The following is a 277049-nucleotide window of genomic DNA, read 5'->3' as shown; positions in this document are numbered from 1 at the left end:
TTTTTAACAGACTCGCTATATTAGAAATTATTATCTGCATTATATCTATCTTAAGCAGTATTTGAATATTGTCGATTCTGATTTTTTCATAAGTACTAGTGCAAACTCCCGTCGCTTTGCTGACGGTTTACGATAATGTGCTCATTTAACGGATAGTATTACCATTTGATAGACCTGTCAAACAGTCTATTTCAACTATGCTCAAATATAGTTTGTCATGTTTAGTTATTTATAGCACCTACAGTCTTCGCTATTTCCTACAATCATTTACTATTGTATAGTTTGTTTATGGTATATGAAGTATATAATTTACAACATTGTTCTCTGTATGTATTCTCTCTCTAAAATTATAAATACTGATGATTTCTGCCTCAAATTTGTTCAGTTGCATTTGTTAGTGCTGGTATCTACAAACGTTACTTCACGACAGCTTATACGCTGATCTACCAGTAACTACCACACTGTACCTAGTTATTCTTTACAATAAATATCTCTCTTTCTAATAACCCTTCGTATCATTATTGTGAAATGCCTAAGGAGTCCACGTCCGCAGACTTTTCGAAACCTCCATCACATAAAGTACGTACCATGACATAGCAATTCTTGATTTTCGTTAGTTGCTATTTCCAGGGTAAGTATTTCCATACAGATAGTACAATATTGCATGTACGATATTTTTATTTTCTGCTCTAATGTTGAAACATTAAATCAGCTAATGCAATCTGTTAGAATTATCGCTATGGTTAGGCATGTAATTCAATACTTGATTTTGGATTGCGAACATTTCGAAAGAGGCGCAGCATCTATTCGGCAATTCATACCTGTAGTATATAAAGATGGTATGACACTGCACAAACTATCGAACGTTGCAATATTTATTAATTAGGTATCTGCTCAATCAGTGGCATAAGTAACTAGGCATACATATTTCTATTGACATAATATCAAAAATCGATATCATTCTACGTTACATAATCTTAGAAACTGGTATCAGAAATATAAATACGTCTTAATTTACTATTAATAATCATAGCTCAATTAATTTGTAGTTCTCTGCAATCTCTTATTGGCTAATCTCTCAAATCGAATAAAATATCCGTAAAAAAGACAATTAAAAAAATTTCATGAGTAATAAATTCATTTATAATGATTATTATATTCATGGATATACAATAAACAGTTTGTGAATCATAGAGTATTTAATATTGAATCCTTCTCAAGATTTGATTCTTCTTTCAACATCTTGATTAAAAAATTATTCTCCAGTGTGATCATATCCTCGGTTAGCGTATTACTATGTATGGTAAATAGTTCGTAGCATTGTACTGACGATGACATTGACGGAAATCCATACCTAGTTAGGCTCCTGAAAAGGTACATTATGAAAAGTAAATATTATATTATTATTGGTTACATTCGTCTTATCAAAAAATTACATAAATGTATCGCCGCAAACTGTTCCAAGTGGATAAATGTTTCCTATTTTGATGATACGTTCCGGCTCTACTACTGAATTCTACGAAAGTCAGAAGAAAGCTTATTGGCTATTCCAAGTTAATTTCGAGTAAAGTTTGACATTTTAAGATTGTAACCGTTACTAATGAAGTAAGGAAAATACCTGCGAGCGTACTATCGAGAATATTGGAAATAGATTTGTGAATATATATATTTCTTGCTTACCGATTTCCCTTCGAACCACATACGGTATGTACAAAAAAAATCTTCTTTTCTAACAGCTACGTAATTGCATCCACACTTTAAAGCAAAGATACCAAATTGCCTTAATTCTTTTACCTAAGTACAATACAATGAGAAGATCTTTATTATCATCATTGACAAACAACAATTTCCTTTTAAGAGCTAATATATCCCAAGATGTTCATTCTTACAACTGCAAAATTCACATCTCTTGCCGCACATTCCTGAAATTGGATAAATTTACTTAGATTGAAGAAATAACAGTAATGCTGCTGTTTTTTATTCTTATTACTCTACTTACACCAGTATCAATATAAGGTGTAATTATTTTTCCGGTTGTACGATTTAGAAAGACAAAGTGCAAAAGTCTAGGACAAGTGTCATTATAACTGTATAAAATTGTATAAAAATCGTCATGAATTAATCAAGTTTACAAGCATGTATTAATGGTTTAAGAATGCATTATTTACTTACAATCCAATTTCATTATTGTAAGATCCTTTAACCAGGACAAAATCTTTATAATCATCTAGTCTCTGCTTAAGTATGCCATAAATTTTTTCTAGGTTGCCAGGAAGTTCCTCAGAATTAATCTATATGTTAAATAAATTGAATAATAATGTTTAAGCGAGTTCTTGTCAATACAATGCTCCTATTAAAAGTAAAACATTTTAAATTCATATTTATCCTACTAACAGCATTTGCCGGAAAAAGATAACTAAAAATAGCCTTTATCCTGCCTTGTAAGTTATTCAACATCTGTATAGTCCTATAAATAATATATTATGATTGCTAGACGTTTTTCACAGTTATAACTATGAAAAATAATATTAATAAAAATTCATATTGTATAGTTTTTATTGAAACGTAATTATTTGTCATAATACTTTTCAGATGGATTATTTTGCAAGCTACCAGAGCTTATGGGTTCTAAATCCTCTCTCCGCAATTTAGTCCATAATGATATCAACTTATTGACACGATTGTCAAGATTCTAAAATTACAAAGAGAATCAATGTAAATTGTATGCTATGCATCTTATGATGGCGTTAGCTTAAGATACAGCATATTTACCTTCTTTTTAAGTAGACTTGCAAGTGTTCTTTACAGTATCATCAGTTATAGTATTATTTAAAGATAAAATAAAGGTCATACAATTTTACATTATTGCAACATTGCCTTTCAAAAATAATATATACAACGAAAGCAATACTTTACTTTATTTCGCTTTCAAACATGGCTATCTTAGTTCTCATATCTTTCTTAATCACTGCATCTTCTCTCATAATTGCACTCAATTTAGTAGCACAATCACATAGGGATTTTGCTACTTTTTCATTTTCGACCTAAGAAAAGAATTCTATTATCTAATATGGCTATTACTAGATCATATTTTGCCCCAAAACTATACCTTTAAAACAAATACGAAAATCATTCCTGAATATATCTTAATTCCGTGTATTATGAAAGGAATGAACCCAAAGTTTCCAAACGGTAAAAAGATGAGGCGTCGAAAGCAATCCTACAGATTAGTGCAATTATTTAGATATGGCGGTTTATTGAAGTCACGGGTGCATATGTATAGTAAGCCTGTATAAAGTGCTAGTTCGCTACAAGTAACATGGACAGAAGGACTTTGTGTACTTACGATCTTGTGTTCTTCAGTACCAGAGTCTAAACACAGTTATGAAAAACATAGATAAGTTATCTGAAAATATGAGTGATGCCTAACTTTTAGCTATTAAGAATAAGAATAACTATGAACTAAAATCACATATTTGCATCGTGTAGGCTTACCTCTTACTACAGATTGACTGACATCAGTTAGTAAGAAATAAGATAAACCTATAATTAATAGGAGATCGCCACACTCTAATTCCAGAGCATTCTCACTATTATAAATTTATCGATAATTATAATCTAGGCTTAGTAAAAGTTTTAAAGATGGACACATCAGCTACAGAGAAAATTATTAACGAATTTTAATGCTTGGTATCGAAATACGGTATTCACCTAGAATAGGTTGAAATTATTTTATGGTTCTGTAAAAGCATGGCGTGTTGAATTTTTTCTCCGCTAGATCTAATGTTAATTGCGTTATATCGGGTTATTGACATTAAAGGAATAGCGAAGCCATTTGCTCTAACTTAGAGCTTGGAAAGTAAGTGCTAAACAATTTTGCGTACTTTACATGACAGTTTCTAGCTTCTTTAATTGCTGAAATACAAATTTGACTCAAGGAAGAATCCAATCTCACTCGTTCAATCGCCTATGCAATTACATTATAATTTCACAAGTAGAAATAACAAATATATAGTTGGTAGTGCTTTGACTTTAATCCTAGGCACCTCAAATAGATAACGATATTGCACCGTCATACCTCAAACAAGAAAGCCTGTTCATTATTACAAAGATGAAACCAAAATTTGATTAAACTATCGAAGTACTGCCATTGATTCTGCCGTTCGTTACCTTGTAGGGTAGCAAACCTACAGCAAAAATTCCATGATTAGTTATAACTCTTCGAATACACCGAAAAATGTCTATTTGACTACAGGTGTAGGTATTAGATTAAGGGAGATAGGAGTCTAATAAAGGTGGAATTGATTAATATTGCCTGCTCAACACTATCGTACGGATACAATGTAAATTGGCAGTTGGATCGTTCTTCGAGATGGCTACACAATGACACTATGACACAGTAAGAATTCTTGCAATTTTCTTACTCGACGCGACGTAACAATTACAGTTAATTATGATAGAAGCTTCAAACAATATTTACTTCGATAGGCTTAGCCCGTAATGCAGCCTTATCAACTGATGGCAGATGCGGATTTTGCGCAGAATTGTGTCTTCTTGAACAGTTTCATCACCGTCAATACCAACGTAAAACCAAGCATCAAGCTATCATATACAAAATTGAATTCATCAATTTCTTTCTATTTTTCATGGCAATTCGAAAGCAACAGTAGTTATAGCAACAGAATTATATGATTAGAGTCCGCTAAATAACCTTATACATTTACATATTTTACATATGCTATCTATATTTATAAAATGAGAATAAGCCATCAGTAACTTCATACCTTCTGGTAGACTATGGTAACACCGTCATCTGTCTTGCTATATTGTAAGGGATTATTCAAGCCAAAACTTAGACAATCCTAGTATAAGATATTTACAAGACCATTAATTTGACGTTATTACAATTATGAATATAATCTAATCTGTAGTTATTATTAGCGCAGTTGACAGAGCATTCACCAAATAAGTATTTATTCTTACGATGAATAGGTTTCGTTATTACATTAATTGCTATGTTTAAGTTGACTACTTACGAACGTCAGTTTTTGTGGTTGTAGCCAATTTAGTAACGCGTAGTCTCTTAAGTCAGCTTCAATATCTCCATTGACCGTGCTAAAATTGACAGACCATAATGACAACATATGATATGAGTCAAATTTGTTGATTAATTGCGTATCTAAGATTTACATTAACGAATAGTCAGAAGAAGAATTATTTTATAAATCTATCAAAAATGAAATAATGGATCTAAAACTGAACAATTCGATCATTTCTATGATATTGGATAAACTTCAAGAGTGATAAAATGAAAGGTTTCAATTTTATCAGCAGGATGTAGGAAATATAAGGCATATTCAGTTTTTAGTACAGGTTGATATACTGTAGTTAGTTTCTTTTACAAACTCACTCAAAAATTTTTATATAGTAAGATATTTTGACAACGTACTTTACTGTACTGTATTAAAATAATCTACACTTATCAATATGACATTTCATATTTTAGAAGATTAAAGTTATTACTCGATGTAAACAATAATTGACTAGCTACTTTAGCGAATGTCTTTCGTAACATTGATAAGCTAACTTGGCTTGCCAAATCTGACAAGTCAATGAATGAAGTTATTCACTCATAGAGGTACATAGTAGTTAGTCAATTGGGAACGAATGACGACTGGATTGATCAGATTTGTATAGAGGATAAGTAGGGCATCCATGATTCAAAGCAATTAAAAGTTAATTTTATGATTAACTGTATCGCTTTCGAGCAGTAATGAACATCAATGTTTATTTTTCGGGGATTAACATAAAGTACTTTTATTTGTTTATAATTTATTTGCTAGCTAGAACCATATTGTTCAATACTGTTCTATCAATAAATAATAAATCACTGTAGATAAAGTATGGGTAACTCTATGTTTCATTTAATAATTGAAGAGATTTATCAATGTAGTGGACAAGTGTACATGTAGACAATTTTAAAATGTACAGTACCATTCATACAGTGAGATGAAATTAACTTACTTGTGTAACCCTTTCTCTATAGTTTTTTCCTTTAATCTATCCGTTAACTCAGTATCAGCTGACCAGAAAATAATTTCCGATGCATCACTCATAATAATGATACCCTTCATAGTGATGAATTATAATTGTTGCGTTGAATATCACTTCTCAAATGATACTATTCACGAGTAAAGTAGCCGAAGGATGGAAGAATTATACCAAGATAATTAATTCAATAATTTATTATCATCGACCTAGAATACAAATGGAGAGCAAGATTAAAATCGATCCGTGGTACCCATTAGATATAAAAAAGATTCATTTTCACCGTCTATTTCTGACTATTTGGTGTAGAATATATAGACATTAATTTAGCCTAAGATAAGCTTTCAAAATTGAACCATCACTCTCCCATATTACTGTACAATGTGATTTCAGCAATACAAGTCGATTGCCGGCCTAGCTATCCCTGATATACCATGACTACGTCATCTATAGGCTAGGTTAAATAGCTAGGAAATGATCACTATTCTAATTCTAAGTCAATTGATCACTACCTACTTGTTATAGCTTCTTGAATGGATAAAATATTAATGTTGATGATGGCATGACCATCTATCAGTTGAGTAGATGTTGTCAAAGATAGTTTTCGTTTTGCGGTTGGCAAGTGAATAGTTTCGATTTTCGAATTCAATTTTAGAAACTTTACGGTCTAATCTGACTGTAATTAGACTTAAAGGACGCCAAAAATCATGATATTAATGATTATCAATCCAAAATTGATTAGTCACCTATTTAAAAATGATTTCTAGCCGATTCTTTTGCTATCATCAGCTTTGAGGATCAAAATTTCGATGGCGATCGAGGATCTTCTTCGACAGTGTTTACCCTTTAATAGCTGTTCGAATACAGTGTACAGTATGTACTGAAGTGTGCTGTACTGTACCGTCATAAGGATTATTACAGTACGTACAGTACTACTGTAGCAACACTGTACTCTGCACTCTGTACTTTTACCTTCATAGGTAAAATTTTAACTGCTGTTCGCAATAATCTTTACACCTGCAAGCTCAGTACTGAATGAGTTACTCTACTGAACGTAGAGGACCGGCTATCAAGCCATGACGTCATAGCATCGCCAAATAGATCCTGCTCAGATATCAACATAAACAAATGCGTTTCTACATAACTTATAAATCAGGATCAGGTGCTTTACTCCTGCCTGCGATGGAGCTTTCTTATTAAAACAGTAAATGATCGAGTTCAGCATTAACGAATGCGTTGCTGCATAGAGAGCTTACAAATTAGATCAGCTGTTTACTGCCTACTATGGACTCTTATTAACCTATCTTATTAACTTATAAATCAGGATTAGGTGCTTTACTCCTGCCGGCGATGGAGCTTTCTTATTAAAAACAGTAAAATGATCGAGTTCAGCATTAACGAATTCGTTGCTGCATAGAGAGCTTACGAATGAGATCAGCTGTTTACTACCTACTACGGACTCTTATTAACCTATCTTATTAACTTATAAATCAGGATCAGGTGTTTTACTACTATCTGCTATGGAGCTTCCTTATTAAAACAGTAAAACGATCGAGTTCAGCACTAACGAATGCGTTGCTGCATGGAGAGCTTACAAATGAGATCAGGTGGTTGACTGCCTAGAACGGATTCTTATTAACCTATCTTAATAACTTATAAATCAGGATCAGGTGTTTTACTACTGTCTGCTATGGAACTTTCTTATTAAAACAGTAAAACGATCGAGTTCAGCATTAACAAATGCCTTGCTGCGAAGAGAGCTCACAAATTAGGTCAGCTGTTTACTACCTACTATGGACTCTTATTAACCTATTTTATTAACTTATAAATCAGGATCAGGTGTTTTACTACTGTCTGCTATGGAACTTTCTTATTAAAACAGTAAAATGATCGAGTTCAGTATTAACAAATGCGTTGCTGCATACAGAGCTTACAAAATAGATCAGCTGTTTACTACCTACTATGGACTCTTTTTAACCTATTTTATTAACTTACAAATCTGGATCAGGTGTTTTACTACTGTCGACTATGGAGCCTTCTGACTAAAGCAGTTAAACGATCGAATTCAGTACAGTATTAACAAATACATTGCTGCATATGAGAGAGCTTACAAATGAGATCAGGTGGTTTACTGCCTAATATAGACACTTATATATAAACAGTATAATGACAGTAGCGCATGACAATCAGGCGTTTTCTAATGCGTTTAACATTACAAGATAAATGCGCTACTGCATAGTAGAGCGTTTAAATTGGGGATCAGGTGTTCTACTGCCATCAGTGCCATGCATGGAGCCTTATTTACAGTAGTAAAACATGGTAATCAAATATTTTCGAATTCATTTGATATTGGTAGAAGACGAGTATAAAAAAATGCGTTGCTTCATATTAGAGGGATCAGGTAGTTTACTGTCTACCATGCAGCCTTATTAACACAGTAAAACGATCGAGTTCAGCATAAACAAATGCGTTACTACATTGAGAGCTTATAAATTAGAGATCAGGTATTTTACTGTCCAGTATAGAGCCTTATTAATACGCTAGTAAGGCATAGTAATTTGATGTTTCTAACTCGTTTAAAGAATAGTAGACGACGAGTATAAACAAATACGTTACTTCGTCGTAACGCTTGTAAATTAGCGACTAGGTGTTTTACTGCCTAGTATGGAGCCTTATTAATACAGCAGTAGAACACAGTAACTAAGTGTTTTCTAATTCGTTTAACATTAGTAGGACACGAATATAAACGAGTGCGTTGCTGTGTAGTAGAGCTTATAAATTAGGAATTAGGTGTTTTACTACCTAGTATGGAAACTAATTTTACGGCACTAGGGCACAGTAATCAGCTCTTTCTAATTCGTTCGAGATTACTGTATAGAAGATAAGTTATGACTGATGATTTCCGCCACGACCCTAAATAAGATTGAATTCTGGATGAGCTTCTTACCCTATCGCGCTTTCCTCTATACTACTTTGACTGGATGTTGAAGTAAACCTGATTAGCAGCAGTATCTATTTTGCGCTAGTGTGTTTACTGTTATTCAAAAAGTTGATCAAATCATCCTGGAGTTGGCTATGAACGTTTCGAATAATCCACCGGAATGCGGGTAAACTTAGGTTTCTCAGTCAAAATAAATTGTTCTTCTTGATCGAGGCTAACTAGTTAGTAGTAACTTAGCACATCGTACTGTAGTACTAATTTCATTATCCAGCCCTTTACTCACTTGGATTATGCTTATTTTGTACTCTTGTACGTACTCTGGAGACCATATTGGTTATTCGTTCCTAATGACAACCCGATTGCTCAGTCTACGTTCAATACAAGCGGTTACCAGTATAGAAATATTACTTTTATAATTAAACAAATCCCTCATGGCATGTAATATTGAGCTTTATTTATTAAATAGAATCAACCTGTCAAATGTGTCTCATAGTTAGATGATATCACTACTATAATGAAAGTACATAGCATCGGGCTTGGTATGTTGTATTTTACTCTATATCGCATGCCAGTAAGCTAACATAAAAGCCTTCAACTTAAAGTGCCCGTTACTACTCTTGCCAATAGTAAAATTATCAGCATACCTACGTAAGCTCAGTTACTCGACAGACTAGTGTTATCTTGTATTCCGATAAATGTATAATGTAGATCATTAGAATAAATTTGTTGAGCGTTCGCATCTATAAAGTAAAACGTAGAAATGAATTTCAAGCAGAGACTATAAAAACAAGGTTTGCATTGACTGGCAAAGTTTTTATTATTGAAACTTATTTCTTACATATGATGCGCTCATAAAGCACGTAGAAATGTATTTCCATAGCTAGTTTTAAAGCGTACTGGAGCCTTTCATGCTTCCTATCTGTCAACTACCTAATTAAATAAACTATAGGATAGTATGTACATGGATTTCCAGGAATATACTACAGAGGTATACTTCTAGAAGTCCATGGTATGAATACGGTAGGATCGAACCGGCTGCATAACAATTGTGGTCAATTAACCTAAATTTGATGTCATACTGAAATATGCCAATCAATCATTTAAAGTGATAGTGTCTGACATGCATTATCATATGATAGAAAATACCATTGATCGTATTTCCTATAATATTCATTCAAGTTAATATTCCATGGCTACATATTTTGCGATCGTATTTAGCTGAATATTGGATGAACCTTCATAAATGACACCTAAAACAGGCCAGGAGAATTATTCATATTATGACAAGACTTTAAATATCTGATGAATGAATGCTCAATCTACTTTGAATATGCCTATCTTGACTATCTGAGATTGTAAAGTCGTACTGCTTTGCAGTATCTGCGCATACATGTACTATAATATTTGGTGTACTTACCGATTTTTGCATCTCTGTAAAACTTCTCAACAGGGAAATCCTTTGTAAATCCTACACCGCCAAGCCATTCTAAAGCTTTTGATGATACCTTTTGAGCCATCTTGATAATAAACAAAATTATAAAGTTATAAGTTTGCACTCAAACAATGACAATGAGTCTGATATAATTTCTCTTTGTAAATCCTTAAACCTCGGAAGCAAAATATTTAGCCATAGCACCCTCCTTGACTACAGGTTTGCCAGCTACTTTCAATCTAGCTGCGTCATAAGTTATTGCTCGAGCTGCTGCAACCATAGTAGACATTTCTGCAATTTGATGTTGTACACCCTACATAGATAAAACACGTGTAAGCACATTAGTGCAAGGTTTGCACATTTATATGGAATATATTTTCAATACAATGATAGCAATTTCAAGTGCTAACCTGGAAATCAAAAATTCGTTGGTTAAATTGCTTTCTTTCCATTGTATAGGGTATAGCGGCATCTAGGGCTCCTTGAGCTAAACCAACCATCTAATAAATCAACAGAATTTGATGTAATTAAATTGCATCACTATCTTCGCACATTTAAAATCGAAACAATATTTGACGTGTCTACTATTTATATTTACTTGGGAAGCAATGCTAATTCTGCCTTCATTTAATATTCCAATGGCAATTTTATATCCTTCGCCAAATTTTCCCATAATATTACTTTCTGGAACCTATTACATACGTGCAGGCACAAAAATTTATAAATATTATTACCTATAAATTAAAATTGTTTTAGACATAATATTGAGGCGCATTGGAAATAAACGTGATCCAGCATCCTACCCTAACATTCTCCAGTATTACGGGACAAGTCGATGAAGCCCTTATTCCAAGCTATTTTAATAGAAGCAGTCAAAGTTAAAAAGTGTTACGCTTGGGCACTACTTGATATGCAAGGCTATCACGGTTATAGATAATAATGGAAGGAAAGGAAATACTCAACCTTATCTTCTTTCTTTCCAAGTGAAAGGCCGGGCATGTTTCGTTCGACGATGAAGCAAGTTATGCCTTTATAGCCCTGTGACAAGATAAAATTAGGGAATAGATATCAGTTGTTATTGTAGAAGTAAAGTATTAATACTTTAAAACTTATACCTTTTCTGGAGAGGCGTTAGCAAATACTAAGAATATGTCCGCATGTTCGGAATTACTAATCCATGCTTTGGTTCCGTTTAGAACGAAATGATCGCCATCAGCAACAGCCCTAGTTTGCAATGCAAAGGCATCGCTACCGCTTCCAAACTCTGATAGACAAAAGCAGCCTACCTAACATACCGAACAGTAAGAGCGTGGTGTATAACAGTTATCTCGGATATCATTCCTGTGGTAGTACTTATGGGTGTTTAAAATAGTAGCATGTAATCTTTTAGTCCTATAATTAAGAAATAGGCCATGTATGCTACTTACTGATTTGGTGGCTAACTGTGATAAATATTTTTCATTCTGCTCCTTGTTTCCGTATTGCATAAATATTGTTTCTACAAGTGTATTTTGAACGTCTACCATTACAGCAACAGCGGGATCAACTCTAGCGATTTCCTCAATCGCCAAGCAGCTACCGAAGAAGGATGATCCAGTCCCTCCATATTCACTACTTACTTCAACACCCATAAACTAATTTGAAATATCAGTGATAAAGTATCAAATGTAATTTATAACTAGTTTAATAAACAAAAAAGTATCATTTCATATATATATATATATGGGCTACCAGGCGATTACTGCAAAATAAAGTGTTATTTCATTACGCCTTATTTCATTAGTGATTTGTTCAATTTTTTGGTCTATAATTATCGTTGTAAAGTATGTAAGCGTATCCTATTCAACTCAAGCGCATCAAAATAAATAGTTGATTTGATTAAAAATAATAGTTTTATCTCTTGTTCAATACCCCTTGATCAAATAAGCCCTTGATGATGTCTTTATCCAGGTGTGAATTTCGGTCCATTTCTGCTACTCTTGGAGCAATTTTTTCTCGAGAAAACCGTTGCACTATGTAAAATGGGAGGAAAATGATAGTCAAAAATTATTACTATGCCATAAGATAGGAATTGAAAGTTTTAGTATAGTATCCTAATTGAGAAAAATTTACAGTTAAATGCAAGCAATAGAGCAAGAAATAGAATTATACATACTTCATTCTATGAATAATAATTATTTCATGACTGTGAGGTTGGTAATAATACTATATCTTTGATTGAGCTTCCATGATTCAATCATTCTCCTATATTATTAATATACTGCATTGTCACTTGCTGTCGAACCATAGTAGAAGATTCTATGTACAGTAGATGGATCACTCCATCACTCTATGTATGTCCATCAATCTAGGCATGTTTAACGTTAGCGAGATTAACTAACTTCAATAGCTTGATGTTAATATAGGGGATCCTATATTAGTAGAGATATCTTATCTATTACAATGATTATAATAGTGTTGTCGGCTAAAAGTATATAACAATGTCATCAGTGGTTATCTATGCCGTATTTGGAAGATAGACGATAATATAAAGCACTACGGTGTTAGTAGAAGCTCCTACTGTATTAATTAGGAAGTTATAGTAACTTTTAAGATGGCGGATGATGTTTGCAAGTTGTATATAAAGCGAGGTCTTTCTGCTATAACAGCTAATAAATCTCAAGGCCAAACATTAGATATGGTTGGACTGTATCTTAATAGATCAATGTTTACTCATGGTCAATTATATGTAGCACTTAGTCGCTCACGCAGTGCCATTAATATCAAAATTCTAGCCAAAACGCACATTTATCCGATGGTAACATGCAATTTACTGATAATATAGTATATCCTGAAATGCTGTAAATAAATGCACTTATTAACACAGTATTATCCTTTGCTTATAATGTCTACATAGTTGAATTGAGATGATTTTATTGTAAATTGTCAACACAACGAAATTCTATCCATTGTCAATGCAAATTTGAATTAAAGCAGATTATTTTCATGATACCTTTAGTTTTGCGCATGATTTAAATCATTTAACAGTACTATATACAGCATAATACATGCAAATTATAACGTAAAAAATCCAAGAATAGTAGCTGTTTAATACAACATTGCCATATTTTATTATACTTCCTTCCCTCCGTTCACATGAACGGGTATTTTTTACTAGTAAATTGTAATAAAGCTATTACTGTCCACTGGCGTTTTCTTTGGATTTGAATTTTATTACATTTTGTGCTGTCAATTTATAGTAGAAGATTTTATGCACGAGTACAGTAGATGAATGACTCCATCACTCTAATGTATGCCAGTCAATCTAGGCATGACAACAAAGTAAGGCCTACCCTTCCATGCTTGGCTACATATCACCACAACAACGGGTTTATTTCACATGATTTCCATAGCGAATGAAATGTATAAAGTACAGTCAGATAGGACAGCGTAGGGCATTCTACATTCCCTTACCAGCATCTTTTAACATTTCCTCTTCTTCGCTGAGTTGGGTGGAAGCTGCACGAGCAGCCAAATTGCGACTCGATTGCATTCGACATATTGCCAACTTCCTGACTGATGAGACATCAGCAGATAACAATCGACCAGCTCGTGAGAATTTAGCAAGCATCCTTTAGTAGTGGATAGTTCAAAGAAGAAAGTGGCAATTCCAATATCTTGACGATTTGGGTAGAACGTCAGCTATTAATACTAGCTCGCTGTTGGCAGAATTGGATTGGACAAGCTCTTTCCGATTTCCCTTCGATACAATATTATGTACTACTATACTGTACAGTGTACTTGTTCCCCCATGACCCCTCCGTATGGCATGTTACGCCATACTAGTACTACGGTCACGAGTGGTGCACACCATGACCAGGTCAAGCGTTGCGCTATGCTAAAATCATATAGCAAACAGTCTTATTATCCAGTCAGTACGGTGCAGTAGAGTACCATGAGTGCAAAATGCCTTTCACCGGGTTCAAAGGGCAATCAGCCCGATAGTTTTGACTATTCACCATAGGGATTTTTTCCTCTATGTTTTGACCGGTTTTGACAGTGGGTTGGGCCGAGGGTGGACTGGCCGTGTCCATTATTTACAGTACTGTAATGCTATTATGTACAGTACACTGTACACTGTACACTGTACAAGTAGTAAAATTGACGAACTTCACCTTACTGACTGTGAGACTGTAGTCAAGCCCAGCCATATCAACATCTTAGAATACAAAATACTCAGCGTAAGTTGCTGAAACCATGATGCATCACTTTAAGTTGAAGAATGGTATCCAATTTGAATTATAGCCTGGAACTAAGAGCGATGCATCGTCGTTTAAGCGACTTACACTAATTATAATTACTTAAGATATCGATGTTGATATAGCTGGGCCAGAAACAGTGCAACGGTAACTTCTTGTACAGCACAGTGTACAGTGCACAGTACAGGATACATTACAGTATACTGTACTGTAATCATCAAAGATCCAATTGCTATTCAATGTTGATTTGCACAGTATGAGTAGCGAGGTGCTTCTTCTGCATCATTGAGTTGCAAGACGGGAACGGACAGAAACCGGACCTGCTCAGGTGAACAGTGCAAGTAGTGAGGTGCTTCTTCTGCATGCTATAGTACTTTTACTCTAGATCTAAAGGTACTGACATAGTATGACTGGCTAGGTGCTTCCTTCGCACCCTATAGCACTTCTACAGTATGAGTATCGAATTAGTCAATAGCTTAAGGTGAAAAATCTCTCCTGTTCAATATTCCTATAAACAGTATCAGCAACGAAGTGCCTCTTCCGCATGCATACTGCTGTACTTGTAGGAGCCGGGTGCACCAATGCCGTCGTCCGGGATACAAAACGTCCTTCTGTCACAACTAGTCAATTATATATATATATAATTATCCAAGCTTGCAGTCAATTAAATCTACTCATCAATCATGTTTCAAGACGAATCGCTTGATGTTGTTTCATTCGAATCAAATTGGCAACAACAACGGTAAAAACAAGCCTTTAATCAGTAATGTAGCATGGATAAATTAATCTGTGAATGATATGAAATTTCCCTTAAGTTCGACCTTAGTATAGCAAAAATGAGTTCTTCTCTACTTAGCCTACTCGACGTATTACAAGCGTCGTTAGTTGCTATGATACGCAATAGTAGTTCGAAAGTTCTCTCGTATACTTCTTCATATTGAGGATGAATATGGAGTATTTGAAGTATTATATTATTTACGCTGCTGTCTTACTTTTATAATTTTGTATAAGTCAACGGGTGCTTATTTAAAATGATCTTACTTCTCTGATTACAATTATTTATTCTATTTTTTAAACTATAAGAATTGTTGCTATGATACTTACGGATAAGATTCTTCTTCTTTGCATTTCTTCATATTTTGTATAAACATCGAGATTGATGAATCTTTGTTATAAGGTCTATGTTCAGAAGGGGATGATCAAGCATCGTTTGATAAAATGAGTTATCGCGTGAAACAGTTTACTTCGTCATACTGTGATGTAGGATTATGCTATACGCGCGTATAATCATTGAATTTATAAATAAAAGAGTGAAAATAATAGTGTAATAATTAATTTTTATGATTAAGTATCGAAAGAATTCTCTCATTCGTTACTTCTGACAGCGTTATCATGAAAATAGATTTCTTTAAATTATCGTAATCGTAAATACCCCTAAAACATGATTTGGTATAGATATTTCGAGTCAATATTCTCGATATTTTCATCACTGTTTTTAGTGCAGTCAAATTTGTAAGTATTATAACAGTAGCACTATGTATTAGATTGTAAAGTACGTATATTGCAAGTAATATTTGATATTCACAGTTGTTGCTTCTTTGTACTTGCACAGGTCTGTCAAAGACAGCCAGACTCAAACCAGCGAAATTATTAACTACGATGCCGAAGTGCAAGTGGTCACTTATAGCAATGCCCAGGTAGATATTTAGAACTGCTTGATATGTGTTTAGTTAAAATAATACCTAGAAATGAATAGTCTTAATGTTCCACTTCGAAATCCTAGAATATCTCGGTCTTACTGACTATATTTCATATTTATCTCCATACTGAGTCTGAAATATCGACGCTGTTTTAATCTACTTTATAATATTCAGATCAAACGCGACTATGTAATATTGTCGTATGAAATAGACGCAGTAGTTATAGATGCGTAGTCCTTGAGAAACAATGTTGATAATAGCAAATTATATTAATCTAAGGTGTAACATCCTTGATCTAATATCGCTTATATTAAAACGCAAGGGTAATATATTCTTGTATAAATTTCAAGGTTCAGGCAGAAGAGGAAGAAACGCAATTTCAACTTATCGCGGATCAATCTGAAGTTGTCTCATCTCATATACTTGTTGATCAACATGTTATATCTCAACTGAATGATAATATAGCTTATTATATTAACTGTAATTATATATTTACTAATTTATTTAGAATCTGATGCAATTCCTGCGTTATGCAACTCCTCTTATTTGCGAGGAACTCGATAAGAATAGCAAAAGTCATGCCTTTGATGGTACTCTCTCATTAATCAGACTTATCACATTCACGTAACACTAACAGATAAGCTATTAAATTTTCTTAAAGTAAATTTTATGCAATTGTCATCGTATCTAATAGGCTACGATGTTAACTGGGAAGAAAAAGCGGAAGCCATCGAATGTCTTCATACATTAAGTTATGCAGAAGTAAATGATAAGGTAAAAGTTGCAGCTTTTAACCTCCTTTGTTACATTACTCTATTTACTATTTAGTATTCATATATGTTTATCTTTATGCTTATTTAACAGCTACAATGTACAGATCTATCATGGAATGCAATAGGATCAGTTATTGCTGTTGCGTATCCAATCAGAAGATAAATATCAACACTTAATTCTTTCTTTTATTGCTTAAATTGCCTTTATTATAACAGTGTTTCTCGTAAATTAGTTGATTAAGATAATTTTGTTAGCTATTCTACTTAAAATCGTATCGTAGCTACGGGAAACTGGACCATCAAGATTGGTGTACCGATAAGGTAATTAAAGTATTTCAGATAGCGTGATTTGATGCTTTACTCATCAATGTATTTTAAAAAATTTCATTCGCGTATCTACCGATTTACCAACGATACTTGCATAAATTCAATACTAGTCCGTCCTTTGTACCTGGAATATTGATCGACACAATATAATTTCAAGCAAGCCTGATACTGTTATTGAAGTCTCAGTAAGTTACATTGAATTGAAATACTACAATAACTAACTGAAAGTATTCTTGCCCTTCTATTACAAATTTTATAATGTTAACACCATATCACTTTAACTATTCCTCTTAATTAATAGTGTTGTTTGACATCAATCGATTTTCATCCTGAAAGAATCTCTATGATAGCCGGAGGCGTATTTAACGGTAACTTCTATGATTGTTATATCTACTTATTTATCTGAAGGATTATTGTAAGTATCTCTTTTTTTGGTAGGAGAGGTGCAAGTCTGGGATATCAGTCGTGAAGATGAAATGTTGATAGCAAGATCGGGAATTAGTGATGATTCTCATCAAGAGCCTGTGACAAGTGTAATATAGATATATCGTTTAGTCAAGCATGATGTACTGATAAATAAATAAGTTCAGAAATTAGCTCATTCATTAAATTCTGAGTAATTTGTATTTTTCATATCAATCAGATAAAATGGATCAATGATCCTAACATTAAGAGCAAAGCCTTGCAGGTAAATGATTTAGTGTGATCTTTGTCTAAATTTAATAAAATAGTAATCATTCATTCAATATTCTTCTCATGTATAGTTAATGAGTTCTGCAACGGATGGAAAAATATTTGTATGGCAAATTAATATGCAAAATCAGGATTTTAAGCTAACGAAAGGGTTAATTTTACAATGCATACTTTATTTGCTTTCAATGCACTCTTTTGTGCTTCATAATTTCGAATATTCAAAATAACTATGACTAAATATTAAATATGTTTATATAGTTTTGTGGTCGTGACTGATAATATTCCGAAGAGTTTACGAATTAGCAAAGCCAAAGATAATGCTGAAATTGGCGGTATAATAATTAAGCTATTCAGCTTATCGGATCATTAGATTTAAATACTCTCATATAATGCACTTCTTTTACCTAAATCAAGCCGATCTGAAATTGAGTTTTTTATTTCAGTTACTGGGTTTTCATTTTCCAATGAAGACAAATCATTATTTGTCATTGGCTGTGAAAGCGGAAATGTTTTCAAATGTTCATTAAATTCTGAGAGAAATGCAGTAACTGGACTCAATAGTATTCCACTATTTTCACCAGTAACCTTCGCATTTCACTATCATGACGGCCCAGTTTATTCGATTGAATGTTCTCCTTATCATAGAAACTTATTTCTTACTTGTGGAATGGATACTAGTGCCCATCTGTATACAATATTACAGTCTAAACCAATATTATCATTTGAACCTGGCAATGGATTCATGTTTAACATTAAATGGTCGCCAGTACGCCCCATGGTCTTCGCTACAAGTACAGCGGAAGGGTCATTACTCATTTACGATTTAGAGGTATTGCATAGAATGATTTGCAGGTTGTATTATTAAAATCTTTAATAATATAATAGGAAATATCTTTCGTAGATTAGCAAGATCAATCCCGTAATAAACCTTGCCGTAAATGATAACAAGAGTCCAGTCTATTCATTACAATTTAATAAGCAAAGGTATTCAATTCATGATTTATTGATCTCATAAGTTCGTAATTTATTTCGGTGAAAGGAATTTATGTTAAAGCTAACAAATTTTCTTTCATTAGGCGACAATTACTTGCAACTGGTGATGGAAACGGAAAAATTCAAATCTGGCGTTTAAATGATGAACTGACTAATCAAAAGACAAGAGAAACTCATCATTTAGCTGAACTAGCAGAAGTTGCTTTAGAATAAGATCGGATCGGCTACTCCTAAGAAAAAAATCTGTATAATATTAGCTTGGGAGATTTCTATCCATATACGATGCATTAGCTTTTAATATAAATTTCTAACTTCTTTTCACAAGTAACATAAAAATATTACTGTATAATACATGTATTTACAACGACAATTGATGAAATACTTAGATCACACTAGGAATATTCTTTCATTAAGGTTAACTCATCATACAGTCATCCAATCAAAAGCACTTTATATATATCAATACACTATGATTCTTACTTTTAATTTACAGGTTTGGGTTAGTACAATCCAGTTTTAAGTGTATTTATAAATTATTACTTTTACACTATACACAATACTATATACGGTAACATTACGGAGGGTAACGTTTTCGGTGAATCTTTGTACAAAGGAATACGTTTAAAAAGGATCACAACTTCTATATACTGTGGTATACTGAATAAAAGTGGTTGCAATCTTGCCATTGTCATCAAATGATCAAGTATCTGGCCTTCGCGATCAGCTTAATCAATTGGCTTATCGTCAACCTACAATATGATAATAAATATGCAAACACAATGCAATAAAGTAAGATTTCTACCGTGCCAAAAAGATACGAAATTGACATTATTCAGCGCTAGAGGATAATTATACAAATATGTGCGTAGTTCTATCGAGTGTTGCACTAATGAATTTCGTGACACTTATACTACTTTCATTGCTTGGAAATTGATTAAGGAGCACAGAATGCGTGCAAAATATTAGAGACTACTACTACAGCATTCATTAGACCGGCACATAAGTAATTATTAGAAGCATATGCGTAAATAAACATTAGCACTAAAATATTTTCCTTACCCCATTGTAACCATTTCTGAAGATTTTCAGTATTAGAAATATTGTCATCATTAAGTTCTTGCATGATTCAATGACAGCTGATCCTCCCTTAGACTACAGTAGTCATAGAGTAGATAAGGTCATCATTTTATAGAGATCTAAACATCAACAAATCATGATAAGATACTATGCTGCGTGGTACTAACCGCCAATAGAAAGAGTTGATCTTCATGATTTTCTCGGGTATCATTCGATACTTTTTTAAGTTGTTGACAGTAAAGTGTTACTTTATGAACTAGGTTGACCAAATCTGAGTGTGTCCTTTTACTAGTGTTCTAAGGAGAGTCAAAAATTTATTTAGATATATAACTACAACTAATAATTCCATATAGTAGTAGGATTAATACTCTCAAACGTCTATCTTAAGCTAATTCTTACCGTTTCAGATATCTTTAATACAAATCTATTAAATTGTGATCCGACTTCTTCAACTCGCTATGCTCAAAAATCAAGTGACGAAATATATGTCCATTAACTTTTGTAAAATTTCTATTTCTAACACAGCTTATATTTAAATTAGGTAACAATTAGTATTTAAAATGTAAGTAATCGAGAAACACCTGAGAAGCAAATGTAAGATCTGAAACACTTTTCAACGGACCCACTCCCCTGTAAATGAAAAGTTTTTTAGAATCAAAATTGAACAGAAGATTAGATAATAACATTAAGAACAAAGTGGTAAAACTTATTTATATCAATGACCTTGCCAATTCCGATATATCTAAAAGTAGTAAACAAAGTCTCATAGTAAATTTTATAGCTTGATGGTTTGAATGTGTCCACTGTGAAATTTCTTTTTGCAGTCGAATTTCTTCTCTTTTAAACTCTCTACTTAAATTCTCAATTCTCGATCTTGACTCTATCGGCAATGATCGATATGCAGCCTGAAATAGTATATCTCCGTTAGAGATTATTTTTAAACTTTGAAATATAGTATCAAAATCTTATAGGATACTTTATACGTACCCTAGTAGTGGGAATCTTCTTACGAATATTAACCATTTCGCCATTATTTTCAATTGCTAAATTAAAATATATGATTTACGCATACTGAGTAACCCGGGCAAGTTAACGTAATTCGCAAAGTTTAATACATACAAAGTGGTAGTGATACGAATGGATCATCAGAATCTATTTCTTCATCAATTGACTCATAATCATTTGGTTGCTATTAACAATATATAAGAATGGATTAAAATAGTTCAATCATCGTAATTACGTTACGCTAACGTAGAAGTCCATTTCCCACCCGATTAAGTAATACATATCTTCGGAGCAACAGGACAGCTTCATATATCTAATATAATTGTATCAGTTATTTTAATTGATGCTACTAAAGAATTAGGGCTAGCTTTCAAGTTGTAGATAGGACTTAATTGTATATGAAACACAACCTTGTTACATAATTCTAGTAGCAGATTTTCATCCGGTTTTTCTACGGTTGGGTCTTCCATACTTTTACTCATCTTATCCATGTAGCTACCAAATATATCGGCTAATTAAATTGTTAGAAGTAAGCGTTATTTTCAGTAGCAGTATAAAGACTTTATTACAGATTTCTCTAGCGGATCAGATATGTAGACGTGCTAAAGTAATTTAAAGTCAGCATAATTGCTCAACTACATACCCAATTCCTTTAGTGTAGCAACGCCACGCTTAACACGTTCAGAATAAATGGTATTAGGAAAATTATCCATTTCTTCTAATACTACTTCTTCCACACGTTCCATTCGATGTAAGACTGCAACCGTGTATCCATCTAGCTTATAATAATTCTCTTCTCCGATAAATCGAGCGCATTCAGACAAATCTTTACGAATATGTGATTCTATTAATGAAGCAAAATTGTGCTTTGTTAATCCCAAAATGCTGTAGAACTTCAGACTGTATTTTCTTTAGTCATAATTATATCAGTTTTTTAAGATTATTATTTTTCGACCATTTCAGAGACTTACGCGAAGCAAGTAAAAAATCGTCAACGCTAGTTATTTCGTCAATTGCTCTAATTAGCGCTCTCATATATTTATTCCATAATTCCTTGTATCTATCCATATTGTTTTCAACGGTCATATCTGATGGCACTTGAGAGCAAATTTCCGCCGCATTTACGACCTTCGCAATAACAATATACAAACGAAAAGTGTGAAAATTACTTCTAGGGCAGAATTCACGCACGATCCAGTAAGCTGTACATTATTTATTTATATAGTTTTTAATATTACCTGCAAACGGTACGTCCTGACGTAATTGGATGCTAATTTTACAAGCTTGATACCTTCTGCATTAGTTGAAATAGCACAAGCCAACTCGCCAGCCTAAGCACGATTGTATTTACTTAATAGACTTTATTATAGATAGTTATTCTGCTTGCAGATTAGTGTAGAAGTATTTTACTCATTATATTTAGTTATTTTATGAGGTTTAGTTACCTCATTATACTTTACCTGTAGTATACTTTCTGCGTCATCACTGAAACTTTGGGCATAATTTTCTAGTTCTTCATTACTTTTATTCGTCGCTGCATCAATTAATACTTGAAGTGGAACCGTGGCCGCAATCAGAGCTTCGGAGACATGATCTGCTACAGCTATTCTTAGCTAATAAGTATTAAAGGGTAAAATAAAGAAAGTATTGTAATACTGTAGAGATACTAAAATGTCCTTGCAAAATTGAAAGGATATATGATCCATTAACACTGTTTTATTCCGTTGAATCCTTCAATATCTCGAAGTTGATTACTTACAACGTATTCCAAATGATAAACAGTTTCGACAAGATCGGCAGAAATTTGTCTGATATTTTCCTTGGTTATCTTTTTATCCGTTATGTTAATGGTATAACCCATCTGCATTGTATCAATTTTCAGTTTATTAAGTACAAAAGAGAAGCACTCACTAAACCGTTGAAATGCAATAACACTAACTTATTTAAATAAATCATTCGAAGTATTTTCCCATTATTTTTAGTAACCGACAAGGAAAGTAAAGACGATAACAATATAATATTATTACTATTACATACCTCTTTCTGATACTCAGTTATCAAAATTTGAAGCGTCTTATTTAGCGATTTGCAAAGCAACACAATGTGTTCTCGCCGATTATCTCCGGTAAAACTTGAACAAGCAAGTATTGTCGCATTGTTAGTAATCTTTTCAAGTAATTCTTGAAGTTGACTACACAGTCTCTGTTCAGAACAGGAATTTGCCTTTTTTCCAACTAAATAGCTCTGTTGGATAGATATAAAACAAAACATTGATTTATCGCAATACTCCATAAGCAAATAAAATCTGTTGTAGTAAACACTCAGATTCTAATTACTCCCTATATCAAACCTTAAACTTCTTAATTACGCTCGCAGTTTCTCCTATAGGCGATTCTTCGTTGCCAACGGGCGATTGAATAATAGTAACGATCCTATTGACAAACTCTCTAATTTCAGACGTAATAGCTGCGCAATTTGCTTTAGCCGGAGGCAAATTTTCATATTTGAAATGAGTCTATGAAAATAGCAAAATAGTCCATCAATTAATAAGGTACATCAAACAGAACTTTAGTAACGTACAAAATACAGCTGCATCGAAAATACTTTTTTATACTAGCTTCACGAAATGGAAAAATTTAATCTTACTTAACGATTGCCATAATCATTGCCTATAATCATTTTAAAAATAAATGAATGGAGATGTTATTTTGGCAACCTTCTACTGAATATATATTTTTTTAACACTAGTGTGTGCAAAAATCACATGCAGTCTGTAATTGCTTAGTTATTTTTAAATAATAGAGTGGTAAATATTCTTATTGGTCATTACGCTTACCTTTGATACAACGTTTAGTAATTGGCTAGCAGTCAATAGGTTAGCTCGAGCAGCTGAGAGCTGATCTTTCTTGTCTTCATCCTTTAGATCCTATCATTTTGCGTCAAATATCAGTAAAAATCAAAAAGTTTTCAAATAAACATACTGATAAGGATTATGAAAAAAATACACTCTATTAAATCATATTTACTGTATCAAGAACACTTCAGACATAGACAGAATAAGAATAAAGATTAATTATAATATTTCTTTAGCTTACAAATTGACGGCGTTTAACAGCATCATCGACTTGGTCCAAGTGGTAAGCAAAGTTGTCCAGATTCTGATCCAACGAATTTTCGTCTCGGCTATCGAGAACTAGCTGCAAGTGATCTTCCAGCTAGATAATGCATTCATTTGAAATAAGAATAACATCTGCTATGATCAGTCTGACAACAGAAAAAGTTTAAAATAACGCAATGTCATTAACAACGAATATTTATGACTATCGTTAACGAAATCACACGGCAGAAGTTATACTGTACTTAAAAGGATAATATAATGCTGGGGTCATATAAACGGTTAATGAGCAATATCGCTAGGATAGCTATAGCGATAAAATATTAGCGATATTAGTTATAGTAGACGATAGAGATGATTAATTAGGAGTAATTTTATTTAAGATATACGAGTACAATGTAATAGCATGTCATGACTCAAAATAAGAAACTACGTCGTACCCCAGTTATAAGCACTAATATAATTCGGTGTGGTACTGAAAGCGGTTTAACTTGTATTCAGTGGTAATAACAGCACAAAATATTATTAAGTCTAATGAGTTCCATCTAACCTCGTGGAGCATTTTCACCAAATTACTGATATCAACCATGTCAGCAATTGAGAGTAATTTATTCAAGATTGGGTACAGATTGAAAACGGCCTTTAATAAAGCACTCCTTTTAATTTGTGAGCTTGGCTCATGAACAAAACTTTCCGTTGCAGCTAGTAAACAAGATCCAGCATCATGAAGCTCTTCATAGGCTTGATATACCCTATCGGCGATTTTAGGATTGTCGTTTGCCACAATTTGCCCATGTTCGATTAGCTCATTGATAGCTAAATGAACTAGTTTAATTAGATCATCAGCTTCTTTGGAATGCCCAGTTTGGCGGCTAGCCTTGGCAACATGGCTATTAAGTTCTTTCAACTGTTGAAAAGAGAGTAACACTACCATAAAACATCAATATTTTAAAGGTAATATAAAACTTAAACTATCATGTGTCAAATAGCCGCAAGCAAAGCAATGGAATGCTGTTCATCGCTGGTACAGTAGGTTAATGCAGCGTTACGTCATACGCCTACAAAAGTATAAGCAAATCTATGCTACCATAAGGTGTAATACTAAATCATTGTTCTGGTGAAAAAATTTGCTATTAATGTCGAATAGGCAAGGTATTGGGACATTAAATTAGCCAATTCCAACTAGCATCGTTCTACTGTACGCGTTTTTAAAATTACTGCAGTCAAATACAGTCATAACAGTTATCCCAAATATTGTCATCAAAGCTCCTTTCTCTAGATTAATACTAGACATAGGCGTAATTCTACAGTTGTACGGATCGACTTTTGAAGGGAGGATTATCATTATTTAAGGTCGAATTTTATATGTTGACAAATCAAATTGCACAGTACAGATTTAATGGAAGAGCACGATGATGGGTAAAGTAAGGCATAATATTGCCATAAATAATTTTATGACTTTGTTACTAATCTAACAAGAATGTACCGTATAAATAATCATCCATTCCTTATCAATGGTACTGACACAAAAATAATAAATAAAAATAAATAATAAGAAAACTACCGTAGCCATTAAAACAAGATGTATTACAAGCTAGACCAAAAGTTTTTTTTCAACGTGATATCCTTCAAAATTACAGTCGTGCATTTACTCCTTATTACTCTACTAGTTGCACTATTTCTCCCTTAGTCATGAAATATTGCAAGAGTGGACTTTTAAAAATATTCTAATTAATTTACAGTTATTATCAATTAGATCAACTCTGATCCCAGCTTCTGTATCGTTTCTGTACTATTCATTGTACATTGTTTAGAGAGTTATATAAGCATTTCGTCTATCGTACTGTACAGTAAATGGTCCCAAAGCGTGATTACATCCATGATCTATCAAAGCTAATTAATTAAATATAGAGAAGGAGTTTTGGGCATAACAGAAATTAGCGTACTATCGATAAATATCGAAACTACCTTTGTCCGAGAGGGATTAACGAGTTTATGATTGAATTGCATTGAAAGTACTAATTAATTATCAACTGAGATGGTAAGTGATAAGAGCAAACTGAATTTCATAGGCACAGATACTCCTGGACAACGCTATAATTACGTTGAAATTAGAATATCCAAAATGGAAGTGAGTTGATTAATACCAACCAGCGGCATGACAATATAAAGTAGTACAAGTATACCGTGTAGTATCGTCGTCGTGCATCCAGCTGATTATGTTAACATTAATTCTTATTTTCTTCATTTGTGAAATGCGATTAAGCAAAATAGTAGAAAGCGATATTATTATCATAACAGACAAAGCATATTTGATATTGTACAAGCCATTTTTTCGCCCTAATTTTTGCCTTTAATTAAAGGTTCAGAATAGAGATCAGCTAAGCCACTAGAAGCGGAATCCCGGCAGGGAGCGTTATTTTGATGATTGTGTATTTCAGGAAAGGACGGGGGATCTTATTACCTCATTTACCTGATCAAAGTAAGGGCGTAATGCAGCATCGGCAGAAAATGTTTTAGCTTCGGATGGGTCTATCACTCGAGATTGGTGCATCATATTCTTAAGTAAGGCAGTGAAGAGTAAAAAATTCGACGAATTTGATCGTTAATGTTAATGTCAATTTAACACAGCATCGCGTCGCCAGTCACCAGACGGGGCTCGAGGGTCGAAAAGGTACACTAGTCTAAATTTCCGTCATGCTGTCCATCCTGTACCCCTCTTCGTCCGATATCCATCGTGCTGTACCCTGGGTTTACAGTACTGTACTGTATTCAGAATACTGTACTCTGCAGATTCTGGTCCGGATCGGACCGGACCATAACGACTTATCTTACAGTAGTTACTGTAAGATCTGGACTGATCTCACTACAGTAACTAGACGTGAGAAAGGTTCGGTTCGGTTCAACCGTTATGATCTCTATATACTGTACAAGTACAGTACAGTATACACTACTGTACATTAGGCCCAGCCACAATAACCCCGATTACTCAGATACTCAGCGTAAATAGCTTAAACGATGATACATTATTCTAAGAGTCTGTACCTCAAATTTCATGCGATTATTCAAAGAGTAAGACGTTGCACCAACGCAATGAAAGTTAGGTACTACCGTGGCCCAAAAGGGACAACTTTACAGTGTACAGTAGAATTCTACGGCACAGCAGAGTGCAAATTCTACAGTGTACTGTACTGTACTGTACTGTACTGTACTGTACTGTACTGTCTGTACAGCTGTACTGTACACTGTACACTTCAAGTGTACAGTACTGTACAATACGGTGGCCCAAAAGTACGGTGGCCGAGAAGGGCCACCATGTTACAGTAAAAACATGCTCTACAGCGTGCAAACTTCCTCTTACAAAAGGGAATTCTACTGTACTGTACTGTACAGTACAGTACAGTAAAGTTGTCCCTTTTGGGCCACCGTAGAACCGTACGGTACTGTCAAAAACAACTACAGTACAGTACATACAGTACAGTACAGTACTGTACTGTACAGTACGTACAGACAGACTGTACTGTAGAGGTCAAAAAAGCTCTTTGTACTGTACTGTACAGTACAGTATAACATTTACTATTCACTTTCTATGGTAAAGCTTACAGTACTGTACTGTACTGTACTGGATGTCGCAATGTGGATACTGTACCGTATGGAGCGGCTGTTGAGCTATTGAGCATGACTACGAAGTAGCTCGTCATGGTGGTAAGAAAAAAAAAAGAAAGGAAACAAAAGATCGCTTGTTGATAGAAGTTCAATGTCACTGCATACCAGATTCCTAGGATTCTGTCTGACATCTGTCCCATCAAATGTTTCCAATGTTTCCCTTTTTCTACGGTCAAATGGTCGAATGGGCTAATGCTAATGACCGATCCCAATCCTACCATTTCGCTCTAGAGATAGACACTGTAGGCATTAACGATGTGGTGGCATTACTTTGCTTTTATCAAAGATTGATGTACTGCGTCTACCTAATTTTACTAAATGTATCTCAGTGATTCTGCCATTTCTATGAAAAATATCATAATTACTTATTGTTGACCTTGAATAAGCATGCTTTGCACTAGGCGTTCCGTTTATTATAAAGGCAAGGTGTTATTTTTATTTACGGAGGGCCTGCTGTGCACAAGGGCCAAAATCGGGCCACGGCTGTCAAGTTCGTCAAAATGCCTTTCTCTGATACGTGCAGTATAGTGATCAATATGGGTTGACAAGCTATTAGTCCTTGATCGTACAATGCTGTACACCTAGGGTGCAATCCAGTGCTCACAATCAGATAGTCACAACAGTCGAACACGAAAAAAAACTCATTTAGATACTGTACAAAAAACTATTACGGTGAATTTAAATAGATTCATAAACTTGGAAGCTATAAAATTGTAAACTTGGTTCTGTAATTTACCCCAAGTCGACATTAAAATTAATTAATAATTATTATATGCTGAATCCGGTGATAGGTGATTAGTCTCGTCAAAGGGTATCACCACCTGTCAAGGTCGTTCGTTAATCCAGTTAGTACAAAATAGAAATACAGAAATATAGGAGTGATCAAAGAGGACCGCTGTGCCAAAAAGAAAATTACTGACAGCACAGGAAATCAAAAAAGAATACTAGGCAGAGTGCTATTTCCTCACTTTCAATTCGATTTGAACTACACATACATAATTACCCAATATCCCCTCCCCAGCCCTTTTGGCTATTGAACTGTACAGTATGTACTAAAATATATTTTATTTTATGTCTACGGCACATAACAATATGTGTACCAGTATTGCAGGACTCCGGTATAAATTGATAGCAACAGTAATTGAAATAATATCATGCTGCATACTCGTGCATAGTTCAGATAATAAATAAAATGTTAAATAGTTAAAAGAGAGTCTCTGTATACAATCGTCACAGATAGATGGTCACAGCATCCGGTATAACCCATTTCCAGGAACTAATAAAGCCCAGTCTGCGATCTAAAGCGACATTATGTCTCATTTCAGCCTTTTATTGTTATAAATGCGTTGTCAAGGGGCCGACTTGCAAATTACAGATGGTTTACAAAAGACTTTGCTGTCCTACTACAGTATACAATATTGTACACAACGTCAGTGTACGATATACACTTACTGTATATACAATATATATATATATATATATATATATATATATCCGAATTATTATCAATTATAATAATATTGCGTGATAAATAAAAAAAAAGAAAATGCGTAGTGGTAGTGCTCATGACTCATGATACTGTACTTTGATTGGATATCATTGGATAGCGATATGATGGTTGGTACCAACCTAAATAATCTACTTTGTAGCATCTCACAGCTTATTGCATAATAATTAATTATATTGTTCATTCACAGATTGCTTAAATTTCTTAATCTTTCAATCAACCATACTGATTGCTAACGGATCAGAGCAGTATCCTATTTAAGGTTAACTTCCGTGATCTTAATGAATACGCATATGCAAGGTACCGCACAGGTATTACGCTTAACTGTCAATAAAAAAGTACAGGATGACAGTATGTCTGATGTCTGCGAAGGTATGGTTTAATTTAGCATCATACTTTGCAGCGGTATCGTTATCATCATGTTATTATTACGCCTTTGATAGGCTTAGCAGCTTGCTTCGTCATAACATCAAAACGGTGACTGTATTGACTTATGTGCATGATATACACTACATGAAGGCCTTATCTTGTCACTGAAACACACAAGTTCTTGGTACAGTATATCGCTATATCATTTTATTAATTTTATTAATTATCATTAAATTATTATTCTTATTAATGGCTCGCATATTAACTTGCAGCAGTACTTTACTTATTACTTACTTATCATATAAGCACTATTTTCTACTTTCTAAATCCGCTCAGATGTCTCTATACAGCAAATAGCCTGTTATCTGAGTGTAGTGTAGCATAGTAGCAACTGTGCGATACTGTTGTGATAAAATGTTCTGTAGAGCATAAGAAGGCAAAGCGGTGAGGCGTGATCTTAAAACGACTCAATTCATTTCAAATTGTTGCTATCTTAAAATACGAGTATCTAGACAGATTCGGGTATATGACTACTATATCCATCATTTCCTATCTTTAATGATCATATGTTCAAAATTATGACTAATAAAATAGCGAGATTATCAAGCCCTAACTTGATTATATACGCGTGTATCAATAAACTGAAAAGTATTATAATTAATTAATATTAGCAAAAATAACTGTGATATATATTTAGAGTTACGAAGAAAATATGTAATGGCAGAATTAAATCCTGCTGCTTCGAGTAGATTGCAAGTTTTCTTAGTGTCCTATGTATTCCACTACTTCTTGAAATTATAGAACGGGCATAATTGAGATGGCGTGCATGATGTAGAAAGATCAAACAGTTTGAATTTATATTCGTCAAATTTTCCATCATGACATTGACTCCTGCAACAGAATCACTTCTTATACGATATACACATACTCATATGCTCGTATGAGACTTGATCTATGTTGCATTACCTGAGAATGAGAATAATATGAATCAGATGTCAATATGTGACATTGCTATGAACTTGAGCTTATTATCGGAACTGGGTGCTTTTACAGTAATTGTATGTAAAATTATGCATAAAAAATTTAATTAAATTGTTATGCAAAGGGAGCAAACTATGCAAATGTTATAGTCTGGAAAACATGTTATCATATTATATAATTGTAGGAGTTCCTCATTACGTTATGCAAATAGTCAACAATAAACTGATGATATTACGTGGCGTTGCTGTATGCTAGGCACGTATATTGGCTAAACGTGCCATACGTACTGCAGTATCACTCATTTTAAAACCAGACTCCTTCACTAATACTGCAAGAGTGCTTTTTATCATATCTAAAAAAAATAAATAGTTGTATAATGTATCACTAAACAGATTAGTTAAAAAATAAAGTTTCGATTGCATAGCAAGCATCTTTTAAAATGTGCCTAAAATTAAGTTGGTATGTGCTGTAAAGATCATCGAATAATTATCAAATTTGTCTGTATAGTTAAAAAGGATCTCAAATTGTCATTGCATAGTTATCAAGAGAGAATTCATCCAGCGCATTAAAGCAGACGTACGGTTTCACATTATTAGCAGTAGCTCGATCGTAATTTTGGCATTATCCCTACTTTATATAAATGACAGAAATAAATTTAGATAGATTCTCATTTCCACAGTATATCGCAACAGGCTTATTTGATGCAGAGAAATGTTGATTTGAGCCTAAATATACTTAGCATTCTTTAGCGTTGTTATACATTATAGTGAAGATGTATACTGACAGATACGTAGTTAGTAGTTTTTTTTCGTTGTAGAGATATTTGTGATCCATCTTAGTTTATAAAAGTATTTCGTTATGAGACTTGAATGTTTAGATAAAGATGTGACACTTGCGCAGCAATGAATACTTTAGTAACACATTATATAGCCCCAGCTTTGTCAGTATGCGTATGCTATGAAACAGAGTGAAAGGTCAAAGTATAAGTATAATTATTAGAAAGGGGCAAGGTTGAAAAAATATTCAAATAAAATTTGATCATAGAAACGGTTTGTGTCAATATATCCCTTGAAATCTGCCAATAATATTTACTAGAGATTATTATAATCGCTATAAAAAGGGATAGCTATTTGAAATATGAACTGAAGATTTGTAAACAAGTAAACATAGCTTCATATGCTGAGGTTAAATCTTAGCTGTTTATTCATTTTTGTTGATATGACAGTCCCATAAATTACTTAAAACAAATAAAAATTAGCAATCATCATATGCAATCGTTGGCTAGCACAACAAGAAGCTACTAAGAAATTTCAAGTCCAAAGATAGATAGAACTTTATTTTTAACATTTTTCCTTTTCATAAGATAATAACCATCTGTAAATTATTGTCTGTAGTAGTAGTGTACTGAACTCATAATGCGGTAGCGAAGTCTCTTTCAAAAAATTCAGTTTAATCCAATATGTCTGTGTACAGTAGTACAGTACGGTGCAGTGCAGTACTTTATTAAATGAACGAATAAAAACATGTATGATATTCTTTATATTGATAATAAGTGATTTACCTAGGATTTCGTAGTTGGTAACTGGTATACTGTTGTTCGTGCTCAGTTGGCATTGTATCGACATCCGAGCTTGTAGGCTTGCAGAACTACAGTGCAGTACCGTATGAAAGCCGTCATTGTTACGAACATTAAAATTGCCGTAATGTTTATCGCACCTTCAGCGTTCGTTGTCACTGTTAAATCTTTCTTCTTGGTCGTTAATGACTATGTTTCCCAAGAGCACTTCTCAATTGCTATTTCACAAAGCCGCAATTTCTAGAAATCTTTGCATGCAAAGCTGTGTGGCAAGAAAATATAGACAATTTAGAATGATAAATTACTTTATATATGCGTTCATAGCTACAATTTATCGTTTTGGAAGAAATATCTATTCTATATACGCGTGGCTTAATATATACTTAACCAGTTTAACATTATTAAGTTTTAAAGTTAAAATAACTATCTTCCCTCTAAAGAGCGATTCCAGTATTCAGTTTTGATAATAATATCTAATGAAATACGCTGATACTATAATTTTAAAAATTTCAAACAATCTGAATTTTGAAACTGAATAACATTAGAAATGGCATCATTAAAACTCATCTTGTTATTTCGGAGAATATTGTAAACTTTTATACCTGATCCTGTTAGAGGAAAAGCGTCCACTTTACACCTGGTAAAAATAGGTGCGATAATTACTTCAGTTTTAATGGTTAAATGATGCGCTCATAAACTAGATTTAAATACGCTACCACTTATGCATTTACTAAGGTGTCATTTTCATTATTAAAGCAGATAGTAAAAATGCGTTAATAACTAATTTTGGTAGCGCAAGATAGCTGTTGATCGAATAAAAAATAGTACTATTAATATCATCTTAGGTATGGAATGTTAGAGAAATCAACTTTTAAAACTTACTGCTAGTCTAAACAAAATACAAAGTAGTATTGATATTACGCGTACATATAAAATGTTAGTGTACTAGTATCTAACAAAAATTAAAACAGTATTTGCCGATGATACTAAATGCGTCTTTATGATAATAATATATGGATTCTATTCTGTGCGTAGAAGCATACAGATTATAAATATATACTTCCCTATTTAGATAAGATTTAAACTCTTTAAATCAAATGCTATAAAAATGTAGATATATTCTAAATATTAGAGCAATAAAGCTATTTCTTTGACAATTTCTGTATAGAAATTAACTTTTGATAATTGTAGACTACTTGAGTCCCTTAACCGAAAAGGTAATCCAAGATTTTTAAATAAAAAACTTTTGGATAAATTACTATCTATTAATAAACTTGATAGTTAAGCGTATTTTCTCATCGGAAATCCTTGTCCAGAATAAGGGCAGTAATAATTTTTTGTGCCGTATAGTTATTATCGGTAATACTTTCAAGTTAAGTTTTTAGAATACTTAAAGTGAAGTACTATGAACTTGACTAGATATGCACTCAAGGTACGTAGTTACGAGAAACATGAAGCGTTATTATTATATTTTTCTGTAATGTACTAAAATCAATTACTGTGGACGTTTTCTATGATACTGTGTAAAAGTTGAAACGTAAGCTGGCGATAATTATAGTTCATTTTGTATTCTCAGTGATTCTTAGCGATCATAATTTAGCAAGTGTCAAAGAAATTTTCTTTCAATAGTATGGCTGTAGGAATTTTATGTTGGCCAATATTCTGGGAATAATTAATATAACAGGGGAAAAAAAGATTTTCATAGTTGCTACCAGTATTACACTTTATTTTCGCAAGTATTAACGACTTACATAGCAGTATACATATATTTATATATATATATTACAGTACTTCTTGTATAGTTTTAGAGTAGATGTAGTTATATGCATTTTGCCATTGTAACGCTAAAAGAATGATAATAAGAAGGGATGATAAGGTAATTTATCATGGAATATGCTAAGATAGCTAGTTATAGACGATCTTGCAAAGTCACAGAAAGTCGATGCTATTTAAATACAGGGTTATTGTAGTGAAGTAAGTGATAAAATTGTAATTGCAACATTTCATGTTACAGTATTCCTAAAGGTACGTAAATTAGTACATTTGTATGAAATTCATTTAAGTCAGCATTATCATCAAAATTAATGTTGACCAGATGTTATAGACATTAATGTACGAGATGGAAAATCTATCCTGTAAAATGTTACAATCCAAGTGTGTCCTAAAAAGTTGATTAGGTGCACTAAACAACTTACAAATTTTATGTTAGGAGCTACATACACATTGGAACTGGAAGTCACATGATAAACGATACTAGCGGTAGTGCCGTTTTACAGCGAGCGTAGTAGTAGGTATCTAATATGATTAATCAATTAGCATAATATGTTAAAATATTATTTACCTATGGCGCTTGTATGTGTTTCGTTATCAAATTTTGCACGAATTAAGAGTTGTATATTCAAATTGGGTTCGACACATCAGTATAGATAGCTACTGTATATATCACATTAGTTACATCAAATGTTAGATAGGTCAAAATCGTAGCAGATCCTTCTTTAGCAGTGCAATTTCCAGTTACTTATACATCCAGCTTATGTTACATAACTTAACGTACTGTATATTAAATTCTTTACCCTTTAGGACATGCCAAGTAGTATAAGCGCTGCTTATCTACTCGTGAGATATGAGTTCATTCCTAATTGATATCTTTCTGCTATTAATATTGAGGTATAAATGACTTTAGGACAGCGTAAGATTATGCATCATGTAATGATTATATTGACTAATCGTCATTCTCTACGTCGATGATTAAATCTTCATCGTCCTCTTCTTCAGAACACGATCCAGTTGAGCCTAGCGTGAAACGTCGACTTATTACTTGATTCCTCTTCTTCCATCTATAAAGCCACATATTAGACGCTTTAAAACTTGTCAAACCATGATAATTCGCAATTTCTAGAGCCTTTTGCTGCAAATCTTTATTTTTAACTTTCCTGCATGTCGCTAGCTGCGATTTTAGGTACATCAGTACACCATTCTCGATTTCTCTAGACTTCACCTGTCGCACGAATTCAACCTTCTTTCGAGTTTTTTGTAAGTTTTGTTTAATAGACTTAAATTTTTGATAGGCATTATTCCATTCGCGCACACGCTTACGATCAACGCCAAATTTGATTGCAGTTTTGGAAACATTCTGTTTTTTAGACTCTCGAAGAGCCTCGACAACACTTATCTTGAATTCGATCGTGTACGAACTTCGTCTACGCTTACACATTTCGATATTTTAGAGAATTTTAATTACCAAATTTCACTTTCGAAGATATATGTCGATGGGATCTACTGATATTATTCAAGGTTAAAAAGTTGCGGTAAAGAGTGAGAGAACGGTAGGAAACTAGCTAAGAGCTGCAAGTTTGGTGCTGTAGTTATGGGTGCTAACAGCTTTATTACAAGTGCTGTATTGTTACTTTTTGACCTATCTTTGTCTGTTATAGCTAAAATGTACAGGTGATATAAGGTAAATCGAGTTCCTGGGCGGGTAAAGATAATATGATAGTGTCGAGGAATTGCCAATCTTTTGTCAACATGTATTCTTTCCGTATAGGACAGTCTCTAAGTAATGTATAATGGCAGGCAAAAAAACAAAGCGAGACAATTGCTGGAAAGTACACATTCGTTTATTGTACTATTTACTTTGAATACACTTACGTTAATGCGCTTATAGATGAGGGCGGCAGTTATTGGAAATTGCTCTATGGTGGGTCAGAGCAATAAAATACAATGTAATTACAATTTTTTTGTGAAAATTACGTTATAAGAATGCTATGTACCGAATCCTCCTTAGAATATTAGTCGACAATCGTGCCTTTTTTCTTATTATAATGATAGTTAGCAAACTTTGTAGTCACGTTAATAGACAAGTGAATTTTACCTGATTACTGAATAAGTCGTATTAAAATTTTACATCAGTTACTGTCGCACGAGTTGCAATGGTATTAATCTAGTATTGTTACTGCAATGATTTTGATTTTATTCTTCAAAAGTGAATATAATCACTGTTTGAATTTCATAGCAACGGTACCATCGAGTTTAGACCATGATTATTATTTTGTTTTTGTGTCACTCAAGTCAATATCATAACTGGTCTGAAAGAGTACTTACTGTATGTTGCCGTTCTATTCTACTCAATATTACTTCGAAAGGATATTGTTTTCCGTATTACTGTATGACTAAGTCTTATTTAGAAAGTCAGTATTGCATAAATAACGGCGCTCAATGCACACTACTGGCTCATAACAATAGCTCAATTGTAAAGTTCCGTAGTATATCCAATATACAACTGTTTATTAACTAGTCTCTATTGAAGGCGCTTTATGTAATATTGTTTAAAACTGTACCACGAAATAATGATACTTATTATTACAGTAGTTATGTTCCCTTGACACGCCTCTAAATAGAAAATTCCCGTAACTGATGTTTGTCTCTATTCATACCAGACTTTCCCGTAATTCGGCATTAATATTAATGAAAGCTATGATTGCGATCGCCTCCTATTGTTTAAAATCTTCGCAATCCTACAAGTACAATAATACTGAATGTTTAATTTTTACGAATCTAGTTATTATTATCCTCCGTTGCGGCATGCGATAATTTATACTACACATACTGAAACTAGCAGAAAGACAGTCTGAATGCCGTTTTGATTGGCCACTCGAGACCAACCAGTAACTCTTAGTCCTGCGGCATAAAACAAAATAATGAAAAAGAGAATAATAAACTGTAATTTTTGCACTAACAGTGAGAAAAACAATTTTTTGCGTACGTGCGTACTGATTTTTATATCTGGATGATTGGTGGACTACGCCACGTTATACTTGGGTTCCTTTACTCCTGTATGAGTGTGAAATGTTGATGCTGATTTGATTACTTGCCTTGTTTTTAAGCCTAAGGCTTAACAGTAATTCGACAGTCATCATAATTATCCTCGCCATGCAAGACTACAGTATATAGTACTGTACAGGTCTGGAAATCTTTGAAGGCATGTGCTACTTACTGTACTGTACTGCCACTGATCCACTATACCACTATATGTACAGTATACAGTACAGTACAGTACTATGTATTGCAGAGCTACGGTACGTACTACAGTACACAGTAAATGACCATGACCATGACATTTCCCAAACATGAACCAAATGCGTGAAGCATGCATGATGCATTCACATTGCTACTGTACAGAGTACAATTCAATATTATTATTATTAATAACGGTAATAACCTTGACCGTCAATCTGTCTACTGATTGTGCTATATTTGTAGCTGATTGTGCTATTTTTGTAACTGATTGTAATTTACAGTATTGTAAGCGACCAAGCCCAAGCTCGCAAGGTGTTTGATTGCGTGGCTAGCGGTCGTCGCTGCTGACAACAAAATCAGATGAGACTAGCGAATTTGAAGAGACTTTCCACTACTTTGGCAATTAAAGTGTAAAACAACAACAGCTGTAAAATTTCGAAATCCATCCGATGATAAAATCAAATGGAACGAATTTATAAAATTAGGACAAGGGCTGTCTTCTACTTATAATATTACTATGATACTTGTTTTCTGTCAATCAACAACATACGTACTTGTATGTAATTGCTTCACAAAATCTCAAGTACATTATTGCCCTGATTAACTTAACTTTTACTTTACCTAATAAAAAGTCACCGGTCTAAAACGATAAAGCATACTTCTTCGCTGTTTACCTGCAGTACTGTATACACGTGTCAGAAGTACTGACTGCTGGGTGATTTAGGGAAGCTTTTATCGCACAAATTTACGTTTACCAGTTTCTAATTTATGACCTCGTAAGATGGCAAAAATCGCCGAATTGCGCAGTGTACATCACTGTGTCATAAACAGTAGTATATACGTATATAGAATGTAAGCTGACGTTCTAACCTATTGGCAATAGCACTTATTTCTCGATAGTAAACAGTATTGCATCGAATTTTAAAACGATATTTCGATCAGAATTGATTGAATGTATAGCCAGATATGAATTGAAATTTGCAAATTACAGCCGGTACTGCTTATGTGATGAAAGACAGTAAAAATACAATGATCCAAAGATTCCTCGGTATGTGGCTCCATGTAAAGTTATAGTGACCGCCTGCTGTACTGCACTGTTCTGTAACTAACAAACTCTAAAATATTAAATTACTTATTTGGAATGTTACTCCTCCTGTGTATTAATATAATGTTTGTTAATTCGCTATTCCTTGTAATAGTAAGGAATGCTGTAGTAATAGCAGCAAGAGCTGCCTGCTGTTTCTAATAATATAAAATACTGATATAGTGTCACGGTGACGAACTTATGCGTAAATGACGATGATAACATGATGAGTCATTGCTCTTACTTTCCGTCGTTACACCTTCACATATGCCACATGTACAATGCATATTGTGCAGCATTTACAGTCTTATTTTTGGGCATAACATGATTGGCATTACGAGCTATCGAATCTAGAAGAGATGAATTTGCACAGCCTGGGATGTATGAATTTACGATTAAAATGGAATGATACTTACTACATTATGCAAAATAGCATGATAGACATTGAATCTTATCGAATTTTACTTTTTTCATTCATTTATGCAGTATAGGAATTCATTCCTCAAGGTTAAATCGATATAACCTGAAACAGATTTATCCTTACTATTCAAGAACACGTAATAACCAGAGAGTGTTGTAGTCTTGTAGATCTAACACATTTTTCTTTTAAGTATTTTAATATCATCTTTTAGTCATTGTTCGTTTTTAATAAAATGATTGGTCAAGTATGATTGTATAAGTAAGTGGACTTGATTCAGTCATATATTTATTTTGCTCTCGACAGCGCTACTCTTTATACCTTTACTATCGTCTTAGACTTTTCTATTTAACATTATTGCTTTCATTTAGAGTTTTAAGGTATACTGCAGCGATAGATACTTTAGTTTTATGACCGAGGATACGTTGATCATCATGCAACAATAACGCAGTAAATCGCTTGCGGCTCGCCCATGTTATCGACGACTATGAAATCTATCCATTATATTTAGTGACGTATAATATCTGCAGTCGATCAGGTTGCCAATAAAACATTAATGGTATGATAGCTGACCAGAATTATTATCTAGATCGCTAGCAAGGTAATCGGCAGTTAGACTAGTATCTTTAATTTATGATTACTATGAGATTATCAGAGAGTCGATGCAATGTAAATTATAAATTTTATTTCATTAATGAACACCTTTATCAAACCTATATATATATTAGAAAGGGTATCGACAGTTTACTATTGATAAGTTACTCACTTTTATGCACTATATACAAAAAAAATAAGGATTATAGTAGACCAAAGGACATAACAGTTTAACAATCACAGTGCATAAACATGCGGATATGGCATTTATTAGGTCTTAGATATAGTACAATATGCACTACCCTCGGTAAATATAAATTTCTTTTCGAAATATCATGATTGAAATCACAGTTACCTGGATTAAACTTCCATAATATATCAATCTCTGAACAGTGTCTGGTATACTAGCATGCAAGTAAATAGATTCCAATCATTTTATGCGTTCATTTTACAATTTATATAAATATTGATAGATAATGGATCAGACGATATGAATAAATATATCATTGGTTATGGATCTTGTCACAGAAACATACCATAATAACTTATCTTTCTTAAATAAATAATCTTATAAGGTTACAATTGTCCTACGTGCAAGAGAGATGATTCCTCAAGATATGATATGGACGAGGATAGTTTATATTATTCTAATTATCTGTTTATGCCGTAGTAATGAAGGAGTAAAATACAAGAAGATTGTAGTGTCAAAGATTTATTCGTAAACTGAGAATCCTACTAGGTGGTAACTTCCTTATATCCTACACTCGTCAACAAGGCATACATCTGATTATATAAGTAAGCGCAACAGCGCACCTACATGCAAGAGAAATGATTTCTAAAGATAAGATATGGATGAAGATTGTTTATTCTAATTATCCGATTATACGTGGCTATAAAGGAGTAAAATTGAAGAAGATAGCTAATAATCTTGTAAGGCTACAATCACCCTACAATCAATAGATAGTTACTAAAGATATGATATGGATGAGGAACGATTTATTTTATTCTAATTACATGATTATACCGTAATAATAAAGGAGTAACAGATTGTTTATTCTAATTATCCGATTATACGCGGTAATGAAGGAGTCAAAATTAAGAAGATAGCTAATAATCTTGTAAGGCTACAATTACCCTATAAGCAATAGATGGTTACTAAAGGTATGATATGGATGAGGAACGATTTATTTTATTCTAATTACATGATTATACCGTAATAATAAAGGGGTAACTTGAAGAAAATGGCTTAATCGCTGAAATGTAGTTTAAGCGTATATGCATTTAGATATATGGATAGCTACAGATATCGTATAAGAAATTGAAATTTTGGAACTGGTTATCTGTGGCTAGTAGAACCTTTATGAATATTCTTGTGCTACTCATCGTTATTACCGTATCCTCTTATCACTGCATGTTGTACCTGGTCCGCATACCAAAGATACATTAATACGAGCTATAATTTCGTACTATACATAGCAGTTAAAAACTTTAAAATCGAAAATTTCATATTATTCCATCTCCGGTTAACATCGGAAAAGTGCGCTCGCTCAAAAACGAAACCTCAGGAGTGTTGTACTGAGCTGTATTGTTACACCTGTTACACCGTACAGTACACTGAGTGTACAGTCCCGTAAATCACGGTGTACTGTACTGTACTGTACAGTACTATACAATAGGGTGGGCTACAGTACTGTACTGTAAATGATGCACTGTAAAACTTTGAATACTGTACAGTACAGTACTGTACAGTACACTGTACAGTACTTTAGGAAATGTCACGCATATACAGTATGTACTGGAAAGTCTTGCAGGTACTGGAAATGCATGCGTGTACTGGAAAGTCATTGCGCGTACTGGAAATGCATGCGTGCACTAAAGTACAGTACAGTACAGTACTGTACACTAAATGGTCAAGCTGTTCAGTGTACAGTACAGTTGTACAGTATTAAACATTACATTTCAACAATCCTGGTGTACTGTACTGTACAGTACCGTACCGTACAGTACAGTACAGAACTCGTGTCTTTGATAATCATTGATGGTCTCTTTATGGTCTGGTCTGGTCGTACTGTACTACAGTATCTCTGCGGTACTGTACAGCCGTACGGTACTGCTTTACAGTGTACAGTACAGTATAACTCAGAGTCAAGTACTGTACAGTACTGTACTTATGCCAAAATTGCGTATAAACTGAGGTAAAATGAGCAGACCACGCGTCGCGATGGTAACAGCTTGGATCATGTGATCCACGAAATCTTGACATCATTGCTGCTCCAATAGTAATTTTATATCATTACTGCTATTATTGGCGGCTTCTTCTGCTTACAGTACAATATTATGCAAAATGATGTATCTGCAGCAATAAATTGAAATTTTAGTAATACAGATTCTGCAATTTACAGCACAGTTGACATGGTAATCCCCGGTTATTTGACTGACCGTTACGTTACGAACTTACAATAACGGGATAAATTTGTACAGTACTGTACAGGAGTACTGTACAATCTACTGTAGTATACAGTGCATAGCTCAATCGTGAGTTGACAATGTACTGTACCGTACTGTACACAGCAGTACCTAGTCCAGTCCAGTAGAAAAGATCGTCTCATTTCTGTAACGTAACGTACTGTACAGGCACTACACTGCTGTATTGTACACAGTATAGTATACAGTACAGGACAGTAAAAAGGCGTTCAAAATTGCAAAACTCTGATCAAAGCGCCTACGAGAAGAAAAATATCCTAAAACAAGCACAGCGTCAAATATGGCTTTGAACAGCGCGATAGTTGGAGCGACGTTATCGTCTATATCTAAAACGAAGTGGATTGAAGTAGTGGTTGCACCAATTGCAGCTCGGGTAAGATAATGGGGTTGAATGATTCTGACTTCAAGTTCGATTTTGTAGTAAAATGAAAGCACTTACGGTAGATCAAGATTGAATCAAATTCAAACTACGATCAAAAGGGAACGCTCATAACAAGAACTGAGCTTACCAATTGACGTTCAACTACTGTCAATGTGTAAAGGAGTTGGTTTCAAATTGATACAGTATAGTCAAGTTGACTAAAATTTTCTTTTATGTGCTGCTCTAATTGAGATATAACGATGCCGTAGAGTTGATATGATCCGAGTTTAGTCATAAGATAAGATAAAACATTCTGCTATTTTACAACGGTTTGTGTGACATGCCTCCTTTGGTCGCCTTGGGCGATGATGGACGTTACAACGTATTTACGAGTATAGTTAATTATAGATAGGTTATCTGCAGACAATCGAACACACGATTAATTAATTAAAATTAAAAAAACTCTTAATAACGGTACGTAATAATTGTTATACAATTGGCATTTGAAATTCACCTTACTGATGCCAAAATAATAGAATGTTAGCCAACATCGTGATGTTGACCATTGTTTACATCGTCTAAACGTAAATCCATCGCTTTAAAGACTGGACTACTAATAATACTGTACGGTAAAACAATTTTCTACTCAATACTCTATACTTAGCGAGCACTACGATATTGGCTAGTAAAGCTCATGGATATTTTTCTTTTACCTATCTATGTCTTACCCTTCCTTTCTTTACTCTTCAATGTACAACGCTAACTGGATTGAGCTCTTAAATATTTTCTTTTATTTTTGCTAGGTGTCGCAACTTATTATTTTAAGTGAGAAAGCTGAACGTAGTAACATTGCTATACCTGATATGCTGGATGTTGTCAATTCCTTTGTAAGCACTTGCAAAAATCTCGAAGCAAATGCTGTAACTTCAATATCAACATCTGATGACTCTGTAAGTCAATTGAATTAGATCTCATATGGTTCACTAATTAATTGAACGTGATTGAATCAATTCCAGGCTTGCATTATTTGTATAGCAGAATTTACTGACACTTTAACTCCGACCTATTTTAATACTACTATATTAATAATTATTATTATCATTATTTACTTACTATAAAAACATATAGGAACTTAAAGCTGATATGAGAAATGCATGTGAAAAATTGAAAACAATTGAGCAGAATTTACTTAATGCTGCTCATACACTTGTACGTGATCCTCATTCTCAATCCGGTTTAGCCAACTTAGTCACTAACTTTCGTGAACTCTTGGAAAGTGTTATCAAAGTAAGGCTACCAACTAAATTTTAGACTGATATTAATAAATGATCTTATCGTAACTTTCTACTGTATAAATGTCAGTGTATGTGTATGTGTTTTTTGTCAATATTTCATTTGTTGTTATAGCTTATTATTTTGTACATAACGTGCGTTTCCAATTAATTATATTATCCAATGCCCTTATGGTTTATTTCTATCCCTTTCTCAAGGTGTTAGTTACAACAGATGCTAGCAAAATACGTCAAATTGTATTTGCTGCCAATCAGTTAATGAACTACGTAACGTTAGTTGAAGAGTGCGATACAATGCAAAAGTTAACCAAAGCTTTGGTTGTAAGTTTAATTTAATGATTATTACGGATAAAAATGATTATAATCTCTATCAAAGAGACTATGAAAGTGTAATACTTCAACTAACATGATTGTATTGCTTTCTAATTAGGATTTCACTACTATAGTGAGATTGCTGCTGGATCTTGTCAACAAGCGGCAAAAAGTATGTTCCATATGTATTAAGAATTAAATTAAATTAATTATTTTGGAAGCCCTTTCTTTGTATATTGTGTAACCATAAATTTAAAGCGTAGAAAATTAGCTGTTAAATTGTTTACACTTATTATATAGAAGTGGAGCGATCGATTAATTTATATAAAATACTGCATATTAATGATAGTACAGTAGCATATGAAGGATGTAAGGTTTTTATTGGCTTTTTTGATATAGGAATTGATTAATAAAACTTGTCGTGAAACGCTAGTCAGATCGCTAAAAACAATGCAAGAAAATGCAGTAATCTTATCGCGCTTAATGCAGTCGCAAATTGCTTCTGGATTGAATGAAGAAGGAAAGGTCGATTCATAGCTTTAATTGATTAATACCATACTAGAAGTTGCTGTACGCAAGAATAGTATATGTTTCATAGCTTTGATTGTGATAGGAATGATAAACTTAGTATAAAATGTATCGATCGTTGTTGAATAGCGAAATATAAATATTTAAAAGACATGAAATTTAATATTAATTCTATGCTACACTCCTCATCTTTTAGACGAATAAAGAATATGCTGCTGGTCAAATTCGTGTTGCATCTGCAGATATAATACGAACTGTACAACGCCGCCAAGATGGACCATCACCTGATGACGATGAGTCGGGAGAATTTATATTTTGCCTAGATAAGGTAACAAATAATCCTATAACTAAATTATGATTAAATAGCAACATAATGATAAACGAATTCGAAATACCATGATAGATTCGGCAGTTACTGACTGATGCCTTCAGTCCATCAACAAGAAGTATTAATGGTGAGCTTGATCTATATGTATCGTGCATTATTCGTGCAAGCATGAAAGTCGCTCGTTTGAGTCGTGAAAAGAGAAGGGATGATATTGTAGAACAAGCTGAAAAAGTATGTTGATATTAATTTGCGTACATTAGCTTTTTGTATTATACATATTCTAATTTTAGCATGATTTTCGTATGATGTTAGGTTCTCCACGTTCGCAATGAGCTAAACGATAATGGTACTGCTGCTGATAGGTAGTTATTCTAGTAATGATTCAGTAAATGTTTCTTCATAATTGTACTTGGGAAATATATTAATTGCTCTATAAATATCTTGTAAAGAGGGTTATTCGATATGCGTAGTGAAAGACTGTTGATGGAACTGCATGACCTCATGATAACAGTAAAAGAAGTTACAACTTATCATATTGTTGACACCTTAGCCGATACAAATTCATCAATTGAGTTGCTACTGTACGATAGAAGATCTGGTATACCGGTAAGAATCGTATGTTTCTTGAATATTGCATTTAATTTTATTATCTAGTGATAATCGATTATCATTGATTGTAATAAAAATTTAATAGTGGATGTGCTGTAAGAAATGTGCAATCATATATAGATATCTTTTAAAATTAGAGCAACTACACTGTAACAAAGAACGAGAATAACTTTCAAAACATTGCTGAAAGAATACTTGAAGTAGCTAACTGTGCTTCATTTTTTGGCGATTCTATTTGTAAGTTTTGAATTGTCAAGATTACATTTGCGCACAAATCATCATCATGAATAAATGTGGCGCCCTGTAAAGGTATCTAATCCATTTATTTTACTGCATATGATGCATTGTAACAATAGGCGTGCAGCGAATTCGCGTAGCAGCTAAAGCTTTAGAAAAGTTAACTAGAGATGTATTAACAACTTCTCGGATGCTGCGTGTGAATCCTAGTGATAAAAGGCTTTATACTCAACTAGAAAATGTCTGTAACAATTGGATGGAAAGGTTAACACAGATGGTCACCGCTGTAGATAAAATAGTCGATGTTATAAAATTTCTAAAAATTTCAGGTAAATCATTACTGTTACTATTATGTATGCTAAACAAGTAATTTTTGTGAAATAATAATTTCTAATGTTACCAGTGATTGTATCAACATTGCAGAAGTAGAGATTTATAGTAACATTAGACAATGTCAAGATGGTTTACGAAGTCAAGAAAAGGATATTGTAGCGAAGTATGCTAACCATGCCGGAAAGTGTTTAGAAAGAGCTATGGACTTAGTTCGTAGCGTAGAGCTACCTGATTTGGATAACCGCTACTATCAAAAAGTAGAAAATATTGGAGCAGAAATTGAATCGAGTGAGTAATTATTGCTTTCTATATAGCTAATTACTGCATCCTGCGTTTCCGATCTTTTATCATTTTATTTTTATCATTCTAAATTTTACAAAATCAATCTCCTTTAATATTGAACTTTTCAGTTATACCGCAACTTAAGATCACCTTAACTGCAGTCATAAGTGATATCAAAGATTATGACCGGCAACAACAATTTCTGGATATAACCAATAGAATATTAGAAACTATGAGAGAACTATGTGCAATTTTTATACCTCAATTTGCGGGTACATAATACATGTATTTATATATGTACAATTGCATTAATTAGAACTTGCTCTTGGCACTTTTAGCGTGCGTACTCAATAGTATTCCAATGGCTTATGCTTCCCTTATAGGCAGCAATCAAGAAGACAGTTCACGAAGAGACAGAGCTCCTTCCAATTACACTGATGACTCCCCAAGGCGGTTACCTGATCGAAATTTGGTTTCATCACAACTACCAAGTCAGTTGATGTAGTATTATAAGAAGACATTAAGGAATTATAGAGTCACTATATTCAATACGCTTCTTAGAGTTGTTTATGGTACTATATATAACTATTATAACATTAGATAGCGAAGTAAACGCTCGCGGTCCTCCAAGCCGATACCATACCAGAAATATCTCAAATCAGCCTACCTCACGCTTGAGTCCATCGTTTGGACATTCGAACATGGCGAAGCCCAGAAGTACCAACGACCAAGATCTTTATGATGACAGAAGCAAGGATGATTCCAAAAGTATTTCTTCACAGAATGAAACTATTGAATACGATTATCTTTATAAAAATATCATCTCCGAGATAGGTACGCAAAACAGTTAATAATTGTAATGGTTACTTCTACAGTGTAATCTGAATAGTAATATAAATCTGTTCCATGATAACGTTTGATTTTGCTATAGGCGATGCGGATGAAGTTATGGCTTCAGCAGCACCAAAAGTATTTGCTTCTCCAATATCACGTTTAGTGGATGCATCGGTCAATGGTGAAGATATTTCTGGAATTTGTTCGCTAATTTCTGATGCTAGCAAGAAATTGTCAGATCTAGCTCAAATAACTTCCGATCGCTCAACTAGCAAAGATAAAAGGCATGATTATTTCTTAGAATTTAGTAATTGCTACCTCCATAAACTACGTAGTTATCTTGCAAACCGTCTGTTTTCCCCAATATATTTTAATTTAAATCCTTTAAATGCGTTTCAATTAATATAGTCTGGTTATTCAGACGATTATGGAATTGCGGAAGCTAGCTCCTCAGGTTATTAGTGCAGCGCAGTTAGCAGTTGTTAATAGAAACAGAAGAGAAATTACTGATCAACTTCGTGTCCGGGGCCAGGATTGGTCCTTCAAAATGCAAGTATTAGCTGCGGATGTTGATAAATTCATTGACGGATGGTCTACACCAGCAACTCGTGTTGCTGCTACTGCTCATCTAGGAAATGCTGAAGTTCTTAACAATCATGTTAGTTTCAGATTTATATTAACGCTTAACAGATTGTAATCTTAACTTAATTTTGTAATAGTTGCCATAAATAACCTATTATGAACCTTTTCTAGATTGATGCCTTCCATACATACGTCATGAAATTGCAGCAAATTGCTGTTTCAACTATCACTGCTGCTGAGGAGGAACTTAGTTTAACATTTGGTAGCTCGTTTGATCTCGAAGTAGACCATCATTCACAATTGTTAAAAAAGCATATTATATTAATAAGACAACATATCGACAGCGTTAACTCCACAATGAAATTGCTGATCTCAACCGCTAAAACATTGCATTTACACTTATCAGGTATAATTATGAAATTTATTGCAGCGGTGTCCAGTTTATGTTGGTCCTACGAAATAAATTTTTTCTTTCTTCAGAAAATTCGATGCCAGAAAGTTTCCTAATTCAATTGGAGATATTACGTCGTGAGTGGGGGGTAGAAGTTAAATCGTTGATGGAAGCATTTGATGGTATCATAAAAGGAACCGTAGCACCAGTAGAGGCATTGATTTCTGCAGCTCAACTCGGCGATAGACGAGCTGTGCACGAAAGAGCGAAAACCCTCAATACTTACCGTAATGTATTAAAAGAAATAAGCACAACGTCAATTTCTAGGTACTACTGTAGAAAAAGTATTATTATTATCGATCCTTTTGATTTTCTTTACGGTAGAGTGCTTAGCTTTTTTTAAATAATGCGTAATTCTGTAGTTGTGATGAAGTTAAGAAAATTGAAAGTTTTCGTTCAAACATGCAAGCAATTGAACGTTTAACCCATGAAATAATGGATCTAGCCTGGATTGCGGTTGAAACTTCTGGATCTCAAAAGACTAGTCGAGAAGGCTCAGCGCATCAAGCTTCGTCAGAAAGATTGACCTTATTACAACGAGAGTGGGCATCAAAAGTATGTTATATTTAAATTTCGACTTTATTTACAGTATCTATATTCTAAGCTTTAACAGCAGATTACATATTTTTATCCATTGATTCTATATTTTTATGTTTTATTACTAATATCAACTAATGTCTGATCTGATTTCTGCAAAAAATGCAGGTTCATCTACTTTCAGCTGTTGTTGATGATCTCACTGCAGATGTTTCTTCACCTGTCGACAATTTAGCTGGAGCTGCACTTGCAATAAGTAAATCTTATGGTGGCAATCATGGTATGCAGCTTTTGCAGTCATTTCAGGTTCAGGCTGACACATTAACTGCTCGTGTAGCTAGAGTAAAAAAGTATGCCAATGCGGCTGTTGCTAATTCGAAGAAGGAAGAGCAAGTAAAGTTAATTCATGTTACCAGCAATTCAGTTGAAAAACTTACACCAAAGGTGATAAGTGCTGCTAGAGGATTGGCAGGTAAACATATTATGCAAAAAGCTTTACACATTAAGGTGGGTTACGCTAACTATAAAAAAATTCCTATTAATTAAAATTTATCTTCATAGAAAATCCTGATCAGCTGAGTGTAGAGTGGTTCCAACTTGTTAGGCGTCAATGGGCATCAAAAGCTTGCTTGTTAATACATAAGCTTGATCGAATTGAAGATGTAAATTTTGCTGCTGTATCATGTACGTGAAAGTAAAAACTATTTTTGCCGTGTGCAAATTCGATATGAAAGCAACTTTGACTAATATAACGCCGTTTCTTACGATCTTTTGTAAACTGTACAGCCACAGTTCAAGAGCTCTTCGGTCTAAAATATGATATGAATGCGCAACAAGGACCACCAAGAGCAAGTGCGAATACTATCCAAGCTCCTCTACCAACGTATCCACAACAAACTCTTCCTATGGCTAGAAGTTCTAATATCGTTACAGAAACGAACGAGCCATACAGTCGATTAAGTGATTTAAAGCCATCTTCAGTAGCGTTATCGCAACCGAATTTGGCTACCACATCCTATACGACCAACCGACCAGAAAGACCATACTCAGCAATGTCACAAAAGTAATTATCGAATATGAACTATTGTACCCTTTAGTATAAAGTTTTATGAATTTCTGTAAATAAAGATTACATACTGCGTAAGGTTTTCTTAATACCGTAAGTTTTATCATAATTAAAAAGAATTCTGTGTTTCATTATAGCTATGATCAACCGTACAATAAGCCCCAGTCAGCCTTCTCACCAAATCCTAATACGATCTTTAATACATATACTAGTAACGTGGTCTTTAATCCCCATCAGCAGGCTGCAGGTGTTAGTGTACTAAATTCTGCAAGAAATTTAATGAGTGATCAACCTCCTTTGCAATCAGTGTTTAATCGTTCAGAACATCAGTCAGTAAATAGCAATTACGATAACTCTCTTCTAAACAATGGAATGAACACAGCAACAGCTACCTTTTCATCTGTCAATCCTAAACAGAGATTAGAGTCACAAGCTACAGATTCTGTCCATATTGGTATTACGTCAACATCTATCTATCCGTCATCTAATGTTAATTCTATGACCGATTCAAGCAATGCCAATGCTGAAGCTCAACGTTTGGATACAGCCAGTGTAGGTTCTTCCAACAATACCAAGCCGACCATCCCTTCCACCCAATTCCGTCAGCCTGAAAATATCGGCGGATACTTGTCGTCATTAAGGAATCTTTCTAAAGGAACGTCAGATAGTTCCAACGACTATTTCACTAGTAAAATTTCGCAGTTACCCTCTGATACGCTTGGTGAAGACGATAAAAATGTGCTAACGACGAAATTGCAAGCAAGTACTCAATTGGAACCAATGGGGTCGTCAAAAATAGATACCGAGCGTAATAATTTTGGCAAGGCTAGTGATTCAAAAAGATTCTCTGAATTGAAGGTTAAGGGATACATGCATGCGATTAATGATACGTCTACAAAGGCGACAGATAATACCAGGTTATCATCAAACGTAAGACAGGAGCCTCCAGAAAGCTTTTTAAATAATAAGGGCGTCAAGAAATCTGTTAACCTTAATAGCTCTGATCACGTCAGCGATGGTAAAGTTAAAAATTTCCCTGCCAGATCAGTTGTTGTAAGTGATGACAGTCTATAGGCGCAATACCGTATAATTTGCTATTTTTAATCGATAAATTAAAATAAGTAAATAAATATTATTACAGAATGTACTTGAGCTTCACGTAGTTTTAATGCATTGTTATCGCTAAAAAACCAAGCTACAACCAGAAATGCGCAGCAAAACATGCGTTTTGCTGAGTTTTACAAAACACTTCCTTCATAAACTACTTGCAGTATGTTGGCTAAAAAAGAATTCTATAAGTTTATATCGATGTGTAACCATTTTGCTCTCTTGTACACTATTTTCATGTTATTATGTTATTTATATTCAAACAATATTTCTTTTGCCATTACCTTTGAAATAAAAGGATACTGTATATGTATTACGTGTAATATAGTTCTAGATGGTAGGGATTTATCTTTGCTGTAATATGTCAACTTTTCTTAGAACAATCGAATAAAGTTAACATTTGAAATGCAGGAGGATATCAATGTTTGGGAAGAAGACGGAAATTTTGTTATCAGAGCCGCAAAAGAAATGGCTAATCGAGTAGATCAGCTGACAAGTATTGCAGAAAGGCCATCTAGTACAGTATCAGCACATACCATGGCTGTTTCAGCTAAAAATATTGCTGAAAATGCTGTACTCATTGGCAAATTTATGCAACATATGTCAAATATTTGCACTGACAAGGGGTATGTAACAGTATTTGTCATGTAGCCCTCATAATTTGCTCATTGCAGCGATAACTGGCTTATGCTTTTATATAGAATGCTGTAGATTTCCTGACATTGCGGTTTACCTATATTAATAAATCTTCTCATAACTTTAGCAACCAAGAGGAGTTACGTTTATGTGCGGATCAAATTCAGACGATTAGTATGCAATTAAAGATGCTGTGCACTGTTAATGAAAACTTAAGTCACTCATTATCGGTATGCTACTTAATCAATATGGGTGAATAATAACTTGCTGCTGTTGGTAACTACGTGAGGACTCGATACTATACCAAATAAATTAATCCGTTTTAATTTACTTTCAGAATGATCACCCTTTAATTGAAAATTCCAAAAATTTAAATTATGTTGTTATGAAAGGATTAAAAGTCACAGAAGCTGCGTGCCTTAAGGTATATCTGTAATGAAGGCATTACGCATAAGTACATGCTTAATTTGTGAATTTTTAAAGTTACTGTAAGGGAATATATAGACTAAATACTGTATGTTTCTTAAAGTCATAATCTGCAAAGTTCTCTGATCGATCAACGGTCGATAGAAGTTTCCTAGTAAGGTTCACGCATACTTTAAGATATAGTGGAGTGGAAGAGTTATTAAAACCGTTTTACAATTCGCGCGAGGTATACTCGTGTTCTCTTCAAAATTGATATTTATTTGGCCTTTACTATGTACGGATGCTTAGATTGATTTAGATGCGAATGCCAGTCCTGATGACCCCGTAATTAGATTAGCTATGGATTGGCGAAAGAAGCTTTGTTCACAAAGAAACGAGGAGGCTATGTCGGCTCAAACTGGAGCATTCGGCTTGCGAAGAGTTAGTAGATCGGTATCACCAGATCCTACTTTGACCGATTTAGTAAGATAATCAGTTATCCGATTACGAATTTTCATCCCCATTCAAGAAGTAGTCTCGTACCGATATTCATCTGCTTAATTAATGGAGGTATACGATATATTTTTTCTAGTCTATTTCAAATTAGTGTAAAATTTAGACTAATATATTATTATCAGCTATCGAATCCGTATTGAATTACGCGTTGTCCTTAAACTCCTTTAAATCTTATATTATATCCAGTATACAATTGTAGCTCTATAATGATGTATTGTATTTCCAATATTAAGATCTTATCAAATTAGCTGATATTTGATTAATTAATATTTTATAGAAGAAATTTTTTGAGTTCGTAAACGCGATTTTTTTACAGTTTTTCGATGATAGTCCGTGATGACCATTCTTTGTCTTTGGGCTAGCTGTACTTAAATTTGTAAATTTAATGTAATTGAGTTAGCTGTTTTATTATCTTGAAAGTTCGCTATATTTTCATTCTCATTCTTATTATTTATATGCATGTCATTATGAAAGCAATTTTCAATTCTATCTAGATCCAGTTATCTGAATGTACTAGTGGCTTATTGACATATGTGTTACTGCGCTGCAGTTTTCTATGTAGTACTGACAGTGAATATAACACGTAGATCGCAAATGTACAGTATTCATTACTTGGTCTTCGAAAATGCCTTAGTGTAAAGTAGCGATAGTATTACTAATGTTATTCTTCAGCTAGAGGTGGGACAGCATAAATCTAAAACGTTACTTAGCATTGTATTGATCCACAAGTAGTTGCAATATGCTGGAGCAAGGAATAAAAACTTGTTAAGTGTACAGATTAACGTAAAGTTATTTATTGCGCTTACCAGTAATACACCTAATGGGTACTGTCATGTTCTACGGTGCTATTGGCTTTTAATACTGTATTTCTTCTCATAAGATGACATGTAGTTAGAAATAAATGTAAGTACAGAAAAACCAAAGTAAGTGGGAAATGATTGAGCTAACAGCATGTCATTACTGATCCATAATAAGAAATTGATGATTCGCAGAAGTTCTGAGCTTGGATCACTATTGCAACATGAGCCGTTTGAATACTTGTATATCTCATAATTGCGATCACTATTTCCTTGAAGTAACCTATTCTGACGGAAATTTGACAAAAACTTTAAGATAGTACCTTGAATGTAGCGAGATGTGTAAATAGCTCCATATTCTATTTACTGGTGTGCTATCCTAAGCTACAAATCATCCGTTATGATGAGAATATGATTTTACTCTACTGACAGGTTTGAAGTCTTATTGCTGATAAGGAAATATTTACTGCAAATTCAATTTTTAAAATTTTAAAATTTGAATAGTATAAAGCCCAGCAAAACTGACGATTCGCGAGTAGCAGGCAAGCTGATTTCCTTGTGTTATGTATATATATATATACAGTACAGTAGTAAGGTTAGCCGTTCAGATTAGTAAAACTATTTACGATATTGTTTCGCATCAACTTTGCATGCAGTAGATATAGTTTTCAGTTTCATTGTATAATAAGTATTTGTAAATTTTTCGAAAGAGAAATAGCCAGGGCTATCATCTGATTAGGGTTGTTGCGTCGTGAAGTGCAGCAAAATGGGATAAGCTCTATAAAGCCTTGATGCAGAGTGCCAGTATAAGTTATTGCTGAAGTAATACAGTAGTTTGGAAGTATACAACCAAGACAAATGAAGGCTAATTTGGATAGAACTAGTATAAACTCCCGTCACTATGCTGACGGATTATGCTGTTATAATATTACAAACTCCCGTCGCTTTGCTGACGGATTATGCTCTTATAATATTATACTTCTAGAATATTATTTTACAATAATACTTCAAAGGTGACTCGATTTTGCATCACTATGCTGACGGATTATGTTCTATATACGTTAACGTTACAAAATATATTACAGTTACTATTCAGGAATTTGATTTTATCAAATTTTATCAACATTCATTCACGTTAAAAATGATGATTTGAACAGTAAATGCATTGCATGAAGGCAATAAGGGTAATGAGCCGTTTATTAATATCCATTCACGTTAAAAGTAATTCTTTCTTAGCGCGGTAAACCGAAATTGACATCTGGAGCTATACAGTACAGTATTCTCTACCCGCATAACAGTCCATGCTAACTAGAAAACAATCATTAAAATTCCTGTTATCATTGGATATTGGATAAAACATTAGAAAGTCGACATGATTTGTGATATTGTGTTATATCCAATGTATTATCAGCGTTATAGGAGTAGTGGCTCCTTTACTAAACGCTCGATTAGCCTAATTGAGGAGAGATTGCCATTCTAATGAAGCACAAGAAAGGGATTGACAGCAACTACTACAGTACAGTATAAAATCCAGGTAGAATAGTGTCGTAATGCATATTTGAATATCAAGGACAATTCTAGAATCAATTACGTCTAATTTATGGGACAAGACTATGACGGAAGAGACAAGAAATTAAAAAAAACAAAATCAACTAGACTGAATTGACCGGTTTTATATAGCCACTATTCCATTTTACAGCACTCTGCCTTATGGACTACTAAAAAAAGCTCATGGTATAACTTCTGATAGCATTCTACCATAAACTACTAGATACATCTTTGACGTTCTACAACTGCTTTTGAGCAGAACTTGGTAAAATAGAATAGATTTCAATGTTATATTACTTAATTTAGTAGAAAAAAAATAAGCGAATGACAGCATCGCGAGCATCCGCTTCAAAACATTTTAGCGAAACGAAGTGTTTAGAACAGGATGAAACCGAAGTGTCCGACCGTCTGAGTTCAGTGCACCGGTCCGGAAGTACAGTAGTCCACGACTATACAGTACGCTGTACTGTACAATGTACAGTACTACATACTGTATTTTACCTGGCCAGTATTGTACTGTCTTGTCCTGTATTACCTTACTAGGTTACTGTACACTATGGCTTACACGTGCAATCTATAGTAATTTGACCATCGAAATACAGACGGACAGAAGTTGTGCTCTGGTTCTGCTGACTTTCAGTACAGTACTGGACAGGACTAGTACTGTATACACTAAAGTAGAGCAGCATTTCTAATACTGTACAGTATTGTACCGCTACTACGGTAACAGCACTTATAGTGCGGTAGAGCGCCAGGCGTCCTTCAGTCTTGAAATCTCTCAAGCCGACAACGGCGGATTCATTTTGAAGCACAGCAAAATGGACGACGGTAAGTCCAATTTTTTCTTTGCTTTTAATATCAGCTAGGACAAGTGATGATCTTCATGGAAATGATGTAATTTGATTCATGTTTATGGAACTTATAATGATTGTTAATTCATGTATTGAACAGTTGACAGTTACGATCTAACCGATCAGCCGATCGATGATGATGAAATTGAGACAGATCTATGGCAAGAAGCCTGTTGGGTGGTTATCAATGCTTATTTTAATGAAAAAGGTTTAGTCCGTCAGCAGTTAGACTCTTTCGATGAATTTATCCAGATGTCAGTGCAAAGGATTGTGGAAGATTCACCACAGATCGATATACAAGGAGAGACCCAACATCATTCTTCGGAGGAACAACAATCGGTAAGCAGATCGGTTATGCGCTCCTCATTCAGCATGGCCAACAGTGACAGAATGCAACTGGAAATTGTATGACTGCAAACTTTCAGAATTAAGTAGTCTACCTCAATCAACTGGTTGAATTATGCTCAATGCTTGTTTAGACTAGACGCTGCTAATGTATACGTTAATCGATGTTAATACTGAAAGTTGAGATAGAAAGTTTGGCCTTAATTGGCAGCTGTTGTACTATAGTCCGAGCTTCAACATTTCCACCATTTTCGTATTCCTAACTACGATCGATCTGTCCATGATGCTCTTTGGAAGATAGTAGTTTAAACAGTCCAGTATTTGTTCTAAATGGTTATTTAATAATGTTACCGTATTATCATCAAATCTTTTGATACTTTAATGTACTTAAAGCAAATAAATAATGAAATTAAATGTATCATTGGCTTCATGTTTGAATCAAGATCACAAACGTAACCGTTAGTTACTCTAGACTTTTGAATGTTCACTTACTTTAGAATCATTTCTATCCGATACGATTCAATTAGGTTCGATATCAGCTGAAATTTGATCAGATTTATTTATCTAAACCAACTTTTTGGGAGAAAGATGGCTCACCAACACCTATGATGTCAAACCAAGCGCGTTTAAGGAACTTAACGTAAGACAAATCTACTGTTAATGTCAGTGATAATCAAGGAGAACAATGCTAAATGTGCGACTCTACTAGTGTAATGATGTAACTTGCATTGATAAACAGCGTATGACATTCCATTCCTTGCTCTTAAAGTTATATCTTAATTACTGTACGAGTATAAACACTTTTAATCTGAAAAATTTTTCAATTTTATCGGTTACGGTCTTAAGGTTAAATCTTAATTCAAATATCAGAATTTCTACACAATAATAAGTACGTATTCGATTGAGTAACAGTTTGTATACTTGATGCCATTTTTCTTTTCAGGTACTCAGCACCTCTATACGTAGATATCACAAAAACTATAACCAAAGGAAATAATGAACCTGAAGTAAAGTGCCACCCAAAGACGTTTATTGGCAAAATCCCCATCATGTTACGATCAACTTATTGTTTATTACACAACATGGCTGATCATGCCTTAACTGAGTTAAATGAATGTCCTTTGGATGTCGGTGGTTATTTTATCATTAATGGTTCTGAAAAAGTACTCATAGCACAGGAGAAAATGGCTTCAAATACCGGTCTGCTTAAACTAAATTACAATTGACATGGTTTTAATTAATTTATATACTCTTATTTTATCCAATAATCGAAAGATTAATTTGTGAATAAATATACTTGTTTTTATATGTACAGTCTATGTATTTCAAAAGAAAGAATCAAAGTACGCGTATGTAGCGGAAATTAGGTCTGTAACTGAAAATTCTTCTCGTCCAACGAGTACATTGTGGGTCAGTATGTTAGCACGTGGTGGCGGCACATCGAAAAAAAGCGTAATCGGTCAAAAGATTGTCGCTGCGATCCCGTATGTAAATCAAGAAATACCGATCATGGTTGTCTTTCGTGCACTTGGATTTGTCGCCGATCGAGATATCCTAGAACATATCATTTATGATTTTGATGACCCAGAATTGATGGAAATGGTAAGTAGATAGTTCGATTTATAATGCAGTAATGGCATAAATTACTTTCCGGCACTATCATAAATATACTCAATAGAATTAATCACTCTTTCGTGAATAGGTCAAGCCTTCACTTGATGAAGCTTTCGTTATTCAGGAGCAAAATGTCGCATTAAATTATATTGGATCTCGAGGCTCTCGTTCTGGTGTAACTAAAGAAAAGCGTATCAAATATGCACGAGAAATATTACAAAAAGAAATGTTGCCACATGTTGGTATCAGTGATTATTGTGAAACAAAGAAAGCATATTTTCTAGGGTAATGCAAGGCTATTTTAAATACTTTGTGTATGTTAAGATGATAAATTATAATTATTTAAATTTGTACCATTTCAGGTACATGGTCCATCGTTTATTACTGACAGCTCTAGGGAGACGTGAAGTGGATGATCGAGATCATTACGGTAACAAGAGGTTGGATTTGGCTGGCCCGCTGTTAGCTTTCTTATTCCGAGGGTAAAAGCCTGTATATGATATTGTTTCAACTATTTATATCGACTACTCTGTTAATTGAGTTCATGACTGCCAGAAAGTGAGATAACATACCACTTACCTTACTATTTACAGATTATTCCGTAATCTACTCAAAGAAGTCAAGATGTATGCACAAAAGTTTGTTGATAATGGGCGAGACTTCAACTTGGAACTTGCTATCAAAACAAAGATTATTACCGATGGTTTACGATACTCACTCGCTACTGGAAACTGGGGTGATCAAAAGAAAGCTCATCAGTCAAGAGCCGGTGTTTCACAAGTAATTAGTGATACATGGCTTTACATCTTACGTATTTTCGCTATCAATTTGAACCGATATGGAAAACTAATATTTGTTTACAATTGTTAGGTATTGAACCGTTTAACCTTTGTCTCAACGCTATCTCACTTACGACGTTTAAACTCCCCAATTGGCCGTGATGGTAAATTAGCTCGCCCTCGACAATTGCACAATACTCACTGGGGGATGATCTGTCCAGCTGAAACACCAGAGGTTAGAACCTACTCAACGTGTAATGAACCCATTTAAGCAATAATTATTAACTGATTTATCTACGAAAATTTGTAGGGTCAAGCAGTTGGACTTGTTAAAAATTTAGCCTTAATGGCATATATTTCCGTTGGTTCTCAGCCTAGCCCCATCTTAGAATTTTTAGAAGAATGGTCTATGGAAAATCTGGAAGAAGTATCTCATTCAGCTCTAGCTTCGTAAGTTAGAATCCGTTTTAATTTTTGTTTCTATTTCTTTATCAATACGTAAATTTTAATTGGTATCAACAAATCTGCCATCTAGAGCCACGAAGATCTTTGTGAATGGATGTTGGGTCGGTATTCACCGGGATCCAGAACAGCTAATGTCAACTTTAAGAAAATTACGTCGTCAAATGGATGTAATTGTTTCGGAGGTACTATAATTTTACCAATTCGTTACTACTGGTAAGCAAATTGTTATCTAGTTCTGGTTATTAAATGCTATATTGTATCTTTGATGATATAGGTATCTATGGTTCGAGATATTAGAGATAGAGAAATCCGTATTTATACAGATGCTGGACGAATCTGTCGCCCACTACTGATTGTGGAAAATCAAAAATTAGTTTTAAAGAAAAATCATATAGAGTCCATGAAAACAGCCGATGATTACGAAGTGTTTGGGTATAGAATGGAGATAAATATTAATCAAAGTAATTTGTAGTATTTTAAAAATATCAATAAATATTTTTTCCTATGTATTAATAGATGGCAAGATTTAATTGCAAACGGTATTGTTGAATATGTCGATACCCTGGAAGAAGAAACGGTTATGATAGCCATGACACCGGACTACTTAACAGCTGGAGTTAATTACTGCCGTACTTATACGCACTGTGAAATTCATCCATCTATGATATTAGGTGTCTGTGCCTCGATTATTCCTTTTCCAGATCATAACCAGGTTTGATTGTCATATAATATCAATATAGGACGATTTGCCGTGTCCAAGTTATTAAGTGGTATTGTATTAATGTATGATATATATGTCTATATTACTTCTTTAAATAATTAATTGTTAGTCACCGCGAAATACGTACCAATCAGCTATGGGTAAGCAAGCTATGGGGGTATACACAACAAATTTTCATGTCCGCATGGATACATTGGCTCACGTATTGTATTATCCGCAAAAGCCACTTGTTACAACTCGTTCTATGGAATACTTAAGGTTTCGGGAGTTACCAGCAGGTATTAATACAATTGTCGCCATCGCTTCTTATACTGGATACAATCAAGAGGATTCCATTATCATGAATAGGGGAGCTATTGATCGTGGTCTATTTCGGTAAATTAATTTAGCCGACTTAAACCTCGCTATTACTTCAAGCTTTAACACTCAATGTCAACATATTCAATATAGATCTGTATTTTATCGATCATATCGTGACCAAGAATCCAGTGGTGATTTTAATTCTGAAGAAATATTTGAAAAACCTTCTAAAGAAACCTGTTCAGGTATATAAATTTTGTGTAGTAGTGATATTAAAAGTTATTGTCTATTTAGATTACCTACATAACTTCAACAGGAATGCATAATGCAATGTATGATAAATTGGATGACGATGGACTGGTTGCTCCTGGAACTCGTGTTAGTGGTGGCGACATTGTTATTGGAAAAACTGCTTTATTACCTGAAGATGCAGATGCGGTAACGATACTGTTCTTAGCCTCTAAGTCTATACCATTACAAATCTTTAATTAATTACCCTTTCTAATGTATAGCTAGGAGATACTAATAAACGGTTCGTAAAGAGGGATGCTAGTACAGGGTTGCGTTCGAGTGAAAGTGGAATCGTTGATCAAGTAAGTTACCAATGGATGAAAAAATACCGTTAACTATAATACGATATTTAATAGTTACTTTCTAATAATTGGAAACAATGCACCATTATAGGTTTTATTAACTGTTAGCCAAGAAGGGTATAAATTCACCAAAGTTCGAGTTCGATCTGTTAGAATACCACAGATAGGTGACAAATTCGCTAGCCGTCATGGACAAAAAGGAACGTGTGGTATTACTTATCGTCAAGAGGTAATTTAACTAACATTTCATCACTTATTTATGATGTATAGCATGATATACAGCAGTTATATTATTTATGTTATCATTATTCAGGATATGCCATTCACATGTGAAGGAATTACGCCAGACATTATTATTAATCCTCATGCTATTCCAAGTCGTATGACAATCGGTCATTTGATCGAATGTCTACAAGGAAAGGTACATCTCTTTCTATGAAGTGCTTTTTTTTTATTGCATGCTTAATAAACTTATATGATACTGCTTAGGTTTCAGCAAATAAGGGTGAAATTGGTGATGCTACCCCTTTTAACGACACCCTAACCGTACAGAAAATTTCTAGTTTGTTGTCTGATTATGGCTACCATTTAAGGGGCAACGAGGTACGCTAATAAGATGACCGGAGATCAAAATTTGAATGATACAAGATAACAATATTTATACGTATACTATTTTCTAGGTGTTGTATAATGGTTTTACTGGTCGTAAATTAAACACCCAAGTATTTTTGGGTCCAACGTATTACCAACGTCTTAAGCACATGGTAGACGACAAAATACACGCTCGAGCTCGAGGTCCCTTACAGAATCTTACACGGCAGCCTATGCAAGGCCGTGCTCGGTAATTTGTGGTATATTTTACTACGTAACGTATAGGCCCCTACCGTGATTGTTCTCATGCATCTAATTTGCTTTCAATGTAGTGATGGCGGTTTACGATTTGGAGAGATGGAAAGAGATTGCCAAATTTCACATGGTGCTGCACAATTTTTACGTGAACGTTTATATGACGCGTCAGATCCATACATCGTACACATGTGCAATCTATGCGGTTTGGTTGCTGTGGCAAATTTAAGAAATGATACTTACGAATGTAAAGGCTGCAGGAATAAAACTAGGGTACGTTCGTAGAAACTTTCGCTTGCTGTGAATTGTATTTAATAACTAACAAGAGGGTGTATGTTCTTTTCTTGGTCTAGATTTCTCAAGTTCGTATTCCTTATGCGTGTAAATTGTTGTTTCAAGAGTTAATGTCCATGAGCCTTGCGCCAAGAATAATGGTAGAAAATTCAGCTTGTTAGGATCATTTGATATCATTTTATTTACGAAATGATACAGCCAGCAACTCACTATGATACAATATTTGATAGCTGAAGTTACGTTAAAAAAAAAGTGATACTTTAATACACTGTACCGAAAATGATTGAATGTACTTTCCTGTTTTATTATGTGTATATATACTACACACTTTTGTAATATTTCGTATTTGTAATGGTAGTTCGAATCATCTGACTCTATCTGCCGTATTGTTGTTCCTTTTCTTTCTTTGTAATGGAATCTTTGAAGTTTATTGTTCATGTATATTAGGATAAAAAATAGGTTCTGTTCACAGCTGGACACTGTACTTATCGATAATGAAGGAAGTCTTCAAAAGAACAGTGCATCTATGTAAACTTTTAGATACGTTATTTATTAAAAAGAATATAATAAATTTGTTTATATATTAGTTACTAGCCATTCGATACCTGTATATTTTGTCAATGGTTTCCACCACATTTTATGAAGTACAGTACAGTACGCATTTTGGTTTCGTGCAGTAAATGTTAACTACCAATGAACAACAGCTGTTTTATGATCGCATATCATGTACTAATGTTACATGTAAAGCGTCATTCGGATTAAATTTAGTTATAATGCCTTGCAATGCACGGTTCTATCAAATATTCCTGATAAAAGTTACGATCGGTGGAATGAATTCCACAATTGAATATTTCATTACATTAGCATTGCCAAAAATACGAGTATGAAATAATTTTTAAATTACTGAATAAATGACTAACTGCAATTTCGTGAACGTTTTCATATTAACATGCTGGTATTTCATCAATTTCGTATTAATTATATATTATAATTACATTCTGTCGTTTTCTTAGAGTAGATGTAGGAGCGATATTAGTAGTGGTAAACTTATTACAACCAACCAAGGAAAAACTTGCTATCGTAGAAATCATGCTGTGGTTCATAAACCAACAATCAAATTTTAAAGCTTTTCAGTGTCTCATGATAACATGCGATCATACTGCAAAATTTTAATACGCAAGTATCGCACACTCACAGATAGATTCATAACAGAAAAATGATAAAGTTCGAGCGTCGCTATCCTTTCACAAAACGCCCATAAATAAAGATAGAATACATCTTTTTTATTATATTGAATACTAAATACGATCGCTGCGTAATGAGTACGTAGTCGCGGCAATAGTAACATCCATATTTACTTAACACAAGTTCATTATTTCATCCAACTTTTGGAATAACAAATTAAAATTTCTGCTAATCCATGTTAGAATAACACAGTTCTTATATAGTAACCAAATATTAGAATAATAAACAATTTGATGGTCCTAACCCAAATCAATTTGACGTAACTGCACAATTATACATGGCAATAATACTACAAATACGTGTAAGTGGTTTTGCATAAATCTATACAAGCTAGTTATTTCCGATGTGAATATTGAATCAATCTTTCTAACGGTTCATCTACAGTTTGTACTAGATGTGTCAACTCATTACATTCGTAATATTTCATAGGTTCTAAAATTGTAATTATAAATCTAATATTTTATATATATATATATATACTCGTATTTTTAAGGTTACACGCAGGATTCATCCGATTCTTCATAATTATACTGTACTGTAGAAGGACAAAATCGATGTTTACATAACTTTTATCCTTACTATCAAAATAATAAAAAATGGATCATATAGTTTCTAATGTCTTCCTTCTATAACCGATTACGATGGAATTATTGGCTATCACCGTTTATAGAATACAATATAACAAATATTGTTAGCAATCATACATTGACTAATAACGGGCAATAAGAGTATTCCGATAGACTGTAACACTACGTATGTTAAAATATTTATTTGCAGCTACATCTTTCAAGTATCATTTTGCATATATTTAATTGGTATAATTAATATTACTAACTATTATTGCAATAACGGAAGCACTATCATTGTTGAATACGGTATAAAATTGGCCTAAATTTTTATTTTAGCACGCATGATGTAGTAATAACAATATCGCTAGGATATGCGCCAATAGAAATAGTTACATAATTTTCAATTTAGTTTAGCTCTAACCACTTCAGAGTTTATGTCTATAATTTCAGCTAATTTTCTACTTTTTTTAAATAATAAGGATAACATCAACTTTATCGAATTGCCATTAGTATTACAATACTATTAAACTCATACACGAATTTTTAAATGCCATAGTTATAACTAAATGGTAACTGTTCCAATTGAATTCGTCCAATATGGTTTACCATTTCATTAATGATTAAAGTCTATCTATGAATACAAGTTGTTAGGATCAGCAAGAGTTAACAGTTTTCCCAGTACTCTTTTAAAAAAAATGTTATGGCCACACAAATGAAGTTTAGTTACGACTGCCAACGATAGAAATTCATCTTCTTGGTTGATACTTTTAAATACACAGTTTTCCTCTTTTATATTTTCAGCAAAAAATGAGATTTTAATCCATTCAACAAATTTCTTCTAGGTTAAAATCAATCAATCGGTATCTTGCAAGGGAGCCAATAATTAATGAAATTGTCTCTTCTCAAAACGTCAATTAAAAAAATTGTCCATTTTAAAAATTAGCTTATAATTCTATTCGTATTTTTTTCTTTTCATCAACGTATGATAGCTCTCATTACCCGTAACTACTAATATATAATAGCAAATTGAATCTGATCTATCTAATTAGGCATTTTGTGTATCGATTCACAGAAAAGGATTTCAAATATGTTATTAGTCATGTTCTTACATTATTCTTACTATTATTGTAGGCCTGAATTTTCTATATCAGTAAAATGATGGTATCATTTCTGCCATAAACTTGGTCATCATAACTATCACAATTGCTGTTTTCTGTTGATATTTCCATCAATTCTTAAATCATGCAATATAAATGATAATATTTATATAGGAAGTATTTTCCTTCAAACTTGCTCTGCACCTTTAACTGAAGAATTAGTCATAAATGAAGACTAATCTTAGTTAGATAATTACATAATATGCTGAATTAATTAGATTTGTATGATGGATAATCGGTTTTTAGTATTGGCTGATTGTAGGTGTTAATTCATTCATGTTACTTGATGGCGTAATTACTGTACTTGATAGCTTTGCTGCATCGCTGGATAACTTGTTGCTGTAGCTGGCTGTGGTGCTGGTAGAATTGGAGCACCACGTGCAGCTGCAGGAGTTACCACACCTAATGATTGCTGAGTTGGAATCATTTGTGCTTGCTGTTGTGTACTCGGAGTAACTTGATTTGCATAAGCAGTTTGTTGCACCATGGGAATCATTACGGGATTACTAAAAGAGATAGATAGGATGTAAATTAGTATAACATTCATAAATTACTTATCATCGGTCCAGTAAATATCACAACAATATATTAATTCTTTTTACGCTTTCCAATTCCAGCTAATGTCGATTAGACCAGTTATATTGCGTTATAAGCTCTTCATATACTTGGAAAAGTAAATTTTATAGATTATGGCATCTTACCCAAATTGTTGATATTGAGTATACACTTGATATGGCGGTGCTGGTATCGGCTGCATAAATGGTTGTGGCTGCTGTTGGAAAACTTGCTGAGGTTGTTGTTGAAAATAATACTGCGGAAATTGTAATTGCTGTTGTGCCTAGATGACATACACGTTATTTTGAATATTTAATTATACCATAAGAGTATTAAGTGTCTAAATTATATTTAAAATCATCATGTTGAAATTAGTTTAATTAAATTCACCTGTTGAGCCAATATTGGATCATTTGCTTCCTTACCCCAGGAACACTAAAGAATCAAATGAGGATATGCATGTATTATTTAAGTCATAATAAGATAAAGTCGAACTAAATATACGCATGTAGGTTACTCTATCCTATTGGATAGAAATATTCTAGATAAATGTGTACATAATTTACCCTATTGTTTGAGCGATCAAATTTTAACTAATCTATTCTAATTATAATCGACTGTCGACGATCAGTAGGTTATATTGTTTTAATCGGCCATGTGCTTAATATCCTCATTTTAGTATAGAAGATACACTAAGATATGTTTTAAATTTGCCATCTCAATGACACACGAAGGAATACATGATATTTAACCTCGTAAATATATGCATCTGCGACAAAATTAGAAATTTCTTTCTTTACCTTAACTTGTGATCCCTCAACTGCAGTACCATGGATTACTACGATAGCATTGGTAGCATGATCATGCGACATATAACGAATAAAGGCGTAGTTTTTATCGGGAAAGACTCTAATGTCTGCAATAGGACCGAACGGAATAAAAATGCGCCGCAAAGTTTCTTCCGTAGTTCCAGCACTTAAGTTACCAACGTAGACGGTACAATTGTAAACAGCAGTTTGTAGATATATTTCGTCATAATTTAATGATTTTGTTGAACCTTGAATTTTGAAGCACGCCATATGGTAGAAAGTTGATTAATGAACGTTTTACAAGTATACTATACATATCCTGCTTCATTTATTGATATTTTAACTAAGTCATTAGCCGTACGCGTATATGAAAGCGACAATACTGTATTAGACCATCATTAACTAAGAAATTAGACTACCAAAATAACGATAGTACATTATTCATCAAAAATATGGAACTAGTAATGGATTTTATGGATTTAGTAATTCGTTATTTATTCTTTACTTAGGATAATTCTATACAACGTGATCAGACTCTAAAGTTAGAAAGCCAATTCTTGGTGATCCATTTTTTAACTTTAAATTTCAAATTTAAATTATTCGTATTCGTATTGAATCTTACTTGAGTCGCTATTTTGCCGATTAGTTGTTGCTCCAGGCTTGCGAGTAGCCCAGTTAGTACGGATATTTCTACCACCAAGCCAAGCGCCTACGTTCAATTTAAAATCAAGTATATTTGTGTTATGAGTATTATTAAATTGCTGGAAAAACATGATATAACTATTTAGATTTTATCTCACCGTTCATTGATTGCATTGCATTTTCCGCTTCCTATAAGAAAAATTAATATAAGTAATTTATAACTACTGTGTATCACATTATCTGCTTAGTTGCTACCTTTATTTTAAAGTATCTTGAATCAAACATGCAACGATTATTACATATAAAATTATAGCAATATTTGATTGATAATCACTATGGTTTGAGTAAATAAAATCATTTTCGCTAGCACTTTCTGCAATACTGGCGCAATTGTACTTCAGTGATGATAAATTCGATCATTATACTACTGTACTCAATTCAGAGAAGACAAACTAGAGTCGCACTTACATTCTTTTAAAGTTAAAAATTTTTTTATCCGTTATACTTACATGTTTGAACTGATATGATACAAATCCATATCCTCTTGGCTTTCCAGTGGCGGAATCTTTCACTACCCTAGCATCACTAGATCAAAAATGATTGAATTATATCTTATGTCGTTATGGATCAAGAAAAATTAGATAATAGTACTTACGATACATGACCAAATTGATTAAAAGCACTTCGAAGTAACGTTGTATCAATATCAGGACTCAAATCTCCAACAAAGATGTGGTAATGATCTAATAATATAATGTATCACATGTAAGTAATTATTCGCTTTAGATAGAGTCTATTTCATAAGATACTACTGAGTATGAAATTTTAATGACATAAGAAGGTTAACATTTAAGAAATATTCTGGATGATATAGCGTCAATTTATCATGATATAGAAGCTAATTTTGAAGCGGCATTGAGTGCAGTTAAAATAATAATTACATGACTACCATACGGCATTTATAAGTCATAAAATTTTTTAGGTTTGGAAGTGAAAATAAAATTTCATCTGCATCTGTTAGCGGATATCTCACTACCTATACTTGATTGACTAGCATGATAAATGTATAATATCAATGCGGTAAATGCATGTAAATATAGAAATCTATTTGAGATAGATTAATCAATTCGGGAGTGAAATTACACTAATAACCACCAATAAGTGCTCTTTAGTCAGTCCATCTGATAGATAACCTTAATATTACAGCCTATCTAACACGAGACTTCAAAATCATCCTCTTATATGCCGATATGTCAAGAGCAAATTAAAAAAAATTAAGGGTACTATTACAATAACGCTTTGTTCTAATTATGAAATAAAATGCATGCCTTCATAAGTCATGCATGAGCTGATTTTCGCTGCAAAATTTATCCGATTAAGAAACTGAATTCGTGAAAAATATTTCTATATGAAATGGCAAATTCGTTATCAAGACACATTAATATAGTATATGTACATTAGCACTGTAACCTTAATAAAAGATGCAAATGCAATATTAATAATAGGTTTTCCTCGTACTGCATCAGGCATACAGTCAATCTGATACTCGTCAGTATATTAGAAATAGTATAGAACGGTATAAAGAAGCCTATTCTATTTTTTGTGCATACGCTAAAACATAATATATCTTATAGAATCGACTATCATCGTTACATTGAATAAGATAATTAGGCATAAAAGAAAGATAGCGTATTTATTGACCATACTGTGCATCCTAGTTCTTGTTTGGATAGTATAATATCAGAAAAACTACGATTAATTCAATATACTGTAGTATGGATATTGGGTGTGTATCTAAATGTATATTTTACTACATCTATCCAACATTTTATAACATTATAGCAGGTATATTCTTTAATAATATTTGGTTTAATTTCGCAATTTAGGAAGAATAAACGCAATAAACAATGAAATTACGTTTATGTTAACATCATCTTAAATTTTAGAATTCATGGTAGCGGTTATAACTGACAACAGTGCAAACTGTCAATATATTCTTCGAGTTATTAATTAATAAAATTAGACTCGGTATACCCTGTTTACCTTTAGGGTTGATTGGTTATTATTTATGCGATGTTTAGGAATATATACCGATTATAGCTAATACTTGAAATGTTAGCTACCTTTATAGTATGTATTTGCAAGGAATTTACATGTATTAGCAACAGACTGAAGTTTTACTACACAGCTTCATTTTGTTTCTTAGCCTATTTGAAACTAATAATTATAATTACTGTATAATTCATTTGCACCTAAAATCTAATTTTAAATAATAACTATTAGCTATGCTTACAGTATCAAACTACAATATATTAAGTATGAATTACAGTATATATACGCAAGGAAATATATACGGGAAAAGAAAATTCTATAATTCAGCCCCACCACCAAAGTACACGTTGTCTATCACAGAGTCGGTTTGTGAATACTATACTAAAAGCATTCGTCCATTTTCAAGTATAAATTGAATCACAGTAACAGATAGCTAGTTTACGATTGAACGTTTTATCTCATAGTAATAATAAAAAGATATTTCTTCAAACGAATATAGACATCGGAATTACAACTTAGGCAATCTATGATATAGTTCAAAACTTTAATAGAACATGAAAGTTAAGCTTACTTGTGTCTTTTCTCATGCTAGAATTGGTAGCCCAGTTAACCTTGATTGCCTATAATGAAATCAATATTATGCAAATCCAGTTGTTAGAAACGATTATGAAATGATCGGAAAGAATATCAACAAAGTATCGTAAGATCTATGTCAATAGTATAAAAAAATGGGAGTTCCTAATTTAATTGAAACAAATTTTTACTTTTTTAAAATTGATTAGAAAGAAGGAAGTATTCTCATCAATACACGCTAAGGTTTTAAGATGGCAAATTCCATAGGATTAAAAGATCACAACTCAATAAAAAAAGAACTACTACTTCAGCTACAAACTATCATTAAATTGCAAAGGTAGACCAAACTGCAATCTCTCATTAATTATTTCTTGCATGAAGTTACATTGTAGTGTGTTATAATTCTAGAACGGATTAAAAATGTCAACTCCCTTGTAGGGGTTTGTCATCGATTCATTGAGAAGTAATCAAAAATAAATTGTGCTATTACATGCATATGAATAGTAATTTTGGAGGTGTTATTGTACTCAATTTCTCCACATTCTTAAGGAAAAATTAATGTGTATTAGGAAAGGTACTAAAGAACGTTTTAAATCAGTAGTAATGAATGAAAAGCGGCAATCCGGATGAGTAAATTAAAAAATTACTAAAACTATTTCCATCCTAAATTTGACCAATTATCGATTGGATTGTTATTGAGGCAAAATGTATTCACTACATTTAACTTTATGTGATATCTGAATTAATTAACGAATTTTACTGATATGATCGATGCCATTATAACCGAATTAAACGAATCGATAATAAAGATATTAATTATGTATAATTAAGGTGAGATATCGTGATTATTTTAAAAAAGAGGGGATATACTGACTTTCATTCAAGTATTGGAATAACTTCATCTTAGCGGATAGATATAGTTAGCATACCGTATACTTTTTGCATGTGCATTTCTATTAATGGTTGATGGTGCAAGATGTTAGTTATAACACAATAGTATTCCTTAATTATAGTCAAGTAAATTGAATTACTAAATTTTGGCAAGGTACTGTAAAGTACAGTATTACTATATACTAAATTTTACCAATAAGTTCATGAATCTTTCTTTTAACTCTAGATAATGTCATATCATTTTTTTAAATTACAAAAGATACAATAAGTATAATCTAAAATCAGCCGTAAGCAATAATTAGTCTGTTAAGTAGCTGTAAATGGAAAATGATTCAATGCCGTCAGAAGTAAACGAGTAGAAGCGTGAAATAATCTGTAAGAAATATTTTGACATTACCGTAGGTGATGAGATGTAGTTTATAAAATCAAGTTAGCAACAGAAATCCCTATTTAAGAACTAAATTAATTTATCCCAACCTATGGGTACTAATGTATTATTGGTAATTGTTTTCTTAGATATGATATCGTGAGTATACCCGTATTATTAACAATTGCGATTACAGTAAAAATGGAAGAAAGAGTATATCAAGTGGAACAGAGAGCCAGTACGCAATAAAGACAAATGAGGGGAAGGGAACACATTAAGCATAAAAGATTGCGGAAGACAGACGTCGTAAAGAGTTACAAAGCAATCCGTAAAAGTAGGAGAAATAACAATAGATGGAAATGAGTATGGGAAGTTGAAATTGGATCAACAACATCGACAACGGACAATTTTTTTAAGCTATTATCTATCAACGATATACAAAAAAATGATCGTTGTTTCATCTTTTATAAATTTTTATAATATGGATGCCAATAGTTTAGTAGATTACCATCCATTACATTGGCATGTAATAAGTATAAAATAATATTCATATTTTTCATTTTAATATCTGCTGAACTAATTTCAATTAAGTAAAATCTATTCATTGTACCAAAAATATAAATCAATCTACTCTAATATTATCATAAAATCTCCATATCCTATTAATTTAATTAATTAGAATGTACATATGAAAAGTGTATTTGATGATTTTAGCTGCGTAGTAGAGATATGAAATGTAGAATATTCTGAATGTCATCTATCGTAAGCTCTACTATTACGTTAGTCTTTATAAAAAATCCTTTCGTTCGATTAAAATTGTATCGATTAGTGTATTAATAAGATCAAATTAAAAAGATTTGACATCCTGATATCATATCATCATCCGCGTTACATTCTTAGAGAGAAGATAACTAGAGTGCTTCCTATTTAAGTGTTGATTACCCATACTAAAATTATAATTTTACTATCTTTCATATCTCTTAAATAAAGCTAAATGAAACGCAAGAGACATTCCGTTTCCTTGCAAATAAGAACATCAATTTTTTCAACTGTCAGTCTAAATGAAGACTTTGCGAATATTATGAACTCATTTTTTACTCGCATTAGCTTTTCGTGGAGATTTTCTTGCGTCTTGGCGAGATCACTTTTTGGTAATTACTAAAAAAACACTTCCTCATACTGGTGCACATATAAATTTAAAATTGTTAGCTTGTGATGGATAATATTAATAAGAAAGTTCTATAGACTGTAGATGTTAACTATTAATCAACTCATCAAAAAACAGGATGAGAATAATTTTATCAATAGCGCACAATTAGCGGCTTTTGATTGATAATATTAGTAAAGCAAGGGCTGTAAATGTTAATTGTGAATCAGTTACTTAAAAATAGGATGAAATAATTTCGTTAGCGGCTTGTGATTGATAACATTTGTAAAGCAAGTTCTACAGTATAGGCTGTAAATGTTAGTTTTAAGCCAACCGCTTAAAAAATATAGTGAAATAATTTCATTAACGCAACGCAACGCAATCGGCAGCTACTATCTATTTTATTTATAGTAAAGTCGACATTCGTAATCCTCATTTAAGAGCGTGTATAACAAGTATCGTATACTTTTAGGGTACCCTATTGGATTATTACACAATAAACTTTTTTAAAGTATTAATCATATGCCAAAAAACAGTATTAAATTAGGTTGAAAATTATAGGTATCGCTACTTATTAATCGAACTTACCCTTGAGCCAAAGCTATAACCATTCATTGCATCTAATGCGCGTGCTGCAGAATTCTTTTCGGCATATTCAACAAATCCATACGGATCATTACCACCATGCTATTTTAAGACAGAAAAGTCCATAAAAATTATTGCTCTGTAAGCGATAGCGTTTAAACAAACTAAACATATCCAGGTGAGAATAACAAGGCAAGAAGATAAGAAAATTCATTAAAATTAAAAATTATTATTATCATATAATTGAGGACTTTCAAAAGTTTTAAAATATCCCAGCGACGATTTTAAAGCAAATAGCAAATAGCTATGATTTAAAACGCATAAATCTTCGGTGAGAATGACCTATATCACTTAAATTTGAGAAAGACAAACGTCCACATGTTTTGTTTCGGATGAGAGTATTTTAAAAATTACCAGCCACTTTACTACTATCTATTGATATTTTCCGTACCAGTAGCTCTAGCATTAATATACCAATTTAGGTACATGTACAGTATATGAAATCTTTAAGGCTACTTCGCATAATGAATTTTGCGGTATAAATTGGTGATTTTTTCTGACAAATATACTTGTATTTTAATCTAATTTTCTCTTGAATTCATGACTCACTACGGTATCTATCTATGGTTATCTCTATAGGTATATTATATATGATCAAGTTTATTAAGGATTAGTCCAACTGGTCTTCTATGATATTAAATCCTAGTTAAGCATAGTGACACGGCGATATTTTCTATCGATTTATGGATATTGACAGCTCTCAGCGAATAATGTCATAGTAAGATTACAAATCGATCCGTTCTAGTAGTGCAGCTATAACATTTTTTACTGACTACAAGGATTGAAATTAATTATAGTAAAGCTTCTTTATCGACGCATGTTCTCCTTAAGCTTTGACATAGGTAACATGCAAAGGAATATCTCGCAAAATAGAGCAAGATAGTATTGAGCGTTTAAAAAGAAACTGACTAAAAGGACAGAAATAAATTGTAGTAATGCTTCTTTATCGATACATCTCTTCCTTAAGCTTTGACATAGTTACTATGCCCAAAAATATCCCGCAAAATAGAGCAAGTAAGATAATATTGAGAGTTTAAAAATGAAAACGGTCTAATATTGCTTGATTTCAACGCAATATCGATTGTTTGTACAGGATTGATCACCAAAAGTCAAGTATAACTTGTTCTCCTCTAAAGTAGTGATCGAGAACAGATTACGATTTTTAGTCGCAAAAGACAGCACGGATTGATCTCATTCTATTTAGCACGGAAAATACTCAACGTTATCATTTTCTTATAGAAATATCGATCGTTCTATACACGTATATCATTTTTGCACATTCTTACTTGTATACTAAGATAATGAAATCCTTCCAAGTAAAGGATTGGTCAATAAATAGACTTTGTTAAAGCCCACAACAAGATCAATAGTAATAGTACGTGGGAAAGATAATCGAAAACATGATTGGTATTATAGTTCAACAACTATATCCATGCGTAAATAGTGATTGTTATCGTTGATTGAATACGATCCATAACCTATACAAATAATCTTATTCATTGGGTTATTGAAGGAAGATTCATCGAATAAAGATTATACCTTCGACCTCGTCCAATATTTAGTGAATACGAATCTGTTGCAATAACGGACTACAAACTATTTTATTCGATCTTAATCATTCGAAAAAGCAAAATAGAAAGAAAATGCGCTGGTTCCTTTACTAAAATGGCCGATCAGATCTATCTAGATGACGAGTATAGCCGCTTGTGTGATAATTAATTGATCATTTCAGAGCTATGCTATCGTCTCTAATTTTTAATCCATTTGAATATTTTGTTTACGGGTATTTCTACGACCATATCCGAATTTCTTATGATTAGTCTTTCTTTCATGACTTAATTATATATCTAAAGACGTAGTATGCGTTATTGATAGCGTTATTTTGTCGCTATGCCGTAACTATTGACGAGTTCCAATAAAAAGTGAGTGATTAGTGCATTGATCTTATTTGTTCTTATAAGAACGTCACCAATACTCATGAAAGTTGAATAACCAGTATAGTATCACAACTGCTGAGTAATTTCTACTGGTGTAGGAGCAATTACTGTTTCTACTGCAAAGGATTAGCATAAGATAGTTTTCTCTATCAAACCTAAATAGGAAGAAAAAAAGTAAACTATTCCTACCGTAAAGGACTAGCATAAGATAGCTTTCACTTGTTAAACCTAAATGTTCATAAGATGAGAAGAAGCAGATCATTTGTGCAGTAAAAGACTAGCAGGTGCGTAAGCGTCATGTAGTTATGATGGCTGATATATTAAGTTTACAAGCTATTATTAACTAAGAGCTAAACGAGGATGCCGATAGTGAACCACAAAAGTATTATTCTGATATAACCTAAAATGTTTAGCTTTAAATTCAATCTGAATAAAAACATTATAGTTCATATGAGTAAGAACAAAGTTGGTTCCTTACAGTATCGATATCGTCGTGGGAAAGTCAGTTAACCACGTAGGATCGATTTGGATGAAATTGGAAGAGAATAGCAGTATAGGAATTGGTCAGCGTAAGAAAACAGAATATTGATAAAATTTAATAAGAAAGATCGATATCATCACAGCCTTGTTGGTATAATGCTACAAAATGGACCAATGCGATTTACCCAGCTAAATCAATAATAATGTGTAGTAGCCATTGTAGGCTATCCACTACTGTGTAAGATGAGAAGAATACCCTGATCCAATTCGATCGTGAAGATTGGCAGTATGCCATCCTCCACAATATTGCCAAAGGATCATTTGCGTTAGAAGACAGACGATGGAGCTCGCTAGTAGATTATCGATTACGCTACATACCCTGGTAGATCGTCGTCTCGGCTGCAGAAAGGTGCTCAAGAAGGCTAAAGATTGCATCGTGTTAAGCATAGGCTGGAGTACCGTGGACGTTCTTAATTATATTAAGAAAGGATCTAATAACCTAGTCATAATAAACCGTTTTAAGAAAGGAGCTCACTAACGCTAGAAATTGGATCATGCTAAGCATTTGTTTTAGCACTTTAGTTATTATCAATCATTTTAAGGAAGGAGGTTAATAACGTTAGAAATGGATCCGTTAAGCATTTATCGACAATACAATTTACTGTAGTAATTAGTGCTAGAAATTGGATAGCGTTGAGCTCTAGTATTCGATCCTTTAAGTATGGGCTGTAGAATGGTCACTATACGTGCACACAATTTTTACGAAAAGAGAGCTAAATAAACGCTGAAATTTAGTCCATTAAATATGGGTTATAACAGTCATTCATAAATCATTTTACTTTTCATTTTTTGAGTTGATTTATTCATGATGAAACAAGACATTCGCTGTATCTGAGTTTTAGACCTCCATCATACTCAATTAACGATCCATTAATTTGGATGCTTTTTCAGAATAAGGATGATGATTAATTAAATTTATTCTGGTTTATAAAATCAAGTGATAACGTAAAATCGCTGAGATTAGGCAGGTTGGATAGAAGTCGTAGAAATGGTTCATGTACTCACAGTATTGCTTAGGTTCTATTTGGAAAATATTGAAAAAGCTTTCGGCGCCTCGAGTCAATAAAATAAATCTATTATGACTGCAATGGAAGTTAATCCAATCCATCGTGATTGCAATAAATGTATTATTAGACTAGCAGCAGATGGCTGTTGAAGAGGTTAGGATATCATGGCGATTGAGAATCCTTGATCGAATCTCTATACAAGTTGACTTAGAAATCACTTGTAATCCTTGATGGACAGTTGTAAAAATCCATTTCTTGTACTATAATAAGGGATAAAACAAGTATTCTTCTCTCTTGTCATATGCCAAGTAGAATATCATCATTCTAATTTATCCATTATCAACAAGGCTTGAAGTTCTTGGCAACGAAATCGATGTACTTTCATTTTGGGCATAATGCTACCTTCCACTTTTTTTGACATTTTCACCCATTTTATTTTTACAACACAAAATTAGAGCCTCGAAAGCAATATCCAAACGTATAATTTCGACAATTGTCTAAGGCTTAAGGTAACTTCATTTAGGGCAGAGCGCAATTCAAGGTCAGTCACTACGATAAATTTTTGGTGATTGTGTGTTCTCCTGATTAATCCTATGCAGAATGTTAGGCTAGAAGCCATATAAAAAATGAAACTAAAACATGGATTGTAATTTAGGTTAGGAAATTTTCATTGGTCTACGACGTAGTTTGGACTAACCAAAGTAACTAGTGAACCTTACTAATATGAGATCCAAAGGACCTTGATCAAAGTGGATTGAAAAGCAACAACGCCATGAGAGAAAGCAAAATCAGGCATTTCTATCCCATGCCTATAAGGGCTTTGCTTATTTTTACTCTAAGGATTAGCGAATTGAGCTCAAGTTATACCCATGGTTATGACCCATGTTTAGGGTGGATAACCATTTAATTTTATCTGCATAACGTATAATTGAGGGAGAGAATCACTTTCTAAGTAGGCTTAACTCGAGTTGTAAAATGACGATCTAAGTGGATTCAGATTCAATCAGTAGTCCATCTAAACAAATAATCCTCTAGTACTACCTCTGTTCTCCATGAATCAATACCATACTGACGAATCAAATTCCATCTTACCGATTAAAATGAGAGAAGAGGAGTAACTTGGTTACTCTATGAATGATCAATCTTCTCATTCGGGAGCTTTTGCTCATTTTTAAGAGAAAGGATTATCGAATGAGGCTCAGGTTCAATTTATTGTCTAGTTAAGCTAACGTTATTCATGTTCTATCGATGCTTATGATGAATTAATGCGAATTCAAATGGAAAAGGCAGTTGCTTGGCTATTGCATATACGATAAATCCTACGATTGGGGACTTATTTGGGAGAATTTATTAGCGAAAATGATAACTCGACAAGACTCGAGCTCTATGATCACGTTGTAATCCATATTGAGGAATAAATACTGATTGATCAAATTTCTATTTTGCTAATTAAAATAACAGCGAGAGGAGTTACTTGATCATTCGACGCACGATAAACATAGTATTGGCAACTTTTCTGATTCTACGAGCGTACATAATTTGTTTATGGAAATAATTGTCCAATCTGTCTCAAACTCAATTATTGATCGTGTTGTAATCCATATTGAGGAGGAATAAATACTGATTAATCAAATTCTATTTTATAGATTAAGTAACTGAGAGAGAGGAGTAACTTGATCAGTCTACGCATGATAAATGCTAATATTAGCCATTTTTATAATTTGTTTATCGAATTGATTTTCCGATATAACTCACATTCAATTAATGATTGTGTTGTAACCATGTTAAAGAGGAATAAATACTGATTAATCAGATTCTATCTGATTAAAATGATAAGGATAAGAGTAATTTGATAATTCTACGCACGATAAATGCTAGTACATTATTGGAAAATTTTCGAATTTCTTTAGTGAACTGATTATCCGCAAGTTAAATCAATTATTTTGTAGCCAATGTTGAGGAAGAATAAATGTTGATTAATCAAGTTATATCTTACTGATTAAAATGACGAGAGAAGAGTAACTTAATCATTCTACGCGCGATAAATGCTAATAGCAGCCATTTTCTAATATGTTTAGTGAAATAATTGTCTAACTTGATTTAAGCTCAATCAATAGTCCAATTTAATTAAAAGCCATCATGTAGTACCAATATTCAGAAGGAATAAATACGGATTAATCAAATTCTGTCTTACTGATTAAAATGATCAAGAGAAGAGTAATTCGATCATTCTACGCATGATAAATGCTATAACTAGCAATTTTTTTCTAATTTGTTTAGTGAAATGATTGTCTAATAATATGACTTAAGTTAAATCATTGATTATGTTATCAAATGTTCAAGAGGAATAAATACTAATTAATCCAATTATAGCATTCAAACGATAGAGAAAAGGAGAGTAAATTAATCATTTTGCATACGATAAACGCTACGGTAATACTAAAAACTCTTCTAATTTGTTTAGCGAATAATGCCCACTTTGATTCAAGTTAAATCAACGATTATATTATATTCAATATTCGAGAGGAATAAATGCTGATTAATCAAATTATAGGATTCAAATGATAGAGAGGGAGAGTAATTCGCACATTCTCTACGTGATGAGTAATAAGAACTTTTCTAATTTGTTGAGTCCATCTTGACTCAAGTTTAATCCAATAGTCCATAGAGATGATCATCATGTTGTACAGAGTTTCGACCCATATTCAATCATTACTAATTCAAATAAAAATAAAAATTGGAGTAATTTGGACCATACTATAGAAATGATCAACTCTAATATTGAGAGTTTTGCTTATTTTTTTAGTCAACTCATTGTTCAATCGGATTGAAATTAAATAAATGATCATCAGGTTCTATCAAGCAGTCTAAAGCATAGCGGTCGGTAACAAGCTTAAAGTCAATAGTAATCGTGAATGCATGAAGAATAATGTATTACAATCTTGTTGTAGTGAAATGAAGATGATTAGCCAAAGTTAAACAAACTACTTGAATAATCTTGTCAAGATACGGTAATATGTTTCTATTATCCGGCCTATCCAGTTGAATGATGAACAAAGCAATATCAACATGATCGTTGAACATCCAATGTTGATCATTATCTAAAGGTTAAACAACAACAAAAAAAATGAAATGGATAGAATTTCATCTCGTTGCTTAATTTACTCCTTCAAAATCAAGTTCTCTATTACGCCGCCAATCGCGTCATGATGCCGATAGAAATTTATCCATTTCTTTAACAATACCTGGTAATGAAGAAAATTCCAATTTCCAATCAAGGGAATCAAAAATGAAAATAAGAGCTTAAACTATCTTGACTGTCCAATGATGGTCAAATCTATTTCATACTACGATTATTCTCTTAATAATCATCTGGTATGCGTGAATACCATAGATCAAAGCTTCTTTTTCAACCAGAGTCTACAAGTACTCAATATTGCCCTTATTGGATCCATTTGCAGATTTAAATTTGTAGGCGATAGATCCCCCCCCCCCAAAAAAAATACAACTATCCAGTCTAAACAATGTACCACTTACGCTATTCAGCTCGAATAAAATGATCTACTACATTGGATAAATGATCATAAATACATGTACAACGAGTAGTAGCCGTTGTAGCAATTGTCGTCGATCAAAAATAAATTGCAAAATGTGTATTCAATCTTGTCAAAGCACAAGAAAATGACACGATGAGTTGAATAAAATGAGTTAACAAAAACATGAATAAAAACAAAACGCAATCTATTAAAAATAGATTGATAGAATAGAATATGTAGAAAATGAAAAAAGTTGACTAAAGCCTGATTGGATCATTCTTGTCCCACCACGTATTCTAATGTCTTGAAAAAATTCCATTTTGTTTTACTTACCTCAGTGATCAATTTGCAACGTTTAATTGCACCAAATTTTGCAAATAGTTCGCCAATAGATTGTTCTGTAGTTTGACGATCTAAATTACCGATATATCTATAATAGAATAGATCCATATTGAAAATAGATTAGTCCACCAATAAGTAATAGATAGGATTATCAACTATGCTATTTAATAATTATAATCAACGCTCGAGAAGATTTTTTATTTTATTTTTCCTTCCTTCCTCCCTTCCACAAACGCGTATTTTGTTGTAATCAACACTTTTAACATGCGATTTTACTCCAGTTATGATATAAAGAAGGTAAAGAAAAAAGGTGTACAAAGTACGATCGGTTTGAACCATCAATCGATGATTAATCGTTGCCAGATGAGTTAGACCACATATAGAAAGACAACAAAATTGGGAACTATCTGAAAAGACATCGAATTGATGTCCATTGGATGACTAATTTAGTATAAATTTCCAATATCAGCACGCATTGGTTTCCCGTTACCAAATCTCCATGTAGATTAATGATTAATATAGTCAAATGGGCAATCCAAAACAATTATAGAATCAAAATGGTGAGCAACAAAGAATACCGCCGTATATACAGTTACTTTCGTAGGAAAATGCACAGTAATTAGATGACAGGATATCGGCTAAACTGCTGTTGATCATATCTGTTGACTATCTTCACAGGCTCGAGGAGCGATTTCAAGTCTAGTTTTCGCCATAATGGGGGTAAAATCAAACTAATCACTCGATTGCACAAATCAACGGTAGAATCATTTAATTTCTTGAATTTCAATTCTCTACAGTACTGCTACTCCACTCCATCAATGATGATAGAGCCATCAAGGGTATAAAAATTGGCATTATTCTTAAAAGTAAACGCAACGATAATGTCGTTATTGAATTATGAATGCAATATGAATAGAAAAACGAGTTTGCTATTTACATCTTAGCAATTTTCTTCATCTTATCCTATACTATTTCACCTCTATTTTAATGTAAAAGCTACATGAAATGAGAACTGAAATAAGAATGACTATTATCATAAGAAGGTCTTAACGGTACACTGATAGTCATCATTCTAGGGTAAAAATAAAATTCAGTCTTGGATATTAAATTAGAAATACCATCAAAGTAGATTAAAAGTTAGCTATCCAATGACCCGTGTAGGATCGTTGAATGGCTTTTACGATATCTTTCTAGCTTGAACAAATAGAGTAATACTGTTCTACTTGAGAGTATGGGAGAAAAAATGAAGAGAGACGGATATAATAAATGATAATAGTATAGAAAGATGATCGATGAAAGCAATAACTACCCTCTAACTCATCTAGGGTAGTCTGCATTTTGGAGCATTACGTTCTTCTTCTAGGACTACCTTTACGTGAACAACCAAAAATAGTATCGCTAATAATAAAGCTATGACGATGGAAATCAAACCGTCAATTCTATGATGATGGCCAATTAAACGGTGAAGAGGCTATTAATCGTTTACAATTTGTACTATGGAAAAAAAACAACTTACAACACATAGGGTCCATTGTCGTTTTCACGATTGGAATTGATCATTGTTTACAGAAAATGGATCGTTTCCTACTATCTCAATCTTGCAAACCTATTAAGCGATCATAAACGACATTATCAAGAGTAAGCAATCATAGTTCGTTAACAACATGCAAGTAAGCTGTACTAAAGCAAACAACAATCACCAAAACAAGAAGTTTACATGATAATCTAAAGATGGTAATGATGAAAATGGTAGATTATTATTATTATACATGACAACAACGATAGCGTAGGGATTCCCTTTCGTTTTGAGAAAGTATCATCACGCTCATCATATCCACATGACGCATGGACTACTTGTTTTATGAAGCCCCCCCCCCCAAAAAAAAAATTAGAGGAAGAGGGTTTGTAAAAAATGAAGATTTGTAATTATGTTAAGAATTACTTATCATCAAAAATATTATCATCATACAAGAAATAGTATTAGAAGAAGATGAACAGCATAGTATCACCAACATTAGTGAATTCGATAGGCCTTGACTAGGATGATGAACTAGATTATTAAATGACTTGCTGATAGAAGCATCATGGCCAAGAGAAAATAAAAAATATAATTTGAGCGATCATGTTATCATGCAGAAATAAAATTTTCTAATCTATCGCATACTAGATAACAATGTTTATCTATTAGTTAGAACAAACTACTCCTGTCGTAATGGATAGTGAATCTAGATGAAGCTGATCCAGTAGATTCAACGGCTTTGCCAAAAACTAGATCTTGATTACTTACTACTCAAAATTAATATAATAGTAATAGGGCCTGAACGACCATGTTATCATGCAGAAAATGGGATTTGCTAATTTATCGCATGCTAGATAATGATGTTTATCTACTAGTTAGGACAAATCACTCCTATCATTTCGGCTCCAACTAGACTCAATGGCTTTACCGAATACAAGCATCATGGTTGTTTACAGTAATATAGAAAAAACAATAATAATAAGATGGCCTGAACGATCATGTTATCATGCAGAAAATGAAATTTTTGTAATCAATCACATGCTAGATAACGATGTTTATCTACCAGTTGGAACAAATTACTCCTATCATCTCGTGTAGAAAGTTATTTTTAATGCTAACTGACTATGGGCAATGGACGCTAACGACTTTTGGATGATCATTTCGGTCATTTTTTTTCCTCATGCATTCACTTCTCCCTACAATCTCTAAATATCAATCGGATACCAAGCGTCATCGATCTCCTTACCTATTAAAAAATTTTTTCTTCTCTGTATATTAATTGAATAAGGAATGAAAGAATAGTCGAAGGCTAATTGCTGGTAGAATGAACAAGCCAAGTTGGATTTGATGTTGATGTTACTCGTTGTTGGTAATAATACAGTTGTAATTTGGGGATAGAAAATAAGCTTTCAAGACTGATGTTTAATCACTTGCACCAGCAAGATTGTAGAATGGATTTGTGGCAAATCGATACGTTGGAGTTGTAAAAATAGGACCAAACAACAACCACTGAATCTATTGAAGTAATAACAATAATGATGATAATATCATTTTCAACGGCAATACAAGGTTATTGATGAAGAGGTTTTCCTCTCAAATAATGATCGAATTGAAGAAGATGGAAGGAAGCGACTCGTATCGAACGATCGCTGATGACATCCAAGTACTCGTTAAACTGTTCAAAGTCATTGGCCTTGAATAACTTACGCTATTGCTCTCTCTATCTCTCATGAGCGAATACGACACATTCTTTCTCTCTCTCTCTCTCTCCTCGATGGTAACCACCAGCCCACTTACACTATCAATGATGACTGTGGTGGTGATCGATTCCAACTAGGCTATGAGCTATATTATCTGATGTGTAATGTAGACGAGTTAGGGCCCACCTTGTCAGGTTATTATTGATTAACTTGGCAGACAATTTCGTATTCAACTCAATCAAATAATTACAATTAACTGTGTATGTTGTTGTGTTGTTGTCTAATGGTTATTGTCCGTTATTGTATGGAGAAAGGAGAAAAATCTAGGCATGCTCCAATACAAGCTGTATTTACATAAATGGCGGGTGGACGCCATTTTGTCAACTTAGTTTATTTGTTCATTATTGATGAGAGATAATAGAGAGAAAAATAATCTACAGCCAACCATATTGATTACTCAACAAAACATACCAATACGTAGTAAAGGAACGAGTCCAATTCAATTGAAATCAACATCGAGCAGTGGCATGCATGACAAAGGCAAAAAGGAATATTAGCCCTAAATGGAGAGGATCCAGTCGGGCGACAACGTTCATTTCGCCTCCTTGTATAAATTAGCTCTATCCCCCTATCCATGACTAAGGTGATCTCCAAACAATTCAATACAACAACGTTTACTATTGTCATGATGATGGCAGTCCGTCATCATCATGATTGTTATTCATCACTTACGAGGAGAAAAATTAATCATTAAAGGAAGGCGATTGGGCTACACCATTCGATGGATGCTCTTCTTTCGTCATCAGCAAATTAAAAAAAAGTAGTAGATAATGCACAGCATCATATTGCAATCATGCAAATAATCCTATTTTACGCGTAGCTAAATCAATTGAATAATGCAATTGCCATGAATAGTATTACTCTAGCATGCAGGAGATGCCACGGAAATAGCGACAAGTTCTATATAGAATAGATTCGTAGCATCGCTATATTCAATTCGTTAAACACCGTCTTCTAAGCGGAAGCGGTCAATACTTTCTCTTTTCCTATCTTATCATGTAGAGTTTAATTAGAAAAATATGAGATCATTGATTGGCAAGATGGATGATAGCTTAGCCAATGGCATCATTCTATCTAAATTTTAGCCACGATCTAACTTTTAATCAACGAGACGGTAAACGATTTCGATAAAACAGCATGATAGTTACCCCTTTCCAAAGACAAGTAGACAAGACTACATACAACTCTTCCTACCCTACATACGAATACCATGAAACAAGCTGTGCAATCTACGGCTATAACCTCATCCATCATTATCACTCGTTTCAATAAAATCTATCATTAAGTTGCTTCGCATGAAATGATTAGCGAGAACTAGTAGACAAGGCTAAACAACTTTTTCAATAATATGTACGTGTACCATGAAACAGGTTATGCAATCCACGGCTACAACATCGTTAATCTTCGCCACGCACTTCAATTAAATGTGTCATTAAATTGCTTTACATAGTATGGTTAGCGGTAATTAGTAGACAAGGCTAAACAACTCTTTCAATCCTTCACACCAAGAAACAAGCTGTGCATTCCACGCCTATAACACCATCCATCATTGCTACTCGCTTCAATAAATAGATCATGAAATTGCTTTACATAGTACGATAATTAAATTGCGTCAAAAGGAGTGAGCAATCAACATCAACCGAAACAACATGAGGTCTTTCAATCAAATAGTCTGCAGTCCGCAGGAGGTATATTGAAATAGCTCAAGATTAATAGCATACAAAGTGTGTTCTAATGGCCTAGATCAATGTTGTATTAATTGGTACTTTATTCTCCTATAGTATTCTATATCGATGAGTGGAACTTTCATTACAGCTTTTGCTCTTTTTTAATTTGATAACTAGAATCTTGTCATGGCTCATGGAACGGTTATGCCTTTCCTATCGCCTTGACTAATTTACAGACTCTCTACTCGCTGATAGACACTTCCCTTGCCTCCACTCAGCTTACTTTATCAACATCCATTATACTATCATAAACGGCTAATACTATTTATTGTACTACCACATCAGTTTATTTATTCAGCTTCTTTCCATAGGTTAAAGAAGGGCAAGGTTAAGAGTCGATCGTTGTCGAGAGTAAGTATAACGTAAATTACTTGCAAAGTGGAAAAAGGCATCGACGCACGTGTCGAAAATGGAACGGTGGATGCTAACATCATGATGATATTTCATGCTATAGGAAGGGGGAGGGTGGAGTGAATTCACTTTACAGTCCTAAAACTCTTTCTATACCTTACTAGAATATGGTCAAGCGAAAAGTGAGAAATCAACATCATGAATACTTTTCGTCTACTCGACAACGTAGCACGCCAATAACTATCAATGGACAATTTTAGTGTCTTTAAGGCGACAATAGTTTATTAATAACTGGTCTTGGATAGGGCGGTCGGTAATTTCAAAATTCAATCATCGCCATGAGAGAAGAGCAGCAATCGATCGATACAACATCAACTTAACATGATAGGTTGAATTTAATAAATTCTAACAGTTAAAACAATTAGCGTTTATTGCTTACAATTTTGGAGGACAAAATCACCGGCGTTTTATGAGCTTGCAAAACGACTTGCTTGAGTGGAACTCCTTCCACACCCTGCCACTATTCTTCTTGCATGTCAAGTGGGCTTCGTCACACATCGACAGACAGCAACATATCAATTCTGTGTATTACATACAGTTTTACACCGATATTGGTTGGCTTTAGAGCTACAGTTAAATTTATTATTTAATTGCAGTTAATTGTTCCGTTAGTTAGTGACAATGGATGCGCCACCTTTGTGCTAATAGTTAATAATTAAATAAATAGTCAAGAGGGGCGGAGATGATGATGGCCCATCCAACAAAAATAGTCCGTCGGAGAAATAGTACAATTTATTCATAGGATGAATTAAGACAAATACGTTAGGAAAGGACAGTAGAAAGGTTGGAAAGCTACTCCTTTTTCACTCGTGCTATTTTTCATCCTTATCGAACCTTGCTACTCAATCGCATTTAAAATCTTGCCTAAGCAATCCGTATACAAAATAAATCCATAGTCCATTGTTCAAGTTCTACTATAGTCTTCTCTCCTTCACTAGTTGTGTAATGTGTTATTTTCTACTCTCATTTTCAAATAAAATGAAAAATGATTGCAACAATCTTTCTACGCCTTATAGTATCAACATTATCATCGGTTGAGTAGTCTTGTCGGCGTGATTGTTTCAATGACAAGTATGATAAAATCGAGCTCTTACACACCATGAATGAACTAGATTGCGTGATCTCATTCCTTTAAAGGAAAGAATCATTTTCAGCTATTAGAAATTTCAATCTATTCAGATCGAATAAATGATATCGTCTGTTCGCCTCTTGATCAATATCAAATCGAGCTTTTATTATGTTATCCCATACTGTACATATTATTCATGGGAAATAATGCGTTATTCTATTCCTTAAAAGGTGATGATCAGTTTTGGCCGTTATTAGACCTCGCTTAAGCCTCTTCGTCATGCAAATGTCTATACAAGCAAAGATAAATTTTCTCCTTGCATAGAATTTAGCTATGCAGCATCCGGCCAGAGACTCATCAAGTTGGCATAATAACAATGAATTACATTTCTGCTAGTTGCAAATTAAAAATCGATCGCATACAGTAGAAGTTACCAGACTATCTATCGCAACAACGCCCAAGTTTTAGGAATTTCTTTAAGCACATGGATCAAGTAGATGTCTAAGCATATGTTAAGATAGATTTTACCATATTCTTAATTCTCACTTCGATACTAGTAGAGCTAAGTATAGTCAGTATAGTCACGATAACACCATTACTTATTTATACAGTATATCGTACAGCTACACGATCGATGATACTATATATAAATATATATATATATATATATATCAGCATTTATTATTTATTTGTCAATCAACGCTATCAAGATAAATTGCTTTATGCGTTATATATATATATATATATATATAGTATACGCATATATATATATATAGCGTAGATATTTATAGATATGTGAATATACAAGTACATCACAATTTTAATTTAATGCACTCATTATAATAACTTTAACTAGGAAAATCGTGTAAATTGTAATTACTGCCAATAGCTTTTATTTACGCTATTATTCAATCCATGAATCGATTTTGGAAAGCTAGTAAAAAGACTAATAAATTATTTAAAAAGTTACCCATAAAAGATGATATTGACCTAGATTCCCTGAACTATTGATCATGAAGATATATTTCACATCAATTAATTTGGTGGCAATGACGTCGAGAATGATTATTAGTGAACAAGGGTAATACTATATTTGTAGCATTTACCTGTCATAACCAATTTGCTTAAATACTATCATTACATTGGTTTAAATGCTGCCTCTAACGTTGAGATAATCAGATCAATCAATAGGAGCACGAATGACTCAATGTTACGATGTTATTTTGCAGTTATAATCAAAAAACTACGTGAAAATTACTTTCTCTTAGATGGTTACGCGTATTATCTTGTTGATGAGTTAGCTAGCCGATGCCTCACTCTGACTGGGAATATGAATAGTAGGATGCGCTAGCTAGCTATTATTGAATAAGCCAGTTACCTTGCTTATTGTTATAATTGTATTCATGCGACTAATCGTCATCAATTTTAATTTATACCATAGTTTTAGTCATGATTTAATGACTAATAAGAAAAGTATCTAAGCCATGTTTGTCTTTCTGACTTGATACAATATAGCTAATTTCTTGATCATTGAAAGACAACTATACGACAACAACGATAACGCTAATGGCTAGCTATTCTATTTTTCATATCATGCCGTTGGTGAACGACTCTATTCATTGACTATGCAAACTAGATCGTTTCTATTTCTATACTAGAGAATTCGACCTTATTATCCTGACTTAAGTCCATGAAATTGAATAATACCACCACGTATTTCATTTATTTCTCAAATTTGTTTATTCAATCCAGTCAAAACTGGAACGATAAAAGAATCTTGCCTTATTAACAAATAGATGATAAAATTATGACCCAGGTCAATTACCGCTGATAACTTATGATATTGTAATAGTGACCATATCAAAAATGGCTCAAAATTCTCTTCCTTCTTCAGCTAGATTAACGAGTATATAGACCTAAACGTAATGAAGGTAATCTAGAAGAGGGAGACCTCTGTAATAAAACTATTAAAATTATACATCTCTCCATGTTCTTAATACAACTACCCGTATACTCATAAAATGAAAGATATTCAAAGTGATCGACAAAATAAAGGAGTTAAAACTACCGTTAGAGTATCTAGAGAAATTCATTTTAATGAAATGACTAATATAATATTATGAGCTTAACTCTAAATATCATTATTGAAGTCGTATATAACAGATGCATTCGTTGGATTTCGGATTGGAATCGGATTAGACGAGCTGAATCGACTTCGAATTTCGAAGTGGATAAGAAAGAAGTTGTAGAAAACTGCTACGCAGCATTTAATTGATCTGTCCTGAAAAAATTTTAAGCCATAGGGTGGCAATAATACAAAGGCTTTTGGCATATTTTCTATAATGGCTTACGGCAACCTGATTGATAAGTTTACAGTGTTGGATAAGTAAATTATAGTGTATTAACAAGATATGAAAATACTGATATAATTTCGATAATCCTTTGTGCTACTTCATGATGCCCTTTTAGCATACACAGACTAACAGCTTGCCGGGTCCTTATCAATCTTATACGCGTAAGATTGCACACAAGATTTAAGTTAGCGCAGTTGAATACTGTTTGGAAAAGAGTAGACTGAGGCATAAATGCAGATGTTATGTTGAATCAAATCATATCTTAGTTCGAGATTGCAATAGTTGCTGATATTAACCGATACTGTCTATTATTGAATATTGCTTTAATTGGAGTTTTGCCATGAACTACAGTATTAGTGTTAGCCTAGTGCTAGCCATTCACGAATACAAATATATTTTGTAATTCTTACATTATCTGAATGCTAAAGAAAGGAAATTTTTCGCTATTAGATGTTAATAATACAGTTGAACTTTCTTGCCGATATATCAAGAATATTAAAATGGAGTTCCGATAATATAATTAATATTATCCTGTTAAGAAAGCTCATTCTGTTATGTGTGCTGTCATCGAGACTTAAACTATAACTAGCCTATTCATCATTTTCGTTACAAGCGTTAATGATCGGTTTTTCTTTGGTTCTAGTAATAACAGTTCGGCACTTGTTTGATGTGCTTGTATACTATTTTAAACTATTCTATTTTACTGTCAATTCTCATTAATTTATTAAATAGTATTAATTGTATCATTCAATGTTCTTAAAATAGCAACACTAAAGATTTATGAAGCAGTTAAATTTTTAGTATATAAACTAAGTTTTTACCATAGGCAACGTAATAAATAAATGCAAGCCGTAAAAGCTTTAGATAATCACATTAAGTGAAAATAGGGAATGTGATATAAGGTCATTTAACAAAATTGACGACGAAATCTACCTCTCTAATTTTTCACTCTTTACTAGAAATATGTAAAATTGACAGTAAAAAGCTTATTAATCTTGCTTTTCTGGATAGATTATTCATCATAGCACTATTTTAGAGAATTAATAACGCTAGTGATCTTTGAATAATATTTCAATTTCCTGTACAGTATTAAGAAATTATGTCTTCTATAATCAAAGAAAATAAGACGATTTAGATAAATAGGCTTGCAATTACACTCCCCCTACGACTGTTCCATGCTAGCTTAATAGCATAGCGTAACTTAATCATGTACATCTACTTTAAGTGGAATGCGTACAACTGTAAATAAGGTATTCATCCTGTCATTCCTTTAGGTAAAGTTTAACTTGTGTCTCCTTTCTAGTAATTGAATGATAAATATGTCTAACTGGGTCTATTGTGAGCTTCTTCTGGCAAGACAAATGTAAATAGTCTCAAAGGATACAATAAGACAAATAATCGTTATTTATCCAATTAATATTTTCAAAATAATTTATGCTATTTTATCATCTATCAGATTATGTACATATTACTCCATTAAGCTTTTGTGACGGAATAATCGAATAGGAACACCTACTGCTGCTGCGCTTGTTAACCGTTTTGAAAAAAATTATACCAGCCAGGTGAATTTTACGAGTAACTTAAAAAAATACGTCCTAAACAATGACATATTTTGAAGATGATTGCGATCTTTATCTATGATCATCTTCCGATTAGTTCGTTAAAGTACAAAAAGAAGATAATGCCACTATTTCCTTAATAATAACCGTTTTCTTCTAGTTCCTTTTATATTTCGTTTAATAGCTATTTCTAAGTCGCAATAAGCTTCAATTAGCCCCTCTTATTTATTATCTACTCTCTTTCAAATGTTTACTATGTTACCTATACTGTCAATGTTATTGTTGACTTCCAACCAATAATATGATAATTTTATAGGTACTCCGGTAATGGTCAATGAATACTTTCGTGTGTAGTGCTACGGTAATTGTGATTTATTTTTGATATAAAAATGGTTATCTAGTAAAATACAGAAGTTAAATAAAGTAAATCGGTGATATTAGGCTATTAAGTGCCACAAATTACTAAATATATACGCGAAGCACTCGTTAATTAATCCAAAGTCAGCAAAATGTGATTTCCCTTTTGGGAGCTCTATCTTAAAGAGATAACTGTTAGCTCATTAGTTTATATTTATTGGAACATACTTGAAGTCTTTTAAAATAGATGTAGTAAAAATGCAATACTACGTATGTTAGAAATGGTATATGCTCCAGCTGACTTGTTAAGGCGTTGCTACAAATTTCTTTTGAGCTGCAATTAACTTAATAAATTATTTGGATGAAATAAATAGATCATTGCGTATTATTTATCAAGGAAACAAAATCTTTAAGATATAATATATACCTAGAATTTATGATACCTCCCATTTCAATAATAATGGATACTTTACAGTATAGCGCAATCTCCATCGCTAGTTGACAAAAGGATTCTACTTCAGGCAAGAAATATAACATAATATGCAAGTTACGACCTGTTGTTAACCTACTTTATTAACTAAAAATATTGCATTACTAAATCTTATGATTACTGACTTTTATGCAATCGATTGCCAACACAGCTTTTGGTAAAGCTAATCTTGTAAATTGATGATAATTATGACAAAGATTTGGCCATGGTTCTTAATAGCAAGACTTAATTTTTGTTAATAGTTCAAGTACTCATGTAATGGTACTGTATTCATAACCAGGGTTAAATGCTAAGTATATCCACGCTTCTAGTAGATAGTATCTGTATTACCACACAAATGAAACTTTTAATAATTTTCTACTTGACAGTAAATTTAGGCTATGTACGTTATTGATCATGCATGCGTAAAAGTTTAAGGCAGCAATATTGAATGATATTGGGCAAACCGCGGACTCAAAGATAATTAAAACAGTGTTTAAACCGGTTACCAATACTGATTTTATTACTTTACAAAAGCCACTCGGCTTTATATATTAACGATTATAGCTTTAAGTAGACTAGATTTGCTTTTTACACGTAGTATATCACCATTTGCATGCTAAAGCGAAATAATTAGATTATCGATTGCCTCATATAAATCCTTCAGCTGCAACCTTCTAAATCAAAATTTGTAGATCGATGAAAACGGAAAATTTAAATTGGACTTTACAGTATATGAAACTACATACGAGCATACAAACACCTTTTAAATTGGTTATAATTATTAAGTAAGTTTTAATGCTGAGTTGACGCTAACGTGGTATTCAGCTCTGATAAGTCTTACGTATTTTTGATAATCCGTAGTATCAGATCAAATTTAAATTAAAAGTTTATTCATCAAATAAAGAAGTTATTCTAATTGCCATAATCATACTTTAACGCACAATCAATTACTATAATTAATTAGGATCACGTACGACGCAGTTCATACATTCACAACTAAGCACACATACAAGTTTTATATAGTACATTCTTAAACTGAGAATTTACAGTAGCGAAAGCCTTACCTAGTTTATTTTTCATTACAAATTATGCAAGCTTATATAAATGTAAAGATTAACAACGTATCTAGACACAGCTCGATCAAATTAGGTAAAAGACACTTGTATACCTTAGCATTGCATGAAAACTTAGTATCATCAGTTTTGACTGCATTTTAAAGTACATCATGAATATTGAAAATAAACTAGGACGTTATCGTTATTGTGTATCGTCACATAATAGTGCAATAAAATATTTAGCCAGCACATTAATTAGAATTTTTCTAGGTTATTTGTTAAACTGGGTTTGTTCTTTGCTACAAGTACTCTCTTCATGTTGCGAATTAGTTATCCACGAATGGATGGGCAAAGGCTAAATCTAATATTCAAATCTTTATCAATACAGTTTATGTCTTTAAATTAGGGTAGAAAATTTTTGCAATATATAATTTTACTACAAAACTTGGCGATATAAAAGCGCCCATACAGTAGGAGAATAGAATTGTAATTACTGTCCTTGTAGAGTGTCTCAATACAATGATTACAATCAATTCGTGATTTATCACTAACAGTATTTACATCGGAAACTACGAGGTTTATCGTTGTTGTCCGTAGTATCCATAAGGTCTTTGACCGTAACCTTGTCCACCCATAGAGTTACCTCCCATGACTTGTTGCTGTTGTCCCATCATGCCTCCACTCATCATGTTAGGCTGTATCATACCCATATTGCCCATTGATGGATTAAAATTTGAACCCTGAGGTCCCTGAAAACCAGTAAAATTGCTCTGTTGCATTTGATTCATGCTTACTGAGGGTTGTGGCTTACTTTGACCGGACGATTTCAAGCCATCTAGACTAATATCTAAGCTAGAGTTTGACCAGATTGTACCAGTCTTGGATAGATCCTGAAATAAAAGGATAATTCCTTTATAATAAAATCACAAAAAAGAGTAAATAGCGTACTTATCGTGGCTTACTTGATTTTGATTTGTCTGTGAATCAGTTTTCCCTTTGTTTCTATTTGCCATACTTTGAAAAGAGTTTGATTGTACAGGTTGCCTCGGTTGTGGTCCGGCAAATCCTGTTTGCTGTTGCATCGGCTGCTGCATGAATTGAGATGTCTGCTGTCCCATCATTGGCTGCTGGAATCCTTGGACCGAAGTAGCCGTTACAGGCTGTTGCACAGATGAAGACATCTGGCCCATAAAAGGCTGCTGTAATGGTTGTGATGTTTGTCCCATTAAAGGCGATTGCATACCATAAGATGATTGTCCCATTAGTGGCTGTTGTATCTGCTGAGATGGCTGGCCCATTGGAGGTTGCTGCATCGGTTGAGTGCTTTGACCCATTAACGGCTGCCCTGCTTGAGATAAATTTTGATTTATCTGCGGTTGTTGCATCACTCCGAATGCTTGCATTGGTTGAGCACTTGCAGTTTGAGGAGCATTAAACATTTGCTGCGATTGCTGCATTTGAGGTATCTGGGCAGAATTATACATTGACGACTGAGAAGTCTATTGTGATCCAAAAAAATGACCAATATTTACCAGAAATTATTTGTAAGGTAGCAAAGTTAAAGTAATATACGTTCGTGAAAAATAACCATTATCAGAAAGTAGTTAAGAATGATGTTTATCAATAATGCATCACTGCACATAAGTATTCAGAAAGAATAACCTGTGAAACAGATAGACCACTAAAATCGCCCAGCAAGTCCCCGCCACTGCCATGGTTGTTCTCTGTTTTTGATGATACATTGGACTGAAAATCACTAAATTCATCACCAGTGCTGGTTTTAGCACGCATAGCAGAAAAATTTGCAAAGTCACCGTTCGCACTCGATTCTGCAGCAGTAGAACTACTTTCCGTAGCTGCTGAGGCGGCAGGTGGTGACGCAGATGAAGTTTCAGTTCTTCCGAAATTTGCTGCAGCCCCAAGAGATATTTTTGCTTTCGATTTTTCTCGAGCAGGTTTCTCAGATTGTGAAGTTGGCGGTGAATAGCTATCATCTTTTGTTTCCTTACTGTATTAGAAATGATGAATTCGATTGTCACAACCGTTGTATAAGCAGCAAAAGCAAGGCCAATTTAAATTTTTAATGACTTAATTTGAATCAAGCCATAATAGATAAAATAAATGTTTTACCCAGATTCATCTCCAGATTCGTCTTTATATTCAAATCGGCCACCACTACGTGGTTTTCTAAAATCGTAATCATCCGAAGTATCGTATCGACTTTTCGATCCTATTATGAGGTAAAGAAAGAATACTTTACCAGATTTGACATGATACAGAATAGAACTGCTAAAATGTTATCTTTCAATAATTTGATCAATGTCCAACTCTAATGGAGCAGAATGTTGCCATATCGTATTATAATATTTGAGTATTTTTTAAAATATAACGGTAGATATTTTGTGTGCCATATGTTCTCATTATTTCCGTCGATCACTTAAAAATGGCTGCTTATCGATAATACGTCAATTGCAGTACGCTACTACTAGAAGTATACTATATGAGCAATGTTACCGTAAGCATACGGATAAACGAGTATACTTAGTAAATATACCGGTAACTGTTTACTGTATGTCTTTACTATCAAATCAATGCAACATTTCTTGTGGTGTTTTTACTCCTTTGCTGTAAGTAATAGCGTGATAAACTACAATAATTTTCTTATTCGATTTCCATCAATAAGAAATTTGTTATTGATTACTAATACTTGTTAAGATGACAAGTTGAACAGACTGAAACGGAATGAAATGTCAATAACTTGGAAATAAATTGTGTATGTCAAGTGATTTCATAATAAAAAGTTAACAAAGACATATAATTAAATTGTTCAATGTTGGAATACTATGCCAATGCACAGTATAATATTTATACAGTATATTAGTTAATGTGAAAGTTTTACAATCTTGGTATCTTTCGTACTGAAAGATTGCAAGCTAATAAATGATTTACCCCAACGCGAATCGTTTGATGATACCCCAATGTACTTGTCGCGGGTTTTCTTAGCGTTTTTACGTTCTTGACGGAGTCGTTCGTTATCCTGTAGTAAATTGATGATTTCTTTGACCTTTTGTCGAACTGAAAAACAATAATGGCATCCGGTCACGAAATGCTAATTAGGAATGCCATGCATGTAGTAAAAGAGTTATGACTAGGTAAACTTAAATTACGGTAGAAGTAATCGCAACTGTTTGCTACTGTACTAATAATCATTTATTAGTATCGTACAACATTTGCAAGTACGGTATAATCACAGTACTACTTGTATGCGAGATCTGAATGCGTTTTTATTGACAGAACTTGTCAATTATGAACACTGCATGCAATTACGGTGTACTGCTTAGTCAAGAATTGTCGAGAAATGAGAATCATTACAGGATTCTACTTGATCATATCATACAGTATGTAAGGTAAGAGCTTTCACACTATACTTATTTTTTGACGGAAAGGTAGCGCTTATGAACTGACAAAGGTAGGTGCTAGTCTAGTGAGACTCGCAATAAGGAAAGGAGTATCATATAGTAGGTGAGATTGTGTACAGAAGTATACTAGATAGGAAGATTATTTTAAAGACAAGAAAAATTGAGATATTCATTTACCATTTATTCCTTGGTCTTTACCAAACTCATCGAAAGCCTGAAAGTTTTCTAAATTTCTTAAATCGTATAAATGCTCCCTAGCGTTGTTCACTACACGATCTGACCCATTTCTTATTAAATACGCAAGTAGAAGGAGAGACTAAGGTTGGTAGTTATCCATGGGTAAAGCAGAACATTGCCAAAGTCGCAGTTGGTAAAGAAAAAATAATATCAAAATTAGCTGTTGATATAATAGTTACAATACGTCAAAGACGATTATTTTCATGACTACAGTAGAGTCGTTGATGAGAAGATATCGAATAAACTACAAATGAATTAGGTCATCGAGTAGAGTAGGAAGTGTCTTTTCAATGATCTCCTAGATCGTATCAAGGCTTACCTTGTATGTTCTACGCCAAATTTTTTTATCATTAAACATTCGTCTCCATAACATAGACATTAACTCTGGATAATGTTCATAAGTGAAAGTACATTTGGCTAACTCTGACATAAGGCTACCATGGGGACCCCATTTCTCATCATTGGTTGCTTCTTTAACCTTTTTTTCAATTTCTGAGTAATTCATCACCACATCGGTGCTAAATGGATACACAGTAAAGGTTATTCATTCACGAAAATAATGCACAAGTATCTGTTCCTCTACATCCTACTACTCGCACTTTTAGAGTCAAAGAAGACAGATATCAAGCTTGATAATAACTAAAGCTACAGCAACAAAATCTACGTTACTTCCTCGACATCGATCGTCGTTGCAAACAACATCGTAGACAAAAGTATAAATTGTTTCTGATCTATTTGTTAGAAATTTTATACGATAAGGTCTTAACTAAGGCTTTCTAGTCACTAAAATAAAGTATATCTCGTCTTTGGCATTATGGATAGCTTTCCTGAATGAAGATTACTTTAATTAAGGTACGGCGGCAACAGATGGAACTCAAGGTGTCATATCCATTTTGCCTACTACTCCATCAACTTGTCTACTATACTGTACAGTGTACAGTACAATATTATCGGAGGTGGTAGTGATGTCGCTAGCGCAATACAACTCTTACAGCTTGTCCTGGATCTTTTGCAAATGATGCATTTTGGAACGGGAATTCTGTGCACGATCGAATGCTTAATGATAGCTGGAAGATGAGCGAGGATGTTGAGGATATTTTGTCGATATCAAATAGGCAACACAGGATCCGATGCCCACTGGATTTCCTAATTCGACCGGCCAGTTGAAATTTCTAGGCGTAGCCTTTTTGATGGTTGTCCACCAGACAGTCCAGACTCCTGCTAGCAGCGGTTTCGACAGCAAGGACTACGCATGTGCAGTGCTCCAGGCTTACAGACAGTAAGTTACAGGTACAGTACAGTACAGTACAGTGTACAGTGTCAAGCTCTCCTTCTCACCTCTGTACTGTACTGTACAAAGACTACGCATGTGCAGTACTTTCCGCTTACTGGAAGTGGTAGAAGTACAGTACTGCACAGTGTCAAGCTCTTCTTCTAACCTCTGTACCGTACAGTACTGTACAAGGACTACGCGTGTGCAGTACTGTACTCTCCGCTTACTGGAAGCGGTAGAGGTACAGTACATACTGTACAGTACACTAGTACAGTACTGTACAGTGTCAAGCTCTTCTTCTCACCTCTGTACTGTACTGTACAGCGAACAGAAATTCTACAGTATTCAGATTTTTCAAAATGAAATAAAAGTGCCCAAAATTGATGGATTCTATTGAGTTTTTGATAAATCAGTAGCATTTAGACCTTCCTCTTTCTCCATGTATAAAATTTTAAGAAATTTTACACGTGTAGAAAGAGGAAAGTCGAAATTCGACACGCTGTACAGTGTACAGTACTGACCTCTAAGTGGCGACTCTACCTCCTACTTTACGTACGTGTACACTCCCAGTAGACAGTACACTGAGTATAGTAAGAATTTTCTCATCCAGTCCTTGATAGAGGCCAGACAGGCAGTAGCGACGATACGGTTTAGACCGTGTTGCGAGCCTGAAAGACTGAACTATCCAATACATACATGATGGTGCTTGTTGGCTTTGATCGATGGCGTTAGTAGTTCAAAGTAAAAATGATACTGCTCAAACAGTGCTCCGAGTCGCCAATTTTATTCAACATATCAGTCACTCAAAGGGTTCAATAGCGATACAATAGACTAAATAAATTAAATTAAAAAACCCGACTTTAGCTCGTTATTGAGCTAGTCTACAGTAGTGGAGACTACGGTAGTAAGTCATATTCTACTTTTACTTGGATTAGTCCCTGGAGTTACAAGTATTCAGTACAGTACTGCATCTCTTGTTTAATTATTGTTACTATTTAGTGGCAGCTAATTAGATATTATCTGATGGCTTAATGGCAACATAAACTCATTGCTAGCTACGCGTATGCAGGTACTTTTGGATGGACTACTAGAGCTAAGGGTGATCGGCTACGTCAAGTAACCGGATTGTCAATGATCACATTATAAATTAATAAAGCCATATGCGCAAGATCATAAATTGCATAGCTGTATTCGTAACTTCTTCAAACATATTAGCATTGTAACTGACTACCCAAACAGATAATGATTTTTTATCGTATAGGTGGGCAATACATGAGCTATAAACTGATTAAAAAATCTTAATCGTTTAATAGTATTGCATACGTTACTTAAACAAACTTTTGATACAAACATAAATGTTGAATGAATGTATATGTTACATATGTATACTTGATATATTTATGTACAATTACAATTATTGTCACATTGGGCAACATAGTTGTTCAAATTGAAAGTTAAAATTTTTCTGCTGGCCTATTACTTAATAATAACTTCTAAGATTTTATTGCAATAGCCGTTGTTATTCAATCTTGACGAACAAAATATACAATATTAAGCCTTAGTTGAATGGCTATGACAAACTAATGGATGGAATAATTAAAAGATGTGGCCTTCACACGCAACAATTTAAATAGATAATTTATAAACTAACTACGTCCCCATACGTCTATATAGGGATAACGTATAAGCTACCAAGACAACAGTTTAAACGTTATTGACATCAAAATTGCTGGTTAAGGCAGAAAATTTTATGAGCACTAAATTGAAATTGGTTGGTGTAAGGTTTTCTTATTAATATGATATTGAGATATTTTATAGTGACATATTTAAGGCTACTTTTAACCTTTAATTTTCTCTTGTTGTATTAGTTTATATTAAAAACAATAATCAGTATTAGAGATTAAATAATTCAAAATGTATATAGTAAGTATATTGTATGAAGATGAGATAATCCACAAATATTCGGACACTCGATCCTTCTCTTCATATACACACGTAAAAACTTTGCATATCCAGAATAAAATTGACAAAAAAATTCGATATAATACAAAATAAGCGGTATTTTAAAAGCAAATTTTAAGCGTTGATAAATGATTAATACAAAAATTCCGTTCTGTCCATAGTATGCTTCGAGCAACAGTATTTCTAGACGCAATCGTCGTCCAGGTATTCAATATCATCGATGTCTTCCTCATTATCGTATACTCGTTTTTCGATAATTGATTGATTAGCTTTAATAGAAGTAGATTCTGCAACTGTGTTGTAATCTGTGCTACTTCCTCGGAGTAAATGAGTTGAGCTTTTATCCCAATTATTAGAATCTGACGATGAATAAGAGTCAATATTACTATCTACTTGTAAGGTGATTTCGACATTAGGATCAATATCAAAACTATTTTCTCTTGAACCGTTAAATTCTGGTGCGATTGCGTACTTTGTCATATCACTTATGGAAGAATTATTACTCCGCGACATCTCGGATTTACTAGATTCACTATATTTTATGTCAGCACCATTCATGGGAGTTTTCATTTCTGATTTCTTATGAACTGTTACTGCATGGTTGTCTGTTGAAGGTACTGTCTCAGTATATCTTGAATTTATTGCGCCATTAGCAGAATATTGCGAACCTTTACCAGTATAATCTTCAACATTATTGGTATCAACAGCACGCTCATTTTCGTATTGAATCTTTGAACTACCATTACGATATGAAATCGCGTTCATAAAATTTCTATCGGTATTATTATATCCTGGGTTGCTAGTCTTTCTCTTGTCTTCCATGCTTTTATCATTTACTTTATCACTACCATTGATTAGAGTTTTGGAAGCGTGAGAAAATTTCAGTGAATCTTGACTATCAACCTTGCCAGGATCATCTTCTCTAATAACTACCCCAATATCTGACAATGATTGATCTTTGATATGCACAGATCGTGGATTACTTGCAGTCTCTGTAACATCCAATGCTTCACGCCCGGATGACACCCTATGAATGTTATCTGATCCATCATAATTTTTTAGATTATTAACTTCAGGCTTATAATGATCATCTTGTGAATCAGAAGATGAGCTATCGGATATGTTAGAGACCACAGAGTGAGTCTTTGATAGAGATGAGGGATCACTGACTACTTCACTTTTAACGTAATGTTGAGTGTTGCTAGTAATGTCGGTACCCTTCACTCTAAAATCATCAACCGTCGACTTTCTTCCTTGGTGTTCGATTTGAACTACTTCCGAACTAACTTGGTTTTCATGCGCAGCATCATCTTCTTGTTGTTCATCATCTCGGACTTCGTTATCTTCCGATGAAGCGGATATGCTAGTAGTATCACGAGCAACAACTTCCCTCTCTTGGAAGCTACCTGTCTGATATTGGATCCCATAAACGTCAGGCATTGTGTTTAGCCTGCCTGGTACTTCTGGTAATTGCCTATGATCATCGCTTAATAATTTAACGGCTGTTCGAAATTTTTTTAATATTTTAGCTGGATTTTTCTTTGCAGAAGTTGATACATCTATAAATAATTAAGAATAAATTTATGGATAATATGTTCTTAAATTTTATCAAAATAAAAGAAATATCAAGGAATAAATCACGGCTATAGGGGATTAAGAATAACTCAATCTTAATAAGATTAATTCGTATTTTCAGTTATCTAGGTTTAAAGTTATTTTCCTCTATCGAGACGTAACTAATATCTTAATGAATTGCAATTATAAACAATATTTACCATTAATTAGGAAACCTGCATCAGCTATAGTCTTTTTCTGCTTTTTCCTGTGAATTAAAAGTTAAAATAGATTTATTTTAACTCAAGTGATTGTGCATATCAAAGTGTAAGAGCTAGTAAAAAGATCAACAATTTGGATACCAACCATAACTGATACATATAATAGAAGACAGCAGCATAAAATTCACAGAACACATTAATAACATTTCCGTTTCTGTTGCATTCTCTATAATTCAAAGCCTCGAATTAGCATTGTGCATTAAAAGTACTCATAATATAATGGATTATTAATAATGTCATTAAAATTGTTGAAAATCTGAAGATAATATTAAAATCGTGAAGTAGCTTTAATTCACTCTACAGTAAGTAATCAACACCTTTTTAGCCAAGTAGTACATAATAATGCATATCGATACGGCACGATTTCAAATAATTTTATGTACTACAAAATCGATACCTTGTTAACATTTCTTCTCTTAGTGCATGCATCGCTACTCTGGACATGTTTATAGACATAGCACAAAAGGGAAAATTCTACAATGAAAGTATTCAATTTGAACATTTTAATCAGTAGGAATAATTTATTACATAAAAATATGAAAGATAAAATCGAGTATTAATAGCTTATTATTGCCGATGATACCTGGGTTTCATGTTGCGAAAGGCGGTAAATATCTTTTGTCAATCGGCCAAGTTCAGGATTGGTAACAAAGTAGAGAGTAGTTAATAATCCTAAGAATCCGCAACCTCTTAGATCGGTGGATGGGTCGCTACCTACAAAGGAAATTTAGGTTGCTTTTAAAAGTATTGTATAGAACATGTGCTGTAATAGTTAATTCTTAAGCGTTGAAATAGACTTAAAGGTATCAGTTAATATCGCTGATTGTGCTAATATTCAATTTATTGACAGTGTAGTTACTGTACGTTACGTACAACTTAGTTTGTTCAAAATCTTACCTTGAAACCCTATATCCTGCCAATGATTACCGTATCTTTGACAGTTATGGCTAACATCTATGACAATTTTACATTTGAAAATTAGCAATAGCATCTTGAGAAAAGGTGGATGCAGTCGAATTGACCCATAACGTAGTTATTTTATTTTATAAAAGGCTTAATGCTTACTAGTCAACTTCTTATAAATCGTTTGTAAGATCCAGAAATGTTCTGGCATTTCATTGTCAAATGGCCCTTACAGTATTGATAAATTAGGTTAAATGATCATTCAGCAATATCATAGGCAGTAGTCAATGAATTCCAATTTGTTTCTCATAGTCGTTAGCCTCCTTACATTGAGCCAAAATAAATACGAAGTCTCTTTCTTCATGTAAATGCTTGGATAATTTTGGTGGCCCTACCACGCTTCTTAAAATCGACGCAAATCCTCCTCGAGGTATAGTTGACTTTATATTCTTCTATTAAGTATCAATAAAAGTTGAAGTCAGTGTATTAAAAGCAGCAGTAACTGAATCTTTTATTAAGTATTTAGTATACTCATTCTCAATAATACAATATATTGAAAAGTCAATTTAATGTAAGCGATACGCCTAAATTTATTTTACTTTGATATTTTATTAGTTATAGTTAAAAGTAAAATTACTCCTTACTTAACTAATTATTACAATCAAATTATATAACAAGTTATTAAAATCAATAAATATAAATTCTAAGTACTCACTGCATATATTTCTAGATTCTGTTGTTTAGCAAAATTGAGAGCGTCTTCGAACGACATTAATAGAGCTTGATTTTGAGTTCTTGCTAGTTCTAATATAAATCGTATAAAGTAGTGTAATTAACTAATTTTACGAAGCGAAATCGTGATCGATAACAAGTCGAACAATGTAAATACATCAAAAGTAAAGGTAACATTACGAAATTGTATATCTAACTTTAACGCACCTTCACCATTGTTACCGGATTGAGCCTCTGTTACGGCATCCCATTCCGAGATTGCTTGGGCTAACGGAAGTTCACCGTTTGCATTTTCTGATTCCGAAACTAGGGTAGTAATTATGCAAGTTACACAGTATGAAAAGAAAACTAATACATTCGATTAAAAATTTTATATCATCAATATTTAGGATAGAAACAGATATTGTCTCGAAAGTTATCAACTTTATCATTTCATCTACCTTCCATCGCAAGTTGTAAAACTTCGTTGTATAAGTTTGGTTCAATTGCAAGTCTTTTGGCATAATAACTATCAGGTATATCGTCGTAATCGCTCCCGTCCTAAGTTTTTAATAGTCAAATGCAATAATTGTCGTCAATTTAATTGATAACTTGGTAGACAATTGAAATTCACTTCAATATAACAGTCGCTTATGTAGCAACGAAATTAAGAAATCAATAGCAAGAAGGTAAACATCTGCAAATATGGACAATAAAACTAAAAAATAATACAATTGAAATAGCAGACAAAGAGTTATAATGGTGATAAAGATCAATTCTAACCGTAATATGGATGTAGTAAGCCTCAAATCCAGCGCTATGCAAGCCTTTCATACCTTACGTAGCGGATAAGTAAAATAAATACATTTAAAAAATGAAAAATGATTTACCAGCTCATTTCCTAAATTTATTGTAAAATGTCCCTTCTAGGTTAATATAACAGTTCTAAAGAATAGAATTTCAATAGATGCCAATATTGAATTATACATGTAGTAATATACTTGAACATACCTTCAACATCAGTAGATACAAGTATATTCTCGGCTCCAGTCTTGGTAGCATATTCAAAAGCAGTATAAGAAATACCAATCATATCGTTGCCATCTCCTAAGAAATGTATTTCGATAAATTCTCCATTTCGTGCATCGATACTCATATCTTCACGTTTGACGAAGAAGTAATCCAATCCATCAATTTCGTCGGGGTTTGGTGGCCTAGTTGTATCTACAGAGTAACCGTATTATTATTCAACAATACATTCGCGTTAATATTCAATGATTTGACCAGGGATTGAGTTTGTCAATTTTATTTATTAATTGTTTTCAACTTGTGTTGTCTTTCGCTGCAGCTGGATCAAAAAACTAAAGTACTATAGCATCAGTGCTTTGATTAACAATGCGAAGGAACGCCATATGAATAGCAATGTCCTATAAAACTTGCATTTACAATAAGTACCACAATGCAGCATGATAGCATTAAACAGCAAATAAAGAATAGACTGGTGATCAATACGGAGAACACGCAATTATATTGTAGCAGCGAAAGTCGGAATTGAATAGTATAAATAAAATGTATGAACTATTGCTACGATGAAATTTGTTGATCTCATGGATTTTCTTAAAATTTACAGTAGTGTTGTAGTTATATCTACCAAGTAAACAAATAATTTATTGCGTTTATAGACCCTCCTGTGTTTATTCTAAGTAAGGTATTATCTTTTTAGTAGACTTAGATTTTCGTTATATAGTATTGGCTCTTAATCATACGCATGCAAAACTATGGTGTTCGTATAATATCGTTTTTAGATAACATAGTGTAGGAGTGAAAGATTTCATAAAATATGGGCAAAACTATATATTGTCATTACATTATTATTTATATATTGATAGATATATAACGGCGATTGTGTAATGATATCTTACGTGAGATAATGTCAGTAAATAGAACAGGCTGCTGTTGAACCATATTGTAGATGAGGTCTCGTACTACTAATAGTGGGCCAAACAATACGATCACTTTACCATCGAATGGTGCCAATACTCTTTGATCAGGTATAAATTTGTTAGACTAGGAATATAAAGGAATAATAATATTATAAAAGAGTAGAAAGGCTAGTAATCCGTCCAGTTAGCATTTACACATAATGCATCGATGTAGAGTGAATGGATAATACTACATATCAAGCGATCGATTGCATAACATTATTTTATCGACGCTCGACAACGCGTAAACTCAAATATTAAATTTTACACCAAAGTAACTGCAAATTAGCCCCTCAACGAAAGTAAAATTACAATACATCTAACATATAAGCGTATATCATACACTTATCTTTGCGTGCAATACCACATAAAGTAGTATATACCTATTACACGTAATGGCTATAAGAGCACTGAAACGAAGAATAGAGCGAAGGCATCAATGAAAGGTGATAGAAAAAGGAAACAACAAATTTTGGAGTTTATTGATATCAAGAAATACTAAAAATGGTTAGATTAACAATGATAGTACTACCATGACATCCAAAAAAATTGTTACTAAAACAACAACATTCAGATCGATGTTTATTTAATGGAAACTACAGGTGGGGTAGTATGAAGAGATCTGCAAACTTATATATCGTTCAGCGTATGCCTATGATAATATGAGTAAAAGAAAATATTTGCGATTGCCCGTGATGATCGACAAGTACGTCTATCGATTGATTATTTTTATTATATTCATAATAAGCGATAAGATAATAAAACGAGTCATCATGGGATTATACATGAATAAAGGATAGGGTTACAAAGACACTGATCTAATAATATAACTTATCTGTATTTTAAAAAAATAATATAAATCCTAAGGTATAGGGTTACTATTGCACGGTATTGCAAAAATCGGCCAATGTCTGTGGGTAATGTTCATGCACGATGCGTGCAAGGAAAGACTAAATTGTTTCGAGTACCTTTAGAACTAGAATGTACATACCATATCTATTTCAATACTGGAGATAAAGCTGCCATTAATATTATATTATTTGCATATGTGTAAGTAAATGCGCCGATGTCGAATTGCATGGCAAATACATTGAGTTATTAGCAATCGATTGACTAAGGTTAACCTCAACACTATCTCGTATAGTGCGACAATAGCATACAAGAGTTCATTATTCCTTGTTATCATCAGTTGATTAACGCCTCAATTAATGACTTTACTATGAAGGAGACGCTTTTAGTTCAATGTCATTGATTTTCCATATTTCAACTAGGTAAAATAGACAACAAATCAACTTAAAAATTTATAGGTACCTTTCTGGATAATGTAAATGCCTTTTTATAGCTTGAAAGCCCAGTATGTTTGGCGTCCGTCGCCATATTGAATTGACGCTATTTACGCTTGTTCATGAAAAATGGATCATACCACGCATGCGTAAGTACTTAAGAATGCACCAGTCCGCCGACACTGACTACCAGTCAGCAGTCCTCTTGTCTAGTATTGTATCATTATGTAGTGGTGTACTAGACACAGTACAGTCTTCAAGTAAGAGAAATTTATGACTGTTCATCCATATTAAGGAAGGGTTTACTCGGCATATTTTTTGATTCTTGGATCACTGTGTAGTGCTATAATGATGCGAAAGATGATTTTAATTTTCTTTTTTTATATGTAGAGAGTAAAGTATAAAACAGTATCTTATTCACGATTACTGTAGTAGTGCTATTCTGTCATACAGTATCCAGTATGGCGATATTTATACTGTATACTGATCATACTTCTCAGATATGAACGGGAACGGTAGCCCGCATTTAAAATAATTTTTTTTCATTATTTTCTGAGATTATGGCTGACTTAATAATAAAGTAAGAAATAACATAAAATCAAGGGAAAAGCATTAAAATAGAGATGAATAAGCACATAATACTAATCCAATAGCGTAATACAAACTGAGACTAGAGACCGGACATCGAACGGAAATGGATTGAATGTCAGACACCAAGTACGCAGATGTACTCTTTACTATGGCAACGGGAAAAACAAAACAGCTCCTGCTGTGGTTTACCTCTAAAGTTCGTTGTAATTTGTATATAGAAACAGTGCTCTAGCATGGGGCTGTAGTAACATAGTCATTAATTACTCAATAACAAATAAATAATAATAATATGCATAATATCTACTTAAACAACTACTAACGCAGCTCATGCGAATCAAACCCGATTAGAGTAATACCTCCCTATGCGCACAGAAATACTGGTAATATGATAGAAACTTTTGATGGACGAGTAAGTGTGTAATCGACGATAAACGGTAAGATAGAATTGTAGGCAAATCGATCAAATATTGATGCAACAACTGGAAATCGTACAATTATAAAACTACCACATTTATTTATAATACACGTTCATTATCATCGCAATAATCCAAAGAAAGAATATTTAATCGTGAGCTAAGCTTTCCGATTGATAAAGTTGACACGCGTCGACAGACTCTACACTCTCTACTTACAACAACCTAGTAGTTTCTATTGGGATTCGTTGATTTAGTTGTGGCTATGTAATACAAATTAACTTCAATTTATTATACAACTTTAACTGAAAAAGAAATGGGAACTCGAGTTTATAACAGTGCTGGTAAATCCAGTACCAAGAGCGCAACTGGAAGTCCGATGGATGCTCCTAATGAGATCGCTGTCAAGATGTGCAAGAAAATCGCTCAATTAACCAAAGTTATTTATGCTCTAAATACTAAGCTGGACGACCATGAGGTAGCATTACAAAGCTTACAAGAAGGCTATGAAGAAGAAATCAAGCAAATGGTTACTGAAACAGAGAATAAACTGCTCCAATATAAAATAAAGCTAGAGACAGCTTTAGATTTACAGGATCGTTACGATAAGATTAAAGGTACTCTAAAAGAATCTCAAACAATTAAAAAAGGCTTACAAGATGAAATAGAGCAAATTAAATTAACTAACTTAGAAGAGAACAAAATACTAAAAAATGATTACGAATCAAAACTGAAAGAAATTGAAAATCAGCTTCAAGATGTAACTGACGATCGAGATAAAACCGTAAGTCATCTTAAAGAAATTAAACAAGCATCGATAAATAACCTTGAGTCGGTTGCTGATTCACTTAAAGAAAATCATAGTCGAGAAGTTGAAGCAATAAAATTAGCTTTAAATGAAAAAGCTGCCAAATTGGATGAAGAAATTGTTACCTTAAAATCAACTTATGAGAAGGAGATTGAACAGCTGAAGCAAGATCATCAAGCAGAACTTCATATGATCAAGAATACTGAAGCAAACAGTCATCAAGATTATATCGATCAATTAAAGAAAAAAATTGAAGATACAAACCGTTCATTAAGTGAAAAGGAAACAGAACATGAAAAAGTTATTAATGAAATGAAGACAGATTTCGTCGCTAAGGAAGAATATATTCATATTTTACAAGATCAGCTACAGAAAATTCAATTTGAAAAGGAATCAAGCAATAGCGTTACATATGGTATCGAAAAGCAACTGGGTGATGCTCAAGTCGAAATAGCAAAGGCAGCTTATAGAATTAATGAAATGGAAACAGCACTATCGATTGCTAATGAAAGAGGTGATGAACATGAAAATTTGCTGCTTAAGAAAGATGGTAAGTCTTAAACCATAAATATGCTATATACTTTATATACTGATATCGGGCCTAAAATCTTACTTGAAGACTTTATATCGTTAGAATCACTAAACGCATAAGTTAATTGTAAATTATATGTAGCATAACAGAAATACTATTCATAAATCATTACCCAATCTTTCTACTCAATTGAGAGTTTAATAATATATCTGTTTATTAAAAAGCATCTAATCTAATAGTAGCCTAAATTTCATTTCCGAATTAAAAATAACCTAATACCTGTGGCCGGTGTATTTTTAACATTGTCTAGATATACTGACATCTGTTCTGATTCTAATTGATTCCTCTTTTTCATTAGCTGAATTATTGAAGTTATCTGAAATCAACCGTCAGCTAGAGAGTAAAGTAAATGAGATGAACGTTACTGTTACTACTGCTATGGAACAAATGAAGTTATACAACAGCGAAAAGACAGACGTGGTATCAAGATATAAAGTTGAATCAGAGCTTAAAAATAAAAGAATAAAGGTATTACAAAACGAAATTGAAAAACTCTCCGCTGAAAGAGCTGAAATGAGAAGTATTTTCGAGAAGGAGAAAGAATTAGCCGCTTCGAAAGCAGCCGATAGGCAAATGCAGATTCAGGCAGAATTTACACAACAACTGGAATTAAGAAAGAGAGAACACAAATTGGAAATTGATAATTTAATAAAAGATGCAAAGAATAAATTAGAGGAGGTATGTGAAAGGTTTTTACTGAGATTTAAGAAATCGATTAAAGAATAATGCAGCTTGCTATTTTATTTCTACTCTTAATATATATGTGTTCAATTTTATCTATCCTTAGCAAAAGCATCAATTAGATAGAATTTATGACCAAGACCGTAGCCAGATTATAACAAATCACGAAGAAGTGGTTAACCATTTGAAGTCTAGCATTTCGGAATTAAATAGAGCTATTGATGCTGACAGAACCGAATTAAAAAGATTAAATAACTTTGTACATAATTCTTCCGAGGAACTGACTTCTAAAACTACACAGATCAAATCGTTGAAATCGAAAGTAACCGAATATGAGGGCATTGTTGCAAATAAATCTGCTGAATTAGAAACATCGCAACGACAGCTGTCTTCGCTATCGGTACAAATGATTAGTTTTTAATTTGTAAGGAGTAGATACTCATTTTTTGTAAGGATACTTACCAAAAGCTATTATATGAACTATTTCAGAATGAAATTAATGTCATTAAAAATGATTTTGAAAGTCGCATCAGAATTACTGAAGAAAATCATAGAAAGAAACTTGATGATGTTTCCAAAGATATGCTTTCATTCTGGTCCGAACGACTTAAGTACGTAAATAAGTATACATTTGGTCTGTTTGTGCAACATATTAGTAACTGATAGCATTGTGATTACAAATAGATAATTGACTCTATTTTTAAATTAGGAAATTGAATTTATATAATGTAATTTCTTTATCAGCAACAAACCAAATATAAATCCATACTATATTGCATTTTATTACGTGAAATAGAAATGAAAATCTAAAGCTACGAGCTCAATTAGAGGAGACTCACTTAAAAGATCAACAAGAAGCATTACACAAGTTAACAACTATTAAAGATGAAGAGATTGCTGAAGTTAAATTTCAAGCTAACTTTCAAGTTAAAGAACTGCAATCTAAAGTATTAGATTTACAGCAAACATTAGATACTTCGTCAAAAGAAGCAAAAGAGAGAGAAAAAGAAATTATTCAAGAGACGGAAGAAAAAATTAGCGCCATGAAGAAGCAAATTGATATGACAACAAATGACGTAAAACAACGAATTAATGCCATCAAAAAGGAGTATGAGGAAGAAATACGTGATATTAATGAAAAGCATAATTATGAGTTAAAGGCAAGTTATTGGGAAATGATCTTAACCTTATTACTTCTTAATCAATATAACCGCCACTTTTATGGAGAAAAATAGTTTTAAGCATAGATTACGCTACTACTTTATCTCTCTAATGAATACTATTATTACAGGTAACAGAAGAAAAGACGAAAGTTGAAACACAAAATGAGGTTAGTGAACAGCTAAAAGCTAGCCAATTAGCCATTGAAGCCATCAGGGAGCAAGCAGAAAGACGGCGTATTGCCGATATTAAAGAACTTCAATTAGTTCATCAACGATCACAGGGTAATATATATTTCTATTTAGTACATTTCCTTATAAATTGCTTGATTATAACTGATCTTTTTTTATAATTAGACTCTTTAAGAGAGGATTTATCTCATCAGCATATGGAAGAACTTAATAAACTAAATAAGCAGCATGCAGCACAGTTACAAGCTTCCCGATTGGAACTTCAGCGTGCGATGGAATTAAGAAAACGAGAGGTAAAATAGAATTTATTCATTGCTTATAAGATTGAAATTAAACTCACTGTTAGTTACCTTTCAAAATTTTTTATTAACAACTACCTACTATGAATTACTAAACATAAAATCGTTCTGTCTTTATGAATTAATTTTACAGAATCAAGACCATGACAACTTGGTCTATGAATTAAATTTTAAGATTGATCAGCGTGAGATTCAAATAGGCGACCTGCAAAAACAGATCGCTGAAATTAATAGGAAAGTTGACTCTTTAGATTCGCAATCTAAAGCTAAAGATACTGAAATGGAGGAAATTAAGAAGGACGCAAGCTTTCAATTAAGGTGGTTAATTATTACTTGGTAGACAATAAACTTGGTCGATATGGTGATACTTAATATCTATAGTTAAAACAATTCATTTTTACAATCGATATATAGACGGCAAGAAGAACAGTTAGGAGTTGCCCATCAAGCTGAAATGGATTCATTAGCGGCTGAACATATGCGAGATAAGCAAAAGATGTTAGGGGAATTTAGCCAGACTAAAGAATTTTTACATCAAAAAATAGCCGGATTATATGAGATGTAAGTCATAAATAATTGTCCTATTGTATACGGTGCATCCTCATTAACTACTGATATAGAATAAATACATTTGATATTTTAGAAATGATGAGAAAAATATAGCGCAAAAATGTCAAACGATACTTGTTACTGATATAATACATATACATATTATGTAGGCTACAAGAATCTGAAAGAAGATATGCAAATAGAGAACCTCGTGAAGAGGATGTTAAACAAATTGCAGAACTGAAAGAGATTCTAGGACTTAAAGATTCCGAAATCAAAAAATTAGTGGTGAGTATTAAAAATTTCTAATGTCGATACTACAGAAGACAAAGTTTATCTAGAGTATAATGAATTTTGAATGAAATATTAAAACAGGATGAGAAACGATTCTATCAACTGGAGCTTATTAATAGGGAAGAAAATTACAACAAAATGTTTAGCAGATCGCCAAATGTTGGTGTAATAAATCCATTGATATCTACAAAGGTAACTTTAGATCAGATAATAACTCTATCACTGAAGTGAAATGTAATTTTGCATCCATAATTAGATGAAAAATTCATAAACGATCTTTTTTTCATTATCAGAAAAAGCAATCTAACATCAGAAACAGTGCCAAGAAGGATTCTCGATCTAATTCACCTAATGGCAAGTTGGAACCGTTATCTGGTACGCCAACTCATAACTACTCACTAAATAAAACAATTCCTTTACCGGATCAACAATTTTCAGTCACAAAAGCCCAAAAGAGAGCGGTTGTGTCTTAATTTTACTGTACTAAATCTATTTATTACAACACGAGACCATGCAGTAAAATAATATACACATGTAATGTACAGCTAGCAATTATGTTTATTTGCGAAATTAAGAAGCGATATAAGATTTAATACTAGCAGCAATTTACGACTTGTATTGTTTGATAGTTATGCGATCTTAAAGCATCGTGATCAATACAATGATTTACATTGTATATTGCGGTGCTAAATATCTATCAAGCTCTATAAATTAAAGTTATTCTTATATCTGAATCGAAACAAGATATAATGTATAAAAATACCTGAAATCTATTTTCTTAATCAAATCTGTTTAATTAATCCTAATCTATCCAATACAAATTCTTTTATTTTAATTCTACAAAGTCTAAAATACGCCAATTACGCGTATAGAAGGCACTTTATCTCGGTTAACTATCTTTCATTAGATGGAGATAACGCAATTTTTCTACTATGAATTTTATAACAGCCAGTAAAATTTTATTTATGTCTACATGCCGACAATATGCAAGACGCACCAAATAGAAATAAAATTCAATTACTGATGATATATTTACAGTATTCCTATTGCACCTTTTGTAATCTTGTAATTACGAATTCTCCTGTAAAACGTACAGTATAAATTCTATGTCTATATCACTAAAATATAAATCGATATAGATGTATACTATACACAGATATGCGTAATGCTAAAATACGACACTGACTTGCTCGATTGATAATTATAATTAGCGTCTATCAATTGTCCTGTCATAAGCATAACGAATATCTTAAGTATTACTATTAATGGAATAAAAAATACCCGGAGTCGCGAATTTTAATCAATTTTATCCTATAGGCCGACTAAATGATGTAATTATAATATCCAATTACTGTAGATCGTAAGGTCTTCACTTTACGTATTGCTAATTCTTTACTAAAAAGAAAAACTTTTTCCATTAACTGTTGAAAACAATAACACATTACCGATACCCTGAGCTATTTATGATTTAGTCTACCAGATACTGTACAATGTATAGTATAGGAGTAATGTTGCGTGCTAATGCCATTTACAACACTCAATGTTTGAAGTATAAGTATCGATTCGATTCGATGTAATACTATAATTTTTAAAATTTTATTCAACTGGATACAATTGACGATAACGTAAAATTTACAGGCAATGCATTACGACTCTGCAGTACTGTGCAGTAAAAAGGGAAACTTTCACGTTCGTTTTAGTAGTCTCTGCTTTCATTTAATGACTATTTTCAGGCTGCATACGCGTATATCAAATGTTGGCGGTCATTTCTCGTAGTTTGTAATGACCTCGCAAGACTTTCAGTAATTAGGGCATTGACTGACAGAAACGTTAGCTGAGCTATCCTAATTACGGAATACGAGCAATGTATGAGTATGGCTCACACTGTAACTAATAATACATCCAGTACTTCTGTATTAGTATTGATTGATTTGCCTTCTATTCAATGACATAGACTAAAGAATCGTCAATATTACTTTAGCCAACGTAAAGGTGGCATCGAAATCTTAGTATGAGCAGGTATCTGCAGATTTAGCCATCAGCACCATAACGACATGCTACCGTCAGCGACTGCTGCACAGCGCACAGCTAGCAGGATACGGTAGACCAGTAAGTTGAGTAGATAGACTACTGTGGTTCAAGTATCCAATAGAGCTGAGCCTAATCCATTTTATTTATTTTAAGTTTCTTCTAACTTTCTAAGTTTCTAACTTTCGGCATTAATAGCGTTTTGAAATATTGGGTAGTCGTGCGCTACTTATTCGTCAGCTGTGTGTAAAATAGATGTCGTATTAGTAAGATTTATTCATAGTTTAGTACCAAGATTATATGCGACATATATTATGCGCAACTTGCAGTACAGTGTACAGTACTGTATGTCAATGTTAAGTACTGTAAGGTACAGTACAATGTGCACTCGGCTTTCTACGGTACCGTACCGTATCGGGCCATAGAGATCTCTATCCAGCGTACAGGAGGAGCTCCTCCACGAGATCACCACGGAAAACATGGCAGCTGGTCGAGTAATGATGTTCCAACGTGCACGAATTGCTTGCCAAATGATAGTAACACGGCAACATTATCGTGGTATGGCCGCTATACCGGAGACTTTACGCATGGAAACCAAGGAGAAGAAAGAATATGAACGTAAATTGATGTGTTGGAGAAAAGAAATGGCTGTGCTTAGAAAGAAATTTTTCGACCATCATCAGCGATACATGCAAACACAACTTTCTAGTCAAGAAGACACCAAGGAAGAGGAAAAACGGCAAGATGTAGTGACTGAACGGATCATTCAGGAGCGTAATAAGAAAATTTCAAAACGAAGGTACATTTGCATACTTCCTAATAGTTTATTGTAAGCAGTGAATACTACATCTTCTACTTTATACGAATCTTCGCTAACCGTTAGAGAGTTCAACACTGCTGTAATACTTTTTAAACAATATACAAAACTCGTAGCTGCAGTACTGTACTACTGTTGTATCACTAGGTCGTTTAAATGTATACGTTATTAGTTGATCATCCTTTGCATTTACATTATGTATTGTTTAGTAGTTAAATTATTACTGTGCTCGATCCTACGTATAGAGAGATAAGAGAAAAACAAATCAGACAAAAAGCAGCTGTATCAAGAGAAGTTGGTGCAGCCAAGCAACAAGCTTCTGAAGAGAAGATCCTCAATAAATATACACAAGCTGTATCCAACCAAATGGTAAGTCATGAATGATTATGTGGAAATACAGTACAGTAAATACGCTTGCATGCTTTAAATGTGCTAAGATTATGTAGTAATGCATCTGACAAAAGGTACAATATGGTATGTAGGGTAATAAAATAAAATTTTATGGTTTGCATAAGTGAATATAACTTTTAAGTGCTCTAAATTTGCAAGATATCTAGTAGTTGTCTGTAATGTCGTACGGGTATTATTGTGCAACGCGGATTAATTATGACATATAACTAAACAACAAGCCAAAGTGTAACTTTTTCGGAGTGAATCCGAACTCTGTAAAATATATTCAATATAGCATCAGATTTATAAAATACAGCAGTTGAACGTTGAAGATATAGAAATAAGTTTAATATCTTCACTGCTACAAAGAATAGATTTAAGTTATGCCCTACTTAATAGACATACACAAAATGCGATATCGTTTCTCAGTGTTAAATGCCCTTACCCCTAATAATTCCGATAACCCTGATAATATTTTGGGATTTCGCAGGTGGAAAGTGAAAATTTTATTACCGAAGACAATATTGATGCAAAGTTACGCGAAATTATTACAAATACCAAGGATTACAACTTTTATGTTTATGAAGATGGTAAAATCGTCACGCCTAGCGATTCTACTGAAGTTGAATAGATAAAGTATCAAAATTAATTTAAGATTTTCATATATTTTTCCTACGACATTGGTAAGTCGATACGGTGAGGATATACACTTATGGCATACACGCGTATGAAGTCTACACAACTCGATGTGATTGATGCGAATTATATAACGATTTAAATTATTTTCTAAAAACCTCTTTCTGGAATTTTCAAGGGAAATTATAAAGCACGTACTCATACGCGCATGATGTTTTATGATAGAAACATGGTTTTTAAATTACACATTTAATGGATGCCTTATAACAAAAAACGGAACTGGTATCATTAGATGACATGACAAAGTCAATACCAAGTAGATGATTTTTATTTCCGGAAAAAAGAATTATTATTGCAGTAGTTTATACATATGCAAAGTGTATACTATATATACATGTGTATTTTTACACTATATTGTGTGTATATAATAATAAGCTGATGTGATTAAACGTAATTTAATGAATGCTAATGTTACAGTTTTCTTATTACAGTACCTTGTAAATAAATAAAGAGTAACATTATGAAAATATGACCCTGCAGCATCCCTATTTTCTTATTGTTGTCATTGCCTAAGGATAGCTCTACTACGTATACATTCCTATTTTGATAATATAATTATTTAAACATAACAGTTAAAAACTTTCTTAAAGAATACAGTACTTCTCGAAATTCAAGCCTGCTGTAGATACGAGTATAAGCTGTGCCATGTTGGGAAAGTTCGAATCAATTTTTATCTCTGCTACTATAATTAATAAATTATATTTAGCATACACTAAGTTTTAATTAACTATATCGATATTAGTGTAAAATAGTACTCAACCATGTACAGTATATGTAGCCGTTACTGTATGAGTCCATTACAATCTGGGATAGTTTCTAAGAAGTTTTATAACCAGCCATAAAAATCGATAGACTCCATGCTCTTATGCGACTTATTAATTAAGTTAACCTCTCAAAAATCTATGAAATGGCAGTAACAAGCGCAGAACTACCGCATGGCTTTATGTTAGAATCATAGACGTATGATTCGAATGTCAAATTATGAATAAACCGCAATACGCGTATGTAGACTTTAGCTTCACATCTTACATCACAACAGGAATATCGTAACCTATTAACCTATTACTTATGACATGCATAATATCTGATAGAAAACAAATAGGTGAGCAACAATGAACAAACATGGAAACATTTTGTGGTATTACAGTTGTTAGACATATTACAACGGCATGTTAGTTAGTATTACATATTCAGGAAAACTTACACGGTTAGTTAAATGTAATATGGCCGTATATTTTTTAATGACGTTAAATCTTTAGAAATGAGATTTTAAAATAGAATTTATTTGATATCAAATTACACGTACAATATATATACATTTTCAGATGCCTCAAATTTGAATGACTGGATGTAATAAAATTATATGAAAGGTTTATTGATGAATAATTAAACAACACCAAGTATTGTAGATGTTGTAAAAGTGCGAGTAGGCAAATATTCATCTAGTTAGAGCAATTAGGCTTTAAAAGTAATTAATTTATCAAGACACCGTACTCTCCCTAATTTTTACTTTTTCTAAAATCATTAATTGCGGTTCAGTTGAAATAACTAGAGGATATGGTAACAATTTCCAATTAATTCTTATACCGGAGTAACCATTGACGACAGAAAGTTGACGATGAGTAATCTGGTAACTATCCCAGTCAGCAGCTTCAATTATTAAATGGGAATACTTTAAAATCCACGGATCGGCTTTCTTCATATTTTCAACTTTAGAATAGCTGTAAGAATGATCAAACTTTCATTATCACTGAAAAATTGTGAGAAAACTTGTTCAACTTTATTAACAACTATTTATAATTATTGATATTGTCTTACTTCCAAGAAGGCTCGAGCTCACCAAATCTTGAAACACCCGTTTGTGCAGCGAGATTACAGATATGCACTGAAACTAATAAGTTCCAGGTCAGTTCAAAACGAAGTTGACATTTAATTTAAGTCCAATACTAGCAATAGCAGGAACATAGAAGTCACAAACAAACCTCCTTGTCTCTCTTTGACTAGACTATGTAATTCTTGCAGCGCATTTCCTCCAGAATAATTGTGATATGAAACGCATAACATTATCGTAGAAAATATCGAATTTAATAATAGTACACCAACAATGCTGATAGCTCCCAAATTAGGCGAAATTCTATTAAATTTCCTTTGACTATAGTATGAATTAATCAGTGCACACAGATTAATGGTTATAGTCAGTGGTGATAATCAACAAGTGCATGATTACTTTCAAGTTATACAAGTACTTACATAAAAATGAGACCTCTAGCCGCAGAAATATTAAGGAGTGGAAAAGCATATATAATAAATCGCAATTCTTTATGGGGTAGTATCGAGTATATTAAAACGAAAATAATACCAGAAAAGAAGATGGTCCTAATCTGTTTATCAGTAATAGCACCTACAGGAGAAAGTAAATAGGCAAGTAATAGCGCTCTTGGTAGAGCTGAATAAAAATACCATAGAAACGGTGAGGTCTGATATTGGCATTCATTGTCAAGGAAACTGAACGGAATTGTGATCATGAGGGTACGCTTTTTATTTTAGCTTGTTAATCGTTCATCGACTATTATATTACAACATGAAAGCCAATGTTTTGCATCATGTAATGTTATCAGTATAATAACAGTAAATAATATTATTCATTAGTTAGGATACGCCCCAGTTTGAGCTCTTATTCATGATGGTATTGTACCAAAGCACTTCACCTTCTGGCCATAAATATCTTCCCCAGCAGTACGAGTCTATGGCAATTGTAATTGCTACAAAATGGATCCATGTAAATATAAGAATATTTCAAGCAATAATTATCCAAAAATACCACTATCGATAACAAGCGGGTATTTGCGTAAAATGGTATAGTTTAATATTATTTTGGACTTAATTTCTGTGTAGTACCTAAACAAAAGATGGTGGCAAGAGTACCATGGTAAAGCAATTTCAGTATAGATAATCTAAAGCTCATCAACTCTAAGAGTAATAATATTCCCAATAGGAGACATAGCTCGAATCGGAACACCAGTATCGCAAACGCCGATAACCATATAAATTTGCTATGGTGTCCTCTCATCCAACTTGTAACTGCAAACATCACTATCCAATTACAATGATGCAATGAATAGAATATACATATAAATATATAAAATGTTGTAAATACTGTAGATGTATTTAATTTGTACATATCCAAGACAAAGCATCAAAATGATCATTTTGTAAAATAACTTACCAACAACTAAGGCAAAAGTATTTGGCAACGTCCTCGAGATGTAGAATAAAAAATGAAATTGGGAAGCTGTTAACAATAGCATATATCGAGCAATGGTTGTACCAAAAGTGTCTCGAACAGCATCAGATAGCGTTAACAACCCTTTTAATCCCCATGCCATAAGGCAGCACCTAACTAGCAAATATCCAATCATCACCAACATTACTTGTACAGCTTGATAGATGTAACACAAGCATGCAGTACTCACGAATATACTACCTGACTGTAGCTATGCTATAGTCTATTTAATATTATAGCATAAAATACTCTATTTAACGCAACGTACCGATATATAAAGCTGCTAGTTTAGAATGGGTGATGATGATAAACGGCCATGCAGTTAACGAGATTACTAAAGGACCAGTAAATGTTCGAGGTACGACTCCTGGAAATTCATGGTGATCATACTAAAAAGTGATATAGCATAACATGAATACTTTATCTTTCGTGGGTATCATTTTAACAGATTTGAATTAATTGAGTAGAATATCCATTAAAAATGTCTAATACGCTATAAATATCGGTATTCATCAAACATAGGGATCTACGCATAGGTATGCATCATAGTCTATGGGTATATTGCATGGCTTATACCGATTAATAAATTTATAATTATTATCATTTTTCCTTTTACCATTGTAATAATATTGTAATACTGTAAGTGGAATTAGATTATATAAATAATTAATGATTACAGCTAATGGCAGTATACGTTTGCATGTATGGTACGTTGTTCTTGACGTCTACTGTAATGATTCAAAAACTACTAGCCCTGCTATCAGTATAGGTGATTCCTTCTTGAGAAAATGGTATCATTATCAAAGCACAGAGGAGACGAATAAGCTCTATTTATCACTGAGGTACAGAATTGACAGTAATGTTTATTACACGTGTACACAGGCTTGCAATTAAGTTCTTATGCCAAATTGATTTGACGATCTTCAAAGCTGAATAAGCTGCAGTGGCGTTGCAATGATGAATATTTACAGTACTATTCGATGTATTGTACCATGTCTAGCACATGCACTGAATCCAATACTGTATGATTGATTGATTATTCGTTTGATGCAGCCTTGCAAATGTCAGCCGTAAGGATTGCTGTAGGTAACAAGATTTGTACAAGTCCAGTAGGTGACATTATACTACTACTGCATGATGACAAGTCTGATCAAATATGGAAAGATATCAAGGTGTGTGGATATGCAACCAGTTGTAGAAAGTAATGCCTATTGCAAAGTTCAACCTTTTGTATATTGCCCTTATGATAAATGATATCATGAATGGCTTGTAAATTGAAGCTTTCTTCGACTTTGGTATATGGACATACAAGCAAATGCAGAAATGCCACTGCTACCACTAAATACTTTTCCCATGGCATAATTGAAAAAAATGGCGAGGGATTCCTTGGCTAACTTTGATTGAAATTCGGTTTAATTCATTGACTGATTGACTAAATTGATGTCACCCTTGATCTGATGGCAGTGACGTCCAGTCCAAGCCCAATACGCACGCGCATTGCTACAGTACACTGTACTGTACAACTGCAGTTTACAGTACTGTACTAAAAGTTTTGTCCCTCTTGTAACAGCTGTGAGGTGAAGTAAGATTGCATCAATTGTATTGACTCTACCGTAGCGTAGTACAGTACACTGTACTGTACAACTACAGTGTACAGTATTGTACTAAAAGTCTTGTCCCTCTTGTAGGGATGACAAACTATTGCTAAAAATAGCTTCAACGCTACTGCTGTACTGCATACTGGATACTGGACACTGGACACTGGACACTGGATACTGGATACTGACTACTGGACACTGGACACAGAACACTGGACAGTAAGTATTAACGCTGACGGATCTGGCGTATCGTTCTGTACCCAAACAACTGTGAGGTGAAGTAAGATTGTATCAATTGTCTTGACTCTACCGTAGCGTAGTACAGTTCTTGTCCCTCTTGTAGGGATGACAAACTGTTGCTAAAAATAGCCTCAACGCTACTGCATACTGGACACTGACTGCTGGACACTGGACACAGAACACTGGACAGTATTGCGCTGACCAAACTGGCGTATCGTGCTGTACCCAAACAACTGTGAGGTGAAGTAAGATTGTATCAAAGTCCAAGTGAGTGAATGCAGCGCAGCGGGTCACTAACATGACACATGACCGCTGCAGTACGTCATTCGATGATACTGTAGCATAGGAGAAAAATAGCAAATTGTATAGAAAGACCTTGATGAAGTGGGCCAAGTGAAGCAGAAAACCGCCCATGACAACACTGGCATAATACTGTAGTTAATAAAATTAACATGGGGAGTAAAATTGATGCCAAAATAGTTTTATTAGGTCGAGAATACGCCGGCAAAACTTGCCTGGTTGAACGCTATTTACATGGTAAAGCGCCTGGTTCTACTCCTTATCAAAATGTACGTCATTAAGTATCAAATTGAAATGGATATAAAGCCTATTCTATTTAGCAAGAAGACTTACACTGTAAATTAATCAGCAAATCTGCTCAAAGGCAGGCAATTCTGTAGGCAATAATGTCCATTTTTAATTGATAGACTGGACTTGTAATGAAGAAATTAGGATAAAGTTATTGTAGTGTACTATATGGATAAACCAGTAGTCGATGATATTGGTTAATATTCCTTTCTTGATGATAATGCCACATTGGCGTTGTTGTCATTTTATAATACGGAACATGGACTGTATTTCTAAATGGATCCAAATCATCAATGTTATTATTATTGTTTTCACTTGTATTAATGAACTGCCTCATACTATTCTTGTACAATATCGCGGCAATGCTGATCAAGTGCATCTGAAGTTGATTGACAATATGTTATGTTTATTAGACTATTGGCGCTGCTTTTGGAGCTAAAAAAGTTTCAGTGGCAGGTCGTGCAATTACCCTTGGTATCTGGGTAAGTTCTGGACTATTTTCAACTTGAGATATCGTCACCAATATTAACAATTCGTGCCATTTCCTCTAACAATTATTTTGAGAAACTTATGCAATTGCTTCGCCTACAGTCTGGTTTTACTTTAATAATGATATAGAACAGTACAATCTTGTAGATGATAGGTTACTAATATATTGAACAATCGATCCAATGAAAACGCTACATCTTTGCAATACTACCAAGATTATACTCGATAGAAACTGGTAGATTGATATTTTTTCATCTGCTAGTACTGTACAGGTGATAAAACATGGGGTACACGTATATTGATGGTATATCACTTATGACTCGTAAATCGTACACTTGGCTATCGTTACCCCAAATAATTTGTTAAAGTTGAAATACTTTCTGTTGTATAATTAATTGTATTCGTATATTACTTATTGCTTGATTGCATATGGAGATTGCTTTTTTTATCCGATAGTACAAGTGATAACACAGTGTATGCGTATTCTTGATGATAATCACTAATGAATTACTACTGAACTGTATACCTTAGCTCTTATTTATACACGATATGGACAACGTCATTGCCCGAAATAATTATTATAAATTTAAAAAGAATTTCTGTTGTAGGTATAATCGTTCGTTGTTTAATACTTGATTATACAGTAGTATGATAGAGAATAAAACTAGCGTAAGGAAATCATCCATAGCTCTATACACGTATTTATAGTACTGTAGAATTCAGCTAAAAGTTTAACCTTAATATAGGAGGCTGATAGACAGGATAACTGTTAAAAAGGACAGCCGTATAGGAAATTACATCAATTCAAAGGTAGATGCGCATGTCGTATGTGCGCCCTCTACTCTAACAAGGTTTACGTACAGTATACCTCGTGTTGCTGCCTCTGAATTCAATCATTATAATGGACCACTGGTGCTATTATTACTTTATGGCTTACCGCGACTGAACATAAACTTCAACTAGGATATCAACAATTAGTGTAATAGCATATGACATAATGGCACTATTCCTATTAGGATAGGATAGAGTGAGGCATTCCCTCGATTACGTAGAACCCAATAACATATTCATGCATAATTGTACGAATTAAGCTTTTTCCACAAAGAGAATATAGTGAATACTGTTACAGAAATATTGACTGAATAAACGTTTATAATAGAGTACATTGATTAAATATTATACATGTTGTCATTTACTATCTAGAGGCGAGAGTACCACAACTTCTTTCAGTGATAAATACCGTAAAATTATACTAATTATCATTTCATTGATCAGGATACTGCTGGATCAGAAAGATACAAAGCCATGAGTCGTATTTATTACCGTGGGGCCAAAGGTGCCGTAGTTTGTTTTGGTATGTACAGTATCTATATTATGGTTTTGCAATCTCGAATAAAATCGTTGATATACTTTATAAATTGCCTTTCCTTATCTATTATACGCGTCTTTAGAACATAAATTTACTTTGGAAACATTTTTAATTAGATTTAACAGATTCAGCTAGTTTTGGAGTTGCCCGAGAGTGGATTGATGAACTCAAGTCTTGTGAAGAGGTATAGTCTATCTAGAATAATTTATCCATCACCTTCTAATCCTTGTTATGCTATTTCTAGTAAAGAAATTGCCTAACAACCAAATATAAACATTAGTCTTATGAATTCTTTAATTTCGATGTCATTGCTTCGCCTACTGTAATAGAATAATCTAACTTAATTTTTGATTGCATCAATTTTCGTTATCATCATTAATACTTTAATAATAATTATATAATATTACAGGCTTGTAAGGTCTATTTATGTGGTACCAAAAAGGACTTAATCAGCGGTGACAAAGCACGTGCGGTATCGCACAGTGACATCCAAGCACTAGCTGACGGTAAATAATTTATTATGTGTAAGACTTATTTTGCCTAGGGTAATGCTGCTAATACAGCACGGTATAACTATCTTATTGATTACCTTCTTATAGTTACTATACTATTATAAGCCTCTACTTGTGTTATTATATGATCATGCTAATATAATTACCCAACATCCTTCAGACGTACGTGCAAAAGCATTTGAAACTTCTAGCGTAACTGGTGAAAGTGTTGGTAAGTTTTACATCGTACAATCTTTCATGGCGTATATATGTCTTATTCAGTGTATGTTTACACTAAAGCTTGCGAAATATTATAACGTAATAATTTTAATGATATTATAAGGATGCAATGAGGTAACAACTATGAAAAAGTAGTTTAACTGTCGTGAACAAACTGAAAAATCTTTTTTACCATTATTGTTTTATACTTGTATACAAGTACGAAAGGATTTCCGTATTGTACTGATATAATTGACAATATTAATATTGGAAGACTGATAACAGATAAAAATGACGATGTGCAATTAATCAAGTTGATGATATAGTTATCATATCGTACCACATTCTATTGATATCATTGTATTGTACTATATAATTTGCAATATTAATATCGGAAGATTAATAGCAGATAAAAATGACGATGTGCAAGTAATCACGTTGATGATATAGTTATCATATCACACTACATCCTATTAATATCAATGTATAATTTGTCTTTAGAATCATTATTTTTCCAAATTGCTGAAGATCTCATAAGGGATAATGTAATATCACCTGCAGGTAATTGATGTAATGACAAAGGAATGCTTAGAAGCAGTCCTATCTTATGGTACTGTGCTGATTCTAAATACTTTAAATAAGTTGGTAATTATTAACGGAATTTTAGATATACAAGTATTGTTATAATAATCAAATTACTTAAATGTACTATATAGATGAACCTAAGCAAGGATTTAATGTGGATAGCAGCTCTGCTCCTGCTCAAAAGAAATCATGCTGTGGTTAATGCTTAATAATATATATAGTTGTTTCTCCTACATTGTAGCCTAACATAGCAACGTCATGACAATCAATTCTGACATTCTTTTCTTGTGTATGATAATCTTTCAATAGTGAATAGAGAATGAATGACTTTTTGACTTAATTACCTAGTTAAGAATTTAGTATTTTCTAGAGATTGACTTGGAATCTTTACGATTCATAAAGAACTGATCATTTTCAAATATAGAAAGTATTACTACATATGCAAATGTATATTCTGTTATCAGTAGTTAATATAACATACTGTATTTTATCATTTCCTCACAGATGATTTATCGGCTATAGAGCAAGTGACACTGTTATTTGTAATTATGATATATCAAATAGGTCAATATTGAACTATGTATTCATATGCGACTTACTCAAATGATAGTTTGACATGATTTAAATTTTTAATTAAAAGATCTGTTTTCGTACAAATTATGATTTTAGTATTGTTTAAAATAATTTCCAGAGTTAATACAGGACGTAGTCTTTATATTTATAACAATTGCATGGCACGATTAATACCTTTATTATCATTTACTTATCGACCTGAAAAACTTACTCACTAAATTAGTTGTAAAGTTTCTCAGCAATACCACGATAGTATTATGATTATGTCATTAGATATCATTTCACCCGACGTAATTGGGCAAATACAACAATCTTGATGAGATGCAGAGACATGCCGCTTCATAAAGTATTTGAATGTATATTTGCTTTGGATAGGTTTAAATTTTAAGGACATTATAAATGTAGTCTAGAAAATTAATCTACAGTACAGAACTGTACTTAGGAGGACCGAATTAGTTCTTATACTGCAATTACAATTCGACCAAATTATATAATATTATCAGAGCGATGACATGAATCCCGACTGTTTAGGCCATCTTAAGAACTGTTTGGACCATGGCAGCAACACCATCGTGTACCACATGAAAGTCGGCGTCGCACATAAATGCAGCAGTTGTCACTACGCGATTTTCTTGATCAACATGAATTTCGTGAAAGCAGTTAAGCAAATGTTTATCAGTCATAAAATTGGGCTATATTTATAATGTTATAGTTATTAGTGCTGTAAACTGTAGATGATAGGTACCATCATTTTTTAAGTTGGATTGACAAAATACGAACCAGCGCTCATCACTGTACAGTGCAAGTAGCAAGAACACCGCTACCAATTTAAAATTTACTTTTATAGCATAGAAAGGATATATTAACAGCTGTATCGACATGCTTGGCTCCCATTTTTTCAATTGCTTGTGCAGTATCGGCATAAGGCCATTTCCCGTCGTCGTTTTTACTCTGCCCTACAGTTACTTCACCCGTTCCAAGAACCTATACGTTGATAAAAATTATAAATTGGCATTATACTAAATCATCATATGAAGATAATGCTAAGAAAGGATATGACTAAAATTAACTTCCTAAGAGACCTTGGCCACGATTGTTGGGGCGATGCAACAAAATCTAAAATTTTGTAGAAAGTAACAAGATTGTGCTTAATCACATGATGAAAGTATGATACATTTTCTAGAACTATATTGCTAAAATTTTTGTATTATTAAAACGTAAATAAATCTATTTCAAAATCAAATTAACTGTCTCTTCTATTGATTCTTACCCCATGGGTTTTTTCAACTTATGAAAGTCTACGATAACACGTTGCACTTCATCATTTACCTCACAGTCTGGGCCTTTAACTGCAACAGTAGACCTAGTAGAGAATAATTCCGTGCAATATTAGTACTACTACATAATCTATATGACAAGATATCAAATTTGTAACTAGATTAATCACTTATGCAGTAATTTAATCACCAACATACAAATTCTTCGCTGCTCCAAACCCTCCAGGGAATACAATGGCGTCATAATCATTGGCTACCAAAGTATCAAGAGCTGCGATATTACCTCGAGCAATTCGTGCTGATTCTTGAAGAACGTTTCTAGCAATTACAAGTATAATCATTCACTTCAATCAATAGAACAATCTTCATCTAGCATGTTAGTACACTTTATAAACATAGTTGTTGACATGTCTATAATACTGTAAGTTTGGACTTGCCTGTTGACACTTTCCTCCTGTCCATTCAGATGATTGATAGTATGCATTTGTGGAATATTAGGCGCAAATATAGAGTATTTCACTCCTTCACGACTTAAGCTCACTAAAGCACTAAAGTATTAAAAAAATAGCATTGAAATCATTATTTAATAACTTACTTTATCGTTTTATCAGTAAGATAAAATGGATTTCTAGAAGTATAGTAACTTATTGACTTATACATTAGGTGCAAAGCGACTAACAATAACGTCTATTAGAATTCTTGCAGAGTCTAATGGCAGTTTTGACAATACAGTACAGTATACATATGCTCGTACCGAATCGTACATAAATAGTACGCTATTTCAATATATTGTAAATATTACGTTGTATAGGCATACTTATGGGACAGCTGGTGTCAAATCCTAACAACTATAAAGGTAAATCATGCATTATTACCACTATAACTTCCTACATCTAGAAACTTACGCAGAAGCTTCGTGGATTTCGCTTCCATCGAAGACTCCACAGCCAGATAAAACCTACAAGAGAAAATGAGTTCCTGTGTTAGGCACGCGTCTAATTTTACTACATAAGCGTATACTCCGTAGAGTAAATTATATTAAAATAACTTGATATCATTGATAACAACTATTCTAAGTGAATCATTATAATTGTATGTGGGAATATTGAGGCAAAATACTGTACTCAAAAGAAGTCTGAGTAAATTAATGTATCGATTCATTTTATAGCACCTTTTCTAAACTAGATTGATATAATTGTTATTATACCGGTTGATTCTCTTACAGCAAATATGAGATACTGCATAATTCAATTCGTTAAGTAAGATGATACAGTATGTCTATATGAGTGACTGTAACTGATTATTCCTTTGCATACTATGGGTGCAGTATTCATTTTTCGGTAGACTGTAGCTATTTTTTTTTCTCTCGCGTATCATCATCATCAATCATCGCCTCAATAGTCAACAGCAAATAGTCAGCAAATCGTTTCTTTCCTCTACTGTACACGTATAATAATCCTCTTATCATATTCTTTTATCATGCAATACTCGTATACCAGAGCTATCTTCTTGGGCGTAGACATGACACCAGGTGTAGTGGAAATAAGTCGGCGAGAAATAAGTTGGAAGCCTTTCGAAAACATTTGCAACAAAATGAGCTCTTGTTCACGGATGAATTGCAGCTTGCACTTTACCTCTGCTAGTGCTTAACTCTACAACACTACAGTACAGTATACTGTAGTGTACACTGTACTGTACACTGTACAGCAGCTCGACTCTGAACTGGATTAGACTGGACTGACAGGACGGATGGGAATGAGTCACGGGGACAGCTAGGTCAGGAGTCAGGACCGACTAGACCATACAGTACCTTCGGACAAAATTTCACTTTGTACTGTAGCAGATTTTGTCTTTAAACTGATATTGTTTGAGAATTTTATAATGGCCATCACGAGTAGCGTAATTCTATCAACTCGTATAAAAAGTTCAGCTCTCTAGCTACATAATATTGTAAAGTATAGCTATTTTAGATTAGCTATAGTAATATTTTTCCCCTTTTTCTACGTCTGAAAAGAAAATAAACATGCTTGTTCTATACTGTACTGTAGAAACGATCCGCATACTGTAAACTTCTACACCGTATCTCCTGCAGCTCTGGTCGTTTTTCTTCAATCATCGGAGAGAAAAAGAAAAAAATATGAGAATTGTAATAAATTGTCGAAATAGTATAGCAAAAGAGGAGACTATAGTGTAGATATTCTTGATAGAGACGGAAACAAGATGATTAACGGTAGATAGCGTTTCATTTATCATTAGACTTAGAGATGGCACAGAGATAAGTTAGTTAGACTGGGCGCCATATAAAACGTACGAGCATATACGATACCTTTATCCATGCGCGCATATAGCACCAGGCGGATTCAGAATATACAAAGTTGGAAATAATCATACTTAGATAATCCCAATACGGCATGTGGAAGTTATCTAAGATTGGTATATGTTCGTATATGCATATCTTATACGGCCGTATCATATCCATAGTAAATCATGGAATATTCTAAAACTTATTTATACTGACGCGTATTACAATATATGGAATAAAATGTTTCAGAAAATTCGACATGCACACGAGCGCGAGCGCGTACCCATTCTAGGGCTTGAGAAATCACTCTACTAAGACTGTGACAAGACTGGTAGAAATGAAGACATCTTCATCTTTTTTCTACTGTATCACCATCTTTATAGCAGAGACAATCAGTAAAGTTCAGTTATAAATATGGATACCTGTATATTGGACATTGAACGATGTTAAAAGACTTATTGCAGACCTGGTGCAAATACTTGCAAGATAGATGGGTATTCAAATGTTCAACAGCATAACTTATGCTGTAATGAGTTATCAATACACCTAATATCTGGATAGCTGATATCAAGCAAATTATTAGTAATACAATATTAATGGAGGGCATAAGCCTGACTTTCCCATGATAGCTATCGGCTTTTATTGCACGGATAGATGAAGTAACAGTTTGCATTTTTAGCTATCTCGTTCCTATCCGTTTTCCGATTCAGTGACATCATCTCAAACTCATTCTTTTGGATGATACTACAATATCATCTATTTTACTAGATTAGCCGCCATAGTTGAGTACTGTAGCAAATGATGAACTAAAAAAATACGACAGAAACTGAATCAAGGGAGTCAACGCAATAAATAGCCTGTTAAATTAACTTGAGCAAATGAGCAGTACCCGATCAATACAATACGTCTGATAGTAAAAGTGTTAAATGCGCGTGTTGACTCATTTACCTCACTTGTTAATACTAATGATATTACTTTGCATATTTCTAAATATAACGACAAAGAGTGACTACTGTAACGGTATGTGATCGCAATGACTAATTAATTAGGCAGTAATGAAATCAAGATAATGTTGTACCGTATATCTATGAACGATCGGTCTTTCTAAGACAAAAAAAATGCTAATAGTCATTATTATTATTAATACCCTCAAAGTCAATACCTAGAGCATAAATACATTATTAAGAGGGCATTTCTTTAACTATTATTTTACAATCAAAGCAAAAAAAACTAATGGTCATTATTATTAATATGCTTGATCTTAATATATAGAGCATACATACTTTATTGCGAGGACATTTTTTCTTTACTCTTATTTTACTTGTAATAAAGAAAATGCATTCATATTTATTTACTTTTCTTTATTTATAGATCGTGCATAGCATTAGTTTACATAAAATAATTGTATTCATAGTCTCGATAGGGTGATCATGTATTTCAATTATTATGTATCTAGTGTTGTAAATTTATCCAATATAATATACAGGTTTTATAAAGCGTAGTAACAAGGAAATTTCAATTTCGTATTTTGGATTTAATAAAATTTCATATCACTTTTGATATGGCAGTATTTTCCTGCAATCAATATTGCCAGCTAATCTGCGATATCCTCTATCATGAAGTTGGTATTGAGAATAGTAACTTTCCATCAATAGATACCATACTACAATCAGATAGGTTAGCCAAAAATAATCGAAGGGTTATTATCATCAATGCTCCGCACCTGTCATGAAAAGAGGGGATAATTATGAATAGGCAATAGACCTAGAAGGAAAACTAGAGTAAAGTAGAGTTGTAAACTATCAGTGTGGGTGTACGTTAAAAAATTTAAAGAGAAAATTAAACACAGCCATCAAGACTATTATATGTTCAACATTGAAGCAGCTATTCAAAGTTTTCCGGCTATAGTTATAATGATAAGCGTAATCTTTGATATGCTATGACTGTTAATAGTGAAGTAGAAACAATGAGACAATTTTATGTCAAATTAGACGGTATTGTTTCACCATTTCCTATACATTTAATTAATCCATTATCTATTGAACAATATGGTTATTTTAGCACTTGTGCAAAACGGATTTCTAATAAGATAGATATTTATAGATGTCTATATTTGCTAGCTGACTAAATGAAATTTGGATTTTTGTAAACGGGATGATTCGATAGTGATTCTATTTAATAAAATATACAATCAACTCATCTCCTGGGTAATTTTGTACGTTTAAAATAGTAAAATCATAGTTATAATTCGCTCTTATGTTAATTTGTTTCAAGAAAAAGAGTTTCAATAAGGTAAAATTGTATTATAATCATTTTCGTATATATTACATTCTCTTTGAATGAGTTATTTAGAATAGATAGATTTTAGCTCTGAGTGTGAACATATGCTGTTTCTAATTCAATTATTTATAGATGATACTTTCAGATCGATACTTGACGTTGTTATGTTTTATTTTTAGATTGCTTGTTTCAAAATTAAATATTCTATGCAATTAAGTCAGCCTTTCTGTATTGTAAAAGCAGAGATCTACGCTATATGAACATAATCTACTACCTGTAAAATATAACATGGATGACAGCCTTGAATCAATGCATCTGTAATTCGCATACAAATTGCTACTGTAATATTAAATTAGCAGCAAAGTGGTCTTTTATTTAAATAGTATGGAACTATTTAATAGCGAATATTACCATCCATATCCTATTTTCTATCGAAAAATGATGACTATCAAGTCGTCATTTTGCAAACAGATTAGTATCAATGTTAGATTAGCATTACTCCTATTTATTACTATGGTTATCATATTATCTATAGGAAGAGAAAATAAATGATATGATACGTGTATTAATAGTTTTAGCTAAAAAATGTATCGTCATCTTGACTGTATTAAATAGGATTTAGAACTAGTAGATAAAGTGATTGAGCTTTTAAGTCATCGAATCCAAATTTGCAATGCCGTTTGTAGACGTAGCATAATATGCCATGATCTTTATTATGGGATTCTTAATATTAAAAAATGTAAATTGCATAACACTATTAGGCTAGCTAATGGGCAATTCGATCAATGTTAATAAAGGTTAGGTGACGAAATGAGTATAATTGTTGAATCGAAACAATTGCTTCTATTGCATTAAAATATAGTACGGTAAAACAGTCAATATCATCTTATGTTTACTTTTTTTAACCATTACTTTCGCAATCTTAAAAAAGATTTCAAAGTTCGATATAAAAAAAGATACAATTATCCACGGCTTGCACCCATCAAGCAATTACTAGTGTAAATTATTATTTTCATACCATTCTTGGCTAGTATTGTTGTTTTGATTTTATTCAATGCAAATTCAATTCCTTTATATTATTTAATATGACGCGATAATAGAATTGATAGAATTAATTATGTCAGAACAATTTTAATTTACTATGCTGCCGGCTTTTATCAATTAAAATTAATGAATTTTAAATTAGCCGTATATTTATTGTATCCCTCTGATGACCTAGGCTCGAATATTTACCTATATAAATGATTACTCCCTTTGCTCTAGTTCATTCATTAAATTATCATTCTTCCATCAACGAATCGCCTTATTTTTTTAAGGTCCAGAAAAGGTAAAAAATGATTAAAAAAATGTTGAAATCATCCAATTAGTTAATACTAATGCATTGAAATCTCTGTATCTTCAGTATTTGAATAAGGGGATATATAGTGCGTATCGCATACGTATAGCTCTGATAATATATACATCTAACTTAATCGTGATCATGACGATGATTAATACGTTTCAATTATTTTAGAAATTACTAAGTATAATAATGCAGGTACTACCCTTAGTTTCAATAGATCTAGCACCTTATATAAGTATGCATGAATAGTATCATGGATGCAAATTGTATCTTCACAGCCTAGTAGAAGCTATACTATATTTAATCAACATTGATTTCAACTACTAACATTAATTTACGACGTTGCAGCTTGAGAGAAAGAATTTAATATCGATTTTTATTATAATACGATCTCTATCAAAGAAAAAGTAAAAAGATTCTGACTTATTTAACAGATCTGCCTAGCATTTCAATCGATTCTATCCTTTACTACGATTACTTGACTCTAAACTCCCGTTAAGTCTAGAATAGTAAAAGCAAAGGAAAATATTTTAAATATGGAATGACGCCAATTTCTTGTCTATCCACATATATGAACATTTTGTAACGATAGCGCTATTTGAATATACCTATTGTTATAAAATTTACGAATTTTTCCATATCTAAGTTACGGTTTATTCATTTTATGAGCATTTCATGTAGACTTCTCATATGCATTACATTACACTATTACAATCATATTGTAGTCAAGTTACTATTGCCTTTTAACAAGCAAAAGTGATAAAATGAACAGGACATAATAAAGATATTGCGGCATTCTTTTTATTCATAGCCTGCAATAACAGTTTGAGATTACAGCATAGATCATGTTAGAAAGCTAGAATACTTTGCACGCCATGACTTTGAAATTATATTGCCATGTAATCTTGACATTTCCCATTTCAGACGGTTATGCTCTATTTCATTTTCTTCCAGAATACCTAAAGATTAAAGTATATACTACATCATAAATTATATGTAAGAAACATTTAAAACAATATTATTTACACATTTCCTTCGATGAAGTATTGACCTTATTCCACTGTAGATCAACTGCTGCTGATTAAATTTATAAAAACCTTTCAACTTTATTATTCTTTATTAAACATAATGCGTTATCGTAAATTCTGATTACTTTTAAAACGGTAATAGAGATTGAAAATTTGGGGAGTAGGATGTTATTTTTTCCTGTAATCGTAAAGTGTGTAAATGAATAGTTTAAAATGCTCAAAAATTAATCACTTCTATGATAAAGAAGAATGATTAGATCCTCTAATTTCTTTGTTCTAAATTTCTTTCTTCTTAAATAGTGAAGCAAGGAAGCGTGATAAAAAGTAGTGATACTATCGCATGGAACATGCATTCATATCAACGAGTAGAGAAAGATGATGTGGCCGATATTTCTAGAGAGGATAACAACGTTTTCAGATCGCTAGCCATGTTGCCTGCTAAAATGAACAAGAAAGCTGATATTATCCTAATTTCAATTGTCGTAGCAATAGTAGTACTTCTTATTACTATGACTTTGCTTACAAGTCAGGATAAAATAAAGCAGGAAAATACTCATAATACTAGCACATTTGAAGCTAATCCAACTATTTCTAACCTTTATCTGAATTCATTGCTGTCATCCCAATTTAATTCCTCTATTATTGAAAATGATACGACCTTCGATCGAATCGAACGCTTACCAGATGAAATCAAACCTTTACATTATGAAATCGATTTACAGCCTAATTATCAACAATTATATATTATTGGCAGAAGTAAAATTGAAATTCTCTGTTTGAATAGGACCGATAGAATTGTTTTGCATAAAAAAGATATTGATATCCAACGGATGGCTGTTTATGGCAATGGACTGAAATACCATATCCTTAACGTTCAGCAAGATTTAAAAAATGAATTGTTTCATATACAACTCGATCATCATTTAATCGGCGGCCATCATTATCAGTTACATCTATGGTTTAAGAGTCAAATTGTAGTTAATAGACGTTATGGCTTCTACCGCAGCTATTACCAAAATCGATCCAAACAAACCAGGTAAAACAAAATTCGATTACTACACTAATCAAAGGTCTGAAACCTTTATGATTCTAATTTTAATTTTAATACATCTAATTCAGTCTGATCCATTCTCAATATGAACGTTTCCTATTCCTTTTATTTTAAGTACTGATCTAGTAAATATTATATCTATTTTTCCGTTTTATCCCAATTCATAATTTTTGGATTTACAGTTTCTCTAATGTATGCATTTTATCCGAAAGTGAAACCATCTTTGCTTCTAATATTCAGAATATATTATCCTGCTACATCTCAAATAACTAAAAAAAGTTATTTTGTAATTAAATCAAATCACAACGCCTGTCTGAGTTTGGATATTGTTATATTTTTGTATACAATCATGTTAAACAGCAAATTCGATCCTATTTCCGTAAATTCTAAAGTGTATTCTATCAATGAATACCTTAGATAAATGGCACAATAATTACATTCATAACGTTCTCTCTCTTTTTTAGTAGTTTAATCTATCATTTACAGTTACTAACCTATTTGCTTATGATGAAGGATTAATACCCTAATTTATCATCATTTAACCTTACCGATATCATATCTCATTTAACTCTTGATAAGCGATCTTTATTAATCTTTCGTATAATCAGAGTCTACTTTATATATATTAATGATTAAAGTATTCGTTGTGATATGACGAATTAAATCTATTCCTTAGTAGCGAGATTGTATCTATGAATAAATTGAAAAAATCTATTAGTATTATAGTCCATTGCCAAGCTATCTTAGCTCAAATTTGGCCTACCTAATACTGATCTTGACCGTTATCACTAGTAAATCAGCTTCGGTAATTTACAATCCAATTTATATTCAATCTATCTCCATTTTTTTATTACATACTGTTGGCAAGGCAGTTGTTTTTTATGGTATATCGTTTCTCTACTCGATTTTAAATCTGTCCTAAAATGATATATTGATCATCATTTAAACAATAATAACTGTACGACTCTTAAAAATGACTGTGATTATTTAATTTTGACAATTTCTCTATTCATTTCGTACATAAATGGACTTTTGTTTTAATAACTATAATCAATAATAACATGTCGTTAATTATAAAAATAGCCATTATTATTCTCAAAGGCAACACTCTGGTGAAAAGGTTTGGAAATGATTACAATTTCAGTTAGATACTGATTGTTATGAAATAGAAATCAATGACTCTTTTGTATCTATTGAATACGCAATTTTTATACTTGTTTGTAGCAAAAGTATGGACAATAACATGTCATTAGTTGCAAATAACTACTGAATTTGTAAGAGAAACACTTTATGAGACTAAAATGACTAGGAATGCCATGGTTTTTTCTAGATATGCACGTAATTAATACAGGTAGATGCTATCAACTCTTTCATTTCCATTAGCGAAATAATTGCTTGCCTGTTGTGCTTCTATACTTGTAATTTTTTTCAGAATCAGTATATAGAAATGACTAAGAAATTGGCTCTATTTTAAGAGAATGTGTTAGATAATTATATAACATATATGTAATTAATGGGGGCTGTGGACTCTTTATTTACCGTTACACATAAATTTCTTAGAAGCAGCAACAGTATACAGAAGCGGTTAAGAAATGGATATCATGTCAAAAAGATCCATTACATAATAAATAAGGGTTTCATTTCTTTGCATTGCTACACATATAAATTTCTTACAGGCAGTACAGCTTTGCAAAAACGGCTAAGAATTTCATACCATTTTAGGAGGATACGAATATTAGTGGCAAATGAGAGCTATTGATGCTTTTACATTGCTACCCATATAGATTTCTCAAAGACAGCGTTATTGTGTATAATAGTCAAGAAATTAATTTTATTGCAGTATAATAACTTATATAATAAATAAGGATTGCTGAGTCATTTTGCATTGATTGATTAAATAATTACTGACATATATTTGTAATGAATACGAGCCTTATTATTAGCTGCAACTAGCGTTATCTTCGCGATTGCATTCTATTACATTAAAATGATAAGAAAATCGTAATAATAGCTCGAAATACACCATTACGAATAGAAGTAATTTATAATTATTCATCAATGGACTCAATAATCACTTTTGCAGCAGGAGTTTATAATTTTCCCGTAGACATGACTCTGTTTAAAAGCAAAGCGACGAAATCTAGACAATGTTAATACGATAAGCATCGTTATAGGCGTGGCTGTTTTAGTTGTGTATTTATCGCTTGACTAAGCCTTGACTTATACAGGGTGTATTGATAATTTTCTTTAATGGAAGTATTCTATCGTTCGGATAGAACTATGTACGGTAATTGCTACAATTTCAATAGGATATAAATTTGGCCTTACTTCTATTTTTAGATATTTATATGTAACTCAGCTCTCTCCTACCGACGCAAGAATGGTTTTTCCCTGCTTTGATGAACCATCAATGAAATCTACTTTTAAACTTTCAATTACATGCCTGCCTGGCTATTCAGCGTTATCCAATATGCCAGTTCAATCATATTCTATATTACCCAATGGCCATACCTTAGTTTCTTTTGCTACCACTGTCAAAATGAGTACTTACTTAGTCGGTTTTGTAGTCTCAGATTTTGAAAATTTAGCTCGATATTCCTCCAATGGTATCTTGGTAAGTCATTAAAGATAATAAGATACCTATACCATATACCGAACTTATACTGTATTAGCTAAGACTTCTAGCAAATAACTTTTAATATATCCCTTCAGATTAATCCTGTATTAGGGTATATAAAATAATTTTCTGTGTATGGATGGATGGATGATGGATATAAGATACCGTATATTTCAGAAAATAGATCAATATTTACTTCTATCTTTCACACCCAGAGCTACTTTAGTATACCAACATATACCATTAAAAATTCCTGAACATGAAATGAGGTTTAGCAGTATAATAAACGTTACTTATTGAGAATTGTTCCAATATAGTAGGAACAGATATTAATATTCTAAACTTATTATTTATTAAATCTAATTAAACTGAAAAGTTGCACTGATTGATTATTACTTCCAGGTTCGAACGTGGACTAGCAAAGAAAATATTAAACAAACACAAGATGCTCTAAAATTAGCCACTGCTTACATCTCATTATTTAGTAATTTGTTTAATATTACTTTCCCTCTACCTAAATTAGGTAAGTCAGTTTTCAATATTCTTTTCAATAGCCGTCTAAATTCAACATATATATTGATTAAATGAGTTGATCTTCTTTTAAAAATTTTATCATTATTTGGAATTGATCGCATACTGGCAAATTAAATGATAATATTATAAACTTTTCACACGGTAGTTAAAACTAATCTATGACTATATCATTTGTTACATAGAATGCAGGAACTATAGTATTTGCAATAACTTAGTAATAATTGTGAATTGTTATACAGTCTGTAGTTGCATGAGTCGGCGTTGAAAAATATTATTGACAGAATTCTTATTTACAGATTTAGTAGCCATACCCGATTTTGCTGTTGCTGGTATGGAAAATTGGGGACTAATCACCATAATGCAAGATAAATTACTATGTGATATGCAGTATTGCTCGATGAGAAATTACGCCTCCACGGCTTCCGTTCTTGCTCATGAGATTGCCCATCAGGTTATCTTAACCTAGGATGATTTTTACGTCACCCTATTTACGATCAATTATAGAATTAATTGATTAGTACTAAACCATAATCATTAATCGTCCTAGTTGTCTCAAAGCATAATACACCCTAAAGTTCTTTAGTAACTCTAGTGTATACTTGACGAACGATATATAATTATTTCACACCTTTACCTTAAACAATGATTCTTTATTACAGTGGTTTGGGAATTTGGTCACAATGAAATGGTGGAATGATCTATGGCTAAAGGAAGGTTTTGCTACCTTTGCTAGTCAGTTAGGCTGTAAATTTATGAATCGAGATCTTAATCTTGTAAGTAAATAAATCATATAACATATGATATAATTCATAGTAGATCGCGAATATCAAATCTGAAATATATGTTATCGCCAATATAAGAGATCTTAAATGTGGAGAGATATTACTTACTCTTAAAATTTTTAATTGGTTAATATAGTCAAAGTACCGAATCATTATAATGCATTTTACTCTATTACAACTATCAGCAATCATCAAAAACGTATGAATGCATTATTCACTATTAGGATATTATCAATAGTATTGGAATGGTGTATCACCATTATTACATGGTCAGCAATTATGAGTAATCTAACCTTACTTTCGGATCCATTATCTATTTAACAGGCTTAGCTAAAATACTATATTACTTTAGTATATACGTAGCCATAAAATATAAGTAGCATCAATATTCATTTTCATCATTTACTTATAGAATTCGCTAAAATACTGAGCTACTATTAGTATATAATCATTAATTGTTAATAAATAATCTTGCATAATATGTAGAGGTATATTTATACATTTTGCTTCTTGGATTTTATAGCTGAAATACTCCATTATGTATTCAGCAATAATAAGTAGCGATAAAAAATTATTTCATGTTAAAGTACTTGCTGCATCATGCAGCACCTACATGATTATTAGTGCATTAGATTCCTATGCCATCGTTGGTATATATGTATTCATGAGAAATTCTAAACGAAACAGAAATTTAGGATTATAGCTCCTTGTACCTGCTAAAAAACTTTATATTATGACTGATTTTTAGATCTAGATATACATACATATTATCGTTATTTACGATATAAGGTAGCCAGATTAAGTACTACTATGATTGTTAACATTCTTTTTCGAACATTAAATGAACAGTGTCGATTTATTGTCAGCGCTGCTCATGAAAATGCAATGCAATTTGACAGCTCAATATATTCCCATCCAATACATCAACCTATCGAGAGTCAGATCAACATAAAATCGCAATTTGATTCTATTTCATATCGTAAGGTAAGATTAATTTTTGATAGTGACACAACTTTTCTTTAGTCATTTGCCAAATAAAAATTTACAATTGACTATTATCATTCCTGGCTTATCTTCTAAACTAAGAGATATTCCTTACTAAGAGCCGCTTCATAATTGAAAATTAATGATTAGCTGGCGTATCTTTTCCAATAGGCAGCTTCTTTAATCCGTATGCTGTATCATTACATTGGTCCATCATCATTTGTTCAGGGTGTTCAAAAGTTTTTACGTAAATATGAATATGGAAATGCTAATAACCATGATTTATGGCGGAGTTTTACCGAGGTATCCATCCTTTTATATACACCATTGATAGAAGTAATGTAGTTTTATTAATAAAAAAATAATCTCTAGTCAACATTACCATGAAATAATATTAATGCCAGTTGAATTGTAAATGTTATGTATTCTGATTTGTGTATATATACACTGTGTTCCTAATATCAAGTAGTATTAGTGCCAGAGACATAACTAATAATTGATTGCATATGTTTGCAGTTCTCCAAAGTATATGTAATATTTTCTAATTATTACTGAAGTTGATGTATTGATATAAATTACTGCATGACCTATTGATTTAGAAAGCTCCAATACCTACAATATACTAGAATCACAGCTATATGCAAATAATTAATTAGATGATATTTAGATCCAAAGAGGGAAATACACATTTTTCTATCATCGGAACAGAATAATTTTTAAATGATAGTTTTCCAATGATTTGCAATTATGTATTGCATGATATAAGTTGCTGAAATGCACATACAAATAAAAATTTTAAGAGTATTTAATGTAGTATTTGATCTTACGATTTTATTTACACAGCAAAGAATTTATAACGTTAGCTTATACATGCCGTCCTATAAATTATACCAGAATGGTTAAACTGATGTTATCAATACCGGATTATATGATTATAAAACAAAATCATAATATTGATCAATTTCTAATGCGATAAACCCTGTAGGAGGATAAAGTTGTCCACTTCAATGATAGTAATTCTGATTGATGTTACAGGTAAATGATCTAATAAATGTAGGAGAAGTTATGGATACATGGATATACCAAAAGAATTATCCACTTTTAACAATGAAAATTAAAAGCAATATGGTAAACATAAGTCAATCGCCATTTATGGAAGGACGCGTGCATACCTTAAGAGCTAGGTAAAGCATTAATAATTATTTTATTTAGATAAAATTATCCGACTTAATCATCTTAAGACATTCTTTTCAATATATGAAGATGGTTAAATCTAATGATCAGTCTAGGGTGATTCATTTCTGATCGCTATAATTTTATTGACTTATCCGTATCACCATGGTGTTGATGCAGATAATATATATTTCTTGTAAAGTCTCTAATTCATATTGAAACAATGATCTAGATGGCTGATACCCTTTTGCTATATGACAGAAAACGGTTTTATTCAGCGTAAACTAATTGATTTGAATGGTTGTAAGTATTACAGAATAGATTTTTTAATAGGACAAAACGTAATTTCGTCACTTTTTATCTTTCATAAAAGTACTATCATATCTGATAGCTATGCGTTGCACTTTTTATACAAATTAGCGATGATTCCTTTACCTCCATCTACATCTTGGATTAAAGGAAATTGTAATCGTACAGGCATTTATCGAATCAATTATGAGATAGATCTTTGGCAGAAGTTTGTTGATCTATTACAGCAGCAGCCTCAGGTATTATCGTACTACCTCTAACAACAGATCCGTCAGGAATAGTTTTAGATCTGAATAAATAGACAATCTAGCTCTTATGGTTATTAAATAAAATAAGATAATTCGATATGCGGAAATAAAATTATTTTTTTAGATTTCGGTTTCACGCAATTTTAATGTTTGATAATATCTTGATGTCCGCTAGATTTACTAATAACAATATATTGATGTACAATCTCACTTTATTAAAAATAGTACTTTAGCAGTCATGATAGAGCAAATCTGCTGGATGATTCTTATTATTTATCAAGGTAGAAGATAAATACGTAAAATAAATAAGATCTTAAAATAAGAATTACATTTAAAATTACTTCCTTTTTCATGATAGTTAAATTTGGAATATCTAATTTAGGGTGGACCTGCTAAATATTGAGATTTTTTTAAATATGACGCGTTATCTGATTGCTGAACATGATTATGAAGCATTCAACATGGGCATATTGCGTTTAAAGTTTCTAGCTTCAATTCTTGATGAACCTTTTAAGCAGAAAGCAAAGGTAATAATTGGGTCAAATGATGTTATTACACTTAGAATTGATTGAAGGAGTATCAAATTGAATCATAAGTAGCATATTTCGACATGAATCGTCTTGCAAGCTAAAAGTTTATTTTCGAACAGCAATAAAATGTGTTAGTACTCTTAATTCTTATTTCAATTAATATATCAACTGAATATTAGAAATTTATCCTATATCTTCTACGATCAAACCTTTATCAAAATAATCAAGTCGATGAATATGATATCAATAAAATGTTAGTTCTTTCAAATTTTTTATTCCATATATTAAGGGCTTACTAATTAAAATTGATTGTATTAATTATTATTACTGGGTAAATTTAACAGTATGATGAAAGTTCTTGTACTTCGCATGGCGTCATGGGCTGAATATAAACCGGTACTTTATCAAATTAAAAGAGCATTTCAGCGATGGTTACATGGTTATAGGTACTATTAAATAAGTAAAATCGTTTACGGGTTGTAGTTGTTACTAAACGTACCCTACATGAGAGATAGCTTCGTATCTTTAAATATTGCCGTTTTGCTATGTCACAGAATCAGAAAACCATAAGCAATAATTTAATTTCTACTTTGATAGTGTAGCTATAGCTACTAGCTAGGGTATAAGACTTAAAATGATAATGTAATTACCATATTATATAGTTTATCGCCGAATTTGGTGCCCGCTATTGTGGAAATTGGAGTTAGTATTGGTGATGAGGATGATTGGAATAGAGTATTGAAAAGATATTATGAAGTTGACGATGATCATAGCAAAAAATTGTGCATGAAAGGATTAGCTGCATCAAAAAATCCAAAGTTATTGAAAAGGTCAGTAGGTTATAGAGTTATGTTGTACTGATAGTGTAATCAGCAATGGTTGGAGAGTATAGGAAAGGACTTATTTATATTTTAATTTACGTGTATATTGAAGTTATAAGAAAGGTTAGCATTCTTACGACAAAGATTTACAAGTTATCAGGATAACGCCATAATTAATAAGTAATGAATATAAAATTGTTTAAAGCGGTCTAGTACTGTATCTAGATGATTAAATTTTGATTAGAGTGTAGTGATAGACAATACAGCTACCTTAGAATTTCACTAAGAAGTGGTAGTGCTTAATTTTTAACGTTATTTCAAATTTCGATAGGTTAATAATATTATTTATGTATCATTATATACCTAACAGTACAATCTATCCTTATGCAATATGCAGGCCTTACAGTGTAAATTTATTCATCATATGAAGTTTATTAAGCAGGACGAAAATATTATCTCTTGACTATTATATGCGTGAATAATTAATACTGCTGTATAACAGCGTCTGAATTTAATAATTTTTAAACATTTTATTCACAGATTGTTAGAAATAATTATGGATGAGAAACAAGTTAAACCTGATCAGACCGTCCAAATTCTTGATCTTATTGCTAAAAATCCAGTAGGCACAGATTTAGTATGGAAATTTATTACTTCACACTGGGATCAATTTTATAATAGGTTAGCTACTCATTACGCGATTTAACAGTAAATACTGAAATTAAATTTTTAACTGGCTTTAAATCAGGGAAATAATAGCAAATTTAGTTCCCTATCGCAGGAATTGCTATATAGATGTTTGTATTCGTATAACTTAATTGAATATATGATCACAGGATATTCTGTTTAACATTATACTTAGATATGGAAAAGAGATTTTTAGTATGCCTAAGCTGATTTCTTTATCCATATGTCAAATGAAAACAGAGATGCAACTTCAAAATGTAGGTAGACCAATAATAATCATTTGTTAATATGAGAGACCTAAATAATAAAATTGCATATTTTACTAAAACAAAGATTGCTTCCTTATTAGTACCGTAGTTATCCCTGTAATGAGAAAATTTTATAGAAACTTTCGATTCCATTATAGGTCGAACTATTTTTTAGTTACAATAAAAGGCTTCAAAATTATAAAAGATTGGCAGAAATGGAAATCGAAAGATTAAGATTAAAAATTCGTTGGATTCACCGTCATCAACAGCAAGTTCAGTCTTGGTTCAGGAATATTTGTCGTGAATTAAAATTGTAAATTGCTATTCAATATATATTTTTATAAGGATGAGAAATATGGAAATGAGATATTGTAGTAATACCCCCTTAGGATACGTTCTACTCGTTTCTTTTCGCAATAAATGAAATATATATATGCATTATATGTTAAAGTAGCTAAATAAAATTTTGCAGAAATTGTGATAGGACTGTTTCTTTTTAATTATTTTACGTATTGTACTAATTAAGAATATCAGATTTTTTTCTGTGAATATAACACCTAATACATTGAACATGACATCTCGATCATATAACCAACCTCTGCGCTTTAATTGTACTAGAGAATTAGTATTGTTCAGCGGGTCAATCTTACTTTGCTTGGTATGTTATATATCAAATCGAAATATTCACATTCGATAAAACAAAGTCTTTGCAATATATGGCGTTGTTACAGACGCAATATGGTTTAGAGATACCCAGTAACATGCTTGCCGTTGACATTCATAACATAATTTTAGATTCAGTCTATTTATTGTTTGCAGCTCCAGTTACAAGAAGCTGCGGAATTGCAGAAATTATCAGGATTTTAAGTACACTGGCTATAAGATGTGATCTCTATTGAACAAAGGGCTAATAGTAATTAGCTAACAGCAAATAACATTGTCTAACTAAATTTTAACGATCAAAGTTTATTTCAATCGGTGTTAATAAGTAGCAATTGTGTTATCAATTTTGTTATTTGTAGCCGCTAGAAGGCTACAGTGTATAATAATTACTGATGATGAGTAATTTAATCATTTTCAAGCTAGTTCCATGACATTCTTCACTAATTCTGAGATTCCATCAAAGACTTCATGGTATTTTGCTGTGCCACACATGAAAGCAGGAGTTGTAACGATCTTATTGTTTTGGTCAACATGAGCTTCCTATTGATATAGATATTTTGAAAAGTATAAAATTAACTTGATCACTGCAATAAGGCTTGCTTTATATGTTAAATTGAGTTAGCAGCTGTAGATAAAAGAGGAAGCAGGAGTAAGAATTCTACCGTAACATCTTTATTAACATGAACTACTCCCAAATTTTCGAGGATTTTCGTAGTAGAGGCAAGTGGCCATCGTCCACTTTGCGGTGTATCGTTGCCAATGGTCAGTTCACATCCCAATTCACCGAAAATCTATGTAATTATCAGACTTAATAAAGAGAATAATGAAGTAATAAACGCCAATGAAATTGTAAGGAATTTTATTCAGTTTTACCTTAGCGGCGATTACAGTGGTAATGCAAACAAACCTATTTTGATGTATCCAAGATAATGTTGTAGATTAATATACGACTTTAGTAGTTCAGCTAATTACAGTAGTAATTGAAGTACGGTAGCATTAAGAAGTAGAATCGTCTACTATGCTTATAAGGTAATTTCACGATTGCTAATGATGAAACGGTGTACTCATACTATTCTGATCTTGTGTGACTTAGAGATTTGCTCAATTTTAATAACTCAGATTTTGAGTTAGATGATTGCAAACCTAAGAGGTTATAAAACCCAAGCATTACTACGACAGAAAGCCCACGTAGTGAATCTAGATTGTATATCATAAAAGATATTCATAGCTACCAGCTATCGTTTATAAATAGAGGAGATGAATACCATGATTTCCAAAGTAAACAGAATGCATAGTTTAAGTCTTGTAACAAAACCTATTCTACTAACTGTAATTAAAGTGCAGTTCACACAGGTAATTTTAGAATAGCAGATTTCATTACTGGTTCTCTATCGATTGAGATACTACGTACATAAAAGTACAACAAGCTCTGACAGACAAGGAAAACTCCCTACAACAGCAGATCTTAGAAAAGAAGGACTAACAACAACAATGATAGAAAAGCGTAGCTGCTTAAATACGTTATCTAACTTGTTTACAACATGATAATTGCGAAAAACATAATTCAAAACTTACAGAACTTAGTTTAAAAATAAAATTATATGATTGGTATTATATTCTACGAAGCTGAAATCAACATACTTGAATTATCGCAAACATTACTTATTTATACCTATTATTGTTAACAACCCTAGATTTTGGTATTATTTTTAAGATATGTCTAATTCACTAGCACATAACATGTTGATAACAATAACTTATCTAGCAGCTTCACTACAAGTTTTATAATGTAGTCTATACAGTATAAACATGCTTAAACGGGTTTTTCTCTTACCGGTGTACCCATTACCAAGTAGAAACACAATTATTGATTTACTTACCCTAACGGTTTTTTGGCCCTATGAAATGCTCTGATAATTTTTTCTACTTCTGGAAGAACCATAAAATCTTCCTTGTTAGTAGCAAAATTGCACCTGTTTGGATAATGGTTAATTCAAGGGTTTAATTAAGTATAATATTACGTTTTGGAGATACCAAGACGGTACTTGAAGATTTTTGTAGCTCGTTTTGATCAAAACGAAGGGAATAATAAGCGTAATAAAATCTTACAAATTTTTGCCGACACCAGCACCACCAGGAAAGATAATAGCATCAAAATTTTCTGGTTCCAAGTCATTGAGAGGAAATATTTCGCCGCGTGCAATGCGTGCAGCTTCTATCATCATATTTCTATAAATGGACAGAATAATTCCATGATAGCGATAAATACTACTACATAATTAAGCTTATACGTTATACTAGTACAGGATTCGAAAAATGGACAATTACGGATGGTTAATTGTCATAATCTTATCAGATCTATAATACTAATTACATAGCACGATTATTACTTTATTTGACTGAAGCATGAGTCCAACTCATACAATGTATCTATAAACCAACCTCGCCTTGCCTTCGTCGACTGTTCCGGCGTGATGATCAATGACATGATACTGTTCCATGTTAGGTGCAAACATGGAAATTTCAGCACCAGCACGGCTTAGGTTGATTATTACCCTATTAATTATATTAATGATGAAGAAATTAGGTAGTACTAAAATATTTTATTTTTAATTTAAAATTTTGTGAAGCTTTATTCTACCAAAGCCTCAATGTATCAGCAATTACATTCCGGCTAAAAGCCTTCTAGCTCATTTCTGAATAGCATTAACTCATAATAATCCATGTTGTAATTCAAATCTAATCAACTCAATTTCTCTTACTAATGTACCATCTTTGTTGAAATTATAGATTATAAAATGGTATGCAATAAAATCAAGTTAGTATATCTCATAGGCATTGATCGTACTGTTGCTGCGTGAACATACAGCTGAAGAGTAGAGGCTGCATACAATCAATACTGGTATGTAGAATTGTAGATACATAAGAGTTTGACTGATAGTTGTGATTGAAGTAGCTATATACTTATGCTATTGCCAGTTTATAAGTTGAGTAGGAAAAGAGAGTGAATAAGATGATAGAAATAGGATGATGGACGAGCCCAACATCAAATTTGATCAGCATCCTTTAGCCTACAGCATTGTGCAATTATGTACGCGATGTAGACGCTATTATTAAGTATTGCAACTATTGTAGAAAGTCTCTTCTTTCGTATTGCAAGATACATGAGTGGTGATTTGATATAAACTACGACAGTAACTGTATACCGCTATCCCTTATCGTTAATTAAATGGTATATAGTAGTAAATTGCTGAGATAATATTGATCTCTACATCTGCAGCTTCTACAAAGTAACATTACGTATATTGCTTACGCGGACGATTCATGGATTTCGCTTCCATCACCACGGCCACATCCACAAAGTACCTATTGCATGATTGGGTAATAAGATCATGTAAGCATATTACGTGCTTCAATTTGAAATTATGATATTAAAATAGCGTTGTCTCAGCTCACTTTGCAGAGAGCAGGTTCTGAGCTAGCCTGTAATCATCATCGCCTACAGCAGATGGAACCAAGCAAGCCAGATTGCATTCATTAAGCTTCTATTTATAAATTCATGCTTCTAGACTATACTATTACTGATACTCTAGTAGCAAGAGCTATAGCATAAATCATGAACATACCACAGCTACTCTTCGAGGATTATTACTCATGATGGATTGAATTTGAAGGCTGGATTCTCTGCAATCAATATTAACGATGAAGATTTGTTGATGTCTTTTCCAACTGCTTTTCTAGCCAGCAGCAATCTACAGTAACGATGCACATTACAGACTAACCGTGACAGTATAGCGTATCCAACAAGAGTTTATGTTGGTATGGTTAGCTAGTAAAAGTAAGTTCTACCTGCAACTGTATAGCAGGGCCATGATGACACTACTCAAGACTCCAACGATTGAACAAGCATCGTTGGTGGCTGGTGGTAGACTAAGCCGCTCAGGCAGAAGCCTTCCAACCATAGTAGAGTACTATAAGCTGCGGTAATCCAGGACAAGTATCTTTGCTACCATCACGTCGAGGCTATTCCTGCCTATCTCGCCGTCTTAACGTTTATTTAGTTTGCATCGATACTAAAACTTGGTATAACGAATGGCGGCAGGCAAGATCAAGGTTAGTCGGCAGTCAGTCGAGTTGCCTGGATGTTTACTGGCATCACTGTTTCATGAATTGGCTAATAGCGATGGAGATACGGTATGAATTATTGCTGCTTGCCAGCATGTTCCTGATTTGATGTCATTTTACTTTTGGGATATATTGATATGATGTTACCGAGCAAAGAATGATGTAGGCATGGATTACTTCGATGTCGAATGTTTAATATAGAGTTGTGAGGTTGATCCACTCTATAATTCCATCATACGGGTATTCTATATTGGTCAAGGAGTTATTACAGTAACGATAGCTGTTGCATTAACAATAACGAAGAGCTCTACAATTGTAGTGGAGTGTTGTACCTTTGCATCCATGTAAATTATTCTTCGCTTCAATGAACGCGTATAGCATACAAATTGGCTACTTTGGGTAGACAGATATCATATACTCTACGTATAACAGACTGATATTAGGCCATTGCTATTATACTGTAGACATGCAGATATGGTCATAACGTGAAGCACTTCATCGTGGAGAGTAACGCACTGATTTTAAACTACAGTTTACGTTTGCCAGGAAATTGTAAACTATCGTAGTGCTATCTTTCAAGTCTAAATTAACTACTAAACTGAATCAACTAATTACCAAGTATCCGCATAGCGGATTTTGCAGTATACTTATGCTATCGCTTCCGTTTTTGACGTTAGTGTGTAACACTGTAGGTTGTAGAATGCTGTATAACTGATATATCTTCACGGTCTTAAGTCAAGAGGAAACTATACCGGCTACAGCAAGATAGTCTCACGTACAGTATATTAGCTTATCACTTAGTCACAGTAATTTATACAAATCTGATGAACATGACTAGGGCTGATGGGTTGAATTTTATTGCATCGGATATAAAGTAATCGTTATTACACTGTACATTATTTTTAATTATTTGTGATAAATGTAGTAGAGTTATTTCTAAGACTGAATTTTTCCAAATACGAATTAGCATAGTTATAAATATATAAGAAAGTGCTGCACACAGCACAGAAAGGTCCATTTTATTTCTTCGATTATGGTTGCGTAATCTTGACAGCTCATTGATAATCAATGATTACTTAGAATACGAAGTAAATAGCTTGCTTATTAAAAGATCTGCTTGATTGCGTTTGATTTATAAGTATATCACTCGAAATAGGTTAATTTGGTAAGATGGGCACGTTGCATAGGCTATCGTTGATAAGTTTTCAAATAAGACCATATAGTCCGTTGATATGAATTGTAGAATTTCGAAGTTTACTCAATCAGTATAGCCACCTCGTGTCCACAGCTGAAATTTAAAACTCTGCAATATTATCATTAATCAAAATTGTAGATAAATTTTGGTCTTGATCTGTTTTTATAACATTTATATCATCACTATAGTTTTATAGGCTGTCGATTATAATTATTTCTGGTTCAATGTTTCGGTGCATACTATTTGCTCTTGTATATATATTACTTGAGATTATATTTATAAAGATGTCTCCGTGTAACTGTTTATTCATTTTTGCCATCAATAGGAAGGATTCCTTGTAGGGAACAAGAAGGATCATTTGCTAGTCAGTAGTTTGAACGATAACAGTGATACCCAAGTAGATGAATATCAAAATGTTACACGTGAGTGAAAAATGTGCAGTTTTATATAAATTAAATACTTAGCCTTCTAGCCAATAGAATTAAGTAAAGTATGTTACCAAAGTTATGGCGTGGATTCTATAGATATAGGTTTATTCCAGATATGAAATATCTGTGAGTGAAGATTTCATTATTCGGAAACTTCCACAGTCGTTTATTATGCAGCTATTATTTTTGGCTATGTGGACGTGATTAGTTCCGATTTACCATTCAAATATGAATTAATGATTTTAGTTAAAGTTTGCTGCCTAAATAATTATACAGCATTAATTGATCATTACTTTAACTATAATTTTTTGTAGACATTACGTCATTTATTCCATGTCAAACTCAGAAATGGTATGAACCTTGAAGTTAGGTTATGTGTTGATATTCTGAAGTTATACTTATGTATGGTAACAGTATTTTATTATTGCTCTATCTATAGTTTCTATGATGGTTCTGGTACAGCTGAGTGTAGTATAATAGATAAAATACTCGCTGGTCACTGCTCAAAGAAGGTTAATTATACATTTTGGTTCCCTTATTTTCGATTCGCTCTATTACTTTAAAAGCGTAGATTTAAAGCAGTCGTATTTAGTTATGACAAATAAGGTAATAATTGTTATAAAAATGTCTGATTATTTTGCTAACTTCTGTTTTGCCGTACTTTAATATCATAGGCAATTGTTGGTTGGTATCGATTTCGTCGCAATACTTCACTGCAGATAAGTATGAGGGAAAAACAAGTTCATCGTAATCTCTTAAAAGTATTCAATGAGCACAATACTACCGGTAAATATCTGATTAAGTAATTTTATACCGACATTTTCATCCAGTAATACTTCTTTGTAGCTACTGTCACAGTTACTGCAATTTAACTTTATCGATTACTTTGTTATCTACACTACTGCACTTGCGGGTAGATTTTGCTTTTGCTTTATTTACCCATCGTTCAAGTGATGGACACTCTACACATTCCATTGATTACGCCTTTTATGCCGCTCAGAATACGAATCTAAAGTATGAATTATGCATTCCGTGAAATGTTAAACGATTCCTGTAGTGTAACGCTATTAAAATTTTTTTACCGTCTACAGTTGTTATACTTCACTTCCTTGTGATGTAATGAACTTGCGATCTACTTCGGTTTGTGAATATAAACATCCAAATATGATGTCGCCGTTGGGAGATAATTTACATTCAGTCTACGAGACGATTGTGTCTAAATTTAAGTAATGCTTTAATCATCAATTTCTTGTTCTACTGTAAGAATACTTGGAATTATTATACTAATGATAACTGAATATAATTGATAATTTAATCAAAAACAAAAGGCCCAACTTTTTTGATGTTAACGGAAGCTTAAGCCAAGTGGCAATGGTTGACGCGATGCTTGATAGTATGTTGGAGAATTTTAAGGTATTATATCGAACGTTCGCTGTTATTGAACACAATGATCGTGGTTGTTCCTTTATCATTGATTTAAATTAATAGTAATTTCCATTATGCGTATAAGAGCTTAGGAGATAGCGTGACCCAATCAGAAAGCCAAATTAGTCAACTTATTAAAGAAATTGAAGCTCTAGAGGAAAAGACTGGTGACGAACCTAGCCATAATTTCATAGAGATGTACGATGTAAACCAAAGCCTGGATGGTAAGATTGATTTACTGTAGTTGGTCAATCAAAATTGGAAACTGCTTTAATGTCTATCGATACTAGCGTATAGTATGTAACCTATTATTCTACTATTTTAGATTCTAGCACTCAGGAACAATGCGATAATGACGAAGAAGATAGTGCCGTTTAGCTGAATTTTTTATTTCTTTTTCCTGGTGTAAATATTTTTCTTCAAATTTTATCTAACGACTATCACAGATACTATAAATAGTTGATATCATTGATATTTTATTTATATTGATTGTACTAAAATGGTTTTGGATCATTTAAATATTCAGGGTACTTGTACGTGTACGGCATAAATCCTGTTGATTAAAAAATGATACAATATAAATTTAGCTCAAAATCTGATGTATGCATGTGGTATATATATATATACCCATATGTGCAGTATAGCATGTCTACAAATTGCATCTATATAAGATCTTGTAAATAAAGCCTGAATAAAGGAACATAAAATTAATTGCTTTACCCATCGTCCTAGCTCGTCTTATCGCTTTTGTAAGTTCTTTCTGTTTATGACCACAAAGTCCTAAGAATAATAGTAGATTTAAGCAGGAATTAGTATAATCTCTCTGCGATGATAAGACTTACGCAGACACAATTGCTTAGAAATCATGCTATCATTGAGTAGTAGTTAAACTGTAGCAGTTATTAACACTCCAGAAACTATAGCCATGATACACAAGAGTAGCGTAGAATTAGGACTGAATATACGTATGCATCGTTCTGAGTTATTATTATATCAACACTTATAAATAATAAAGTTATATTTAAAATAGATACCAGTAATCCTACGGCCATAGATCATTCCAGTATCATTGGATATGAATTGAGAAAGTAACCTGACATTCTGACATGGGTAAATAGCAAAGATAATCATGGATTAAAAATAATAGAATGTTGAGCTGATTTTCTATACACAAGTGAAAGCCTGTAGCAATACATAACGGGGCTACTGCTCATTCTTTCAAGACTACTTTTACTACCGGGTTACAACGATATTACGGTAACGATAATAATAAGGTTGTATACATAAAATATAGTGAATACATTCGTATACTATGTATAAATTAAACTTTATGGTTCAAACTTATTCGTTAATCTAAAAATGTTGCTTACTTTGTAGTCTATCTTGATTTTACACAGCGCACAAGGAAGTGGATTTCCATCTTCATCTACTTTGTTTTTGATAGGACGCAGCTGCACGAGAATTGAATAATTTCAAAAGTGTTTGATTTGAACATATCATTAATCCATGCTAGTAGAATATTGGTGTGATCGATTTTATCTAGCTAATTCGTCAGTTAATTAATTTGCTATTAAAAGATATCACAAGACGTCGTTGTTAATTTTTACCTCTTCAGGCTTTAGTCTTCTAGCTCTAGTAGGCCCGGCCGAAAAAATTGCTTAAGATGGAATATAAAATTAAAATCAGCATAAGCTATGAGCGCATACAAACATTAAAATAACTGGAAGAATCCACAGATAACAGAAATAAGCTAAATTAGATTATTTAGATCAGATCTTATCCTCACACTATAGTGGCTCTTGAATAGCGAATAGAACATCAATCAAGCAATCTTAATTATCTCATACTCTTGACTTTAATTTTTCTCCTTTGCTTGTGCATTGATAGAACATAGAGTAATGTTACAAGCAACTAAGTGAAAATGCTTGGATATTCACTGAGCTTACAGCTATATATTTATCGATAGGTATCTACTAGCACGGTAGCCCTTTACGTTGTTTATCATCACCCAGTTTGCTTGATTATTTATTTATTATTATGGTAGACCAACGAATTGTAACGATTGATACACGAAATACTAAACGTGAGGCTATTTTTGTAAAAAGCCTTATATTGACTTGTAGTACTATGAGTGTATGAATCATTTAGAGAATTTAAAGTCAAAATTGTTACTCTGTGCATAAACAGTAAAGTACTTGTTCCGTATGTATTAAATTCAATTGCAATCCGTTTAAATTGATCCAAGGTGCTAGTGATTGATGTAACTTGTACAATAGAAATGCACAATTTATCATGCAGATACATTACTCGTGTAGCATCTGTATGAATACTACCAATAGCTGCAACAATTAATGCAAAACTGAACACCATTCCAATTTAACGGCGATGGAAGTATAGCAAATACAATTAAGTAAGTAGACTGTAACCCTACCAATATCATGCATAAAACAGTGGCATAGCTTAGAAAATAGATCAACAGTATCGATTTCAACTTGATTGCAAAGAACGATCACCAACCTGAAGCATGAAGTTGTCTACTGGCAGTTATTGGTACCATCCAGCACCGAGGTAAGTCTCCACTTTTATTGCACAAAGTGTTTAATGGCGTCAGCCTTAAGAGAATACGCGTAGTAGCCTTATTCCACAACATAGCCGAATGTTCTTAACTGCATTTACTATGGCTTTGAATGATTAATTGATTAGGAGATACACTCAATTCTCGTTATGGGATTCCCCTCGAGGGTTGGACACACCGCTATCGAGAAATGGCAGCCAGCTGCAGCAGATTGCTTTAACAGTAGAGCAGAATCTAGTGCGCAAGATGCTGCTGGAAGGTAACCGTACCGTACCGTACCGAACCAGGACCGGTACCGAACCCGTACTAACCTGTGTGGTGTCTAACTGGTGGCATTATGTAATGTACTGTTCCGTACATGATAAAGGTTACAGTGATTTGTAAGACTACGAAAGGAGGATGCTCTAGTGAAATGTAGAGTTTACAGTAAAGAGCATAAGAACATGAAAGCTTTCGTTTTATTCGAGATAGACTTGCTTAAAGTTCGATATTTTCAATCATAAGTAGAGGTTAATCCACTGTATATGCTTCTTTCAGCTTCAGTTTACTATGGAATTTGTCTCATACATACTGTAATATTTGTACGTCGTATACGCGTATCTTGATCTTGTCATCAACAAGAATGTTTAAGGATTCCATCATTCAGATCAAAGTGAATGCAATAAGCACTCGCATACGTGTATTTACTACCGCGAACTCTATCGAAAGAGTACTAATTCTAATAACTTAACATTTAAAGTTTACAACAATTCCAACAATTCAGGACAGATGATGCTTAAAAAGAGTACGAAGTATTGCAATACGAACTGATACAAGATCGAATTGTAAAGCTAATTGAGATGGTCTACAAAATCCAACGGTTCTGCAATATGTATTTAGAGAGATACCATAGCAATATACCCGCATTATATGGTAAGACTGTTGCATTTCACAGTTTTGAGTATAAAGCTTAAGCTACGAGAAAATATTTTGATGATACCTATATTTACATAGATTCTTCAATGTGATAAGGCTAAGTTAATAGATATTCTACAAAGACAATCTTCAAACTAGCAATAGAGTTATAGAATGGCGTAGAAGTGGTGAAGCACCAGAATATAAAATAACGGTCATCAATGTATTTACATCAGAATATTCTGAGTTACTATTAGAAAGTTACGATAGCAAATTACATCAATAGGTAAACACGCAGGTATAATATATTTGTCCAACGGAGACAACGTGAACATTTCTATCCTATGAGTAAGCATCATTATTTGTCCATGGTTAATTCTTATTTTAATAACAGTATGTAGTTATTAGGGTAATTAGCTATTGAATTAGATAAAATAAAATAGCATAGACTATAATATCAATCACGTATTTAGATTTTAGGTGCTTCTTAATGCTTCTAATCGGCGTTGCATTTCGGCTTGTTCCTCTTCGAATCGTTCAGCATCAACTTCTTGATTGGCATCGTCTGATGTCGCCTAGTTAGTCATATTGATTGATTATATTTATATCATACCAGACAAAGAAAGAAATCTTATTTTACAACACAAAAGGTAACTAATGTACTACGTTACCTCAGGCAAAGGTTCAACAGCAGTTTGAGCTTTACCCAATTGACCTAATTGGAAAAATTTATCAAAGATGGTCATAAACTGTCTGTAAAGAATAAGAGAATCATAATGCATATTTGAAGAGTTCAAACCGTCTGTTATTTCAAAGAGAATTTTGTCAACTTCATCTGAGGCTGCTTCCTCTACTTCTTCATCATCATCCATTGTCATGGCATCATCCATCATCTCTTCCATAATGCCAGCCTATGAAATTGGCAAACTTTTAGCTATCTTAATTTTATGAAGTAGTACTTTTGATTGATGTCGAAGATCTACAGTGTTGAAGCATTGTCATTGAAAATGTGAATTTCCTACCTTGGTCATTTCTTGAGACATTTCTCTCATGGTTGCCGAAATCTCAGGAAGTCTTACCAAAGCATTCATGTATTTCATTACCTCCGTACTTTTTTCAATTGAACCAGCTATCCTAACTGTGGCTATTGTCGAAATTTTGTTATACAAAGATTATGCATCTTAAAACACAACATTATTGGCTAAAAGTAATCATGATGAGGAAAAATGATTTATAGTGCGCATTTTGAATCACACTAGGAAATGTTGGGCTCAAGAGAATAGCATCGCTGTGCTAACCTACCTAGCTGATTTTTCATATGCATATCTACCGAATTTAATTGAGCTTTCGCTGCGTAAAGCTTTGATACTGCCTTACGAGAATGGATAATTTCTTTAGCTAGTACTGTGCATACATCTCTTTGATTTCTTTTAGCAGCATCTTTCAATGACTTCACCACTTTTTGCTTTTCCATGTCGATAGCTGTTTCAATACGTTATAATTCACATCAAATTCGATACGATTTATAATGTAAGTCATTTTATTTCAATGCATGTTCAATCATCGACTAATAAAAATACATCTAGTAGTTCATGGTTCAATATTACACCCATGGAACAGTAAAGATAGGAGAAAAAGTAAACACTAATCTATTTATAATTACAGCAGGAATGATTGCAGTTTACGATGGTTGAATAACTGATGTTAATTGATTATAATTGTACTTACTACTGTCTACAGTATACAGTCCATGTTTTTATTGTAGGATTAATACTTACATCTGATTTGTCTGTCTATTACTCTCATTTCTTTACGAATCTTGGATGACCACTCTCTGACCTACGGTTGAGATTAACATAGGATTCAATAATGAAAAAGATACCTTAGAAATAATGGAAAACTCCGCTATGACTACATTGATTGCGGACCTGCTCTCGAGGCGTTTTTGGTGGAGGACTCTTTCCAAACAAACCCATTCTACTTGACTATTGGTCGAGTGTGCAATGATCGTTAGACAAATTTATAAAATAGATCTTACACCTAATTATACTTCAAGGGGCAAGATAAACTATGTAATTTGAGGAATACCGTATAGACAATTTGAGTAGAGTTGTTCAACCAGCAAGAGATCTTGATAGGATTTAGTTTATGATAGTATTCCTTTTTCCGAGATGGTGAACTATTTCAGGATGCAGAGTGCAACAGTTACTATAGTGAATTGCGGTATACCATCGACTATAGTGATCCAGTCAAGTGCATCCCGTGTTATGTTCAGTACAGACTACAGTACTGTACACTGTACTGTACTGTAGAGAAAGGTCTCCATGGGCGTGACTCTAGCATCTTTTCACTACAGACTACGGTCCATCTTGCGTGACGTAATCGATTGTACTGTACAGTACAATACTGTCATCTCTAAAAATATTTCAGCCACAGCCTCAGACAGACAGACATTGCTGAACCGAGCTGTAAACAAAGAAACTGACCAGCCACACAAGCATACGGTACACCCTAACTGTCGTTCCATTTAAAGAAACTGAGGTCATTGGGTGCCGTGGGGACGTTATGGGCAGGCGCAATTGATTCCGGTACTGACTGGGAGAGCATAAATCAATCAATCCTATACTGTATAAGCTACTGACTATGTTTCTATGGTTCTGGTATAGGTGTCATATTATTTGCACCCTACACAGTTACATCGGAACAGATTTAAAGAAAAAACAATCATCGGGTAGTTGATTTGCTAGCAGATACTTACCTGTAATCCATTATTGTGATATGGGACCAATTTGAATTTTCTATTCGGGAGAGTCCTTTTAAATGGGAGTGAAAAAGGCAACCCGAACCCGATAAAACCCGATCCAATGTTTGATTTTCTAACCCGAATGAGTGCAATCGCTATACAAACACTGTATCACCGACGAGAATTTTGACCCGAATCTCTCCTTCGGAGTCGGGTTTCGGGTCGACTGTACACGGTACGGTATTGTACCATACAGTACTAACTTGTCCAGCCTACAGTACGTTTATCCATAAGACAAATGCTAGCGGACTGTAAGCTACAGTATGTACTGTGTAAAAAACTGAATGAAAAATGAGCCATAAACAGTATAGTGTTCCATACAATACTGTCAAATCAACCACTTACAAAAGTGCTTTTATTGATCAAAGCCGATACTAACAAAATAGTTTTTATTATTTAGATGGCAAAGATGGATTCGTCAACTCGGTCAGAATTTCACAAACTTTTGAAATTTTATAATCACAATTAAGGTAAGTTTCAACATTTTCAATGAAGCAGAACGTAGATCGATTGAGGAGAGTGAATTACCGTACTATCGGCTTAGGATAACACATACAATTTTGAAATTTTCTACTGTAGGTCGGGTACATATAGATTGAGATTATACTCGTCCATCTTAACAGCAAAAACAGGACGAGTAAACATTCTCTTCCCTTTTGATTACAGCTATCAAATACTATTGTCGGCTTCAAATAAATTGACTACTAATTATTAAGAGAGAGAGAGATCTATTTATCTATTCTACAAAATTGGAGAACAGAGTATCACAAATTGAAGGAGTAATATTATAACGCCATGTCGGTCAATGCGAGCACAGGCAGTAAATGGACTTGTCAAGTCTGCACTTTCGATAATCACATGTCAGCAGTGCGTTGTGCTATGTGTTATACCAACATTGAAAAGGCAAAAGAAAGCCATGGATCGGCTGGTTGTACACAACAGTCGACGTTATTAATTACTCAATACGATAATAACAGTAAGAATGCTCATCAGTCTAATGAATATCAACGTGGAAGTGATCAAATTTGGTCTTGTGCGTCGTGTACTTATGAAAATTGCCTCAATTCATCCAATTGCTCCATGTGTGGTTGGGTTTATACTAGAGCCGTGCGCAAAAATGCAACAAAAGGACACACCAACCGGAAGAATGAATCTATCCAACAAGAGAGCAATAATAGTAATAATAGTAATAGCAACATCAAACCCATGGCCCAAATGGGACCAGTTTCACCTGGTGCGACTAAAAGAGTGCCATCACAGAGTATTTATTCAGATATTCGTACACGAGAAGAAATGCAATTTTATAACGATAAAAACAATGAAAGGAATCACTCGAATAATCCTACATCTCATGGCGATAGTACTAGTACCAATGTTGATACTGGTACTAATGTGATTAATTATAAATATTGTAATAAATGGATTTGTAGTCGATGTACCTACGAAAATTTCATCAAATCTTTGCGCTGTGTAATGTGCCAAAATCCGCGTTATCCACAAGAAGCCCAAATTGATCTTAATCAACTTAATAGTAGCCAAAACAATACCAGTAGTAATAGCGACCAATACATTACGTCAACGTCAGTCAAATCGAAGTCTCCCTCAGTCAATCAACTTACAAATCATGCTTGTAATCGAGGTAAACCTGAAAGTTGCTACATCACCTACTCACCAACAGAAGAGATGATCGATAATCCTTACGATACTGAAGTAAAAATCGATAACCTTCACTCCTATGATGCTTTTCCTATAACTGAAGAAGATCTCAACCAGATCAAAAATCACTTATCCACTGAGGATTGGTCATGGTTGGGCGCTTGCCAGGGTGTTAAGACTGGCAAACGAAGACCAGTAGAACAATACATTGCATCAGGTGAAATGCAGATAATCTTTATTGGGCATGACATTGCTGATGATATAAGTAGTCAAGTTAAATTACGGTTATTTCTTATAAATATTGCCTTGCAATTGTATCATAATAATCAAATTGTCCTAAATAATACTTTTCTTGAAACTGGATATTCTAGGTGGCGATGTATCTAGACAGTTGACTAATGAAGATTTGATGTTATTAAAATGGACGAATCCAGTAGAAATTGGGTATACCCTGGTACATCTGGCTATTAAATATGATCATCAGGATTTGTTAGATATCCTATTAACACCAGTAGCCGATCGACGTGCTCATAAATGTTTACCTTCAGATGCTGAACCAGAATTAGCCCAAGACATTCGAGAAATTGTATCAATGTCGATTAGACAACGTAAAGGAGAGTGGCCCTGCTATTTTGTGACAAATATTGTCACATTTGCCTTACCGGCTGGTAAGTAGTTCAGTTTTATACAAGTTAACCGTACGTATGGAATAGCAATTGATAGCGTAAATATCACAATATACCATCAAGGACTACTAATCCCTGAAACTATCTTCTACGGCAATTGCAATTAGTTGATTTAATTACTGTTGATAAATCGGTTAGGGATTCACAGTTTATCTCCTGATGTACAAGAACAATTGTTTAACGAAATCATCGATAGAGATGTTCAAAATGGTATGTAATATATTTATCTACATTATCCAAACGCCGTGCAATCAAAAAAATTATAAGCTTCAGATTATTCCAACATTCATGTATATCGTTTAAATTGCATTTAGAATTAGAAGTTAATTCCACTGTTATCAACTGGAGTTACGAAATTACGGAAGACTTAGACAGTAAATTGTATACCTTATGGAATCGAACAGCTGGCGATTGTTTATTGGATTCAGTTATGCAAGTTACTTGGGGAGTTATGGATGAAAATGCTGTATTACGACGCGCCTTAAGGGAGAGCCTTCGCTGTGAAGACAGGTGAGAACACCTTATCCAAGGTTTTTAGTAGTGTGCAATATCGTAATGATTGCTTGCTGGGGTGTCCTGTTAAATGTTGCTTGAACGTCTTGATTTTGGATTCAAATTAAATTAACTACAAGTTTTAAAATTAGGTTCTATCAACGCTGGCGAGAAGCAGAAGCTATACAAGCAAGTATTTTAGAATTTAGCCTAGACGAACAGCAGTGCGTTAAGGATTGGTCAAATATTATTGACAGCGCTAGAAAAAAAGGAGCTCCATTAGAGCAAATACACATATTTGTATTAGCGCATATTATGAGGCGACCAATAATTGTTTATGGTGTAAAATATGTTAACAGCTATAAAGGGGAAACATTAGGTCTAGCGCGATTCCAAGGTAATGTCTTCATTCTATTAGTCATTAGGCATAGAACAGGTTAGTATTATATCTCAGTTCCTAACTTTGCGCTTGTTAATTACAGGAATATATTTACCCTTGTTATGGGAAAGGAGCTTTTGCGTGTCAAATCCAGTTGCTTTAGCTTATACTCGCGGTCATTTTTCCGCCGTTGTTGGAATCGAATCGGATACAGTCAATGACGCAGTTGCTGGTGCTAATGTAGACAATTGTGAAAATACTCAGACAATATATCTGCCGTTGATAGATAGTTTAAGTGTTCCATTACCAGTACATTTTCTTCTTAATTCTGAGGTAATATAATGATTTTTTAACTATCTATTTGTAGTTGTTTCAAATACAATTATATTTATGCTGTAGCTGATGCTTATTTTTGTTCATTTGGTTATTACAGCTTGGCTGTGAAGAACAACTAATGCACGAATGGTTAGACTGTGAATGTACATCTAGTGGAATTATTGTGGCTAAACAAAATATAACTAGGATGCCATTTCAAGTGGATAGAATGCTTGATAACTGGCTTGATAAATATCGAAAATTAGATAGCTAAAGTCTATGTACTATAATATTAAGCAGTCTTTTCAAGGTGTACGCACATATTGACTTCATCTTTACTGGTACATTTATCAAATAATATCACTATATGTTTGAAGAAGAACCGTTATCAATATTTATAGAAATATATCCGTTTGGCTATAGCCGAATCTAAATGTTTAAATCTTATTTACGAATGTACCTTCTTACTGTTGTAGTAAATATTTACCGCTTATGTCAAAATTCTGACCAATATAAATTAAGTTTGAAAAAGACTTATTAATCAATCGTAACAATCGATACTCAATCTTTATTTATCGTTCTATCATTTATTCATTTTGATCAAAATTTTAACAATAAATTTTGAAGTTATTCAACAAGATCCAGTGAGCTTCTCTCTACATTATTAGGGAAGCAATGTTTTTTTATCAGTGTCAATGATAATAGTGTGTCAATCTTGCAGCAGTTTGCATGAAAATCGATTTATGTATTATATTCCGATATCACAACTTGATTCATGATATTTATTAATCGTATAACTTAACATTTGTGAGAGTAGTAGCTTGATATATGTACAATATGGTAGTAGTCGTTCGAAACTATGAGAAACACAATTCAGTATCGAGTAGTCTTGTTAATCTATATTTACGAGTTTAGATAAATCACTCATGATATGCAATTTTGCATCTCAGAGTTGTCGACTGGAAGGTCTTTGCGTAACGATAATATTCTTATTTATATCTGGTTTTGCATCGTTTCGATCAATTATCACATAGCAAGTCTTGTTAGCATTGTTACCATTAAAAAATTTACACTCGCAGCTGCCGAGGCGTTACAATTTATCAATGCTTAACAAAAATGCACACGAACGTCAAATAGTTTGTTTCAGAATAAGGTTATAGATTATTTCTCTCTATCTATATAATACAATTGTAAAAAAATATCAGAAATACAATATATTATATTCACATTTAAACGCTAATAGCCATCATTATTGTTATTCCTGTTTAACAGCACAACTAACAGTCTCGATCTTTTGGCTCTAAGTAGTCGAGTCCCAGTAAAGCAAAAATGTCTGCTTCGCATTTCGTGGGTACAGGGGTACCACGAGTTAGTTTTTGATTTCCCTAACGAAGCAAGCACATTAAAATTAAGTAATTTATGCAATAGATTAAATATTTTTGTAGCGATGCACTGTTTGAAACAGGCAAATGTTTATTTAAACATTAATAAATAATAAATCAATAACTCAACATACATATTTTAATACAGAGCATGCAGTCACCTTACGTAATACTCCAACGCTAATTGCATGTTCAGAGAGATGCATTCTCTAATGTGTATCCAATAGATTAATAATAATATTAAATTTAGTTGTTTAGGTAATCGTTTATTAATACCGCCTAGTAGAATAAATTTTACAAATATTTTATTACCTTTTTCCGAGCAAGTAACCTCATTGAACGATTAAAGTGCCCAGATCCAGTAAAGTATAAAAGAGAACAAGCCCATTCACGGTAAGGGACAACAATAATATCCAAGCGGCGATACTGAAAGTTATAAAAATTAAAATATAAGATATATTTATTTGAAGCTTATCTAAAATTAGGAATATATTGACTACAATTCTTTGATACAGTTTTTTGTAATGATTGTACCTTTCTACCCTCCTCTGGCAATTTACAAACGCCTAATAACTTTTGATGATCGATATCGACGTCTTGATTAACTAAGATTTCAGTTAAGAAATCTTATGTACAAAGGTATGATTAATCAAATAAGATATTTCCGTATTTCTTAACAAAGTCCAATATTACTAAGGAACTATCATTTATCAAGTACCTTTAGCTTGTAACCGCCGCAGCAGCTTATGATAAACACCTTGATGAGAGCGGCCATTTGGATGTGAAATCAAAATATCTACGTCACCGCATGTAGGCTTCTCACGGCGATAAGAGCCGCATGTTATCACTTCTAGGCCAAGTTCAATAGCTGTAGCTTCTTCTCGAATCTGTTAATAAGAAATTTGATTAGTTCTTAATTATCGACATAAATTATAGTCTTGATTATAATTATTCGACCCGATTGCAGACGCTAATTTGCAATGATAATATCAAGAAAAATTCTTAATAAAATATCGCTTACTACAGCTTCAATCTCTACCACTTCAGCTCGAGGAATCCTTTCATTGAAATCATCGTAGTATTTTAATCCAATGCTTTGATGGTAATTTAGTTTTGCTTTGGCCCGTATGTCATCCAGTGTATACAAGCCCTTAAATAAGTAATTTAGTGATTTAGCTTCTTTTATACTGTTGCAACTAGTAAGGCAATTTTGCTCCGGTCCAATTTTTCACGGCAGCTTAATTGAATATGTAAAAGGTGTAATGCTAGTGATCCTTCTAAATAGTAATTAACTATTTACTTACTTGAGCAATCCAGTTGTGCGCAGTAGCTGGACCTGCTCCCCATATCTTAGTAAAGACATTTAGAGCAGTCTGTACATCATTATCCATGTAATCTAATTTTCTAAGATGACCACAACTAATAATTTCCCATATTTTATCTGCTAGACGTTTTCCGATATTTGGAATTGCCTCTGCTTCCTAGTTAATTACAAATTTGATCAAAAAATTATTTAAGAAATAAAAATATTAATTGTACCATGATTTATTCTAGGACGATCGATACTGTGGGTATTTCTTATATGAAAGCGTTCGTTATTGATTATACTCCAATTTAAATAAGTTACAGTATACTGGGGATTTTATAATTAATTAAGCTAAATAAATTTAAATTGATAATGTATGACAAAATTGTATCACATCATAAAGTGATTTATGTGCAACAATCACAAGATGATCATATGTCGCTTCAGTTAACCTCTCGGGTAGTAATTTCTCTAGGATAATTCTTAATTGAGGAAATTGCTTTAGTGTATCCTTTTACACGCCATTGATCTCCTAAATTTTCATATTTTTTTTGTAAGATCTGGAAGATATAGAATAAAAATGGATCAAGTAAGCGAGTAGCAAATGACGTGAAGTTGATATTTTGGCTAAGCTAATTTTAATAACTTATTCTTCAGCAGCTTCTAAATTCAGTAGCATACCTCTAGGATATCTGTTATATGCTTGTTTCGATTTTTCACGGGCAAACTTGATGGTCGTGCACACGCCCAACTACTTGACTTTTTGAGTAAGAGAATAACGCATGAAAAACTTTAATTAGCTACTGCAAGAATAGATAGAGTATATATGGGCAAATGCTATGCACATATATTAAGAATGTAAGAAATAGTTACAACATCCATAGTTATGATTACAAAATCATGCCGTGTGATAAATCACTGATTAGGCATTTGTCTGTAAAATATTATCCCATAGAATAGCATCGACTAAATTTATAAATTGAATACGCCAATCTGGCGTATATCGTGTCGAGGTTTAGCTTACAGTACTCTAAAGTTATCGCTATAATAGAAGCACCAAACTATTGATCGATTATTATATTTTGTGCATAAGACAGAAAACTATTAGTGATAATACTGTAATTAAGGTTGACTTTGGCTAACATTTAGTAGGTATGATTTAATTCATATTTACTATATAGAAATTGCAGTTGCTATTTACAGTGATACTACTATTACTGTACCATCTTATTCGAAATTATTTACCACTTAATGCACGGTAGTTTGTAAATAATCGTTAAATGTATTACTAATTATACGTAACTTTAAGGAATATCAATAGTCCCACTACGGAATTTTAAATTTGCCAGAAATTTTTTTACTTGGCTACAATTAATTATCACTCCGATATGAAATATAGAAATTGGTTAAGGCGTATTGATTTTTATTATCTAGATACTACTGTATATCATAAAATCAGATAATGGAGTATATTTTATATTTTTATTTCCTAATCTATAAGGTGCCTAAATCTAGCATAGGATTATAATTATCTGATGGTAACGAACAGTAAATAATGAAACCTCATACGAAAAACGTTATAAATACTAATCTTAAAGGTAGACGTTCTATCTTACATTAGTACTATGTTCTTATTGAATAACTTCAATTTAAAATCGTAAAAAGCAATAGACTATAGCTATATCGTGCTGCATTGTGATAAGGATTTGTTATGAGAATTCAACAGTATTTATGCCACAATATGCGTATTCTCTTAGTAATGTTGGTGCGTTGATATGGCAGGATTGATAGACTACATTCACTGTAATGTGATAAAATATTGAAATTTCAAAGTCATAATATTTTAATGAATGAGTTATATATACAGGATAATATATATCAGTTGTATCCTTGAAAGTTAGACGAAAATGAGATCAACTTTTGGTGATAGTTGATGTGCTTTTAGAATATGGTTTTTGGTATTGCTTAGGATTAATACCCCTGTCATATTCAGAAATTCATGTGCCTAATTATTTACCCAATATGGTGATCGGCTAATGAACTAATTAATTATTTCCGATTGACTTTGAAGCATATGGCTTCATACTGCTAAGGGGTTCGGTTGCGACATTAATTAAAATTTTAATATAACAAAGTCTACAGTAGATTTTAATGTCTGAGAAGTGAAAAAATATCCTGTCGGTAGTTCAAGTGATTACTATACGCATAAGAAAAACTCCTAATTTCTCTAAGATCTATCCATTACGCTGAGCATTAACAGGTTGTCTCCTTTAATTGAATCAATATAATAATGCACATATAATTAGATGAACATAGGATAGCTTACCGGCTTTGCAGTATATTTGGCTGGAAGTTGAGATAAGACCATTTCAATTTCTGATGTATTTGCATTATTATCATCATCAGATTCAACGTAATCGCTATCAGAATCGAGAGGTTGATGAATGATATTACTGTTGCCAATTGCTCGTTTCTTTGTATTTGTTTTACTAAATCGACCGCGCTTGATTTTTAGCCACACCGGTGATGAAATTTTCTTTTCTTCTAACAGTCGTTTTTGACTAGCTGGTGGTACCTAATTTAATAGGAGATGGATTGTTTATTTACATGTTCCAATTTTCCATTTTAAAACTAGTTTCTGAAAACATTTTTTTTGGTATTTAAATAATATTAAGAGGTAGTTTGCTTCTAGTTGGTTGTATGGAGTGGATACTTAATTCGATACAACTATTATTCATAATGATAGAAATTGTTTATTATGAGATTTATTACATTAGCAGCATATGGAACATGTTAAACATAGACTGGGAAGATGAGAACTATAATTATGTTAATTTTTTCGATCGTTTCTTCGCGTATTGATGTCATCTCTCATCCATCCAGTATACAAGTAAATATCCTTATATACTATATTTACCTGTAGTTAAGCAGTTAGCTGTACTGTATGAATAACTTTGATACATCTAAATTGAAATCATTTTTAAATGCAAAAGTCAATTGATTGATGTTTTTAACGTTATAGATGATGCATTTTCATTCGCATTAGTGTATTCAAATTGACTATCGACAAGGAATATTGAAGGTATTGGTGAAACGTAGTTCAATTCAATACCTCATTATGATCGGAGTTGTCAGTGCAAGGCGATGCATCAGAATGACGTTTAATCTGCTCTTTCTTGCCATGTTCAAGGGTAGCTGCATTGTCGTCCTTCGTCAGCGCCTTATCCAATTGTACTGATGTTGTTTTAGGTTGAACACGTTTGACTAAATTAAATTGGCCAACATCAATTAATTGGCCTTTGGTTAAACTTTGGCTCAACCAGTCTGCATCAACCACAATTAAATTCGATGGAATAGTATCGATTTTAAGGATAGTACACAATCTAGCAAGTTTGATATTTTTACTGGCTATGATATGAGTTGTATCAGATTGAATTGAACGATGGTATTGACCACCGTAGACTATTAACTGTTTCTTCAAGATAGCGCTACGTGTTTTACCGAGACCAGCTTCGATAATTATCGCTTTAACATCAGCTAGAAACAATTTCTCTTGATGACGATCAGCCTTATTCGTTGTTTTTGATGTAATCGATTGATCTTTCGTCGACATATTCTACTACTACCTCTACTCGCTTATCACAATCGATTAGATTGCTTTTAACTCGACCGCTATGCTAGTTGTTCCAATAGGTAGGCGTCTCCAATGGGTCAACCAACAATAGGACAGTCGTCGTTGTATCTTTTGATCGGTAGTAATGGTATGTTAGTCGCTTCCAAAATTGTCTATTTGCCGTCTAAACCCAAGCTTACACCGTTGCAAATGGGATGCTAACCAGCTATCTTCGATATTTATAATTCAAGACTACTGGATACTGGTTTTAACGCGTTCACTCGTTGAATGGACGGTAGATGGTCATTATTATGATTGAACAAAAGCAGGAGGGCAATACGTAGGTACCTGCACATACACGTTTGGGCTGGGCTTAACAAGAAGTCGTTCAAAGTTAGTATGCTACAGTAATTGCTATCAGATATGCTCCAAGTACAGTCCAGTACGGCAGAGTACTACTTGAGTACTGTAGTAGTGTGGCGCAGTCCAGCCCTTGTATAAACTAATGCCAGTCTTGTCACATCAGGTGCCACCCAAGGCCAAGAGCTGAAGAGCCATTTATAGTACTGTATGAGGTTTCTTGTAGAGTCCTTGAAAAGGAGTAAAAAAGCAACCCAAACCCGATCGAATCCGATCAAATGGTTGATTTTCTAGCCCGAAATGAGTGCAATCGCTCTACAAACACTGTATCACTACCGAAATTTCTAACGCGAATCCATCCCTCCCTCGAGTCGGGTTCAACTCGGGTTTCGGGTTGACTGTTATTAAGCGCACTGGTTTCTGATTAAGTTGGTGAACTTATAGCTGTACAGCACTGTACTGTATGGTTGAACATAACATATCGATGTAAAACCTTGTGGGAAATTCGATTCTATAGCCTACAGTATTTATTATCTCCTACTGATGATGGCTAGCTTAAACGCTCTGTCGTTTCGTCGACAGAGACATCACAATTTTAATGTAATAAATGATAATAAATGATTACCCTACGACTTTGTATCCAGTCTGTGTGCACACCATCTGTCTGGCTGTATAGCGTCTGATTCATTATTGCAATAAGATGATAAACTATTTGCACCCCCAAAAAATTACAGTACTACACGACAAGAAACGAGCTAGTATTTTAAGTCACTATTTTTGACGTTTTTTTAACGTGGAGCAATAATTTAATTAATTTGTTTTGTTTATGGTTAAAGTCTTGCACTGTATTTCCGCTCGAATCACTTCTAGTTCAGTATATGTATATTACTATAATAATATACAATTAGTGTTAAGCCCCCCAAAAAGTAAAAAAATAAATTCCCGTGCGGGGAATCGAACCCCGGCCACGGCGGTGAGAGCGCCGGATCCTAACCACTAGACCACGCGGGATCTACAAGTCTATTTACTAACCCATTAATATTTGAATTTTAACATTATTCAATCAGCAACCTCTTTCTTCAGTACAGTGTACGTACAGTACAGTAGTTATAGTGCATGTACTTACATACTGTACACTGTAAGCCTTGTACAACTGGACGACTAGACGTACATCTGCACCAACCATATACTGTACTGTACTGTATACAGTACAGTATATGGATGGGGGTCTTTAACCTTAACCGAAAGCAATGCAAAATTTCGAAGACGTAGTATATACAGTAAATAAAGCAGCAGAGTATGTGAAAAAAATCATTCCAGGCCGGTGTCCAAAATAAGAAAACAGCAATCCTATTTTCCGTTTTGAAGTCAAGTACAACTGGCAACTGTTGACTGACTGGTGAGTTGATAAATCGTTCAATTCACTTTCTATGCAGGAAATAAAACATGACTGTATGAATGGCACAAGCTGTCAGTAAGACTACTCTCATGGTGCTCTCAATATTACTAAAGGCTAAATGCGTAGTAACTACACACGATAGTTGTACTGCAATGGATAATTTTAAAAAATCTCCGTTATGAACATACTGCACATGTTGCATGCGAGAAAAATTGTTGGTTGAGGCTGTAAGAAATTATATGTTCAGCGGAGTCCATTTCTATGCTTGACATTGATGTTGAGACGATACACGCTATGTTGATCACCTTGCTTGACCGTCTATTCAAGATTCCAAAGTTGTCATTGATGTTCATGTTACTTTCAGAGTGACTTGGCCTCGAGCACCTTCAATAGTGATTGAGATTTTATACTAAATACTATGGATAGACACGTCCATTTTATTGTTTACTTGATAGCTGGCACATTTTGAATTAAATAGATATGATAATTTGTAGGGTATTGCCAATTCCTCAATTACGGCTATACGTAACTATTTTTGGTGCGGTATTTAATCTTAGTTCCAAGTACGTATAAATTTAAATTTTAGTCGCTCCTAAAACTTTTACTGTGCTGGACGTACGGTGCAATCGGGTCTACTGTACACTTACAATTATTTGCTTTTATAACATCACACGATTTTGCAACAGTGATACTTCTTCCAATCCTATTGTGCTGTATCATTCTTATGCAGTCGATTACTGCTCAGAAATCTTGATTCATTTTAAATCGTATAGCACATTGCCATGTTAAAATGTTTTTCATACAATAGATATCTACCTTAATATTGCTATTGTTACAAAAGCAATCGAAAAAGCCTCTACTGTACTATTTGGACATGAAAGTTGCAAGACTTCATTTGTCAATGGTACTGATCCACTTCCGTATCTAGCATATTTTATATGGTACTATAGTACTCTGGGTAGTAGTCCTTTTTCTAGGAGACCATTTTATGATGTTGCTTCTATTGCAATGAAAAATACTTAAAAATGGATTCATGATGGGTACCATTCAATTTATGATATGGAGTTAGATTTATAAAGTGTGTAAACTATATATATGGATATCTAGAGTTTAGAATAATTAATACATAAAAAGAGCAACTACTGACAGAGTCGTTTGGCACTGTCTTATCCAATACATATTTTTGGATAATTTGAGAGCAACAGTACAACACTAATCATACAACATTGATTAAAAACTCTGAACTGAGACTGATCAAGATCACGATCATTTTTTCTACCACAACTAACTTCGACAGTAATACTCTAGATGCACAGGTGATTAGTATTTACTAACGAATTAGTTATCAAAACAGCTGTTGTATAGAAAGTAATAAAGGTAATTGTTGCTACACCTTCTGACAGAATGAATTTAAAATTCAGTTAATGAAATAATAGAATTTGATGACGTACGATAATAATGTTTTTTTGATCCTTTTTAAAATTAAAACTGTGTATTTTATTTCTCTAGACGTCAATCGCGTCAGTATTCACAAATACTGTCTACACCACGGCCGGAAAAATGAGCGACGACGATAGCGACAGGGATGATTCTATAGACAGCGAGTACGTATATATTAGAGAGAGATTTTCAACACATGTAGACGTACAGTATACGTATACGTATTTATAACTTTCGTATTGATGAGAAAATTGCGTATTCACTAGAAGCGGATAAATGTGTCAGATTGAACTTATTTATTATTAATATTCTTTGTCTTGAGTCAGTTATTTTGATAAAGAAAAGTAATGTACTGAATAAAAGAAGAAGCTGATAGGAACGGTTGCATTACATGTAGCATAGAATACAAGTACACTAGATTTGATGAACGATTAACTCAAATTAAGATACGTAGTAGCGCTTTGTAGTAAATTTGATTGCTTTAGTCATTTTCTTTGCATTCGGTATGTTGATAAATTCTCTAATTTTGAACCTACAGTAAATAGTGTACTCACAGTGAGATTAAAAAATGTACTATCCAGACATATCGAATGTGCATGTATATCTTAAATTGTAGTGCGAAACGTATCTATCAGTTACACATTAGCCTTATGATCAAATTATGGTCACTGTATACACCATAGCAGCGTAATTTTGCAACAGTAGGAGAGTTTCGGTTTGTTTTGTGAGTACTAACTTCTTTAGACGAGGCATGGCCTTACTCATTAGTAGTACTGAAAATTGTATACTGAGAGAATAGCAGTAGATGAGTCTTAGCTTGATGTAGTATATTGAACACTGATTTCTTTAAATGAGGCATTCTTTAGTTCATTAATTCATTAATAGCACTAAAAGTTGTAAATACTAACTTATGATAATTTATATGTGATTTATGTATAAATAAAAAATAGAATAAAAACAGTCTTTATTCAAGGATTTTCTAATCTTTGCCAATAATATAGACAGATGAAAACCGATCGCTATGGATTTCAAGGCGGCAGCCAACTTGAAAAGTAAGATTGTACTAAACTTATCAAATACTCTAGCATGTTTATATCCCGACACTTGGTATCATACTTAGAATAATTCTTTGCTGACTTTATCTCCAAAGTTGTAGCGACGATACTGTTGTAGGTAGAGTCGGTATGAGACGAGAACGTAAATGGGTCAGTATGACAAACGATTTGAAATCGTGGAAGAGATGGATGCGTTGGAGGCATAAGAAGGTTAGAATTGCTATTAAAGGACGATTTTATGCCTTGTCTATTATTATAAAGAAAGACAGAGAACTAGTCTATCTACTAATTGCGAAATTTTAGTGCTAAATAAGTAAAGTGAATGTTAGTTACGATAAAAAAGCGGTTCCGTATGGTACTTCTCTCAAGTTTTCCCACATATTGTTCATGATCTCTCCGGGTACTCTGCGATAGTCTCTGCAGTCATAAAGTTATAATCTTATCATATTCCGTATTGTTATCGTATACGTTAGTTAAATGATAAGTCTTTATGTTTGCATGGAAATAGCAATGCCCGGAACTAATTTAGGAATCAATATGTATGGCTAAATTCATTTAACCGAATTGCATTCGATACAAAATAACCTCATTATATGAATTAAAAATTAGCGTCGTATCTCGTGTTCTAGGTAATAGAAAGATGTCGTAAAGGGATACCGTCATCGGTTCGCGGTAAGGCATGGCAATTTCTATCGGGATCTTATGAAATACAGAAAAAACATGAAGGAGAATTTGACGTAAGATGTTTAATTAAAACTTTAGATTATATCGATAATTTCTATCTCTAGATTGTATTATTAATAATACTTTGGTATTGTACAAGTTTCAAAGGAATAATCTAACCTATTTTAAAACTATGTAATAGATTACATTAATATTGGTTCATGTTGTATCATTGTTACTTTACTAATATTTGAAGATTTCAATAGAAACTATTGTCACAAAAGGTTGATGAATCGGTAATGCGCGATATTAAGAAAGATATTGGTCGAGCTTTTCCGTACCACGAAATGTTTTCTAAAAATGGAGGTCCTGGGTGAGTTATAAACCCTAATGAATCTGCATCATAAGTTTAATTTCTACTCTAATTTATGTAAGTTGTATAGTGCTTGCGTATTTGCATATTATTATTCGTCATAGACCTTCAATTAAATGAATATTTTTTTATGCATTGTTCATATATTTTTGGTAATTGAATCGTAAGTTCAATTTTTTACTGTGTATTGTACAAGTTGCGCAGTACTTGATTATTTGGACATCTCCTTCGTTATTGGCCTTTAAATTTAATAAATGTTTACTAATGTATAGTTGACACATTTGATTCTGGATTTGATCTCACATACAATATTGAATCAATTATCTACAGATTAACTTTCGTTAACATTGTAACGAATCGATGATACTTATAACCCTTTGTTTTCAGTAAATGACGAATATTTTTTAATCCAATACTTAACGCAATATCTTACAATTTTATCAGGCAAAGAGAGTTACTAAGAATTCTGCAAGCATACTCTGTACATAATCCTTCAATCGGTTATTGTCAGGTAATTATGATGTAATTTTTGGCTAATGTAGAGTCAGTGGTTAATATTTACAGTAAAGTTATAGAGTTAGGGGTTATCCTATGATAGATAGATAGATCTTTATATGCCCTTAAAAGTGCATAAAACAGTAGATTTAATGCATTTTGATTTTGGATACCTTTTTAAATTAGATTTTATATAAATATTTTAGTATGCTTAGCTAAGTTCTGTAGATTGGTCATTTTTATCAGCTATTTTGGGATAGAATTATTTAATACTGGTACTTATTATCCATGTTCCTAAATCGACAGTAGTTTAGAGCTGTAAACTTGTACAATACTTGTATGTGGTAAAACTCCTTTTTGCAGATAGACTTGATTACTCTATAATGCTAGTGTGTTACTCTAAGTCATTTCATTGGTGACTTGTTAATGAAACACTTTGAGTCCCTATTCCGGTGCACATTGCTTTATATTCATATATGTATAGTGTGTTAAAAATGATAGGAAAAGCTTGTCTAATTCTGTCACTCTATGTGTACAGTACAGGCATACATGCATTGTACTAATCAATAATATTAAGGAGTAATTACAGTACTTCTATTTCTGTTATTTACGTGCATGTTTCACATAGGCTATGGCACCAATTGGAGCTTTACTATTGATGCATATGACGACTGAGGTTAGTGTTGAATTGTTTTATAGACATTTTGCCTCATCTTTCTTATTTCTATAATGCTTTTATTAAATTCCTTTGTATATCATAGGATGCATTTTGGTGTTTTGTAACAGTGTGTGAAAAATATTTATCTGGCTTTTTCAGTCCTGGATTGGTTAGTTACTTTGGGTTCAAAATATCGATATGATACATTAATATATATTAATAGTGTTATTTGTTTTAATACAGTATATTCATTGGGTGTATGAAGCACATTGATTCGTATGATTGACAATATATTTTAGGAAGCGATACAATTGGAAGGACAAGTATTTTATGCATTACTTCAAAGGCATGCACCGGCGGTTAGGGAACATTTGGTGGGTGACTTTACTAGTGTTCTATCAGAGCTAGATTTTATTGTTGTATGCATCTAGGTTAAATATATTCGTAGTCTGACATAGTTTTTCGCAATTTTTGATGTAAAGTATTTAATTAAATTTAATTATAAGCGTACAAATAGCATTTTATCGATTTTGCATTGTGAATATTTAGTATCGGTTATAGAAGACTGTAATTGATCTATAGTAATTCGTATAATCTTTAGGATAAACTAAATATCGAACCTTTGATGTTTATGACTGAATGGTATATGTGTGCCTTTGCTCGGTAAGTTAATTTAGAGAAATCTCTTTTGGAATAATGGTGTATGTTAAGCGTTAGTAAGTGATATTATTATATTTTAACACAGAACTCTTCCGTGGTCTTTAGTGTTGCGAGTATGGGATTTGTTATTTATAGAAAGTCAGTATATTGATATAATGTTTGATAGGTACCGTTTCTTTATCATAGGTCTTTAATTTTTGAACAATATTTTTAATTTTTAAGATGTTAAGATAATCCACAAGGTTGCTATTGCTACAATCAAGTTGACCTTCGACTCTAAAGAAAAATTGGATTCGTCGTCTAGGTATACTGCATCATCTAAGACAATGAAAAATTTTGTTACAATGAAATATATTCTGAAAAGCAATAATACTTAGTTGTATCTGAACTGCCACGCACTGTATCATACTGTAGTATGCACGATACACTGAGAAGATTGAAAAATCTACCAGCAGAGATATTTGTCAATAACGCACTATTACGGGAGGTAACATTTTATGTATGAACGTCTTCTATCTAATGTCTGTTAATATTATAATACAACGTCAAAATAAATTTCATTGTTGTAATGAATGCATATCTTTCCTATTCCAAAAATATTGAGAGTGCAGCTATTGATTAAGCTAATACTACAAAATTTATCTTAGGCAAATGATATTTCAATTACCGATAAAGACCTAGAAAGAGAATATAAAGCTATTCAAAATTCGGAAACAACAATTAATTAAGTTTCAAATGCAAGAATTTAAATGAATTTTATGTAAATAATACAGTAAATAATGAATCTATAATATGATTCCTGGTATGAAATATAAAACTCAGATTTATGCGCCAAAAGCGAGAGTTTGTATTTATTAGCTAATGTTTTACATGAAAATTTGACTTCGATATGTGAATGTATGCATCTGTCTATGAATAGATGGTTAGTATACGAAATTGGATGTTGTATTTCCATGATTTTTAATTGCATATTCTGATTCTGTTGAATAATTTAAAAAAATTATTTCATCTCAAAATAGATTGATGTAGTTAAATCTATTTATTTACATGATTGCGAAACGTCCCGGTAATATAATTTGATGATAATTTTTAGTTTAATAAGTGTAATGCATTTGAAGTTTGGCTGCCCTCGTATTTAAACATTTCTGCATGTAATACATGTACGTTCAAATTAGCTAATTCAGGATGTCTACCGCGAAAATACCAATTTACTATCATTGTGACTTTAATGTTATTTAAGGATTTTATTCATTGCAAATGTTTGAGACGGATTTTATGTTTATCCATAAATCGCTTACCCAATGATTTTGATTATATATTTATATAGTAAATTATTTCTTCATCTGATGCTGGCATAGAATTATACTTAGAATAATGTGACGACTTGTAATAAAGTCGAATAAATCAAACATTTAAACATGTATTGCTGACAAGATTTCATGATCTATACGTATATTAACTAAATGATTTCAAAGCTAATTCTACTGTCTTATCAAAATACCTGTATTACGTCTATATGATTTATATTATGATGAATAAGAATTACAATAAAATAATGCTTGTTATGTGTTGAACGTGGGTCGCAGTACGTCTAACTAGTTTACATTTATAATATTGATGCAATTCAATAGTATTTGAATGATGCCAACGAAATGAATAATCTATCAGAATATATTTTTAGGTACACAAGCTACAGTATAGTAATTTTTGTCAAATTCTGAACTGATATGACACATTTAATATTTTCCTTTACCATGATTCTTCATTTCGAAGTGTATCATAGATATGTGTACATAATATCGTGCATTGATCTAGGGACTGTAAAAGAATTTCCCTCAGAAGTCCCTAAATGTACCTGTATTTAAAACTGGTTACTCGCTAATTAGCTAGTTCGTTTTTGGGAAATTAATGATTCTTGCTAGCATAGTGCGAATGCCTTTCTGAAGTTTGTTTTAAACTAAATCGCAGAGGTAATGGAAGAGCATTTTGCTATGATGCGGTATCCATATTATACTAAGTTGTGCAGTGCATGTATAGTAAATAAAGCAAGATTGCATGGCAGCTAAGCCGATACGGTCGGTATCACACTACCTAGTGCGCTCTCTACAGTACAGTATAAAGTACAGTAACAGGAGAGTGAGCAACAACAGACTCTATGCCTGGGGTAGGTGTGACGGTAGTGTGAGCCATAAAACCGTTAATCGAATGTTCATCGATGAAACGCCTTCTATTACGTTAGTTTATGCTAAGATAATTTTACAATTTTTGTAAGCATTCAGTAAGAAATAGCCCTGATTAGATTACAGTTCAATGGCTAATAACTAGCCTTAACTGGATAGCTGTCGTTAAGAGAAGTTGCTATTCGAAAAATTATACGTAGTACTGTATTATTGTATTGCCTATGGAATCAGGAAGAAACTCAGACAACTAAAATCATGTTCAGGTTAAGATCTTCAAAGTTAATAAAGCTAAGCCAATTTACTTCAATAAATCGCCAGCCATTCAACAAATATCATCAAAATGATAACTCCTTGAAAGTAATTTCATCGACAATTGATACCAATTCGGAAGAATATCAGGTTAATCTTTGCTATTATGTATTAGATACCGTATGCTTCTTGTACAATGTTTGGCTACGGTACTGCTTTGCACCATTATTGCGATGGAATGGATTTAATAGTGTCTTGCAGCTATGGTTTATTACCGATGAAAGCAATAGCTTCAATCCTAAATAACATTAATTTAATCTACAGAAAAAGTTCTCCAGAAATAAGAAACTGGTCGAGAATTTGCGTAAGATTAGTGAGATGATTAAGCAAGGTATGATCAACCCTGGTTGCGATTACTTTGTATCAGCAAAACTGGTATTAGTAGCTACAACAGTGATGGGTAACTTAGTGAACAACTTCATTCCTAGCAAACTGATATCATATATCTGAAGTACTATTTACCTTATTTGATTGCTTTATCAACGGATTAAGTTCTACTAAATCAAAGAATAAAGACATAGGACTGCCGTAATTACCAATATTCGCAAAGTGCATTTAGGCATCTTATCGATATGACAATAGCTGCTGTACAGTATTTATTCCGTTGATATCATTGCCTAGGTTTAGGTTTCCAGGATTCACTTAGCTCACATTGTGCATGTAATAATAAGTTTGATATAACCAGTGCTTGTTATTCGTAGCTCGCAAAGAAAATATATGTATTTCAGTTATCAGGTCATTTTAATGTATCCCAGAAATTGTAAACAAATGCAGAAGACTGTATGCAATAACGATTATATATTTGATTTACTTACGATTCAATAATTAATTGGCATCGTGATTTTGATACTTACTGGTATCTAGCTATAATCATAATTTATCTCTTTTAAAGCTATATACAGCATTTATTATATCAAAATATTTACAAACGAAAATGCTATATAGGAGGTAGAGAGAAAGCTCGCCAAAGCCATGTAGCAAAAAACAAGTTATTACCTCGTGATCGATTAAATAGGCTTCTGGATTCAGGGTAAAACTATAATTTTTATAATTTTCGTCTTAATTATTATTTCATCAAGCTTGAGATGAATCAGTAACGATAATCTCAGCTTCTCACTCGAATCTTTCTTGTTCATACAAGTTTAACGCTGGATCATACCGCTGTAGCGATTATTGTCGTAATTCCTAAACTCGTTTCACTTTATTATTATTTTTTAATTTAGCTCTCCTTTCTTGGAACTCTCTCAACTCGCTGCATACAACTGCTATAAAGATCATGTTCCAGCAGCAGGCATGATTACAGGAATCGGCCGTATATCTGGGTAAGCTCATGAATTAAGTTCAGCAACTTGTTAGCTATAAGCACTATTATTTTCTAAAACTTAGTTTTGAATATTTTGAAAACCTTTCAAACTAGTATTTCACCTTCATGAGTTACCCTATTAACCAGTGCATGCTCTATTAATCAATTGTTGTTGTGATTGTATGATTGCTAGTACTGAATGCATGATTATCACGAATGATCCAACGGTTAAAGGTGGAACTTACTATCCCCTCACTATGAAAAAACAACTCAGGGCCCAAGATATAGCTTTCGAGAATCAGTTACCCTGTGTCTATTTAGGTAGACAGTTGCGCTCTTGATAAACTGATTACATAGAGTATTATGCAATGCACTGAGTAATATAACCACATTCTAGCTACAAATTTTTATAACTGTAATCATTTCATCAAATTCCTTTTATCACCTGATATCGCTGTCTGTAATGCTACGGAGCTTATATTAATAATTGAGCAGAATAAGTTCAGGAATATCTTATTCAAGTTTCTCATACGAATATATCTAATTTTATTGCACTCTAAATTGCCTAGTGGAATCCGGTGGAGGATATCTCCCTTTACAATCTGAAGGATTTGCTGATAAATATCATTTTGGCAGAACTTTCTATAATCAGGCGAAAATGTCAGCGGCTGGTATTAAACAGGTAAGAGACTAATATTGATCCTTGATCCTGAACTTAGCTTAATAACTATTTAACAGATTTACCAAAAAGTACAACCTACATCAATATAAAATATTTACTTACCACTGTAATAAGGTCGCTATAGTATTAGGATCATGCACTGCTGGCGGTGCATATGTACCGGCAATGTCTGATGAAGTTATTATGGTCAAAAACCAAGGAACTTTATTTCTTGGTGGCCCACCTCTGGTAGGTATTCACTAATGAGATACTACTGTCGCATTTTATTCAATTATTAAATACTCTTATATTATCTTGTGATATACCGTTAGTCTAGATGACAGTGCATTACATTATGAGCTAATTTTTATTTTTCGATCAATAATTCAGGTCAAGGCTGCTACTGGTGAAATTGTCAGTGCAGAGGAACTTGGAGGGGCTGATATTCACTGCAGGTAAGTAGTATATCATGATATTTTCGTTGCAGACTTGGGGTATTATTCGTTTAGTGATTATTAATATAAGATAATCCAAGGTTTTTTGATCTTTAAGTATTTCAGGGGTAAGCGACCACATAGCAGCGGATGACGATCATGCAATGCATTTAGCTCGACAAATTATTTCTACTCTTGCTCACAGAAGAGAGATTAAAGTAAGTCTCTTTACAGTAATTTAAACGCAGTTTCTATGAAATGGAATAATCTTAAGGATTCTTATCTATATGTACTTGCTGCCTGATTGTCACACCTAAGAATGAAATATTGCCCCCCGAAGAACCAGCTTACCCATCAGATGAAGTCTATGGAATAGTAGGGGACAATTCGGAAAGTAGTTATGATGTTAGACAGGTAACTACTGTACACTTAAATCGGCAGATGATGAATTTTATAATTTTAGGGATGGACGTGTTTAAATGTCTGATAATTAATTAACAATTATTTAAATTGACTATATTGACGGATACCTTTTATTAAAGTATACATTTGTAGTAATACAGTAGCACCTCTACTGAGAACTACCACCTTTTAATATAATACGTGTACTGTAGGTTATCGCAAGATTGGTTGATGGCAGTAGATTTCATGAATTTAAAGAAAATTTCGGTACAACGTTAGTTACAGGTAAATATGATCTATAGTTGTCGCGATGACTTGGGCTAGAGATTGCAACATTTGCCTTCGGTACAAACATATTGCATAAAAGAGGTAAATGTTAACAATGCGTTAGGATTTGCTCGTTTACATGGATTTCTGGTTGGTATAATTGCAAATAATGGTGTTATGTCATCAGAATCAGCGTTGAAGGTATCTAAAAGTTACCACTGTTGACTAATTAAATAATTAGCGGGTGTCGTCTATTCTTAACAATTGTTTTGCTATCAATTTTTGATAAATAGTGGATTATCTAATAATAATTGCATACCTATATTCGCTATAACCGCCGTTTTATTATCCAATACCGTATCTAGGGTACACATTTCATTGAACTATGTTGCCAGCGTGACCTGCCGATAGTATTCCTAGAAAATATTACCGGTAAATAATTATGTCCCCTTCTGCTTAGTATATGGAATAGCCAACAAATAGAATATTAATAATGAGGGTAACTAATTCCGGTAGTTCATGGTATAACGTAGTAGAAGAATATGTATGCAAAAGAAACATAGTGTACATTTAACAATCTGTATGAACATTGGGGTATAAAAATAGTTGAATGCAATAGTATCGTTAATGTCCAAGTCATATCTATACCTTGTGATAGGTCTAGGTTTTATGGTGGGAAGAGAACATGAAGCTGGAGGAATAGCAAAGAATGGAGCCAAGATGATTGCTGCTATCGCTTGTGCAAAAGTTCCGAAGCTAACCGTTGTTATTGGTGGGAACTATGGGGTCGGTAGCCTATCAATGGCTGGTAGACCTTACGGGTTTGTACATCAATTTTATCATGTAGAGGGTGTCAATCTTTTCAAAGTTATTATCAATGCCATGGTACTTTAGTCTATACAGATAGAGTGCCGTAAATCTATACTTAATTTGCAGCCCTAGATTTTTATTTACTTGGCCGAATTCAAGCACTTCGAGAATGGAAGAAGAGCAGATTGAAGATGCTCAAGCTAACGTCACTGCTTACCAGAAGGAAGGCGAAAATAAAACAGTAATATACTCTAACTAATCAGCGCATGTTAACAATTGCAATGAAGCAAGCACATAATATTGAGAAGGGTTTTATCGTTTATTCGCTGACAGTGCTGTAGTCTTATTTGTAGTCCGCAATCGACTAGATGGTTTTTTAAATGACAAGTTTCTTCACCATTATTCATTTCACATAATTTCAAATAGGCAGCAACAAAGGTAGAAGCTGTAAAAGAGTCAGTTGTCGGAAATTATGAGGGACATCCATACTATGCTTCAGCAAGGTAGATTAAGACTATAAATAGTTATGAATGTATGCATCAATTAATAAAATAAAATAAAATATGACTGGTCAATATTGATAATGCCAGTCGTCTACAGATATAACTTAGTTCATTCGATTGTATTCAAAAATGATTGTGGTCAACTTTATAGTGATAAGACGATGCACTGTTAACACCATCTGCCTTTATTCCAGGTTATGGGATGACGGGATTATTGAGCCTGCTGATACCAGAAAAATATTAGGAATGTGCTTACATCTAAGCTGTAGTATATCGCTCGAAAAATCTAAATTTAGCGTATTTAGGATGTAATTGCGAATTTAGAATCCATTACTCTAATTCATTAATTATATATATAACATATATATATATCGAATTATCAATGAATTGAATGGTGTACACTGTACAGTATGTATTACTTATACATTTTTGTGTATTCTATTTATGAATGAAGATTATTAGCTATAGCTATGTAAAAGTTGATGCATCCACACTATTCAGATTGTATGTATGTAAGTTGGCAATCGCCCTAGTTTATACAGTACGTTTTTTCCATATCTTTTACTCTACGTGAAATGATAGAGATATCAAGAATTATTTTTACATCTCTGTGGCATGAAATACACACTATGTACTCTACTGTACTCATCCTGTATGGTAAAATGAATTTCCATCTTGTAAAGTATAAGGAATGGGACATTTTACTATTATCAGGGACTACTCAACTAAAAATTCTCCTCAATCGCCGCCGCTAAAAAATTTCCCCCTACAGTATACTAAAAATACACCGGCTTTTGAGGGAGAATTTTTGGTTGAGTAGTCCCTGCTATTAGTCTATCACCGTACCACTTGGAGGGATGTAAAAGAAAAGCTTTCTCTTTTACCTCTAGACTATTATCGTTCACTACTTGATATCTATGTGCAATATACGCGTATGCGTATTTTATGATTTATCGTCCTTGCCTGATTTACATTACTACATTTCGTTTACTAATGTAGCTACAGTATTCATGGTCTTGTTGCTCTGACGGGATAGGGGTAAAAGAAAAAGCTTCTTTCCCCCTCTACGTAAGTACATAATCCATATCAGGTCCATGTCAGGTTTACAATAATACATTGTCGTGTAGTAATGTAGCTACAGTATTCATGGTCTTGTTGCTCTGACTGGATAGAGGTAAATGAAATAGGTTTTTTCTCCCGCTACTTAAGTACATAATCCATATCAGATTTACATTGCTACATTATCGTGTACTAATGTAGCTACGGTATTCATGGTCTTGTTGCGCTGACAGGATAGAGGTATAGGAAAAAGCTTCTTTCCCCCTCTTCGTAAGTACATAATCCATATCATGTCCTTGTCGGGTTTACATTACCACATTATCGTGTACTAATGTAGCTACAGTATTCATGGTCTTGTTGCTCCGACTGGATAGAGGTAAATGAAAAAGCTTTTTTCCCCCTCTACATAAGTACATAATCTATATCAGGTTTACATTGCTACATTATCGTGTACTAATGTAGCTAGAGTATTCATGGTCTTGTTGCTCCGACTGGATAGAGGTAAATGAAAAAGCTTTTTCCCCCTCTACATAAGTACATAATCTATATCAGGTTTACATTGCTACATTATCGTGTACTAATGTAGCTAGAGTATTCATGGTCTTGTTGCTCTGACGGGATAGAGGTAAAGGAAAAAGCTTTTTTTCCCCTTCTACGTAAGTACATAATCCACATCAGGAAGCCATTGCTACGGGGAGTAGTGATGGCAATGATTTTATCGCTTTGCTGTCGACTCCCAGGAGCCTTCATTTATAAGTTTAGGTACCTCGAAAGCGTGCTGTACAATACTATAGAGTCTATTGCAGTTCGTAATAAATGCTGTTTTGATGACAACATCGAGGATTTTATGGAATAGTGTTACTTTACTGCAGTGAGTAGTAATCTTGTCGTTTTGCTGACTACTGAAATTACTGTAATATGGACTACTAGAAGAAAGCCTGTTACAGCAGAAGGTCTTCTACTAAGAGTGCACGGTGGTTTACAACTATGGGCTCTACGTATTTTACTGTCGTCCATGCCATAACATTATCAAAATATCATTTTGCAAAGTTACTGAAATTCAACAAATTGATATTCTCGTAAATTTGTTATTTCTATTGGCCCTAAAGTAGCGTTCAAAGTTATCCATTACCAACAAGCGTAAAGTAGATGGATGCAATAAAATGTTCTATATTTTACTGTCTAAATCTATCGTGTCTACCAAACGCAGGCCGACAGTGCAGTCGACCCCGGCCAATTTTTAAAAAGTTCTTCCATTAATGTGCAGTCTGCAGTCAGGGACTTGTAAAAAAAAGAGGAATTTTCTCTTGAAAGTCCTGCTTGGAACAAATGCAGTGCACATTATTTTATGGTGATAGTTAAGGACATTTATCGTACTGTCTATGTAAGCATTCACTTAGACTCCTTCGTTATAGCTAGAGATATTGAACATTCTCCACAACGGATAGGATAGACTCTAGATTAAGTTGTTTAATTTAAGAAACTTGTAAATTGATGGTTTGGCCATGGCTGGCCTAGCTCACGGTGTGCAATGGACAGTACTACTACAGTACTCTTTACGGTACTGTAGTGGGGCATGTAGTCCATATGAAATGTGGAAATATTGGCGTGAATAAAGTCGTCGCTACCACAAGCTGCTGGTGGTTTCCTGGTGCACACTGCCACGTGCGAATCTTGCTTATAAGGACTCAATTTGTCGTCCACCTTAGGGTTTTTTCCGTTGCCTTGGAATAAAACGCTTTTGCCAGATATCATTGAATTTTATAAGTGAAGGAGGACGATGATGATGAATAGGATAGATAGTGTACCGAAGGAGAATTGCCTTTCGCTACTCAACCAAACCATGATGACTGACAGCAGTGACGACGATGGGGGAAATAGTGAAACCTGTTGGGTTTATTTTCCAACTAATTGGGATTGGTGGAATGCAGGTCGTGCAGTGCAATCTAGCCACTATCTCGATCGTTACTACAACTTTCCGCCATCAGTAGCGACAGGTAAGTTGTTCTTCTATCGTTTAAAGAGGAAATGGAATAGCACCTGATGAAGAAGGGTTGATAAATTGAAACGGAGGCATTTTGTTTTTCTTATACTGTAGATGGAGATGAAAATGCGTCGGAAGGAATCTCAACACCGACATCGACGCAAGATATCATCGTCAATGATGACCGGAGCCTGCAGGTAACATAGACCCAATGAATATAATTTAACCTTAGTTGTGTTCATAAACTTATTCTCTTCATTATTTTATAAGAAAAACGGAAAATTACTTACGTTTTATTTTTATAGAATGGTACAGAAAAGATATTAAACATGGACTGTAAAGCTGACGTAGTATTGGCAACGGAATGCTATAGCGTGGATGCAGGTGGACCTTCAACGCCGACATCGACTCAAGATATGATCGTCAATGATGATCCGAGCCTACAAGTAAGCGTGGAACCAGTTAACGTAATTTAACCTTAGTTGCATTAATGAACTTATTCTCTTCATCATTTTGTAAAAGTAACGGAAAATTCTTCCCTTACCTTTATAAAATGATGTAGAGAATAGGTCAATCATTGTCAGCAAGACTAAGATAGTATTAGCAGCGCATGACGATGGCGTAGATGCTAGTGGATTTTCTTTGGCAGTACAGCCAGAGACGTCTAACCTCTTAGAAAGTGCCTGGTACAGTCATGGACCAGTATGAATTGCTTAGAGCAACCTATAAACTATACTAGGAAATTAAGCTCAAATCGATTTGATCCAAAAATTATTCAATCAATTCATTATTCTGCAAACTGCTTATATCGCATACTGCATTTGATCAATAGTCACGACTACAGTCCACTCTACTATACAGTAGTCTATGCCGTAATCGTCGTAGCAGAAGATTGCAATAATGGCGTAGGAAGGTGTAATTTCGAGGATTAATGCCTCAACAGTTCATGAGCATAGATATTAAAATGGCAAATATTGATGAAAATCGGCGTAATTTCACTGACGTCCGAGGTTGAGCAATGATAGATATTATTACAGGATCAACGTGCAGTTCAGCTCAAAATTGGACTTTAGCCGTTTAAGATCACAACGCTGGTAGTACATTGGTTCGATATTATGCATGGCTTTTATGATATACTGTACCATGCAACAAGACTTTTATACCATACACGTGTAGAACATGCATTATTTACCGTAGAATCCGCTTTTAACGATATGAAGTGTACATAAAACTCGACTTTGCTAATTAGGAAAAGACGCAGCGCTATGGCAATGACTCCTTGAATTATTAATTAATTATAATTGACCTTAAAAGTGGAACGTTCGTGCTAAATTTCCATTTTTCAAAATACGTATCGGCAAAAAAGGAATACAGGAATTTTTAGCCATCATTATTAATTTGTAAACGTTAAATTGAACTACTAGCGGTCGCTATCAAGACAAGAATTATGCCATGAAATGGAGGACCTTCATCAAGCGCCGGATGAACGGACTATCAATCAACAATCACAGTAAGACCTTTATTTCAATGCCTATATTTGCCTCCCGTTTCATCTTTGCCAATAGTTGTTATAGTGAATAGGATCGTACAGGGGATTGAGAATGGTCTTTACTGCTGTAGAATAGGATGATTGCTATTTTACAACGAGTTACAATCTAACCTTTGCCATTGCAATTAGATATGTTTACGTATTTGTAAAACTATGCTATTCGCAAAATGTATTGCGTATTCTTTTTAAGATAATGTTGTGAAATTTTCCTTCTTTATCAATTTTAGAATTTCAGTTGCCGAGTCCACTCAGGTAATGAGATGGAACCTTGATAATGCGATATATTACAGTCGTTAGTAACTTTATCCAACCTTGCAGAATAACATCGCTTTTGCCTTAGACTTTTAAATGTAGTTAAACTAAATGATGTCGTTAGTAGTCTCCTTTTACAACTTTAGCATATAACGTTATTGTTAGATGTTAGATCATTCGCCATTAAATACTCCCCGTGAAGACGGATCGCCTGTTATTTTGAATGTAGAGTAAGCAATGAAAGCCATATTGAACGATATAGTACTGTATAATTAGTGGAAAGTATTTCCTACAGTGATTTCTTTTTCTAACGTTGTGGTAGCTCGGATGTTGGTTCCTTATTTGGCATTAACGATCAGGAAGAGGTATTTTACTTTTTTATAGCTTGTGTAAATACGTGTACCTTGCGAAATTTTTTTCAAATGAATTTACAGCTGTCTCTATTTGTGACAGTGGGCGGATTTTCTAAAATATAGCTGATAACTTTATCAACAGGAAACACATCAATGTAGCGGTAATATTAGTTGGAATGGCTCCCCTGATCCTATTGACAGTTCGCCATCCTCACGTAAATACCGACAAGGTACGATTGTAAAGTTGCTGTTTTAAATGGACGTGTCTATAAATTACGTAGAACGCTTTATTTTTAAATATTAGCTGAAAACTCCGTAAAATACAGTAGTTACATTGTAAGAAACTATCAGTAGTGTACCACTTCGGTTAAGGTTTCTTTATACTTCCTATAGGCCCGCAGGATACGGAAATTATAAATCTTGCTTCTACTGAATTTCAGGTTAAAAGCACGAAAGTTATGTAGAATCATATTTACAGCATTATGTGCAGGATTTATGCCTTTAGAGCTTGTACTTTTGTTATGTTGTAAACTTAGGTCGATGAATTGATTAAAAATACCTACCCAAATCAGAACAGTACTCCAAATTTTAATGTCTCAAAGTATAACAATGGACGTAGCGATGACGAGCATTCTGAAGCATTTTCTTTGGCTTCCAATATCACCAATACTAATGACGCAAATGGTAAAAGCTTATAAATTGCTTTCTAATCGCTTGGATAAACTAGTGTAAGCTGTACACCACTATAAAAATTTTGTGTGATTTTCACCTTTTCATAGTTAATGTTGAACCGCGATTTTCGACACCTTCCGGCAGCGATATGGAAGATGGCATAAAATCTGATGATACTTCGCTATATCCGTTTTCAGCCATGAAAAGGCGTAATTGTAAGAAATGCAATTAGAATCTGTTTATTAGTTATAAATTATAATATACTGTACGTCTCATCCACTCAAGCCTTACATATGTTTATACTAATATATACTGTAATCTTGCAGCATCTCCCTCATTCTCAGAAGCTTCTGAAATTTCTATGGAGTCTGTTTCAAGAAATATAACATGTAACCGAACTTAAATTATATATGATCTTCATTGAATTTATCAATTTTAGATAGCCTACCGTATTTTAACTCAATTTCTATGATATGAGGCTGTGATATGGTACAAGGTTACACTTTATGTGCTGTTATTATTCAACTCCTTCAGTAGGCTACATAATATAGAAATGATAGGATCTGCACTCTTCTACTATTTCTTGAGGTTTTATTAATTATTATTAGGTCAAGAAAAAAGGGGTTACAGTGATGCTATTAAGATTAAAAGTAAATCGTTTTCAAGAGAACCAACCTTTACCAACAACAACGTTCGATTCAAGTAGAGCTCAATTTCGAACAGTAGCTTTTATTTAATTGCTATCTTGCTAAAAGCTTAATTTATTAGCAGAATATTTTTATTTTATTCTATTAATTGATATCGAAAAAATGTTTTTATTGTTCATCAAGATTTGTGCGTTACTGTAGATATAATGCTTTCATGAATTTTTACATTTACAGAGAAGATCTAAGAAAAAGAATCAGTGCAACTGCATCAGCGAACAGCCAGGATAAGATTCCATCGATATTTTCAAGGCTTGACGTAGGAGTAATTTATGACTGAATGCTTTGATAAAGATTGTTCGAATATAATATTTATCACGGTTTAGTTAGATCATTCAAACATTACGATTGCTTAATTAGTTAGATTCCTTTTACTTTATTTCAATGCTACACCATGTAACCTAACCTCCACATGTAGTATGTATGAATGTACTTTTAGTTTAGTTTAAAATGCCCTCTTCTCTACATTATCACTTATGAAGCAAAAACTGCATCGGTAAATTATATAATTTTATATAATTGTACGCAAACCCCGTTGAAAATAAAAATCGCAGGTTTTAGTTTATTAATTTTTGTTGTATATCTGATTCATAGATGAATTGGATTGCATTTAATATTCTGATATGTTATTACTATTAACTTATAACTTAATAAGCTACTTTCTTTTGACTAATTAAATTTATAGATGCGATTGATTATTAATTAATAAAAATAGTGAATGTTTTAACGAGTATCTATTTGAATATGAGAATGTCTATTTTTGCTTGTATAAGTACAAACGATTTTATAGCCGTTTTGAGCAGTTATGCAGTTAAAAATAGCTTGATATTAGTACTAGCAGGTTATCAAATTCTTTGGCATTTTTTCGTTAAACATTTTATATTAAAATCTAAATCTACTATATGAGATAAATCATGTATGACTAATGAGCTAATAATGTAATTTGATACATTATACTTCTTCATTCTTGCAATATCGTATTAACTGTGAATTGCGATTTTAATATCATTAATGTATAGATCTCCCGGAAATCTGCAAGTCCCGTAGGGTGCACTAAAGAGCAGAATGGGTTGGCATCTGTACTTCAAAGATTGCGTGATAACTCAGTGAAAGGTAAATCTAATTGTAAAATTAAAATTTCTGTTTGACTACAAATTGCCACTGAGTATCACTATTACTACTGTTTAACCTATTATTACTGCTCAATGAATATTGTTATAACGTTATTATCAGCTTTTCGCTAATCTAATCTATTTACATTTATATTACGATGTGAATGAAATATTTAAAAATGATAATTATTACTATACTGTATTCGTTATTGATCGGATTGGACTATATCAGTAACTTCAATGAAGAAGCAAAGTTGCCCATTTATTGTTTACGCTATCCATTTAGCTGTGACAATTGAGGCTGTTTCTGTACTTGTAAATCAAAGGGCGTACTAATGGATCCAGGAAATCATCAGGGTCATCCAAGAAAAAACGAAGACGTCCGTCAAAACAGGAAAGACTCAAAAATAAGTTGAAATAATTCGTGCTACGTTGCCTTATCAATTTCGAGATTTTTCATTACTAGTACCACAAGTGAAGATTTGAACTTTTAATATCACAAAATTGATTTGCTTGTTGTAATTATTTTACTTATGGATAACAGTCTGTTAAATATCTATAGTAAGGACTATTGTTTAGTATACCGCTCCAATGCTGATTGCAATCTTCTGTACAATAAAGCTAAACGATATTGATGTTGTCGTTCAAGTTTATTAGTTGTCTCGTTGACCGCTATGGAAGCTAATAAAATTCGATAGAAGTAATCGATTTGCGTTATTTTCAGCTACAGTATGAGATATTGTTTTTATTTATTACCTATTACTAATTGATAAATATGAAATGTTACAGACTGCAAGGATCTCTGCAACCTACTAGGATATCTCGTATGTCGTTTTTCACATGTACTGTAGACATCATACGACATTGTAGTTAGACTTAAAAATGTAAAGGTTTAATGCACTCGTAATTATTGCCAAAATAATGAGATCATCGAAGGTGACGAAGTACTGTATGATCGCAACTATTTCTATAAAACAATCAGTAAATAAAATTTCATTGAAAACATTGAGGTTAGCGTTAAAGTGATCTTTACCTAGTTTTGCAATAAATTGCAATATTTAACAGGAATGTACGTATAGTAAATAGTATCAGCTGTAAACAATTTCAGTCATTTGCTTAATACAAATTTTATGGCGTTGAATGTCAATAGGCTAGCTATTACATATTATGTTACAATTGTTTAAAATGAAGGGAACCGTATGTTTCCTTTAGATATAATTGATAATCACAAACTATGCATGTGCACATAAATGTAGCTTTTTAGATATCATATGGTTCAGATTGCTGTATTATGTAACCATTCTAATTGTTTCATGCAGTATGATATTCAATTTTCTTAATATTAATACATTGATGCATTATACTAGCTAACTAGAATCTTTTTAATTTTATCGTGTCTAGCGTTCATAATTTATCAAGCCATCGCCCATCGTTATCGCGTCGATGCACTGTATTGGTAAATTACAAAGGTTTGTGTTCAGTATCACGAAGACAGAATAATTGGTTATTGAGGAACGGCTAGGAGAAACTGCTTGTATAGTGCTCCTGAATAAGATAAAAAACTGCTTTAAAGATGGTAAGTCCTTACTTTAATGAGCAGTCGTATGCCTTGTAAATGATAAAGGTACTGACTTATAATTTTATTTATCCTCGTAGATGCTCAAAGTGTTGGTAATCAAATGCGTTTCTTTACCAAATGTTGAGAAATTTCGTGGAGCAAGCGATCCATTTGCCAAAATTCATTTTCGAGGTTTGTATAAGATAGAAAAACACCATTCCTATAATTTCGATATATTGCTAGTTATCTCGCCAATTTTAGAAAATTTTTCATTCATGATTTCTATCCTTCCAATTGAGATATTTTAGATCCCACTTAGTATATACATATTAAATTAGGTAGCTGATAAAGTTGATTGAAATAGCCATTAATTACATAAATGTAAGCTGGGATATCATTTTAAGTTATATTTTATATATTTTTGCAATTACTAGCAAACTTGCAATGCGTTTGATATTTACTTGAATTACATAAACAAGAGTGCCATTATTCATTTACCCAGAATTTTACACCCCTACTTATGGTAGTTTGGCTACTACTCTCTGTTCTTTACATAGCCGTACAGTACACTAGTACAATTTTATTCATGAATGTATGCAATGCATATTATACCTCTAAAGGTTCGTCCTACTCTAGAATAGGCTCACAAGAATTTTGAGTTTCAAAACGTAATGTAAAAATTAAGATTTATTTAACACCAAACAACAGTGCAAAACGTAACATAGAAACGTAAGCGTAAATGTAATGTGCACTGTATGTAAGCGAAGACAAAGATAAAAATGGCAATATTAGCATACTATAATATCTAGTTTTTCTCAAAATGAGAAAATTATTGCAATAAATCGCTCCGGATCTTAAAATCGATGAAAAATTTTCAACACTTGAACTCATTCCTTATTTATTCCTCTTTTTCTCAAGCCTATTTTGCGATAATCTCAAATTTTCTAGTGCCTAACATTGATATGGATGTTAAATGATATCCAAGATATTATTAACTGGAATTAAGTAAAAATTTTTACACTTCAGAGTTAGGTTTCAGGTTCATGTTAGTTTGACCTAGTGGGCCTACCAAATTCTTTTAGGGCTTCGTATCAAATTGATTGTAGCATAAATTTTATAAAGCATACGGTATACAAAATTAAGAATAAGTTTTTTCATCCAAAGCAAGCACTTTGGTTATAGGTTGATTAATTCTAAACTAAGAGTAATTGTCTACTAGCTACATAGAATATTCGTTAGTAGACAAAATAACGAACTCTTTCAAATACGCTAGTTTGGTAGCGTTTTATGAATATCGATAAATTTGATAATTTTCGTATTTCAAATATGTTTTTTCACTTTTATTATGTCCTGATTGCCGCAATATCTTCGGGTAAATGACGTGCAATTGACCTTACAAAGCAAATAAAAATATTAATTGTACAGTAGCAGTACCAACGTGTTTTATTTACATATTTTCAACTACCTATTTGTCAATATTATTGATTTTGTACTGAAAATTATCTTATTCCCACAGTCGCTAGCATGATTTAATTCGATTTTTCATTAAACGTCTTGTTAATTTTCATGATTGTAAAGAGTTCACATAGCTATGTGTAAAAACGCAATAGAATTTAGTTTTTCTACTATTTATTCAATAAACGATGCCTGTAAACGTAGATTAATTAGTAAATATATAATTATAACAGGTATAAGATTCGTTATTGCACAGATAGTAGGCTAGTACATCCGGAACGACCATTTGTTGCCGTTGGTATAGTTGAGATTTGTATTTACAATTTCTCGATTGGTTAAGTATCGGATTAGAACTATTATTGTAAGAAAAGTAATGTTGTGGTATGACTTAAGAACACTATTAGGACCTAATATTATCATGATGGTTATTTTTTGATCCTCAGAAATATATAGAGATAATAAAGTTGAGAGTCAAATCTGTGTATCTGCTTATATTTTGCAACAATTGATATTGCTAGTTCGTCGATAGTATTTAAATATTCCTGCCAGTTACAATCTGCTGAAAATATTTCCTGCAATTTATGTCATTTCAAGTAACTTTGCTGATAATTACTTTCATAAATTATAGATGTGAAAAAGAAAACGCGTAAGATCAAGAACAACTTAAATCCTGAATGGAATGAGGTGAATATGTATCTGATTATTTTAACTGAAATGCTATAGCTACGAAATTAAAGTGCAAATTTACGTTGGAGTTTCGACTACTGTCGCAGAAAAAAACTCTAATCATTTCGCGATTTGGCTGTAGTTATTTAATTTTGATGTGATATTTCAATTATAGACTCTAGAATTTGATCTAAACGGTAAACCATTGACTAGAAATGAACAACTTGAAATTCAGGTTAAAGATTGGGAAATGCTGCAGAGCAGCAGGTATGTTGTTACATTAACGGTTGGTCTTGAATGATTGTTATAATAGTGTTCACAAAAGGATCGAACTATCCTTTATATGATTACGATATCAGTCCATAAACGAATTTATACTACGGTAAAGAATGTCTGGATATATTATTTGGTTAAGTTAACAATATTCTTCAAACCAGAGAATAAAAATTCTACTATGATCTTCGACAATGTAACTTGTAGAAATAATATAATTGTTACTATTTGCCGGTATTATTTAGCTAAAGTTATATATAACAACTCCACGCTTGCGATTCATTTATTATGATAAACTATCTGCAATTACTTTACGAAAGACTAATAATAATGATATGATATCTGTTTTGCAGATTGCTTGGCCAAGTGACAGTTCCTTTACAAGAACTAATTAATAGCAAAACACAAGACTTAACATTACCACTAAAAGATGCCCATGAAAAGACATTAGAGGTAATTTATATCATTATTTGAATAGATATAATCAGACGTAAACGTATTTTTAGCTAATTTTCTTAAATATTACAACTAAAACATTGCGTATTTGACTAGGCAAAAATTAGTTTATCATTAGAATATCAAGGTGCGCCTAATGATGAAAATCAATCTGCATCTAAAGACGACTCTGGTGGTGGCGTTATTACTGATGAAAATGATCCTACAGTTGTACAAGAAGGCGATGACAAGAATGACAGTGATGAAAACGAGAGCTCTGAAGCAGACGAAGATCGTGCTGCCAAACCTTCTGTCGGTGCTATTACCTACGGTGGTGGAAAGTAAGACGATATTACCCATTTTATTATTAAATTTGTATGTATATTATATGCATTTAGCTGTGAATGGTTTGCGAAACAGCTCATGATTCTACAATATTGGCTACATTGTATCTAACAGGAAGAGACGTGTTCGAAGATTAAGACGTTCTAAATTGTCGAATAAACCTCAAGATTTTCAAGTACGAAATTGCAGCTCGGATAATTTATAAGGAATTAATCCGCTAAAATTATAAATTAGTAAAATTGTTTTTTGGGATATTGAAATTAAATAATTATTTATTTATTTATATAACCCGTAAAGGTACGTATTAAGATCATCGAAGGTCGCCAATTATCAGGTTCTAATATCAGTCCAGTGGTGCGAATCAGTGTTGCCAATCAGTCCAGACAAACAAGAGTTAGAAAAGCAACTAACAAACCATTTTATGATGAGGTAACTGTTGAATTAGAATCGATAAGCGTAAACATGAATATGCTATAATGCCAAATTTTAGCACAATGATCAAGTATGTGGACATACCTAAATGCTAACTTAACTTAATTTCCGCCTTTACATTTATAAAGCCGGTAAAGTCTTACGCAATAATTACCTTTAATTTTATTTTATAGATGTTTTTCTTCAACTTTCATATGTCACCCCAAGAATTGTTTGATGAACTTATTGTCTTTCAGGTATATTGATAGTATCTGAAAATCAGGTTAAATCTAAGACATCTGACCACAGGATTCATTACAATATTAATATGCATTATACACTGCCGGCTTTAGTGAAATACTCTCACCATTAAATTAATTAATATTGTAGGTATTTAATGCAAGAAAGCTGAGACATAATTCTCTCATTGGATCATTTAAGGTAATACGATTACAGTATGTTCGAATCCTGATCTCACTTTGAATTCTTAATGTAAACCAAGTGTTAACAGCAAAATTTTCACTACGTTTGTTAAACTAGATCGATATAGGAATGGTCTATGAAGGAGATCGTACGTCCAATAGATCAGTTATTCAAATTCATGACTGTGGCGTTATAATTTTCTATTAACGTTGTAAAATTTATTATTTATGGGATTACGCCGATGAATCAGAGCATGCATTTTTAAATAAATGGATAATGTTAACAAATCCTGAAGATATCGGTCAAGGAGTTAAAGTATAAACGCTGTTGTTAAATTTAATTACGTTAATTTATTGTAAAGTGTTCAGATAGATGACTAATGAAATAAGCGTTAAAAACTGTCAATGTATCACCGATAGGGCTATATTAAAATGTGTGTCATCATACTTGGTGCCGGTGATGAAGCTCCGGTTAGTACGAGTTTTCAATGAGTAAATGCGCTTCGGTACTATTGTAACATTATCTCTATATTTGCGATTATAGACCATTCCGGATTCACATGTCGAAAAAGACGACATTGAAGAGTTAGTTATCATCTAATTATCGCAATAAAGCCATAATTGCCTAATTTTAGTTATAAATTTCATTTATTTTACAGAAACGTTTTGCAACCAGCTGGCATTCAGTTACGACCAGCGACATATTCATTGAAGGCGTATCGAGCAGTAGATATTCCTAGAAGTATATTTGCGAGCCTGAATTATAACTGTCGTAATTGATGATCTTGAAAATGCATCTAATTAATTAACTTTAGCTGTTACCAATTTTCTTTTCATCTAGTGGATAAAGGTGTATTTGAAGGGGTTAAGAAGTTTTTTGGTCATGGCGATGTAATTTTTTGATTTTAGATACTTGTCAGATCTTAGCAATATTTGTATTTTATATATACATCTATGATATCGTTAAGAACGTCTACACCAACTAGGTTAGAAATAAAAATTCCTTTATTCCTTAAATCATATCTTAGGATAGCAAGAGTTTGGTGGATCCATATATATATTTTTCATATGCTGGTCATAAGGTTTGCACTAATGAATAAATATTTAAAAAATCTTGCCTTTGTAATGTTGTGATGTTAGAGTGAATTTGTGTATTTATACTACGCGTGAATTTTTCAGGTAAAATCAAAAACGATTTGTAACTCTGATAATCCGGAGTGGAGACAGTACCTTAATATCGGAAGCAGGGTAAGAAGACAGTTCTGTGAAAAACGGAATATTCATTTATGAATACATAGTGCACTTCCAGCTTGATAGTCTTTAACAAAATTTATTCTCTCATGTTGAATGATGAAGATGTCTAATTTATTTTTAGTTTCCTTCTATGTGCGAGCGTTTACAAATATCCATATATGATTGGTAATAGTGCCTTTTTATCTTGCTATTCTTATGGTGCAATAGATGATTCTACTTATGATTATCATAGAGACAGTAGATTTACCATATATATTAAATATGGTAACAACTGTAAAATAACTTTGCGTCCTCAATTAGCACTAAGCAATCCTGCAAATACACAATTATTAACTATGGCATATTTTACAATGATTAAAATTATAAATTAAGGGATCGCATGAACAAAGATGATGTCATTGGTACTTACTTTTTAAATATTGCAGAAATATCTTCATCGTCAGATAGCAAGGGTTAGCTTAAAATTCGATAGCTTTTTCATAATCATTATTGTCATGATATAAGAGAAATATCACTTGCTCCTACCATAACCTACGGGTATCCCAAAGAGAAATTAATTCATAGTTATAATCATAAAAATGACAACTTTTATCGTTACAGGATTTCCGCCCACTTTTGGCCCTAGCTTTGTCAATTTTTACGGATCACCTAGAGAATATTCAGATCTCCCAGATGAATATGAAGACCTAAATCGAGGCAAAGTTAGTTAGAATTCCTTTAGATTAGAATAAATTACATTGTCACCTAGATCGATAGCATCGGTAGAACGATTTCTTCGCTCTATCTTAGCGGAGCCAAGATATTGCGTCATTGGTTTGGTTGAGATTTCTTCAACTATATGCAACATTTCTGCTAGGGAGAAGGTGTTGCCTACAGAGGGCGAGCGTTAATTGAACTGGTAACTAATGTTGGTGAAATGCCTGAATACCCCGTCAATAATATAGAGGATCCTGAAGTTGAAAGAGCCAAGGTATCTACTATTTCTTCACAAATAATATAACGCAGTTTTAGTTTAAGGTGTCTCTTCAATTAATGTTGGACTGTAGTTATATTAAAGACTTGTGACTAAAGTCTATTACTAAACAGTATCTTGTGAGCCGATATAAGCTGATAGACTTTTCGTACTTACAGATGCCATACGCGTACACGTATGTCACAGTAGTATGAAAGCAATTCCTAAGTACCTGTTGAATTTGTTAATAATACCATGTGTATCTAGTATCAGCAAGAAGTTTGTCATTTTTAATTAAATCTTTACATACAAGGCATATTCTAATTAATCTTATTTCTTATAGATATTCATACTTATTTATAAAATTTAATTTTGTATTATTTAGATTTTCATGCGTACTAGAAAATATTGTTTACATGCTACTTTCATGGAGGCCACAATGATAACCGTTGCTGACGCTCCCATTGAATTTGAGATTAGTATTGGTAAATACTGTTTTATTGCGCAATCTGTACAATACTATAGTATTAAGGAGACGCATTGATTCTTGCAAAGATTTAATCTTATTGTGTGCCTATGTAGGGAATTATGGAAACAAACTAGATGATACAGTAGCTGCTGCGTCATCAACAACACAGCCAACTAATGCTGTATACGATGGTAATCACTTTTATTTCCTGCCCTGGTTTGATAATAAACCCTGTGTAGCAGTAAACGCTGATTGGGAAGACATATCATATAGAATTGATAATTACAACTGTCTTTGTAGAATATGCGATCGCCTGGTACGTCGCTATTTGAGACAAGTAGTTGTTAATTTTTGAGTAAATGTTATGATGTGTTAATTAATATAAGAAATTAAATACCGACTATTATATTGGTAAAAGTTTATTGGCATTTCTCTGTTTCTGAATATTATTGTAATTACACGTTTTATTTGATGAAACTTTACTTCAAATGACATATTCTATTCAGGAAGAGAACATAAAGGTGGTTAAAAATAGTTATCGAAGAGATTTACCTACTGCAGAAATTGCTGCTCAATTAATTGGTTTGATAGACACTCTAATTATAGATACTAAGTGAGTAAGATTATGTATATATTATTATACTAGCAATTAGTTTGAATTGCTAGCGGCTATTGTAATGTGCATATTTACTTTATAGAAAAGACCTAGGCAGTTTCGATAAGGCCATTTGGACTGAGTTGGACGGCCAGTTACATTCCATGCGGTTATCAGAATTGGTAATTTGCTAGTTAATTATAACATTTTGCTAGTATAGGCTGTGTTATTAGCTCTACAATACATTTATAGAGATTACTACTGCATTTACAATTCTAGCTTATGTGTATTCTCAATTTACAAAGTTTGCAATTATATGTTATTAAATTGAATCTACTGAGATTTGAAAGCAAATTTCAAAGTGTATTATATGTATATTAGCAATCTTTAAATGGATCATCAAGAAAACTACTAATTTTTTATCGAAAAATTTAGGCTGGTATCAGAGTTGAAGCTGAACGGCTACGTGAGAGCGCTACCGATATTAAGGAAGTAATAACGGAATGTGAAGGTTATCTCCAGCGTTTAAGGGATATCGCCATCGAGGTAAGTTTTCAGTAATTTCTGATGGTGAAACTTGTTATTGATGTTAATAGGTGTATTTATTAACGTTATCCGTTGATTTAAGAAGTTAAAGAGATAGAATATATAGTTTAAAAACTTTGACTGTACAAGATCGGTTATACTCTTATTAACTTTAATCTGCTATTTTAATACTGTCATATTTTCTCATAGCCTCAAAATAGTTTACCCGATGTTATTTTGTGGATGCTGTGTGGAAACAAGCGTGTGGCTTATTACAGAATGCCAGCTTGCGACGTTCTCCATTCGATGAACGAAGATCCAGATGCTACAGGAAAATATTGTGGCAAAGTGCAAACGATAGCGATGAAAGTAATACATGCCTTTGTTAATACAATGTTAGTGAAACCAATTGTTTAACAATAATTATATTTGTAAAACACGTACTTGTATAGTATCCTGGTAAAAAATCACGTAGCAAGCGCCATTGGGATATTCCTTGCTTTTTACGGTTACAAGTTTGGCTCGGGCTGGCTAAGAATGAGTCAATATGGACTAATAACATTCATAGTAGAGGTGAAATATCCATTGTAGCTGAAACCGTAAGTAAAAATTGATGAACTCATAGTATTTGATATGAGGCTGTTATTTAAACAGGACTGTATTAGATGCTAATCATAATTTTTGCGACTATACGGAATATATGCTACATTTCGATATCCTATTTTATTAGTATGAAAATCAAATGAACGTTGTCGGAATGTGGACATCAAAAGGATTGCCCCGTCCCAAATTCTCGGATGCGCGCGGAACTGTAGGCATTAATATTTATTATAACTAGCAGCGTATGATTTGTGATGCAAGTTAAGCTATTGTATTGCAGGTAAGCCTGCATAAAGACCATTTCGTAGAACCGCAAGGATGGAAATTTGAAGGAGATTGGTTTATTAGCGTTGAATCTAGGTCATTAGATATGAGTGCATCTAATTATGGAAACAATATAAAATAAGATTCAATGCCATCAGCATGACTTGTTGCATATCTGTTTTCATATTCAATCATATATAGCATACAGTATGATCTAGATTCCGGCCGTAAAGTGTTTTTGGAAGACGTATTTGAGAATGAAAGTAGGGTTATCCCAGGTGGTCCATGGCAAGCAGCAGGAGATCCATGGACCGATGTGGTAAGTGATATTGTAACAAGATGATTTCGGAGTAACTTGTAGGTATAGTTGTTTCTATAACTTAGCATTTAAAGATTAAACGCGATACTTTTGGAATGCTGAAGTATTCTAAGTAATAGCGCTTAGATTAAGATGCTTACATCATTAATATATTTTATGTAATAATGACAGAAAGGAGATCATGCGACAGATCGTGACGAAATACCGTTACCAGAAGGATGGGTATGGGAGGCTGAATGGCAAATCGATTTGAACAGAGCTGTGGACGAACATGGATGGGAATACACATTAAGTTCTGGATATAGCTCAGTAGAAAAAAATTATCATCTCTATAGGAGAAGACGCTGGGTTCGTCGGCGCAAACTAACAACTAGTTTGCTGAAACATGGAACTGTGGTTAGAAAGGTAATACAGATAATTAACTCATGGAATAATATTAGCAGTGATCTTTATTCTTAGGGTCTTTCACGAATCTAACACAGGCAAAAAAAAAGCCGCCAAAAGATGATGATGATGTTTGGGAGTATGCAAAGATGTTCATCACAAAATTTCATAGCAACAGAGCGAAATCTGATTTAGTTCGTAGACGAAGATGGCATAGAAATCTCAAAGCAGTCAAGCCGAATAAATTGCCGATATTGGTTATTAAGGTATATACCTGATCTAAAAGGACAACGTTCGAGTAATATATGATCCACTGTCATTTACTTACAAATACCAAAGCTCTAACTTATCCATTAATTGACGGTATAGTTTTATCTTTCTATACTTTAAATTGTATCCGCTGTCAAGATAATGGCTGTTATTTTCTTACTTTAAATAAAATTTTGTTAAGCAAATTATGACTTTGGGGAGATATTTTACTATATAGGACGAAAAACATAAAGAGCCATTTACTTATGCTCCAAGAATTTTTTTGGTACCAAAAATGAGTTAGTAGTAGATATATGGTAGATAAATAATCCGTTTGACTTAGTATTTGGTGGTATCTAAATCAGAGAGTTTATCCATAAACGTACTTGTGACTCCTAACATGTTCAATTACCTTTTATTCTTAGAGCCTAGAAAATTTCAATTACGTGCTTATATTTATCAAGCTCGGGATTTATTAGCCGGAGATTCTAATGGATTATCAGGTATTTTAGCTTCAATTAAGATCATGAAGTGGCATAAGAAAATGGTACAATAACATATGAGAATTAGCTCTATTTGAGCGACTGATCGACATTTACATTCCACTTTATATCTTTTGCGCAATGCACAAATTAGATCCTTTTGCTCGAGTTGCTTTCCTAAATATGAGTCAGGAGACGGAAACAATTAGTATGACGTTATGTCCAACCTGGGATCAGACATTAATTTTCGATAATGTTGAAATATTTGGAAACACGGAAGACATAATGCTAAACCCACCTCCAATTGTAATAGAAATATTTGATTACGACAAATTTGTAGGTTTTTCCATTATTTTCACACGCAATTTAGAATTCTAGTCGCCACTTAAAAGCTCATATAACATACAAAATTATTTGGTATGCATTAAATTGGCTACAGGGATCTCCGGAGTATTTGGGTCGTACTATGGTATCCCCAATGGTCAAATGGAATCCAAATGAGGCCCGGACACCCAAGTTGGCATGGTGTAAAATAGAGAGATCAAACGAATATGGCGGAGAATTATTAGCAGCTTTTGAGTTGCTATTGGTAATTTATTTAGATTTAAAATTTGTTTAGTCTATGATTAGATTGCGAAAGTTGTACAAACTGAATTCCCATAGCGTCAACTTAAACAAAAATTTATAGGATGAAGGAGCTGATCTTCCTTTTGCGCCTACGAAAAAAGATAACGTTTATATAGTACCTCCTGGTATTCGACCAGTTCTCCGAAGAACTGCAATTGAGGTTGTAACTTCTTAATTTAGATAATGGTATGGTAAAATTAGCAGCAAGTCCATCGGTTTCACCATAAAATTGTTAAAATTTATTATTGAATAGCATCAGTATCTGCTATTGTAATGATAGCATTTTGATAAATTTTAACCAATATTGTATTAGGTATTATGTTGGGGAGTAAGAAATCTGAAGAGATATCATTTGCTTGACGTACACTCGCCTAGTATTGAGTTAGAATGTGGTGGCAACATTCAAAAATCAGCTACTATTAAACATGTTAAAAGAAATCCAAATTTTAGTGATCCTGTTATCTTTTTTGATATAGTAAGTTAATAAGTAATAGCATTTATGATAACTTATTCTGTATAAAAAATTCTGTATAAAATAATAATTCTTCGTACAATTTATCAACAACGTAATTCGATACCTACAGATGTTACCAAAGGAAGAAATCTATACTCCTCCTATGAATATACGTGTTATTGATCATCGAGCCTTTGGCCGAAAACCAATTGTTGGCGTCTGTGTTCTTAAAAGACTAATGGACTATCAGTGTGAACCAGCTACTAGCTCAGACGATGTACCAGAATTGCCTGATGGCTGTGAGTGTAAAGTATTGATATTAACTGCTACCTTGTGTTATAATATAGCACTCTTGTATAAAGTTGGAAAGCGTATCCTATGCTGATTAAATTACATTTCCATTTATTTTTTAGTAATACTGCCTTCTAGTACAGCTGCAAGTCGCGAACGAATAGCAATCGAAATTGAGCAAGCGGGTGAAAGTAAAACTGATGAAGAAGTACGTGGAATTTATTAGCAACTATGATTCTGATAGAGATCTAGTCAAAATTGTGTCAATAAGTGCGATACTTTCAGTCAAAATTAAAAATTAATGTAGGTAAAATGCGATCTTCAGACTTTGGATATAATTTGCCTGCTAATATTTTTAGGATACACCTAAGCAAAAGGAAGAGACAGATTGGTGGTGTAAATATTATGCTTCACGCCCTCATTCCGACGAAATTCGTAAAGCAGGTGATTATCTTGAACGCGGATATTATACTATAAAGGTAGGTTTATACTAGTTATGACTTCAGTATTTCTGCGATCGCACCTTAAAGAGACTATTTTTGTGGTTTGTTTCAGATCTTTGATTGCGAACTAGAAAAGCAAGACGAATTTCATGGCTTTCAAGATTTGATTCAATCATTTAGTCTGCATCGTGGTAAAAATAAGAAAGGTAGCCGAGAAGATGATGATGCTACTACAGTGGGAGAATTTAAAGGGAGTTTCAGGGTTTATCCTTTACCAGCGGATCCAAACATCACCCTACCTCCTAGAATTTTTCAAAGTCTACCACCAAGTAATGTAGTACACTGTACAGTCAGAATTTACATAATTAGGGCCTTCGACTTATCGCCGAAAGATGCCAGTGGTTTGTCAGACCCATACTGTATTGTATCGATTGGTAAAAATAAGATTAAAGATCGAGAAAATTACATAGCAAATGATTTAAATCCATTGTTTGGAAGGTTTGATTTGCCTACCTCTAGTCGATATATCTTCTATTATAAGAGCATAATTTATATAAGGTTATAAATATATTTTACAGAATGTTTGAATTATCATGTCAATTGCCTTTGGAGAAGGACCTTAAAGTATCCATTATGGATTGGGACCTAATTAGTAAAGATGATTTAATTGGAGAAACAGTAATTGATTTGGAAAATCGGTACCTTTCCAGATATAGAGCCACGTGTGGTTTGCCCAAAAATTACTGCACGTAAATATCACATTCTAAAAATATTTGGTTAATAAACAGTTGCTTTGTAATTTTACAGACATACAGCTATCCATAGTTGATATTTTATTGTTTACTTGTAAAATAATTAATACGGTACGTTTTATATAAGTTCTGGAATCAACCAATGGCGGGATAGTCAAACTCCCAAAGAAATTCTTGATGCCTGGTGTGAATCTCGTGGGCTACCGGCTGTTCGTTATATCAGCAATACGCAGTTATTAATGGATGGAAGAATATATTCTCTAGATGATTATGGTAAGGACACCAAAGTTGTATCACTCATGTACTTTACTATATATCGAGTGAATAACAAATAAAGCCGTTTAAAGGCAAGTCACACCGTGGACGTTCATTATTATTGTGCTTTTTTAATTGCAAAAATATAGAGCAAAATATCAAACAGCACGAGCACTTAGGGCCTGCTGATCAGCGATTAGCATTACACGCTTTATTATCTCAAACCGTTGTTCAGGAACATATCGAAACAAGACCCTTATATAGTCCTTTGCAGCCTCTTATCGAACAAGTAAGGATGGTGACGAATTATAGAAATTTAAATTGATACCTCATATGGAAGATATTGTCTATTCAATAGGGTCGACTACAAATGTGGATAGATATATTCCCAAAAGAACTAGGAACTCCGGGTCCTCCGTTCGATATATCACCACGTAAACCGAAACTGTAAGAAAATCCACAATTAGGGTTATATTCTCATATTATTGTTTAAACAGTACTAACTATATGAATGGTACGTCTTAGGTACGAGTTGCGTGTCATAATTTATAATACTTCTGCTGTTATCCTTAACGACAAATCTATAACTGGTCAACAAATGTCTGATATTTACGTAAAAGGGTAAGCAACATATTACGGATCTTAACTATATTTTGTCATGATTCTTTAGGAATTGAAGAAATTATCATTATTTTGACAATTAACTTTACAGTTGGATTCGTGGAATCGACAAAAAAGCAAAAACCGACGTCCACTATAGGTATTGTTATCTATTGCCTAAATATTAAACTTACATACTTACCCTTTGCAAATGTTTATGGGTGGTAATTCATGACTACGGACTTTGAATCCCTGCGATTTATAGTATTAGATTCTTTAATACTGTGTCTGTCATTTTAGATCACTGGATGGCTCTGGCAACTTCAACTGGCGTTTCATATTTCCATTCGATTATATGCCTGCTGAAAAATGCTTGGTGATTAGCAAAAAGGTTAATTCAAAAATATTAAAACGTTTGTCTATATGAATATAATTAACAAAAAACTAAATTCATATGTCTAATTCCTTAAAGAAACACTTTTGGAGCTTAGATAAAACAACACAAATGATACCACCTGTACTGCAGGTTCAAATCTGGGATAACGATCTATTTTCTCCGGATGATTACTTAGGTAAGTAAAGCTGTGTTAGTTGTGGTTAAAGTTATATATAAGAGTATTATGCATATCAATTACTCTCTACATAATTAAAAATTTTGATTGTACGACTAAAATGTAGTAGTAAGGATTGCATGTATCGTACACTTCGTATAGGCACTTTAGAGTTAGATTTAAATTCTCTTTGCAAGCCTGCAAAATCCGATAAAAAATGCGGTTTAAAGCAATTGCCAGATTGGGAAGATCGATCAAACGCAAAAGACATGGTTTCTCTATTTGAAATGAAGCAAATGCATGGTTGGTGGCCACTCGTCAATGAAGATACCAAGAATCGTCAGCTGACGGTAGTCCTTTCAATATTTGTAGTTTTACTGCCTTATTCTTTAATATAAATCAAATATACTGCATACTTAAGGGAAAAATTGAAATGTCAATTGAAATATTAACTGCTGAAGAAGCCTCTCTAAAGCCTGCTGGCATTGGTCGTAGTGATCCCAATGCCCATCCTCATCTTGATGCGCCAAAGTATGTATAAACCATTTCATCATTTAGCAAAACATCGATTTCGTTAAGTTTACTAGTGAATTTTAAACTATTACATCCTAACTAAATATTATTTTTTTAGCCGACCAGCTACTTCATTCTTATGGTTTACATCACCGCTTAAATCTTGTCGCTTTATTGTCTGGCCGAATATTCGATACTATTGTTGCATTGCTGTATGCATTCTCATCTTGGTAATATTCGTCTTAGTTTTTATCTATGCGATCCCGGTGAGTGAGTAATATTGTTCAATCTGCAGTTTTAAATCCACTGATAATTATATTTTATGTCGTTATAATTCCCATTTTGCTTTTAACCTCCAATAGGACGCTTTGGCAACGAAAATAGTTACTGGAAAATAATATGTATACATAATAATATAAATTTTTTTTATCCATTGCTGCTTCATAATATACAAAATTATAGGGTTAAATGAGTATTATTCTAGATATGATTTCTTGGAATTTGATATATAGATTGTGCTGTTTTAAAAGCTGAGCTGCTTGCTTGACGTGTTTACTTGAATTAGTTCAAAATCGGCTGTTACATTTTTGAATTTTAGAAATTTGTTACGCATTGGTCGCATTCTGCAACAGATTAACTATTTAAAGCTATCAAATCCATGCTGACTTTGTATGAAATGAAAAAAAATCGCATTAACATTTCGATATTTTTACAGTAGAGGCGACTGTTGTTATGCAATTCCTTATGGTAATTATTGTTCAGATTAAAATGAAGCTTGAATTGAAGAATATTTACGTAAAGTTGCCCACGGACTATTAGATGATCTATCATCAAGTACAAAAGTCATTTTTGCAAGAAATAAGTGAAATAAATGGTTCAGTATTGTATGTGCACGTCCTTTAATAATTGAACGATTATTTTATTTGACTTTCAGAATAAGTGCTGGAGAAGTGTGGTGTGTCAATATCTTTATACAAGTATTCTGATTTCCAATTCTAGTTATACCCGAAGTATGTACTTACTATTATTAAACTATAATGCTAATATCGAATTTCTGAAGGTTGAAAAGAATTTTAGATTTTAAAGTCAGTTTGCAATGGTTGTTACTACCGCGCTGTAAATTATAGTAAATTCCTTACGATGTATTTATCTCCGATGCTGTCATATTGATACAGTAGATACATAAAAGTTATCGTGCAGTTGAGTCCTTGTGATATGTTGCATAAGCATACTAGAATGCGGTGGCTCTGTCGGTATGCATCGATAGATCCATCACAGTATTTCGTAGATAGATATTTTACGGATAGAACCTGTCTCATTGATATAAAACTTCATGATTAAGTAACCACCATATTCGTCTTTTATGGCATCCGTATTTGCGTTCACGTTCTCATTGTTGGTCCAGATCTAATCCGGATGCATTCGTTCCGGACGCTAAGACCTTTTTAGCCTTACAGTTAAAGAATTACAGCGTAATTCACAGTGATTTTCCTTGGCTAAACCTCTAAAAGCCCAATCTCCAATTCTCATAGGATAGGCTATTGCTGATTAACTTTAAAATTGAAAAGGGTGTCAATCTATCTCAATCGCCTTATCTTCGAGGATAAATATTTGCTAAGTTTTGTCCATACACCAGAAATTTGACGCCTATCCAACCAAGTATGGTCAATAATGATCTTAATGATGACTATGAAGAGGTTATTAATTCTTATTATTAAGATTGAAAGGGTGTTAATCTATCTCAATCGCCCTATCTTCGAGGATAAATGTTTGCTAAGTTTTAACCATGCACCTAAAATTTGACGCCTATCCAATCAAGTATAGTCAACAATGATCTTAATGATAACCATGAAGAGGTTATTGATTCTTTAAAATTATAAAAAACTACAAATGGAACATCACTCTGGAAAATTAATTTAACAGAATCAATCTGTTTATTACACCCGTAATGACCAATAGCATTTTCTTTAAACGAGGACATCAATATATCATGCCTATAAAGTAACACTTTGCAACATCACAGACTTGCACAGTAAATAGATTATATCGCATTTGAAGGGATGTAAAAAGAATCACCGGAGATACCGAAAAAGGGCGAGAAATGTGACATTCAGTATATTCTTTCAACGCTACACCTAGAACAGGCTAAAAAGTTAATAAAATAATATAAAATGATGCTCAAGCGGATATGGTAAAAACAAATTAACTATACAACGTAATATATTCAAATTAATTTCATTAATTTTGACTATTGTTATTAAATAAAGTAATGGACATTGTTTCTTCATTTCTCAATAGATATTAAAATTATTGTTTTAGTAGACAATTCTATTGAACTTACGTATTCTCTAGGGGTGTAGGATTCATCAACTGGTTAATTTATTCTACTAAGAAGTTCATGAATCGATAATCTAATTACTGATTGGGCGATTCATTGCTTGAATGTTGTTTTTACGATTTGCCCAATTGTTTATTCCTTTTATTTAGCGCTGTTGAAATTCATAGCCATATAGATCAGACTCTGATTAATTAAGAAGCACGATATGAATGATCTCTTCCGTTCCATCACTTAATTAAACAACTAGCTAGTGTACGGCCTGTCGAAGAAATTGGTGTGACTCTTATCCCACGTTATAATTCATCCATTCGTATTATCGACTAACAGAAGGATAAGAACGCATTGGTAACCATCATGGCTTTAGTTGTGGTGGTTAAAAAATGCGTTAATTTGCCAAATGTTGAAGTATTTGGTGGAAAAAGTGATCCTATCACTACTGTAATATTTAGAGGTAAGCACCACTCATGATGAATAAATTACAATCTTCCGCCTTCTTGCATGTGTACCGTAGTAATAGATTAAAATAACTTTAAGCTATGAAAATAACCTACCATTTGCAATAGGTTATCTATCCGTTTAACGTAGTTGTTGTATACGGTAATTCAAATTTAAGATAAAAGAAAACAGAGAAATGCATCCAGATATCTCTTGTATGTTAGTAATTATTCCGTTCGTAAATGTAGAGCTATCATCGTGCTCCTAAATCGTTTGCCATTTCCTTAAATTGAGTTAATGTGGCATTGCTATCAAGGCAGAATAAGGGTGTATTCTTTTAATCAACCCTTACCTTACGATCTTTCTTTATGAATAGATTTTTTTTTCCTTTAAATTTATCCCTAACTTTATATACAAAAATAAAAAATAATCATTTTTTCTGATTTAGCATAAATATGTGATACCCTATCCGCAACCATGATTCATTACGGTCCACTGTATATAAGTCTTTATTATTCTTTAATCTGATTTACGTTAAGTAAGGAAGGTAACTAGTGGATTTAAAGTAGAAGATCAGAATAATCCCTATTCTTTCACGATTAACTTAGACTAATTGTTAAGGCCCAGTGCATGGCACTGACAGATAGCTATCACATCGAGAAAACTGCACTCATTAATTGTTGTTTCTAACGCTTTTGGCATCCAATGCGTGCAGTTATAGCTGCTCACGAAAATTTTAACGTTTCTAATTAGGAGATTAAATTTTTGATGCCTTAAATATTAATTATACGGCTAGTAATCTGTATATTAATTAAATTGACTAATGTTAAGTAAAATTTGATAACCGCAAAAAGATGGAGACAGCCTAATTGTAAATTCGGCAAATGAATTATACTACCACCTGTAAATTGATTAGGAAGTAAGATCATGGATTAGGAACTTGTAACATACGCCATTGCTAAACCAGATTCAATACTTTAGCAAAGTAAACAATAAAATAAGTGACGGATTGAATATCTTGCGGAGATTTTTTAGGATCCAGTTGAGTTTTTATTAAAATAACGGTTAATTGAATCAAGTAAGTAATAAAAATCAGACCCGACATCCGCATTTATTATTTTACGGATCGTAAATAATATAATTAATTCATGTTTACTGCTCCTGCTTTTAATTCGTTACGATACTTTTCTAGGTCCTTTCATTTTTTTTTACACGAGTATTAAATTAAATTAAATTAATACGTTGGAAATGTAAGGAAATGAATAGATTTGTTACTTCGAGTAACATCGCTAAACTTCGCTAAAGTTTGATACGTAACGCTTTTATATTGTTAAATATATTCAGAATAATAATTAGTTCTATTACCTTTAGCCTCATCTTTTAGGCTTCGTGAAAGCTTGAAATGCCTTTATAGGCTATTTATGACCCAAACAATAATCAGTTCTGTCACCTCTAGTATTATCATTTAGTTTCGCTAAAGTTTGGCATGTCTTCCATTACATAATAACTCAATTTAATCAACTCTAGAATTATTTAGTTAGTTTTGCTATAGCTTGAAACGCCTACATAGCAAGAATAATAATCAGTTCAGAGATAGAGTTTAACTAATCTTATAGAGTAGAAGGAACACAAAATAGATTATCTGAAGCCATCATCAGAACTACCTGTTGGCTTAACTAGGTCTTTAAAGACAATTTTAATATCTAGAATGATCTACAATTATACTTTAAAATAAAAAAAAGCTTCGCTATAGGCCCCTGTTGGTACTACTTAACAGATTATACTTAGTCTTCGTGAGTATGCTACAAATATTGACTATTTAGGAGATATTATTAATCAGAAACAAGTACGTATCTTTCATCCCTGCTCAAAATGAAAATACGCGTGAATATTTAGAGTTCAAAATTGAAAATTTATTGTACTCCTATTTCTTAGCTTACTGATGACTATCATCCAAATATTGAAAAATTTTGTTTAGGAAGTATTAATATTTCTCTTTTAGTTGAACAAAGTGCGATATCAAGATTGCATTTACCTTTCTTAATTTGTTAGACAAATTTGGTAGACTATTTGCCTAATCGACGATTGAAGAAATTAATCTGACCTACGTATATTCCATACACTTAGACATCATGAGGACAAAGTCATCAACCAAAACTTCAGTATTTTAGAACACCATATTTATGTTCATAAGTTGATGTTGTGTATATTTTAAAGAATATTAAGTCCACGATGAGTCTGTTAAATTCTTGTTTAGATAATGTAGTGGATTGTCTAGTCAATGTTGAATATAATTCAGGGAATATTAAGTCCACAATGAATATGCTTAATTTGGAAATAATGAGAAATGAACTATTATAATCAATCTAACTCCAGTATCTAGATCGTATTCAGATTTTTAGCGTGCTAGATTCTAGTCTTTTAAATTTTGACGATAAAGCATAAAGGATCGTCAATATTTCAGCGTTTAGATCGAATTCAAATTTGCATTTGTTCGTTAATATCATTGCTCTGTTAAGAATTAATTCATAGTTTAGAACACTAATTCAGGATATTATCATAGCGTACTATGCCAAATATATAGCACCAAAGTAGATTAATCACAGTACAATCTTCTATAGAAAGGAAGATGATTTCGCTGTTGAAATATTTCATGACTACTAAATTTGAGTCCCTATTAACGTCGGGTTATTATTTCAAAATAGTGAACAAAAATGCTGAAAATATCTGCGATTTGATAATTACAGTATAAATAACTACGAGTTGTGGCGAGAAATTTTAATGATGCATAACATGTTTCTTATGTACTAAAATGTTGGTTTCCTATGGATTGGATGTAGGTGAAAAGCAAAAAACCAAAGTCATCAAAAATGATTTAAACCCTGAATGGAATGAGGTTAGTCAAACTAAAGACATCAATTTCAATAATCTAAATAAATTGACTCTATTTCTATTCATTACCGTAGTTATTTACGAAATGGGTTAAGCTATTTGATATTACTGTCTATAAATAACTATTGCATCTGCAGAAGCTGCAGACAATTTTACTATTGCATTGATAAGGCTACACCTGTAAGGCTTGATGTCAATAAACTTACTAATGGCAGTATGTATCTATGTCACCGACACTGCGATTTCTACTAGTTTTGTATGACTTTATTGAACAGCTTTCCCTTAATATAGCACAAATAAAATTCACAGTTATGTCAGCATAGCCTGTGTTCCTAGATGCAATGATAATAAACAAGGGTAGTTGTGACCTCCTACAGCGAAGATTATGATTAACAATAATTTACACTTTACTATCATAATATTCTATTTCTTCTATATTCGTAACAGACACTGAACTTCGATTTGGGTGGCAAACCTCTGACTAAAGCCGATTCCCTAAAGGTCCATGTTAAAGACTGGGAAAGACTCCAGCGCAACAGGTTACATATACATATATATATTCTAAATACTAGAAGTGCAGAAGGTCCTTGCTATCTTGAAGTTAAAATTTTCATCCATGTTAATCATTTTATATTCTATTACCTTAGAAATTGATTACGTTTCATTTTACACTAATACTTTGTAATAACTCATAATTTAATTACCTGAATATAAAGACTGTTAGGTCAAGTTTCGATACCCCTGTTCGAGTTAGTCAAAAGAAAATCTCGAGATGTTAATCTTGCTATGCAAGATCCGAAAGGCAATCCAATGGAGGTAAAGTGTATTCCTATGGCGCTTAATGTCATTATTACCAGCTTTTATTCTTCAGATAGATAGCTAATTACGTTAGATAAAGAATCTTTCATCATTATTCTTTCTAATAGTTTGCATATACCATTATTCTGCATTCGAATTTAAGTACTGCTTAATTCAGCTTTCATAAACTTAAATTTTACGTTATTTCCATTAATCTCTTAGTATATATTAGCATAACGCTATGCAGTTTGTATTAAAATTTCACAAAAAAAGACTTAAAAGCTCTAAGAATAGAAATTATTTTGTTGATTAGACAAAAAAATAGTTCCCCTAAATGAGGTTATAGATAAACTTTACAACTAACGTCAATTAATTTAGGCAACAATCAGCTTGTCTCTTGAATATAACGGACCACCTTCCAGCAAGAGCGAATCTGGCAAAGGTGGTAATTCAGAAGGCGATGCTGCCAATGACGCTGGCGGTGTTGGAGAAGAAGGAGATGAAGAACAAGAAATCAATGAAGAGGGAGACGGTGATGCAGAAGAAGACGAAGAAAACCAAGAAGGCGATGCTGCTCCTAGGGGTACTGGTGGAGTAGCGAGGTATTGCTTTTCTCTTAAACTAAATGCTGTAACATATTTCTGCATTAATCTGCACTTTACCGCTATAATAATGATGATCAGACAAATGCCTTATGAATTTTCTGGAAAGTTTGCGTTGAACTTTTTATTGTAATCCATGTATTTTATATAAAATTTCGATATATAGTGTTAACATTTTATCCATCTTTAGTTATTGAATACATATTTCATTCTATCTTTATAGTTATAACGAATATTAGATATAATGGAACTTTATATAGAATAGAATCGACAGTATATAAGATAGTCAAAAAATTATGATCAGCTATAACTTACATTAAATTGCCTATTTATGCTGTGGCCATTTATTGCAAAATATTAACCTAGATCCAGAAAACGGAGAAAGAATCGCCGCAAACTATCTAAGAAACCGCAAGATTTTCAAGTAATTGCTTACTTTTACATATAAAGTTATTCGTAAACTATTTCAAATGATAGAAATTAAAATGAAAGCTTATACGAATGATATTCTGTCGGTATTGATTGGTTATTGGTTGATAGAAAGATATATGTATTGTGCTGTAATTATATATATATCGTGGAATAGAAAATAGGACAGGCTGATTTATAATTGACATCACATTATAATTCTGCTTCCTCCCTGATCCTATCAATAGGTTCGCATCAAGGTTATCGAAGGACGTCGTCTTGTTGGATCTAATATTAAGCCAGTGGTTCGAGTCAATGTCGCCGATCAATCGCAACAAACTAAAGTTAAAAAAAGGACTAATAAACCTTATTTTGATGAGGTAATATTTAGCTAAACTTGCCTACAATAGATCGGTGTGCATCGATACTTTCAAATACAACACAATCTCGAACTAAAAATATGGCATTAATTGATACTAATAACCATTTTAACTAATTCCTATTTTACTTTAAGACATTCTTTTACAACTTTCATTTGTCACCTATGGAGTTATTTGATGAAATAATTGTTTTTCAAGTATGTTATAGTTATTAAGTGAAAAATTAATTTAATATCTATTTTTCGTACCAAATGAAACCAAGTTTATAATTGATTCTTCAATATAATTATAGGCATTTACAGCTCACAAATATCGATATAATAGCCTTCTTGGATCATTTAAGGTATTCTATTAACAAAAATTCTTGCTAACTACACAACTCTATAATACTTTTACTAATTTACGAAATTCTTGATAATTAGATCGATATTGGAACTGTATATGAAGAAGAAGGTGTTATTTCAATATAATATTATTACAATATTAAAGAATTTATCACGTAGTGAAACTGTCAGTGTAGCGAAAGTATTTTTATTTTTATTTTACGAATTATTTCGATCGTTTTTTAGAGCATGCTTTCATTAATAAATGGATATTATTGACTGATCCTGATGATGGTAGTGCTGGTGTTAAGGTGATTATTTTAAGGAAGGAATATTAAGAGTCACATTTCTTAACATAAATGATTTATCATCACACGCATCATTTCTGCAAGGTGTAATTTGTTTATGCATTTCTAAAATTTTTAAGGGCTACCTAAAAATTTGCGCTATGGTGTTAGCTGCTGGTGATGAAGCCCCAGTAAGAATTTTTAGCTGTGTTTCTATAAGTCCATTTCAATGAAGATCATATTATTACAGTCCTTTTTAATAAATTTAATACTAAATTTTACACTTATTATTTCAGAATATTCCTACAAACTTTCCAGATGAAGATGACATGGAAGCGTTAGTAACCATATTGATTAAATGATTAGAATTTGATTTAGATAAAGCAATTTATTTCCTTGAATTTAATTCTTATTTTATGAAATATTGTCACCCGATATATTGATTAAATGATTAGAATTTGAGTCGGATGAAGGAATTTGCTGCTTTATATTTAGTTCTATATTATGAAATGTTATTACTTTACATATTGATTAAATAATTAAAATTTGAGTAAGATAAAGTGATTTGGCTGCTTAAAATTATTTCTTATATTACGAAATATTATCACTTGATCAGGAATTTACTACAGCCCGCCGGTATACAACTTCGTTCTGCTACGTTTGCTTTAAAAGTTTACAGAGCTGAAGATCTACCAAGGAGTAGGGAAATGATTACTTCAAAATATTTCAATATCAAAGTCCTTAATGCTGAATAAATATATGTATTTTAACTATAAATAGTGGACGTAGGCTTCCTACAAGGCATTAAGAAAGTCTTTGGTAGTGATGTAAGCTTCTTCCATTATGTTATCTTTAATTATCTATAGCAATTTTTGATATCAATAATTTTCCCCAAATTTTCCTATTATATGTCACACGTTAACTATCTAGTATTATATATAATAATATGTCTTTAAACTATGACTATTTTCTTTCTGTGTTGATTATAGGATCAAAAGGAATTAGTTGATCCGTATTTTAAGTTTTCTTATGCTGGACGAAAAGTAAGCTAATTATTACAAAAAGCTATTCGTTGATTTATAAGTTAGATCAACAAAATATCAAATTGACTTGAACCACTTTATCAGGCAAAGACTCGGGTAGAATATAGTTGTGATAACCCAGAATGGAATCAAGAGTTAAGGCTAAAGATTAGGGTAATGCGCTCATATTATTAAGTTTAATACTATACAATTAATATTAAATCTTGATATTTATTGCATCATAGCCTTGATTAACCGAATGTATTGACAGCAAAGTACATTGACTATAGCTCATAAGCTAAGAGGAATTGATCATATTTATGCATATAATAGTAATTAATTAATCAATCAATTATAATTGAAAGCAAACGTGTCTATTTTATGATTTAATGGTGCTCAGTTGCTTAATAAGTTATCTTGCTCTTTATAATCGTTGTTTTTGTAAATAGTTGCCTTCCATGTGCGAAAGACTAAAGCTTTCAATGATAGATTGGTAAGAATTTTAGCGTGTTCTATATTAAAAATATTTGTTCTAAACTAACATTCATTATGTATCGAGAATCAAGGGTAAATAAAAACGCTTGTTCGTTTCATACATTATCAATAAGTTATTTTCCCAATAATTCCGATGTACTGGATAGCGCAAGTGTTAACAGTTTCATCGCAGGAAAACTATTCTATAGCTAAAGTTAAAAATATAGATCCCTTTATATGTATTGCGTGGCTTAGAGCTAACAATTTCAATTAAGTAATTAAATATTATGAAGTCAAGACCGTATTGTCAATTTCTTTCTTTAACTGTGTCTTTAATTGTAATTTCATAGGGATAACGCAGGGCGGAATGACTCTATTGGTACCTACTTCATGAATATTTCCAGTATATCATCTAACAATGAGGAAGGTAATTTTAAAGGGAAAGATTTTCTTAAGTCATTGTAATTTACGTAACTCGTCAAGTCGTAGTGTCACAATTACTGGACATGACTAGAAGTGCCGATTAATCTCTAGCTAAGCTATGCACTTTAACTGGTAGGGTTTCCTCCCACATTCGGTCCATGTTATATTAACTTTTACGGCTCACCCAGAGAATTCACCAGTATTGATGAGCATGAAGATCTTAATGATGGAAAGGTATGTCAGTCAGTATAGTATATAAAATAATACAAGATGATTCCGTTATTCAATTTAATCATTTAAAATTGACTATTCGTCCCGATGAATTCATATAAATTTTTTAAGTTAAATTTAAGATTTATATTTATTATTATATACGTAAATCTATGTTTCCATGTCAAACACGGAAAACTGCTTTAAGCTTTCTTCTATTCTCCTGATTATAATCCATACACGATAAATCAGGGAGAAGGTTGCGCTTACAGAGGGCGGGCACTGATCGAGCTGTCTACTAATGTTGATGACGAAAATGATGCATCTGTTACCGAAGTAACTGAAGAAGATTGTGATAAAATCAAGGTACGATAAAGATATTACCTAGCAACCAAAACACAAAGCTTCAATTTAAGTAGAATGTTACTGATTTTACTATGGATAACTGGTATGACTTATTTACTCAACTTTAATATTTTCTAAATTGGTACATAAACATAGCTTTTCATGCGCACCAGAAAATTTGCTCTTCATGCGGCTTTCCACGAAGCAACCATGATTAAAGAAAAAGACTGTCCTATTGAATTTGAAGTCAGCATTGGTATGATTATAAATTGTTGGCATAAATTTCTATAAATGGGGTATACTATTCTAGCAAAAGTATATTTTTGAACAGTTTAATAAATAAAAAACTCTTACAATGCTTAGGTAATAATGGCAATAAGTTAGACGATCGAGTGCCAACATCATCATCAACAACACCTCCTACTAATGCAATTTTTGACGGCAATTATTACTATTACTTGCCCTGGAATAAAAGTAAGCCTTGTATCACGGTTCTATCTGACTGGGAGGACGTCTCTAAGAGAACTGATAACCTCAATATGTTGCTGAATATAACTAACCGACTGGTAAATTATAAATATTAGTTTCCGTAGTTAATTTCAGTATCTGGTAGTAATTAAGTTAAAATGTAATATTGCATTCCATTTTTATAGCTATTCTTCACGAAAGTGCAATATATCAGTTGATTACAGAAATGAAGGAGCATTAACCGTTTTTTTATGCCCTAAATTAGGAGGAAAATCTGGTTCATATACGTTCAAGCATAAAAAGGCAGATGACAGAAGAAGAAATTATATCCGAAATTACTTCTACGATCAGCACCTTAAAAATAGATCTAAGGTATTTTGCTGGAATCAGGATGCAAAATGCACATGTAGTAAATACTACTAAAATTCATCTTATTTAATCCATTAACTCAAAGATCTTTATAGAGAGGCATACATGCAATTTAGTTAAGTGAAATTTGATTTCTTTTACCTCAGTAAATCTTTGCAACCGATGAATGGCAAGTCATCTAGCACAATATTGGACCGCAAATTGCACGAAATTCGCTTAGCCGAAATGGTATTAATTTCATTGTTTATTGCAAATTAGAAATATATGTAAGTAGGGTAACACATTTGGCTTTGAATAATTGCATTTAGGCATACCTAAAGAATGCCGTTCAAGAATTAGAACTATTAAATCCATTAACCGTTACTGATGCAGTAGAAGAGATTGAGAATTTCGTTCAGCGCCTGAAAGATATAGCATATGAGGTAATAGAGGATTTATGAAAGGGTTATTGTAAGCTTGCAAGCCTCTGTACAACCTAACTGATTACCTTATTAGAGAAAGTTCAGTGGAAATCTGGATATTACATGATTACTTAAATCGACTTTGATTTAGCTTCGCTTGACTTAATGAATGATTTTAATTTATAGCCCCAAATAAGTATCCCTGACGTAGTTATTTGGATGTTATATGGTGAAAAAAGAGTGGCATATTACAGAATTCCTGCACATGAGATTCTACACTCTTCTAATTTTGACCCCGATGCGACCGGGAAATATTGTGGTAAAATTCAAACCATAAACTTAAAGGTCAGTATTTAGAGCAACTATTAATAGCTGATAAATCTGTTATAGTATATCATCTAAAATCATGGAATACAATTACTACACAACTTACGAAATATAAATGTACAGACTGTGATAGAGGGTTCGAAGAGTCAGCGGCTACAGACTTAATAGTTATTCACAGAAATCGTACGACGGGTTTTAATAAAAGTGAAATGCTTTATTGTAGATAGTAATAGAGGCACAATACGGTAGTTGCGGTAGATCAGCATGTAAGCTGTCATGAAGTAACGTAATAAGAAAGTACTACTGCTGTCGCTAGAGCAACTCATGATTTCTGAGGTCGAAATCGACGGTTTTTATAGCTTTTGAGATAGAACATATGCAGAGAACAAGATTGTAGAATGAGATACAACATATGCCATAACAGACTATGTAATAGCAAATGATAGTAGAAAATAGCGAAGACTGTGAGTGCTGTAAGTAACTAATTACAACGAGCCATATTTGAATATGTTGCAAACAGATTGTAAAGATATGCATATTTAAGAGCAGTAAAAAATATCAATATTATGAGTAGATTATAGTTGAAGTACAATCTATATATATATATATGTAACATATACACTACACAGACATCAAGTTATCTGAAAGTTTTCACATATTATAGTAGCCTTTATTCCAAAACTTATATCTTGGTAAAAATACTGTACTTAAAAATAATATAACCTACATTTTTAGTATCCGGGCAAAAAAGCTGATAAAAAATGGAATATTCCATGCCAATTACGCGTTCAACTTTGGCTAGGCTTTGCCAAGGAAAATGCAAAGTGGACAGATATGTTAAGTAACCAAGGTGATCCATCTATCTTTGCTGAAACGGTAATTAATGCTTACATATATACAATTAATGAGCATTTATACTAAGAATTGCTTGGCCCCGTATTCAATGTCTTCCGATAAATAACTAACAGGCAATTTTTCTGTGTTAACAGTATGAAAATCAGCACAATATAGCTGTATGGACAACGAAAGGCTTATCACGCCCTAAATATTCTGATGATAAAGGAGAAGTAAATATAACTTCTTGAATTAAAGCCTCCATATTAAAATTTATCAAGCCAGTCTAAAATCATATATTACTTAATTTCTAAATCAGTTGTACCTAGAGAAAGAGAATTTTATCGAACCAGAGGGATGGGTATTCGAAACAGATTGGTTTATGAGTCCTGAAACTAGGTACTTTAGCTCTGAACTACTGATTACTAAAACCTTTTAGATCTTATTTTATACTCTTAAAATATCGTCAACATCATTAAACACGGAATGCATGTTGTTTCTATTTCTGCTTGTAAAATAGCAATCAGTATGAAAAGGACACAGGACGAAAATTCTATTTAGAAGATATGTTTGAAAACGAATGTCGAACGATACCGGGTGGTAAATGGTACGCACCTAAGGAGCCTTGGACCAATGAAGTAAATACATGCTCATAAACCTTTAATTCTGGTAATAAGTATCATAAATCGTCTATCTAATTTCTTAAATATTACCTGTCTAGGCAAAACAAAAAGTCCCTGGTAAGGAAGAGGTTGTACTCCCCAAAGGATGGGTTTGGGAAAGTGATTGGCAAATTGATTACGATCGTGCAGTTGACGAAGATGGCTGGGAATATACGTTAGGTAGTGGTTATGTACCAGTAGAAAAGAATTATCACTTAGAACGCAGGAGACGATGGGTCAGAAAAAGACGATTGAAGGATGCTTCCGCAGCCAAGAAGAAGGTAAATGAAGTCATAACATTTTAATTGCTCTTAAGATAGAATAAAAATTGCAGTCCAATGAATTTAATATCCGCCTAAACATTATCGACAACCTGGCTAAATCATTCTAGAAGCCTAAGTCTACTTCTAGCGAAGGATGGCAGTATGCTACCAGTTTCTCCAGTAAATTCCATCCTAAAAGTAGCATGACCGATTTTGTCAGAAGGCGCAGGTGGATTAGAAAGCTTAAAGCAGTAAAACCAAAAGGGCCACCAGTATTTGTTTTTTCGGTAAGTCGATATGTTATCTTCTATAATTGGTATTGTTATAATTAAAATAGTTTTATACATATTATACTCGATATTAAGTTCATGTAACTCACTATCGCTTAGTCTTAGTAACATTGAAATCATTTAATTTATAGGATGAAAAACATAAAACAGAATACACTTTAGCGCCGAGAATGTCTCTTGATGTTAAAAGTAAGCGTACATATAAGTGATTCTCTAAGTATTAATTAAAATTTACTAATTAAAAGATATACTTACGTAAATAAATAACTTACCGGTTATTCATCAATATAATGTGGTAGAAAGGTAACCTCTGATACAGTAAAATTTATAGAAATTGCTAAGTAAACTAGAGTCCCTCAGTATTTTAATTGTTCGGTATTTATTATTCCATCATGGTCATTTGAATATCAAACCCTAGCAAACATATGGATATACGCATAGAAATATTTTAATCTCATTTCGAATAGCTAATTTTTAATTGATTCAAATTTTTAGAAAGTCACAAATTTCAGCTGCGTGCTTATATTTATCAAGCTCGAGATCTAATAGCTGCTGACAGAAGCGGTTTATCAGGTAAGATATTTTACGGTTTGAGCATGACATATTGATAAAGTAATAAATTCGCTCGATCGTCATGTTTTATTCTTCGCGGTAGATCCTTACGCTAGAGTAACCTTCGGCAACCTTAGTCAGGAAACACAAACGATAGAAAAGACCTTATGTCCGACTTGGGATCAAACCTTGATTTATGACGAAATAGAAATATTTGGCAGTCGCGATGACATCATAGCAAATCCTTATCAAATTACCATCGAAATCTTCGATTCAGATGATTTTGTAATGCTAGATTTCATTTTGATTTTTCTATTTTAAACGCGCATCATTAAGCTATATTTGAATTAGTATTTTATAGTTATTTTGTTTCCTAGTCGTGTTCAATTTAAATAAATTTTACTTACTGTACCAAAGAAACATGCAGAATAAGTATCTATACTTGGCAGTTATAGAAGATTATTTTACCTTTTTTATCAATTAATATGTCTTGTAATTGAAATAAATGCGTTTATAGAGCTTTCTTATTCTATAAGAGCTACATAAACCTTTACTTTATTCGTTATAATAGTTAATCCACAGTTCCTACTTTAACTCTGCAAAAAATGAACAAGCTAGGCATTATTATCTTGACTTTAGTCTGGATTAAATGGGTTATACTATTTCAGTGATTTTAGTGGTTAATTGATCTTTGGATATTAACTCATAATCTAACATAAATGATAAACTAATATCAATTGCTGAGTAAGATCCATCTAAATCATATTATTAGGGAAAGCCAGAATTTATCGGAAGGTGTAATGCAATTCCGATGATCAAGTGGAAATCCAATGAATCTCGAACTCCAAAATTGGCTTGGTATCAAATCATACAAAACAATTGCAATGCAGGGGAACTTTTAGCTGCATTTGAACTACTTTTGGTTAGTTTGTAATTTTTGATTACTTTCTAATTCATGCTAACTTACATGCTGTAATAATATCGATAAAAAGCAATAAGTCGCGTATGAAAGATATACTAAATACCCAAAAATCATATCCACAATTGCTGGACTTTCTTACTACTTCGTTGTCTAATATCAGTAATGGTCATTGTTTCATTTATTCAATCTAATCCATAGATTGACGGTGGAGATTTACCATTTGCTCCTCCAAAGAAGAAGGATAGTGAATTGTACATCGTTCCTAGCGGAATTCGACCTGTCCTTCGACGAACAGCTATCGAGGTTAAAGTCGTTCCTAAATTAATTAATACTTTAAACTTAAAATATGCTCTCAATAAAACAATTTTTTAATTTATACTTAGATTGTAAGTAAGTAATACAGTAATTATTCTGCAAAAGAGCTTTATGTTGTTTGGCATCTGTCAGAGTAAATACTAAGAGCTACTCATACCGTTCATACTCGTAGCGAATAATCAACTAAAAATCTCCGTTCTTGTACTTCTTCCATATATTAGGCGCTATGTTGGGGAGTTCGAAACTTGAAAAGATTTCGTTTATTACCCGTTAATTCCCCCAGTATTGAATTAGACGTTGGTGGTTATATTCAAAAAACACCAAAAATCAAGAGTGTTCGAAAAAACCCAAACTTTGATAATCCGATAATCTTTTTCGATGTGGTAAGAGATTAATTGATACGATACATTTCGCAGTATCTGCGGTAATATATTACTGTACCAATTAAATTAAAAAGCCTATTCAGACCCTGACAATCCAATAATGTATTATTAAGGTAATAAGTAATTACTTTGTTGGCTGATGTAATAGTATTAGTAGTAACGCATCATGACTTTAAACTGAATGCTGACCATACTTGACGTAGTATTGACATTTCTTCTCACTAATTGCAGATAATATTGTTCTGTAAAAATAATAGATTCTGATTACTTACGTATATTAATACACTTGACAGATGTTACCCAAAGAAGAAATCTATAGACCACCTTTAAATATCAAGGTTATCGATCATAGAGCATTCGGCAATAAACCTCTAGTAGGCGTTCATGTTATAAACGACATCAGTAAATACGACTACGATCCCACAGCAAGCCAAAATGCACTGCAAGCGGGTGAAATTGGCTCAACTAGTACGTATTCAATAGCGCTTTACGATCAACGTATATGAGTATGCTAACAAATATCTAATACAAAACTTTAGATTGACTGAGCCAGTTTGTAATTCATTTTATAATATAAAAGTTAGCACATGTTTATTTAAAATAAATTCTTTGTATTGCGAAGGTAATGGTGGAATAAATAATACTGGTCATGATATGATCGCAATAGAAATACAAGATGAAAAGAAAGATGAAGACAAGGTGTATAAATTTTTAAATTGATGAGCTTAAAAAAACGTAAAAATTCATCTTTATTTTTTATTGTATATCCTTTTATATCCGATTGGATTTACAGAATAAACAGGATGAGGAAGAAATTGATTGGTGGTCAAAGTACTATGCTTCAACTGGGGATCCTAAAGATTTACAGAGAGCGACGGACTACATAAGTAAAGGATACGATAAGCTGAAGGTAATACCATCACGTTCTATTTACGTATAGTCTATATGTTTAAACTTATCTGATTAACCATTCGTTACATTGCCTATTCAGCTATCTAGACAACATATTTAGCTATCTAGATTGGTTTCTAAGCTAGAAATTTTCATTATTTTTGATGTAGATATTTAAAACTGAATTAGAAGAAGTTGAAATTTACAACAACTTCGAAGACTTTGTTCAACTATTTCCGATCTATCGTGGTAAAGCCAAGAAAAAAGGAGAGGATGATGAAGGTGAACTAGTTGGAGAATTTAAGGGTACTTTTAGAGTTTACCCTTTGCCATCAGATCCAAGCGAGCCCTTGCCATCAAAAGTGTTTGATCCTGAGCGATTGCCCAAAACTAAAGGATTGCAGTGTATCGTCCGTGTCTATGTTATTAAAGCTATTGATTTAGCTCCTAAAGATCAAAATGGTGCTTCAGATCCATATTGTGTCATAAAAATTGGAAAAGAAAAGATTAACGATAGGGATAATTATATACCAAATACCATCAATCCAGTATTTGGTCGGTAAGTAATAGTCTAAATGAACTATCGCACTAGATGATACCAGTGCGTATAATATTGTACACAATTCATAATTAAACATACAATTAAACCTCGACGATATGGCCAACGTCTGATATTTACTTTTCTCAAATAAATAAATTAATTTTTAATTAAATTACCTCATTTTTTAGGATGTTCGAATTGACTTGCACTTTACCCCAACAGAAAGATCTAAAAATTTCAATTATGGATTGGGATATGATTAGTAAAGATGATCTCATTGGCGAAACATCTATTGATTTAGAAAATCGTTATCTTACTAAGCATAACGCTTTATGCGGCTTACCGGAAACTTATTGCACGTTAGTTAACATAAGATTTATATTACCAATTCGTTTTTGTTAATGTTTTAGGAATTTTGCTTATTTAATAAATAATAATTTCTACGTCTTTTTAGTTCCGGTGTCAATCAATGGCGAGATGCCCGATTGCCAAAGGATATTCTGATTAAATGGTGTGAAGATCACGGACTTCCATCTCCTCGGTTTACCAGCAATGCTCAAGTAATACTTAACGGAGAAATATACAATTTGGCTGATTTCGGTAGGGCTAATTTTATTTACAGAAGTTAATATTGAACTGATTCTTGGTAATTCTATTTCCTACTGAGAAAGTCTCTAAATTCTTAACGAATATAATTGTAATAATATGGCTGCTATTAATTATCTAGAAACGGATATGAAAAAACATAAACATCTTGGTGAACCTGAGCAACGATTAGCATTGCATGTTTTACGAAAGCAAGCAGAAATTGTTCCTGAACATGTTGAGACAAGATCCTTATTTAATCCTCTTACGCCAGGGGTTGAGCAGGTTAACTTTCAATTTAAAACTACTCGTACATTTTTCTTTATTGAGCCATAGTTGAACTTTATCAAATTGCAGTATCTAGTAAATTCTAAAGCCATTGAAAGGAAATTTAATTCGTTTCTCTGTTAATGTTCAGGGCAAACTACAAATGTGGGTAGACATATTCCCGAAATGTGACGGACCTCCTGGTCCACCGTTCGATATTACACCTCGCAAGCCGAAAGAGTAAGATTCCATATGAGCGCGAATTAACTTTATTTTTGTTGCCTAAGCATACAAAGCTGAGTGTAGAGAGAAACTACGAGTGCTCGACTTAATACCATCAGGGGGTTATGCAGGCTATCATTGGCTTTTTACCTATCTCATTAATTATTGCTCTCTTGTATTTTAGCTATGAATTACGAGTTATTATATACAATACCTCTGATGTTATCCTAGACGAAACGTCATTACTAGGAGAGAAAATGAGTGATATTTACGTTAAAGGGTATGTATAAGATCTGCGTAAGAACTACATAATCATTTAACAAGACTAACGAAAAGTTTATTTGTAGTACTTAAATTTTAATTTTAGCAATTTTTATCTTTTAATATAATATTCTTGTAGCTGGATCCGAGGAGTGGATGAAAAACTTAAAACAGACGTTCATTACAGGTAGATCTTTTATTACAAAGGATTTCTTCACTCTAACTATAATAAACTTTCATCTAGTGCATGAAAGCATTAATTCAGCATGTAAATATGGCTCTTGTTTTGTTTATAGATTTATATGCAACTTATAATGCTAGTAGTTTAGTATTTACTCACCTGGTTGCAAAAATTACTCAATCAAAGTGCTGTACTAATTTTGTTCCTTGACTTTTCCTAGATCGCTAAATGGGGAAGGAAATTTCAACTGGCGGTTCATTTTCCCGTTCCAATACTTGCCGGGAGAAAAATCTATTGTCATTAAGAAAAAGGTTACCTAAGCTATTTTAATTACTTTAAAAGCGAATGATCAGGATTGAGTCTAAGTATAAGGAATTATGTGATTCACTATCACCTCTATGCTATTTCCTACGGGTAGGAGCACTTTTGGAGTTTGGATGAAACTACAGAAATGGTACCACCGGAAGTTCAAGTACAAATTTGGGATAACGATCTCTTTTCGAAAGATGATTTTTTGGGTTTGTAGTTGTTAATACTGGTGATCATCGTAATTTCATATGCCCAGGTAATTATTCTTATATCATACCATCAGGAACGTTACAATTGAATTTAAACGCTTTGACAAAACCGGCAAAAACTGCAAAGAAATGTACTTTGGATCAACTTCCTGGACGCGGAGGCAAAGGCAAGGATTTAGTCTCCATCTTCGAAATGAAACAAATGCAAGGCTGGTGGCCTGTAGTTAAAAGTGAAGCAGAAAATCCAGAAATAACGGTTAGAATTAAATTATGCCTATGAAAACCTCGAAATGAGTATTTTAACAAATTTTACTAATTATTTTATGCTATCAGTAATCTTCCTGATTGTATTATTCAAACCGTATTCGTAATTCACATTATTGAGAAGATGTTTGTTGCAAGTGTAATAAGCGCATAAAATATGCCATTAGATTTATGAAGTGCCATAGATTAATAATTACTGCAATACTTAAGGTCGACTCTATTTTCCAAATAGGGTAAAGTGGAAATGTCAATTGAAATCTTAACTAGTGAAGAAGCTGCTGCAAAACCTGCTGGAGTTGGACGTAGTGATCCTAATGCAAATCCTCATCTTGATCCTCCCAAGTGAGTATAGGCTTTAATATTCTTGGAGCAGCAACTGCAAGCTCTAAGATCAATTTTTATCTCGGCAATAATGTACCTATCGTATTTCCACGGTTTCATAAGTGTAAATACTTGATATTTTTATTAAAATGAGTAAGAACTTCATTTAGAGTGGAAAACAAAATTAATATTAACCTTATGTTTATATTTGTTTACTATCAAAAACAGTCGACCGGCAACATCCTTTTTGTGGTTTACGAATCCCTTCAAATCTTGCAAGTTCATTTTATGGCCAAAAATTAAATACTATTGCATTGCACTGATAATCGTCATCATTCTCATATTCTCGGTAGCAGTGTTTCTGTACGCGTTCCCGGTAAGTTTACAAAATATTTTAAGCTGCAAGATGAATTACTCCAAAAAATATGTTAAACAATTACTTAAACTTGAAATCTCACTAATTGACATTTCAGGGTGCTTTGGCCAGACGTATTGTTGGTTCAAGGTAGACTAAAGTCAGTGTTTAATTGCATAGAAGCTACAAAGATATTATAGCATTTTCTTAGGTAAACTTACTAGCTTGTATTTGGAATTGTTCTAATAATCTGAATAGTTAAAAGTAGTTGATTCTAGCAAACCTTATGTAATTGTGGTCACACGTTGACTACAATACTGAAAAGTAAATGAAAACGGCCTCTAAGATTTATACGATTTTGGTATTTTCTATCAATCGCAGTAAATAATAACCGTGGATTATTTCGTAAAGGGTTTATAACAGTATGAAAGCAAATATTTGTAATTTGATTTATCGCCCTAAACAAATTATATTTGCTTCACTGTCATTCAATGATATCGAAATTAATTACTTTCTTACTTATCAAATCCTTAATAAAAATGCTTCTTTTGTTAATGCAATGCGCTCTAATTGGTAATGACGTACTCTAATATAAGTGGCAGAGATTAAAATAACAATGAACATGCATAATGTTTACTTTCTCGGTAACTAGATAACCTTACGATTATGAGATTTCATAGTCTTCATTAAATTTTTTTGAAGTGGTCTATATGTAGAATTTTTCTTTTTAAATATCGATACGGCACAATATCGTAAGACATAAATCCATACTATAATTATTAGTCATAATTTGGCTCAGTTTCTCACTAAGTATTTTAATCAAATTTGATATGATACTTTACTTTATTACCTCCAATTTTAATTTAGTATGGAAAAAATGGTCTTATTTAATTCTGGAAGCAATGGAATTGCTATAAAAGTATACCGTTAATCCAGTATAAAACTGTTATAAATTTAGTTATCATCGAAAAGTTTGATCACAATATAATATCATGATTCACTATTTCAGAATAAAATAAGCTTTAACATAGAATTAAATGACGCCATGAAATTTTAAAATTTTTTATGATTGAATATAATGAAATAACAAAGAATGAAAATTTAGAGGGACTATTGTATGTCAATAAGAACAAAAAAGAATAGACTGAATTCTATAAATAATCTTGACAAGATGTTATGTAATGTACTTCATCAAAATATAGAAAGTTTGAAAATATCAATATTTGTGGTGCTTATTTCTGCACTTAAGCAGATTCTTCGCGATATTTTTCAAACAAGGCCACAATCCTCTGTAAAGAAAAAATTAAGTATTATATAAATACATTATTCAATATACTGGGCATAATTTACAAGCCAAATAAATTAGATTACCCTACGATCGAATGTTTGAGCGAAGTCTAGAGCAGTTTTACCATACTAAAGATAAGTAGATAGATAGGATTATTAGAAAGGCTGACATTTTAACTCAAGCAAATTATCTATATCGATGATACATGAAAAATTTACATCTGCGTATACGATACTGACTTCGTTTTTATAGCTTATATCAGCTTTATGTTCCAACAAGACTTGAATAACTTCTTCCGATCCGTTAATAACTGCAACCTATAGCATTGAATAATTATTTATCAAACTTTAAGGCTTGTTGAATTTCGCTGATATGATTGTATGGATAATATGTTAAAGCTGTTAATGTTATCTTACCATCAATGCAGTCTTGCCTTCAGGATCTTTATCATTTACACTAGCACCATGATCTATTAATACTCGTACCACTCGCTGGTTACTTCCAGAGGCCGCTATCAGATAAAAAATAAGTGGGTTATAACATATTAATAATGTATAATCTACTACTATATGACGTGGTCAATTTAAATTTATACTAGGCAATTAATCTTAATTCTAAAACTGAATGCAACACGGTAGACACTACTATCGCGATTTATCTTCACTCCGTTTGTTTTCTTTACAAGCTTTTAATAAATCCTATATCAAGCATTTTAATGTCTAAGTAAGCTTATACTTTAGAATATATAAATTCGTACTACTATACTCGTAGCCATTTATATATTAAAACATGATTTAAAATGAGATTTGTCAAATGCTGCTTTGGCCGATATGGCGATGAATCTTTCTAAAGGTGTTTGTTTATACTATCGTCATTACTGTAGCAACATCAAGTAAATTACTGGTAGACCAATTGTAGAACTGTATTACAAGGCTTTAATATAGATGTATGCAGAACTGTGCAGTGCTACTGTACCTGCTCTTATTATTGGAGTCCAACCAGAAACAGTATCTCTTTGAGTGACCTAAATAATTCATAAATACTTCATTTATGAAAAATTTCATAATTGCGGCGAAATGCAGAAAAGAAAGATCTAAATTAATCTATGTGTTAATATGTTGATCCGTATTTCAACCTTAGCCCCATTTTCCAATAGGTAACGGACTACATCGATATGTCCACCATCAACAGCCCAATGTAATGCGGTCGATCCTGGATGATAAAACATTTGCTATGAAATTATAGTGTCTTTCTATGCCAGTAATCATTACTATACTAGTTAGTAAGATTAACTACCAGACGATAAATTCGAGACTGCATCTATGTTTTATTAGACTCTATTTTTTTACCTCCATTATCTGTTTCTGAAGCGACGGCGCCATTTTTTAGCAATAGGCGAACAATCTTTAAGTGACCCATGAAACAAGCTAGCATAAAGCTAAATTTTTTTCATTACAAATTTAGGAATTTAGGAAATATAATTTAAGAAAAGCTTTTATTTTATATTTATGATACGTGATGTGCTAATATTGAAAAAAGGCGAATGTAAGAAAATTTTTAGGTAAGTCTTCTATACAGGTGAAATGAAGTATGGAGTCGATGTTATACCTGGTTTTCCCGTTGGCGTTCTTACGATTAACATCTGCATTATTGGCAATTAAAATTTCGCACACTCTATCATAATAAATTCATAGTAGTTTTATCTTCAATTTAATATAACTAAATTTAAAAATGATGTTGTACGATTTACATAATTCTTATTGATTTTCATTGAATTCAAATAAATGAAAATTTAAAGAATTCGATCGAAATTACAGTCTTACTCGTAGTAGCCTTTTTGAGCTGCACTCATTAAAGGAGACAAGCCATAGCGATCTGGTAAATCAATAATACTTTTGCTGTAAACCATGAAAAGAAATTTAAGCAGTCATGTTAGTTCTAGGATAGCTTTATGATTACCAGATAAAACTTATGTAGTTGAATTCAGCATACTAATCAGTATCTTTAACATATTACTAAAAAAATTCAGAGAGGGCTCTGGTAAGTAGAGATTATGAGAATATTTGCTTTACGTACTTTTCATCCAACAAGAGTATAACAGCATTTTTATCTTGATGATTAACTGCTTTGTGTAGGTCATCTCCTGTAATTGGTTTCCCTAGAAATTGCATACCGTATTTCAAATCGGTCACAAGCAATAGAACATACACTACTTATGACTTTTAAGATTTGAAAATTGTGAATCCTATATCTAGCCGACCCTAGCATTACTAGTCAAAGTTGAGGAATATATGTAATTGATGTTATATCCCAAAAAATATAGTTTGAAGTTTTATTTGAAATACTATTAGTAGGGTACTACTGTATATTTAACAATGAAGATAAAAAAAGTAGATGTAGACGGCGCTTTAATGAAGTAAAGACTTACAGTACAGTATTTAGCTGCTGTACAAAAGCATCAGTGATTACAGATTACTATATAGCTATTACTATCATCAATAGAAGGAAATCACAACTTCTCCCAACTCTCATTAATAGATTTATTAATTATTCTAACAGTATATGTCGTTATTAATTCTGCCAAGAAAATAACAAAACCCTTCAAGGATAATTCGTCATTGATTTCTTTTAAAAACCCATTAATAGTGACGATAATTACTGTTTCTATTATTATTATCAGTGCTAGTGTAATTCTATGACGAAATTTTTATTACTATTTTGGTGATTTATATCTTTTATATAGATACCGTATAACACGCAAAAATAAAAAAGTTGTTGATATGAAACTATGATTCGTAAATAAATATGAAGTCTGTGAATTTCCGTAATTCATACCCCTATGCCATTTTTAATCCATGTTGTTGTATTAAAGAACAATAGCTAATAGCCATATTAAATAAATTGTGTTTATAAACTAAATATTACAGTCTATGACCCGTTACAATGAACTTACGAATCAAAACTGAATTTAAGTTTGATGTTTATTTTATATTTAATAAATACGTAGGCAATGCGAATTATCTGCTAAATACTGTACTGTCTGTTCCATTTGAGATAAATATCTATTTCTTCGTAATTAAATCAATAACAGATTAAATACGGAAGCTATTTCTGTTCGTAATTTAGTGTAGATGAGGAATGAGGGTAATGTTATACTGAATAACAATATTAATGCCTATATGTTGTATAGCGATTGAAACCCAGTTTAGATCATGGAAGGAGTAATTGTTCTGTTATTGATGGTTTGTCTTCGACACGATAGTTCTATATTAAATCGCTGAATTAATCAGTTAACTACTGCTATCATAAAACATTATTATTATCTATATCTCGGTTTTGATTTTGAAAATTTGTGAATTCATAAGGTATGACAAGAGTTAAAAAGTAACATCGGATTTTAGTACGAGCATGCATACAAAAACACAGTATTTCTATTAGTTGCAGTCAATCTTACTAGCCAATTATCAAAGGCTAGAGGAATTTCTATCCTTAAGTTAATTTGTATGCAGAAAAATTGGTGCTATAACTTAATAATTAGTGTGATTGTATGCAACAAAACATACGTGTAGTCGATACATCAACTGCTGGACTCCATTCGCTATTTCCGTTGGAATTGCTCGCACGCAAACGATAGCGATATTTGCATTGTGCCTCCAATCCCTGAAAAATATTATTGCGAGCATAGCCACTGCAAAGATAAGAGAATAGAATTTGTCATGCAGTTAAGTTAGAGAAGTTACAATATTTTATCACTAGTTATGTTATAAAAAAGCAATCGTTTTTTCGATACAGCTCTTGGTAGCAATCCGAATTCATGCTTATTGTTTAATATCAAAAAACCATCATGCTGTATACTGTGAGGGATATTTTCGTAATACTAACGTATATACAGTTCCAAAACCTTTAGGATGCAAGCTTCGTGAACTGTCATCTTCTTGCACACAGTAACGTACTCGATCAGTAGAATTATTGTGTTTAACTTCACCATTAGTGCCTTCTAATGGTGGCTCATCCCAGTACAACTCAATACTTTGATGGGTTACTTTACCAACCACAGGTGGATCAGGCCTACAGGGTGCTAATAAATAGACATAAAGCACCGATAGGATTAAAAAATGATGATTCTACATTTTATAGCAACTTAACTAACTTCAGTTTTATATTTTATCTTTTAATCACCGAAATATCTACAGAATGAATCAATTACTTTAGCCATAATGAGATTTATGTTAATACCACAGTAGGTTAAAACAATAACAAAATTATAAAAAAAGATTCTAATTCTGGTAATTCTCTCTCGATAAAGTCAACACTTTGGAGTCTAATATGGTATTTTTTTAATTTTGATCCAATTAAGGATCTAATATATTACTCTGCCTACTACGGAGCGATGTTTTCAATCATCTAAATTTGTATAGCAACATTATATAAGCTATTCTACGGTCAAACAATAGGCTACCCTGGTATTTAACTTTCAGCTTACCTGCCATAGTTTTTGCTAGGAAAATCGATTAAATTCGATAGAATTGGGTGTACTATTCAAGTAGAGAAATTAGGGAATAAAGATCAGAAATATGGTATCAAATTTATGAAAAAGTAAATCTTTTACCTTTACTAAGAATGCAAGCAAGTTGCTAATCGTAAACGCCCCTGTACAAGGACTATTAATACATACAGTTACTATCAAAAGAACCTAATGTCTTCTAAATCGCGCTAGCAAACACTTCACTTTGAGGAAAGGCGTATCATTTTGGTTGCCATGGAATGGATAATTTAGCCCATGCGTAGTAAAGAATCAGCTTTGGCACTTGTTGCTAAGGCAATCATCACTTTTAATCCTAATTGGTGAGATTGCAAGATATATCTGGATAAATCAATAACATAACTTCTAAGCTACATAAATTTATTAATACATTTCGAAATTGTTTTGGATTTACTGTAATTTTTATCTGATATTCATTAGTATACTTGCGTAGCTACATGATACAAGCTCTATGTATAATCTAATGCAATAAAAATTACGATTCTTGGATACAAAGTCTTACTGGGATTACGAAATTAAGGTATATTTCTTACTGCCATTTTATCTCATTGCTTTCGTAGTTGCTATTTTAGTTAGAACACGTATTTTTTGTTCAATAATCATCGTACATAGAATTACTTCGTATAAACCGGAGATAATTCATTGAATACCTTAAAAATTACATTCACCACATAGAAGGTTCTATTTATCAAGATTAACGGATTAAAATAAGATAGTTGTTAGAACTTATTATACATCAAACTAATATATTCATTTTAAAGATTAATTTAGTGTTTGAGAAACTGCATCTTCAATGACATAATCGTCTCATTGCGTCTGTAGCAATTACTATATATGAAAATGAATGCAGCTAGTTAAAAATCACTTTTCATCGGATATAAGGTGACCATTACTCCTTTGCTGATAAAAAAATATCAGTAACTGTGATTGCAACATAGATAAATTAGAAGTATGGTGATAAATAACGTAGCTTTCGTCTATATAGTATTTCATATTTAATAGCCAATAATACACGTACGCTATTAAGAAGCTACAGTGACACAAATATTTTGCAGTTGTAATCTTTTATGCGGAAATATTACTGTACATTTTTTGTAATTTATTAGTGGAAAATCGTTGTTTTAGGTCACTGCTGATATATTGAACATTTCGCTAGATTTAGTCATTCCTGTATATTTTCTTTAATAATTATATAATTATTGCTGCATTAATGGAGCTTTAAAGTCCAAGCTATAGTATATTTCATTTAACTCCGTAAAAATTGGCAGCAACTGAAAGTAACATGCCCCTTTCTGGCTATTTAAACTTTCATATAAACAGCGATGATATAATAAGTAATGTGTATCATATGAGATAAATCTAGGGACTTAATAATATCAACGAGTGAAATCTCGTAAAAATCAAGAAATGAATGCTATTGGATGATTAATCTACGCTGTTTAATAACGTATTATAGATTAGTACAATCCAACATTTCAATATGGATAAAGGAGGCGTATTTACCGGAAATTCACCAGGCAAGTACTGTATAGAAATGTTATCTACAAGAACCTTTATAATTTAACTGACATCAATACATTTTAAAAAGCTTGATCAAACTCTTGCAGTTTTTATATGATAATTAGGTTAGAAACTGTAAACTTAATAAATTACATCTGCATTCTCGCTATGTTCCAAAATGAGCTCAATGCATACACCGTATTACGCAAGAAAAACAGGCATCTATCATGTCCTTATACGAAGCTTTAATTTTTGCAAACGTTTAGTGTCATTAAGTTATATTATTTATAAACAACTAACGGAGTCAACTATTATCTTACTATACCAAAACCATCGATGTAGCTTTCATGCGTGCATTAACTTTAGACTTCTTACCAAGTGTATCATTAGAAATTTGAGATTCCAAAAAATAAGTGTCAATAGTGTATGGCAACGAATCCTTCAAAACTGATAGAAATCTACTAGATTTTAGCTAAATCTGATAATTTCATCATGTAAACTAGCCTTGAAGTATGAGATGAAGTTGTTAGAATTAAAGAAAAAGGCTAAATCAGGCCCGAGTGAAGAACGAACATTTACATGTTTTGAAGTTTTGGGTAAATGTAAAATTAGATCAAGCTCAGTTTTCTTTTTTTATAGATAATTTAATGCTGAAATAATTTATTAAATTGGCGATATTAAATTAAATGCGATATCACATTTTCAACTACAAATAGAGGAGATATTACCTCATCTAGGAGTATTTCAGAAAGTTATCCAAATCTGCCGCGAAGAACTATTTGGTACGTTACTGATACGTATATTTCTTTTATGTCTACATTTACAGTACATTAAGTTAATGATGAGTTTAAATTACCTTATATTTAAAAGTCAAAGAATAGCAATCGTATAATTTATATTCTTAATATAGACTCCGTCTATAGCGATGAATACTCTTCCATGTCCAGAACTGTTCAGAATCAGAACAATCCCGTGTTATATAAAATGCCCTATTTTATTTTAGTTAAGGAACTGTATACTAGAAGGTAAAATGAATATGTAACAAAATACAAGTATTAATTTAAAATAGATTAACGTATTTTCTGAATTAGGAACGAAAACGCTGATAAATTAAAAGAAGACTTGAAAGATTTCAATAAAATGTAATATTTCGAGTTTTCATAGCAGTTAAGCTAGTTGTCGCTATCTTCATTATCTCATGCCTTCATTATTGATTAATTAGGATAAAGGAAAAGAATGAAGAGTTAGACGAAGCTAATATGCGAATTAAACGACTCTTGTATGATGTGGATTTTCTACTCAGATATAGACTGTTAACCAAATTTCTATAATCAGCAACTCCACTGATTTTATGACATATCCATCAATTAAAATAGAGATTTGCAAGCAGAATTTCGTAAGGAAATTGATCAATTAGAAGATAAGATTCAATCTAAAGACGAAGACTTGATTAGGTATATAAAAAATTACAATAATTATGACTCTGTTCTTGCCAATATATTTATATTATATATTTATTTGATCGCTTCTATTATCATTTATAATTAATCGGTATTTAAATTTGCTTATTATTTAATTCTACCCAAGATACAAGCTAGTTTGTTAATCTTAGACTTAATCTTAGACTGATACTCTATCACAATATATTATTAATGTGTAATTTCCTGCTCAGAATGAAACACGAGATGGAGAATAATAATGCAAGGCATGATGAAGTTCTTCAAAAAAAGACCAAAGACAGCGATAATTTAAAAGTTTGTATCATCACTTATTCCATTGATAGATGTTAGTTTAAAGTTTGCTACTTTTTTGTTATTTTATTCTACTTTATAGCAGCTAATTACTTTAATAATTAATCTTAATTTGTTATAACTCACTTAGCTTCAACTAACGAGGACGAAAAACGAATTAAATTACGTTAAAGAATTTCGTCGAAGTTACGATAAATTAGATGATTGTATGTGATATCTTTAAATGAACGCGAATTCTTTATACGTTATAAGCATTCCTTAAATCCCGTAATTTTTAATTCGAGTGCCTAATGTAATCATGTTTCTATAGCATTTCTTGACCCAGTCGTAAAATTTGATATGAAAAGGAAGATGTCTTCAAAAAAGCCGGTGATATCAACCAGATGGGTAGAGTTCTATATTAAAGTTAATTGTAGAGCGCTCTTATGCTGTAGTATGTGTTTATAATGGATAGAAAATAATAATTAACTGAGATCTTCTTCTTACTGACAATCAACTATGAATTACGTAAGCAATAATTCTATCAATATGAACTAATATAGGTGATTACTCAATGTTATTTACAGAGTCAAGCTAATAGCAATGCGGTTGAAGCTAAGGAGATGTTAAAGCAAATGTTTATCATAAGAAATCAAATCATTGAAGGTCTCTTAATTTTGATATGATCGTATAGAAAGAAAATTGATTGCTATATACCTTGCTTTACTTTAATATATATTCGTAAATCAATAATACTAATGATTCCCTTCGCAATTGGTTTAAATTGGAAAAGAATACGATGATTACATGGAAAATAGAGGAAACAAGCAGGCTAATGTTGAAAATTTAGATGCTAAACAAGCTAGAAAATTTAGTAAAGCTGCTAGAGAAGTACTGAATAAATATAGGGATTATTTTAAATACCTTTCAGTCGATAAAACGAATCTTATCATGCACTGTATATGATAGAGAAATAAATTGTACCCTTGAAATGATTTAGTAATTTTCTCATGTTTGTCTGTTACTATTTTAGTATGTCGATGTACAAGCTCGATTTAAAAGAAATATCGAAGACATTACCATTGAAGTAGGTCAAAAAAATTATCCAACTTTAAATTGAGCGTATTCTCATCTACGGTATGTTAACATTTCATCTTAACTTTTCACTTAATTCTCTCTCCTCCCTCCCGCCCCCAAAAAGATTTCTCTCTTAAAAAAGCAAGAAGAAGCTATAATAAATCAAATGAAGAATTTAGAATCTAATATTAAGACTAATAAATCCGCTACGTACAAGCAACCATCCAATACTAGTAAACCACGAACTCTCCGTGTCATGGACGATAGTGATGAAAATGATGAAGATATTGCTATTTCACTACCTGGTGGAAGCCAAGTTACTATTGATAGGCATGGTAGTGATAAAATAGTCAAATTTGATGGACTAATACCTAAAGAGGATCAAGACTTGGACGATCCATTTGTGCCACAAGAACAAGTACTAAATAAGTATGCGGCCATGGTAAGTATTTTAATCTTCCAGACTAGAGTGGTTTACCTTCTCAAAAAAGCTGTAGAACAATGATTCCTTATCTGCATATTTCTAGTGGAATAATTTATTTTTAATCCTTTCCTTGATAGATCTACGCTTCTACTGATAATGGTAAAACGTTTCTACCCATTACTGATGCTAAATTATGTACAAGTTGTGGCGAAAAGGTAAGAATGTAGTAGTTATTTTGATGCTATACTATATGTATATCGCCTACCCTAGTAACTGATCTCTCCGAAGGTTAACTCATGGTTAGTTAGCTACTGGCAGTTATCACATCCATTTGTTACAAATATATAAAGGCGAACAAGTCAATCTTGGATGGATTTAAACTTGAATATTGTCTTACTACTTCTAACTGAACGGTACTTTAGTAACCCTTTAGTTTTGACGGAAATAATATCGCATTATGGCTGAGTTAATGTTTTACCATAGTGTCTGTACGTAAATCTCTTCAATATATTAAATAAAATAGAGCCAGAACGACTCTGATATCTATGTGCTATGAAAGCTTAATTTGATCAAAAATTATTGTTTATTTTCAAACTCTAAACTCGTAGCAACAGTCTAGCAATTGCTATCCACAAATTGATTTTAATAGAAACTGATAGGGAAGTAATGATCATAAATATTGTAGTAGCACACCGTAGTACTCGTCTAAGTCAATGTGGCTTGAGCTTATTGTTATTACACTTTGATATTAATTCTGTATCAATTCTGCAATTATAACATTGAAATTAATAGCCGATAATAATTAAAACATGACCTACGATAATAGCGAAATTACTAACAGTGGCCATATGAGTTAGTCTCAGCTGAATTGATTTCCGATAATAACGCTAACGGCCTATTGAAAGAAGATATACTTAATGCATCTAGCAAACTTAATAAAATTTTCATATCTTGATGATTTACTTCATTACAGACCATTCTCTGTCCTCATAAAGTCAATAAGGATGCCTTCACAGTCAATTTACCTGAAAATTGTACCCATCTAAAAATTACTCGACCAAAGCTGAAATTTAGGCCAAAAATGTAAGGACTTAAGCTCTACTGAGCCTCTCAATACGAATTTTCCTTTTGCGGAGTAAGATCTTACGAAGAACCATCCAATAGCGTCTGTGATAATACCGCATTATCTTATAAGATTCACTTTTATTGCCAAATTGATATTTTTACTGTTCATTTTATACTTGATTTATGCTACAAAGTGCAACATCGAAAAGCTTTGCAGCAGCTAGTAAGCAAGTTCTAGCAATGTCTTCGGTTTCACGATTGCTTCGTCGGCAATCAGATGAATTTCTCAACTTACAAGAGCTATCACCTGAGGAGATATTACAGCCAGGGAAGGATAAACCTGGTGCAACGGAAGAACAAATGGTAAATATTGAATCTTTCATTGCTTTAACAATTAGAATGGCCATTGTGGTTAGTGGATCAACTTTTCCTCCATTTAAAGAGATTTCTACTCTGTGTATTTAATATAATATTAATCTAGTAAAATTGAATGGTGTAAATACCATACTATTGATAGCAATTATAGAGAAAGATTATAAAATAATAATGGAATGGTTGTATTGCACCTTAATAGAAAGCAGCTTATGATTTTATTTGGCAAGATTTCAATATACGTTCGACTTTATCACGCGAAATCTCTCGCCCAATTAACGAGGTAAGATTGATAAACGTTTTACAACTTTTCATTTTACATGTTTACGGATATTATAATAATAAATTATCCTATCACATCCGATACGGAGCTAACTTTAAATCATTACGATGAAATAATTTCTTAAACAGGAACGTGTATTATCGCTAGTCAAGCAATTCTATTCATATATCGTTTATCGAGATGAATTTCATACAGAGGATGTTCATCCATGCACCATTTCGGTAAATGGGATATTAAATCATGAAGCATAAACTCCCAAGTGATCATTACTGGAGCTATACCTTTGAAAATTTGTTTGCAAACTTCTTTTATCAATCATATTCAATTTCCTAAATCCTAATGTTCGGTTAAAATCTTAATAGAACTGTTTAATATTCAAGCAGAAGTTATTTACAATCATGGCAACATACATTGTACTCACTTTTTATTTCTAATTGTGATGATAGGACTCGTTGTATCAGTTTTTCTATGATCGCTACCTTGTCTGGGATGTTGTTTACCTTTCCATGCATGATTTCATACTAGGTCTAGAAACTTACGCTCCGACTAATAAGGTAAAATTTAAAAATAAAATGCTTCTTATCCGTTCTAGACGGTAAAAGATTATCCTAAGATTCAAAACTGATATTATGCGCTATAGCTAGAGATTGATTATACCGATAAGTTAATGTACTTAATGTTCCCAGTGTAACTATAACAAGGTAATTAATGTTTTAAAAACGCTAAAATTTTTTTTATTCTCTACGCTGCTTTTTCTTCTCTGAATTCCATGGTAGACTTTGCAACTGTTCGTACAAGAACTAGGAGGTGGCTTAGATCCTGTCTGCTTCAGATATATCTTATTAAATAATGATTTCATTGATAGAGTAAATTGGCAACAAGCAGCAGATTTTAAGGAATTTGCAAAGATAATTTATCCATTTCTCACGGTAAGCAGAAATTCCACTATCATTGTCTCAAAATTATAGTGTAAGAGCGTGTATACATGCATACCCTCACATCTTCAACCTTTCCCTTTAACACAGGAATTCAATTATGAATTCCATAGAAACTTTCACGGTAGTAATATATCACTACTAACGAATAGCATTGGTTAATTAAGTGAAAGTATTGGAAGAAAAGTCACTAGTGACTTGGAGATTACCGTGTTGATCACTAATTTTAAATTTAATACTTTTAACAAAGTCATGATAACGCTGACGACATTGCATACTGTATCTAATTTTGGCAGGTACCATTTCATTTTTGCAGATTAAAATCAGTACAATATACGAGTAGATAGTGATATTTGTCGTAGTTAGTCAATTAAGACTTGTACCTTTGCCATTTAGATGTGGGTATTTGCTGCAAATCGGAATATTTTTTATTGTACTTCTAATACAAATAGAATGAAGCCAGTTATCACTAAATTGGAGATATTGTGCTCGAAAGTGGCATCATCTCTTGAGAAGATTATTGTTCAGTCTTACAGTACCTTGTCAAATTCCAATGCAAACCAAGTAATATTTTTATTTATCTTATTTGCAGGAAGACGATTTGGATCAATTCATTATTGACTATATCTCATTTAGCGAAAATAGAGCCAATAAACACATCGTTTGTGAATTTTTCCTTTATGCAATTTTGAAGTGCAAAGAACCTCGTATCTTAGAGGTTTATTATTACTTAGCGCTTTTATTTCATGCCTGGCTGATTAGTATTGGCGATTGAGTTTCGTTATAATTTATAATTTATTTACAGAATGAGAGCAAATTGATTAAAGTATCTGCAACTATACCAAGTTGTTTAACGATCGATGAATTTATTGAAGCAATGGAAAATATCTGTCCTTTGGTATCAGATAGACTACTAAGATGGCTATATGCCGAATCGGCAGCATTTTGTCAAGAACCTTATAATGCTGTTCCTATTCCACGATGTGCACGTATCCTCATAAAACTTTCATTATATTGGAAAATAATGAAATTATTAAATTAGCATGGCCTTTAAAAATGTTGCATTTACGGTTTTAACTAATTTTTTGACCACATTTTGCACTTAATCTAATGTGTTACAGGAAATGATTGAGCTCGATCAAATCTTTAACCATTTTTCACAGAGATCTGTAGCTATTTAGAACTGCTACAATTAGCTCCTGTTATAAGAGAAACTGTAGCGCTAAAAGTCGGCCAGGGTTTATTGGATACCTCAACATATCGACGTAAGGCTAATAAGCAAAAGTATTTTCTATCTTAATATTTCTTTATAGTTTTGTAGTAATAACTGATAGGAAGATGTAGCGTAGTATTGCTGTCTATACAGACGCAAGATATCATACTATATACTGCACTTCGTAGGAATGATTATTGCAGTGATTATAGTAATGAATGGTATTAACGGTTAAGTAAGTGCTCTAAGCTCTAATTTATTATTGAGTTGGAATTCGAACCGCCTATAGAAAAAGTAGTAACCTCTAATTGTACAGATAATTCTAGCTACTCTGGTCATGATATCGAATATTAAGCGGTCTATCATGGCAAAGTTTGATACTACTGGTTAACCAATCGTATACAGTGCATTGAATAACTGCAATGTTTTGTTTGAAAAATTATCCGTTAGCATAGCAGCAATTTCATTGTGGACTATAATCTCACCAGCAGCATCTTTATTTCTACTAAATTAGCAACTACATCGACCCTTGATAGCAAGATAAATGACCGTCAACTAGATGCAGATAATTTTATGACCATGTCATCTGTCAAGTTCAATAAAGAGTAAGAATTTGTAATCGTCATTATGTTTATTAAATCTAATTAGTTCATCTTCAGACTACATTTTTGATGACTAATTAAACGGTACTCTGATTAGGGTAAAAACCACCGATGTCCGTCCAACTACTTCAGCGTAATGTGAGAAGCTGTCTGAAACTCAACGTCATTCCGATTTCTAACCATTCCTTTCTGGATGATATTGGTATTTTAGTAATCTGTACATTGGAAGGGTGACCACTTTCACATACGATTCACAAATAGAGAACATCAAGTGCGCAAATTATAAAGTAACATTTATTTTTAAAGACTAGATTACATTACACCATAAATAACTTAACTCAAGGGCTCTCTAAAGTTATACAAAGAAAGTTATACACAATACAAAGTGTAAGAAATGCTTTTACCGCTTAGTTATTTACAGTACGATCCTGAATCATGGACTACTAGAAAAAAATCAAGGTTTTATTCTAGTAGTCCATACCTGAATACAATTGAAGCAACTTTCATAGTTACATTGTCAACAGTACGGGAGCGAACCAATAAAGAATAATAATGGGCAAAAGAAATAAGATCACTATATCCTCAAATAACATGATGTAAATTTCAGCCTCGCAATCGGATATACTGAACTGCTTTGCTTCACATATTTCCTTTTGTCTCCCATCTCTGTTTCGATTCGAACCTTTAAGCAATATATGATATTTATGACGACTTCAATATTGAGTCACAATTAAACATTAACGATAAATGAAAGTATGTAATCATTTTATCGCAAGGATAGTTCTTACGTCCAATAAAGATTCCGCCTCTTGCGTTTTTTTTCTGTCGGAATGTTCTATATAACAGAGTTAACATGCGTTAACATTGTAAGTATAGGCGTAATTTGTGATTGAAATAAAGTATAAAATCAGCATTAACAGTTATTTTTTGTCATGAGTTGAGGGAAAAGGTCAACTAGCGATATGAAAGCGCATAAAGCTATAAGCTTCAATTACCACGCTCTTACCTGTAGAGAAGTTTCATACTTTAAACGTCTAATAGCGTTGGTAATTTCTGTAGCAAACTAGCAGTATACAAAAAACTCGTTGTTAATGAGCAATACTTTTATCGATAAAAACACCTTAGAAAAAAATTTTATAGCCTAGTGATTATCATGCCTCGAAGGATTACAAATCCCGAAGAGTAAAAGAGTACTTGAAGATAAGTTAATCCTATCAATCTGTGAGAGATTACAATCTACGTCGCTGCTTGATATAAAGCTTAGCTGTTTCACTGGGTTTGCATTCAACATACTTGTAGGTTTGATATTTGACTGCTTAGGTTTTCTGCTCTATCGTAATCACCAGCTTCTATTGCTTCGTCGATATCAGTTTCTATTTTCGTCTGAAGATGGAGGAAAAAGGTAAAATTCAGTAAGTTACTTTCAAGGTGAGTAAATTAAAAGAATACTCGTGATATTGTATCCTCTCAAAAACTATTACTAACAGTAAATCTACTTACGGAAGTGCCGCAATCATAGATAGTCTCTTTATAATTTTTCCTAGTAACTAGTATGCTAAGACTATGATAAATGTGATTGGCCTTCAAGACTGATGACAGCACGGTTAGATAATAAACTTCAACAACAGTAACCTACTTCAATACTTCATCTATACATCATCATAGTTTTCATTTAGCCTATTGAAAAGTAAGTTTACGCCTTTTATCGTCTTTCATGCACGTAAACACGTTCCATTTTAGATGATCGCGTCCTAAAAATATCAGAAACATCTCTACCCACCTTAGCTTTGTATTGTCGATCTGCGTTCTCTTCAATGTAAGGATTTTCAGCCTTTAATCGCTCTTTAATTTGTTGCCATTTAATAGCATCATTTTTAATCGGTCTAAAAAAGTACCGTAAAACAATTTATATCTATTCATAAATAGCATTTACGATAACTGATGTAAAAATATGTATGCATTCCAGTATTTTCGTTTCAAGTTACATGTGAATCATTGACTATACATAGATACATGGACTACATTTAGGTAAATATTTAGGTTAATGTCATTTACAGTACATCATTGGAACGATCTTTACAGTATATAAGTATGATAAAAATATGCAGTTTCTTGAACTCACTGGTGACTTTCATTTGATTGAACTGTCTTCTTATTTCGCTTACAAATTGCAGCAGGTATTGTGACTCCAACATCTTTCAGTGTATTCACGTCAACGTCATTATTTTGTAGCTGATTAACAACTAGTCAATCAATTTAAACGTCTTTCATTAGATATTAACCTTAAGAATTTATCCTTAAGGTTAATCCAAGCAAAAGAATGTCATCTGTACACCTGTACGGTACGGCGCAGGTAATAACAGAGTGGAATGTAATTTTAATTGAAAAAGAGAGCTCTTCACTATGTTTGGCAGTGTAAATAAGTCATCAGTAAAGTTACGTAATGACTGGATTTTAAATACAATTTCAACGAAAATGCAGCGAAGGATACTATTCCTAGTTTACAATTGATTATATTGGCAGCTTTGTTAACAACCACAGTATGTAGATAAAATCTACTGTGATAGTCATTCGTCAATTGTGCAATGAAGTTCATTAAACAAGCAACGTTATTATAGGGTAACGAACCATCTCTTGTAATCTTCTTTTTCAATTTATCCGTCCTTCTTTGATCTCCTTTATCATTTTTCCAATCTTTCCTGCGTTGTTGTAATTGGGCAAATTTCTAATGATGTTAAAATCGAATATCAATTGATTGATTGATATCCTACTACATTACGAAATTTTTTTGGTTCAGCCGCCATGTTTAGAATAACATCATTCAATGAATGCTATGTTACTGCCCTGTTATTGTCATACTGATTACAGAACTGAACATCGACGATTTAAGTTAAAGACTTATTCAAATGAAGATATCAGCGTATTCCATTTACTGTGGTATACAGGGTGAATACTTCTACAACAGCTGAACTGTTGATAGTAATAGTTGTGATATCACTCTCTTATTATTTCTAGACGGTTAGTCTGCTCGACTAGCATTACAATAATCGATTACAGGTAACTCTAGAGTAAAGTAAGGGCGCTTTGTGATGTAAAATATCATAAGGGCTAACCATTTATCAGTACATTTTAAATTATGAATCGAATTTAAAATCAATCCTAATGCAGTAATTATTTACCAGTTGTATACGTTCTGGCACATTTTTCAATAAATCCCGATCCGTTCTATTCGTCACTTCCTCGACAGATGGATTATCTGATTTACAATTATTACTGTGGGTTGGAGGTGGAACCGAAGAATACATTCCGTAATAATATTGAGTTTAAGCAAAAGTTAAGTCGTTGAATTTGTATCACACTGGATAATGTCTACTACAGTAATAATCACACGTATAGTCGTTTACTGGTATTTGTACAATCAGAAACATCGGCAACTTAGCGCCTATCTACGAACGTATTTCAGTCTTTGCTTTATAAACTAGAATTGAAAGTAAGAGTTGTATAGAATAGAGTAGGATTAATTGCAGACCATTTTTGCTTTACAAAGATCTCTATCCTAATGATATCGATCGACATTGGTCGGATGAGACAGTGATTGATTTCTCCTCGGTACGGTCAGCGGTAGTACAGTAAACATTAAGTAGTAAAAACTGGCTTGGACTTATGATACTGAACAATCTACCGAGGGTATTAATCGTAAAACTCTGTAAGTGAATGATTCATTACGATGAGATACAGTAACTTTTAGTTTATTGCTAGTATTCAACTAGGGACTAGAAATCGTCTACTAAAATGGGAGGGACCGGAAATGCTCGTTCACCTTACTGAAACTATGGGCATTGACTATTACACTGGTCATTTTAATTGTACCGGATATTTGCAACGGTACACAATCCTCTCCACCAGTGTTTTCCTAAATTGGCTGTCAGATTACAGGGAATATTATCTGCTAATTCTTATCCTTTTCCCAGTATTCCCCAGCTTAATAGTGTACCCTTCTTTTTACACCTGAGGAGGATTGAGTTTGGGGCCAACTTGAGGAAAAAGTAGGAAAGCAGAAAAAAAGGGAAAAAATTAGCTGGCACTGCCTGGCAGTACACAGTAACTGTACAGTACATTGTACAGTACAGTAGTGTACTGTACAATGTACTGTAGTACCTCAGTGAAAGTGCGCATGCCCGATACCTTCAATACGCTTGCATGATAAGAGGCCGGAATAGTTGCTCTCCTTTCATCCATCATTAAGTTACCAATTTAGTACTCTATGCTAGTGTAGTTTAGGTGTTATGGGGTACTGTATTGTGTGCTCCAATAGATTCCAACAAATGGCAAGTCTCACGTAGTGCCTTGAATTAGCTCGTTAAGTTTTCAAGGGATTTACTGTAAATTTGGCTAAAATTCCTCGTAAATACGAGTAGTTTCTTACACCCTTGAGCCTTGATATTTTGGGGGTAAATTTTTTCTGCAGTTATTTTGTTCTCTTTTACAATTTCGGATCAATATCATGTATAAAAATACGAATCTACACTATTCTAAAGTACTGTATCAACATCAATATGATACGACTCCCATGTATTTACATATGTATATGTATAAAATAACACGCATTTGATACATACTGCCACGGACCACTAAAAGAAAAGCGTTTTCTTCTATTGATGTTGATTTGCAATTTCAAATACAAATCATCAGCTACTAGTAAAGGTTCGGTCGGTTCAACCAGTCCGACATGTCTACTCCACTATTGGTCTTGGTAGGCCATGACTTTGACCACAAGAAACACATGACAATGTCCGTCCATCCAAGCGAGATTTGTCCAGAATGGGATGTATAGGGAGCACTGGTACCGCGATTTTCGCGTTGCACCCTGACATCTATAATTCTCGCCAAATGTCAATTTTTCCATATACTGTACGTGTACAAAAAATTATTTAAATATTTTAATAATTTGTAATTTCGTGACTTTGATGTAGGCATTTATAATAGTATTGCTCCCCATGCAAGATTCAAATTATACTGAACTGACTGTACTTCTAGTGAAGCTTAGATTAATTTCAGAGTGACTTTTAAAACTACAGTTGCTTCACACTGTCTTTTTCTTGGAGGCTAACTGGGGCAGTGCTTGTATAGTTTCGTGTTATTATTCGAGTGTTTTCTTGTAATTTCTTACTCTTTCTAAAATTTTGAGCCTTTAATAGTGTTGGCTAGGCATATTTTTCTAATGTAAAGCTGGCAACGGCTCCTTTTAATCGAAATATTTGCGATTCAAAGTGATTTGAATTAGTGTTAAAATCGGCGCCAATGTCGATTTTATACCGACCATGCTACTTCAATATTGGAATACTGTTAGTAGAAACATTTATACTTTCAATAATTCAAGCTTCACAAAGAAGAGTAGTGCTATATTGGGGTTAGGTACTTCAAATAAACTTCAAACAGAAAAATTAACAAATATCCAAATATACACCTACGAATATACATTAGATTACTCAAGAAATTATCGCTCGGAAAGCATGAAAGATATTGACTGGATGTACAGCATGGGCATGATTGCATTACTTCTAGCTGCTTGATACAGTACTACCGTATGCATATCCTTGATTAGATTGGACTTGTATATGACCGTGTAAAAGGCAATTGTGTCAGATCCTAATTAAACACTATCCGGCAAATAACCATATTCCTATAGCAGCTGGACATTGCGTAATCTGGTAGCCCACAACTAAAAGTGGATTAGGCTAGAACTGTTTGCAATACTAATTTGACAGGGACTATGGCATAATGTAGAATTCTATGATATTATTAGCTTCTGGGTATGCATTCTTTAGCTATACAGTATATAGCACAAAAATTAGCTAATCCAATGTTCCAGTTATTATTAATACTGAGCTTTATATACAGTAATATCCGAAACTTATTACAGTATTCTAAACTGCAGTAAACACACTTCATTCGATCTCCAGTATTTTTATAATTTTCTTTTTTCATTTCTTGTTTACATTTTTTATGGCACTATTCAATCTCACGAACTTACTTCAGCAGCTAAGTACTTTTAATTAAATTGTAATTTAGCATCAGCAAAGATTGCCCATGATGTCAGCAACTTTAAAAATGAATTATTCGCGTATTGTGAACTTTACTTATAGTCATACCTACTGTACTCGACCAGTTGTGAATATGCTAATGAAATATTGCCCAAATGACGACATCTAACTTCTAAAGTTAAGTTTTACCTTAAGGCAGAATAGGCCATATAAGCACTATGAATGAAATACGATTGAGTTTACAACAGCCAAGCTGTTGGCAGAGCATTTGAAATTAAGCATGGCATTAAAAGTACATGAAAGGAAAACATTGCAAACATCATTATGCTATCCATACTGAGGTGGATCTTGAGGTTGACTAGTGATACTTTTCATAAAATGAAGCTCGCACTTTGCTACTAATTAATTGACTTTATTGAGGTTGCACTGTACATACATTAACGGAGTAATTGAATGCTCGTGCGAAGTAATGCCGAAGAAGTCTTAAAACTTTCCTTTTTATAAGATTCTAGTTGTAATAGTAACGGGTCATTTTGTAACTTAGCAGCATCGTACTATACAGATATTTAAGTTTCTAAATTCCTAGACACGAAACAGACAAGCATTTTGATAACATAGCATGTTGATAATTCGTAATCTATGCTTATTATAACTTATAACTTATCTATTATAATTATAATTATCAGACGTGACATTACGCTACGGTTCGGACTTAGTGTATAATTGTAACGATACACATATTTTAATGATTATTCGCGACACACATAATGTAGTAAATGATCACGGATTACACAGAAACTACCGTCAATCAATGAACAAATTAGTGGAGGAAGCTTTTAAGAAATACTATTTGTAGTTTGTTAGCTCGGTATAAAGTGCACTATCTTCTCTATAGCTTCACATCTATCTCTAACCTCAAAAATAAAGATTGGAAAAGCATATGACATGTTTTCTTTCTTTTTATTCTGCTAAACATCATTATACTGTTACTAAATTCTGCGAAATTGGCGGTTTAAGCGTACAGCATTGCATACTCGTCTATCATCGTACGGGTATAATATACACCAAGATACAAACACAGATAAGTGATTCCTGTTACACTTTAAGCTTTATGATACATTAGCGAGCTCATTAAACTTTAATAGAACATATGCATGCCTGTTTCATGATAATATCAAGCAGATAGATTGCATGTGCATTTATTGTAAATTACCTGGTTTAGTAGATACGCGTAAAATTGATGTGCTTTTGATTAAAATCTACCTACATGAATCATTAATAGATCTGAGGCAACATAATTATAAATTCCTTAAAGAGTCGCTAAAAAGTTTAAAAATACATTTTAATCACCATGTTCCGTAAATGTGGCATGAGAATCCTTTCTACACCATAGGGTGTGCTACGCTACTAACCGAGATGCTCGTATGCTTGAATTCGTAGAAACTGCCTCAACTGCAAAACATATTAGAATTAACAAAATTAAACTTCAATATCGGTTAGGCGTGCCATTTTCACTCATTAGTTCCCTAAATAAATTCAAGGAATAAGAACGCTATAATCTAACTTTAATCTTTCTATCGCCGTACTATTGGTTAAATACATGGTTTGATCCCAATGGCTTAAGCTTTCCAATCTTGAATGATTTCAATCTGTTATTATAGCAATTCTATGAGCTGCTTAGAAACGACCTTTCATCATGTATTTTTGCTGTTCAGTAAATATAGATAGTATTAACCAGCACTGTTATACGCATTTTTCTTTTTCCTTTCTCTGCTTGCAGAATTTTATCCACTTTTACTCAATTAAACGAAGCAAAGGCTTTAATATTTTGATTTATTTTTCTCTTCAAAGAAAAAATGAAAATTAATCAGTGATAATGAATGTCATAATCTGTAGGCTTATAACTACCATAGCGAATTTCATGTCAACTAATTAGAAACCAATTCCTTCAAAAATAAAAATAAAATTTACAGTTATAGACATGATGCAGGTAAAAGTAAGTTGCGAAGATTAAAAAAGAATGAAGAATGAAGAAACCTCATATATCAAATATAAATTATGTGTGTCGTAGTACAGCATTTTATGGTAGAGTTTAAGGCAGCAAGACTATTTCATACTACATAATCATTACGAGATTAGCTAGAAGTTCTAAATAGATTGCGCCTATATAATATATCATGTTTTAAACAGTATCAATTACAATAGGGTACATGTTCACTTGTACAGTACTAGCAAATGAGAGAGATCAGAATGTAAAATATGTGTGTAGATTTAGGAAATGTAAAGAGAAATAAACTTAGCTCTTTTGAATAGTAAAATAAACAATTCAGTAATATAGATCGATCTATCTAAAACTTCCTGCACCATGAGTTAAATTTGCAAAGTGTTGAAATTCTTTATCGATAAATTGCAATCATTATGCGACATTGTAACCTTGTAGAACTATAGCTAGACATAATTTGCATCGTCTTAAGTTACTGACCGTTATTCTAGCGTAAGTTGATATACATAGGATTCCATTGTACTTTAAATAGTAACTGATTACCCGAAACTTAAAAACGCATGTACTGATGCAATATATTTAAATAATATCGTAGAGGATAACAAAGTTGTCACTGCCCTATGTATGTTTTGAATTTTATGATAAAATATTTTTTACGATGCCTTTAAGACATGCAAACTTGGACTGTTCTTTCAATTGCATTAATTAAAAGCAGTGTAACTGCTTTTGAAGTCGAGAGTAAAAATGTAATATTGCTTGAAAGTATATAATGACAGCTTAGAAGAATCACGATTTTAATTATATGGTTCATTGCAATAAACGAACCTTATAATTGCTGATATCTGCATCATTCTTTCTAGGAAGCTTTAACTATTATAGGACGAAATCAGTTTTCCAACCATCTATTACGAGATTTCGTTTAATAATTTACTCCTATTGAAGAAAGACGAATATGAGGAATGTCAAGTCTACTTCGCATAAAACTAATAGCCTTACAAATGTACATTAATAATGCCAGACATTACGCTTCCTATTTTCTTCTTAACCCTAAAATAGGCATACCTTACTGTTAATACTGGAACAAAAATGATCAAGATGAGAGAAAATATCTTGAAATATTACTTTAGAGTTTGTTATTACAGTATAAGAAATTTGTCGTTGTGTGACTAGAAATCCATTTAGTAATTAAGATTTCACTAGAGATCAATTTATCAATAAGCACCGTAATTGCATTGACCACACGATTGTTATGAGGTATAGCAATCATAATTTATATCTTATTCATCTAGTTATAACTCAACTGATTCGTCAAATTGTTATAAGTTATTTGGAGTTAGTAGTTATGGTGCCAGTAAATTAAAATCATATTACTTTACAACTGTGCTTTATTCATCTCATCTCTGAAGCCTGCTAGATTGTAGTGATTGGTATTCCTTTTATCAGGTTCATTACAACGCTAAAGTTGTATCTAGCGTTCATGTAAGTAAGTTAATAAATCAATAATTATCCATTAAGTAGAACAATAACTACTTGCTCAAATTTTGACGTTGACTGTACTAGTTGCATGTAATTAAACATAAGTTATAGAAAAGTTTTCTGTTTTCCATTTTATTTCAAATATCGTCAAGTCTAGCAAACATTAGAAATTAGATATCTCTAATTATGCAAAGTCATCAGAGTTACTTCATCCCTGAAGTACCGTAGTCCATTACTAGTAATTTTATTTTTATGGTTCATACTAATGTCATAATGTTTTTTCGATTGTTGGTTATTAATCTTTATATGCTAAGTCATCAGAATTACTTTATCCCTGAAGTACCGTAGTTCATTACTAGTAATTTTATTTCTACTGTTCATACTAATGCCATAATGTTTTTTCGATTCTTGGTTATTAACCTTTATTACAGCTAGTCCCAATAAAAGGAACAGGTATTCCATAAAGCTTACAGCGATCCACAATAATTAATGATTTTATAGCATAGATAGTACATTTATTTTTACTCTATAAACCAAATTTAACTAATTAACTAATTATGCAAAAAAATATGAAGATAATAAACATAAATACAATGTCATTAATTATCTATGATTATAATTAGTAATAACTAGATGGATTGCATCTAATAGCGGATAATTGCATCACTGATTAACTGATGAGTCACATAAAGATTAATAAATGTAACTAAGAAAGCTGCACTACTTTTGCTACACTTTATGCGACAGTTGTGCAGCCAAACAAATAGCAAAGCATCCAGCTGTCTATTATTTCTAAACCTGGACAAAAGTCCTATCGATTGAATTTGATAGAATTACGTATGGTAGATAAATTTTCAATTCTGAAATATTAATTTCTTGAACTGTAGCCAAGTTATTTATAACTGTTGCTAGCTCAGCAGAAGATAAAGACGGTATGATATTTTATACTGTATAATATATTATGATGAATATATCAATTAAGGGACAGTTAATACTAAAAACTGTGTAATATTAAAACTAAATTAAAGTAGATTACCACTTAACTGGTAATACTTGTCCAATTAGTTATCGAACCTCAATTGTGGCGAAATTTGCAGACGCTCTACTTCATAGGAGTAGTATATTGGAAGTCTCGATAGCTATAAACTAGAAAGAGTATGCATAAAGCAGCGCAATTTCTACAAAATGATAAACGATTGAAATTATGTACGGAACTTCTGTTGGTGTTAACATCGAGTTCACTCAGTGCCGCAGGCTTTCTATAATTATTCATAAAAAAAGTTCCGTATATGTATATAATATACGAAATACATATACGTGTATACGCGTAAACTTCTTGATTCTACTCGTTATGTGATATCAGTAACTCAGTGGAAAGAATTAAGGTCCCATGGGAAATTGATATTATTTATTTGTATCACATATAAAGATATTAGTTAAAATCAATATGATAAACTTGACATTTGACACGACCCAAATGAAAAATATTGCCAAGTTTTTAGTTTATTTTAACACATACATAAGTGAGATAATTGAAATTTACCAACGTCATTGGTAAAAAATAGATTAATTATCATTCGTAAAAAATATTTACAATCAGGTACCCGTTTAGGCATTAACTGTACTCGATTGAAATTACTTTGTTTAAATAGATATATGTAAAAAATTAAAATCAAGTATTTCACCGATAAAATGATAACTAATATGTTAATTCACCAAAAATGTTCATACTCCTAGAAGTAAAATATCTCATCATGAATTTACTTACTATAACTATAATTATTACGATAAATGCTGTTTTTGGGGGAGTAGATTGACTTATGCTGTTATTTTTGCTACGACTGCCTAATACTAGAAAGCAATGAATAGCTATCCTGCTGAGGCTCATTTTATGCATTACAATAGAATTATTGAATGGCGCCATAACAAATGCTTAAACTGTTCCCTTGCATTTGAATTCGTATTAGGTGCTTGGGATAATTTTTAAAAGCATTTATAATCCTTGAACATGTGATTAACGCTATCCCTTAGCTAAATTAATGACCAGAGCATTAACTTTCGATCTTCCATGTTGATTTAGTTAAATCAAATTCCTTTCTGCTTTATCCGAGTTATTTATCAAAGATTTAGGGAAAATAACATGTTACGATGAATTTACCTAGCACTACTGCACTATATAAGGTTAAGTTAGATTATAGTGAGCAATTTTGGCTAACTTGGTGAATTAAAAAAGGATTATAAACAAACTTTTAAGCCATGTGATCGGAATCATAGTAATTTTCCTCAACATTCAAGAACGAAACTGTTTGTATCAATTGTGTTAAGTAATATCCCGTTTGTTAGTATTTATAACTTGCATCCACCTATCTATCTACCTACAAGTATAGTTATATAGATATGCCACGAAATCAAATGATTAAAGGCAATTGATCTGGATATTAAAAGTCGAGCCTGCCTTTCTTTCGAAGATATTCTGGACACTATTGACTGTTAATATTTATTGATATAACACGTCCATATTATTCTTCAACACCGCGTTGACCATTGTCAGTGATATTAGTATGCTAAGAATATCTTAGAATTCGAACAGCGTTTTCAATTGAAAAAGTAATGAATTGTATTCTACAATAATAATTCTTGCCTCGGCCAAGACAGTTGTTACTGATCCTAGATGAAAGCAATTAGCGTTTATTAAATGTTTTTTCAACGATTTAAAGTGATTTCGACAGATAATAGCTCAATTGAACTATTGTAGGCAAAAGTTAACCTATTCAATACAATACTTGTCAATGTTATATCTACTAATGACCATAACTTAAGGATTCTATCCGCGTAATAGACTGCATGATCTCTTTCCTTAATAGTAAATTATTGTCTAAGTGATGAATAGAATAAAAAACTATATTATAAGGGTACTATATGATTGACTAGATTTACGGCTAGAGGGCCTGTCGAATTGTTACGTTACGACAAACTGTAGATTCTTGCCAATAGCAACTTCCTTATTTCATCATTTGAACATTTTACAGTTCATTCTACTAATATAAAAGTTTACCTATTTTACAATTATATTTGCTAATCTGAAAGATATAGGTTCAACATATTGCTGAATATGACCCTTAGACTGATCAGGCTACTTGTTATTACCTTAGTCTGCTGCCATCTGAATCAAAAAGTGTCCTCGTTAGCAATCAACTCTAAAAAGCTCAACGGTATGAAAGCGGATAGAAATCATCGTATTATTAATCATCATATTGATGCACTTTAACGAGTATAATTTAGTCGAAGAAGAAAATTTTAATTTCATCACTCTATCATAGTTATAGATTATATACGCCATTGTTTCTAACCTGATAATATGGCATTTTACTAATTTTATAAATTTATTGCTTTTGATTTTCTTGTCCGCAAGTTGTGGTAATTAAAAACACGGCTAACAGTTCTTGTTATTTCAAGTTAAAATAGGGCTTTATGGTTCCAGCTCGTATACTGTAGCAATTAGAGTCAATAATTCTGCCAGACAGACATCATATAATATATTACTAGCTAGATATAAATTTCATCATAACAACCTCTAGAAGCAAATTAATTTAATAATTAAGCGGAAAGCTGTGATTTCGTAAAATAACAAGCGTCGCATCGCTAAATTTAGTAAAAATAACTTTTTGCAAAGAATAATTAATCCGAAATTATTTTCATTTCTCCTTTTATTTGGCCACAAACAAAATGAAATTATTTCGCATTAAGATTCCTTATAAGGTTATTAGCCATTTCATTGGCGAAAAAATACACCCGTAGTAAACCTATTTAAGTGCTTAGATATAACTAATTTTTAGCTGTAGTTAAAATCTATCTGTTCCTACTATAATGTAATAGGTAGAGTTAGGTTCTAGCAGAATTGCCCATTCTAAGTAATTCTTGATAAAGTGGGATATGGCTGTCTTTATCTTATTTAGCCCTTCTGTTGAACATAGTTATACGATTTAGTATTATTGATTTAGATTACATGTTGCGTCGATACTAAGGTACTAAAGTACTATAATTAATTGCGAACAAGTATAACAACTCCTGATAGGTTTAGGGAAGATTGTATTCAATAATTATATAATGCTCTAGTATCTTTGGGTTAAGAGCAAATTGCCATTTTTCTCTGTAAGGTTCTAGTTACAATGTCTCATATACAGCTCAGGGGAGAGTTTATTCGGCGCGATAAATAAAATAGGATTAGCTATTTGTTTAATCGTGTACTCAATTAACTGTACATATAGATATTTATTTCTGGTATAAGATAAAAATTACGTTCTCTTAACGCGATTAACTTTCATATTGCGAATATTTTTCTCAATTTCATTAAGTAAGTGTAACACGCGCCGTCTAAGCTAACATCTATTCGGCCAGAACACGTTGAGTTATCCAATGTTATGCCATTGTTAGATTAGCTTAAGTAACTAAAGAAAGTTTTTGTTGATATAGTCACGGTAAATAAAATTTAGCTTTCATTATTTAAAGCTTTTGAAATCCATAAGAGCGAAGAATTGATGTAAATTATTCTCTTCACAGGCTACGCATTTAATAGTAGGCCTTAAACTTGATCCTTAATATTATTCTTTGGTCTTAGCAGGTTTGCTTGAAATTTATTTTACCCATAACGGATTAAATTTCTTCTCTATTCAAATATTTATTTACTGGGTTAGGAAATGATCGCTTAATTTTATGTTCCAGTTACAGAAAAACAAACAAATCATGCCATTAAGTTGAATAAAACGATAAAAACATAAGTGAAGTCACTTATGAGCAATGAAAGGGTCATTCATCTTCTTTTATATTATTTTCTCCCGCTGTGGTAGACTTGAACCAATCATGTTATAAATGGCAATGCACAATTCATAAGACTAGAACTTCATTTATCCTATCATTGTCTATTTGATCAATGACGATTAATTTATAACGTTATGTTGCTAACAACAATAGGAGTCCTGAAATTAAGGTGTATACTTATGCAACCAATCATCATCTATCTCACGACCCTCGCAGTGACGAATTCATTCACATATTTATGAGGAAATCAATTTAACATTGATAGATGAACACGATAGCGAGAGGAATTTTTAGAACTTTTCTTTAACAAATATCATATAGTTTTAAAGATAAAAAATGACGATATGAACTTCTTAAGGTCTAGCAATAGTATAATCTGAAATTATGCCTGATGTAGAATAGAAAAGATACATGGAATATCTAGATGTGGGATATAGTAAATACTTTTTAACCGTATCTTTGTTGCGATTCATTCGAGTATAATGTTTGTGAAGCCATTTCATAGGAGTTTCAGGATCATTTAATCAATAACAATACAAATTTCTGATGAAACTAATAGAGGATCCATGAAAAGAATGCTTGTTAATTATATAATATTATTATTAATTCATTATATGCATATGAGATAAACCCTAAACCTGCTGAAAATCCAGTAGATGATTGTAAAGTTATTACAAATGGATAGAGCATAAGAGATGAATAGAAATTCCACAAAATCTAAAATTTGTAGAGCTATTTCTGGTAGAGATTTAATCTTTCTGCTGGCACATGGTCTGTGAGCTACTATTATAAACGAGATTTAAAATGAGAAGATGTCAAGCAAGAATAAATTTTAATTGAAAAATTTTTATGCGTGTTTTTAGAAATCATTTGTGGAGTATATAATGGATCAATACGGATAATATATTTAACGCTGTCTTTTCTTCTTCAGCTTGTAAAGTTAGCATGGCACATAGGTTTAATCAAACCAACATTGTTGCTTGTCGTGGGCCATGGGCTGGTCACATTAGCAATGCAAGTAACTTATGTGGAAAAGGATGGAATGTATGTAGTTGGAAAGAATCTAGTATGCTTAAACAGATTACTTGGAATGAAGCCACGACAATAGAAGGCTGTTATGCTTATGATGCATCACAAGATGGTGGAACTTGTAAACCATGTATTAGTGATCACTGGGGAAGTGATGATTTAGCCGCTGTTGGGAAATCATGTCAGCATCAAAATCTAATGTCAAAGTCCTGCATTGGTCTAGGTAAAATTGATGCTAGTTGTTGTGTTGATAGCTTACTAAGAAGAGCCTGTACTTATCGACCTGGGATTGCATCAGGGGTGTTATGCTGTAAAAAAGAAGGTACGAGAGATGAATCTACTTATCAAAAAGTGCACTAAAAATGTTTTAAAATTTTCATCCTAGTAAGCAATGTCTTAGCAATTATAAAATATAGTGTGCTGTGCAAGTTGCAGTATTTTTAACGCCAACTGTTCTTGCTATATCATAATACAATCATTTAATATTTTACGATGAATGATAGCTATACCATCACTTCCCCAAGTCAGAGTTATTGTAGATAAATCAAATTTTATCATTGGAGAAAATATTCTACTTGTTTGTCAAGTCAGTAATGCTAAAGGACCATTGAATATAGCATGGCTAAAGGACAAGACTTTAATTAAAGTAGAAGAAATAAATAAAAATTCGCAGTCCAAACTATCACTAAACAAGATTAATCATCATCACAATGGCGAGTATACATGCCTAGCGACCAATGATGATGGTACTTCTCAAGACAGTATCAAAATAAGAGCAAGTAAATAAAATGACTGATATGCTAATCACAGAAAAAATTTAATTCATTAATATATAATTCATATTCTATTTAATGCCGCGATTATTGGACTCATACCATTCTTAAATATTAAAATAGGAGGTCATCAGGGTTGTGCTGCTGGTGATAACCGTTTGCCAAGGAAATACTACAATATCTCAGCCTGTCCTGGCCGATGGAAAGGTCATATTAAAAATGGTGGTAATTTGTGTGGTGATAATTTTCAAGTCTGCAGTATAGAAAATGTTCAATCCTTAAATGAGATATCTTGGAAAGATTTATTCTTCCTAGAGGGCTGTTTTTCTTACGATGCAACTCATAACTCGAAGCAATGTTTACGTTGTAAGGAGACTGCAGTTATGGCTGGATTAGGTCGATCGTGCCAATATAAGCTTAAGCCAAAGGGGTGCAGCAGACATGGGTATTTATACTCTAAATATAGCAAGAAAGCAAAGAATAAGTGTACCTACAACAAGGGATCTACCACAGGTGTCATGTGCTGCAGAATTCCTTCTAAAAAGGAAGTTATTAAAGGTATCTATTGTGTGCTGGATTAAAATTAGAATTAATAACTGCAATTATATCTATTGATATAGAAGGTAAGATTTAGTTTTTACCTAAAAATGTGCGTTTAAACACACTTTTAACTTTTAGAAATTATTCTGTTGTAATTATCACATTATAGATAGCATATGTTATCCTGCTTGTCAAAATGGAGGATACTGCATCGATAGGTATAATTTATGCGTTTGCAAATTCGGCTATCATGGAAATGCCTGTCAATTCAAGTATGTTTATAAATTAATTATTTGATGATAATGCTTATACTGTACCATGTGCATTTAATTGTAAGCATTTAGGTCATTAATTGCAACTTATTTTTTTACTAATTATAGGAACAGTGCATAAGAGTATAATGCATATTAAAGTATCAGGAATATATCGACTTCCTAGTTAATTGTAATTGCCTAAAATTGTCAAATGTTAAACAATCGCTAGAAAAGTAATCATCTTATGTTCTATCACTCACCGTAGATGATCATCTGCTTTTACATCATCATGCTGTTTACATAACCTATTATCGCTGATGAATTATATCATACTAGAGTTTTGCCTAAGGAATATAAATAATTAATGGCAGCAATTGATAGAGCTAGTGCTATATCTTTATAATGAAAATAAGCCTGCCCTAGTGGATGTTTTACTTACTCCTCGCATTATTGTTATCAAAACTTAGTAAGCACACGTACCATATCATTTCTTAGGCAAATTATGATTTTCTTAGCAACCAGCATTTATAGTAGATTACTAAGTACAAATAAATGGGTGATTATAATTATCAGTGAAATATATTCTCACATACTAAAATACCGTTATCCATAATACAACTGGATTCATATTAAAAGTACAGTATTTTATTTATCAAGAATGGAATATAACATTATTAAAGCTATACTATTCTCATTGCAACGTTCGTTTGCTTGCTGCATTTAAAAATATATTTAACTGGCCTATTAATCAGGAGATCTGATAGCGTATAGTTTATCAATTGGTCTATATTATAAAAATTTCTTTCTATTAAGTTTAATAGCATTTTACTGATATATAATAATTAATTCTAGTATGCTTTAAATAATCTATCGTATCTACGTAACATAACTCCAGCATGGTATATAAGTACTCTGGATATTAAAGGCAAACTTACAAGTAATCAAGTATAGGCGTATTTTAAAAATATTTTGTAACAATATTATCTTTTTAATAAAGTAACATCTTTTAATTGATATTTACATTACAGTCATTTAAAATTATTTTACCGCCTAATGAGATGATAAATTAATAATACGAAGTAGCTATTAATGACAAGGGCAGCGCCGTTTTAAGATTCACTGGGTTGTATAAATGTAAAAGGGATTCGCGGCTACTTTTAATTTCTTATTATTTTTCTGTAAGATTCGTTACCAAAATTCTGATCGTTGGATTATCCATCTTTTTCCACTTATGATACTTTCAAAGATTTAGGTGTATTATTAAAAATATATCCATGAGTGGGTAAGCTAAAATTGCAATCGTTTAATTTCTGGCACTTGCGCGTATACCATTATTTGCTATAAAATTAAATTCATTGAAGATGCAGTATAGTATCTGTGACATTCGACACAAGATTTGCAATAATGACTAGAATATTGTAAAAACACAAGACAACGTTACAATGTTCAGAAATCTCTACAAACAACCGTATCATCAAATGATCTAACAATTCTTTATTAAAATAATCAAAGCAGATCGATTTTAATTGAAAACAGTACGGAAAAAGCTGAACTGGTATTTGCACATTACGCAATTATCATAAATTACGGACAGCTTATACTAAAAGTTGACCGTAGAATGTAATAAGTAGTACACTTCGTAATATATTACAAATACGCACTGAAGACGAGCAGAGAAGGCGCACAGGTGTTTTACTAATCTCTATTTGTGCCGAATGATGAGATCACAATCAACTTCATCCAATAATTTACATAATTGTATTGCAAAATCTGTAATGGATTGCCCAGTATTTACATTGGGATAGCTAGGCTAATAATATACCATTTTAAGCAACATGATTACGAACATTGAAATTCTCAGCTACGTACTATTCAGAACCAAATCCAAGTGGATCTTGGTCGATATTGAAGTAAAATAAGTAATATATAATTTATATCTACCGCTGAATTCGGTATCATCGAACACTGCTCAATAACTTAAGCTTTAGTTTATGTAGAAAAAAGCAGTAGAATAAGACAAAATTAAAGCTTTTGCTTCCTCTTCTTTCTTGTTGGTGTACTCGATCGCTTTTCTGTCGGCGTTGGGGAGATTGATGGGGAATCTTGTGGGTTCCTTAGATAGTCAGGATCAAAATCTAATAAAAAGTTGTAAAGATTATTTGGTGCTTTTGTAGTGAGTAGTTAACATTTAGGGAACATATGTAATAACAGACCAGTAACTGGAGGGATCTTTAGCTGCGCGTGCGCTAGGGCTAAATTTGCCTGAACTATTGGCTTAGTAACAAAAACATTTATATCACCTTCCTAACGAACAGAGGTTTTACCCAGCATAAGTGCCTCAAGTTGGCTATACCTGTGGAGTTGATACAGTTCGACAATCGGAATTCTCTGAGTTGAAAGAGCTATTATCATTATCAGTTAAGGATAATCTACCATTATACCCATGGCGATTTTCCTATGAATAAAGCTAATTTTTAGTAGATAGCTTCAAAAAATTTTTAACATAATTGCGGTAAGTGCTATAACAAGAGCATTTCGTTAAACAGTTTTCCAGCTGTTATGAAATATAATGTTAACTTAATGGAAGCGCTTCCATAACGTAAATTTATGGTATACAAATCACCTTGGGTTCTGTTATTAAGCTATTCTTGGCTGGAAATACAGAAATAAAAGATCTCAGTTCAGTCGAATTTTGCAAAAAAATACAATTAGATAGTAAAAGATGAAGTTTTTAAGTCTTACCAAATTTAGATTTATGAGCCATATTAGAGATTGGGGAAGATCTTAATACAGATTATTAAAAACATAAGTTAATAAACAGTTATTAGATATTTCCGATTATTATTTTAAAATTTGCATGCTTAATAATTCATCTTTTCTCTTACTTAGAAATTTCTGCAAGAAGCTCAGAGTCATTCGATCGTCTATGAAATGATAAGCATGGAATGACGAAAGAATTCAATGATACGGGATAATCGATCATGAAGTGCAATCTTACTCAAATAAATTTTATCATTATCAAGTGCTTGTCAGTAATACAGTATAACGTTGAAGACACAGGGAGAAATTACCTTCGCTTAGCACTTTTTTGAGAGGTTTCATTGCTTTCATTATTACTTACTTTTTCTCTGTTATTCTGATCCTCCTATGTGCATGTAAAAAAATTTATAATTTTCAACGAATTCTTACATTATGATTAAATAATATTATCAAAATTGAGTTAGGTTTGTAGTACCAACAAGCGTTTACAGTCACGCATCAGTTGTACATCAAGAGCCTGTAATTTAGTGTTATAACGTTTGACATCAGATTGCCAATCTTGAAGAAGGCTTGGAATTCCATTTATTCCGATCTGATATAGAACTTGCTCAAATGGATTCTATTTCACATAGAATTGTTGTTATTTAAGTGACGAAACGTGGATATTTGCTTTCCAACGGTAAATTTAATACTCACATTAAAAGGACAGGTACCAGTTTCCTTTTCGTAATCTACATTATATCTTAGTAGCGTACAAAGTTTTATCATTTGCTCGTGCATTATGTCTGCTATCACCTCCAAGCAAGATTGAAACGCAGCTGTTTTTGGTAATAGATACAAAAAGAAACGGAGAATGGAGCGAGATTAGCTACTAAGGGTAGAAAAGTCATAGAGCGGTTTAAGAAGGGCGCTAGGCACTGATGAATTTACTTTCATAACCGGCATGCGAACAAACAGAGGCTGCAGCTTTGATCATTAATTGACGGACAGTAGCAGGGTCAAGTTCTGTACAAGCTTTACTATTGAAAAACATTTGCAAATGCACAATGAGTTATGATTCGGTTGAAAAATTTTTTAGATCTAAATATTGCATATTAAAACTAGATTAAGTTTAGTAAAGCTTTAATCACAATCAACACTATGAAAAGACTACAATAGTACTATATACTATGCATATCTGCAGTATATAAATCAGTTATTTATTATTTGATATAAGGTACTTGTTCCTAATTTGCGCAACATGACCATGATCGAAAATAGTACGCTTTGAGCCAACGGCTAGCTGAGACGCAGAGGTGGCAGTTATACCATAACGGTCAGGTGGATCAGGTATTGTTGCCAATTCTTTAGAAGGATTGATCGTCTTATTATCCATGTTATTGACAACTCCATTATTATCATTAGTATTATCAGATACAGAGGATGAGCCAGGAGCTTCTGTTGGTTGATGCTTCGCGAGTATTTGATTCAATGCTCGAATATGTTGCATAAGTTCGATATTATGCAAAACTACATTGTGGCCAGCATTAGTTAATGGTGGTTTCACACCACTAATTTTCTCTTTCGGTAGACTAAATGTCATATAATGCGTATAGTAAAGTGATAGATACAATGTTAGATATCACATATTACAGATGTCTTATATCTACTATAAAATTGAAAAAATCAATACAGTCTTGAGTATAATAAATCTTTGCTGCAGAGTTTAATTAGTCCTAATTTTGTGGTTATATGTACAGTACGTTGTTGGGGATCTGGTCAATCCATTACTATGTTACTTAATTGCAATTTAAATGCAGCAAGATTGTTAACGTTGCGATGGATAACCGTAAACCGTAGTAGGAGGGATTACGCCTTTGTCACTTTAGATAAGACAACTATAACATTCCATTGGTGATACTTTGCGTACGTATATTATATGTACTGTTTGGACTCGTAGATCTACTACTGTACGATATTATTGCTGTACTTCAAATCGAACAGCTAGTATGAATTCAAGAGAGATGTAGCAAAACAACAGGATCATCAATTAATAAAGTACTCGATGACATTAACTATCGCATTGTTTTTGCATTCGGCTAAATATCATCACAGGCTTGTTGAATTATTTTCTTAGAGAGAATATTTACTAGCGTAGCTAAAAGCTATGACTTTGTTAGAGCATATTTGCAATATAACTCTAATTCTAAAAGCACATGTTGTATCAGTATCAACCGTATCCATTAAGCAAAAATGCTATGATCAGTTAAATGTGGTCATTATTTTGAAGATATCGTAAAAAACTAACTGATGCCTTAAATAAGGTAAGTAGAATGATAGTGTAGAAACGATTTAAGAGTAATTCAATGACATTTTGGCTTGTCAATCTTTCATTCATGAGGTAACTAACTGCAATACTGAATATTGTATAAACACCAGCATTTCATGCAGGCTTGTACAGCTGATTGCCATTAATAAGATACCATTTAAAAGTTGTAGTTAATGTCTTAGAGAGATACAATGCTAATAATTTCTAGAATAGTTCGCTATAAAATTCTCGTTAGCAGGTAACTTGCATTCAGCCATGGGCAAAATGTGTATACTACCGTATACGTAGAGTAGTTTATTCTATGCATCACTAAGCTAATTCTATCATTATAATTGGTTATGATACAGAATTATTCCGACTATGTATGCTATAGTCCATGCGCTCGTTTAATGGTAACCAGGACTACTAACAATATTTCAAGAACAGAAGTATCGTTCATTATGATACACTGGATATTTCTATCAGGATGACCTTTTGAAACCAGTGTGCATAATATATATAATAAATATTGTGCACTACAGAGTGTGCCTTCTGACGTAGCTAGAATATCATCCTATTTTCGAATTGTTTCATTACCTTAGCTTAGGTGGATGATGAGATGAAGATGGTTGCTTAATTGGAATAGAGTCTGCTCGAAGTCGTCCAATATCGTTGATTGCAGTCGGTTCACGTTCAATGACATCGTTTTCATCTTCGAATTCTCCCCATTTCCTTGTCGCCATTTTTCCTTTCAACTGTAACGATTTGATTAATACCAATGGTAGGAGTTCTATGCTATATTGTTGGAATCGCTGATGAAAGTTTTTAGCAATTTTGGCAGCTTTGTACGATTAATACCACTGAATGTATAATATGATGTAATAAATAGTCAATAATTTCATTTAATAGAATATAGCAATCATGTCTCATTTAGAAATAGAACCTTTTCAATCAGTTAATTATGGCCATCCTACTGTATCTCATCGATAAAGACAAGTCGAGAATGTGGAAACCATCGAGGCCATTCCAAATTTAGGAGACTAAAAAGGAAGGTACTGCACCAAACTAATGATAGGGTATACTGCTGCGTATCCCTATTCGATGGAGTTCTGGATTGTACTGTATAGAGGAGGAATTCAGTGCGTGCTTGTATTTCGACTATGGCGCCAGATAGGTCTCCAGTCCCAGAACTCATTCTGCCCTGAATTCCAGCTTACAGACGGACAGCAATTGCGGACGCTACCGTACTGCACAGTAGCTGCAGTTGTGCTACTGCAGTACTAGTAAAAGATGTTGTGCAATACTGTACTGTATATTTAATATATTTTAGAATACTCGTACAACAACTAGATAAGGTACCTTGAAGGCGAAAACTTTTAAAACTTTTACTATGGCCGCCTATGAATTACTAAATATTCAGTGATCTATACATCTTTCTTATATCGAAACAAACTTCATCTACAGTGCACGTTTCCATTATTAAAAGTGTAATATATATCCTACTGCATTAATGTGATTTGATAGATTACGAGTATAATTACATAATTACGAGTGCGCTGCTGATTTGGTACTTTTAAATTAAATTTATGGCAAGTAGCTTTTCTCGCATCCCGAAGCGTGTCCTCTATATAACAGATCGAAATTTTGATCTCTTTATTTCGTTAAAGGCTATACTCAATAGACATAGCACATTTAGTAGAGAAACTAAAGCTAGTCATTTCTTGTCTGGTAGTAACATGGTAAAAATATACTGAGCATAATCATGATCAGTATAATGATAATTCTACACTACATTGAGCGTGCACGTTCTAAATTCGAAGAAAACTAGATAGAATGAGTACTAAGTTGTGAAAGTCTAAATTCGCTCTCTCTGGGATCCAAATCACTCGTTTGTTATGATTTTATCATGGTAAGTACAGGGTAGACCGTAATCGATGTCGTCACAATTTGGATTTCCAAAAAAGCAATGATCGTAATTTAGTAAATACTAACGGACTTATTTGATCATTAAGTTACGGACATTAAGTATTAATCACATTCCGTTCCAAATTCTTGCTGTCACCAGCCTAAGGCTTATTAAGGCATAAATTTTCAAGATCGGTAAAGATAAAGATAGCACTTGCTACATTGTAACGTTTACTATAAAACTAAATACCATAACAAAAAGAGATCCGTCAAAGTGTCCCTTATGGTGTTGCAGACTGCATACGTATCTAATCATCATGCATGGTTTTTAACAATTAAAATTGTCAATGCAGTAGATTTAATTCCATGTAATCAAACATTTACTGACAGATTGGTATCTCTGCAGGATATCGTAACGACAATATAGTTAAAAGTGTATAGTCTGCTTATCTATAATCAATGCTAAGACTTTTTTAATTAACTGAAAATCGAAGCAACCTTAGAAATGTGGTACGTTGTATAAACGCAAGAGCCATACATAAGAACTGTAATTTATTTACAAAGTATATGGTATAAGCAATGTATACTTCATGTTCTTGAAAGAGCAATTAACAAGTGAGATCATCGATGATAACTAATCAATTAAATCGTACATCATTGAAAGACACCGATTATATACTGGGTGGTAGGAGGCAATAACAACTATCACTGCTACCAGGAGGTATTTAGCTCCTAAGAGTCATAATACAGTGGCAGATAGAATGTTTTAACTATATGCTCTATTTGACAGTTGATTACGAGGCTTTACTTTTTTTCTTTTTCTTCTTCGCACTTTCGCTAGGATCGCTATTCTCTTTAACGACTCCTGTAGATAATTCTTCTTCTTTTTCGTAACCGTGTCTGCTTCCTTTACGTCTCCTTGATCACTTTTTCGTTTCTTTTTCTTCGACTTTTTCGATTCATCATCTACTACGCTATCTGTAGGTTCAGCAGAAGTTGATATTTCCATGTCACTACGGTTTTTTTCTTTACTTTTCTTTTTCTTTTTCTTTTTTTCACTGGAGGGCGTTTCAACTGTATTTTTGGGAATATCCTTAGACTCTTGAAGGGAACTAACTTCCTGTAGAGCTTCACGCATTACATCCACGTTCTTTTTTGGTGCTTCCCCGCTATCATAAAATTTAAGCCTGTCTTCAACCTGTTCTCGCAATTTGTTTCCGAAAACTGACGAGGTTGTTTCTATAGTCATGCAAACACGCTGTAAGTCTCTAATGTTTGTGGCACAAGACTTGACGTTGAGAAAATATACAACTATTTCTTACATACCCGTAAAACAATCTATTCTTGAAGCAATGGAACATTTGTTTGCTAAATATCTGGAAATACGACCTTTATTTTTCTTACTTGCACGACCAATAAACGACGAATGAAAAAGTAAGCCATACTTGGGGGTATTGCCTCGAGTTTTTAGAGCCCTAAATTGTTTCCAATGTATAAATTCTAAGTATCATACGAATTGCTTTTAACATTTATTCCTAAATATTATATATATCGCTACCGAAATAAAGCCTTTTCTGCTCCTAAAATTTGTACGGTAGATGCAGGATATTTTGCTAGATTTGACAAACTGCCCGCATGAGAAATCAGTCTGGCACCGACCTAATTTCGTCGAAAATAATAAAGTCGCAGTGATAAGAGATCACGAAACCAATCTATCGTGAACTACGAAATGAAGAAAGATGAAATCGTTATCACTACGCTAAGCTTACCAATTCACCAACTAAACATGACAGATTTGGAGCTATATTTTCCATTTTCTGCTTCAAATATTGTAACAAAGCCGAGCGATAATCTGCCAATTCAACGACTCGATTGGCAAATCTTTCAATATTTATTAAATCAACAGGAGAGATATCCATGCCTAGAGTATTGTATATCAGAAGCTATAATTTCCGCAATAGGTATCACTTGTGTAAAATACAATCAACATGAATTCCATCTCGTACCCATAGAAGAACGTGAAGCATCTAAGATTGCTTTGGCTTGAGCCGAATCCATAGTGATTTCTTCGATCGTAGGAATACTTGCATCAGTCAACTCTTTGCGGTTTTTTATTAACTTGACGAGTTTTACATAGATGTAGTTATCGCTAACAATTTTGATCAGTTCAGGAAAATGATAGGAATACCACTCCCTAGTACAACATTTAGAGCATCATTTTTAATAATTCTATAAGCAAAGATATGCAAATGCTATAGCCTAAGTGCCAAGAGGATCGCAATACAAACGAACACTGCAGCTGTATTTCGATTATTGTCAAAGGATTGAATCATTACCTGACTCTCATCGAAAAAGTGTTGATATCTTTGTCCATTTGATCAAGTAGATTGATGGATTGAATAATCATGTTATCGACGCGATTAACATTAAACTTGACCTTAGCACGAGAATAGCTATGACCTAAGCCAAGTTGAGCTTTGCCAGCGCTATCTGCCGATAATCCTTCAATAAATTTATGAAAATGGACGCGAATGCCACGAATAAGTTCCAAGACAAGTTCGCCGCTCTGGCAAGATAACTTTACAGACTCTTGCACGGCGGAAGCAAGTTTAGAGTCGGAAATTCCGAGTACAACTTTTGTCTTCTTCTTACCGACAGGAATATTAGCCAGTAAAAAGGCTTTCAAGTCATCATGTGCTATACCTGCAACACACAATAAACTAAAGTGTTACAGTAAAACGCATAGATATAAAGTTGATGAAGTATATCTGCTTCAATTGAAAGATATTTTATCCTGCTCTCGTAATTAATTATCGATTACTTTGTTATCCTTTAACACTGTAAAGCAGCAGATTGTACAATACATATTATGCAAGCTGCAAATTATCATGAAGGACTGCTGAAAACGTATCGATACTGCTTTCTATATCTGCAACGAGTGTAGCGCATACAGCATGCTTGGAAACTCAATATTAACACAATGGTACTAGTATATTGGCGTGAAAAAATAGACGAAAAAGTGAGACCGTAAGGTCGTTGAATGTGTTGTAAAGTATTAATGCAATCTACAAAGACGAATGAGTCAACTGTATATCGAAAACGCGTGTAAGCAGTAGATTATGATATTGCATAAAATAGTGGGCTGGGCAGGGGGAATTTTATAAGGGTTAGCAATGTAGCACCAATGATAGGTACTGCGCTTCAAAGTTTCTATATGCAAGATTACTGTGTGCAAAGTGAAAACTGATTCAAATTAGCAGAGGGTATTTGATAGTTTACCTTCAGAAACGCTGTTAATATTCTCCAGTGCATTGCTACTAGACCTAAATGGTGTAAAGGCTACTAATTTGATCAGTTTTCCAAATCGTCCTAGATCTAAGATCGATTCTTGAACTTCGGCTGTTAAAGCACCGATTTCCTCTTGAGCCAGGCTTTGAAAAATTGCATACCCCGAGGCATGCTCAAATAACAGGTAAAGTACCTATTCGATCAATCAATTTTTTTAAGTCCACATCTAACCCACTGGTTATTTTACATTCAATCCAAATTATAGCAAGTATGAACGAGGAATAATGCTCTTACCATATTGATCTAAAGAGGATGTGAACTTGGTGCGATATTCTTGCAACCTAGTTCTCCAGGACGCCGACGTCTAAATACACCTCGTGTGCGTTTTGATTGAACTTACAAATAGCTGACTGACCAGTGACCAATGGTGATGCGTCCCATGGCTGCACAGTGCACATTGGTAGTGATCTGTGTAGTGGTACAGTACAGTTTAGTGTCGTTCTGGGTAAAGTAAACACAGTATAGTCACTACAGTACTGTGTTGTACAGTGTACAGTACAGTAGAGTAGAGTATACTGTACTGTATTGCAGTCACGCAGGTTGAAGAGAGCGGAGTACAGTACGTACTGTACTGTACTGTACTGTACTGTACTGTACAGTACACTTCAAACCATAGAGATAAAAGTTTTTTTCACGGGGTTCAGTACAGTACTGTCGCTCGTTACATTGCACGGTATACAGTACTGCGCAAGCGTGCATGTCCAGTACCGTACAGTACGGTACAGTGTATAGTTTACAAGCTCAAGTACTGTAACCGCACGATTAAAACTACAGTACACGGTATAAAGTTACTGAACCTCTGACACAGCCACACAGGTCTATCAAATGGTAATACAGTACTATCTGTTAAATGAGCACATTATCGTAAACCGTCAGCAAAGCGACGGGAGTTTGTACTAGTACTTTTGAATACTGTACTGTAGATAGTTTTAATCGCGAAATTATACACTACAGTACTGTATGCCAACCACAAATTCACGGTACTGTACAAGTGTACACTGTACAGTAAGCACTTCGTCACCACTAGTGACGACAGTAATTTTTTGGAATGCAGGCGGTCGATTTTCAGTTGACTGATTTTTTTTTCTAAATTAAGTAATATTACCTTGAATCTTATTATCCGTTATGCTTGGAAATAGTTATAGAATATTGCAGATGTTATAATAGTACTAGACTAGTGATTTAAAAAAAAAACAGAAGATCCATACTAAGTAGGTACAGTACTTTTGGATATTTACGGCCTCATTTGGTAAGAAAAGCCCAGCACGTCTGTCCGAAGGGAGTGATCACTGACTGATCACTCCCTTCTAGTTCTAGGCCAGGTCTTCCATTCAAACACTCCCTTCCAGTTCTAGGCCAGGTCTTCCATTTAGTGTTCTATGATACTGTACTGTAAGATTACAGTATAAGTATGGTCAGCAGTCCCCAGAGATCATAGCCGACTGGAGGTCTGAGGGATACATACCATTGATCACGACAGTGGCTAGATGAACATTATGTAGTCAAGGTATAGATACAAATCATGATACGAATTCATTGCCAAGACATAGAAGAAGTTTATTCTCATTTCAATTGAAGATCGCTATTATATACGATCATTTTATGCAGGTGTACTAAGAATTCGATGGGTATATTATACCTTCTATCGAAACTAGAGCCTTCAACTGTATTGCGATAACCTCATGATACAATATTTGTCACTGCCAATTAATTAGAGCAACAAGTTTTAATGAATAATATGTTGTATACATACAGGAATACCCTAGCACGTATTTACAGTATCACAGTATAGTATTGAGCCGCCTTGAAGCCAGCATGATAACATACAATTGTATAATACGCCTACTATGCACTTCTAAATAATATCAAACGTATGCAGTATATCGCAGATTAATTTATCGATGGATATTTCTTAATCGTACAACTTGGTTCTCAACTAGAAATATCCCTCATCATTATCACTATTTGAGTAACAGTAACACAAACAATAAATAATAGATATCTTAAAATCACTTTTGTGCTGTTAAGCAGATACGTGCCCAATGCTCTTGTGAAAGTGCACAATGAAGTAACCATCTATTCCAGACCATAGTTGATGCTTAGCTAGAATCCTCATTAGAAGTAATGCTGGTAGCATGACAAGCTGAAGATGGTTGCAGATAGGATCTATATGCTGGCCATCGACATAGCGGACATCTGCAGGTATTGATTGTTCCAATGCTTAGCCATTGTACTATGCAGTCGTGATGAAATACGTGACTGCATGGCAAGCAACATAAGTAATCGTCATTAATGTAATTAGTCAAGCATATAGAACATTGATTGTCATCACAATTGTAATCTTGTTCACTAGTTATATTTTCTTCAAGTTGAGCTATTTCAGTGTTGTCCGATTTCCAATTCAATTTTTCTTTCCATGTTGGATGATTGAATCGGATTTTATCACCATACGTAAACGTTGGAAGAGATTGAATGTAATCCATGGGAACCAATGGCTGAACGTATAATTTTGGAATCGCAAAGTGCTCAATTAATATGTCTATTCCCTCTTCAATATCTTCCCTACTATAGCGCTCACAGGCACTGCGATAGGTCAGAATTGAATACAAAGAGCTCTGATAACTAGACAACGACAGGTAATTACATGATGCCATGGATTCTGTGCCAGAGATCTGTCCTTCTTGACATTCGATCCAGTAGTATATCACAGATGCAAAAATAATAGACTCTGTCAAGAGCATGAATAAGCAGCCAGGATGAGTTAAATGAGTGCTACGTCTAATTGCGGCAACGAAATCAGTACCCATAAGGCAACGCATTACCATCATAGTCAAGTCATAGACTATGTGCATCAATGGTGATGTAAAAAAATTATACATAGGGAACCATAGTAGTACTACAGCAAAATTATATTGACAAAATAAAATAATAAATTTTAATAAACAAGCCAAAAAGGTTCCATCGATTAATAACAATTTGAGAAGGCACATCAAATTAATACCAATTACGATAGCAACAAATATGTCATTTGTAGCCGGATACAGACTAGTTAAGAACTCGTGCATACAATGATAGCCATAATATTCACCATGTCTGTTACCATACGTAAAGTTCTTTTCAGGTGTAAAAATGCGATAGGTTGGTAGCTTTTCAACATTGAATTCGTTAGCAAATAAATTTTGGATGGTATCATTAATTGTTTTGATAGTCACCATACTAAAATTAATTCTGCCGCTAAATTTGATTGCTAAGCTAGAAATAAACGTCGGGGCGACTGTTAGTGTAGAAAAGAGAATAACATGAATACCGGACTGTTTCTTAATCGTTTCACGAAGTTGTGGGAAATTTCGCGTCGAGAAATGATTGATGTGACTATTCAAGTGATGACGCATCCATATTAGAATTGAAGAGCTATTAGCATTAGCTAAACGGCCTGGATAGTAAAGTATTCCCTTCGACCAATCGCTATCGGAAGCCGTTGTGCGAAGTAATAATATATCACTTTTTGTCCAATTATTCTTTCTACATATAGTAGGACAAGTTCGGCAGCGAATTGTTCCAGACTGAACTCCCAGAGTGTATAACTTGGGAACAACATCATCCCATAAATTGTCTACCAAAATATCTTCCTTTGAACTATTACGAGTATCAATTCGAAGCAGCCATATACCAGGGGTATTATCCTCTATTTCTGCTCTAAGGTAGTTTTCGGCAGTAAAATTGATCGCTTCTCTCTTTTTACTCTGCGCCATTATTATTGCCGATTGCCATTTTTCTTCCTCACTCATTAATCCAGAAGCATTAACCATATAGGATAAATTTGTTCTATCATGTAGATTGAGATCAGAGACACCACGATAGTCTATTATTTCTATTAACTCTTTCAAGTTGAAGGTAGCAGGATCCAATAGTAGGCGTGCCGCTTTATCCCCAACTTTCCAGAGTTGGACATTCCAATATTTACAACTAAGTAGTACACAGATTAAATAGACGATGAGCAATATTATTTTAATAGCTGTAAGAAACCAACCAGCAGTCATTTTGGATAACCGATTACAGTTGGATAGACTTTAGGTTATGCTAGTCAATTCATTGGGTATATAGTTAAGTCGTTGAAAGCACGGCTTTAGGGTTATAAACAGTAAACAAAAGCGCAAAAAATGTCGTCACCTGACACAATTAAGTCCACAAGAGATCGTCTATGTCTGGTTCATCCGCTGCTCATGCGTGAGTCCGCTCGTCGGTGTTTCCATTTCTGACTATGCTGTACTGTAATGCTTAGCTCGAAGTCTGAAGCATGTTTTCATCTACTGTAGCACCACCACATCGACTTCCAACGTCTAGTCTACAGACGTTCATGGTCTGGACGTCTGGAACAGAGTGGGAGAGGATCGCGCATTTGATCTCTAGCTACACTTGGAGTTTGGAGTGACATTTGACTCGACTTTGCGATACAAATCATTGACAAAGTCTGTCTGTCTGTGCACCTAGTCCTGTACCGATTACCACGAATTGTGATACTGTACAGTGTACAGTACAGTACAGTACAGTTATGCCAACTGCAAATTATACTGTACTGTACAGTACTGTAGATTCTCGGGCGTGACGAGTTAGTACTGTACAGTACAGTACAAACTCGTCAGTACTGTACAGGGCAGTGTACTGTACACTGTGGATGCAGTAAAATCGCTCAACCAGTAATGACGCCAAACTATTTTGTACTGTACTGTACTGTGTTTATTAACTAAATTAAAACAACGCATTTTTCCTACAGTCATTACTCGTCCTCTTTCAAGTTGGTTCTTTCAAGTATCGAAAGGAAAGAGAATCTTTGGTGATATGATAGCCTTTTAAAGTATCGAATGGAAAGAGAATCTTTGGTGATATGATAACCTTTTAAACTATCGAATGGAAAGACAATCTTTGGTGATATGATAACCTTTTAAAGTATCGAATGGAAAGACAATCTTTGATGATATGATAACCTTTTAAAGTATCGCTTCCTGTACAGTCTTACCAATTCATTTCTTGCCTTTGAAGTTAGCGTTGATTGATTTTATCTTTACAATTGATACCCAATTACTGATACAGTGGATTACGGGCAAATAAATTGAAATTGCCACTTCTTGCATAAATTGATTTTCAATTAGACATGGGTCTCTGCTATTTCAAGTTCATTATCGTTATCTTGACAGTTTTATCTATGGCGTCAATAGCATCATCCTATCCAAGAGATGATGTTGTTGCCCATATCGAAGGTACTAGACCATTAGTCATCATCCATGGTTTATTCGAATATTCCTCTAGCTTGTCCAGCCTGAAACACATGATCACCAAAGCTTTTCCGAAGATACAGATCTATATACCGGATTTATTTCCTGGATATTTTAGTGTATGGACTCCTCTATGGAAACAAGTTGAATCATTTAATGAATATCTAAAACCAATTTTTGCTAATACAACGAAGAATGGTATTAATCTACTATGTTTTTCTCAAGGTATTTCATCGATAGTGAATATATCCATATAATAAACGGTTAAGCGTGGTATTATAGTAATACTTTCTGCTATCAAGCGCTGAAAGCATCGATTTTTTTTTGGGGGGGGGGGCTGTCTTAATGAACTCCATCAAGTAATATGTCATGACTTACGTTATGTCATGGACCTCTAGGGGTTGTAGAGGTTCAGAATTGTGGCTACAAATCTATAGTCTTACTTTGTTAAAGGGTTACAGTGTTATTGTTGATCGACTGCTTTAAGGATTTAAGGATTTCTTCTCTTGTTCTATGCTACATGTTGTTGACATAAATTACCCATTCATAGCGCGAATTGATTTATTGAATCCAAAAGCTCCATTTGAAATGTCCATTAAATAAAAATAATCATTTTGAAATACATGTAACAATATGGTAATTAATGATATCTTTATTGAATAACATTGATAGGCGGTATAATATGCCGTGGTATACTACAAACAGCGTCCAACCACACCGTTAGAAATTTCATTAGTCTGTCGGGGCCTTTGATGGGCCAATTTGGTGGTAAGAATTTTAAAATAATAGTGACATGGGTTGTTAATCTCTCAACCTCTGATACTAAAAAATCGTCCACAGCGATAGTATATTAATAATTGTTATCTTTGATTTACGTATGCTATCCTTATATTTTACATGTTTAGTAGTAAAACTGATAAATAGGTGGATAGGAATATATCGACGCTTTATTTTTCAAAAATATGTTACAAAGTTAGACTAATTTCCGAAATGCTTCTGTTTGTATTCAGCTAATGATTAATCTTCTTATTTACTGTATAGAAGAAATAGTAACTATAAAGTGAATACAGTATATTGATTTGTATTAATTTAATACTAATCATGTCAACCATTTTTCATTAGATACATCATACGTAAACAGATTTCTGCCCCAGAATCTACGGCATTATGTTCGAGACGATATTTTCGAGTAAGGATTGCAGATCGGCCGATTGCAACTACATGCATTCATGATTGTGATGAGCTTTCAATCGTTTTATTCATGTCTCATTAACGATGAGAGATTCGAATTTTCATGCTGTATGATAATGCGACTGAGATTAACATACGTGTACGCGAATAATAAATTTTATTTTAGAAGACGATAGATTATCATACAGTACCACAGATAGATACGTTGACGTCTATAGAGCTTTAATACATAGTAATATTGACTGAATTTTCACCTATCAATTGATATACATATTTGTTATGATTTACAGAATCTTTTACAGTATATACGGACAAAAACTAATTTCCATCGCTAATTTTTGGAATGGTAAAACTTAATTAGTGACTGTGCTATAAAATAGTAGACAATTTCTTCTCTTTCGATCGTGTATTCATTCTTAAATGAAATACTCTTGCTGAGTCTTACAACTTCAACATGATCTATAGATCCACATCACCAGAAGCTTTATTTGAAATACGTAACTTACCTAACAGCTTTGAACAATCAAACATGCCATAGCAGTAGCCAGGGTTTGTAATTTTTATTGTTAGAATTATTATCTATATAATATAGTAAAAATTTTTTAGAATGAATACTTATAAAAAAATTTCCTAACAATTACAATTTATAAATCTACTAATAGAAGTCAACAAAATAATGATTCGTTCCTAATTAAAGTCTGAGTTGATCTATATATTCACGAAAATTGCACTCTTAAAACTACTGAAAAGGGATTTTTTAAAACATTTTGATCTATTCTTAGTAACGTCATACTTTATTCTAGCTGTACCGTACGTTGATACTATCGATAAATAATCTCATTCTGTATGTCGATTATGTAAATTAAACCCTTACCTATTAATTATATCATTTTGCTAGTTGGATAGTATATAATAAGATGTCTAACAACTTTTCTTTAACAGTATTCAAATCCAATTTCCTCAAAGTAAAAAAAGTAATATTGATAGGAGGACCGGATGATGGTGTTATTACACCTTGGCAATCCAGGTTCGTCAAAGTATTAACAAAGTATCATCGTATAACAATATTATCATATTTAAACTATTTTCTGTATTTTACTTTATATTTGGGTATAGCCAATTTGGATTTTATGACAAACATTTGAAAATCGTAAACTACAAAAATCAAGAGGCAAGATGCCATCTATTCTACCCTAATTTGATCTTAAATCTGAATTTATATCTAATTTGACACAGATACACCTATACTCGTAAACTTGTCATCATTGCTTATAGCATGTTATTTTTTTCAATAGATTTACATCAAGGATTTTATTGGACTAAGATCTATCGATAAAAGGAACGATCTACATTTATTTACTATTGGTGGTGTTAAGCATAAGAATTGGCATACAAATGCGACAGTATTCAACTGTTGTATAAGACCTTTCTTAAAGTAATTTTAATCAAGCAAGAATTGGGAAGCATTCAAAAGCTTCGTTTTAAATCACAATTTTGTAATTGATGATCTAACTTCGTTTAGAGGGATTCTAAAGTCTCATACTCTTGGTTGATCGTATTGACAGTATGTGTTTATTTTTACTTGATAACGTTCTGGCTATTGAAATTCTTTCAGTAAGAGTTTTCTCTTGGTAGCAGTTTTATTAATAATTTTCCAATACAGTAGGCTGATTACTTATGCCTACTGCATTATTTTATGGAATTAGTGTTTTAAAAAGTTTAGCTGTAAGAAATTTTAACTTCAGATTGTCACATATTAATTTCTTTTGAAACTATGCTTTAAAATAGCCTCTTATTAAATCTAGCTACTAGATCGAGATCATGTTAATATAATAGTGTATTTACTGTAAAATAGGAAAACTCCATTTTTCTATGTCCTAACGATCACTAAATTAGAGTTGCGATGTTATTACTGCCATATAAGGAGGTATCAGCCTTTTCATCGTTTACTGTACCCCACGGCAAAAGATATCTTTAATATCTATCGATGATTTTAACAAAATAAGATTAAAAATGTCCTGTTACGGTACTTTGTACAATCACATATTTATGTTATACTATAAGGAATTTACAAGCTCTTTCGTGTTTGATCGTAAAAGCAAGTAATAAATCGAAGAAGATTTCTTTGCGATGTGCGATGAATCTATACTGAAATTATTTTATGCGTGTGGATACCCATTGCCTTGTACTTAGAATGATGTAGGGTGGTAGTCTCTTCAGCTTTGTTTACGCGTAATAATATGATGCATTATTATTCGTTTATTACGTCAGGTGACGTTTGATCAGGTAACTCTTTGTTATAAATTGAACAAGTAAAAAATGTTAGCAAAATCTTAATTCTTAGCTGGTGTTACAGAATTAGTTATTTAGCTATAGTTAAGCTGACAATGTTAAAAGCGTAAGTTATCCACAATAATAAAGTCCAATAGGAGATCAATTAGATGTGATACAGTATAATGATAAATGTGAGGATAAAACCACAAAATTCTTATCCAAAGGCAATTTCATAATATAATTAATCCAGTTTGTAGATTATGTAAGCATATTGCGCGTACTTCATAAAGCAACTGCAGGCGATGCAATGATAATAATCTGTACTCTAAATAAGCAACGATATAAAGTATTCTTGAAATATAATTTACAAAATTTTAGATGACATTACTATTCAATTATTTCCTGTTATAGAAGCACAAAATGATAAATAATAAGCACTTGTGTTGATATTAATTATAAATATTGATCATTTTAAGAGGCGTGCGACAAAAGTGCACAGATTAGAAGTAT

At 32.9% G+C, this 277049-nt stretch overlaps 34 protein-coding genes across 34 annotated transcripts; 17 read left to right on the top strand and 17 right to left on the bottom strand.

Moving 5' to 3' along the window:
* Positions 1 to 1432: 1432 nt before the first annotated feature.
* Positions 1433 to 6134, bottom strand: TRIADDRAFT_58519 (uncharacterized protein; the record flags this gene model as incomplete). The annotated part of the gene is made up of 15 exons (XM_002114527.1): positions 1433 to 1516; positions 1681 to 1794; positions 2000 to 2087; positions 2173 to 2291; positions 2773 to 2800; positions 2917 to 3044; positions 3110 to 3220; positions 3347 to 3372; positions 3496 to 3590; positions 3885 to 3967; positions 4079 to 4187; positions 4481 to 4602; positions 4785 to 4862; positions 5037 to 5115; positions 6025 to 6134. The coding sequence occupies 15 exons, from the start codon at positions 6132 to 6134 to the stop codon at positions 1433 to 1435; spliced, it is 1374 nt and encodes a 457-aa protein (XP_002114563.1).
* A 4034-nt stretch (positions 6135 to 10168) lies between these two features.
* TRIADDRAFT_58518 (uncharacterized protein) lies at positions 10169 to 13429 on the bottom strand (the record flags this gene model as incomplete). Its single annotated transcript, XM_002114526.1, has 11 exons — positions 10169 to 10239; positions 10407 to 10506; positions 10597 to 10734; positions 10832 to 10921; positions 11020 to 11112; positions 11225 to 11275; positions 11385 to 11459; positions 11537 to 11707; positions 11849 to 12055; positions 12333 to 12433; positions 13414 to 13429. 11 exons carry the CDS (start codon positions 13427 to 13429, stop codon positions 10169 to 10171), a joined length of 1113 nt encoding a protein of 370 aa, XP_002114562.1.
* Positions 13430 to 13860: 431 nt separating this feature from the next.
* TRIADDRAFT_58517 (uncharacterized protein) lies at positions 13861 to 14494 on the bottom strand (the record flags this gene model as incomplete). The annotated part of the gene is made up of 2 exons (XM_002114525.1): positions 13861 to 14032; positions 14355 to 14494. 2 exons carry the CDS (start codon positions 14492 to 14494, stop codon positions 13861 to 13863), a joined length of 312 nt encoding a protein of 103 aa, XP_002114561.1.
* Positions 14495 to 16870: 2376 nt separating this feature from the next.
* On the top strand, positions 16871 to 19358 carry TRIADDRAFT_28177 (uncharacterized protein; the record flags this gene model as incomplete). The annotated part of the gene is made up of 13 exons (XM_002114694.1): positions 16871 to 16949; positions 17054 to 17139; positions 17224 to 17276; positions 17414 to 17453; positions 17570 to 17644; positions 17761 to 17827; positions 17898 to 17992; positions 18103 to 18147; positions 18224 to 18303; positions 18411 to 18484; positions 18596 to 18981; positions 19054 to 19136; positions 19229 to 19358. Coding segments are annotated over 13 exons (1293 nt in total), but the record flags the coding sequence as incomplete, so codon positions are not given.
* Positions 19359 to 22148: 2790 nt separating this feature from the next.
* Positions 22149 to 25276, bottom strand: TRIADDRAFT_28149 (uncharacterized protein; the record flags this gene model as incomplete). The annotated part of the gene is made up of 8 exons (XM_002114524.1): positions 22149 to 22355; positions 22466 to 22558; positions 22688 to 22840; positions 23265 to 23471; positions 23578 to 23742; positions 24064 to 24153; positions 24323 to 24442; positions 24893 to 25276. 8 exons carry the CDS (start codon positions 25274 to 25276, stop codon positions 22149 to 22151), a joined length of 1419 nt encoding a protein of 472 aa, XP_002114560.1.
* A 17041-nt stretch (positions 25277 to 42317) lies between these two features.
* On the top strand, positions 42318 to 53040 carry TRIADDRAFT_58513 (uncharacterized protein; the record flags this gene model as incomplete). The annotated part of the gene is made up of 30 exons (XM_002114693.1): positions 42318 to 42410; positions 43202 to 43348; positions 43527 to 43685; positions 43889 to 44011; positions 44121 to 44174; positions 44402 to 44527; positions 44727 to 44858; positions 44934 to 45089; positions 45171 to 45220; positions 45308 to 45464; positions 45605 to 45704; positions 45824 to 46033; positions 46128 to 46325; positions 46448 to 46591; positions 46703 to 46810; positions 46920 to 47153; positions 47251 to 47386; positions 47562 to 47811; positions 47907 to 48141; positions 48216 to 48453; positions 48549 to 48741; positions 48892 to 49195; positions 49285 to 49407; positions 49510 to 49786; positions 49927 to 50842; positions 51275 to 51522; positions 51660 to 51762; positions 51870 to 51956; positions 52247 to 52420; positions 52948 to 53040. 30 exons carry the CDS (start codon positions 42318 to 42320, stop codon positions 53038 to 53040), a joined length of 5568 nt encoding a protein of 1855 aa, XP_002114729.1.
* A 2576-nt stretch (positions 53041 to 55616) lies between these two features.
* TRIADDRAFT_58512 (DNA directed RNA polymerase II polypeptide B) lies at positions 55617 to 62730 on the top strand (the record flags this gene model as incomplete). Its single annotated transcript, XM_002114692.1, has 24 exons — positions 55617 to 55626; positions 55750 to 55988; positions 56522 to 56634; positions 56938 to 57194; positions 57310 to 57596; positions 57697 to 57893; positions 57971 to 58048; positions 58202 to 58388; positions 58479 to 58622; positions 58698 to 58837; positions 58923 to 59034; positions 59127 to 59284; positions 59369 to 59564; positions 59683 to 59948; positions 60024 to 60118; positions 60190 to 60311; positions 60386 to 60466; positions 60558 to 60695; positions 60780 to 60887; positions 60956 to 61069; positions 61147 to 61307; positions 61390 to 61585; positions 61666 to 61746; positions 62620 to 62730. The coding sequence occupies 24 exons, from the start codon at positions 55617 to 55619 to the stop codon at positions 62728 to 62730; spliced, it is 3591 nt and encodes a 1196-aa protein (XP_002114728.1).
* A 2762-nt stretch (positions 62731 to 65492) lies between these two features.
* On the bottom strand, positions 65493 to 79728 carry TRIADDRAFT_28438 (uncharacterized protein; the record flags this gene model as incomplete). Its single annotated transcript, XM_002114523.1, has 9 exons — positions 65493 to 65567; positions 65933 to 66189; positions 66564 to 66650; positions 66742 to 66772; positions 67093 to 67168; positions 67239 to 67326; positions 69207 to 69255; positions 72202 to 72300; positions 79612 to 79728. The coding sequence occupies 9 exons, from the start codon at positions 79726 to 79728 to the stop codon at positions 65493 to 65495; spliced, it is 879 nt and encodes a 292-aa protein (XP_002114559.1).
* Positions 79729 to 94784: 15056 nt separating this feature from the next.
* TRIADDRAFT_28370 (uncharacterized protein) lies at positions 94785 to 96073 on the bottom strand (the record flags this gene model as incomplete). Its single annotated transcript, XM_002114522.1, has 3 exons — positions 94785 to 94978; positions 95500 to 95638; positions 95879 to 96073. Coding segments are annotated over 3 exons (528 nt in total), but the record flags the coding sequence as incomplete, so codon positions are not given.
* Positions 96074 to 100552: 4479 nt separating this feature from the next.
* On the bottom strand, positions 100553 to 101984 carry TRIADDRAFT_28208 (uncharacterized protein; the record flags this gene model as incomplete). Its single annotated transcript, XM_002114521.1, has 7 exons — positions 100553 to 100616; positions 100715 to 100795; positions 101027 to 101103; positions 101213 to 101343; positions 101527 to 101583; positions 101695 to 101760; positions 101861 to 101984. Coding segments are annotated over 7 exons (600 nt in total), but the record flags the coding sequence as incomplete, so codon positions are not given.
* An 11610-nt stretch (positions 101985 to 113594) lies between these two features.
* On the top strand, positions 113595 to 114953 carry TRIADDRAFT_58506 (uncharacterized protein; the record flags this gene model as incomplete). Its single annotated transcript, XM_002114691.1, has 3 exons — positions 113595 to 113914; positions 114178 to 114301; positions 114813 to 114953. 3 exons carry the CDS (start codon positions 113595 to 113597, stop codon positions 114951 to 114953), a joined length of 585 nt encoding a protein of 194 aa, XP_002114727.1.
* Positions 114954 to 116498: 1545 nt separating this feature from the next.
* Positions 116499 to 119661, bottom strand: TRIADDRAFT_28195 (uncharacterized protein; the record flags this gene model as incomplete). Its single annotated transcript, XM_002114520.1, has 9 exons — positions 116499 to 116739; positions 116837 to 116909; positions 117001 to 117170; positions 117269 to 117495; positions 117677 to 117780; positions 117917 to 118111; positions 118245 to 118486; positions 118614 to 118690; positions 119527 to 119661. The coding sequence occupies 9 exons, from the start codon at positions 119659 to 119661 to the stop codon at positions 116499 to 116501; spliced, it is 1464 nt and encodes a 487-aa protein (XP_002114556.1).
* Positions 119662 to 120591: 930 nt separating this feature from the next.
* TRIADDRAFT_28357 (uncharacterized protein) lies at positions 120592 to 123418 on the top strand (the record flags this gene model as incomplete). The annotated part of the gene is made up of 6 exons (XM_002114690.1): positions 120592 to 120708; positions 121141 to 121209; positions 122492 to 122570; positions 122702 to 122769; positions 122995 to 123091; positions 123258 to 123418. The coding sequence occupies 6 exons, from the start codon at positions 120592 to 120594 to the stop codon at positions 123416 to 123418; spliced, it is 591 nt and encodes a 196-aa protein (XP_002114726.1).
* A 1562-nt stretch (positions 123419 to 124980) lies between these two features.
* TRIADDRAFT_28263 (uncharacterized protein) lies at positions 124981 to 126688 on the bottom strand (the record flags this gene model as incomplete). Its single annotated transcript, XM_002114519.1, has 7 exons — positions 124981 to 125145; positions 125333 to 125437; positions 125536 to 125569; positions 125724 to 125816; positions 125929 to 126034; positions 126151 to 126278; positions 126636 to 126688. Coding segments are annotated over 7 exons (684 nt in total), but the record flags the coding sequence as incomplete, so codon positions are not given.
* Positions 126689 to 133299: 6611 nt separating this feature from the next.
* TRIADDRAFT_984 (uncharacterized protein) lies at positions 133300 to 139805 on the top strand (the record flags this gene model as incomplete). The annotated part of the gene is made up of 8 exons (XM_002114689.1): positions 133300 to 133718; positions 136074 to 136339; positions 136727 to 136873; positions 137181 to 137335; positions 137544 to 137657; positions 138516 to 138650; positions 138822 to 138953; positions 139686 to 139805. Coding segments are annotated over 8 exons (1488 nt in total), but the record flags the coding sequence as incomplete, so codon positions are not given.
* A 1036-nt stretch (positions 139806 to 140841) lies between these two features.
* On the top strand, positions 140842 to 142983 carry TRIADDRAFT_58500 (uncharacterized protein; the record flags this gene model as incomplete). Its single annotated transcript, XM_002114688.1, has 6 exons — positions 140842 to 140907; positions 141090 to 141163; positions 141255 to 141356; positions 141573 to 141740; positions 142272 to 142302; positions 142825 to 142983. The coding sequence occupies 6 exons, from the start codon at positions 140842 to 140844 to the stop codon at positions 142981 to 142983; spliced, it is 600 nt and encodes a 199-aa protein (XP_002114724.1).
* A 760-nt stretch (positions 142984 to 143743) lies between these two features.
* On the bottom strand, positions 143744 to 146985 carry TRIADDRAFT_58499 (uncharacterized protein; the record flags this gene model as incomplete). Its single annotated transcript, XM_002114518.1, has 8 exons — positions 143744 to 143869; positions 143992 to 144120; positions 144203 to 144236; positions 145210 to 145302; positions 145439 to 145558; positions 145772 to 145885; positions 146643 to 146695; positions 146956 to 146985. 8 exons carry the CDS (start codon positions 146983 to 146985, stop codon positions 143744 to 143746), a joined length of 699 nt encoding a protein of 232 aa, XP_002114554.1.
* Positions 146986 to 147421: 436 nt separating this feature from the next.
* On the top strand, positions 147422 to 150880 carry TRIADDRAFT_58498 (uncharacterized protein; the record flags this gene model as incomplete). The annotated part of the gene is made up of 9 exons (XM_002114687.1): positions 147422 to 147523; positions 148975 to 149071; positions 149392 to 149428; positions 149517 to 149589; positions 149752 to 149863; positions 149995 to 150091; positions 150406 to 150490; positions 150588 to 150726; positions 150828 to 150880. The coding sequence occupies 9 exons, from the start codon at positions 147422 to 147424 to the stop codon at positions 150878 to 150880; spliced, it is 795 nt and encodes a 264-aa protein (XP_002114723.1).
* Positions 150881 to 150996: 116 nt separating this feature from the next.
* Positions 150997 to 153413, bottom strand: TRIADDRAFT_58497 (uncharacterized protein; the record flags this gene model as incomplete). Its single annotated transcript, XM_002114517.1, has 6 exons — positions 150997 to 151055; positions 151223 to 151282; positions 151537 to 151603; positions 151873 to 151953; positions 152110 to 152159; positions 153389 to 153413. 6 exons carry the CDS (start codon positions 153411 to 153413, stop codon positions 150997 to 150999), a joined length of 342 nt encoding a protein of 113 aa, XP_002114553.1.
* Positions 153414 to 154447: 1034 nt separating this feature from the next.
* TRIADDRAFT_50591 (uncharacterized protein) lies at positions 154448 to 155947 on the bottom strand (the record flags this gene model as incomplete). The annotated part of the gene is made up of 7 exons (XM_002114516.1): positions 154448 to 154546; positions 154643 to 154686; positions 154771 to 154882; positions 154994 to 155115; positions 155274 to 155453; positions 155750 to 155810; positions 155900 to 155947. The coding sequence occupies 7 exons, from the start codon at positions 155945 to 155947 to the stop codon at positions 154448 to 154450; spliced, it is 666 nt and encodes a 221-aa protein (XP_002114552.1).
* Positions 155948 to 157569: 1622 nt separating this feature from the next.
* On the top strand, positions 157570 to 160576 carry TRIADDRAFT_28239 (uncharacterized protein; the record flags this gene model as incomplete). The annotated part of the gene is made up of 9 exons (XM_002114686.1): positions 157570 to 157861; positions 158066 to 158305; positions 158360 to 158647; positions 158802 to 159098; positions 159255 to 159326; positions 159431 to 159626; positions 159761 to 160005; positions 160091 to 160320; positions 160421 to 160576. 9 exons carry the CDS (start codon positions 157570 to 157572, stop codon positions 160574 to 160576), a joined length of 2016 nt encoding a protein of 671 aa, XP_002114722.1.
* A 1003-nt stretch (positions 160577 to 161579) lies between these two features.
* On the bottom strand, positions 161580 to 163740 carry TRIADDRAFT_28268 (uncharacterized protein; the record flags this gene model as incomplete). The annotated part of the gene is made up of 9 exons (XM_002114515.1): positions 161580 to 161687; positions 161831 to 161893; positions 161997 to 162110; positions 162219 to 162310; positions 162403 to 162571; positions 162706 to 162834; positions 162989 to 163165; positions 163443 to 163550; positions 163672 to 163740. Coding segments are annotated over 9 exons (1029 nt in total), but the record flags the coding sequence as incomplete, so codon positions are not given.
* A 6182-nt stretch (positions 163741 to 169922) lies between these two features.
* Positions 169923 to 174434, top strand: TRIADDRAFT_58493 (uncharacterized protein; the record flags this gene model as incomplete). Its single annotated transcript, XM_002114685.1, has 14 exons — positions 169923 to 169966; positions 170804 to 170854; positions 170953 to 171067; positions 171487 to 171594; positions 171787 to 171893; positions 172338 to 172404; positions 173017 to 173064; positions 173150 to 173215; positions 173346 to 173405; positions 173648 to 173709; positions 173792 to 173844; positions 173929 to 174010; positions 174121 to 174193; positions 174354 to 174434. The coding sequence occupies 14 exons, from the start codon at positions 169923 to 169925 to the stop codon at positions 174432 to 174434; spliced, it is 1017 nt and encodes a 338-aa protein (XP_002114721.1).
* A 2702-nt stretch (positions 174435 to 177136) lies between these two features.
* On the top strand, positions 177137 to 180887 carry TRIADDRAFT_28134 (uncharacterized protein; the record flags this gene model as incomplete). Its single annotated transcript, XM_002114684.1, has 15 exons — positions 177137 to 177225; positions 177419 to 177517; positions 177692 to 177819; positions 178068 to 178180; positions 178295 to 178408; positions 178550 to 178614; positions 178712 to 178811; positions 178912 to 179007; positions 179208 to 179280; positions 179387 to 179463; positions 179628 to 179694; positions 179927 to 180083; positions 180199 to 180313; positions 180499 to 180575; positions 180770 to 180887. Coding segments are annotated over 15 exons (1488 nt in total), but the record flags the coding sequence as incomplete, so codon positions are not given.
* A 2593-nt stretch (positions 180888 to 183480) lies between these two features.
* TRIADDRAFT_58491 (uncharacterized protein) lies at positions 183481 to 187428 on the top strand (the record flags this gene model as incomplete). Its single annotated transcript, XM_002114683.1, has 13 exons — positions 183481 to 183631; positions 183733 to 183815; positions 183924 to 184064; positions 185043 to 185128; positions 185395 to 185419; positions 185585 to 185649; positions 185742 to 185784; positions 185915 to 186002; positions 186166 to 186212; positions 186309 to 186456; positions 186552 to 186659; positions 187053 to 187146; positions 187326 to 187428. The coding sequence occupies 13 exons, from the start codon at positions 183481 to 183483 to the stop codon at positions 187426 to 187428; spliced, it is 1182 nt and encodes a 393-aa protein (XP_002114719.1).
* A 4472-nt stretch (positions 187429 to 191900) lies between these two features.
* TRIADDRAFT_28445 (uncharacterized protein) lies at positions 191901 to 204682 on the top strand (the record flags this gene model as incomplete). Its single annotated transcript, XM_002114682.1, has 50 exons — positions 191901 to 191957; positions 192115 to 192229; positions 192787 to 192988; positions 193107 to 193167; positions 193290 to 193421; positions 193598 to 193660; positions 193794 to 193844; positions 193944 to 193974; positions 194077 to 194141; positions 194246 to 194296; positions 194370 to 194410; positions 194485 to 194567; positions 194667 to 194716; positions 194854 to 194907; positions 195005 to 195073; positions 195201 to 195244; positions 195452 to 195531; positions 195644 to 195780; positions 195936 to 196049; positions 196417 to 196516; positions 196614 to 196816; positions 197007 to 197113; positions 197199 to 197277; positions 197531 to 197641; positions 197831 to 197989; positions 198073 to 198219; positions 198351 to 198431; positions 198501 to 198580; positions 198686 to 198803; positions 198975 to 199196; positions 199286 to 199444; positions 199780 to 199939; positions 200073 to 200254; positions 200358 to 200507; positions 200607 to 200705; positions 200859 to 201020; positions 201130 to 201360; positions 201650 to 201769; positions 201846 to 202231; positions 202312 to 202482; positions 202613 to 202758; positions 202890 to 203029; positions 203099 to 203187; positions 203266 to 203361; positions 203453 to 203500; positions 203641 to 203731; positions 203813 to 203912; positions 204054 to 204241; positions 204313 to 204422; positions 204523 to 204682. Coding segments are annotated over 50 exons (5895 nt in total), but the record flags the coding sequence as incomplete, so codon positions are not given.
* Positions 204683 to 209989: 5307 nt separating this feature from the next.
* Positions 209990 to 225961, top strand: TRIADDRAFT_58489 (uncharacterized protein; the record flags this gene model as incomplete). The annotated part of the gene is made up of 55 exons (XM_002114681.1): positions 209990 to 210073; positions 210517 to 210608; positions 210786 to 210885; positions 211246 to 211469; positions 211836 to 211893; positions 212126 to 212257; positions 212392 to 212454; positions 212550 to 212600; positions 212680 to 212710; positions 212827 to 212891; positions 213008 to 213058; positions 213164 to 213204; positions 213484 to 213566; positions 213648 to 213694; positions 213857 to 213910; positions 213995 to 214063; positions 214339 to 214382; positions 214714 to 214790; positions 214923 to 215020; positions 215249 to 215362; positions 215498 to 215597; positions 215705 to 215815; positions 216075 to 216181; positions 216487 to 216600; positions 216766 to 216924; positions 217642 to 217782; positions 217896 to 217973; positions 218060 to 218139; positions 218261 to 218378; positions 218462 to 218683; positions 218794 to 218952; positions 219087 to 219144; positions 219451 to 219528; positions 219611 to 219792; positions 220280 to 220429; positions 220628 to 220732; positions 220813 to 220815; positions 220966 to 221127; positions 221421 to 221595; positions 221750 to 221826; positions 221921 to 222037; positions 222189 to 222577; positions 222748 to 222918; positions 223014 to 223159; positions 223287 to 223429; positions 223563 to 223651; positions 223818 to 223913; positions 224034 to 224081; positions 224296 to 224386; positions 224418 to 224489; positions 224602 to 224640; positions 224721 to 224849; positions 225090 to 225199; positions 225652 to 225683; positions 225915 to 225961. The coding sequence occupies 55 exons, from the start codon at positions 209990 to 209992 to the stop codon at positions 225959 to 225961; spliced, it is 5676 nt and encodes a 1891-aa protein (XP_002114717.1).
* A 6883-nt stretch (positions 225962 to 232844) lies between these two features.
* Positions 232845 to 240050, top strand: TRIADDRAFT_58487 (uncharacterized protein; the record flags this gene model as incomplete). Its single annotated transcript, XM_002114680.1, has 24 exons — positions 232845 to 232890; positions 233368 to 233460; positions 233581 to 233646; positions 233775 to 233889; positions 233956 to 234006; positions 234087 to 234143; positions 234241 to 234318; positions 234537 to 234618; positions 234746 to 234821; positions 234926 to 235002; positions 235158 to 235260; positions 235388 to 235485; positions 235628 to 235681; positions 235796 to 236113; positions 236233 to 236310; positions 237069 to 237178; positions 237355 to 237571; positions 237735 to 237815; positions 237944 to 238036; positions 238262 to 238369; positions 238592 to 238744; positions 239343 to 239468; positions 239556 to 239739; positions 239914 to 240050. 24 exons carry the CDS (start codon positions 232845 to 232847, stop codon positions 240048 to 240050), a joined length of 2601 nt encoding a protein of 866 aa, XP_002114716.1.
* Positions 240051 to 241267: 1217 nt separating this feature from the next.
* On the bottom strand, positions 241268 to 243870 carry TRIADDRAFT_58486 (uncharacterized protein; the record flags this gene model as incomplete). Its single annotated transcript, XM_002114514.1, has 7 exons — positions 241268 to 241387; positions 241572 to 241628; positions 241859 to 241948; positions 242346 to 242448; positions 242688 to 242808; positions 243194 to 243290; positions 243745 to 243870. 7 exons carry the CDS (start codon positions 243868 to 243870, stop codon positions 241268 to 241270), a joined length of 714 nt encoding a protein of 237 aa, XP_002114550.1.
* An 11980-nt stretch (positions 243871 to 255850) lies between these two features.
* TRIADDRAFT_58485 (uncharacterized protein) lies at positions 255851 to 257640 on the top strand (the record flags this gene model as incomplete). The annotated part of the gene is made up of 6 exons (XM_002114679.1): positions 255851 to 256256; positions 256438 to 256713; positions 256831 to 257265; positions 257328 to 257330; positions 257417 to 257465; positions 257628 to 257640. 6 exons carry the CDS (start codon positions 255851 to 255853, stop codon positions 257638 to 257640), a joined length of 1182 nt encoding a protein of 393 aa, XP_002114715.1.
* Positions 257641 to 259523: 1883 nt separating this feature from the next.
* Positions 259524 to 263291, bottom strand: TRIADDRAFT_58484 (uncharacterized protein; the record flags this gene model as incomplete). Its single annotated transcript, XM_002114513.1, has 12 exons — positions 259524 to 259636; positions 259715 to 259805; positions 259855 to 259956; positions 260125 to 260153; positions 260244 to 260284; positions 260387 to 260425; positions 260573 to 260646; positions 260737 to 260880; positions 260958 to 261079; positions 261192 to 261280; positions 261482 to 261832; positions 263146 to 263291. 12 exons carry the CDS (start codon positions 263289 to 263291, stop codon positions 259524 to 259526), a joined length of 1341 nt encoding a protein of 446 aa, XP_002114549.1.
* Positions 263292 to 265219: 1928 nt separating this feature from the next.
* On the bottom strand, positions 265220 to 267934 carry TRIADDRAFT_28215 (uncharacterized protein; the record flags this gene model as incomplete). The annotated part of the gene is made up of 7 exons (XM_002114512.1): positions 265220 to 265692; positions 265780 to 265928; positions 266012 to 266112; positions 266223 to 266374; positions 266460 to 266647; positions 266790 to 267156; positions 267733 to 267934. Coding segments are annotated over 7 exons (1632 nt in total), but the record flags the coding sequence as incomplete, so codon positions are not given.
* A 1966-nt stretch (positions 267935 to 269900) lies between these two features.
* On the bottom strand, positions 269901 to 271841 carry TRIADDRAFT_28281 (uncharacterized protein; the record flags this gene model as incomplete). Its single annotated transcript, XM_002114511.1, has 1 exon — positions 269901 to 271841. One exon carries the CDS (start codon positions 271839 to 271841, stop codon positions 269901 to 269903), a length of 1941 nt encoding a protein of 646 aa, XP_002114547.1.
* Positions 271842 to 273004: 1163 nt separating this feature from the next.
* Positions 273005 to 275704, top strand: TRIADDRAFT_28251 (uncharacterized protein; the record flags this gene model as incomplete). The annotated part of the gene is made up of 7 exons (XM_002114678.1): positions 273005 to 273299; positions 273747 to 273906; positions 274556 to 274611; positions 274731 to 274814; positions 275208 to 275292; positions 275382 to 275415; positions 275561 to 275704. The coding sequence occupies 7 exons, from the start codon at positions 273005 to 273007 to the stop codon at positions 275702 to 275704; spliced, it is 858 nt and encodes a 285-aa protein (XP_002114714.1).
* Between the last annotated feature and the right edge of the window lie 1345 nt (positions 275705 to 277049).

The sequence above is a fragment of the Trichoplax adhaerens genome, genomic scaffold (genome assembly GCF_000150275.1).
Source record: "Trichoplax adhaerens TRIADscaffold_8 genomic scaffold, whole genome shotgun sequence".
Classification (NCBI taxonomy): Eukaryota; Metazoa; Placozoa; class Uniplacotomia; order Trichoplacea; family Trichoplacidae; genus Trichoplax; species Trichoplax adhaerens.
This window is presented reverse-complemented; position numbering and strand designations above follow the sequence as displayed.